At 41.0% G+C, this 288,358-nt stretch overlaps 1 protein-coding gene across 1 annotated transcript; it reads left to right on the forward strand.

Annotated features, from left to right (window-relative positions):
• The first annotated feature begins 23,235 nt into the window (after positions 1-23,235).
• negr1 (neuronal growth regulator 1) lies at positions 23,236-239,052 on the forward strand. Its single transcript, XM_061684176.1, has 8 exons — positions 23,236-23,254; positions 27,043-27,397; positions 80,609-80,847; positions 116,005-116,130; positions 142,685-142,816; positions 172,401-172,521; positions 177,157-177,305; positions 231,498-239,052. Exons 1-8 carry the CDS (start codon positions 23,236-23,238, stop codon positions 231,596-231,598), a joined length of 1,242 nt encoding a protein of 413 aa, XP_061540160.1. The 3' UTR covers positions 231,599-239,052.
• The last annotated feature ends 49,306 nt before the right edge of the window (positions 239,053-288,358 follow it).

The following is a 288,358-nucleotide window of genomic DNA, read 5'->3' on the forward strand; positions in this document are numbered from 1 at the left end:
ACGTAACTAAATGCTTCTCCCCCTGTCAATCACCCACAGCTGAGTGAAACAGTTGTGTCATCTTGTCACCTTTTCTCGCTCTTCAATATTACGACGGTGGGAGCAATGCTGTGTGTGTGTGTGAGTGTGTGTGTGTGTGTGTCTCTGTGTGTGCGTGTCTCCTACTTTCACTTTTACGTACATGCATGCACAAATGCACACACACACACACAGTTGTTGCCTTCATGGACCACAATCGGCATCTACCTACCTATCAGTTAAGAGTCTTTAGAGATGTGTACTGATAATGCTGTGCTTGTTTATGTTGAGGTACTTACTGTACTGTGTTGGCATGTCAAGTCTACACTAAATTACTCAATTAATGTGGCTTCAACTACACTAATATTGAAGTTATTGGTTCATGTTGATGAAATCATTCTGTAACCTGTGTGGAGTAAATTACCAAATAATGGGTACGATTAAGTTAAGCTTTTTTGTACTATGGATAAGTGATATTCCTGAAACTTGGCAGCTGCTGAAAGTAACTAAAACTTACTTTTTTCTAACTTAGTTACTTTTGAAATCAAGTAATCAGTAAAGTAACTAAGTTACTTTTTCAAGGTAACTGTTGTAACACTGGTGTCGACACCGGACACTTTTGCCTCCAGGGCTTGGCAGCCGGGGGGCATAAAAAAGTGTGCAACAACCAGCTGTTTAATGTGAATGCATCAGTAATGTCAGTCGCTGGATTTTTAAAAAAAAATTTCCAATAGCCGGAATAATCTGGGTTACAGCTGTAACAAGTCAACGTTCAGTGATTTCCAAAGCAAAATATGGATGTTCCAGAACATTTGACAGCTCTGTGCCATCCTTTTTTTGATCGGAGTTTAGTTTTACATTGAACTTCAACTGGATTGTCAAAAAAACGACTTTAAGCAATCAACATGCATCTCCTACTCCTTGCTACTATGTTACCACGTTAGCAACATGTAGTTGTGATCACATGAGATCTGTGTGTCGTCCGGGCGTTGCTGGATAGAGGTGCTGGAGAGTGGCATGGAATGGTTTGTATAAGAGTGGTAAAATCAGAGATTTTAGATCCAGTCTGATCCTCGTTTTTTTGCTGGCATTGGACAGATATCCAATCTCAAAGATCGGATCGGGAAACCCCTAGTCACAAATGCATTATAGTCTTTACCGTTACTGGTACTCTTCTGTGGTGATGAACGAAGAAGCAAAACACACTTGTGGCGATCCTTTAGATGCGTACTGAGCTGGAGTTTCACGAGACACTGAAATCTCACATGATGTCACACATGCTGTTTATCTTGACTCTCTACTTTTGTTGAACTTGAGAGGCATTTTTTTCGAAACTTTTTTTCAAATCAAATGGATTGCAAGTGTTTGTATTTTGTTCTTGTTTGACTATAGCAGTTCCACTATCAATGAGCATCTTCAATCTTAACTCTTAACTCAATCATACCCTCAGGTTTATTATCTGGTAACGGTTGTCATTAAATTTTCTGTGCGTCTGTTTTTGCATGATTGAATAAAAACAGGTAGAATCAGTTAAAAACTTGTCGTGATTAAATGAACACAAATCAAATTTCTGGATTCCTAACAAAAGTAGGGCTTAATTTTGGGCATCAAGGGCTGTATTTTCATAATCTGGGCAATGTGCGTCGGAGCACAAATGCGGGCGTATCATGATTTTGATGCTCACTGGCGTGTTTGCCAAGATAGACCTACCAACGCAACAAGGGTGTGTCCTTTGGCATCCGCCCGGTGCATGTGAAAATTTGGTGACTGAATGAATGAAACTTACACTTGCTTCGAGCATGTCTAACTTTTGGCACAGCTAATCAAAGGCAATTTTGGTTTATTTGATCGGGGTGCAAGCAGACAGATGTGTGAGCGCTACAGACATGTGTAGTGGATCAGATGTATTTTATTCATAAATATGTGAACAGCTGGCATCGAACAGGAGGAATGCCACAGAATGCCGCCCTGGGCGGTAGCCCATATTGCCCATGTCAGAAACCAACATTGGCTACATCGGCCAAGAGCAGTGACAATGCTCCAGTCATGCATTCTTCCGCATATAGAGACATCTCCATTCGAGGCTATTGCGCCGGTTTTAAAGAGAATGACAGACCGGTTTCGACAGGATGGAAGTCAGCTGTGATAACGACCAGACCAGCACAGACGTCCCACTTCAAAATGGTGGGACGCCGTCCACGAAATTATCAAAACTTTGTCTAGGTCGCCTCCTTGCAGAGTTACACGAAGGACAGCACTGGATTTGCGCGAGTCATAAAATAGAGCCCCAATTCTTTTCCACTTTGAATGTGAGTTTTCTTACTTCTTGGTAAGTGAATATTCTTTTCACCTTCTTCTCTGACCACCATCTTCCTCTCAGAATAAGTATTGCAATACGCCAAAGAAAAAAGCATAACCCGTACAGAGTTAATCCTTTTTATACTATCTGAAATGGAGTCTGCTGTGGTGCATTGATGGCTCTCATGATATGCTGACATTACATGTGATCATGGTTGAAGCGCCAATAGGGGATTAATTTTTCACCATTTGAGTTTCTGTATCTGTCATTTATAAAATGTTGTCAGCCTTCTCCAAAAAGGTACAGTTCTGCTTTCTACAAGATTATTAACAGATGTTAACAAGCATCAAGATGTGACCAATAATCAAACTTTTGGAGTTCGACCACATACAGAGAACAGGAGAAGAGAAATTCTCTAACGATGGACAACTAGCCTGATGTCCTTGTTGGTATGCGAACAGAAATACATTGAGAAAGGGTAGGGAGTGCTCCTGGAGTGCAGTAGGTAATCTATTTTTCGTGGCAAAAGGTCAGACAGATTAAATGATTCCACTTTTCCATGACAGCTGCAGGAGAGCCGCACAGCTCGAAATCAGAACTCTCAATGAGATGTAAAATTAACTTCCTGCATTTGGTGTGAAGGTCATACTTTGTTAACCGAGGAACACTTTCTCATTCTCATGAATGCATTTGTTAAGGTCAGCATTCAGCATTGTGCAAGTGATGGCGAAAGGAAGACCAGTGATATATTTACATAGTCATAGTGTTAATCCTGCACACAATGAATTGTCTTTTTAAATATGCATATGCATAAATATCATTCAAGTTTGTTACCTAAGACGACTTCCAAAGAGCAACACATGCTGCATGATTTTATTTTTTATTTTTCATTTAAATCACTGCACTCCAATGGCTCCCATTTGTCACTGTAATAATCACATCAATTGTATTTACACCCTAGGGGTTTAATATATTGTCTTTTTTTATGTAAAAATAGTCTATTATTGTTGAGGTGTCGCTTTATTTGCCTCAATTTTCCGTTGCTCTTGTTTGGAATCCCTTCAAAGGTCAAACCAATCTGTTTTACTCGCTTAATTAGAGAAATTATATTTACATCTGACATTTTAAGGCGTTTTATTGTGCGATATGATATTTCCAACAAACAATGTTTTTGGAATGGTAACTCAGGATTAAGCATTGTTTTAGGGTGAGACTACAGTCTATATATAATAAAAAATGAATTACCCTAGCCACTGGGGGGAGTAAGAATATTGCAGAATAAAAAAAGATGCATTGTCACCATTCATCACACAGGATCAAAAAAGTAAAAAAGTCATAAGTAAAGCTTCCCAGGTGCAATTTAAACAAGATGACTGTTTTTTTTCTCCTTAAAAGGTGTCAAATGCTGCAAGGTTTTGCAATCTTAATCCTTCCTCAAGGATCAACATGAAAGATTCTCATACAAAGAAAGCCAGCGTACAAAAGAAGGGAGAATATTTTGTTAGTGTTCCACCACCCCATGTCATCGCTATTATTAAATATAACAGTTGGTGAATTTTTGTATTGAAGGAGCACTCCAGAGTTTATTGATATCAATTCAGAGCTACTTCAGAGCAGAAATCAATAAAGCATGGGAATTCTTTCTTTGGGGTGTCCTATGTTTGCCAACCACGCTTTTCTGCTCAAGAAAGCTTCATTGATGAAGTACTTTTTTTTTCGAAGAAATAAATCAAAAGTGCCAAGTGAAATGTTTTCTTTCATCATTGTGTCGACTTTTTACGGGTCACTTATTAATTTGGAGCAATCTTGCATGTTTGTGCGAAAACACAGACGTGGCAGAGAATGTAATGGAGAACTTGCATTTTCATGGTTGACTGCTAAGTGTCAGTGTCAGTTGGTGTGTGTCATTTCTGGTTTGATTGTTGCTCTGTTTGGGAAGTTAGTAGGATATTTCCTGGTTCATAGAGGATGGCAGATATATATATATTTATATACATATATATGTGTATATATATATATATATATATATATATATATATATATATATATATGTATATGTATATGTATATGTATATATATATATATGTATATGTGTGTATATATATATATATATATATATGTGCCCTGCGATTGGCTGGCAACCAGTTCAGTGTGTACCCCGCCTTTCATCCGATGATAGCTGGTTTAGGCTCCAGCACGCCCGCAACCCTAGTGAGGATAAGCGGAACGGAAGATGAATGAATGAATATATATATATTTAACACTTACATTTATATTTGGATATATATTTAACAGTTAAATAAATATTTAACATTTAGATTTGATATTTAGGTGTAACATTTAATTTTTGAATTTAACTATAGTGTTGACAAATATTGTCCTAAATGTGAAGAAAAGTGACTCTCAAAAATTCACACTAGTTTTTTAAATACGTTTTGAAGCTAAATGTGACACAATGTTGCTGTTATTTTTGGCTCGAGTAGCTTTACAAACCCATACAACATAATGACAGTGCAGAATAAGTCGCAAGATTATTAAATGCCCAATGGCAAAAAATTAATTCATTAATTAAAATCAGTAAAACATCAGTCTTGCCTGGAAGCTTCTTGCACACAAAACGGAAAGGAAGTGCAAAGGTTTCGAAATACTTTTAAATGTAATTTTAAAAAGTTATAATTCTCTAATTTTCAGTCAAATCTAAATACTTTCGGGTTTACTCAGTCCTCCATAAAAGCAAACAAATTATCTTTGTGATTTAAACAAAACAAGACAGTAATGGAGAGCAGCTAAATTGGGAATTCTAATCAACATTTTAGCCCATTTTCTGATATGTTTCGATCAAACACTAAGCATGCAGTCATTCCCAGACTTAAGAGTGCTTGGGCCCAATTTGAAATCCTCTGAGGCCCACCAAAGCCTTAAATCACAACATTGATCAGGACATGAGATAAGCAATTCCCAAATACTGTACAGTTTTCTCAACCATCTTCCACAAATACAGTCAGTGAAAAACAATATTAGACCACCCTTGTGTCTTGAATTTCTTGTTCATTCTAATACCTGGTACCACTAAAACTATATTACCTGAAGAATACAATGAACATGACAAAATATAGCTGATTCCATAATCCTTTGTCCAATTTGACATGCTTAAGCTTGATTGTATTCAGAGTGATTTTTACTTATTATTTGGAAAAACATGGAAAACGCTGAGATATCAGCTCTTAAATTAAACTAATATGAGCTATTTTTATAGCCATCATTTTATTTGTCCAAACAAATGCATCTTTAGTTGTAGCAGTCATTAAAAATGAACAAGAAGCTTAAAAAACAAGTGTGGTCTAATCAGTTTTTTTCCCATGACTGGACGTTCAAAGCAGTGAGCACAAATTGTGAGCGGAAAATAAGGGAAGCTTTTTTGTTTCTTCTTCTACAATAAAATACAGTGGCTACCAAGTCAGGTATGTAGGTTGCAGACTGAGCTTAAGGCTTTAATTTCACTTTATGACACACAGCGTATCAAAATGTTCTAAACTTGTAATCTGAAAGGGCTGTACCAGTACACCACGGAGTCAGACGCCTCCCAGTTGGTGGACTTTTTACACTCCTAACCGACTACCTTATCAACATGTGACATTTTGACTCAACTTACATGACTTGTTTTTTGAAGATTAGATCTGCTCTGCGGCTCTGCCACCACGACCGGCGTCATGGTGTACATCGATGTACCTGCTTGTATGTGCGCCATTGGTCATGCCTTAAACACAAGCTCCGAAATGTGTATCACAAAATTTTAAATAGGGAAATTTATTTGATTTGATGACTGCATCAAGGGGAAAGGGAGCAGGTGCCAGAGCACTCATAGCCACTGTCACCGCCGCCCCACCGCCCACAACCAGTCCAAAGATATGCGTGTGAATATTGATATTATGTTGAACACAAGCCACAATTCAATTCATTTTATTGATTTCATTGTGAGTTGTACAGATAACAGTTGTTTTTTTTTTGTTTTTTTGCAAAAACATCAGTTGAATGTTTAAAATTCTGGCAAAGCGAAGAAACATTTACGAGATGCAACAAAAACTGTCTGGTAGGCGTGGGGTTGCAATGTCAGCTTGCGCAATCAAAAAAAATCAAACTGGCACTATTGCTTTGCCTGTGGTTGGGTTATTGTGAGAAAAACAAGTGCACAAAGGAGCACTATACACTTTACATACAAGAGACATTCAGACAATTTATGCAAAAAAATATATATATTATGCTCATTACAATAAACAGCAGGGAACAATGCCTCAACAGGAACTATGGGAGTCAAAGTATACAGATAAAGTCGGCAGGAATGTAACAGAACACCTGCATAAATAAGCTCTCAGAGCCCAGACTTCTGTGTGTCAAGATCTGTGTGTTTGTTGAATTGGTTTTGATTACATTCAGTTTGTCATGTTTTTTCAAGTTTTCCCGTGTCACATGTTCACATCTTGTCTGCTCGTTTGGATTTCATTTCCATCTGTTCTCATGAGCCTTGTTCCTTGTGTCTACCAATCAGCTCCCTTCAGCCACTTGTGTCTTGTCCAGGGGGGTATTCCAGCAAGCAGGTTCAAAATGCTCTGAATCTAATCAGGAGTTCTGACTTGACTTTCCCTGAACTCAAAAACTGGGATCATTCAGATCCAGAACAGCTGATCTGAATTTGTACGCTCACCTTGAGCTAAGCTCGTTCACGACCATAACCAAAAGACATCAATGGAGCCCTGATGTGTCGATTCACCATGGAAACTGATTGGATGTCAAATTACGTACTTCCCCACTTGGAATTTGAGGTGCTAAAGTGGCATTTAGTGATATGAAAATACAGTATATTCTGTAAAAAAATAAAATAAATAAACAAGTAACACTTCTGTGGCAGTGAAGGAAAGAGAAGCAATTGAGGGGCGAGTGAATGTGGAGTTTCAGTGCATTCATTTTCCATCCATCCATTTTCTGAGCCGCTTCTCCTCACTAGGGTCGCGGGCGTGCTGGAGCCTATCCCAGCTGTCATCATGTAGGAGGCGGGGTACACCCGGAACTGGTTGCCAGCCAATCGCAGGGCACATAGAAACAAACAACCATTCGCACTCACAGTCATGCCTACAGGCAATTTAGAGTCTCCAATTAATTTTTGGAATGTGGGAGGAAACCGCAGTGCCCGGAGAAAACCCACGCAGGCACGGGGAGAACATGCAAACTCCACACAGGCGGGGCCGGGGATTGAACCCGGGTCCTCAGAACAGTGAGGCTGACGCTCTAACCAGTTGTCAACCATGCCGCGGTTAATTTTACAATAAATAATATTCTCCGGCAACTGAACTGGTTGCCAACCAATCGCAGGGTACATAGAAACAAACAACAACCATTCACACTCACACCTACAGGCAATTTAGAGTCTTCAATCAACCTACCATGCATGTTTTTGGGATGTGGGAGGAAACCGGAGTGCTCGGAGAAAACCCACGCAGGCACGGGAAGAATATGCAAACTCCATACAGGCGGTGGCGAGGATTGAACCCCGGTCCTCAGAACTGTGAGGCAGGCGCTCTAACCAGTCGTCCACCGTGCTGCCATTATAATATAAATGATTACAAAATAGATAACATGAAAACAAAATACATTTCATCCCATTTTTAGGAAAATCGACTGAATTAATGCAAAAGAAAATTGTGAATCTTAGTAAATGCTTGTTGGGTCTGATTAAACAATGGAAGGGCCCCCTGCACTTTGGCCACCCCTGAATTAGACTGGTCCCATAAAATGTTTAGATAAATGATTTCTACATCAGTCACTTCCAATACGGTGGAACTATTTTTCTTACACCGCAATGCTCGTTTCACTGTGACGGTGACTTTTCTCACGAGCGGACACGTGTGCACTAAATTTGCAGCAACATCAGCACAAATCGTGTTGGCCCACTGTTTAATCAAGTCCAAAAACAAAGCGGATGTGTACCAAGAGATTTTATTGCATGTCATGCTTTTGTCTCTGCACAACCTTGAAAAAGATCATGATTACTTTTTCATACAGGATCAGGCACATCCTCAATGCAAATACTATTTGACTCCTGATTGAGCATGATACTAATGTACTTGGCTGGCCAGATAATCTATAGCAACTACTAATGAATGCTTTTTTGTTGCATACACCTTTCTGGAAAAACTGTCGAAAGTTGCCTACAAGCTGACAGAATAAGAACACTCTGAGGGTGACGACCACAGGGAAGTTCAAAAATGGTTTCATTCAGTTCGGGATTGCCAAGAAACTTGACAGCTAACAGGAGAAACTTTTCATCCTCAAAGTTCTTCTGGATCTAAAGGAACAAAATGAAAACGGTAGTATCCTTCGCACATGTACTTTCCAAGTATACAAACAAATCTACTTCTGCATTAACATTGGAATAAATTTCTAGAATGAAGACTTACCATCCAAACTTATCACACAAGTTTACAGTCACTATTTGCTCATTAGTCATTTTTATTTTGGATTTTTTTTTTCTTCTTCTGAGTCTTACTTTCATCCATGTGGTTTTCTGACAGAACAGACAGCACTGAAACAGTGCTCAAACCTGTTAGGACCAAAAGGAAGACAGACCATTATTGTGTAAAATATCAGCATTTAAACCGCCAGATGTTACTCTCGAGGGGCAGTGGAGACCAAAATAGAAATTTTAAATGAAACCGAACTGTATATCTGCCAGATGCTTATACATGAGGATTAATTTGTGAGCACATATGGCCCTCCATAACGTTGAACCCATGATTGTGTATTTTCAGGTTGATCTACTGTCTCCAAATGGCAAAAAAATTACTATAATAACAGCTTCAAAATGATTTACGACTTTGGATAAACAGAGAAAAGGCAAACCGACTTTGGGCATAAATGCTGCAAATAAATCAAGTTAAAGATCATCTTATTAGCAAACACGACACCTGAATATATACTGTTTAAAACCCCATGTAACTGTTAAGGTTAGCGAGACCCTAAAATGATTGTCTTAGATTTAAAAATTCTACATTTATAAACATGTATCTCATTATTGTATTTAAACACGCTGATTTGAATACTGTTCTAGCCTTTTGTAACAATTGTAACAAAAGTTCTAATAAGTTTTAATATTTGTTGTTATGAAGGTTTCATCGACAATTTCATCTAGTGTCGTCTCCCAGAGCCTCATTATCATAGAGCCTGAAGCGAACTCGCAACACGGCAGAACACTCAGCCTTCTGCCAACTGGCCACTCAACTGTTCGAGACAGCTGCTCCACATTTAAGCAATTAGAATGAACAAGAAACTCAACAATAATCTATACACGTCAGTCATATCTCAGCACTTTCTATTATTACCATGATTTGTGATAACCTGAACCTTTGACTCCCCTCGATTTGCTTTTTAATTTCACTTGCCCGGCAGTGCAGAAGGTTCATGCTCATGGCCCCTTTTGGGACACAAAGATTTTGCTTGATGTAATTAATGACTCGTGAGAACTCTCTTTCTCCTGTGGCTAAAATGTGGTAGGTGCTCTCTGGAAGCACAAATCCGTGATGACTCATGAATGCTGTAGGTTTTGTGGGCCATGCAGTTGAGACAAAGAAAGGAAAATGATTCAAATCACTGCTGCAGGGCTACATATTATATGAAGTTTATTCAATCTGTGTTTTGTTCACTGCATCTATGATATAAATGTGCATCTAGACCTCAACAGCGAGTAAAGGTTGAGAAATGTAATACGTTAGTCTAACTCGGACAAGCGGGGATTGTTGAACTGGAACATGATGGAATTGTTTATGTAAGGCATTATGTTTTCTTGCTTTGTATTTCCTAGAAAGTCAGGTCAACCTCCTTTCAAAGCTAAATTAATACGGAAATTGTGACATTTCTGACGAGGAAATGGAGACCTTTGGTGTGGTTTATTTACTTGTGATGTTCTTTGACCGTTTCAGTCTAATTAAGTCCCCAGAATGCAAAGGAAAAAAGACCAAAAAAAACCTGAAATGCACACTATGTACAATATTGATATGATCATTGGCCTAAAGCAATCGGCCAGTTTTTTGTGACGATTCTGCCCCTTCCCGACCATGCACCTCAAACGCCAGCCAATCTTATATCTTATAGGATTATCTATAAGATTGTCCTTAGGTTTAATGTGTGTTAAGATTGAATTCCTCCTGATTTTAGGGTCTGAAACAGGTCAGGGCTGACAATCTTAAATAATGAATGTGTTCAATATTTACGACCAAAACTCTTCATATGTGTGGAGAACACCGACTTCTCCTGAGTCATGACTCAGAGAATGGTGATGTAACACAAGACTGACCAACACGGAAATGAACGTAAATGAAAACAAACATATTTCACCCGATGTCATTTTTTTTTTGTAGAAAAGTGGGTTCCCCAGACGGCAAGAAGTATTTTCCAAAGCAAGTTGTTTTTTGAGGACATTGCCATTTTACAAGGCTCTCAGCTCCAGCAACCTTCAGGAACGCTTGGGAAACATCAGCGCATGTATGGAAATGTTTCTTCTTAATTTTTCTTAGATCACATGTGATCACGTGAGATTTCCAGATCGACTGTGAAACAGAATCTTTATGTGTGTGGTGTGTTGTGTTGACTGTGTTGTGTTGATGGAGCACACCACACACATGATGACCAAAACTGTTAAATAGCCGATTTTTTAACTGTGTGTGCAGTCTGTAGGAGATGAAAAATATTTTAAGAGTGGAAAGATCTGTGTACCAGGCCAAAGCGGCCTTCTTCAGATGTTATTTAAAATCAATTATTGCTGTGAATATGGAACAATTATCTCATCTATCAATCCATGAATTTATACACCTCTAATAGTGTCCAAGTTTACAGCAGAAGCTGGCAACTATCCCAGCAGACTGGTTGCCTGTCAAAGTCAATCACAGGGAGGCTGTGAATGGGACACAGAGTTTGGATTGAATTAAGGATTTCTTGAAAAATGTGACGAGAAGAGCTCAGAAAATAAACATGGGCTGATTTAACCCAGATCCTTGGCTATGTAGGCAGATTTGACGAAGACTGATTTGAAGACTGACAACGTACTTAAATTTGCAATATAGAGTTTGAGGCTAATTCCCATGTGGTTCTGTTCAGCTACAATTATTGCCTGTCCATTATTACATTTTATAAGCATATCCGGTCCAGGGTATAAATTATACCCTATAAATTGGTCAAAAATCTGATCTGATCTTCTTACAAGTCACACCAATTGAAGGAAAATATTACAAGAGGTGTTTCATCCACAATTAGCAAAACGTACTGAAACAGTGAACAGTTGGACATGTGCATTTAAAAGTTCAAACAAGGTTTCATTAAGTTAACCCGTAAAAGTTATAGTAATGCATTTTAGGTTAATCCTGAAATTTAACATGAATATTGCTAACTGCCGCAACCCGAACCAGGCTAAGCGGTGTTGACAATGGATGGATATTCCTAACTGATGAGGAGTTTATTTCCCACTTTCATTTTGTCCATGACGCCCTGCACCTTCACTGAAACCTATTGTGTCAGTTCTGTGAAGTTTTTCAGTTATGTGGCAGCTATGAGGTTAGCACAATATAACAAACCCTTCCTCTGCTCCAAATCAATTGACGGGTCTGTAAACAGATTGGCTGGCAACCAGTTCAGGGTGTACCCCGCCTCCTGCCCGATGATAGCTGGGATAGGCTCCAACACACCCGCGACCCTTGTGAGGAGAAGCGGCTCAGAAAATGGAAGGACGGATGGATGGATGGGTCTGTAAACAATGTCGATGTACCCATTGTATTAATTTTTTTTCCACACGTTAAAAATGAAAGTACCAAAATGCGTCACAACAAACCATGCTCATGTCTCTTATTTGCCACAAGAATGTACACACTGGAGCCTATCCCAGCTGTAATCGGGCAGGCACGGGGAGAACATGCAAACTCCACACAGGCGGGGCCGGGGATCGAACCCCGGTCCTCAGAACTGTGAGGCTGACGCTTTAACCAGTCATCCACTGTGCCGCCTTGAAACTGTACTAATAATCAAAATGCAAGTGTCCTTAACTTGAATAATTATCTGGACAATCAAGCAGGCTACAACACCACCAAATATCGAGTGCAAGACTTGAGCACATCCTCGTTTATCCTCGTTTGTGTGTGGGAAAGGATATTTCCATCACACATCCGCACAAAAAAAGCAGCAAATGTTGAGTTTATGGAGGTGACAAATGCAAACATGCTCAACCTGTGCCTGTTATAGCAACAGTCTAATCAGTTTACATTTGATGATGATTTTAGAGTGTGATCGTATCTGTGTATCCTGTTATCTGTTGATGCGATCGCTAATATTAAGGGGAAAATTGATGTGTAGGTTGTAGTAGACCAAGCTTGGATGGCTTTAACATCACATACGAACAGTGTGTACAGTGTGTTTAGAACAGTAACGAGACCAGCTCTTGCAGGAGGTCTCGGACCCTTAAGGTGATTTGTGTTTACAGTTGTACAAATGAACCACACCAAGGGAGAAAAACTAGAGTTCAATTAAAACTGATTAAAGGGTGTTCGTGTGTAAGCTCTCTAAAGCCCAGGTGACAGGCTTCAGTTAAATGCAGTGACGAGGATTGTGCGTATTCTGTGACCAGCCTTGCTTCCTCCAAGACCCAATGAAGAAACAATATGCTTTTCCATTGTCATTCCTTCTCATATTTCTGTGCAATGAATGTGCCCCCTCTGGAGTGTTTCAGTACCAATTTACAAAGGCATCTCCACTGGAACACGCTCAGTGGCGTGCAATAGCTTGACCAGTAGTTGTTGATAAAAAGCTGTGAAAAGGCTCTCAAAACTGTAAACTTAGGTGGAAATCATGGTACGTTACAATGGTTTGCTTTGGTTGCATTATTAATAATTCACAGTCCATCCAGATGCATTTGTTGATCACTGGTTTACAACAAAGATTAGGTTAAGCCTTTGTAGCATATTAAAAAAAGAGGGAAACAATAGTATCGTTGTCTGTCCATGTTAGCAGGCTACATCCTGGTTCCCAGTGAAAGACGCAAGACAACAGGAACTTGCCAATTTTTATTCTGGGGTAAGGAGAACATTCATCATCATTTCAACCAGGGTCCACCATCATCATGAGTGCAGACAGAATCCTAGTTAGATTTCTAGGCTCTGTGATTATTCATTAGAGATGCCATTTTCTGTGGGATTTTTAAGACCTGATGATCCATGCTTTGTTGGCCAGAGTAGAACTCAGTTTGCTGCTTCCTCTTGGTACCGATGAAGGTAGCCAGCAGGACTCAACCTGCAGTCTCTCAGTTTTGAGGTGACTTTGGGAAAAGCTTAGTGCAATTTATTTTTTGGTACCTTGTCTTTCCAGCTAATATTCAGGGCAGCTCTCAGTAATCAGGTGTAACACCAATCCAGACCGCTTTCAAATTTTGTCAAGCTCCGTGTTTCTGAATCATACAGAAGTACTGGCTCAACTAAGGTTTGAATGTTTGTTAAAATACTCGGGGAACATTGTGAGGAATGGCCTTAGGCCGCCATGCAGAAGTCATAGTTTGAAACAGTCATAGTTTTATTCAACACCACACATTTAACAGACAAAAAAAAAAAAAAAACACACTGTCGTCACGGAAATGGAAGAGTGCAGAATCAAAGAATAACAAAAATCCTAACAAAAAAAAAAAAATGGTGGACAGAGCCACCGCTGGAGAAAGTTACTAAAAACTATCAATACAAAAAGGCCAAACTCAAAATCACAGAAGTACTTAAAACACAAAAACAACTTTAGTACTTCTCACACACCAAAACTACTTTACATAACAGAAACACAAAATCACAGTCGTATTTACTCAAACCTTAAGTACCTACTGGAAACAGTGAGAAAGGACGTGACAGGAACAAAGCCACGAAACTCGAGTATGGCAGTAAAGCAAAACGACAGAAAATGGCACCATACCCCTGTATGAGCCACCCTTAAATACACCTAAGATCTAATTACCAGCAGGTGTGACTTAGTGGCTCCGTTACGTTATGTTGCCCAAGTGTTGCTGAGTGGACAAGAAGGGCCATTGTTGCCTTGCTTCATTAATAGAAATTTGCATTGTAAAAGACACCTTGCCGTCTGTTGAGCCCATTGTACATAATACAGCAGATCCGAGTAGAACCACAGCATTGGTTCTACCTTTTGTGTCGGCACCATCACAATTTTTATGATAAATAGTACAGTATAATCTTAGTTTGGAGGGGGCTGGGGGAGGGGGGAGGTCCAGACTCAGTGTTACAGGGGCACTGGCCCTGGTAAACAACTCACCCCCCCTCCTTTTTTTTTTTTTAGTTAGCATCCTACTTTCTAAAGAATAACAATAAGAAGCAAGTAGTTAATGGAGTATTATCTTGAATTGATTTTTGTGCTTGTAGTGTTATATTAATCCACATGTAAAAATTTAGCATTTGAAATTGAGATCAATGGTCCTTACATATACTCCACCACAGATGGGGCTGCAGGGATCCATTTAACCAAGCTGTTGTGTTTGCTGTGATCAACTGGCACATTTCTCTGCTGGATGTCATCCATTATCATAATAGCAGGCTCAATCACTATTATGAAGAAATGCTCATTCATTAAGGTACTTCAGAATACAATAGCTTTCACTGTGCAATGTTAAATTGGTCATATTAACCACACAGTGAAGTCACTGATGCCGGTGTCGTTGTACATTGGCTTCACTTCGGTGCAGGTCGCGTTGAGTTCAGTCCAGTCCAGGGTGTAGTCTACCTTTCGCCCAAAGTCAGATGTGATAGGCTCCAGCTCCCCATGACCCTGAACACGATAATCGCTATAGAAAATGAATGGATGGATGGATGGTTGGTAAATGGATGGAGATATGACATTGTTTTAAAATTAAAAATACTTTAACAAAACACAGTGAAATAAAGTATTTTTGTTTGGGCATTGTGTTCATAGCTCATCAGGCAGAATAATGCAGCATGTGCTTCCTTATTTGCTACATTATTAGCATGCAATTATGCCAACAGTTACTCTTCAATCTGCAGCCATGAAAAAAATGGTAAAATGGTTTATATGGTAAAAAAAAAAAAATAATGGTTTAAATGGTAAAATGGTTTACATGACAACAACCTTGTAAAAATACAGTTTTCACATACAGACAGCATTGACAAAATTATCCTGTTCACACAGCCCTGAAACATTGCAATATGCATGCCGGGGAAATATTTGGTGATGGCACTACTCCACGCATGCACACATGCAACTACTTTCCTTCACACACACAAACACACACACACACACTCGCACGCACGCACGCACACACACACTCACACTCACACACACACACACATCTGTTGACCGTTGGTCTATATGTGACTGGTCCATAAAATGTAATAATTATTTCACTCAGTACAGTAGCTTCAGCGCTGTAAAGTTACACTTTGCTGGAGAAGCATTGTAAACACAAATGATGCAAGACTGCTGCGTTCCTCCATTATTGTTTGGATTTTTGCTTAATGCAGGCCCAGACTGAACACTTAATATGCCCTCCATTTGAATTAAGTGTTGGTTGAAGAATTTAGACAGAAATGATAATGCAACTGTTTTAAAAACTCTCATCCTGAGGCTCGTTTATAAATGTTTGCGTTTTGAGATTCCAGAAACTGTTATCGCGTAAATAGATGGCCTGTATGACAGTTTCTAACCATTTTTAGATGTAAACAGTCTTTCCCAAATAGTCTTTAAAAAGAAAAACACTGTCTTCTGCTTTCAATATGTTCTTGACTGTTACAGATTTAACATTGTGAGGTCATTTCAGCTTAGCATTGACCTGAGAGAAAATTACAGGTATTGATTTCACTCTGCCTCTGAATAGAGGATTGTTTTTCGAAGTGTCAAAAGTATATACACGTATCCGTTACTGTGAGCACCGAAGGTGTTTATATCATCTGATTTCCTTTTTCTTACTCAGAGTTGAATATTAAAGGCTGACTCTTTCCCCATAGTCTCAATAGAGCACATAACAATACAGAGTCATTTTAATTATTCTGTAGCTTTCATGCATGGCGAGGTGCGTTTAGCTGATTTGAAAAGATAAAAGGAAAGCAGAACAAATAAAGAAAAATTGACATTTCTACCAACAACCAACCGATGACAAATACCACTGCCTCAAAACACTCATCCCACAAACCCCGAATACACTGTTAAGTCTCTTATTTGTGTTGATGCCACTGTCACTTATGCAAATTTGAATCGTGTTTTTGTAAGTCTGAACTTTTCACTCCTCGTCTTCAGTGCTGTTTGCTTGACACTATTTGTTGATTCAATTCCAACATGGTGAATGTCCTTTTTAACCTCTGGGAAACAGTTTCCAGTGTATGCCTCTGTCTAACCATAGGCCCCCAAATAGAAACAAATATGACCAATGGATGTCCTCAGATAAATAATTACCAAAAATAGAGAAAGAATGCTTCGCAGCCAGATATTTACAGGATGAAACCCCTTCCCTGATTGAAAGCCAAATGTAATGCAATACTATGAAAACTAAAGCAAAATATCCCCCTCTAATTTCACCAGAGCTGCTCCCAAAAGTGCAGTTTGATACCTGCAATCTTGTCTCTGTGGTCTGAGACATGTGACTCTAAGATACCATGTGACTACATCGATCCCCTTGGGAAAATAAAACGACTGTGGCTGTGTGAAAGTAGAAAACGGTTTATTCAAGCATGAACTAACGAGGAAATTACATTTGAAGAATATGAAGGTACATCATTACATCTTTAGAAAATCCCTACAATTTCTTGATTTTGACTTGATTGATTGTTCAGCCTTTCTCCACTTGGCATTTTGGTTTTGGCAGATCTTGTTCCTCACGAAATAATGTGTCATCTGTGATAATTCATAGGCCTGACGCCAACATGTCACATCTGAGAAATGTATGTCATTTCCATGGTTACGCTTGTTCAGCCTGTAAGGAATTATGTTGACTAAGTCGAAAGGCTTACAGCAGCATAGTGCAGGGGGCTACTGCTGTAAAACAAACTTTGCTAAGTCCCTAGTGTGTGAGAGTGTGTGTGTCTGTGTGCATAAATGTGTAAAGGGGAGCTTTCACTTAAGCAAACTTAAATACCTTTATGAATCACTTCAAACCCCATTGGGATGTATTTTTTTTTTTATATGGGGTGTATTTATTATCTTGTAGAGTGTTTACATTTAGATTTTTTTTAGATTATTTTTTTTTTTATATATATATATACACACACACATATATATATATATATATATATATATATATATAGCCAGATTACATTAACACAATGGAACTTATAAATAGGAATAAATGAATACAAAATTGGATAAAGGTTTTGGCATATATATATCGACTGCATCTCTGGAGCTCAGCCACGTGTGTGTGTGTGTGTGTGAACAATATTTGAGGGAAATGCCCTTTTGTGCATGTCGGAAAAGTTATAGATCTTTGAGTCCGGTTAAAAAAAAAATGGGCGCAAATACAAAAGTGTTGCGTTTATATTTTTGTTCAGTATATATATGTATGCCTCTTAAATTCTGCGATTGGCTGGCGACCAGTTCAGGGTGTACCCCGCCACCTGCCCAAAGATAGCTGGGATAGGCTCCAGCACGCCCGCGACCCGAGTGAGGATAAGCGGTACAGAAAATGGATGGATTGATGCCTCTTAAATTGTACTGCACTTTGAAGACCGCTGTTAAACGATAGCCAATCTTGGGAGACCACAGTTCAGGGAGTATTGGATAAATAACTTAGCATGTGCGTTGATTTTTCTTTGTCTTTTTGGCCACTCTTATACCAGACAAAGCACCAGGCTAAAAAAAGTGGTATTAAAATAATAATTCAAAAAAAAGAACAATAATAGACATACAATGCAAGTTATAGTACCGTGAAAAAGTACGCATTTGCCACCCTTTCTGAATTCAGATTTAAATGTTTGCATATTATCAAACCTCAGATCACCAAACACATTTCATTATCTCACAATGACAACCCAAGTACAGTGGGTATGGAAAGTATTCAGACCCCCTTACATTTTTCACTCTTTTTTATATTGCAGCCATTTGCTAAAATCATTGAAGTAAATCTTTTTCCACATTAATGTACACACAGCACCCCATATTGACAGAAACGGAATTGTTGAAATTTTTGCAGATTTATGAAAGAAGAACAACCGAAATATCACACAGCCATAAGTGTTCAGACCCTTTGCTCAGTATTTAGTAGTAGCACCCTTTTAAGATAATACAGACATGAGTCTCTTTGGTAATGATGCAACAAGTTTTTCACACCTAGATTTGGGGATCATCTGGCATTCCTCCCTGCACCTCTCCAGTCAGGTTGGATGGTGAATGTTGGTGGACAGCCCTTTTCAGGTCTTTCCAGAGATGCTCAATTGGGTTTAAGTCAGGGCTCTGACTGGGCCATTCAAAAACAGTCAAGGAGTTGTTCTGAAGCCACTCCTTCGGTATTTTAGCTGTGTGCATAAGGTCATTGTCTTTTTTGAAGGTGAACCTTCGGCCCAGTCTGAGGTTCTGAGCACTCTGAACAAGGTTTTCGTCCAGGATATCCCTGTACTTGGCTGCATTCATCTTTTCTTCGATTGCAACCAGTCTCGCTGTCCCTGCAGCTGGAAAACACCCCCACAGCATGATGCTGCCACCGCCATGCTTCACTGTTGGGACTGTATTGGACAGGTGATGAGCAGTGCCTGGTTTTCGCCACACATGCCACTTAGACTTGAGGCCAACAATTTCTATCTTGGTCTCATCAGACCAGAGAATCTTATTTCTCACCATCTTGGAGTCCTTCAGGTGTTTGTTAGCAAACTCCATGCGGGCTTTCATGTGTCTTGCACTGAGGAGCGGCTTCCGTCAAGCTTCTCTGCCATAAAGCCCCGACTGGTGGAGGGTGCAGTGATGGTTGACTTTCTAGAACTTTCTCCCATCTCCCGACTGCATCTCTGGAGCTCAGCCACAGTGATCTTTGGGTTCTTCTTTACCTCTCTCACCAAGGCTCTTCTCCCCCAATTGCTTGGCCGGACGGCCAGCTCTAGGAAGGGTTCTGGTCGTCCCAAATGTCTTCCATTTCAGGATTATGGATATTTTGTAACCTTGGCCAGATTTGTGCCTTGCCACAATTCTGTCTCTGAGCTCTTTAGGCAGTTCCATTGACCTCATGATTCTCATTTTGCTCTGACATGCACTGTGAGCTGTAAGATCTTATGTAGACAGGGGTGTGGCTTTCCTAATCAAGTCCAATCCGTATAATCAAACACAGCTGGACTCCAATGAAGGTGTATAACCATCTTAAGGATGATCCGAAGAAATAGAAAGCACCCGAGTTAAATATATGAGTGTCACAGCAAAGGGTCTGAATACTTATGTCTGTGTGAAATTTAATTTCAATGATTTTATCAAATGGCTGCAATATAACATAGAGTGAAAAATTTAAGGGGTCTGAAAACTTTCCGTACCCACTGTATATATGAAATGCAGTTTGTAAATGATGATTTTATTTATTGTTGTTAAAAAATCCCAACATATCTAGATCTATGTGAAATGGTAACCTAACCATTCTGGGATCTTTCATGACCGTCTGGATGAGTTGTTGTCACAGTCTTGGGAGTAGTTGGTTGGCTGACCACACCTGGGAAGGTTTATCACTGTTCCCATTTTTTCTATTTGTGGATCACGGCTCTGACTGTGGTTCCCTGGTTCCACAGAGGGGATGACTGACAGATGTCAATCACTTTGCTTCTCATTTGTTCTTGAACTTCTTTGGATGATACATTTATTTTTTTTTTAAGCTCTTGACTTTGTCTGACAAGTACCATTTAAGTAGGGCTGCACGATATGTTGTTTGAGCACCGTCATCGCGATGTACGTGTGCGCAATAGTCACATAGTGATGAGTCGGTCGCGAACGAAACGGCTCGAAGATCCGGATCTTTGAAGTGAACGAGGACAGGCGGCTCGTGATTGGGAGCCACTTTCGTCGTTCACGTAAGAGAGCCCGCACGTGATTGGTCAGTATGTGTGGCGCCGTCTCTCTCTTTCTGACTGAGCGGAGCGGAGCGGAGCAGAGGAGGGGAGGGGCGGGAGCACACACAGCAGCACACAGACCGGGGAAGGAAGACACCAACGTGCTGGTAAGGAATAGTTACGAAAATGAGTGATAGCAGGAAAATGAGCCAAATCTGGACGCATTTCAACTTTATTGACAATACACAGCCAGTGTACAGTCTGCAGGGGAAAAAAATTCTTCTGGTGCTGGCTGCACAACGTACTTGGGGACCCATCCATGCAATGAGAAGAATAAAAGACAAGCATTTGAACCTGGTATTAATGAAGGTTCCAGTGTGTCTAATGCAACTGCTGCACATTGTAGCAATGTCAGTCCCTTCTGAGAGAACCTTCTCCAAAACAGGGGACAAAAAAATAATGTACAACAGAAGAAACCGGATCAGCTCCTCTTAGTTGAGCAACTTGTTTTCTCAATGCCAATCTTAACTAGAGAGGTTATCTGAATGCGCTATTACTCGTTATTACTCGTGCACTCACTGTAGTAGTCCCGCCACGCTGCACTATTTGCATATCTGTTGTTAACCAATACTGGCCACTCATGCCAGAGTAGCATCTGCTCCATTTGCACACTGATTGAGGAGTATCTGCATTTGCACAATCAACATTGTCCCAGATTATCGCACTACTCGTCACTTTAAACTGCATACAGTCCTTGAAGTCTCGGCGCCCTTTGCACAATGGTCATTGCACCGGACTATTGCTATATTAGTCATTCGAACAGCTCTAAGTGCTAGAGGACTCTGCATCTTTTGCACAATTGTAAAAAAAAATAAATACAAATGTACTGGCATTACCAGACAACAAGCAACCCTTTATTGCTCAGTGACTGTTTTTCCCAATGTCTTTATGTCTCAAAAGGGTTCTCTGTCAATTGACTGTCTGTTGTCGTACTAGAGCGGCTCCAACTACCGGAGACAAATTCCTTGTGTGTTTTTTGGACATACTTGGCAAATAAAGATGATTCTGATGTTCTGTTCTGATGCAGATTTTTTTAAATTTTTGCTTTACATATTTTTAATTTATATTTTGTTGTGTTGTGTGTTTTGCAGTGATTCTGTGATGTTTCACTTTAAAATTGTTTAATAGAACACAATTAAAAGCTTAAAATACTCATTAGTTCAACTCTACATAGTTATGTTTGTTTTTGTATTTTGTTTTATTGTAGCACCAAGTAGCGGCACGGTGGACGACTGGTTACAGCGTCAGCCTCACAGTTCTGAGGACCCGGGTTCAATCCCCGGCGCTGCCTGTGTGGAGTTTGCATGTTCTCCCCGTGCCTGCGTGGGTTTTCTCCGGGCACTCCGGTTTCCTCCCACGTCCCAAAAACATGCATTAATTGGAGACTCTAAATTGCCCGTAGGCATGTCTGTGAGTGCGAATGGTTGTTTGTTTCTATGTGCCCTGCGTTTGGCTGGCAACCAGTTCAGGGTGTGAGTGAATATATGGCTACAAAGTCATCCCAAAAATGTATACACACATCAGGAAAAGGAAAACGTGCATCAATATTTTATTATCAAATTTATTCAGACATCACGAGATTAATGCAAGTTACCTTTGGCCTCTACAATTACAAGAGGTGCTCAAAGCGGTGGCCATTAGCTTCCAGACACTTATGTGTACGCCAAACTACTGCTTGGGTAACGTTGCCCAAAGTGCCCAATGGGAATGCTGCACATGTATATTCGATTTCTTGTCTCAGGTGTTAGATCAGCAGAACGTGCAGGGTACTTGACTCCACCTCTTCATCCTAGCCAGTATAGATCAGGAGAACGTGCGGGGTACTTGACTCCACCTCTTTGTCCTAGCCAGTATCAAGCGTCAACGTCACCCAAGCAGTACATTGTAAAAAAAGAAATGGTGAGTGATGTTAAATATTCAAGGCAACAAACTTTGATAACATTTTAAACTGGTAAATTAAACGAAAGATTGTATATTTTGCTTTTGTTTGCAAAACTCTGAATTTGGATTTTTCCCAACTCAACAATTAGTTATCCTAATTTATCATTTTAAATTGTGATAACATTTAATCCTTACTTTTACTAATGCTCCTGTAAATTGGGCTAATTTATAATTATACATTGTAATCACTTTTAATAAATACTACCAATAACGCTCCTGTAAATTGTGCTAATTTATAATTTTACACTGCAATAACTTCTAATCCATACTTCTACAATCTCTCCTGTAAATTGTGCTAACCTATAATTTTATACTCCAACTGCCTCTTTTCTTATATGTATAATTATGTATTGTAATAGCTGAAATCTTACAGAATCCACTTTCATTTGGTTAAGTGAGTATAACAGAATAATTTTAGAGCAATTTAAATTACACACTGCAATAGGTAATGCAACTCAACTTTTATCATGTAGAAACAAGAACTTGAAATTAAATTATAATTAATTACACCTGCAACATACACATTCAAAACCGTTTTATTTAAAATTTACCAGCATCAAATCCCCTCCAACAGGGAAGTAAATTAAGAAACGAATGAGACCCAACTGTCCCAGTCCGAGCAGTTAACTTGTGCTAAATTGTACTGTATACTGCAAGTTCCATGAAAACTTTCTCAACAGTTTCAAATGTGTACCTGAGATCTTTAGGGTACTGAAGCATTAAAGCATAGATTAGCCTAAAGAACAAAAGCAGTTGACAGGTCAGAGAGCTCTTGAAGGGCAATCTCTTCTTCCACAACAGCAACAATCAGAACACTTTTCGGAGCTGCACGGTCATCCTCCTCCAACACAGGATACCCGCAATTATGCCCCTATGTCTGCTCCCCTCATGGGTCAGTGTCCTTGTGTTGACAGATAGGAAAATAACAAACACACAAATGGCAGGTCAACCTGCAAGACATGGTTATAAAAAGAATACGGGTAAACAGAATGAGCTATTATTCTAAAACAGTGATTCTTAACCTGGGTTCGATCAAACCCCAGGGGTTCGGTGAGGCAATCGCTGGGGTTCAACGCAGGACTCGACACACACTGTATGCGCATGCGTGCATGTACCCGTAAAATCCTTTTTAGACTACATTTTGAATGCCGTGTTCATGCGGTTCAAAACGAAATGCTGCATCAAGGTGGGTGGCGCATTGTGGCGCTGCGCCTCGAGTTGAAATGTTTTGGTTTTTTGAAACTCTTTTACATTTCAACAATCCACTTGAGTTGAGTAGCATTGCTGTGGCGTCAGACACTGCACCCAATAATAAAAAAAAGAGCCCAAATAATATATTCTTACCTATGAATCCTTTTCGAGAATTGTAGAAATAACATAAAAGGAACAGATTTTGTTGTGAATTTTCACAAAAACGTCCGTTCCTCTGACATGAGAGTGGCACTTACCAAGGAGAATGGCAACAGCAAAATTCACATTCACTTCCAGTAAATTATTTATTTTTTTGTTCTTTTAACACAATGATTTTGTGTGCAACTGATGTTTGGTTGATTTTGTGCATGACCTGGATGACTGAGAATGTACGCAGACAATAAAATATATACCTGTTTTGAATTTGAAACATAAAATACCACAATAACGTCCTGTTTGAATGGTGTGGCGGCACGGTGGACGACTGGTTAGAGCGTCTGCCTCACAGTTCTGAGGACCGGGGTTCAATTCCCGGGCCTCCCTGTGTGGAGTTTGCATGTTCTCCCTGTGCCTGCGTGGGTTTTCTCCGGGCACTGCGGCTTCCTCCCACATCCCAAAAACATGCATGCTAGGTTAATTGACAACTCTAAATTGCCCGTAGGTGTGAATGTGAGTACGAATGGTTGTTTGTTTGTATGTGCTCTGCGATTGGCTGGCAACCAGTTCAGGGTGTACCCCGCCTCCTGCCTGACGATAGCTGGGATAGGCTCCGGCACGCCCGCGACCCTTGTGAGGAGAAGCGGCTCAGAAAATGGATGGATGTTTGAATGGTACTGTAACTTGCCCTAAGCTTGCGTCTAACTGAGCATCAGTTAGCCACTATACCAATCGCTAATGACTGAGAAGCTGTTTGTGTATAAATGTTGAAAATGTCTCGGTCGCCATTATTGTACAACGTATTATACAACACTCGAACAGCAAGAATACAATTCACATATTATTCTATCTGAATGAAAGCTTGGTGAAAACGTACTTGCGTGGACTCCAGCTCAAGGCAGCAGCACATCCAAAATGAGACTTGAAGTGCCAAGGGCCAACTCGTAAAGTTGTCTTTCCCGCATTTCACAACAAGGAATAAGAGTTTATAGAAACGTTGTCCATTGTATTGAACCCCAATCTACAGATATAAGTAAAAACAAGTCAGCCAGTTGTTTTACAGCAAACAACTTGCTTGTTTTGTTGTGCTAACTAAAATTGTTCACTTAAGTGTCAATAACTTATATTTTTAAGTTTTTTCCAATTTAAATGACTGTTTTGGGATTTTTTTGCCATAAAATAAAAAGTTGTGTTGTCTTTTACAGTGTAATTTGACATACACGTAAATGTTTGGGAGCTAATGGCCACCGCTTTGAGCACCTTTTGTAATTGTAGAAACCAAAGATAACTTGTATTAATCGCGTGATGTCGTGATCCATCCATCCATTTTCTGAGCTGCTTCTCCTCACTAGGGTCCCAGGCGTGCTGGAGCCTATCCCAGCTATCATTGGGCAGGAGGCGGGGTACACCCTGAACTGGTTGCCAGCCAATCGCAGGGCACATACAAACAAACAACCAGTCGCACTCGCAGTCACACCTATGGGCAATGTAGAGTCTCCAATTAATGCATGTTTTTGGGATGTGGGAGGAAAACGGAGTGCCCAGAGAAAACCCACACAGGCACGGGGAGAACATGCAAACTCCACAAAGGCGGGACCGGGGATTGAACCCGGGTCCTCAGAACTGTGAGGCTGACGCCCTAACCAGTCGCCCACCATGCCGCCTGATGTCATAATACATTTGTAATACATTTTTATTTGATGTACATTTTACATCAAATAAAAACTAACAAATATTTGTTTGTTAGTTTTCCTTATGCGTGTATCAGAAGCATGCAGTGGGTGCCCTATCAAAAGCACTGACCTGCATTTACAACTAATGCCTGGATCAGACTACAGGATTTTAGCCCCAATATTGGCTCAATTAGCTTTCACGGGTGATTTTCCAGATGGGGCCCGACATATTTTGTTGGGAACAACAAAACTTCCTGTAGTGTGACGTAATCCACGAACCAACGATTTGACCCTACGATAGCCATACGACACCAAAATGAAAAGCTTGTTTGATTTTTTTGGATATCTTCCGTGTGACATATTAACGAAAACTCTCCGACAGCGCACCTTGACGTCGACCAATAGGATTGCGTATTGTGACTGGCGCTTCGCCTCCTGTGCTTGCCGTTGCCAACATATTTGGTCGCTGTTGTCAACATTTATTCAAGCGCTCCAATGTTTACCTTTAGAGCATGATTCGACAGAACGCCGGCTTGTTTACATACAAACATTAGTGCTAGCACTAGCTTGCTAGGCTACGTAACATTTTGTTGCCTGCTTGCGAGCCGTATTGTATTAAAAGTATGTGAACATACCTCAAGCTCTTCTTGACTGGACAGCTTACTCCCGAGCACCGGTGACGACACCACGCTTTTCCTCTTTTTGTTCTTCCCCCCCAACACAATACATTGGGGTGAGCCAATGTTGTTATCGTCACCATGGTAATCGGTGTATCCAGTCGCGTTTACTTGTGACACGTTTTCTGGTTCCGCCTCTTCGACAGTGTTTGATCTGACAAGATAATGCCCAGTGATCGTAAAAGACAGGATATCAGAATAAATGTTGTGTTGTGTTGCCACTGTCCGCCCAAGATACGGCAAGATTTTATGGCAGTAAACTGACATACTGCAATCGTGAAAGATTACATTTGTCTTGTAGTCTGATGACTCAAGAATGCTGGCCGATGCCAAGGGAGTTAAGTAAAGAAGAGGTCAAGATTTGGCTGCTGAGTGAAGGCCCATGTCCGAAATGCACCACCCGCCATTTTTTTTGGGCTGACTCTGTATATACAGTGCCGGGAATTTTTTTGCCTCCGTTCTCAAATTCTTATATTTTTGCATAGTTTTCCCACTTTTTTTTCTTTATTGGCAATTTTTGTTTTCGTCATACAAAACCACATGTGAATGAAAGAGTGCAAAAATACATTTTCAAGTAAAACCATATGTACTTAATAACGAGTCTTATACTTACACACACATATATATTTGTGTAAAAGACAAAAAGAAACAGGAGGGGAATACAAAGCCTCAACAGGAAAAAAATATTAAAAACAAGATAATGGTGATATCTGACGGTGACGTATATCACCATCAGTATCAACTCCATTTCCACCAAAGGCTCACCTCTCTTTTTCTCTGATAGCAATAAATAATAGGGGTGGTTCTCCAGTCGATATCTTTAATTGCTCCTGGGTCGTATCAATACCTGGCGGTCTCGCTGCTCCATCACCAGCCACTGGGAACGGGGTTGCCTGGGAAACGGCCGCATGGCAACAGGATCAGAGCCTGGGGGTTGTCTGCTTCTAGCTCTGCTCCCATTTTAAACCGCCTTTCCTCGCTAGATGGTGTTCAAGCCACTGGAGAGTACACTTCCTCGCGCAGTGAGCTCGCAGCATCGAACGAGCCTGGGACATCTCAACGCTCGTCCATAGCCTGCTGCGTGGAGCGTGGAAATAAAGGGTTTCTCCTCCTTTTCGCCCTACATTCAGGCAGACTTGGGAAAGAGCGGCGACCACGTCCAGTTGTGACGGACATTATGATTGCGCTGTCGGATGCTCGTGTTTCTGGTCAGTGGCTATGTGCGATCTTCCTCAGCCTGGGCTGCTTCCTACCGTCGTGCTTGCCCGCGGGACAAACTGTGGACTATTCCTCCGTGGAAAGTGTGGTCAGCAGGCAAGGCGACACGGCTTTACTCAGGTAAAAACAACAACAACAACAACAACAACAAAAACTTCACTTTTCGGTGCTCACTCCGAGTTCCGCAAAGCTTGGACACACACCTTTACGTCAAACCAGTGCTTGTAAACACCCGAAAGAGGGCTTTTGTCACCCCAAGAAATGACACAATGGGGTGCTGTTTTTTTCTTTGGGGGTGCGCCGACTGCGCTGCCCGCTAACAAGACGCTTGAGCCCGCGACAAGTGTAAGCTAGCTCGGCTCGTTAGCACCACCGAAGTTTTAACACACGTTTACTTTTCTCCGGAGGACTGAACAACATTGATCGACGCCATACTCCATGTGATTCTTTCTCACTGCATCGTTAGACGTGGTAGTTAAGACCAATGTCGAGCATCGTCTCTGCGTGTATATGTTTAAGAGACTAATAAGACTCTTCTTTGTAACGTAATAGAATGCAAGAAAATGCAACTGTGTTTTATGCCAATTTGGGGGACGGCACAGTGTGATGTCGCAGTTTTAAATACGAGGCACAAGAATGGTTGTGTGGTCTGCATGACTCGCTGTCTCCCCCCTCCCTCCTCAATCCCGAGTTCACCCCCTTCCATCACTTGGGCGACATGCCAGCTGCACAGGTAGCTTTCCTTATGGTATAATACTGTTTGCTATGGGTGTGGTTTGGTCCTAAAAACACATACTGACTATTAGAGATGTAAAGAAAAAAATCTAAACATTGCCTTGAGTTTAATCATTTTGAAGATATCATGGATGCTCCACACTCAAACATCTATCCGATAGGAGGCTGTTCAATCTATGAGTTGTTTGAATTTGAAATAATATTAACATAAATGTTTAAGTGATTTCATTATAGAGTGGCTTTCTGTGTAATTGCAAAAACAGGCGATGATTGTCCATAGGAAACCTTAAAATATGTAGTAAACCTTTGACACACCCATGACAAAAAAATCCTCCAAAATGGAAAAAAAGAAAGAAAATTGAAATGCAGACAAGGAGAAGCTAATGATTTCACCTGATTAATTTGGTTTTGAATTCTGAGATGTTCAACCACTGAAACTTGTTTTGGGAGTCCACTGTATCGAAAATACTAGATATGCAGCAGCTCTGGGGATCAATAGGGCTTATGCACAAGCAACTTTCGCATTTGGCAAAACAGGTAGAAGCACTTCCTTCTGGTTCAGGTGAATCTCTATGTCAGGAGACCGGGACAAAGCAACTGTAGAAATATTAAGCGTCTATACCACAGGTGTCAGACTGGTGGCCTGGGGGCCAGATCGGCCCGCCACATCATTTTATGTGCCCCGCGAAAGCAAATCAAAATTGCTCATTGTGTTCTGGTGTAATACCTTTGAGATATTTTCGAATTCTCTCATTCTCCAGTGATGATCCTCAATACCCTGTTAACATTTTTGCTACTTTTAAATGTGCATCATCTTTAATAATAATACAGATTAACTAATTTTGCCATTTTACAAACCACCTGGATATTGAGACAATTGATTGCTGCTTGGGTCTGGTGGGCTCACCACTAGCAGTGGCTAACTGCTAATGCTACGTGTGCTTGCAGCAGTGAGTGACAGGCTGTGCAAACTGCAGTCACATTTTTATGCTTTCCACATAATCACTTGGGTGGTACTTCTTCAGATGAATAAACACAATGTTGCCAGTTTTTGAGGGCGGCGACATACTGTACCTTGCACATGGGCTCGTTAATAGCATTGCTCCACGTCGCTTTGGACAAATCGCAGCATAAACAAAGGTTGGGAACTCGGAGTGGCTGCCCGGGGTGATGGAGGTGCCGGCGCCGGGCGTGCTTCGTGTGACAACGGATGAGTCAAACGGGGTGTTTCTATTTTGCAACGGGGTGGGTCAGTCGAGGAGGTTTCTGTTTTACTCCCTCAACTGGCAACCAGAAGTGGAGCAGGAAAACGACGACTCCGATTGGCTGTTGTTGTCACACACGTTATGTTCGATTGAGGAACTACACACGTAGCTGATCACCGAGATTGATAGGCAATTTAGCAAGATCTTCTATCTCGATCATATAATCGCCCAGCCCTTGCACATACATTACTGTGGAAAAGTATTGGCCCCCTTCTCAAGTTCTTATATTTTTGCATAGTTTCCCCACTTTAATGTTTTAGATCATCTAACTAATTATAAATATCAGACAAATGTAACCCAAGTGAGCTTCAAATGCTGTTTTTAAATAGTAATTTAATTTATTAAGGAAAAAAAACTATTCAGTTACATTTTCCTGTGTGAAAAAGTAATTACCCCCCTTGTTAAATGACAAATTTATTGTGTCTAATCGCAATTTTTGTTAAATTTTCACTGATCACACCCAAGCCTGATTACCTCCAGACCTGTTCAATCAAGAAATCACTTAAACAGAATCTGTCCCGACAAAATCAAGTCGGGCAAACGATCTAAAAAAGCTGCAACAAAATGACACGATCCAAAGAAATACCAGAACAATCGAGAAATAAAGTAATTGACATCTGTCAGTCTGGAAAAGTTTACAAAACGGATTTCTAAAGCTTTAGGATTCCAGTGAACCATAGGGGAATCCATTATCCTCATGTGGAGAAAACATGGAACAGTGGTGAACCTTTGCAGGAGTGGCCGGCCGACAAAGATTACTCCATGACTCATCCAGGAGTTCACAAAGGAACTCAGAACAACTACTAAAAAACTGCAGGCCTCGCTTGCCTCAGTTAAGGTCAGTTTTAATGACACAACAGAGTAAGAGACTGGATAAAAATGGCATCCATAGCAGAGCTCCAAAGTGAAAATCACTGCTGACTTTTTGGAGATTATATTATATGAATTGACAAGATGAAAGTTGAGCTTTTTGGAAGGTGTGTGTCTCGTTACATCTGGCGTAAATGTAGCACAGCATTTCAGAAAAAGTGTAACCCAGAGTACCAACAGTCAAACATGACGGTAGTGTGATGGTCTTGGGTTGCTTTTTCACCTTCTGGACCTGGACAACTTGCTGTGATTGACGAAATCATGAATTCTGCTCTTTAACAGAAAATCCTGAAGGAGAATGTTCAGCCATCAGTTTGTGACCTCAAGCTGAAGCGCATTTGGGTTCTGCAGCAGGATAACGATCCAAAACACACCAGCAAGTTAACTTCTGAATGGCTTAAAAAAACACAAAGTGAAGTTTTTGGAGTGGCCTAGTCAAAGTCCAGATTTAAATCAGATTGAAATGCAGTGGCATGACCTTAAAAAAGGCCTTTCATGCTCGAAAACCCTCAATTTTTGCTGAATTCAAACAATTCTGCAAGGAAGAGTGGGCCCAAATATCTCCACAGAGATGTGAAAGACTCATTGCTAGTAACAGAAAACGCTTGATTTCAGTTGTTGTTGCTGAGGATGGCCCAACCAGTTATTAAGTTTAGGGTCCATTACTTTTTCACAAAGGGCCAGGTAACTGAATAGTTTTTGTCCTTCATGAATGAAATCACCATTTTAAAATAAAACAGCATTTTAAGTTCACTAGGGTTATATTTGTCTCATATTTACAATTGTTTGATGATCTTACATTAAAGTGGGGAAACTATGCAAAAATATAAATGGGCCAATACTTTTTCAAGGCACTGTAGTAGAGGCTGACATTTTTTGGGATTCCTACTGGGTCTTGTGGGTCCCGCGGGATGGGAGTGGATGTCACCATCAATCATGGGATTGGGCACGGGCGGGGAGCAGGAACTATGAAAACAAAGGCACCGGGAATGAAAACCATGAATTGATGGGAGTGGAAACAATGATGTAGTTACAGTTTATTTTTTATTTTTAATCAAATCGATATTTGAACATGGTGCCATGGTGGTCGACAGGTTAGCACATCTGCCTCACAGTTCTGAGGACCCGGTTTCAAATCAGGCCTCGCCTGTGCAGAGTTTCTCCATGTGCCCGCGTGGGTTTTCTCCAGGTAATCCGGTTTCCTCCCACATTCCACAAACGTGCATGGTAGATTAATTGAAGACTCTAAATTGCCTGTAGGTGTGAATGTGAGTGCAAATGGTTGTTTGTATACATGTGTCCTACGATTGGCTGGCTACCAGTTCAGGGTGTACCCCGCCTCTCGCCAAAAGGTAACCGGGATAGGCTCCAGTACGCCCGCGACCCTAGTGAGGATAAACGGTTCGGAAAATGGATGGATGGATATTTGAACATTTCCCCTCAGCATCAAGCTATACATTGCTAAACTAAGGGAAGAATAGGGCTTTTGTTAATAAACTTTTTTTTTTCTGGCCTACCTCAATGTATGTATTATGATGACAAGGCTGGTACTGCATATTTTATACCAAGGAAGAAAAATGGAGTAGGATTGATTGGTAGTAAAAAAAAAAACAGGGGGCTGGGGCTAGGGTGGCTGTGGGACTACTGTTTAAAATTCTGGTTCGGGACTGGGATCACGCAGGATTTGGTGGGATTTTTTGTTCTCACACTTGGGATTGAGAGGGTGTGGAAGCGAGCTCTGTGGGAGTGGGAGGGAGCGGGAGTCAACATCTATTCCAATGTCAGTACATAGCGGATGGTTTGCACTGTCACCTCACAGCAAAAAGGTTATGGGGTCCAATCTGTATCTGCTTGGGCCTTTCTGTCTTTTGTATCTTCTCCCTGTGCTTACCTGGGCTTTGTTTGGGTACTCAGACATCGTCCCGCAGTCCAAAAATATGCTAAATGAAGACTCTAGATTCTCTGTCAATGACTGTGAATTGTCTGATCTCTCTGTGTCTTTCTGCCCTGGTATTGATAGGTGATCAGTCAAGGGTGTACCCCACCCTGTCAGCTGGGTAGACTCCAATCACCCTGTGACCCTGAACATAATAAGTGGTACGGAAAATGGATGTATGGAAATAATAGACACTTGCTGTAGTAGGTTATGAAACAGTGTATGCTTGACATTTCATAGCACCGCCATATTTTCTGATTTACACTCTATGCACAAAATACTTTGTACAATTTAAGGAAAGCCTCGATGATATCTTGTTGTGCCAGTATCAAATATCCGCTGTGATGGCTCAGAGGATGTGAAGGATGTGGAGGGCAAGACTGCCCCATTTCAATGAATTCTCTAGATGTTGACACGATGAGATGCTGGGTGTGGACCTGAATACAGAGCAGTTGAACTGTCGAAAGTTCCACTCAGGTTTGCTTGTAGTCATTGACGTCTCACACTAGCCTGCTGAATAGAGGAATTGTTTGTGTTGTAAGGTTATCATCAGTTTGATGCAATGCATGCAATGCCATTAATAGTCGATGGTTTCTCATTGCATGATTTGCTTGGTTCCTCTTCTTAGTTTTTGCTGTCTTCTAAAGTCAAACATCCCCTCAAAGAGATCTCCCCTGCATGTATTGGGAGAAGCCTTGAAACTCCCTGGTGTCAATCTGGGGAGGCAAAAGCTTTGCCTGAATCCTGATGATGTTTTGCACCAGAGAAACAGTAACCTCAGTGCTGTGAATCATCTTGGTTTCCTCCTACCTTCAGAGTAAGTCTCAGCATGTAAATCCCTCCAACAAAGACCACCTAAAACTGTAGGAAATGGGGAAACCATCTTAAATTAGTTATTATTTATTAGCTAATTAGCTGTTATTTCTGAAGTTATCCAGAGGAGGCTTCAAACTTATTCGTGTGAGTACATGCTTTTCTTGCACCTACTCCAGTAATACAATACACCTTTGAAATTGCTCCTCTTTATTCCCAGGTCTGCTTCTTATTCTTTTTTTCAGTAGCAATAAAAGTTGTTTTCTTTAACCACATGGGCTCTTAGCGTTTTATCTTTCACATCTTTTGATTGATAATAAAGCATCCACTTCAAAAATGTTGATTTAGATTTTTATTCTTATTCTTTTACTTACGGTGTTCAAGGTACTTGTACTGGCCATTATTGCCAAGAAAACTCCTTGCCCATTAAGAAGGTGCCTGGAAGCTGATTGCTGGCTGAAGAAAATGTGAGATCTCTCACAAACTGACAAAGCCTGGAGCATGTAATTAGTCACTGCCACTGGATTATGGAGTCGATCCCGTGAGGTGCAAGTTCTGTCATATATTCACCCCCCCAACCCCCCTTATTCAAATCTGAGCACCACATTACTGTTGCCCTGATTAATGTTGGACCACACCCAACTAAATTGTTTTGGGGTTCTTGAAGATGAGGAAAGGTCCACACCTGTACCATCACTCTTTTAATCATGTTTGATTACCCAAAAGCTCAGCCTTCAACAAAAGCCCTTGTTGTTTATAATGGCTTGTGCTGATACCACAGCATTTCACCATGCATGAGTGGATCCAACCTATACCCATATGCTGAAAAGTTTAACACACTCCCTTAGGAGGTTCATTGATTTCTAGTGCTTTCGTCACAACATCCTCTCCCTTACCCTCCATGGAATCATGTAATTTTGAATTCAGTTGAGTAACCTTGACTACTTCTTTTCTTTTCCTTTCGCCTTGTCCATTTAGGGATCACCACAGCGCGTCATTCCATGTTAGCCTATCTCCTGCATCCTCCTCTCGAACACAAACTGCCCTCATGTCTTCCCTCACGCCATCCATCAACCTTCTCTTTGGTCTTCCTCTACCTCTCTTGCCTGGCAGCTCCATCCTCATCATCCTTCTACCAATATACTTAATATTTCTCCTCTGGACGTGTCCAAACCATTGAAGTATGCTCTCTCTAACTTTGTCTCCAAAACATCGAACCTTGGCTTCCATTTTTCATCCTCTTTAATGCCTTTCTAACTTCCCCCTTACTAATCATTCCCACTTCCTGGTCCACCACACTTGCCTCTTCTACTCTCCCTTCTCTCTCATTTTCCTCATTCATCAACTCCTTGAAGTATTCTTTCCATCTATCTAGCACACTACTGCACCAGTCAACATATTCCCATCTCTATCCTTAATCACCCTAACCTGCTGCACATTCTTCCCATCTCTAACGCTGTCTGGCCAACCTGTACAGACCCTTTTCTCCTTCTTTAGTGTTCAACCTGGCATACATGTCATCATATGCCTCTTGTTTGGCCTTTGCTATCTCTACCTTTGCCCTATGTCGCATCTCAATGTATTCCTTTCGCCTCTCCTCGGTCCTCTCAGTGTCCCACTTCTTCTTAGCTAACCTTTTTCCTTGTATGATTTCCTGTACTGTGAGGTTCCACCACCAAGTATCCTTCTCTCCTTTCCTGCCAGAAGATACATCAAGTACTCTCCTGCCTGCCTCTCTGATCACCTTGGCTGCAGTGGTCCAGTCTTCTGGAAGCTCCTCCTGTCCACCGAGAGCCTGTCTCACCTCTTCCCGAAAGGCTGCACACCACATGGTTCTCTGCTCTGCCTTTGTCTTCCTAATCTTCCTCCCCACCACCAGTCATTTTACACACCACCATCCTATGCTGTCTAGCCACACTCTCCACTACCACTACCTTACAGTCTGTAACCTCCGTTCAGATTACATCACCCTATGTTCCTGCCTCTTCTGGAAAAAAGTGTTCACTACAGCCATTTGCATCCTTTTTGCAAAGTCTACCACCATCTGTGCCTCAAGTTCCTTTCCTGGATGCTGTACTTATCCATCACTTCTTCATCACCACTATTTCCTTCACCAACATGTCCATTATAATCTGCACAAATCATGACTCTCTCTCTGTCTGAGATGCTCAAAACTACTTCGTCTAGCTCCTTCCAGAATTTCTCTTTCACCTCTAGGTCTCATCCTACCTGTGGGGCATAGCCACTAATCACATTATACATAACACCCTCAATTTCAAGTTTCAGCCTCATCACATGATCTGATACTCTTTTCACCTCCAAGACATTCTTAGCCAACTCTTCTTTTAAAATAACCCCGACTCCATTTCTCTTCCCATCTACACCTTGGTAAAATAATTTAAACCCTGCCCCTATACTTCTAGCCTTACTGCCTTTCCACCTGGGGCCTCATGTACAAAGACGTGGATTTCCTCCTAAAACATGACGTATGCTCATATCCAGAAAACGTCGTAGGCACAAAAATATTCAGATGTATGAAACTCTGCGTACTCATGAAACCAAGCACATTTCCTTCGTACATTCCAATCAACGTGGAAATGAGCGCACATGCTGGAGTAGCCGACTCCTCCCTGTCCACGCCCACATTTGAATATGCAAATCATATTTAAATGAACGCTGCACCTGAGATGCCGATCACCGCATGATCAGAAAAAAATGAAAATGAGCAAGGTAATGAAGAAAAATTATTTTTCTGAATGTGAAGTTGCTCAATGAAGTGGAGGCACGCAAGAAAATCCTATTTGGCACGCTGTCCTACGGCGTTAACAACACACGAAAGAGGAGTGACTGGGACAACGCGTGTGCGGCTGTCAATGCTGTGGAGTCAGAACAGCGCGCACATGCTGAACTAAAAAATAAGTGTTCAGACATTAAGGTGGATGTGAAGCAGAGGACAGCTGCCCACCGCCAAAGTGTAGCCAAAAAGGCGGAAGAACCGGCGTGGAGGGCCCCAACGCGTTCGAGGAGAGAATCGCTGCGATCATGGGTGACGCTGCTCTCTCAGGGGTGAAGGGAGGACATGTGACTGACTATGATCACCCCACAAGGTTAATACCATGTATTTTTATACCTCATAACAAATGCGTTCATACAGTAACCTATACTCAGCCCTGTGAGATAAAAGTTCATGCGTAAATGTTGTATGTGTGGTATTTGTAGTAAATCTTTTTGAATTCAAATAGAAGCACATCAGCATATCAAAGAGGATATCAAAAACTTTTACTCCTTTTTGATGACTCAATTTATTATTTTAATACACAGGAGAGGACATGCACACTGACAAAAAAAAATCATGTTTTTTTTTGGAGAAGAGGGGTAAATTATGTCAATATAAATACATTTTAATCATGTGCAACCGATGTACATGTTCAAATAAAGTAAATTCAAAGGACTCTTATTTTCAGTGCATGTGGTGGAGTCATGAAGCGATTGTTAGGGCAATAGGCGGCATAAATGATCACCTCGATCAATGAATAGGTGTCCTCACAAATATCAGTGGTTCATTAAATACACTGGTCAACCAATGAATTCTCAGGCCTAGCCTCAATTGCATTGTTGAAATCAAATGTTGCCAGGCATGAATTGTTCATCAGTGCTAATTATTCATGTGTCTCTGGTGTGCAGATTTATGAGAACAGTTTCCCAGCATTACCTCTAAGTGTCGCCAAAGCACCAAAAGCTGCAGAGACGTGCGTACGCCAGCCATGAAGTTGGCGTGAGGCACCGCACATTTCCACGGTCATGTCACTCTTGATACATCTGAACTTTGCCATAAAAAAGAACGGATGCCAAATTTTTGTGCGTACGCACCTTTTGTACATGAGGCCCCTGGTCTCCTGGACACACAATATATCAACCTTTCTCCTCATCATCATGTCAACCAACTCTCAAGATTTTCCTGTTATAGTCCCAACATTCGAAGTCCCCACATTCAGTTCTAGGCTCTGTACTTTCCTCTTCTTTTTCTGCCAAATAACCCGCTTTACACCTCTTCTTCGACTTCGACCCAGAGTAGCTGTATTTCCACCGTCACCCTACAGATTGATGGTGCCGGTGGCGGACGTTGTTAACCCGGGCCATGACCAAACCAGTATGGAATTCTTTGGATGAACGCTCATTTTTGTTTGGCAAAGTTTTAAGCCGGATGCCCTTCCTGACGCAACCCTCTGCATTTATCCGGGCTTGGGACCCGCCTACAGTTTGCACTGGCTTGTGCCCCCCATAGGGTTGCATTAGTTGACTAACCTTGACTCTTACTAGTAAATGACTCAGCTGCCTATAAATATGAGGTATACTACCAGATTAAGAGTGCCCACCATCCTCTGCTGTCAGCAAACACTCAGTATCAGTGGCACTCTCTTCCACATGGATAAGCAGATGTAATTGCAAGTGTCTATTAATTTAGTCCAACTGCACTAAAATGTGAATTATGCGGTGCGTAGTTAAAAAACAATGACAACACAGATAGATTTTCTCATCATCATACACAATCATACACCATGTTAACTAGCCATGTGGATTTATCTTTATTTCCAAACCTTGTGTAGAGATGCAAAGTGCTGTTTACATGACAAAGGCTTTTATTTGCAACAAATAGTGTCTACTCAAAGCCAAACTATTGTACAAAAGTAAGTGACTGCAATAACAATAATGCTGGAACATAGTTGAAAGTTCCACACACAATTCATCACATTTAACACAAAAATCACATATCTTGCCAATAGATAGTTGATTAAAAATAATTTTTTTGCATGACTGGGTAGTATTGATTGACAACTAAGGGTCTTATGTTTTTATCCCTTCCCAGGAAAAACTGCCATGTACCATTTTCTCGAGCAATGCATATTGTTGGCTTATACCGTAATGGCGTTTGTGCAAGTAACATCTGTTTTAAGTATGTTGTGTCCTCTGCCCATCACAAATTATGTGAAAACAGAAATAGGAACTATTGAAGGGATGTTTACTCTCAATACGGTCCAGTTTCGAGACTGAGCTCCTTAACACATACAGTAACTATGGTTAAAACATACAGTAACTATGGTTAAAACAAAACAACAAACAAACCAATTTCCACTTTCTGCACTTCAGCACTTTTCATAATAAGACCGCAGTTAACTAAGGCCACCTCATCCTGGTGCGACATCCGGTACATTTCAGAAGTCTGAAACATGTCCGTTACCAGTCAATTATGTCATATCAGGCACTCATCGAAGCAACCGTTTACCTCATGAGACACATCTTCGAATGTGACTGTTATTGAAATACCAAAACCTGTTGTCCGTCTTTTTGCAGAGTATTTATTAATGTGACCAGTGTTGCTGCCTGAACAATGTCACTGTTTTTCGCAGTCCATATGCTAGCTTTCTTGACAACTTGCATTTATTGTGTGAATAGCCGTTTGACTTCCATTTTTAACGTGGTGTGTGAAAAAGCTTTTTTAAACAGGCTAGCGAGCTGTTTTGTTAGCCTCATGGTCACTCTGTTTGTATCCTTGTGACACTGCTTACTGAAGTATTCATCACATTGATTACTCCAGTACCCATTTGTATTTGATGGGCCTTTTCCAGATCAGTTTATATACTAAAGCAATAACCACATGTGTTTACTTAAGACTAGTTTTAAGACTTGTTTGAAATTATCCTTCAGATTATTATTGCTGGAATTCAATTTGCATTGTCATGCTTTCAGAAGATTGTCATCATCATGAGAATGCATGTAAATGTGTAGGGCATCTCTTAATTTCAACCCACAAATTGTCTCTGCTGTTTGGATTACTGGTATTTAAAGAGTAGTCATCCATCTACCTCTTCCATCTAATGTTGTCACTAACTGTAGAACTTAATTTTTCAAGCGATTGGAGCTCCTTCATCAAGAATAAATAACTTGTTTTAGCATTGGCATTAATTACAAGAAGGTATTAACAGTGGGCACATAACAGTCGTGAAACAGAATCAGGATCAACTGGGTGCTCAGTATCTTCCTGATGTATACTTTTCAAAGTCTGCAGGGGATATGCGACTGGAATAAGCAACCTCTAAATTCCCTTGCAACTATGTTGCTCCATGTCTGTGACCTTATGCAGGACTCGCAAGCTTCACGTCTGTTTATGGTTGTTTCAAATGCTCGACTGTATGTGGCAAGCTTTTATGGTATGTGGCAAGGTTCTATGGACCAGTAGATGAACATGCCCCTTAGGGCTGGACAATTTAAAATATAAAAAATAAAATAAAAAATTTTCCCTAGAAAAATCTTATTCATATTTCGATTTCGAGCCCCTCACGGATGACCGATTTTCCCCACACTATCTCAAAGGGAGAGCCTGGATATCCTGTGGAGGAAACTCATTTCGGCCACTTGTATCCGAGATCTTGTTTTTTCGTTCATAACCCACACCTCGTCACCATAGGTGAGGGTAGGAATGTAGCTCGACCGGTAAAATTGAGAACTTTGGCTTTTGGCTCAGCTCCTTCTTCACCACGACAGACCGATACAGAGTCCGCATCACTGCAGACGCCGCACCAATCTGCCTGTCGATCTCCTGCTCCATTCTTCTCTCACTTGTGAACAAGACCCCGAGATACTTAAACTCCTCCACTTGGGGCAGGATCTCTTCCCCTGACCCAGAGAGGGCACTCCACCCTTTTCGGACTGAGGACCATGGTTTCAGATTTGGAGGTTCTAATTTACATTCCAGCCACTTCACACTCTGCTGCGAACTGCTCCAGTGGGAGCTGAAGATAGTGGCTTGATGCTGCCATCTTCTGCAGTTTATTTATTTATTTTCCTGTTTGGTCAAGCAGAAAGGAAGATCTGTTTCCCTTTTATGTCGGAACAGTTTTACTGTGTCACAGTGGACTTTTTAAGATGCCACTGCGGTTTCTTTGTATTCTGATGGGTATTTAAGAATTACAGTCATTCAGTCTAACAGAACAAAGTTTTTAAATGCGAGTGACAGAAAACATAACTAATATAGGAAAAGAAGATAACAAAAGACAAAGCACTAGTTGTAAACAAGATGAGGAAAGTAAAGCATTATATAACTAGTACAATAACACATTGGATTTGGGTGTTGTATGGGCGAGTTATGCTACACCCTGTGAGGGAAGGACAGGAAAATATAAGAGAAAACCCATGCAGGCATGTGGAGAACATGCAAACTCCACACAGGCAGGCCCGGGATTTGAACCCCGGTCCTAAGAACTGTGAGGCAGATGTGCTAGGCAGATGTGCTAACCAGTTGTCGACTGTGCCGCCTTTTTGGAATCCATCCATCCATCCATTTTCTGAGCCACTTCTCCTCACTAGGGTCGCGGGCGTGCTGGAGCCTATCCCAGCTATCATCAGGCAGGAGGCGGGGTACACCCTGAACTGGTTGCCAGCCAATCGCAGGGCACATACAAACAAACAACCATTCGCACTCACATTCACACCTATGGGCATTTTAGAGTCTCCAATTAATGCATGTTTTTGGGATGTGGGAGGAGAAAACCCACACAGGCACGGGGAGCACATGCAAACTCCACACAGGCGGGACCGGGGATTGAACCCTGGTCCTCAGAACTGTGAGGCTGACGCTCTAACCAGTCGGTCACCGTGCCGCTTCTTTTTGGAATCCTTATATGAAAAATCGGGTATTGAAAGCTTTATCCTAATTGTAAGCCATACACTGTATAGGAACTATACATCACACTTTTGATAATATGCTAAATGTAGCGACTTGTCTGTTATGCTAAAATATTCTTGCATATACAGTACTGTAAGTGGCTTTAACATCCACACACATGCACACACAAACACACGCGCACACAAACACAGACGCACACATGCACACACGCACGGACACACACCACATGCACACACACGAACACTGTCTCTGTTTCATCTATCTGCATTGTGTGTGACACAGTCAGGTGCCACAATTGAAATTCCCTGAGGCATGCAATCGCTTTCCAGCTTGCACAGAATTTCTTCCGTCTTCTCTAAAACAGCTACTTGTCTTTGGTGGAACTGTGTGGGCCAAGTCTCTGCTACAAACCTAAATCCAGGCATTGCCTTTGATTTGAACACAATGCCCCCACAGGCTTCTTCTCTACACCATGTGAGGGAAACTTTGATTTTTCAAACATTCACCTGTGTTCTTGCCAGTGTACTTGGTAGTGTAGTAGTCCTCACAATATGAAGTGGGTGAGCCTGTCATCTCTTTTTCATGGCCAGCATTAGACCAATCCAAATTGTTAAAAAAACAGCCCCCCCCCCAATCAATCAATAAATCAATAAATAAAACAAAACAAAACAAAACAAACAAAACTGCAATATAGTGTTCATAAGGTTTCCATGCTGTTGTATTGTGTGGCTTCAATTATTGGCAGAGCTTCTTGTACAACCAGGTGCTGTGTTGAAATGACTGAAGTGGTAGTTCACACAAACAATAAGAACTAGACTCTTTCCTTTTGTTTTGTGCTTATGCTGAAACTATAATGCCAAAATACAGGGACGGTAGAAGGCTCCTCATTTGGCAAAGAAAATACTTTTATGATAACTTTTCTACTTTTTTTCTGTTACACATTTGGCTTTAAATTTTTGACAAAAAAGTTTTTTTCCCTTACGGGCTCATGTGGTGATACGAGACTGTCTCTCTGTCTTGCACACATTTTTATTGGGCTGGAACAATCTCTCTGAATGTTCTGGACTCCTGCTTTACTGCCAGTTTGGTATTGAGCTGGGTAAAGGGTAAACCCTGAACTGGTTGCCAGCCAATCTCAAGGCACATATAAACAAACAACCATTCACATTAACACCTACGGGCAATTTAGAATCTTCAATCAACCTACCTACCACACATCTTTTTTGGATGTGGGCGGAAACTAGACTTTACACCGATCTGACCGGCTTGATCGGTATAGGCCGATAATTACCATTTTATGCTGATGGGATGATCGGCTTTAATGTCATAATTCGCCGATCCGATCAATGACGTCATTGATCGGCTCCGCAAAAGACATTTACTCTGCGTCGCCATCATGTACAGTATATTTGAATCCAAAATCTAGTGTATTTTTAGCGTTGTCGCATGTCTTTTGACTTAGTACTCTAAATATATGACAGCCAATAAATTAATTTTACAAAAAAAAAAACATGTCTGCGATGTGGGACAGACAACACGTAATACCTGGATCAGACTACAAGACACATTTCACCATTGCACTATGTCAGTCAATAAAACTGTCAATAAAATCTTGTAGTCCGATACCACCGCATCCCATCTTTTACGATCACTGGGCTTTTTCTTGCCAACTCAAAGGCGACTGGATACACTCCCTACCATGGCGACGACAACAACAATGGATCGTGTCGTGTGTTTTATAAGAACAAAATGGGGGGAAACGTGCGCTGGTGGTCACCGGTGCTCTGGAGAGGACTTTAATTCAAGGATTGCTTGAGGTATGTTCACATACTTTCAATACGATACTCGCAAGCAGGCAACAAAACGTTATGTAGCCTAGCAAACTAGTGCTAGCACTAACAGTTGTATGTAAACATGCCGGCATGTCGAATCATTCTGCCATGTGTGTTCAAGGTTCAAGGTTTAGTTCCCCCCCCCCGCGTCATAATACTTCAGTCCGCCGTCCAGCCGCGGCTGGCTAAGTAGTCAGGCTCATAGGCTTTCCCAGCTGAGCGACGCATCGGGGAAGACAAGACCCAATGCTGCTTGGCGCCAAATTAAAGCATGCATATTTATTACCGCGAGGTAGGTTTGAAGTGTCGATGGTCCATGTGTCCTGCAATTCACATTAGTTCTCGCAGCTAGCTGTGCTGCCTTCTTTATCAATGCATGAGCCGTTAATCCCACTTTGGTTGTCATGCCGAGCGCCAGTGACGCTGGCTCGAACCAGGGCGTGGCTAGCTAGTGTTTAGGGGTTCCAAGGCAAACAAGTTCGAAATTGAGAAAATTCTAGATAAAGTCCTTAAGATCCTTCTTGAGGATTATCAAATAACAAGTGAATAAGATCAACACTTTTAATTTAATTTATAAGAACATTAATTAACATTTAATATAGTTTACTATTTGAACTGCTTTTCTACGCACACCTTAGTGATGTAAAGCGTGACTCGTGCCAATCTCCACTTTATCACTATATTCTGCTGACACTGACAGCAGCACTAATGAGAAGAGCATCATTACACACTATTACATTTTTAGAAGATATGAAGTTCAATCTATAAGTCACTATTCTACTGTGATTGAAGGTTTTTCTTTTTACAATTCAATAGTAAAATAAAGATTTGTTCTTCATATCAATTCATCATAACATTTAGGCCTGGCCTACAGGAAAGGGTTATTTTTTGTTAGCTGTATCCACCGTTGTTTTGGTCATACTATAGAATTATTTGATTCTTTTGCTTAGTGAATAATGCTGAAGATAACAAACTTCCGAAAAATCACAATCTTTGTTTAAAAGAAACAGAAAAAAGCCTTGCTATATTTTCACAAATAGTTCAGCCCTACTCCTGATTGATGACTAGGTAGTTTTAATTGGGCCCACATCATTAAAGTTTATTGGCTGAGGTCCCTGTGACTAGGTCTGACTAAGTGTGGCTAAAGGTTTAGCCATACTTATTGAGGTTCCACTACCCACCTCTGGAGCGAACATCCTCTATTGCTACACTTACATTTAAGCAACATTTTTGCTCATCAGATCAGCCAGTGTTGTATTTGTTGCACTGGTCTTTTGTATTTTCGCATTGAGGTGCTGCGGGTGGTGGCCCTGGTTGTGGTCCCAGCGGAACCACGGAGCACATGTAACATCGGTGACAAGAGTTGATCTGCTAGAACATCTTGTATTAATTAGGAAACGCCGCTACAGTTATCTAATTAGTTTACGGATGTTAATGTTAAATGTAATTAAGCGACGGAGCGATGTTAGGGATTATGTCACAACACAGAATGAACTAACTTCAAATTCAGAAATGGCCAATAAAAACAGAAAAATATTGTACATATTATTTACCTGCAGGATGCATTTGGGATTAACCTTTGAAATTGGTAATAGTGAAAAATGAAGTGAAACAGACAATGATTTTAGTCAATTCTTTTCCAGAATGAGAGTGCTTAAAGAGGAGGATGCTATTCATGTGGCAAAGCTTGAAGCAGGCATCAGGTGCAGGTGGAGATGGGCCTTGTTCAAGTTGGAGGCCAACAAAAAAAGCAAAGAAATTAGGCAAATTTAATTTTCATCTTAAATTTGTCCATCAACATGTAATTGAGCAGTGTAAATAAGCTTTTCTGCGTAAAGAAAATGTGTTTTGTTTTTTTTGCCTTATTGTACTCTTCAGAGTCTTCCAGATTGCCTAATTTATGTTAAAATCGATGCCTAATTTATGTTAAAACAAAACATTCTCTGCAGGCGCAGGCGGATCCCCCCAGACAATGTTTTTCTTTTTTTTTTTCTATTGGGTCATCTTTTTCATACCTTGTGTGTTTGCATGTCTGTAAATAATAATACATCAAACTTATATAGCACTTTTCAAGATACTCAAAGACGCTTTACACAAATTAGATGACAATAACAGTAAGAAATGGGTGAGCACAAAGTGCGAGTGCTGGTGTCAGCGAAGTTGTCCACCACGGTTTAATGCAGGCGCACCTCCGGCAGGAGCATGGATGGATGTAGCGGGTCATAGAGAATATGTGCAGAAGCTGAGCTCGAGGCGTTGCATTGATGTTCAGATGTCACGACCGAAGCCGGTGTTCGGGTGCTTGCTGAGAGAGCGAGGTGATAACTGAGCCCACTTTTCCTAGTTTACTGTACGTGACAACAACAACACATCGTCGTTTAGTGAATGTGTTGAGTTACGTGAACCTCAGGGCTGAATCATGAACTGAATGAGACAGCACTTGAATGTTTCGGTGGACAAGTCTTTAGAAAAAATAGTTTTAATTAACTGATTCTAGTGATTCAGAGAAAACATGTTCAGAAAATGCCTCTTCCAAAAATTTGTTAAGCAGCTGAATGTATAGGCTCACTTAACTTACTGCATTTTAATAAAAAATGATACGCAGAAAATCTGTTGTTCATGCTACGAATATTGTTGTGATGTACATTTATCAGAATCAGAATCCTCTTCATTTGCCAAGTATGTCAAAAACACACAAGGAATTTGTCTCTATTAGTTGGAGCCGCTCTAGTACGACAATTGATAGCCATTTTGACAATAAATACTTTTGAGACATAAAAACATAAAAACACTACGGAGAGTCACTTATCCTCTAGCAATTTAATGGCAAGAGGGAAGAAGCCGTTGTAATGTCTCCTGGTTTTAGTTTGCATTGATCGATAGCACCTACCTGAGGGAAGGAGCTGGAAGATGTGGTGACCAGGACTTGGAGGGTCCAAAAGAATTGTGCATGCTCTTGTCTTAGTTCTGGCAGCGTGCAAGTCCTCAAGGGTGGGTAGGGCAGTACCGATTAACGAACAGTAAAGATTTTTTTTCCGGCAAACCTGATTGTCCGTTGCAGTTGGAATTTGTCCTTTTTTGTGGCAGCAACAAACCAGTCTGGGATGGATCAACACAGAACTGATTCAATGACTGCTGTGTAGAACTGTTCAACAGCTCCTGTGGCAGGCTGTTCTGCCACAGAAGCTGCAGGAAGTACATCCTCTGCTGGACCTTTTTGAGGATGGAGGTCTTGAGAGACTGTAATTCCTAGGAGCTTGACGGTTTCGACAGTTGACACAGGGCAGTTGGACAACGATCATCTCCACAGTCTTCAGCGTGTTCAGTTCCAGGTTGTGTTGGTCGCACCAAAGCTCCAGCTGCTTCACTTGATGTCGATACGCAGACTCGTCACCGTCTTTAATTAGGCCGATGACTGTGGTGTCGTTTGCAAACTTCAGGAGTTTGACAGCCGGGTGCATTGAGTTGCAGTCATTCATGTAGAGAGAGAAGAGCAGCGGAGAGAGGACACATCCTGGTGTCCCCCAGCCTCACCTGCTGTGTCCTGCCCGTCAGGAAGCTGTAAATCCATTGTCAGATTGCAGGTGAGAAGCTTGGAGGAGAGGAATTTGTGGATGATGGTGTTGAACGCAGAGCTGAAGTCCACGAACAGGATCCTCGCGTAGGTCCCTGTGCCATCGAGGTGTTCTAGGATGAAGTGCAGTCCCATGTTGACTGCATAATCCACAGACCTGTTTGCTCGGTAGGCAAACTGAAGGGGATCCAGCAGGAGTCCCATGAGGTCTTGAGGTGGTCCAGCACGATGCGTTCTACACATTTAATACAGACTGCATATATTTAGATTTTATTTTAAAGTGTTTTTTTTCCAGAACTAATTCGCATATTTGTTATTATTGTTTAGCAGGAGGTTTTTGATCAATTAGGGTATTAAATTTACAGTGGTGCCTTGAAATAACCGAGTTGCAAGTTTTTCGAGATACGAGCCATCATCCGGCCGATTTGCTTTGTGTTGCAAGTGCAAACTTGAGCTATGAGCGCTGTATGGTGGCAGTGAACTCACTTAACAATAAGTAGCACTTTGGTAAATAGTGAGCAATTCTTAAACAAAGAGGCTTCAAACCATTTCATTCCACTCCCAGTCGAAGTCAAATAACTGAGAATTATGCATTGTATATGTAAAAAAAAAAATATAGCTTAGCCTTTGGTCCGCTAGCTTAATGCTAATGCTAACGCATGAACACATTTAGACATTCAATATAAAAGTACTCACGGTCATATTCTTTATCCTCTGCGAAGAGCTGAGACGAGCTCAGAGGACCTGAGGTGTCTACACTGTACAGATGTCTAGGTATACTATGTTCATCTGTCTGTCTCCTGAAGAAAAAGAGGACTGCTGTTTTTTAATGACTGATGCTCTCTTCTTACCATTGATAAAAACTGACAATGTAATGAACACCTTTTGTGGACTTCAGCAAGTGAGATACAGGAGACAGCTGAAATAAAAGAACAGAGATTGTGTCCAAACATTGCAAACAAAGTGTTTTGTAACATCCATTTGTAGTTGAGTCAAATAGCTAATACTGTATGAGAGCTCTTCAGCAGTGAATAGCTGTCTGTGAGTAGCCAGTGTTCAAATGCAGACAAACTAATACCTTTCACAAGAGTTGTTTAACAGCCAACATGTGGGCACAAAGTCAAGGCAGAATTGCACATTGACTATTGCTGCATAAATGTAGGTGCACAGAACAGGTAAGTCATTCCTTTATCTGCTCCATGACTAATTATATGAGTCAGAGTTGGCAGTTCTTTACAGCAGTAGCCTGGTTAAAAATTCCCTAATCGTCACCTGCGCCCATGACAAAAATATATTTTTCTGGCAAACAGGTGTCAGGTCAAATCTTCAATTAGGGCTGTGCAATATTAAATATTATACCACCCCCTTAATTCCAGGGGTCAATACAGTAAGTGACTCACCCCACTCATACAAACAAAAGAAACCAAACAAAATATGGAAAGATCTCCTTAATAGTCCACTGCATACGATAAATTCACCCCGGCCCAACAACTGAATCAACCGAACAGGCTTATCGGTATTATTTTTAGAGATGCTACAGGTTGAAAACCTCTAATATGTAGCGCACAGTATGTCGCGCTTATACTAGTTCTCTGCTCATTTCAATCTATACAAGGTTCTTTTTTTTTTTACATGATACAATAATGTAATATTATAATACTGACTATATTGTGAGTGCCTACGTACGTTTATGCATTCTTGTACGTGTGGAGAACAGTCGAGCCACAACATGTCTGGGAGCAGACCGGCAGCATGTTGGGCTCTGCTGACATTTGTAATTAGTATTAAAAAGGGGAGCAACTAAATAGCCACTGTTTGGACTCTGAACTCTCGGGAGTCAGCAAAATAATGTATTACATTAATAACAGGGAGTATCATTTCAGAATAGTGCATGCTGTTACTATGTATGAGAATTACTGTATAACAAGCTATCTGAGAGACTTATTCTAATTTATGCTAACTTTGGAAGAATAAAAAAGTATTGTTATGATTTAGGCATGTCATGTGAACCACTCTCTCGTGTCTTGGTGTGCAGCCAGAGGGGTGCCCAGCTCCTCCTCTTAGTTCATCTGGTTTATACAATGAATGCATGTTTTAGTCCACCAACAAGTGATGCAAAACCAGAAAAAATAAAAACAAATGTGACATTTGGTCTTTCTGTGACTATGAGCAAGGCAACTACCTCACGTCAAGCGTGAACTATACACAGACTAAAGATGCATACCTCTGGTAGCTCTTCATAACATGTCAGCTGGTAAAAATGTTACTATAAGTGAATATAATCTAGCCAAAAGCAATATTGTTTTTAAAATTTGATCATCATATAATACATGACAAACACAGTTCAATCAAGGTGTGACCATTTGGTCCAATGATAGAAATAATGGCGTACACGGAAAGAAAACCAGGGCCAAATGAATAATTTGAAGCAATCTGAACACAGCCTAAATTCTAAAGTCATGAACAGTAAATGGTTCCATATTTAGTTTACTCAGACCACACAAGTTGATCTTATCTTTAATGCCTCAAACTTGACACCTCAGTTTATTTCTTGACTTTAGATGCTATTTCTTCTTTGTCACAATGATTTTTTTCCTAGAAAACTGAGTAAGATGTTTTACAAAAATGACAAATGCATTGGAAAACAGTGTGAAACCTGATTCTAGTCTGGTGTTGCCTTGTTTTGCCTGCTCTTCTTTGCCGCTATGGGCATACATCATAATGCATTAACATTGAAGAGGTGTCTGACAACATGTTATGTTTTCTTTGAGTTTTTTTCTTGGCCCGACAACAGGTAACATGGTTCTGTCACCACAATGCTTCCCTTAAAGGTCAGATAACAAAGATGTTATAGGGTCAATTAAAATTCATATTTGCATTGTTTATATGTTATGTAATGCATGCATGTAACTTCCAGCAAGTTCTCAACCATAGTTTAGCTATAAAAAAAAAAAAAAGAGGTTTTTATGACGCATATTGAGTCCTACCTGAACATACCTGAAGCTCAAGACACCGGGGTGTGGTTACGCTATACACTGCAAGGGCTACCAGAAGTGATGTTGCAATTGACAAACACAGCGCGCTACACACTATACGCAATGGCGAGCAATGTGTTTGAATATGTGGAGGAGGAGGATTTCGACGTACAGGAGCACCCAACTGAACTTGGCATCGTCAAAGCGTACATGTTTGAGCCGATCAGACAGTGACGACGACGAGCAGCCAAGAAGCAACTGTACAAATGAAAAAGAGAGTGGCCACTGGCTCGATGTGACGATATGTCAAAAGCATGTCTTTTTATACACTCATGGCTTGAAATAATGCCCCCCCCCCAAGGGTGCCAATATTTTTTAGCTGACTATACGCATTATATATTCATATATGTTTCAGTGACACGGCACAAGCTTTTACATGGTATGCAGTGTTCCTAAATATTGTGTGCCCCTCGCTCGAATAGCGTTACAACACGGCGCACAGAAAGTCTTTGCCGTGTGTCTGTTGGCTTGTCATATAGGCAAAAGTACAGACAACAGTACTGAAAAGTACTGTGTGGGTCTTTTTTTCCTACTCCCAAGTGCATAGTAACCATAATAGAGTCGTAGGTCTATACAAGGAAATGCTCACCCCTTGTTTGCGCCATGGCGGCTATGAGATTTAGCTCTCTTGCTGGTGTTTGAGGTCCCGATGGCCGTAGGAAAAATAGTTGCCACCGCAGCTGGTTTCAGCCTCTGCTTCTGTATCCAATGCTTTCTGCTAAGTCTTTCTCCAAACACGCTGCCGTCTGCGCCGCTTTGCGGCTGCATCCTGGCAGCTATTTCTTTATTATTCATGTGATATGTTATAGCCTATGTCAATAATGTAGTTAAAGGAGTGATGATAACCTTCATGACAGAGACATTTGATGGCTTGTATGTAAGATACCCTGATTTCTGTTTTATTTCTATCTCTATACTGTACTCGTGTGTTTGATTTCATGGTGAGTAAATAGTGAGTAATGGTGGTATTGTGACATGCTGGAAGCATAGCTTAAGGGTCCCATATTTTGGCTGTTTAGATCTCCATAGACTGACTCTCTGACATGGACTCAGTATAAAAGTGTCAATTTCATTTTTAAAAAAAACTCGTTTTGTCATATGATTGTCCAGAAAAGGCCCCTCTGACGGCTACTTCTATTTAGCCCAGTTTTGTATCCGCTTTGTCCATATTTAGCTAAGACCTCCCCTTTTCCTCTGATTGGTTACCTCTGTGTAGAAGAGCCACTTGTGAGAGCACACGTGTTATGTTGACAGCGCTGTCTTGGGAGCAGAGAGGTAGGTGGAGATCTTTGCTAGTGACGTAGATAAGCTTGAGAAATTCAAATGACCTGATTTCAGGTCTCTTGGCAGAAAAACCTCTGTAACTCAGGTATGTGTAGACGATTTTAAGTCATACTTCACATGTTTACTGAGGTACTATAGAGCCAATATTACATCCCAAATACTAAAAAAAGTTGATTGAGTAAAATATGGCACCTTTTAAGTAAATTTGTTATTATTATAGCTCACATTTAAGACACCTTTGTGGAAGTGACTCTCCAGGGCACTTTAAATGGATGCTTTTATTTTTATTTTTCCGTCAATTCAAATGCACACGTCAATGTCTGCGATTGGCTGGCATCCAGTTCAGGTGTAAAATAGCTGGGATAGGCTCCAGCATGCCCGCGACCCTAGTGTGGATAAGCGGAACGGAAGATGAATGAATGAATGAAAGTCGTCAATGTGCATTTATCGGCTAGTTTGCTGGCAAATATTTTTCACATGTAGATACTTTGATCATCTTACTGTTAATATGGGATTATGTACAGCTGCATGAATTTTTCATGGATGCATTGCTTTGTAGAGATTAAGGACGGAATAAGAATATTTCCATTAAAAGCAGAGTAAAATCCATTGAGCAGCTAATGAACAGGCAAGCATGTCAAAGGAAGGACAGGTATGTTCTGAGATTGTCTTCAAGAGAACCTGTGTAAACCCAGATGACAGCCAAAATTCAAAGGCTTCTGTACATACCATCGCCACCTGCTCCTCGATGGAAATTCTTAAGACTTTCCTTGGGATGTCACAAGCGGAAGCCTCTCCTAGTTTGCTTTCCTTCTGGTGAAGTGACAGGTCTTAATGATGCAGCCTGGAGACCCTGAGCTGCTTTTAAAATAGCGATAACAGCAATAAAAAAGGTAAAGAGAGAATAAAACGAGAACCAAACGTGAGAAGGGAACCCATTTTGCCAGATTATCTGCTTGTACATTGAAACTGTGACTAGTCAAATGGTACTAAGGGTCATTCATCTTATTTCAATACCATGATAAGATTTAGGAATGGAGTAATCATTATGTAAGGCTATGCAGAGTTGTTGGGCTTTACTCACAAATTGTGCTAATCAGTTGTGCATCAGCGTACACCAAAGATTACTGAACCTTTGCCCTTCAGTTGAAACCAGAGAATGTAAACCACAGTTAATGGAATCCTTTCCAACCATATGCTTTGCAACTGTAGTAGGTTCCTACATTTCCAGTAAATAAATGTGTGGATAAATGCATATGTGAACATGGTGTGTTGTTCATCAAACCGTTTGAAAGCATGCAGGCCTTCTGTTTGCTCTGCAGGAACCCTCCAAGCCCTAAAGCGATTAAAAGATCCCGGGGTTCTCAGTTCAACTGCAGGAACAGTGACGACTGCTGATGTGTCCTTGAACGAGACATTAAATCAAAATTGTGTCTGTTACTATCTGTCGTCATTAGTCGTACACACATATCACAGGTTATGTAAGTCACCTTCAATGAAAACTGGAGAAACAAACAAAGTAATCCACAGATAGCATTATGAACCAGAGCACAGTTCTATCGCATATCACAAGGCTTTTGTCTGGACTGTGTTGTAGTGTTAGAAAGATATATGTAGCCGGTGGGGCCCGCCTTATTTCTCACCTAATGTGTGCTACATGGTGAACGGAACCCCCCATCGTGTGGATGACATGTTAGCAGGCTTGTGAGTAGTGCTTAATCAGAAGAGCAGCTCACACACGTCTGCGTGGGTGGTTTGCTTGGAGCTGGAACTCACATATGCAGGGAAGGGAATTTGTGGGGTTGCCCAATTAGTGATGAAAAGTGAAGTGGTACGAGAGTGCATCAGCAGTGACGAGTGCACCAGAGGAAGTTTGTCATCAATCAGAATGCCACCTTCTGGCTAGCACCAACCATATTCTTTCACACGGAGGGAATAGAGGAAGCCAAACGTTTGAACTGACCTAGATTGGGACAATGACCGCTTATAAATGCTCCTATTTAATCTTTCGGATGGATCAATGCTGCAGCATTATCACAAGATAATCATTTGTTGATTAGTTATCAAGATAAAGCTAAAACTACTTACCATTTTATCATGAAACTCGGGATGGAATCCAGGCCCAGGAATATCCTATAAAATTCAGGTGTAGATTAGGGCATTTATTTTCACTAGTGGTTCACCAAAATAAAAATTCTTGGTAGGACCCGAAAATGAGGAAACCAAAGCTGAAAACCGAAACCCCGAAATCAAGCATTATGCCGCTTATTAGTCAAACTGCATTTGTCAAGTCAAGTCTATTTTTATACAGTGGAATCTTGATGTAACGGACTAATCGTCATTTTCTGAAATTGGCCACTTTGCCTGTATGAGTAAGTAGTTCATCTACATACAGTACCAAAACCAGAATGTTCTTTTGAATTTTTTTTTTTTTTATGTATAAAAGATCTGAATATTATGATTTGATCTCTTAGTATGAGTTCTTTGGTTCATTTTTGGCCATATGTTCTCCAGCTTGATATGTCCACGTGTAACATACTTGAAGGTAATTTCTCCCTCAGGAGTCATACATTAGTATAATAAGGAGCGGTCACAGAAGCTGCCCTCACAATGGGATATAACCTCTGACTGTGAGAATTTAGTGTGATGATTATGCTTTTGTTCTGCAATTATTCGTTGATACGACCTTAGCACACATGCATGGGCAGTAATGTCAGGACCAGGTATGCAAACACTATGACTCTTGATTTACTATCCCACTGCCTGACATCCACCAATCATAAAACAGTCATCTACATTAGCTGAAAAGTGTCATTAGGTTTTTGTCCCTCCATTAGAGCTATACTGCATTTGTCACAAATCATCCTCAACAACATTATCTTGATCTTAATGTCCCTATGGCATTTGTGGCTGCATTGGTTACCAGTGGAGTTAAGTGTTATTGCTTCAGTGGAGATGTTTCTAAAGAGGGAAGAGCACGTTGCATTAACTGCCATTATTTTCCAAAGCTGCCCAGGTTTCTGTCTTTCAGGTGAGTTTAGCTGTTAACTATGTTCAAAATTCATTTGCTTCGTGTATACATTCAAGATCTATCTGCAGAATGGTAGATCTCAGATTTACCATAAACCGAGTTTGAGGTTTGTTTCCCGTACACATCCAAACCAACAAAATGGAACTACAGGAAACCTCCTCTTATAAGGTTAAATAGGAAGGTAGTAATTGGTGTCAATGAAGTACTGGGTCTCCCAAAATTGACTGTACACTTCCTTTTTTCTCACATTATTTCAGGTTTTATTCAGATAGATGTGAGGCCATCAGCATTTGTCAGATTAGGTTTTGCATTTTCTGTAAGCTTACCATTCAGATTGATGCCGCGTTGCAAGTTTTTTGGTCCCTGACTGCAGTTCAGCACCAGCTGGTGAAGCTTTATCGCCGTCACAGTGTTCCAACACATAATACAGTTCATGCTTTCCATGGGAAGTTTTACAGGACGAGAGGTTTCTCGAAACAGGACCTGTTCTAGAAAAACCATACAGCTAAAGGCCTGCTACTGCCACCACTGGTGAAAACACCAAACCTCTAGAGCAGACGCAAAGCCAGGAAAAAGCCATCTGGACAGCTGCAATTGAAATCACAAAAGGTCGGTTCAGCGGAGGCATCAGAGTAGGGCTTCACAATTAATACAATTTTAATCGTGATCACGATTTTGGTTGACACGATTAAAGAGCATGATCTTCTGCGATTTTTTTATGTTTAAAATCCGGGCACTTCTGCCTATGACAAGTATTTCATTTGCAGCAGTGCCCGCAACCTAGCCTGCCAGCCACCAGGGGGTGAACACATGGTTAAGGCTTCATTAAGGGCTGGCACTGCGCACGTGGCCAACTTCAAAATAAAAGCTTAAAATAGCATTGATTTCCAATGTAGTAATATAAGAAGCTTTTATTTTGAAGTTGGCCCTCTCAACATGTTAACAGAGAGGTGGCACGTCACGGTAAGACACTATTAACAATTGTTGTAGCGACTGCCTTCAGTTAAAATTTTTGGCTGGCCTGACCACAGTCAAAAAAAAATGCCGGAAGTAAGAACCATTGATACGATGTTGCAGGAAGAGCGTTTGCTCATTGGCAATACTTTATGTCGTCGAGATGTCAGCATTTAAACAAAAATGATCACCACACAACATCTGAACGGTTGAAGCTGGAGCGCCACCCAAGGACGGTAGCCTCTTCATTTGGCTTTAATTATGTGACCTTTATTCATTCATGTCAGACCTTTATGATTGTACTTTGTCTGCTTTTTGACTCTCTCACCGTGCCATTTAGCTTCTTATAGTTGGCACTTCTCTCCACCTCTCGTTGTGCTCCATTCATTCAGTGCTGCATTTACTTGCGCCTAATTTTGTGTCTGTTTGAGATGAAAACCCAGAATTCTGGTTAAGAAACTTTATTTACGGCTCTCCAACAAAAATGAGAAAAATACAATCAATAACAATTAATGAACGTCAATAAACAACACCAAATTCAGCACCCGATTCCTCCTCTGACAGCCTGCAGAAGGGGGAAAAAATAATAGTGAGCACATGTACACTTCGATATCTCATGCAAGACTGGTATGTTACCGCCCACACAACAGCAGGGCAGTATTGGCCAGCCGAGTCGACAAACAAAACGGCCTAGCTGAGACGTTGCATTAAGCTGGGAAATACACGCTTTTTAGGTGTATGTTAGCAACTGCCGGCCGACGTGCCTTTCTAAGGGCGACGTTGGTGTGATGTCCTGTATGTTTGATGTGTGGGAAGTGTATTGTGACTTTTGGGACGCCATGTATGTTGATTCATTCATTCATGGCAGTCTTATTTTTCCATACTGTCAGCCCACGAGGTGGACCTCCCAGCAGGAACCAAGGTTCTCAAGACCCATCTTCCGCTCTTCTCAAATAAATCAATAAATGAATAAAATAATAATAATAATAATGTATCTGTGCAGCCCAGTATCATTCTGTGGCTTGGTGGTTTGGGACCCCTGCTGTACATTACTGCATTTCTCAATATCCAACTGTTTATGTATTGTTAATCTACTGCTGCATAAGTAAATAGACTACATATGTATTTTTTTTATTTATTTTATTTAATTGTACATGTTTTAAAATCTATAATCCAAAAGCTGGGCTGCGACAAAGGAAATTTGATCTGTATACACTTTTGCATACCAGAGTGACAAACAGCTGAATTTTCATGAAACATGTCAATCCGGCACGGGGGGGCGGAGCAACTGTGCAGCAGAGGGGGGTTAGACCGGTGTTAGTAATTTTGTAGAAGTGCCCAGATCAGAGAGTGGGCGGGCTGCGTCACTGTGGGAGTGTTTACAGCCGACTTCAGTCGCTGCTAATCAAAGGGGCTCCACTCATTTTCTGTGTTTACGGGGCTGACATGTAATCGCAGTGATCTGTGCATGAGTGGAGCATTGTCACTGCTCTGGCCATGCTGTGCCAACAGACAATGTGAGCGGGTACTTGTAACTGAACAATATTGACATTTTTCAGAAAAATAGATTTTTCTGAATTTTCTTTTTCAGAAAAATACATCATAATACGAAAGGATATGGCAAGTGCTTTTTTTTTATTGATTATAACTGTCAGTCATCAACATTAACATAAAATTACCAATAAATGAAGTAGAAATTTAAAAAAAATACTGCAGCTCTGCTTTATCAATAACTAAGGTATATGATGCTGCAAGGTGAAACAACAATGCAATTCCTTACAGTCTTCAAAAGACAAGATACTGTAACTGTATGTAGGAAATGTATTACTTATAGAACCGAGGTAGGTGTGTGTGTGTTTTGTACTGTATCAATGTGCATGCATGCATGTGTGCAACTTTATAGATTATTTGCCAGGAACACTAGCTTGTTAACTGAGTCTGGCTTCAGACAGGACCTCTCACAATTTACGATGTTGCCCGATGCAGTTAGTTTTCTCAGTGGGAGGGCTTGTGGCCTGCACGCACAAGTATTGTCTTTCCATGTTGCTGAGTCGGAGAAAGTTAGGTTTGTCACAATTTTTACCACCTGCACAGCACCTTGCTGTGGTTTGGCGTCTCTTTTTTTGAATACAAAATACCTCCAACTAATGGAGGATGACTTATTTTTTGCCACTAAATCTCTACTAAATCTTACACACACATTTTTCTTTTTAAACTATGTATGTTGCGTGTGCCTCCCTCGAAGGAGTGATCGCTCCCTCTCAAATGTTTGTCATTGGCTGGCTTTAGCTGTCAATCCATAGCAAGCATGAAGTGAGGTTTGTGACTGGCGAGGTCTCCCCTGAAGGAGGCTTGCATTAAGCCTTTCTTGCCAATGAGCTGCATGGATAACATGGAAGCGCCACAACAGAAGCCAAAAAGGAGCCATCGCTGGAGAGGGACCACAGCAGATTGAATGCGAGGAAGTTTATCCAGCACAGAGTGGCAAATGACTAGGGTGACTAAGTAGCCACCAAGCAAATTGTAGCAGGTTAGCTGCAAAGGCAGGAGCTTGGTTCGGTCCATGAGAATTGATGGCACCGACAAACCCAAAGCATACCCAGGAATCTATCTGTGGCCATGGTATGGCGAGGGATCCTGGTTAAAGTAAGCAATTTTAAACTAAAAAGAAAAAACACTTTGTAAGGAGACGCGGCAGCTAAAAAGTGTGAGTCAAAACGTGCCAGTGTACTCAACAGTTCAATAAATAATCAAATTGTATTTGCATTTGTTGGGCTATTATTTCTGAATAGTACAAGGAGTAACGATTCAATTGTAATTCGCTCGTCATTCGTTAGGTGGCACGGTGTCCGACTGGTTAGAGCGTCTGCCTCAAAGTTCTGAGGTCTGGGGTTCAATCCCCGGCCCCGCCTGTGTGCAGTTTGCATGTTCTCCCCGTGCCTGTGTGGGGTTTCTCCAGGCACTCCGGTTTCCTCCCACATCCCAAAAACATGCATGGTAGGTTAATTGAAAACTCTAAATTGCCCTTAGGTGTGAATGTGAGTGGGAATGGTTGTTTGTTTGTATGTGCCCTGCGATTGGCTGGCAACCAGTTCAGGGTGTACCCCGCCACCTGCCCGATGATAGCTGGGATAACCCGCGACCCTAGTGAGGAGAAGCGGCTCAGAAAATGGATGGATGGATGGATAGTCATTCGTTACTGTCAATATGAATAACGAATGGAACTTTAGGGTGCCAGCCCCACCACTAATACATATGTATGTGTATGCTGTGTATGTGTATGCTGTGTATGTATATGCGTGTATGTATATATTGTACTGTATATGCATACAGTATATATTGTTTTTCGGGATTTAATTTTATTTCAAATTTCATTTCTACTCTCTGACATCAAAATACACAAGGGCAGTCAACAATTGGGGCGATCATTAACAATAGCCTCTCAAATAATATAATAACAAGTTTAAATTAAGAATTTTGCATATCAAATATCATAGCAAGTATAAGTGTGTATTCCTACATTTTTAATTTCGGCCACACATGACTCACCCTTGTCCTGACCTATTTGAACAAGCTGTTGGGAGGACAGTCTTGTCGTCACTCTTGCGCTCAGTCTCATGTAAAGATCCACTCTAAGGCACTGAAATCAGATTTGACATGAGCTAGTATTTGTCAAGGCCAACTAAATGTCGGTCAATGCCCTTAAAGGCAACCGAGTTTGAAACTGTTCCCTTGTAACCTCTTCTTGTAACCAGTAGACATGGAAAGCACGGCTGACCTACATGCTGTAAGGAGGAATCTTGCTCTATTGTTAGTGTGTACTGGTGGGGAATTGAGGTCTTTTCTGTTAGGAGGTGATCTGTTGAAGCTGCAGACTATTTCAGCTAAGCCTACAAAAAAAGAACACGAGAAAGCTACAGAAAGAGCAAGCTCTTGAGATTGTGAGGCAAGCACTATTTGGCTCATATCTATCGAGCCACACTGCTTGTGTAATGTGCTTGTTGGTTGGTGTGTCTATGTCCATGCGGGAGGGAGGTGCTTGACTGTTGACTTGACAGCCCCAATTCCCCGCAACTCCATACATCGTTAATCATTGGCAAAAATGCACATTCCACTGTATCCTTTTCAAGGCTAAAAGATCCAGGTGCTAGCTGGTATGTGTGTGTCCACTATACACCATGCTGGTAAAACTTCCCTTGCAGCTTGAGGTCTTAGCTGGGGCTTTGCTTCAGTGCTGCTATGATGGATGATATGAGCTCACCTTCTTGGATAGGGGCTGTTCTATCATCCTGTCAAGGTCAGTGGTTATGAGGCTTATAAAAAAGTGGCAACCTTTTGAATTTACTAAAAGATATCTTATGGTACATTTCATCTAATACCCTTAATATTAAATGTCACAGTAAGTGTTCTCTTTGAGAACATTAATAGGCCACCAGGTCTTGGCCATAGGAGAAAAACATAATTCCCTTTTACACCCGCACAATAGCCTTTTCAGAACAGCAACATTAGCAACTGCATTAAGCTCCCGCTTTACACAACATGCAATCAGATAATAAGATGGATAACAGCATCAGTGGCAGTGTCTGGTGTGACATATAAAATACTTGCAAATACCAAAATTCTTTGTAATCTTTTATGTGAAATACATTTTTATTACAGTAAATCATTGATTTTTTTTTTCTCCATTTTTAAGTGACATGTCAATGTTGAAACTGTGCATAATGTAACAGTGGCTTACATTAATATTGAATATACTTTATAGGAATAAAACTCCGGCCTCGTATTTCATGAACACTTGCTTACTACGCTACTGTATTTTAATATTGGTCATAGTGCTGGTAATTGGAGTGTTTAATGAGGTGGTATATTGTGTAAAAAGTTTGAGAACAGCTGTTTTTGTCTTTTTCACTCCACCAACTTAAAAACTCGAACTGTTACATTGTGTTATGTAAAACTAAGTACTAAACTCAACAAAACTAAGTATTACTGTTCCATTTGGCGATATTTGTGTCCCTCCATATTATTTTGTCAGTTTGTGACCTATAAAAAATTTGAAAAAAAAAATCTGATCTTTTATCACATGATACGGTCATTTGAAAATTATTTGATCAGCCCTGATTTCTGATCATGTGATTGGATTCGGACTACTCAAAAGACCTACGCATGTCTCATGAGACCCTTTGAGCTGTAGGAGATATGTACAGTATTTTGAGACTGTTGTTCAGTGAGCATGTGGATACAATCCTCATAAGAATGGTACTGGGCATAGCATCCATCCATACCACTTGTCCTCATTTGGGTTGCAGTTGAACTGGAGTCTATCCAAGCCTCAGGGCGATATGTGAGCGACACTCTGGGCCTGTGGTCAACTAATTACAGACTGAGGATAGCATAGAGCAAAAATGTTTTGGGGACTATAGAAACAGCAGTATAATGTTAATGTTCTTAGTCTGAACAGCATACCAGAATGGATATTGTTCAACCTATAAGGCTGTACTTTACGTGATCCAGGCATATAGTAGTTTGCTTTTGGATTAATTGTTGAGGCCTAGGAATTATCCTCCTCCACTTTTCCATGGGCAGTTGATAAGAGATTGCAGGGCTTTAATACTAAAATAGCTTTATCATGACCCCAGCAGAAATGAGCATATATTGTAACTTGGCCAGCTTTATCCACTTATTTCCCTGGCATATTCTGGATTTGGAAAAAAAAAAAGAGCCTGTTTTGAGATCAAAGCAGTTTCAAAATTCTACCAGTGATCCAGTAACGCCGTAGAAGTCAGCATTTTTCCTGAGGATATGCTGATATCATCTCTCTGCGATACATTTATTCTCATACATACACAAAGACATAAACTGTATGCAGCCGGGTCTGCGCTTGGATTATACATCATACAGAAATAAAATGCAACATATCTTTGCTTTTTAGTACTACCTCAACTCCTCTGTGTGAATTGGATTTAAAAAATGCCATTCAACAGCTTCCATTGTCTCCATTATCTGGCTGTCTTGCAAGCTATTTGTCTGGCATATTCCACTGGCATACATGTATTGTTTTATGCCCATCATTGTGGCGCAAACAGAAGGCGTTTGGTCGTTTGTATCCTATGTTACCTACCTTACATAGCGAGAGGGCACATTGGGACAAGAGCCACCTGATGACATTAGTATAAATGTCTAATTTCCTACTTGGCTCTGTAACCGAACTCCCAGATGATGGACACAAAAAGCATCAGATTTCTACATTAGACACAATCCTAAATGGTGCGTTTAAAAATAGATTTCATAAAGCTCAAATTTTCTCAGAGTGGATATAAGTTGACACTTATCTACTAAGCTGTTAAAACTTACTCTGCTCCATATTTCCTCCAACTAAAAATGAGGCTAGCATGCCTGCAGCCTCTAGCCATAGTTGAATGTATGATGTATGGAATTAGATTTTTTTTCCCAGACATTGTGATTGTATTTGTCCAGTGTGGAGAAAATGCATTCTATCCATCACAAAGAGTTGAAGGTCTGAAATAGGAGCAAGAAACCCATTCTCTCACATCACATAGGGAGCATGTCAATAGAGAAACCCATTATGTTTGCCTTCAGGCACATTCCAATTTAACACTGTTCTCTTTTAATGGGGTTATTCTGAAAACCTTCCAGCCATCTTCATTTAATTGCATTTTTTTTAATAAATTGTTAATGAAAAATTAGTACATGCTGCAGCCTAAACCCCCTATGTATGTTCTTGCAATACAGTAGGTATCCAGTTTAGAAGCTGAGATGACTTTACTTATCAGCCATTTTAGCCTCAGTTGGAATGACAAAACAAAACTGTGTTTATTCTCTTGAATGCCTTAAAGCTTGAAAAATGTTGGAGTCTGCACACTTTGGGGAAAAACATGGCTTGAATTTTGCAGAAAGTTTCCATGACTCCAGCATACTATAGCTATCATGATTTCTCACTAGACCACATTTCAGACAGCATTAAGTGATTAACTCTGCATGTGCTATGTGTTTTTGTTTGACCTATTGAGGTATCACTGTACTGTGTAATGGTAAAGCTGCAGAGAATAGATGTGCACTGTATGTCTTTGAGCATGGCCACGTTTGTTAGGCCCATTTAGAAGTGTGGTATGTCAGTATTGAGCATGGCAAGCCGGTGATAATGCCCAGGAAGGGTTTGAGAAGGACTCTTCTCGGTTGGGTGTAGCGCTGCAGAATATCATTTGAGCATCATTATCGCAATGAACTTGTGTGCAAAAGTCACATCACAGATTCTGCAAGGTGTCTTTTTAGTAACATTTATTTCAGCATTGCTGTCTGCAGCTTACAAGATAGTGAGCAATTCTCCAAATGAGAGGCAAAACATACTTGCTTCAAGTTTTTTGTCACTCCCATTTGTAGTTTACTGTAAATAATACAAGGAATTAAACAACAAACATCAGCTACCTTAATGCTAATATAGAGTAATGTGAAAAAGCCATATACGTTCGAGAAAAATCTGGGCCCAATCCATCATGTAATAAACTTTTTTCGTCTTTTTAGAAAGTGTGATTGGTTGGATGAGTTGTAAGAGTTTTCTGCAAATATTGTTATTTCCATAAAATAGTGATCAAGTCAATGCCTGTTTATGAAATTATTGGAAAATTGTGCTTGCCGGCTTTCTTATGATGATTTTGGGATTAGTAATGCCATATTCCGCAATTTTGCTCGTCTTTCACTGCAAGTTTGACTTTCGCCTTCAATCTTAATTAACAGCATTGCTGCTGAACATTTCTTGACAAAAATGACATTTCACACACAAGTTCCTTTATTTAGCTCTAGCTATATATGTTTATTACGATGCTTAATAACAGGCAATGTCATAGTAACAGCCAACTGCCAATTCGGAACTAAAGACAATGGAAAAAGCTCAGACATTCTGCATATCTTGCTTGCACTGATGGCTTTACACCAAAATTTAAACCATGCCAAATTTCCTACATAAATGCTGACATCAAATCCATTCAGTTAACATTTCTAGGCAGCATATACCATGTTTGTGGGACAGAATACAATATAGAGCCTTGAGTTGGGATGCGTGCTACGAGGAAATTTAACTGAAGATTTTCTACATCATGTAATACACTGCTATAGTTCAGCAAAAACATACAGAATGTCATGGGCCCACTAAATTATGAAGTCTTTGCCATTTTCTATTTATATATTTCATTTAATATTTCTATCATCATGTTCTACTGTATCCTAGAATTGTCTTGTGTAGCTTTTATTCTGGAAGGATCACAGTACTGACTGGCCTACATAAGAAAGGACTCACTTGTGAATAACATTTAAAACTACTACTACTACCTTGAAATACAAATGTCAGGTTCCTCTATTACATGTTTATACACTCAGTTGACAAAGGTTCTCTGACATTTGGGGTGGAATGGTTCACAAAATCCACGGTTCTCCGTGTATCTCCGTTTTGTGGTCACGGTTTCCAGTTCGGTTCATTACACGTTGATTCTTCGGAAAATCTATTATTCCTGTATAGTTAGGTTGAAACTGAAGATATAGCTTTACAACTTTATTATTATTTCTATTATTGTATTATTATTTATTTTTTTAATAATCAGAAATATATATTTGCGATTCTATCTATGCCAGCGGCATAAACAGACAGAACAATTAAAGGTCAGAGGACAAAGATGTTAAAAATGTTCTTGATAACTCCAGAATCCCTTTCCAAACAAAATCTGCCATTTTGAAGTGATTATATAGCACATATACAACAATGAAATCGATAAATATGATTCAAAATGAAGCCTTCTGCTGTGATGTAACACTAGCTAAACAGCCTGTTTATTCGCTGTTGTGTGCTATTGTTCAATGCTGTTGTTCCAATCCTCTTATATTTTTTGTCGTATGATGTTTTATTGTGTGGCATTTGGTTGTACAAATGGTTCAGGCAGTGGCAAGAGTTTCTTTGGCTTTCCAAGTGAAAAAGGAATACGTGACCAATGGATAGGCAAAGTCAATCGACAGGGGAAGAAACGTGGTCAGCTATGGGTGCCTAGAAAGCATTCCAAACTCTGTGCTGATCACTTCGAACCAGCGTGTTTGGAGAAAGACTTAGCAGAAAGCATTGGATACAGAGGCAGAGGCTGAAACCAGCTGCGGTGCCAACTATTTTTCCTACGGCCATCGGGACCTCAAACACCAGCAAGAGAGCTAAATCTCGTAGCCGCCATGGTGCAAACAAGGGGTGAGGATTTCCTTGTATATACCTGCGACTCTCATATGGTTATTATGCACTGGGCAGTAAGAAAAAAAGACCCACGCAGTACTTTTCAATATTGTTGACTGTACTTTTGCCGATATGACAAGCCAACAGACACGGCAAAGACTCTCTGTGCAGCGTGTTATAAAGCTACTCGAGCGAGGGGTACACAATATATAGGAATACGTCATACTATGTAAAAGCTTGTGCCGTGTCACTGAAACATTTATGAATATATATGTTTAGTCATGCTCAAAATATCGGCACCGCTGGGGTGCCATTAATTCTAGCCATGACTGTATAAAAAGACATGCTTTTGACATACTGTCACATTGACCCAGTGGCCACTCTTTTTGGCTTCTTGGCTGCTCATCGTCATCACTGTCAAGTTCCAACCTCCTGATCAGCTCAAACGTACGGTTTGACGATGCCAAGTTCAGTTGGGTGCTCCTGTACGTTGAAATCTTCCTCCTCATATTCCAACATGTTGCTCGCGATTGCGTATAGAGTGTAGCGTGCTGTGTTTGGCAATTGCAATGTCACTTCCGGCAGCACTTGCAGTGGATGGAGTAACCACACCCCGGTGTCTTGAGCTTCGGGTATGTTCGTGGTAATAAAAACTGGAAGTGACGTGCATATATTACATAACATATAAACAATGCAAATATGAATTTTAACTGACCTCTTTGTCCTCTGACCTTGAAGTGCTCTTCCATTGGCTGGCAAAAGGTACAATAAAGCTTGTATCCACCCATGACAATTTACAGAATAACAGAATAAACCATGGCTTCCTGCAAATACTGTATATCAGCTTTGTGTTCAATAAACAACTTTATGACACAGGGTTATTCAAAAAGAATGGACCGATTTCATGACACATTGCTTCAGCTCTCAAGCAACATCATTCAATAAGACTTGAATTAAGCGGTCTCACATCACAATTTCCAAGTCAAAATTAGCATTTTGCTCGTCAGAAATTGCATTTTGCGCCTCATAAAACACATTGAAAAGCAATATTGCGAATCACCTAGTTTTACCGCATTGGTCACGTGACGTTCCGCATATAGCGGATTGAACCCCAAAACCGCAAAGTTTGCCCAAAAAAGCTTCGCATCACCCAATCATAGTGCGGTGGCGCATGTCCTGGAGCCATAATATTGGAGCAGGACATGTCCTGCCAGGCAAGCGCATGGGAATCCTAACAATAATGCAATTACGTCGTCACTGAAAAGGCGGAAGTGAAGCGAAGCTCTGTTGCTGTGGCGTGGGAAGAGTAAGAGAAAGTTTGCCGAATGTTTGATATCCGCCTGACATTAAGTTCTCACACGCTTGTACGCGGACTCATAACTACATTTTCCACTCTATCGCGTGAAGTATGTTTCAGAAACTGTCTGTTAAAAAAAATCGCAGCTGGATTTGTTGTCACTACAAATCCATATGGAATAACAGCAATAACGGCGCTTGAGTCTACATGTCGCTAAACCCCAACGTCTGTGTTAGGGACTGTCTGTAACAAATCACCATATATCAAATAAAATATATATTTTTTTCATTGTGTTTGCTGTCTTAATTGGCAATGGGAGTAGACTACCAGTACTTACTACAGGTAAAACTTTGCGGATATCTTGCATTTTGTTTAAACTGTGTGCAATTATATATTTACTAAAAATCAGCAAAAATATATATTCTTATTCTGAATGCTGTCATAGTTGGCAATGGGAGTCCACTACTTGCAACAGGTCAAACTTTGCTGATATCTTGTATTTTGGATAAATTGAATGCAATTACTTGGCAAAGAATATTCACCAGAAATCAATAAAAACACTTGTTTTACTTATTCTGATTGCTGTAGTAGTGCGCAATGAGAATCCACTACTAACTACAGGTCAAACTTTCCGGATGTGTTGCATTTTGGTTAAACTGTGTGCAATTAATTTTAAAAAAATATTCACCAGAAATCAATACAAACACTTGTTTTTCTCATTCTGATTGTTGTAGTAGTTGGCAAGTGGAGGCCAACACTTACTACAGGTCAAACTTTGCTGATGTCTTCCATTTTGGTAAAACTGTATCCAATTAACTAAAAATATTCACCAAAAATCAATAATAAATTTTTTTTTCTCATTCTGATTGCTGTAGTAGCTGGCAAGCGGAGTCCTTTACTTACTACAGGTCAAATTTTGTGAATGTCTTGCATTTTGGAGAAACTGGATAAAATTAATTGTCAAAATGTAATAATCGTTACAAATATTCACCAAACATCAATAAAAACAGTTTTTATCATTCTGATTGTTGTAATAGTTGGCAAGGGGAGGCCAATACTTACTACAGGTCAAACTTTGCTGTTATCTCATATTTTGGAGAAACTGGATGCAATTAATTGTCAGAAATATTCACCAAAAATCAATTAAAAACACTTTTTCTTATTCTGATTGTTGTCAACTCCCTCCTCAAAAAGGTCCTCTAGGAAGTTGTTTGTCTCCCACTTCAGGTCCTGAGAAACTGTAATTCCCAGGAATTTGAAGGTCTCAACAGTTGATACAGGGCAGTTGGAAAGAGTGAGGAGCAGCTGTGGCGAAAGCTGCTTCCTAAAGTCTACGATCATTTCCACAATCTTGAGCGTGTGCAGCTCCAGGTTGTGTTGGCCGCACCAAAGCTCCAGCCACTCTACTTCCTGTCGGTACACAGGCTCATCGCCGTCTTTGATGAGGCCGATGACTGTGGTGTCATCTGCAAACTTCAGGAGTTTAACAGTCGGGTGTGTTGAGGTGCAGTCGTTAGTATAGAGGGAGAAGAGCAGCGGGGAGAGGCCCCTGGTGGGGCCCCGGTGCTGATGGTGTGGTTGGATGAGGTGGAGTCCCCAGCCTCACTTGCTAAAAAGAAATGTCTTTGGTACGAACTTCAAAGTGTTGGGAAATGTAGTTTACATTATCACACCATATTGACAGCAACATTCACCATATTCACAAATTCTGCCCGGGAATGTCAATTTATGAGCACAATTGTACATTTATGCAGTCATACGTACCCCCTGTCATATTGGAATGAAAGTGTAGGCTACACCTTTTTTATATCCACTCGGTGGCAGTGGCATATTGTAATGAACGTGTACAGCTTTTTCATAACCTCTGGATGGCGGCATACATTTATAGAATGTGAATTTCTTTTCCATATCCCCCTATACCTATGTATAATGTGCACTATTGACTTTTGACAATTGTTTGTGGAAAAATAATGCACATTATACATGAGAAATTACGGTACTTTCTCAAGTCACTGTTATGAATCAGAGACCCTGTCCATTGGACCAACTCTAAACTGAACATAATCCCTGCCAAATGGACTGGCAATTAGCGCAACTCGAGAGTTTTTCCTGCCAGTGCATTTTAGGCAGAGAAGCATAAACTGAATGTCTGTGTTCATCCAACCTTCTATCACTTCCTGTCATAAAAGCATGCGCACATCATCACACCAAGAATATTGCAAACGCATCCAAATACTGATAGCACCCAGCAAGAGTAGCATATAAAACAGCTTTTATAAATTTTTGGGATGCGGCCTAAACTCCCTCATCATAATTGTTTTGCGGAGTCAGGGTCTCAAACATCTGCATTAATTTCTGTTACACTGGTCAACAATATATTTTTTTTGTTGAGGATTTTTAAAAAAATCTTATTTAGGACTATGCCTGTCATGATAATTACTATGTTGACTTATCGTTCGATAAAAAAAATGTACACGATAGTTTTCACAGACTTGATAAACTCATTGTTGTGGTGAGCCAGCGCGCGGATCACACAGTGATCCGACAGAGTTTGACAAGCCATTAGCCGCTCATGGAACACTCTTGCTGGTGTTGGCTCCGTACAATACTCCACAGCCTTGCTCCATGTGCAGCGCATACATGTAAAGGTATTTTTGCTTTAGAGGTTCAAATAAATGGAGGTTCATGCCCTGAATTCTGAACAATGATGTAACATTCAGTTTACCGGTACTTACTTTTAAAAATGTCTCCTGTTCAATTTACAGGAACAAAAGGTTGTAAAATTTGATTAATAAATTGTTAAAAATGTGGCTTAATAACCTTACCTGAACAAGAGAAACAGATGTAATTTTTTGGATTCCGTGATGCAAAATTGTCCTAAGTCAGTTGAAAAAACAGTGGTGTTTTTTCAACTGATTACAAAACAAAATTTCTAATCAGATTTTTTTTTCCATTTAATCCAGACTCAAACTGTCCTCACTGGGTTGAGATGAGTTGATGTCTGCCCTTATTTTGTGTCATAACTAAAACACACAAAGAATAAAACACACTTATGGGTTTATTGATTTAGATGCTTAAGTTAAGTTATTTTGATTTCACTCCACTTTGGGGCACTCGACTTTGGAGGTTTCGTGGTGGTTTTGTAATGGCTTGTTGTCTGTAAACTCTATTTTTTTCACTCACTCTTCATAGTGATAGAGGGAACTGCACTGAGAGAATGAGAAAACAGGAGCGTCCCTCAAGGAAACACATTAGCACAAAGAGGCCATGTAAAATGCTCCTTTGGGTGGCGTCACCCACCCAAAGGAGCATCTTGGGTCTCTGCGCAAAGGATTTATTCCAATATTTGTAGATGAGCAAAGGTAGTTAACTTCTGTGGCAATTGTTTATTTCCTTGGTCAGGATGATGAATGTGGCCATACCTATCGGACTGTGCTGGGGTTACAATGTTCTTTGACAATGAAGGATTGTCCATTTGTGCCATAAAGAGAGCACATCAACTGGGTGGATAAGCTCCACAGGAAAGCAATAACAAACACCCTCTTTGTTAATGGCACTTTTTAAAAATCATTGCATGAAGACCAGTGGCACACAACCTTTCATTTCACCAGATAGCAGTACACAAACAGTATATCGCAATAGGTTATGTATTACAATAGGTGCTCTTTTTTAAGCTTTAAACTACTGTCATGGCCTCAAAGCCTAACGACTCTGACACAGTTTTGTATAATCTTAATAGTCCTGTGTTAGCATTATACAAATATGTTTTCCCCTTCAGACTGAAACTCTTATGAAGCAGAACAAACTAATCTGTAAGTGCTTAGCGCTCTTGGCAAGCAGGCAGTGAGTGTCCCTACCCACCACCCAGCCTTGACCCTCACTTCAGTTCCCTCGCACCCCTTGGTCCACTGCCAAGGCTGACCTGTCATTTGGCTGCTGGATGGCAGGGCTAAACTCTGCTGCAGCAGAATATCCAACAAGGCTCTTATAAAACTGTCATCCTTCAACCAATGACAACCATGTACACATTCTGTATTCTTTTTTTAAATCACAGTGGAACCTCAAAGATCCACTTTTTTGCCTTTTAAACAGAACCAGCAAATGTGGGATATTGTCCAGGTTGTACACTTTTACACAGCAACACTGCATCCCACAATCATTATTAAATGCAAGGCAATGTTAGTACCAGTGTCTGGTGTGGTGTATAAAATAATTTCCAGACAGCGACATTGTTTTCCATCAAACAGGGCTGGAGAAGTGACTGTCCAGGCATTCATTTTAACAAAGGGGTTAACCTGTCTCAGTTACAGCTTTGATACTACCTCAGAAGGCGGATTATTGGTTTCCATCTATAAATGAAGTCATCATGAAGTTTAGGTTAATGTTATCTCACACTCAGTGTATCAGGTGTGCACTTTGTGATAATACCTTCACCTGATTGAACTACTGAATGTGCAAACACACGCATCAGAAAGGAAAGACTGAGAAAGAAAAGTGAGAACCTGTGCACAGATGGCGGCGGGAAGCATATGTACCAGTTAAGCTGTTCATAGTGGTTTCTGCCAGATCTGAAAGTGACAGAAGTATGCAGAGCAAAAAGGCTACCCCAGAATGGGTGGCAAGATTTGGGCAAGCAGATGCTAAAACACATGTTCAGAAATGTCACTGGGAATATTGCAAAAGATGAAAACCACACCTCCCCTTCACGTGCATTTGGAATACCACCAAAATGTGAAAATGGCTTGCTCACTTTGACAATGCAATGTTATTGGTTCAACAAAAGTGGCTTTTTTTTTTTTTGGTCTCCTGAAAAGTGATGGTTTTGAAGATGCAAGGATACTATCCGACGCCAGCGATTTGTCCATCCATCCATTTTCAGTACCGCTTATCCTCACAAGGGTCATGGGCGTGCTGGAGCCTATCCCAGCTATTTTTGGGCGAGACACGGGGTACACCCTGAACTGGTTGGCAGCCAATCGCAGGGCACATATAAACCAGCAACCATGCGCACTCACATTCACAACTACGGGCAATTTGGAGTCTTTAATCAACCTGCCATGCATGTTTTTGGGGTGCGGGAGCAACCCGGAGTACCCGGAGAAAACCCACACAGGCAAGGCTGGGATTTGAACCCCGGTCCTCAGAACTGTGAGGCAGATGTGCTAACCATTCGTTCACCGTGCCGCCCCAGTAATTTGTTTAAAAAAAATAAATACAAAAAAAAAAAAAAAAAATATGTATGTAATGCAATTGCATTGAGTTGCCTAAAATGTTTTATTTTTTAAAAAATGTTTTCCCTTTTTTTTAAAAAAAAAATAAAAATAAATAAATAAATAAAAATATGTATGTAATGCAATTGCATTGAGTTGCCTAAAATGTTTTATTTTTTAAAAAATGTTTTCCCTTTTTTTTTTTTTTTTTACCACTAGAGTAGTAATAGAGGTGGGGTGGGGCTAATGGGTAAGGGAATGCCATGAAGGATGGGCAGTGAGAAGTGTTGACACTCACTTCTCCTGCCCTGTTGCATTGAAAACAATTTCACTGTCCAATAAGTATTTAATACTGGACATCAAACCAATCCTCGGCCTTATTCAGTAAATACTATCTGCCGAAGTTAGTCATTTTTTCCAACTTACTTCATTCGGTCCCACACTTCCTTTTCCATACACTGCAGGGGTGGATTTGCACAGACATGTATTCATGGTAAATGTCAAAAAGCCACTCAGTCATTACGAACTCACAATTGCTCCATTGACAAAACAATTTAAGCCCTGGCAACTCTGAAAACCTCTTTGTTTGGAGTTTTTAGGATAAGTCAAATTTTCCTCAGTCAGAGAGTCAACAATTGTCAGGGTCATACACAGATATGGTGTCATCAGTTTGCAAAAACACAATAATTATAATTTGGAGCTGTATTGTTGGTGGCAACTAAAGAGACAAAACTGCATACTGTTGGGGTTGTAGCTGCCACCTGTTGATTTGGCATGCACTTAAGAATCTACAGATGTGCTTTGGGTGGATAGATCTATTTTTTGGGTGGATAGATCTATTTTTAAAAAAACACTTGAGATTTGGACAAAAGAGAACTTGGGCTATATTTTATTTTAATAAATGATTAATTGGTCAAGTATTTTTTTCGATGAATCAGATAAAAAGTTGCTGTACACACACAATACACTACAAAGACAAGATATTTAATGTTCAAACTGATGAACTTTATTGTTTGTAGCAAATAATCATTAACTTCGAATTTTATGGCAGCAACATGTTCCAAAAAAGAACGACACACACAAACACACACACACACACACACACACACACGCTATCTTGCCAAAAGTCCAAAATTTGTTGGTATGCTGAAGCTTTCAGAGAGTTCACTGTGCTAGAGTTCAGGTGCTAGAATTTTGGACATTGCCAACTTTGTGGGAACAATTTGGAGATGGCCCATTTCTGTTCCAACATGACTGTATCAATGCACAAGTCAAGGTTCATAAATACATGGATGTGAGAGAGTTTGATGTAGATGAACTTGACTGGCCTGGCCTGCACAATCCTGACCTCAACCCTATCGAACATTTTTGGTTAAATTAGAGCGGAGACTGAGAGCCAAGCCTTCTCATTCAACATCAGTATGTAACCACACAAATGCGCTTCTGGGAAAATGGTCATAAATCCCCATAAACACACTGCTCAACTTTGTGGAAAACCTTCTCAGAAGAATTTAAACTGTTGTAATTGGAGAGGGTAGACCAATGTCATATTAAACCCTATGGATTAAGAATGGGATGTCACTTACATTAATATCTGTGTCAAGGGTAAAATAGGGTAAATGCAATAAAATATGACAGTACATAATTGGCCATAACAAAACATGGGGGCGGTCCATAGTGGGATGCGGAATGTATGTTACCGGCATATCACGGTCCTGTCAAGTTTTGTCACATTCTGCTGCGTTTGGTGAGAGTTTTTTCCCATTTCTCCATGTTTTGTTACAGTTCTCATGGCAAGCTAAAGTGTGTAATAGCCATTTTGTCGCGCTTAATCAACGCAATCTCTCGCATTGTTACAGCAGGCTCTCCTCACTCTTGTTTATTTTTTAGATGAGCAAAAACAACAGCTTTCATATATTGCAGTATTTGTCTGGCACTGTCTGCCCAAACGTGGATATAACTTTAGAAAACACTGTGTACATTGCAGATGTGTTGTTGAGGTTTTGACTGTGCATACACACACACACGCGCACGCCTACAATTATTTAATTAGTTTACGGATGTTAATGTTAAATGTATTAAGCGACGGAGCGATGTTGGAGATTATGTCAACACAGAATGAACTAACTTCAAATTATGAAATTGCCAATAAAAACAGAAAAATACTGTACTTAATATTTTCCTGGTGGATGTATTTGGGAATAGTGTTTGAAGTTGGTAATAGTGAAAAATGAAGTGAAACAGACAATGATTTTAGTCAATTCTTTTCAAGAATGAGAGTGCTTAAAGAAGAGGATGCTATTCATGTGGCACAGCTTGAAGCAGGCATCAGGTCCAGGTGGAGATGGGCCTGGCTCAAATTGGAGGCCAGAACAAAAAAAGCAAAGAAATAGGCAAATTTAATTTTAATCTTAAATTTGTACATCGACATGTACTTGAGCGGTGTAAATAAGTTTTTCTGCTTGAAGAATTTTTCTTTTGCCTTATTGTACTCTTCAGACTCCCCCCCCCCCCCCTAAATGCTTTTTTTTTTTTTTTGGTCACCTTTTTCATGCCTTTGGTGTTTGCATGTCTGCATTAATCTGTACCCAAGAAGTAGCTCTCAGTTTGAAAATGGTGGAATCACTTCTCTTGTGATTCATCTTAATTGTTGTTTATTTAGTTTGTTTCATCATTAAAAAGTACCAAATAAACAAAAATAATCTTTTAATGAACAGTCATAAAAAATAATTTACAATAAACTTTAATGCATAATAATTTGTTTTCAGATTATTTGATTAATCAATGGAATAATTGATAGAATAATCTATTCCAAAGAAATTTGATAGTGGCAGGCTGACAGCATTTATGTAAAGTTTCATGTTTGTGTGGTGTGTAAAAAAGGTGACGGGCAGAAAACCAAGTGCTCATGAGTGTTGGGATTCCACGAAAATGCTTGTCGTTTATTCAAGCTGCAATTTACTAAGACTGGTTGTACACCACCTATTTGTTTTTATACAAACCCACCAAAAAATTAGACCACATGTTACCTAGCATTACAGGGTGATTTGACTGACAAAGGAAAACGGAGCTATAGCAAATGTGTCTATCTATTAGCAGGCATGCTCATCATGTCCCACATGTCCCGCTTCCCGATTGCTTCTCGGCGACACACAGTAAGACACACTACATTACCCAAATGACTTACAACGTGTGTCTTCATTGTTTGAAGCAGTCGAGTTTTATTTTGACAATGTTACGCTGTGTGAAGTTGATTTATTGACCATTTAAGAAATAAATATTTTTTATTTTTTTTACTGCACTAAGAATTACTGATATTTTGTTTCCTAAATTAGTTTAAGATGGGATATTTAATTGTAATTTGTTCTTTTATATGCAACAACAATATTTAATTTGTTTAATGTACCTGGTTTGTACCAAAGCTTTTTCAGATTCCATAGCCATGTACAAAGGTATCATGTTGTGATACCTTTATTCGAATAAGAAAAATTAAGACAGTTGAGACAATTTGGATGCACTCCTTTTTTCTTCTAAATGCATTGGGGTATCTGATTGGGATTTCGTATTGGCAGATATTCAAAATCAAGTGACTCAGACTCGGGTGCAAAAAAATGTAAATCGGGATAGCCCTGGTTTAAACAGTTTGGTACAGCTGGTTGTAATAAACTGCCAGTGTCCTCATATGCCGGACTGTCTCGACTGGGTTCATACTGATACTGTATGTTCAGATTTCTTAACAAAATACAGAAAGGCATAACTACTTTATTTTGTTGTTTGGGGCGTAAGTGTTTAATGGGAAGAGGTAATGTGTCTCTATCTGCAGTCTGTTGTTTTCTCCCCTTTTGTCACACAGTATATAATTTGTCAAAACTAGGGATGATCATACTATTTCATTAATTGATGATGAAGAATTATGTATATTGCGTGGAACTGATTAGTGATCGTGTCTTGAAGCACAAAATGGTGTGTTTTCCTTAGCTTCTGCTACTTGGCTGCAATCAATATATATGCTGTTGATTTATGAAACAATGTCACAACAAATTTGTGACAAAAACAGCATTGAATCAGCTATTGTCTTGCAGACTTCTGCAGATGTTTCTTGAAGTGAATAGATGTTCGTTAGTCCCTCATCTAAAATTAATATAGAAATCATATTTTACGACAAAAACTGTTGCTAGTTCATTTTGCCCTTAATCCATCAAAGAAATTGACTCAAATGGCCACACCGAGTAAAAATATTTCTTGTAACAAATACTATCCTTGTATTAAGTTGTATTTTCTGCCATCTGAAAATGTTATCAAAAATAATATTAAGCACGTCTGGTGTGCCGAAAGAACTAAATACCAATAATTTGTCATAAATTCTCAAGTCAAGTCAGTATAGTAAAATACCCATCTTATCTCCTATTTCTATGACACTGCACTTTAGAGGCGGGTTTCCATTGATTTGGAGATCATCCCGTTGTGCCCTCTATCTGTAACACAACGTTGGTTTCAACTTTGGCTGTGTATAATCATTATATGATCCAAAATGACTAATTATATCCTACTATGATAAATAAAGGTCTCATCACTTTGTGTTTACAGCAAAATAAGGTCAAATACCTGACAGACACATCATGGAGAGGGATCAGAGCTACAGTATATCACCTGGTGGTATTTTATAGGTATAGATGGAATTAATTTGTACAGCGTGTGTTTGTTGGAAGACAGCAGAAGGACATATCTTGAGCTTTGTGTTGTTTTTTGTTGGTATGTACTGTTTACGTAATTATATGCTCAACATGGCTTCAGCTGTTCTAAAATAAAATTTTGCATGTGATTTATATTCAACTAATTGTATTGATATTATACAGAGTAGCCAGTTTCCTATGCAGCAATTTGTTACATTTGTGGTCCTGTGGATATAATTAAACTTTTCTTCTTTGACATTATTCCAGTTTTGTGGTTTCACAAAAAACAAGAAAAAAACAAAAACAAAAAAACACCACAAAAACATAAAGCCACTATTAAAAACGTTTAAGACAGTAACCCTTTTGAAGTTCACTGAGGTTACGTCTCATGAGTACTGCTGACTTTACACAGGACTTTTTGAGGTATATTTTTCCAGAAAATGTAGGTTAAACTCCAAATTGTACCACTTTTTGAGTGTTCAGTTTGGGAGGTTTCGTTGAATTCATACTAATTTTAGGTTAACAAGTTTGCAAAAAGCTTGGTGGCAGCTTCATTAATTACAAACAGGCAACTGGCTCAATTACAACCACTAATCTGAAAAATTGACAAGGTTCAAGCGTACATTAAAGATCGAAATTGCAGTGGTTACAGTAAACTATACCTGGAACATGGGTTTCAGTCCTTGCCTTTTTTGACATGCATTTGTCAGGAGGTATATAAATACAAGCATCAGTATGACACTTTGGTAAGGGATTACAAAGGCGGAGATAACAGTAATCATTTTTTGAGGGATAGTGCAAAGACGCTTAATACTGATAAGCAGACGGTGAATGAACATCAAGGACAAGTCAATCAAGATGCAGAAAAATGTGAAGTAGAGATTCTGTTTGGGTGAAATGTGCTCCAGCCATACTTGTAAATCCATGCTTTTGTCATGATAATTTATGTAAAATATATACTTGAAAGATGGTTTGCATCACAATTGTCTTTAACTAACCTGGAAGGAATAAAGATTCAGATTTCACATGGGAATCAGAAGTGGCACTTGCACCTGGTGTCTTTACTTACAGTGTGTTCATATAAAGACTAGCAAACACTGTTAAAATTGTTACATTCTCTGTGATTCCTAGTTTATTTCTACTGGATGATTTTTAAGTAAAGCTGAGTTTACTCTTCTGTATTTTGCCACGGCAGACCTGTTTCAGCACACCATGGACAAAACAAAATGGTAGTGACACAATGCAAGGGGACAGGATGGGCAAATCGGACAGACCGTGCCTGGTGAGATCTTTGAATTGCCAAAACATCTGCCGCGGCAGTTATGGTGCTGATGAGAAACCCAGTTGGCCCTAATAAAATGGGGTGAATGCAACAATACCTGACAGTATGTAATGGGGCGTAACACAACTTGGAGAAGGACCGTAGTGGGATAAGAAGCATATTTATTCCTGGCATCTTACACTCACACTACACTACAACTATTCTATGTCATTCTTGTGTGTAATTTGCCTGCAATGGCCACCTTGGCATACTTGTTTTATGAAGCTTAATGTTGAATGTGAGAGAGAGGGAGAGAGAAAAGGACGCTGTCCCCGGTAGTGTAGTGCGAGCGCACTGTGCAGTGTGAATGTGAATAATAGTCTTTTTGCATGTTTTGGTACAAGAGAGGGATTAGTGAATTAGTTGTTGGCAGGAAACTAATAATATTATGTAGCCTAGGAAACTAATATTATAGACTTTACACTAATATTTATAGACTTTACACCGATTTTATCGACCTGATCGGTATCGGCTGGTAATTAGCATTTTATCCTGATCGGCTTTAATGTTATAATTCGCCGATTCGATCAATGACGTCATTGATCGGCTCCGCAAAAGACATTGGCTCCGCGTCGCCATTGTGCACAGTATATTTGAATCCAAAAGCTAGTCTATTTTTAGCCTTGTCTTTTGACATAGTACTGTCAATATCTGATGGCCAATAAAGTTATTAAAAAAAACAAAAACACGTTGGCAGTGTAGGACAGACAACACGTCTGAGACAGACAACACGTAATGCCCGGATCAGACTACAAAACAAATTTGCTCTTTCACGATTGCACTATGTCAGACAACTGCAAGAAAATCTTGTATACCACCACATCCCATTTTTTACGATCATTGGGGTTAATTTAACTAACTAAAATGCGACCAGATACACTCGTTACCGTGGCGACGACAACAAGAGTGGATCGTGCCGACTGTATTATAAGGACAAAATGGGGGAAAATGCGTGTTGGTAGTCACCGGTACTCAGGACAGGAGAGGACGTTTGTTTAAGGCTTGCTTGAGGTATGTTCATGTACTCTTAATACGATATGGCTTGCAAGCAGGCAACAAATCGTTATGTAGCCTAGCAAGCTGCTGGTAGCACTAACTGTTGTACGTAAACATGCCGCCGTTCTTGCGAATCATGCTCCAAGGTTTTGGTGTGGGTGAAATAATTTAATTGTAATAAAGTAATTTAATTACAGTAAGTTAGCACCCTTTATTTCTGTCATGCTTTAATGTTGGTTTGACCTGAATGATTAGTATACACGATCTGACTAGAGCAGTGATTTCCAACCTTTATGGAGCCAAGGAACATATTTTACAATTGAAAAGTCTCACTGCACACCAACAAACAAAAAGTGGATACATTAATTACCCTATGTACTTCCTGCCATCTAATAGAAGACCATTCATTTGTTCTGTCTGTCACTATGCCTCACTGGCATAAATAGATGAACAAAGATACATTATTTATTGTAAATATAATTTTTTTGAGCAATTAAGTACACAAGTATATACAGTACATGAACAGGTCATTGCTCCATCTTGTGATCGGATCGGTGATCGGCGACAAAAATCCTGATCGTGTAAAGCCTATTTATTTATATAGTGCATTTCATACACAAGGTAACTCAATGTGCTTTGCATGATCAAAAGCATTTAAAAACAAAGAAAAAACAGCTTATAAACATTTGAAACAAATAAAATACAATTAAAACAGCGTATAGTGCAAGACATATCATTTAAAAGTGGAAATGCTCTAAAAAGCATCGTAAAAAAGAAGAGCTTTTAACCTCGACTTAAAAACATGCACACTTGGGGCTGACGTCACTTCTGTTGGCAACTTATTCCATTTGTGTCCAGCATAATAGCGAAATGGTGCTTCTCCATGTTTGCTATGGACTCTGTGCTCCACTATTTGACCTGAGTCTGTCGATCACAGAGCCCTACTGGGTTTATATACCATTAGCATTTCATTCATGTATTCAGGACCTAAACTGTTTAGTGATTTATAGAACAATAGCAGAACTTTAAAATCTATTCTAAAGCTGACTGGAAGCCAATGTAAAGACTTTAGAATTGGAGTAATATGCTCTGACTTCTTTGTTCTGGTCAGAACCCGAGCTGCAGCATTCTGAATGACCTGCAGCTGTTTAATGCTCTTTTTAGGGAGTCCAGTCAGAAGACCATTACAATAGTCTACTTGAGATAAAAGCATGGATGAGCTTCTCCTGGTCTGCTTGACACATGCAAGCCTTCACTCTGGATATGTTTTTCAGATGGTAAAAGGCAGTTTTAGTAATTGATTTGATATGACTGTTGAAAGTCTATCAGAACACCAAGGTTTCGGACTTGCTCTTTGGTTTTTAAAGAGAGTGACTCCAGGTATTTACTAACAGCAATTCTCTTTTCTTTATTGCCAAAAACAATTATCTCAGTTTTGTTGTGGTATAATTGAAGAAATGTTTGTCTCATCCAGATATTTATGTTTTAGACAGTGACACAACACCTCAATTGAACTGTAGTCATCTGGAGACACTGCTAGATATAACTGTGTCATCTGTATAGCTATGATAGTCAAAATTAAAGTTCTGAAGAATTTGACCCAAGGGTAGCATATACAGGCTGAACAGGAGGGGTCCGAGAACTGACCCTTGAGGGACCCCATAGGCCATTGCCATTCGATGAGATTGAACACTTCCAATGGTTACAAAATAACTAATTTCCTCCAGGTATGACCTGAACCATTAAGGACTGTTCCATTTAGTACTTCCCACATTTCCAACCTGTTCAGCAGTATATTATGATCTACTGTGTCAAAAGCCGCACTGAGGTCCAACAAGACCAGAATTGACACCTTTCCTGAGTCAGTATTCAATCTTATAGCATTTAGCACTTTGATAAGAGCAGATTCTGTACTGTGATGAGTTCGGAACCCTGATTGAAATTTGTCAAAATGTCCATTTAAGTTCAAGAAATTGCTGAGTTGATAAAAAATAACTTTTTCAACAATCTTGGCTATGAAAGGGAGACTTGAGATGGGTCTATTGCTTGCTAACATGGAAGCGTCCAGCGTTCTGGACGCTTCCACGACAAAGAGCACTGTACGTACTATAAAGCATGGAGGAGGATGCTATGTTGCATCTAGTATCCAGGGCAGTGTGTTTTGAATCTGTTGTGAGTACAGTACAAGGAAATCTCAAGACTATGGAGGAATTCTGGTGAGAAATGTGCTGCACAGTGTCAGAATGCTTGGGCCCATTCACAGGTCATGGGTCTTCCAACAGAACAATGACCCAAAACACACAGCTCTCCAAATGACACTGAAGTGGCCTTCTATGGGCCCTGATTTAAATCATGTTGAACATCTATGGAAGGAACTGAAACATACAGTCTAGGGAAGGCACACTTCAAACATTAGACATTTGTAGCGGTTTGCTCAATAGGAGTAAGCCAAAACAATTGTTGAGAGCTACAGAAATTGTTTGATTGTGTCCAAAGATTGTGCAACAGAATATTAAGTGAGGGGTACGATCATTTAGTATTACGTTTATGATTATCAACACACTTCATCACTTTGCCATCAATAGTATCCTTCTGTGATGGCAACACAATTAAAGCCTTTGAAAAATGGAAAACATACCTGTGGAGTTAAACCTTTAGATCAGTGGTTCTCAAACGTTTAACTCCAAGTACCAAAATGAATGGTTTAATTTTTCGCTGTTACGTATTTGTTTTTATGAATTGCCGAATTATTTAAGCATATTGTAACATCATTCTTTAGTGGTGCACTAGTGTTGATCTCAAATCGAAAGTCGTGGGTGAAAGAAAATCACACGGAGAGAGAATAACGATTCTGACTCCACGTTAAAACATATCCCTCCCCCAATCCATGCCATGAGTCCCAAAAATTAAATAATAAAATAGGTCCACTACTTACAAATACAGATATCAATGCAAAAATAAACCATATGACATACATAAGTTTATTCAAATGAAATGTCCTGTAGCCTATATTGGTTTGGATAAAAACGTAATTAATTTAGGAGAAAAGAATAAGTCGGAAGCAACGCAGGTTTAGCGTGATTTTAAGTTTAAACGTTAAAATAAAATTATTGTATCTCGTAAAGGGGCACCACATCGCTTCTTAGATGTGTAGAGGTTTTCTCACAGAGGAATATATTTTTTTCTTTTTAAATCTTATATGAAAGAAAAAAAAATGAGCACAAAAAAATGGAAAAAAGTCAGAAAATAGATTAATTCGTGGGTGCTGGACTGCGAGTATGCGGGCCTCCACTGTACCACACTTTGAGAATCACTGTTTTTGATGGTCGTTGAGTCTAATGAGATTTGCTGATGTCTCATGTTGTGCAAAGCGTAATGGCTATTAAACCATTCAACTTTTCATTTGACTTTTGTTGGATGTTTTCTGAAAAATATTGGTTGCCTCAACGTGATTTCCCACCCTTTTCTTATATGATAAAAATCTACATTTCTCAGACATGGGCTAAACATACATACATACATGACATGGGTTTATATTTTTAAACTCTTGTATGCAGCATGTCCACCAATCTTACCAAACTGTCCTTTGTTCCTCCAGGTGCTACCTGTTAGATGGAATCTCAAAAGGAGCCTGGCTGAACCGCTCAAGCATAATTTTTGCAGGGAATGACCAGTGGTCTGCCGACCCACGCGTATCCATTGTGTCCAGCGTTGGAGACAAGCATGAGTACAGCCTTCAGATACAGAAGGTGGATGTAACGGACGATGGTCAGTACACATGTTCAATTCAAAGTGAGCGCAACCCACGGCCTAAACTGCTCAACCTCATTGTAAAAGGTATGTAGACATTATCTTTACTGTTTGTCAGTTTTTTCCTGTGAAGGTAATTTTCTTTGAGCATAGCTCTCTAAATTGCATGGTTTAAAACATATAAGCCAGTAGCCATACATCATAAAAAAACAGTATGTATACAGTATTCACATTTTCAACCCCTGCTCATCTGAACCAGTGGCAAAGACCACAAGTAATGTCAATCATGCTTAAACAGCATTAAATGACATATATACTGTATGTTTGCAGTGCTTGTTGTATAAAACAACTGTTTTATACAACAGCTTTCAGTCATTTTTAAGACTGGGTAATTTATCTCCATTGGGATATCAGACAGATATACAGACTTTTGAAGTGTTCAAATTGAGGTCACTCATAGTTAACATACTCACAATGTCTGTGTATCTGCCACCATATGTGTTGCTTTCTTCCCATTTATTCTTAGTTGAAGAACAAGTGCTTTGAGTTTGATCATTTATACTACATAATGAGAGAAAATCTTCCACAGACTTTCATTTGGAGGGTGTGAACCAACACTGTGTGGTATATTTTTTTCTGCTGAAGCCTGTGCAGAAAAAAATAAAGGCTTGGAAGTTTTAATTTAGTCTCCTTGGTTTAGTCATAGCAGGCATACAATATGTGATTCTTTTGAGACTGTGATGAATAGCGTAGTAGGATTCTGTATGTGATATTGAGTTGAAGAGCAGCAGGTCTTCAAATATATAGCCATAGCTATTAACATCATAAACATGCAGCACAGATCCTTTGAGGGCAAAATTGAATCTTATCTTGTGCATCTCTCTGTAACATTGGCAACAATTGTATTGAAAGATTAGATTATTCATTGCAGTCTTGGCTGAGTTTGTATGTTGTATCATCAAACTGTTGCTTGTCAGCTTTCTCTGAAATCTATATTCCCAATGCCACCCGTTTGTTGTAACTGGACCTGTCTTTCCGCCGAGTATGGCGTCACGTTGCGGGACCCAAGAGACAGAGGTGATGTTAACTTGGCGCAAATCAATGAGCTTAACGTTAATCTACTTTACTAACATAACTTTAGCGTTGCGGCGTGTCTCTTTTAATTGAATACAGTCGAATGTGTGGCTTTTTTCCGTTAGCTGCAGCTCAATGTTCAACTCCCCTATTATATTTATTTATATATTTATTGTTTCATAAAAGCCTTGCTTTGGGTCCCTGTGCAATTAAGCAGCTCAATTTCAAAGTTGCTCCTCAAAAAGAAATTATTAGAAAAATGCTCCTCAAAGAAGAAAAACATTTTGAGCCTTGTGTGCGTGTGTGTGTATGTGTGTGTTGCTGAAGTGCTTCAGCGAATCATTATCCACTAAAAGTACAGTCCTGTCTTGGTGCTAGCCAATCAGAAGAAGAGTAGAGCGGATTATCGTTTCAGAAATACAATGGACATGAGACTTTTTCCGGACTTGATAAATTTTCATTGTTGTGGTAACATCCGACGCACCACTCCATAGATGCAAACAACTGGAATATTTTAGGGAAAGTTAACTATTTATTATGTTGGCTAGCCCGCGAGGTAGCTCGCTAGTGTGGTACGGCGCTGCACAGCTCACTCTGGCTCGCTTGATTGTTGCAACATCGTTTAAAACAGAGGTCACTAACTCGTGGTCCGCATCCGGACCCAGAAGCAGTCTCAAAGGGACCCACACCATAGCTAAAAAAGAAAGCTTATTATTCAAGACAGATAGGGAGGGTGCTTCTATTTTAAGCGGCACAACATATTCCAGGCTTTACGGTAGTGATGAATTGTACCGACCAATCACATGCGAGTTCTGGCACCCTTTCAGCCAATCAAATCTGCATCACAGGCGGTAATTACTGAAATCACTGACTATGCACAGACCAGACAAAGACGAGGAGGGAGAGGGAGAGAGCGTGTAAGTTGAGTTAAAGATGAAGAAAATGACCGACAAAGGAAGAGAACATTTTGAACAAATGGTGCTTAAAATGAAACAGGCAGAGTCATTTTGTTTGTACTTCTCAGTGGGAAGTTCCCACTGGGAGCTCCTATTCAAAGTGTGAATAATAGGTGAAACGGTATTATGAACCAAAGCAAAGGTTCACAATAAACTTAACCTCTTATATGATTCAGTTAAAATTTGTTAAATTAAAAGATGTAAAATTGTTTGAGACTTCATTGTTGTCTCAAGAATCCAAACAGAAAAGAGGAAACTCAAACTTTATTTTTCTTAAGTTCAGCACTTTATTTGAACACTTATATCATTTTATGTACTTGCTCTTACTGTGAAATGCGGCCCTACTTTTATTTAGTAAATGAGAGAACATTACCCATTTGTGCTCATATGTCTGTATACCAGGGCAGAATTTTTAAGATGTGTAAAATTCTTCTATTTTGCTTTATCAATGACAAAAAAACATGGATACTATCGTTTATTTTGAAAGTTTTGGGGGAAATACAGCAACTGAAATAAGTGTTTAACATGTCACCTTTTTTCTCATTCAGTATATTTCCAAGGTGCTATTGAAATGAAAATTTCACCAGATGTTGGGAACAACCCAAATAATCCATACATACAAACAAAGTAGAACAAATAAGATCAGATATTAAGTTGTGTGTAATAATGTGAAATGACACAGGGAAAAAGTATTTAACACGCCAACTGGTATTTATTTAATATTTGTTGGCAATGACAGCTTCAAGACGTCTCCTGCATGGAGAAACTAGTCGGATGCATTGCTCTGGTGTGATTTTGGCCCTTTCCTCCACACAAGCAGTCTTTAAATTGTTCCATGGGGTTCTTTCATGGACATTGAGTTTCACTTCTTTCCATAGATTTTTGATTGGATTCAAGTCAGGTGATTGGCTGGGCCATTCTAGCAGCTTTATTTTTTTTTCTTTTAAACCAAATGAGATTTTCCTTGGAAGTATGTTTTGGATCATTATCCTGCTGAAATGGCCACCCTTGTTTCATTTTCATCATCCTCGTAGATGGAAACAGATTTTGTCAAGAAAGCCTTGGTACATTTGCCCATTCATCCTTCCTTCAATCATGCGAAGTTTACCAGTACCATTTGCTGAAAAGCAGCCCCACACCATCATTTTCCCACCTCCGAACCTGACTGTCGGTATGGTGTTTTGAGGGTGATGTGCAGTGCCATTTCTCCTCCAAACGTGGTGTGCATTATAGCATCCTAACAGTTCAATTTTGCTCTCATCCGACCAGACTATATTCTCCCAGTATTTAACTGGCTTGTCCAAATGTTGTTCAGCAAACTTTAAACAAGCTTTGACATGCTTTTTTTTTTTTGCATGGTGAGTGTGCATACAGGCCATGGCGACGTACATTACTCACTGTTTTCCTTGTCACAACGGTACCTGCTAATTCCAGGTCTTTTGGAAGCGCTCCACAGGTGGTCCTTGGCTCTTGGACAACTCTTCTGATTATTCTTTGCACTCCTCTGTCAGAAATATTGCGAGTAGCACCTGATCGAAGCAAATTTATGGTGGTATGATTGGCTTTCCACTTAAGTATTATGGCCCCAACTGTGCTCACTGGAACGTTCAGAAGCTTAGATATGCGTCGGTAAGCAATACCATCGTTATTTTTGCAACAATTAGTTTGCGATGGTCTTGAGACAGCTATCTGCTCTTACCCATAATGAGATGTATTTTAACTCACATCTTGGCAATGAGACGTTTTTCTAGGCTATCAATTAGGACTGAATCAGCTAATATTCATTTGCACTGAAAAGGAGCTGGATTGCTGTTTGATTATTGATAGAGTTTAGGTGTTGCCTGGCCTTTTTGCACCTCCCTTTCTTATACTTTTTATCTGTGTCATTTCACATTTTTACACACAACTTAATTTGTGAGCTTATTTGTTCTACTTTCTTTGAATGTATGGATTACTTGGGTTGTTCCCAACATCCTGTGAAATTTTCAGCTCAATAGTACCTTTGGAAGTATATTTAGCGAGAAACATTTTTACGTGTTAAATACTTATTCCAGCCGTTTTGGAATAATAAAAATTGCTATTGTGGCAAGCCTAAACACATAATATACTGAGAGAGAGCAAGAGCAATGGATAACAAAAATATTGTACAAACATAATAAAAGATTAAAGAGTAACAACTGTAATAAAAATCTCCAATATAGCGGGACCGTGAAGCAAGAACCACGATGTAGCGGAGGATTACTATATGTCTATTCTGTGATGATAAATTGCAGGTACACATTGTTCCACGGCTGGGACTCATTGTTTCCATGACATGTGCATCCCGGGACTCACATAGTCTTAAGTGTAAAATGATCTATGTACTCACAGTAATGCCAAATGCATTATTACATGACACAACTACATTGCACACTCATGCATGCTTTTTGTATCTGCTGCATAAAGACGGGCGCACCAATGCCTGTTAATGCCATATGTGAATGTGTACATTAATTCACAATTTATAGAAGCCTATACGCTAGATCATGTCATGGAGAACAAGCAGGGGATAGTCGTATATGAGGACCACATACAGGTGTAACGTATATGGGTTACTGTATTTTCACGACCATAAGGCGCACTTAAAAATCTTAAATTTTCTCCAAAATGGACGGGGCGCCTTATAATGCGGCGCGCCTTGTGTGTGTACCAAGTTCCAACATCTATAAATGTTGTTGTGTGATGAGCGCTCCGCTTGAATTTAAAAAAAAAAAAAAAAATTTAAATTAAAAAAATGTTTTTTTTGCATTTCCTGCTGACACGCTGCTTACACAGAGGAAAAGCGGACGTGGCTGAGGACAGGGGAAGGGTGCATGAAGTTGGATGCTAAAGCCACGCCCCCAGTAGGTATATAGCGCCGGGGTATTTTTTGTTTTAACCACTTGACTGACTGGGAGCATTTCCAGGGTATGCATTGTGCAAAACAACATTGGTTTGGCTAAGGACCCCCGAAAATGTCATCTACGAAGAAACACGCTTATGAAGCACAGTTTAAACTGCAAGCTATCAGTTATGCGGAGGAACATGGGAATCGAGCAGCCGCGAGAGAATTCAAGATCAACGAATCCATGGTTCGCAAGTGGAGGAAGCAGGAAAACGAGCTTCGCCAAGTCAAGAAGAAAAAGCTGAGTTTCCGCGGGAAGAAAAAGAAAAACAAAATGCGGAAACAAGGCGAGGTGGCCGGAGTTGGATGACCAACTCAAGCAATGGATTAATGAGCAAAGAACAGCCGGGAGAAGCGTCTCTTCAGTCACCATTCGACTTGAGTGCAATAACTCGGGGGTTGCCATCATTCCGCGAGGCTTGATGAACCGCTGGACATCGGTGTAAACAGGGCATTCAAAGGGAAGTTGCGAGCGGAGCGGGAACCATGGATGATAGATGGCGAACACAGCTTTACTAATACTAGGAGGCAGCGCCGGGCGAGTTGCGCCACTATTTGTAAATGGATTGTGGATGCTTTGGCTAACGTGTCTGCTTGCACTGTTGTTCGCGCTTTCGCACGGCAATGAGACTGACTCAAACCTGCCGTATTTGATTGAGAACTTGCCCAGCTGTTCATTTCGGATACAGAAGATGAGGACTCTGATGGATTTGTGGATGAGGATTGATAAAAAAATAACGTGAGTACATTTTTAAATACTTCAATAAAGTACAACCAAACTCAGTTTGGCCTTTTTAAAAACATTGTTTTAGCGTACATGCATGCTACTGTATGTTTTAAGCTAGCGTATGTTTTACCATTCCTGCGCCCAATAATACGGTGCGCCTTATGTATGTGTTAAATACATAAATAGACCCCGTAACTGAGACTGTACCTTTTAATACGGTGCGCCCTATGGTCGTGAAAATACGGTACATAAAAATCTAATTAATTTAGGAGAAAAGAATGGGCTGGAAGCAACGCCTGCGTTACTTCCGGTTCAGCGTAATTTTAAATTACAGCGTTATAAATCAAGCTATTGTATCTATTAAGAGGGGCACTACGTCACTTTTTATGTGGATAAAATTTAGGAAAAGCGATGAAAAACCTTTTTATCAGTCTCGTAATCTGAAGGTTGCTACACTTTATGAAATTTTGATAAGAGTTCTAGACGGCCAGAGGTTTCTGTCCTCGAAACCAAACACACACAACAATGCAGGTAGTGAATTTTATGGAAAATTTAATGATCTAACATGGGGAATCTACAGGGAAACAAAACAGAAAAACACAAAACAAACAAAGTACAGACGAACATTGGCAAAGGAAACGGACTTGTGATGTGAGATTGGTAAAATGAGCGTGTAGTGAATGCATCTAGCTGGGGATTCCTGTTCTCATTAATTTAAACCCAAATCTGTACTTTTAGTAGACCGCGATGTTGGACTGACGTGTCTTGAACACGTTTAAGGCAGGCAGGTCAAGCTTCCGAGTGTTCGGCCAGCCCGGTCCGCACTGGGAACAGGTGGATTTGGTGGAAAAGAAGAAGAAAAAGGAAAAAAGGAGCTCAAAAATTGCCCAGGCAGGACGGCCGGAGCCCGGGTGTCTTGGCTTGCAAGACGTTTGGAACGGGCGCATTGTGCATTGGGCGCTTGCAGGATGCTCTGCAGTCAGGGATGGTCCGATGTGTCCTCGTCACCTCGTGGTGAGGTGGGCGTCCTGGCTGGGTCAGTCTTCGGCAAGTTGGTTGGGTGAGACAAGAGCTGACTCAGAGAGCATAGCTCTGGCCTTTTTATGGCCGAAGCGAGCTGAAAGGGGGTGATTTACCCCCCCCCCCCGCCCCCTTCCTTTCCCACCACCTTCAGGACCAAAAGAGGAGCTGGACTGCTTCTGAGTGTGAATTTTCCATTTTGGGATTATTTTGTGGTTTAAAACTAGTGGAGTAAAATATTATTTATTGGATTTAAGATAACGAGACCATTTTCCCGCTTCTCAATGTCCCACGCCCATCCTCTTTAATACCTGTAACGAATGTTTCAAATGTTATGTGATTGTTGAGAACACTACTATTTTCAATGTGGCATTTGTGTGGCGTCGAATGAAACATTTCATCTGGTTCAGTTGACAACAGATTCGACATCAGACATTCAAGTTTGCAGAAATACAGTCACTAGTGGCGTTCATGTAAAGTTCTAAACATATTAACTCCCAAGCCAAGTCCGGTACAGACTGTGTTTCATGAACCTGTGTCTGTAGTGGTGTTCTTTCGCCTGTGGGTGTCGCTGTTGCTCTGTCCAAACTCCTAGCTTGACTGGCCAAGTGATGCGGTACCCAGCAGGGTGGTAGTTAATTAATTTTGCGTTCTTGTGCGACCTGGATATTTTTGGTCTCCGCTTTGATGCTCCGAGTGCTGGTAATTCACTTAGTGTTGGCATGCCAAAGTCAAATGTCTGTGTCTTGCTTCTGATGATCCTGGGCGGTGATTCACTTAGCCTCTGTATGTGAAGTTGAGTCTCGCCACCCCGGTAGTCTATCTTGGCGGGAAGAGCCAGTCTCGCCGGAGACAGGTTTGCTGGGTGTCATCTTTCCATGGCGTGTCCGCTACACAGGTATCAGGTACTGGTGACAAGAGCATTGTTGTTTGCACTAATCTGGCAGTCTGTAAAACTGCAATTACTGTTGAATGTCATTTTATATCCTCAGAAATGCAATAGATCCTAAAAACATTGTTATCATTTTGAGGCCATATTGACCATCCTTAGTTTATACCAGTTTAAAACTCATTGCCTACCATGAACATGAGCTCAGAATTTGCAGTCCTCTCATGCCATGTTTTTTCATCTTTTCTAAGCCATTATTTGCCAACATCCATCTGCTTGCTCTGCACTTTAAAAGTGAGTGGGTATGAAGTGGAGGTGTGGTTGGTATGAATAAGCCATAAGTGTCTTTTGAACAATTGTGCTTGGTTGTGGGGCTGTCCATTACACTGGGAGGCAAGAGGCTTTAGAGGAGAAGCTCACTTTTACCTCCCTTAGTTCAGTCTGACTCGCAGAAGGGCAATGAATTTAAATCAGTTCTAATTTGAAAGTGTTTAGGATTATGTCATTGGTACCATTTTAAATGTACCTTTTCCCATATACTCCTTTTAATAGTTTTTGTTGGGAGATTTCGTGACTATGGTGGTACCTTGACTAAAGAGTGCCCCAACTTACTATTTTTTTCTAGGTACAAGCTGAATGAGAATGATGTGAGCCAAATTTTGATTTATGTCCCTGCTTAAGTGACGTGAAAAAGGAGACTGACTGTTGCCAGTGCACTTTCAGCTGTTTATTGAACCATCAAACACACAAATGCAAAATTAACTTAGGCCCGCTGCACACCTCACTGACAATTGGACTGGACCATTGTGAAAAAATTACAGTGGCGACTCACACTCGTACATTGAGCAATTTGATATACTGAATGGTGAGCCTGTATAGGCATTTCAGGCTACACAAACAGTATATTGTACTGATTGTTAAGGAAGAAGCGGGTTTGTACAGAAAGAGATGAACAAGAATAAAGAGAAGAGTAGCGATAAAATACAAGGCTCAGCTTGCTCCCATTCACTTTAATATATCCTGCGCGGTACGTACCGCTCGCATATATTTTGGCAACAAAGACTGCAAGCTTTGTTATTTTGTTGTGTTTGCGGGCTTTCGGCAGCAGGCTTGCAGCATCACCGTTTCTGAGGCGGGGAATGTCGGTGCTGGTCAACTGTCACCGCTTACTGCTTTTGCGTCTTGATCGGCAACACTCTTGCAACAGCCGCGGAAATGTTGGATTTGGTGGAGTCGAGGTCTTCAGTGCCCCATCCCCACTAGACACAGTGTTGATGGTGCACTGCTTCCCCCTCCTGAGACGCCGGATGGTGGACCAGAATTTCCTCGAAGCCGTTCGGAAATCGTTCTCCATGCCCTCACTTATTGCCCTCAGACTGGGGGGCAATAAGTATACCCACACCTGGTCGGCGCCTCTCACGGTGCGCAACTCCAGAGTGGATGAGAGTCCAACCCCTCTCGAGAGGACTGGTACCAGAGCCCAAGCTGTGTGTGGAGGTGAGCCCGGCTATATCTAGTCGGAACTTCTCGACCTCGCACACCAGCTCGGGCTCCTTCCCTCCCAGAGAGGGAGGTTCCAAAAAGACAGTAGCGTATGAGGCAAACGTGTTCATCAAAAATGAGAGAGGCTTTATTGCTAAAAGGTATTTAATATCTACAGTGCATCATTTATTATTGTAAGCTACTGTAAAATTATGCACAGTTTCAACATTAACACTGGACTTAAATATAGGGGTGGAAAAAATTTAAATAATGATTCAATTAAAATGTATTGCACATAAATGTTAAAAAAAAACATTGTACCTCAAGAAATGTCTCTAAAACAGTTTAAAATGGAAGTGTATTGTGCTTGAAAGTTAAATAAACTGTACTTTAAAAAAAATTATGAAAAAGTTCAAGACACTAACATGATGCACAGTTTGAACTTTTAATACAGTGATTCTTACATGCCACGAGAGTGAGCCCACGTACCACACTTTGAGAACCACTGTTGTAGGGTGTTTCACTCATGACAGATGGTAACTTCATCACAAGCTTCTCAGAGCTACTTAACCACTACGTCACACATCCTGACAAGTGAGTGGGTAGTAAGAAGAAAAAGGAAAAAAGGAGCTCAAAAATTGCCCAGGCAGGACGGCCGGAGCCCGGGTGTCTTGGCTTACAAGACGTTTGGAACGGGCGCATTGTGCATTGGGCGCTTGCAGGATGCTCTGCAGTCAGGGATGGTCCGATGTGTCCTCGTCACCTCGTGGTGAGGTGGGCGTCCTGGCTGGGTCAGTCTTCGGCAAGTTGGTTGGGTGAGACAAGAGCTGACTCAGAGAGCAAGTGAGTGGGTAGTAAGAAATAAAATTAGAACATTTGAGCATTCCATGTTATGTGTTCAATTACAGTAAGATTTTTATGATTACTATGTTGAAAAACAACATCAAAAGTAGCAGCTAAACCTACTGTTAATCCAACCACAAGAGATGTAAATTCCACTTTACTCAAATAAAGTGTGATAATTTGCCATTATTATTATTTGTCTTAATGGTTGGTTATAGCTTGTTTGCTTTTTCCATAATTAATTTTACCTGATATCTTTACAAGAAACAATAGGAATTTTGGAAATTTCATCTGCAGTGGCCAGTATCTAGGTATTTATTTCATTGTAATTTTTGGCTAAAACGTTACTGAATCGATTTCCAAACACTGAGTCGGATCGTATCATTCTAGATGAACCAATATCGTCCTTGAATCGAATCTCCAACCACGTATCATGGTACGAATAAAATCATTACACCCCTACTTGCTTGACTTTACAAACACATCTTTGTTCAAGTTGGTATTAGACCTTATATTGCTGTCATATACATCGTTGTTCTTCTTTTCCTTTCGGCTTGTCCCGTTAGGGGTCGCCACAGCGCGTCATCCTTTTCCATGTAAGCCTATCTCATGCATCCTCCTCTCGAACACCAACTGCGATCATGTCTTCTCTCATGACATACATCAACCTTCTCTTTGGTCTTCCTCTAGCTCTCTTGCCTGGCAGCTCCATCCTCATCATCTTTCTACCAATAATACTCACAATTTCTCCTCTGGACGTGTCCAAACCATCGAAGTCTGCTCTCTCTAACTTTGTCTCCAAAACATCGAACCTTGGCTGTCCCTCTGATGACCTTCTCTGTACTTTTCCATCAACATTCTCAATTCAAATAATGCATCTGTGGTACTCTTTCTAGGCATGAAACCATACTGTTGCTCGGAAATACTCACTTCTGTCCTGAGTCTAGCCTCCACTACTCTTTCCCATAACTTCATTGTGTGGCTCATCAACTTTATTCCTCTGTAGATCCCACAGCTCTGCACATCACCTTTGTTCTTAAAAATGGGCACCTGTACACTTTTCCTCCATTCCTCAGGCATCTTCTCGCGCACTAGAATTCTATTGAACAAGCTGGTCAAAAACTCCACAGCCACCTCTCCTAGATGCTTCCATACCTCCACAGGAATGTCATCAGGACCAACTGCCTTTCCATTTTTCATCCTCTTTAATGTCTTTCTAACTTCCCCCTTACTAATCATTGCCACTTCCTGGTCCACCACACTTGCCCCTTCTACTCTCCCTTCTCTCTCATTTTCCTCATTCATCAACTCCTCGAAGTATTCTTTCCATCTAGCTAGCACACTGCTGGCACCAGTCAACATATTTCCATCTCTATCCTTAATCACCCTAACCTGCTGCACATCTCTATCCCTCTGTCTGGCCAGCCTGTATAGATCCTTATCTCCTTCTTTAGTGTCCAACCTGCCATACATGTCATCATATGCCTCTTGTTTGGCCTTTGCCACCTCTACCTTTGCCCTGTGTCGCTACTCAATGTATTCCTTTCGCCTCTCCTCGGTCCTTTCAGTGTCCCACTTCTTCTTAGCTAACCTTTTTCCTTGTATGATTTCCTGTACTGTGAGGTTCCACCACCAAGTCTCCTTCTCTCCTTTCCTGCCAGAAGATACACAAAGTACTCTCCTGCCTGCCTCTCTGATCACCTTGGCTGCCGTGGTCCAGCCTTCTGGAAGCTCCTCCCGTCCACCGAGAGCCTGTCTCACCTCTTCCCGAAAAGCTGCACAACACTCGTCCTGTCTCAGCTTCCACCACATGGTTCTCTTCTCTGCCTTTGTCTTCCTAATCTTCCTCCCTACCACCAGAGTCATCTTACACACCACCATCCTATGCTGTCTAGCCACACTCTCCCCTACCTCTACCTTACAGTTGGTAACCTCCTTCAGATTACATGGTCTGCACAAGATGTAATCCACCTGCGTGCTTCTACCTCCGCTCTTGTAGGTCACGCTATGTTCGTGCCTCTTCTGGAAAAAAGTGTTCACTGCAGCCATTTGCATCCTTGTTGCAAAGTCTACCACCATCTGTCCCTCCAAGTTCCTTTCCTGGATGCCGTACTTACCCATCACTTCTTCATCACCCCTATTACCTTCACCACCATGTCCATTACAACCTGCACCAATTACGACTCTCTCTCTGTCTGGGATGCTCAGAACTACTTCGTCTAGCTCCTTCCAGAATTTCTCTTTCACCTATAGGTCACATCCTACCTGTGGGGCATAGCTGCTAATCACATTACACATAACACCCTCAATTTCAAGTTTCAGCCTCATCACTCGATCTGATACTCTTTTCACCTCCAAGACATTCTTAGCCAACTCTTCTTTTAAAATAACCCTGACTCCTTTTCTCTTCCCATCTACACCATGGTAAAATAATTTAAATCCCGCCCCTAAACTTCTAGCCTTACTGCCGTTCCACCTGGTCTCATGGACACACAATATATCAACCTTTCTCCTAATCATTATGTCAACCAACTCCCGAGATTTTCCTGTCATAGTCCCAACATTCAAAGTCCCCACATTCAGTTCTTGGCTCTGTGCTTTCCTCTTCTCTTTCTGCCGAAGAACCCGCTTTCCACCTCTTCTTCTTCTTTGACTTCGACCCACAGTAGCTGAATTTCCAACGGCACCCTGCAGGTTGACTGCGCCGGTGGTGGACGTTGTTAACCCGGGCCACGACCGATCCGGTATGTAATTCTTTGGCTGAACGCTCATATTTGTTTGGCAAAGTTTTAAGCTGGATGCCCTTCCTGACGCAACCCTCTGCATTTATCCGGGCTTGGGACCGACCTACAGTTTGCACTGGCTTGTGCCCCCATAGTGCTGCATTCATATACATCGTTGTTGCACTCTTTATATGAACAACAGCTATTTCACATGAACAACAGCTACTACGGCAAAATTATGTCCATTGGCTAATTTAATGTCCTGAAAAATTACCAATTGGGTGTCATCAATTAAAATGATACAAACTAGGGGTGGAACGGTTCACAAAATCCACAGTTCAGTTCGTATCTCGGTTTTGTGGTCATGGTTTTTGGTTCAGTACACGTTGACTCTTAGGAAAAGCAATTATTATTATAATTTGTTTTTTCAATTTACTTTTTAAAAAATATATTGAAAATATATATTCACAGGGTGCACGTTAGACGAATGGTTAGCACGGCTGCCTCACAGTTCCTCGCCTGTGTTGAGTTTGTTCTCCCCCCGTGCCTGCGTGGGTGTTCTCCGGGTACTCCGGTTTCCTCCCACATCCCCGAAAAAATGCATAGTTGATTGATTGAAGACTCAAAATTGCCGTTATGTGTGAATGTGAGTGTGAATGGTTGTTTGTTTATCAGTGCCCTGTGATTGGCTGGCGACCAGTTCAGGGTGTACCCTGCCTCTCGCCTGCAGTTAGCTGGGATAGGCTCCAACATGAGGATGACCCTAGTGAGGATAAGTGATACGGAAGATGAATGAATGAATAAATGAATATATTCACAGCATTGTTATTATTTTTGTATTATTATTTCAATTACGGCGGCACGGTGGACGACTGGTTAGAGCGTCAGCCTCACAGTTCTGAGGACCCGGGTTCAATCCCCGGCCCTGACTGTGTGGCGTTTGCATGTTCTCCCCGTGCCTGCGTGGGTTTTCTCCGGGCACTCCGGTTTCCTCCCACATCCCAAAAACATGCATAAATTGGAGACTCTAAATTGCCCATAGGTGTGACTGTGAGTGCGAATGGTTGTCTGTTTGTATGTGCCCTGCGATTGGCTGGCAACCAGTTCAGGGTGTACCCCGCCTCCTGCCCGATGACAGCTGGGATAGGCTCCAGCATGCCCGCGACCCTAGTGAGGAGAAGCGGCTCAGAAAATGGATGGATGGATGGATTATTTCAATTACTTTTTTATTAATCAGAAATACATATATATTGCTGTTCTATCTATGTCAGCGGCATGTAATGACAAGCAAAACAATGCAATGCTCTTCCATTATATAGTAAAAGGCACAATCAAGCTGTGTATCCACCTCTCGCCATTCATGCAACAGAATAAGGTGCCTTCCTGCAAATATATCAGCTTTGTTTTCAATTAAACAACTTCAATACTTTTTGTGAAAACACTGGTCTAAATCTCTTAATAAATCTCATAATAAAACTCAAGTTATTAAATACAGTAAGTCTTATATGACATAGCCGGCCGGACGTGTCATAATTCTTGTGATACGATTATATTATCTAGCTGGTGAAAATTATACGTTAAAGAACTCAGCTCATGCATAAAGTTTACTGTTTAATTTTGTCTCTTTATTCATGGGACATGGACACTATTCTCATCGTTTTGGCTTTGTGAACACTACCACAACTGATTTGAAATGTAACGAACAAGCTTTAATGGCAGACTTTCATCTTTAATTTGAAGGTATCTAGATCCACATTGGGTAAAAGGTGTAGGAATTACCGGTACTTGTGTCTTTATTTGAGCTGATAGTTCCCATTCGCACCAAGCCTCCAAGTATCATGTGATCAACTGGAGTCATCTGTTTGGCAGGCAGTAATGATCACTACAGGACCATCATGTTATTGTAGTTGGGGTAGTTGTAATGGGAATCTTACCGGGGGTGTTCTGGGTCAGAGCAGCTCTTCACAACTGGCCATATGGCGCAAGCCAGCTGACGCTACTGTGCCAGTTTTCAGTATGGTAATATGTTTCATAATGGCTTGAGTTTCTGATGGATGAAACCATGTGTGTATGGCCCGCCGCATACCAAGCGATGTGGCCAAATGTGACTGAAGTGTCGCACAGTGTACGGGGTTCTGCATCTAGTTTTAATGAGCGGCCGACCGACCGTCAGCAACTAGTTTTGCTGAAATTTGAATCGCAGATAAACGACATTGTGATGTCCCAGATGTAACGGCCAAACAAAACTGCCATTTCATATTGGGCTATATTGATACGGTATCAAAGCTAAAAATTGCTATACTCTATGACACAAATCTGTCTTGTCATTGAAATTGTAGATGTGTGCCACGTCCCTTCCCAGACTGTACCTCCATTGCAGATTCAGCCATATGAGCTCAGTGATACCAAAATGTATTCTATTTAATATTATCATTGTTATTACTATTATCTATCCATCCACCCATTTTCTGAGCCGATTATCCTCACAAGGGTCGCGGGAGTGCTGGAGCCTATCCCAGCTATCATCGGACAGGAGGCAGGGTACACCCTGAACTGGTTGCCAGCCAATCGCAGGGCACACATATACAAACAACCATTCACACTCACATTCACACCTAGGGACAATTTACTTCAATTAACCTACCATGCATGTTCTTGGGATGTGGGAGGAGACCGGAGTGCCCAGAGAAAACCCACGCAGGCACGGGGAGAACATGCAAACTCCACACAGGGGGGGCCGGGAATGGAACCCTGGTCCTCAGAACTGTAAGGCAGACGCTCTAACCAGTCGTCCACCGTGCCGCCTATTTCTATTATTTTAATTTAATTTAAAAAAAAAAAACTAAGCCTCGATGGACGATAAATTTCTACAGCAAGTCTCCTCCAACTGTGTGTTATGTGACTACTTTTTCCAGTGATGCCCATCTGAGCCAAACTGTAGCTACCCCTAATGATAGCTCTATTCAAGTATGCGATAGCATGTCAAAGGAGAGGAAGAAAAATGCCTGACTAATAACCCTGACATTTTGCACCCTCAAACTCATTTAGGTCATCAGTGTGGGAATATTTCAGCTACTCAATGAAGAACACCGAAGGAAATCGCCTTGTCAACAATAATAACAATATTCACGACCATAAGGCGCACCATATTAAAAGGCGCAGTCTCAGTTACGGGGTCTATTTCTGTATTTAATAATCCTTAGCCAAACCGACAATGCACACCCCGGCGCTATATACCTACTGGGGGTGTGGGCCTTCCCCCTTTACGTCTGCATGCTGTCCTCAGCCACGTCTGCTTTCCCTTTGTATAAGCAGCGTGTCAGCAGGAAATGCTCCCAGTCATTCAAGCGGTCAAAAAAAAGTTAAAAAAAAAATTTTTTTTTAAAGTCAAGCGGAACATTTGTAAATCTTGGAACTCGGTGCACACATAAGGCACGCCCCATTATAAGGCGCCCCATCCATTTTGGAGGAAATTTAAGACTTTTAAGTGCGCCTTATGGTTGTGAAAATACGTTATTTGCCATAAATGCCTCACAAAACTTTACCAATTCAAGTTCATCCATTCATCCATTTTCTTTACCGCTTATCCTCACTAGGGTCACAGGCGTGCTGGACCCTATCCCAACTATCTTCGGGCGAGAGGTGGGTTACACCATGAACTGGTCGCCAGCCAATCGCAGGGGCACATATAAACAAACAACCATTCGCACTCACATTCACACCTACGGGCAATTTAAAGTCTTCAATCAACCTACCATGCATGTTTTTGGGATTAGGGTTGGGCATGGAGAATCGAGAACCGATTGGAACCGGGAGTAATGATCCGGTTGTCCCGGAACCGTTCAAATTAAAACATTTGGTTCCCATTGTCGATACCTAGTCCTCAAGCCGAGAAAAGAAGTGGCGAAAAACAACAAAGAAGCGGCGTAAACCAACGAAGAAGAGCACGCACCATGACGTGCCCAACGGTGGTTACGATGGACAAAAATGTGTCTTAACTTTGTTAAAATTAATGACAAGTCACCTCAGTGCAGCACTTCGAATAAAATTACATTGTGCAAAGGAGGCTTTCACGATGTGTAGTGTCTGACGCGCTCCGAGCCTCAGCCTACATCGTGCGGAGCTTCAGTGAAGTCAACTCTCAGTTAACTGGGTGAGTGAAACAATAAAATACATCTATGCCAACATTGAGACCGCTAACAAGGTAAACGGTTGCTTGTACTTTTGCACTGATGGTTTTTGCATTTATTTTGGTCTTCAAACCAACGTAAGAGCTGATGACAGAAAAAAAAGCTTAACATTGAGCTAAAACTTCACTGTAGCAACTTTACATCACAAAGAATTGGGACAATGAAGAAGCGGCGAAAACCAACAAAGAAGAACGCGCACGAAATATGCTTGTGCCCAACGGCGGCGGCGTCTTACCTTTTTTTTTTGTCTTACCTTTGTTAAAATTAAATGACAAGTCGCCTCAGTGCAACACTTTAAATAAGATTATATTGTGCAAAGGAGGCTTTCACGATGTGTAGATGTCTGAAAGCCTCCTTTGCACAATATAATTTTATTCCAAGTGTTGCACTGAGTCGACTTGTCATTTAATTTTAACAAAGGTAAGACACACGTTTGTTTGCCTCGTTGGACACAAACATATCTCCGTGTGCGTTCTTCTTTGTTGGTTCTCGCCACTTCTTCGTTGGTTTTCGACACTTCTTCGGGGCCGGCGTACTGTAGGCATTGAAACTGGGAACCGAAATGTTTTAATTTGAACGATTCCGGGAGACCTGGAACGTTAGTCCCGGTTCCAATCGGTTCTCGATTCTCAATGGCCAACCCTATTAGGAACCTGTCTTGGACTAAACCATCACAAAAAAAATGGCAGGTGGCGACTCACACCCACACATACAACGATTTGATCTATGGACGACCTGCGACGTTAAACTGCCAGCCTGTATAGGCTTTTGAGGCTCCTCATAGCAGAGTATATTTTATGGTATCACTTCTATGAAACCAAAAAAAGACAGCGTGACAATCAAGGGAAAAGTGCGTTGCTACAAGGAGAAGACGTGGGACAAAATAAAAGCAATCGAGCAGATGTTGTGAGAGGCTCAGCTCGCCCCTATTCGCTCATGTCCATTTTGGTGACAATGACTACAAACTTCGCTTTTTCATCCATAGGTACATATTAAATTATAAATATAGTTAAGTATTGTTGTTGAACACAATTTATGTATACTGTATATACTGTATTTGAATGGCTTGCCGGTGGCTGGCTGGGTCTTGCTGGTTTAAAAAAAAAATTCGGGGCGTTTGTTAACGCTTATACGCATTTTGATTGGCTGTAATCTGCGACGTTGCTACATCGTGCAACCAGTGGCCAAGTGATTGCCACTCATGAAAACTAGTTGCCGAACCCCGCACACTGCGCAAGAGCTCAGTCGGGTTTGGGTGCATCGTTTGGTATGCGGCAGGCATAAGATGAAAACTGTTTTGAGCCGGAGTACACATTTTTGTTCTGTGGTGAATAGTCTGAGAAACGTTTCATGTTTCTGTGGTAAAAAAGCAAATATTTTCTATGTCTGTAAATAATTTTTCTTTTTAGTTAGCGCACTGAGGAACCCCTCCAGGTTTGCCAAGTTCCTCTTTTTTAAATGAATGAGTCACAGGAAATTATGAGTTTGTCTGTGAGCAGAGCCAAGTCCACTGCTGTTCATCAAAAAGGCAGCTCCAAAAGGAAACTATTTCCATTGTAGGCATCAGTTGGAAATGGTTTCAGGAATAGTGAAAACAGTGGCAGCAGGCACAGTTGGCAGACAGATAAGGCGGTGCAGGCAGAGGCAAGGTAATGTTAACAAACACCTCGTGGTGTGTGATGGTGGCTCACAGAGTCGCTCCTTGTACAGCATGAAATGAAATAAAATCTATAATGCACATGGTAGCAAATTAACGGGATGAAATGTTAAGATTGGTAATTCAAAATATACTCTCTGTAACACATAGCCAAAGATTAATTGACTGCCTGCAAAACAGTTGTAAGTGCAGAAATAATGGTTTTCTTACCTCCCACAATAGATCGCAATATTAGGTACATGTACACAAGTGATCTAAAACATGACACAATACACAAAATATTGCCAATTTCACATAAAACATTAGTATTTTTACCACTATTATGGTTATTATTAGATATTGAGTAGAAAAATAAAATTAATTCAATGAATGTTAATATAGACGCCGCTGTTGACGACTGGTTAGCACATCTGCCTCACAGTTCTGAGGACCGGGATTCAAATCACCAGTTCATTAAAAACTCTAAATTGCCCGTAGGTGTGAATGTGAGTGCGAATGCTTGTTTGTTTAAATGTGCCCTGCGATTGGCCAGCGACCAGTTCAGGGTGTAACCCGCCTCTCGCCCGAAGATAGCTGGGATAGGGTCCAGTATGCCCGTGACCCTATTGAGGATAAGCGGAACGGAAGACGAATGAATAAATGTTAATATGATCCATGAACAATAATTTTTATTGTTGAGGGTCAGTCAATTTGTTAAGAAAATTAAGATTATTATTATTTCAGTATTTTTGTTTCTTGGTGTGCTGTGAAAAAATGTAAAATGGGTGCCTGGGCTCAATAAAGGTTTGGAAACACTGCATTAAGGAGTATTTAAAAAGTGTCATATTGTTTCCATCCATCCATTTTCTGAGCCGCTTCTCCTCACTAGGGTCGCGGGCGTGCTGGAGCCTATCCCAGCTATCATCGGGCAGGAGGCTCAGGTACACCCTGAGCTGGTTGCCAGCCAATTGCAGGGCACGTACAAACAAACAACCATTCGCACTCACATGCACATTCTCGACTGAATTTACCAAACCATTATCATAAAAGGAAAATGCATTGATGACAATTGCTTTGCCTAACTTCGATTAAGTAAAAAGACACAGAAGTTACACAGACATCTCCTTGTCCGTTGACGTTTCACAATCACCGACTCACTCTACATTATCCCTCCTAACGTTAACATGACCTATTACTTTGTCATACAATGTCTACATTTACATGTAAAAGAGTTACTCAATTTACATGGCTTATAAGGTGAATCTCACTCATGGATGAGCAGCTTCACGCGGAGAGACTCGACACAGCCCCTCCCCGCTCAAATGCACCCTCTCTCTATTCAAACACATCGTCGTCGACGACACGTCAGGGATAACCTAACCTAACCCTTACCCTAGTTTTCTGGGAAAAAGATCAAAAGCACTTATTCACAGGACATTTTCTGACCCTTTCATGGTCAAAATAAGCAAAAAAACTCCAGGCAGACATTTTGAGGCTTATGTGTTAAAGGTTAATAAATTATAACTGAATATGTTTTTTGTTTTTTTTCTAACACAGTTACATTAGATTTTATTAATGAAAGGCCCGAGACAGGCTTACACACACTCACGCAAATGTAAAAAAAATAAATAAAATAATAATAATAATAATTGACAATGGGGAAACTTTGGCATCAAGGGCAAAAGCCCCCCCCCCCACACACACACGCAACCCTGACAGGGACACATGGATTTCTTGACAGATGAGGGAGTGTAGGCGAGCATCTGGGTCGAACGCAGCATTTAACAGGCTGGGAAATAGATTCTGTGGGGGGCGGGAGTCATTGTAATCTGGATTTTAGTCCAAACACACAACATTTATTAATGTCTCAACATGGATGGTACAGTTCAAGTCAAAAGGATTTTATGGAACTTGATTCTTTTTTTGGGGGGGCATTTTTGCTTAGGCTGACCAAGTTGGATATAAAATGGAGCAAGAGGGGATTACAATATAAAAAAATATGCACAAGTCTCCACTCACTTTTGGGTGCACGGTAGGGTTATTGAGCAACCCACCCACCAAGTGATGTTCATCTCAACTTCCATTGGAGGGATAGTATTGTGTCATAATAATAATAACACTAATAATACTAACAACAACAATAATCTGCGATTTGCTGGTGACCAGTTCAGGGTGTACCCCGCCTCTCGCCCGAAGATAGCTGGTATAAGGAATTATGACATTAAAGCCGATCAGCCAATCAGCATAAAATGCTAATTATCGGCCGATACCGATCAGGCCGATAAAATTGGTATAAAGTCTAATACTTATGCCTATTCCACCCATAGTTACGACTACATCAATCTTGAGTTGTTGTTACAATTCCCAAAACCAAATTAAATGGATTGCATGAAACAAAATAGTAGGGTTCAATATGGGTGCTGCTTCTGCTTCTTCAAATCTTTTAATCTCTGTGTGACATTTATCCTTCTCACAGATCTTGTGTCACCTCACTACATCAGATGCCGCATTTTCTTCTCAATGCTCTATTCTTATTAAATAGCACCCACGAGAATGTTGTAGGAATTCAAGAAATAGGATTTCTCTGGTATGACAGCTCTGAGTTGCCCCGTTGGACCGCTTTATTTTTGCCCTGTGTTGCACTTGAAGGTGCCTTTTGCTGATGTCTTAAAATGCAGATTATGTTAACAAGTACTGTAGCTCTCCAACTTCAGTTAAAACATAAAAAAATGTCAAGGTATTTGAGATATGCTGAATTAGTGAAATGTAATATTTTTTTGCAAGATTTTACACATGCTAACCTACTGTAATTATAGAGCACTTCTGACCATTTTCTCATCTTCTACTGAAGAATGAGAGACTGTTATCATTCACAACCACGCCACATGGCCACCATCCCTCTCTATTAATTAAGGTTGTGGATGTGTTAATGCATTAAATATGTGCCCTGTCTAAGAATATCTTGTCACAGTGAAGGGGCGTTTGAGGCGTTTCGCTCTCATGGCCCATGGTAGTCTGTTTAATCACAACACATGCTTTTGGGCTCAGCTGTTGAAATGTATTCACACATTTCACCAACACAATCTATGCTTTTTATTATTATTTTTTTTAAAGCCTCATTGAAAAAATACAATTAATGCAATGTATTTGGACATATATATTTTATTTTTTATTTTTTTTTATTTTGGTGAAACAAGATGATCCCACATTATGTAGTGCTGTCTGTATAGGGTTAACCATTCTACAAATGTCAAGACATAATCCAGCATGTGATGAAAAGGCTCTGGACATTAATATGGATCAGAGCAGATCCGCAAAGAGAACTCACTGCACGCCCCCGTAGGATGACTCAGTCTGGAAAGAGTCTTTCAAAGAAACGTGGAGAGTTGAAGCTCCAGGTTGTCGATCCATTCTCTATGTCAGAAAAGACAAAGGGCATAATCAAATAATGTGGCGTGAAGAAGCCTTGCTAATCACAGCTGATTCATAATATTTAATAATTCTATCACTCCTATCAATAATTAGCACGTGTACTTAAAATAGATTTTCGCATGACCTAGTCCAAATACAGTCATGTGTACATCACGGATATAATGTGAGATAAATGCTCTGTGTTTCAACACAACCTCACCTCTTGGTCTTTAACTTTTCCAATGGGGATGGCTGCCTTGTAAGCGTTTCAGCAGGGTAGTGAGGCATTCAAACAGCATGGCGCTAATGTTGCAGTGAAACTTGTGAGAGTGTGAATGCATAGAAAGCAACATATTTTCCATTATGAGATCTGACATTTTGTTAGTCACTAATCATTGTCATTATGTCCCTCACATGTCATTCAAATCTCAAAATCGTCCCGCCCCGCCTTATCTCGCTGAGCTGCTCCATTCCTACACTTCTGCCTGATGCCGCAGGTCAGCTTAGCAGCTGCTCCCGGAGGTATTAAAGTTGAAGCTCAAAGGGGATAGGATTCTTTCTGTCACTTGTCCAAAACAAGCTGATCATTTTTAGACCCGTTTTTATTCCTTGGCTTTTAACACAACATAAGTCCTGAGGCCTTATTTTAGTGTCATTTTTGTTTTTAACTTAGTTTTTTTTCTTAACTTAGTTTTTTTTCCCCATTTTTTTTTAATTGTGAACTTCAGTTGTCTTATGTTTTATGTTTGATTTGTATTTATGTACAGCACTTTGTTTCAGCTGCAGTTCTATAAATACAATTGAATAGAGTTAAGTTGTGAATTAGTCCGTGAGGAAGGACAACTATTCAGTTCCCACATCTCTTTTCCCAAAAATGGCACAACAGACAATGTATCTTTTAAGAATACACAATATTGCCCAAATACTTCGCACACCTGCCTTGACTCTAATATGGATTTACAATTTATAAGTGACATCCCATTCTTAATCCATTGTGTTTAAAATGACATCGGTCACACCTCTGCAATTATAACAGCTTAAACTCTTCTGGGAAGGTTTTCCACAATGTTTAGGAGTGTGTTTATGGGACTTTATGACCATTTTTCCAGAAGCGTATTTGTGAGGTCACACACTGATAAAGTCGTCCTGCGTCTCAGTCTCCACTCTAATTCATTCAATTTGACTGTGAGAGCCAGCCACCATTGGAAACTTGTAGAAACAAGGCCAAGCCTTGTATTTCAGATGAACAATTTTTCTTTATTCTTCTATTCTGTGCCAGTAACACTTTTCAAAAGTTGTCTCCATCAAACACGGACCAAGACAAGTATCCCACTGCGACTGACTGCAGCACATTCAATACTGTGGCTTGAATTTTTCCTCGAGTGGCTTCATAACATACCAATAAGCATTCGGAAGAACATCCATCCATCCATCCATTTTCTGAGCCACTTCTCCTCACTAGGGTCGCGGGCGCGCTGGAGGGTCCTCGAGTGGCTTCATAACATACCTATCCCAGCTATCATCGGGCAGGAGGCGGGTTACACCCTGAACTGGTTGCCAGCCTATCGCAGGGCACATACAAACAAACAACCATCCGCGCTCACATTCACACATACGGGCAATTTAGAGTCCTCAATTAACCTACCATGCATGGTTTCGGGATGTGGGAAGAAACAGGAGTAATCGGAGAAAACCCATGCAGGCACGTAGAGAACATGCAAACTCCACAGAGGCGGGGCCGGGGATTGTCCTCAGAACTGTGAGGCAGACGCCCTAACCAGTCATCCACCGTGGCGCCCTAGGAAGAACATATTCTGCCTTAATTTATTGATTTGAGAATCTTCTTTCATTGTACTTTGTTTGTATGTAGCTACAGAAAGGTTTTAACATTCACCTCCTAATAAATGAATAAATCAGTTTTATTGAGAGTTTGGGCTTGACTCCTTAAACATTTTTTAGGGCACAGTTCAGTTCAGCCTGTTAAGGGTCCCAAATTATCCAAACAGTGGCCCTTTGTTGGGGTGTCATTATAGGAAGTATACTTTGGACAGTTGTGGAGCATTAATAGCTCAACAGAGAATTTGTAAATCCGTCTTTGGTGTTACAATGGAATTGAATGGAAAGGAAAGTGAGAGTTAACCAATATATCATACCTACACCAAGATTTACAGTATAGTGTTGCCTTGACATATGAGTTCAATTCGTTCTTTGACCACTCTCATACTACCCCAATTCCAATGAAGTTGGGACGTTCTGTTAAACATAAATAAAAACAGTATACAATGATTTGAAAATCATCCATCCATCATCCATTTTCTGAGCCGCTTCTCCTCACTAGGGTTGCGGGCGTGCTGGAGCCTATCCCAGCTATCATCGGGCAGGAGGCGGGGTACACCCTGAACTGGTTGGATTTGAAAATCATGTTCAACCTATATTTAATTGAACACACTACAAAGACAAGATATTTAATGTTCAAACTGATAAATGTTATTGTTTTAAGCAAATAATCATTAACTTAGAATTTTATGGCTGTAACTCAAAACATATTTCCCCATTGAAATGAATGGAATTGTCATTCATTCGTTCCAGCTTTGTAATGTTTTTTTTGGTTATAAAAATAACTGTTATTATACTTTGTAGAAAAAACACAATAATGACATAATTAAATGTAATTAAAAACAGTTTTCTCCTTCTCCTTCAATTTAGTGCACATTGTGCTGCTCATTCTGTTGTGCGCGCACCTGCCTTGGCTACCGGTGCCAATATAATGCAGATATTCAGATATGCTGTACATGGAGACAGTCTCAGATTCTGTGTACGGCAGTAATATTAATCCTTCTTCCCAGAGGATAAACAATATATGCCTGTGAGTATTGTTATATTGTCTGTCTACATGTGTTGCTAAAGCTTTTGTGGTAAAATATCCGTAGCTTAAAGGGTTATAACAACACCACATAAATGCTTATCATTAGCCTGTGCCTACATCGTTTCCCATTATGTGAAAGCAATATTCTAGCTGCCTATAAGGAAAATATACTGTATGTGGTTGTTTTAAACACACAACATCCATTCGTTCTCTGAACCGCTTATCCTCACTAGGGTCACGGGCATTCTGGAGCCTATCCCAGCTGACTCTGAGCGAGAGGCAGGGTACACCCTGAACTGGTCACCAGCCAATCGCAGGGCACATATAAGCAAACAAACATTCTCACTCACATTCACACCTAGCGGCAATTAAGAGTTTTCAAGTAACCTACCATGCATGTTTTTGGTAACCGGAGTGTCCGGAGAAAACCCACACAGCCACGGGGAGAACATGCAAACTTCACACAGGCGAGGCCGGGTTGGAATCTGAGTCCCCAGAACTGTGAGGGGGATGTGCTAACCAGTCATCCATTCTCTTACTGTGATGTAGTTTGACTGCAAACTTCAGAGTGGCAATAAGCAGCTTACAGCCTCTTTTTGAAGAATATTTACTGCCAAAGTGCTGCTTGTTGTAGTTTTGTCAGTACCACCATACAGCACTCATAACTCAAGTTTGCGCACGTCAATCCAAAAAAATCGTACGAATGATGGGTCATACTTTGAAAAACTCCTAAGTCAGGTCACTAATATCTCAAGTCACCACTGTACTGTATATAGCACCTTTCAAGTGACCCAAGAAGACTTTTGCATTGTAACCAGCAGGGACACATTTCTACCGTAAATTTCCAAGATGAATATACTGTATGTCGTGTAAATCATAAAAACACACTTTTGGATGAGGCAAAAGCCTAAGCAGTTGGTGCATGAACAGGTACAGGTACGGTATGCAAATTACAGTGTCATCAGGTGGGTGGTTTCAAAAGGATTGTCATCATGGAACCATTCAAAAAAGCCAAGATACAGAAACTACTGCCTTTACTGGATTGGATTTGTGTAAATGCATCTTCAGACAATCCTATGCTTCCTACTTTGCGGGGACCATTTTGGGAAGGCCATTTTCTTTTGTTGCATGACTGTGCTTCAGTGAACCCAGTTGCATTAGTTTGGTGTCTACTGTGTGGATTAAAAAACAGTCCACAGTCCTCAGGCTTTGTTTATCATACACTTTATCACAATTACAATTGCGGTGAAACGGATTTTCAGTGGATGAAGCACTGGCCGACATCTATGACAAACACTGGCCTTAATTGGGCAGATGAATATCACAGCCTGTGCACCCCGTCCCTAGGGCACTCCTGCATGCATCACGCTAAATACAGACTGACCACCAGCAGTGGAGGACATCTCATCCCTCTAATTCATCTGGTGGCCAGCGTACAAATGAAGAGCATGTCTTGTCAAGTATTCTGCTACTGGACATCATTGCTGGGGGATGGCAAACAACTTGAATCTAAAGACATAAAATAGACAATCATTAAAATTACATATTTAATAAGATTAGATTTGCTTATGTTCTGTATGAATGCCTTCATTGTAATAATCGGTGAACAAGCCATCTAAAGAAACACAGTAAACAAACGGGACAGGCTGACATCTGTATTCTGCAAAGCACAAGCTCAGGGTTTTTTATAATGAGCAATTTATTGAATATTCATGACTTTGGCCTTTTCAAACACCTCAGTGGGACCAGCTTGCTCTTTGGTACACACTTGTTGTTCAGACACTATTCCACCACCCTGCGATCGATGTTGGGCGCCATCAGAGAATGAATGTGGCAGCTGACACGTAGCTAAAAGTATCCGTGGGTACACGTGAAGTCCTTGTACGTATACAGTGTACAGCCATAGCCCCAGTATTTCTTATGCCGTTATTTTTTACTCATCTCTGTCCAACATGAATTAGGACAGAGAGAGGGTAGTCACAGCAAAGAAGTTTTTAAACTATGGAAATGAACACTTGACCCTTACACAAGCATCCAATTACAGATTTGTATGAATAGTTTAAGGAAATGGCTTACTGTCATTACCAGTGCACGAACAAGGACAATTTCGCACATGACCCTGATGGTGACGGCTATCCCAGAAGCCCAAGTGACATTGTTTTTTTTCCATGACACGTTTGATAGCTGCCAAAAGCTTTTTGAGCAATGAGAGTTGAAAGTTTGTATTCCTAAGTCTTTGAAAAATTAACATCACTCAGCAAAAAGCGATTTTTGATAAAACAATAGGGAATATACACATATACATATACATGAATACATGCTTTTGCAAGAATGGGAGAAAAAAAGATATAGACTAAAGTTGTTGTTTTTAATCATAATTGATTTCACTGTCCACAAATCAGACCAAACAGTACAATGTTGCGCAAAAACAGACATTTTCATTTGTTTAATAAGCAGTTCAGGTTTACAAAGTGTATTTTCAAGGTTAAGCTTGGAAATAATTATTTTTTTGCGTCAATTCAGGACATGTCTACATGCATATAGACAGATATTTTTCCCCCAAAAAATGTTCCTTGTGTGTTGGCCTTTTGCCCAGACACAGAGGTTGTTGTTGTGCTTAACAAATGTGGGTTTTGGAAAGGTAGTAGGGTGGACTTTGTAAATCAAACGCTGTTATTGCCTAACGTGCCTTGAATTCATTATGTGCAATGACAGGCGTGAGCAAGACTTATACCATGCAAGACCAATAAAAAAAATTACAATCATTCATGTTGTTTTCTTGACTTCATATAGACAAACGCTAATTTGAAACATAACATGCCTCAATGAATAAGTCAGAATGCACGACCAATCGTAACCCTGAAAATGAGCTTTTTCAGGAATCCGATTGGTCAAAAATCTTGAGATCTCACAAATATGTTTTCATTTGTACATAGAGTTTTGTGGGCATGGATCTATAAATTTTCACCTGAGCAAAATATACATTTTTAAAAGTATCTCTCTACTTCTAACCCTAGCCCATGGCCTCAGGCAGAAACATTTTCCTTCGTAACCTTGTTATTCTAACCCCAAAATGTAGCAGCATGCTAAATCTTGGTGGCTACTTGATGGGTGAGTTGTCAGGTTACCCCATCATAAACCCTGAATTTAGAAAAGATATTGACTAGGGATTTAACAATATTCACAATACCGCACTATTGCAAAATTAGTAGTGCCTTGATATCGTCGTGGTCTTCTCTCGGTATAAAATAATGAGCCGTTGTGTTCAAAATGTAGTTTTGGGCCAGCTATATGTAGCCACATCGCTTAGCCAAGCTGCTTCAGCCAGCCTACAGCGCTCCACTTCCTCATTAAGAGTATAAACGCAGCCGATTGGACGCATAACCCATTTGACTATGCGGGTACGTCACAAAAAATACACTGATTGGCTGACTTGCCCACTTGACCAAAAACAACTCGGTCCTGCGAGTCCCCTCCCAATCGTCGCAATCGATTGGGCTAGAGGCGCCTTGTTGTTCGCGACGGCCTTCGTCCCAGCAAACGCTGAACCATAGGCCGGCATCGGCTGCTCGTGGACCTCCACTTGGTGAAGCCGCATCCCGGCCGATGGCAGCCGCCACCGGAAAACCCCGCTGGCCGGCCCTCTGCGAGCCGCCACCACCGTTACCCCTCGAAGAGATGAGCCGCCAAATTATTTTAGCATATTGTAACAGCAGCACTCTTTAGTGGTACACGAGTGAGTGTTTCTCTCAAGTCGAGAGTCATGGGTGAAAGAAATAATGATTCCATCTCCCAATTACAACATACTGTCGCCGTCCGCCAATATATTGCATTATTCCCAAAAATGAAATGATGAAATAGGTCCACGCCATACAAATACAGATATCAAGGCAAAAATAAATCTGACATACTTCCCTCTCTTCAAATGAAATGTCTAGATTTCATTAGAGGCTGCTCAGAAAAATAAATCATCCTACAATATCACTTAACGGAGGAAAAGAAGAAAAGAAACTAAGGATTAAGAGAGCTCCTCTGTTTATGACTTCATTTGAATTTTTGGACTCAAGCAAATAAATCACTGTTAGTAGGCAGTATCCAATTTCTAATGTTATAAATTTTAAAAAATGGCAATATAGTAAATGCTATTAAATTATTGAACAGACAATTTCTCAATGGACATTTTTGTGATTGTGACCATATATTATTCTTGCAGCAATAATACTGTTATGGAGGTAGAGCATATGAATGTAAACATTGGATGGACGAGGATAGAAGTGTACGATAATATATGATTTGAAGCTGTCTTTTTCACAAAAACCTGTGGGAAAATGGACAAACTACTACAACCTATCGAGAAGGACTCAGCAAGAGTCAAGTAGAAGAGGAGCAAGAAAAGGAGAGGTTTTTCGGTTCTCCTGCTTTTGCCTCTTTGCCTCACCTGTACCGTGAACCTACCGTGATTCTTCTTGCAATACCCTGAGCTTTCCCACAATATTGCAATAATTATCATACTCTGAAATTAATACCGTGATAAAACCGAACCGTGAGATATAGATATCGTTACATCCCTAATATTGACTGTGAATGATGAATATAAAATGGTTGAGTAAAAAGGTTAAAAAAAATAATAATAATCTGGGCTAATGAATATTTCCTTTAGTAATTTTTACAAATGCAGCAGCTCTTTGGGATTTTAATTTTAGGCATAAATGTACAACTAATATTAACTACAGCAGCAACCGTCTTAACACGCTCCATAGTCTGAATAGAAGAGACCTTGTTAAAGAGCAGAATTCAACACAGACTGTGAAGTTTCTTCTTATGACTGCCTGTAGCAAGCTGGCAAAAGCTCCCTCCATATTAATCATGACCTGCACGTTAAGATGTTGAACTCTGACCTTTCACGCTGCATTCCAGTCTGTGACAGATGGAGATGAAGCTTTTGCCCTCCCATCAGATCATTGATTTTACACGCAGACACACACACACACGCAGGCACACAGACACACACACACACACACCTACTTACACACATGCGCATACACACGCACACACACACACACACACACACACACGATGTAAAACTTGAAGAGAGGATCACTCCCAGTCATTGCTGTTTGGATGCTGAAATTTTGTTGTAAATGGAAAGAAGCATGCTAAAGCTAATCTAATGCTTATCTCTAAAAATAATTTCAAACAAGCCTTATCACAGATTCATGTTGACAGCCTCCTAATTGAAAATAACCAGTGATCTTGAGAATGCAAAGTGTTGCCCATGCAGAGGCCTTTAGTTTATCACCAGCATGACGCGGAGGCAAAAAAAAAAAAAAGAAAAAAATTAGCATGCAGACTCTGGCAGTTGCTGCTGAGGGAGGTCCAACCAGTTATTAGGTTTAGGGGCAATTACTTATTAACATAGGGCTGGGTAGTTTCGTGTTGTTGTCCCCCCCACCTCCACCCCTTAATAAATAAAATCACCATGTTTACTTGATTTATCTTTGTCTCATATTTGTTTGACGATCTTAAACAAAGTGGGGAAACTATCCCCCCCCCCCCCCCAAAAAAAAATAACTTGAGAAGGAGGCAGATATTTTTCCATAGCACTGTATATCCTTTCTCCATGAAGTGACTGTTTTGAATGGCCATATATTTTTTTTTTTTGTTCATTTTTTTAATGCTTGTGTTCTCCCATAGCAAATGCACTTCTACTGTTAATACTGTAAATATGGGAAATACAGCAAGTGTGAACTCCAACATTCAAAGACTATATATATATGTATGTGTAACTCTGTGGGACTTTAAATAATTAACTTATTCTGTTAGGCATCTATTTGGACACCTCATACCTAGCCGTTGTGAATTTCTACAGAGAAAAACAACCATTTGCATGCACATTAAATGATGCATTAGAACAGAAGCTCGCATACTTGATGTCACACTGAACCACACCATCACACGCAGTCATCACTCCCTCAGGCTAATTCATGTGTAACATTAGGAGGGTGAATCGCTGAATTCATCTTTGATAATGATTCCATTATGGAATAATGCTCATAAGCTAATGTGCACTTGCTTGGAATGTATTCGTCTTAAAGTGGCCCTAAGCAGGCCCAAAAAATGGCATGTAAATTCGACACACCACCGAAAAGAGTAATGTTAACAAGCCTGCCAAATTTGAATGAATAAAACAAATTGCTAAGTATACAGTATAAAATCAGGTTTCAAAACTTGAATAATAAGGGCCACCTCTCAGCTTTCAAGGGCCACCTCTTAGCTCTCAGATTCTGTGGGGATGTTAAATGGATGCGCCAAAAGGAATCAAACATCCTGAGGGGGTGATAGCTTATATGTTGTAAAATCAGGAGACTTAACTTCAAAATTAAATGGTTATTGTGGACTATAATTGTAAAAATAAGCATGCAAGTCAACTTTCCATCGTTGTTGGTGACATAATGTCACAGCTGAACACGGCACCTGACGACAGCGAGACGGTAGGAGGAAGCCCAGGTAGTTAGACAGTCGGCGCTGCCCCATTTACTCGTATCAAGTTACCCACGAAACCATGTTACCTCTGGTGAAAGTTTACAAAACTATCCGTAGTAAAATGCACACTGCACAGTCGGGTGGTGGTGTTGATTTTCAGGTCGCCAGAAAAAAAAAAAGTAAATCAATCCATCCATCAATTTTCTGTACCGCTTATCCTCACTAGGGTCGAGGGCGTGCTGGAGCCTATCCCAGCTATCTTCGGACGAGAGGCCAGCCAATCGCAGGGCACATAGAAACAAGCAACCATTCACACTCACATTCACACCTACGGGCAATTTAGAGTCTTCAATCAATCTACCACACGTGTTTTTGGGATGTGGGAGGAAACCGGAGTACCCGGAGAAAACCCAGGCAGGCACGGGGAGAACATGCAAACTCCACACAGGTGGGGCTGGAATTTGAACCCTGGTCCTCAGAACTGTGAGGCAGATGTGCTAAGCAGTCGTTCGCCGTGCTGCCAAGTCAATCCATTGATTTTATATTTCCCTATTTTTGGAAGCTTAAAAATTGTCACCGAGCTGTTCTGTAAATTGAGGCATCCAGCGAAGATGGATTTTTGGGGTGTAGCCATCTTTAGTTTGCGAACTACAAGCTGGAGTGGTAAATGGGGCTTGTTATGGAAGCTAAACACAGGTAACTCACAACTGAGCAGCCAAACAAAATGACGCCACTTTGTACTTATATAGTGGGGAAGGGAACTTGCAGTAGAAAGTAGACAACACGGGGCTGTGTCTTAGCCCTGCCCACAAAATCAGGAAAATTCAAATGTGAAAAAGATGCTTCAGCTATAGCTCAACAAATCAGTTCTATATTGTTATAAGTCTATGCATATGTTTTCAGGACTTCAAACATATTCAATGCATTTAGAAACAAAACACTGATATCTTTTTAGAGCCTCTTTAAGTCATTTGCTCTCTGTCACCATCCTTCACATCTCCAGTCTTTATTCATCTAGCCAACGTCTTAGCCACAAGCAGGAAGAATATGAGGAGATGCTATGCAGACAAGCAATAAAGGCTGATAAGGTTTATGTCTTGGCTTCTTCCACTACAGCATCTATCCACCAATATTGCTACCAGGCCCACTTCGATGAATGGAAAGAAAACTCACTACATGTATTTAGTTTTACCCAGGATGCCTTTGTTCCCTTTTATTGTTTCGTTATAGTTTGGTGTGTTTTGCTGTAAGAATTATCAAGACTGATCATCAGTTTATGACAAAAATGAGCTTTAAGTACCCATTGCATTCATTTGAATGAACAGACAGATGGACAGACAGTATATTGGTATATTGTGAGGTTTTTCCGTGTCCATCTTTAAACACTAAGGTTGAGACAAGCCTCATCTGACTTTCTAACTGTGCGCTACTTCCTCTAAATAACATTACCATTCCACTTATATTGCCATGCTAATAATTGTAAATTGCACCTGTATGTCAATTATCTGAAATCAAAGGGCTGGGCATTTGACACTATTTCCTTGGAAAATGGAAAATTATGTTTTTTTTTTGTATCAATCCAGGTGTAACCCAACCCTTGCCCAAAGTCAGCTCACATAAGCTCCAGCTTCCTTAATAAAGATAATCGGTATAGGGAATGGTAACATCCCAAAAACAGGCACAATAATTGAAAACTCTAAATTGCCCGTAGGTGTGAATGTGAGTGCGAATGGTTATTTGTTTGTATGTGCCCTGCGATTGGGGGATTGATACCCGGCTCCCTAGCCTCCGTGGAGCCCCGCTGCTCAGCCTCCCGAACAGTTGCTGTTCGGCTGCCAGCCAAGCGTGAGTTCTCTGAACTTGCGAGCGGATCCCGGAAGTCAGGTGGGGTGAGAGACGGTCCTATTCTCCCAAGAAGGCGTGACGAACAACCATTTTTCGTCTTCCGCCTCCTTTGTTTTGCATTATTTTTCTACCTTTTTTCCTTCTTCAACCAAACCTGCCTCCGTGCTTCTGAGACGCGCCCAGAGAGACCACTCCCAGAGACCAGCTGAGTACGGTCGTGAGTAGACAAGGCAAACTTTTGCCAGACGTTACAATATTAGTGCCTAATAATTTTGGCGAAATTACTAGCTTCAGACAAAATCTCAATTTTGTCCTCTCTCTCTCTCTCTCTCTTGTCCGGATTGGACGCGCTAAACGATCGCGTTTCTCACTTTAGTCCAACACACGATGTTCTATTTCCCTTTTCATACGCCTATTTTCCTTTTTACCATTATTGGTGTTATTTTCTTTCTTTAGTTAGACCACTTTGTGTGTTTCCCTCTCGATCTCTCGTGTAGGTCATTAAATATACTATAAAATTCCACTCGGTTGTATTTTTTGTGTGTTCTGAGTTTAAGTAAGCCTCTGTCATCTAGAACTCAAAATTTCATAAAGTGTAGCAACCTTCAGATTACGAGACTGATAAAAAGGTTTCTTGTCACTTTCCCTAAATTTTATCCACATAAAAAGTAATCTGGTGCCCCTTTAATAGGTAAAATTTGTTTGATTTTAACGATTAAACTTAAATTACGCTAAACCGGAAGTAATGCAGGCGTCAATGACATCATTGATCGGATTGGCGAATTATGACATTAAAGCCGATCAGCATAAAATGCTAAATATCGGCCAATACCGATAAGGCCGATCCGATCGGTATCTACTAACCGCCCTTTGCATTAATGAGTACCCAATAAGTAGCTCTCAGTTACGAAAAGGTTTGTGACTACAACTGTTGTTTATTTGGTTTTATTTAATCATTACACAATACAATACAATAGTCAGTTCATAAAAAGCAATTGGACAAAAAACATATTTTTCCAATTAATTGTATTGCAAAATATATTTTGATCTGATATTTCGATTTATCAATAGAATCATAGATAAAATAGAATAATCTGTTCTAAAAAAAAATATTTGATAGTTACAGCCCTAGTACTGTATCATATCCATGAGCACAAACCTTAATTGGAACACCTCTAGTACTAGATGAAAGTTATTACATTCAGAAATTACTTGTGCCTACAGGAATTAAGCTTCGGACTGTAAACATTTGACTATTATTGTATACAGTTCTGAAACCAAAGTAAATGTTGTGGGCTGGGAACATGGTAACAGAACTTCGAATTAGATCAAAAGTTGGTGTTGCAGGTTATGACTGGAATTTTTTTATTTCTACCTCATCAACATTTTTGGCAGGGGAATATATATATATATATATATATATATATATATATATATATATATATATATTTTTTTTTATTTAATTTTTTTTAATTTTTTATTTATTTATTTTTTGTCCCACAGACATCTACAATGCAGGTAGATCTGACAACTCTGTAGTTGTATGCAAATGAAATTATGGAAACTGTTTAGCACACCAAATATTTATTTATTGGACATGTTTTACTATATACCATTTAGAGGAATAGATCCTCTTTTATGTACCGTATACTCTTTCTCCATGCAGGCGTATTTGGTGAAACTGTCGCTTTGCTGTAGGTGATTAGAATGTTGTAGATTATTATGCATGTTTTATCAGTATTGGTTTTTACCAGTCTTGGCATAAACCACATGAAAACATGCAGACGTGAAAGAACAAAAAAAAGAAGAATGTTGTTGATTATGTAGCTATACCATGTACTGTGAATATGAATGCATCCATCCATTTGTTTGGTATAAGTAGTACAATCAATGCAAATGCAATACAATACAAAATTCATGGATTGATTCCTATTCAGTGCGAAGGACTCAATCACTGTGCTGTCCATCATGATAACCAGTTTTATTTATTAGATCTCTTATTATACATAGCCATGTCAATTAACGAAATAACATCATTCTTTTAAGTGGGGGGTTGAGTGTTTTCTGACAGTAAACGCTTCGACTATTCCTTCCTCTCAAATGTCTTGATTACATATTATGTTTCTTACATTGTATGTTTAAAATCTTTTACCTATATTTTGGTTCCTTCTTTCAGTTCCTCCCAAGATATATGACATTTCCTCTGACATCACGGTAAACGAGGGCAGCAATGTGTCGCTCATCTGTACAGCCAGCGGGAAACCTGAGCCAGCCATTTCCTGGAGACACATAACCCCATTAGGTGAGTTCACGTCACCTCACACATACTCATGCTAATGAATGGGTGGATGTACGGCTGTTTGGATGGATGCTCCTACAGAGGAAATGAGGAAGCATGGTGGGATCAATAGGTGAAAGACTGAGGAAAGATGGCTGGTAGTTGTGTTGTGCATTGAGACATAGAAGGGTGAGGGTGGGCTGAGTTGAATAATGTGGTTGGCTGGATCCATGAGTGAAGATGGCAGTAGATGTCAAAGTAATTGAGCACAATGCATCATGCAGAAAGGGAAGTTCTGCAATGACATTGCTGTCCATACTGTGTAAGGCAGATACAATACACGATAAAAATGTAAGTCATTTATTATTAAATATAATGATGTAATTATCCTCATAATGGGTTATTACATTTGGCCTGTTTCCACTCATTTCTAACAAGTGTCAAATAGAGAGATTCATTGAGCGTATGTTATATGACAGCAATACTTTTCCCCTCACCCTCATTTTATTAAGAGCTGAATTCACTGTCGGTGTAGATTCTCAGTCATCCAGGTCATGGTAATCCGCAATGGTTGAATTAAGGCAACTGGACTGTTCTCGTTGAAGACGTTTCACCTTTAATCCAAAAGGCTTCTTCAGTTCAAAATGTTAGGTGTGGAGCCTCCATATTTATGCCTTGGTAGGGATTTCTACTTGGGGTGATCAACAATAGGGTGTTGTTGTTGTTGCCCAGTGTAGTTAGTGAAAATGACCGTCCTGCATGCCACTCAGTCGTTCACTCGTCTTGTGGCAAAACAGCTCATTGGGGCCGTTCTTCCCGTTGAATGAGGTGATCTTTGGGGGGAGAGATGTCAGGACATTGTTATAGGCAGATGATAGGTGATGCCCCAAACCTCCTCCTCTGTTTAGAGACAGCTTTTGTAATTTGCCATAGATGCCTTCTTAAATTGAAAATCCTTTTGGATTGAAAGTGAAACATCTTCAATAAACAAGAAAAGTCCAGTTGCCTGTATTCAACCTTTGCGGAGCTTAATTAAGTGTTCAGATAAAATCATAAAACTAAACAACCAATATACCAAGACATTATGGCCTATAATGACATCCAATCCAAGAGTTGTATCAAATATTGTACTTTACAAAAGTTTTGATTGACACTGTTGGAGAAATGGTATTAATTTAACAATATGTGGTTGTAGTTTGCAATGGTGTTGAACTGTACTACAAACATAAGGTGGGGAAATCAACTCACACTACAATATTATCTCGATATTTTGCTAACAAAAACAATGATAACGAAACAGAGAATATGATTACTGTATTTTCATTAGGCTTTACACGATCAGGATTTTTGGGCCAGCGAGTTTAAAAAAATGATAACCGATCAATCCGATTATAAGATGGAGGAATGTGTCTATTTAAATGAGCTGTTCATTTACTGTATATACTTGTGCACTTAATTTCTCAAAATTATATTTACAATAAATAATGTATCTTTGTTCCTCTATTTATGCCAGTGAGGCATAGTGACATACAGAACTAATGAATGGTCTTCTATTAGATGGCAGGAGGTAAATACAGTAAATTAATGTATCCACTTTTTGTGAAATTTTTGTTTGTTGGTGTACCGTGATATTTTTCAATTGTAAAATATGTTCCTTGCCTCCATAAAGGTTGGAAATCACTGCTCTAGTCAGATCGTGCATTCTAATCAATCAGGTCAAACCAACATTACATGACAGAAATAATGGGTGCTAACTTACTGTAATTAAATTACCTTATTTTTAATTAAATCACTTCACCCACACCGAAACTTTAGAGCATGATTTGACAGAACGGCGGCATGTTTACGTACAACCGTTAGCGCTAGCACTAGCTTGCTAGGCTACACAATGTTTTTGTTGCCTGCTTCCAAGCCGTATCGTATTAAAAGTATGTGAACATACCTCAAGCAAGCCTGAAACAAACGTCCTCTCCTGTCCTGAGCACCGGTGACCTCCAACACATGTTTTTCCCCGTTTTGTCCTTCTAATAAAGTGGGCACGATCTACTCTTGTTGTCATCGCCACGGTAACGAGTGTATTCGGTCGCATTTGAGTTGACAAGATAAAGCCCAATGATCGTAAAAATCGGGATGCGGTGGTATCGGAATACAAGATTTTATTGCAGTAGTCTGACAGTGCAATCGTGAAAGAGCAGATTTGTCTTGTAGTCTGATCCAGGCATTACGTGTTGTCTGTCTCAGATGTGTTGTCTGTCCCACACCGCCGACATGTTTTATTTTTTATTTTATTTGTTTTAGTAACTTTATGGGCCGTCAGATATTTCCAATACTATGTCAAAATACGAGCATCAAGGCCAAAAATAAACTAGCTTTTGGATTCAAATATACTGTGCACGATGGCGACGCCGAGTAAATGTCTTTTGCGGAGCCGATCACTGACGTCTTTAACCGGATCGGCGAATTATGACATTAAAACCGATCAGCCGATCAGCATAAAATGCTAATTATCGGCCGATACCGATCAGCCTGATAAAATCGGTGTAAAGTCTAATTTTCATATATTGTGAAAAATCAACAACGATACACTTGGATATCTGGCTAACTGAAGAAGGGAACACGTGGAGAAACAGTCTTCTTACACATAAAGCATACAATGAAGGAAGATTTGCAGAGAGCACTAACAATTTATTGTGATGCAATATATGGCAATATCAGTATTTCCTAACCACCATAGTGATGATGACATTGCCATTACATTTTCCCATCACTGTGCATGAGAAAATTATCTGCCCAAAGATTTAAAAAAAATGAAACATTATTTCTATAAACAGCAACAGAGTTGTCATGATAGAATCATTTTTGAAAGTTTCAGCCTCCAAAAACAATTGAGAGCTGCCTGTAGTCCCTGCAAAGTGACCATCAATGATGAGTGAGGATAACCCATGAAAAGTTGCAATGCCTCTCTTCCTCTGAAAACAGAAAAAAATCCCTAAGGAAATTGGTTGAAATTGTGACATGGGGAAGGCATGTTGGAATTGGAATTGACCTTCAAACTCAGTTTGTATCAAATATGGACAACATCTTCTTTTATAAAGAGAAAGGCCAAGAGGAAAGGCAAATACCATTGTTCAAAAGATGTGGGGTTTACTTTTTAGAAGTACAAGTTAAGTTGGAGCATATGGGAATAGTGTTCCGTAACTTTGCCATTGGGTATTTACAACCCCAATTCTAATGAAGTGGGGACGTTGAGTTAAACATAAATAAAAACAAAATACAATGATTTGCAAATCATGTTCCACCTATATTTAATTGAATACACTACAAAGACAAGATATTTAATGTCCAAACTGATAAACATTATTGTTTTTAGCAAATAATCATTAACTTAGAATTTTATGGCTGCAACACGTTCCAAAAAAGCTGGGACAGGTGGCAAAAAAAAGACGGAGAAAGTTGAGGAATGCTCCTCAAACACCTGTTTGAAACATCCCACAGGTGAACAGGCTAATTGGGAACAGGTGGGTGCTATGATTGGGTATAAAAGGAGCTTCCCTGAATTGCTCAGTCATTCACAAGCAAAGATGGGGCGAGGTTCACCTCTTTGTGAACAAGTGCGTGAGAAAATAGTCCAACAGTTTAAGGACAATGTTCCTCAACGTACAATTGCAAGGAATTTAGGGATTTCATCATCTATGGTCCATAATATCATCAAAAGGTTCAGAGAATCTAGAGAAATCACTGCATGTAAGCGGCAAGGCCAAAAACCAACATTGAATGCCCGTGACCTTCGATCCCTCAGGCGGCACTGCATCAAAAACCGACATCAATGTGTAAAGGATATCACCACATGGGCTCAGGAACACTTCAGAAAAGCAATGTCAGTAAATACATTTCAGCGGTACATGCGTAAGTAGAACTTGAAACTCTTCTATGCTTAGCAAAAGCCATTTATCAACAACACCCAGAAACGCCGCCGGCTTCTCTGGGCCCGAGCTCATCTAAGATGGACTGATGAAAAGTGGAAAAGTGTTCTGTGGTCCGACGAGTCCACATTTCAAATTGTTTTTGGAAATTGTGGACGTCGTGTCCTCTGGGCCAATCAAGAAAAGAACCATCCGGACTGTTATGGACGCAAAGTTCAAAAGCCAGCATCTGTGATGGTATGGGGCTGTGTTAGTGCCAATGGCATGGGTAAGTTACATATCTGTGAAGGCACCATTAATGCTGAAATGTACATACAGCTTTTGGAGAAACATATGCTGCCATCCAAGCAACGTCTTTTTCATGTACGCCCCTGCTTATTTCAGCAAGACAATGCCAAACCACATTCTGCACATGTTACAACAGGGTGGCTTCGTAGTAAAAGAGTACGGGTACTAGACTGGCCTGCCTGCAGTCCAGACCTGTCTCCCATTGAAAATGTATGGCCCATTATGAAGCGTAAAATACGACAACGGAGACTCCGGATGGTTGAACAGCTGAAGCTGTACATCAAGCAAGAATGGGAAAGAATTCCACCTACAAAGCGTCAACAATTAGTGTCCTCACTTCCCAAACGTTTATTGAATGTTATAAGAAAAGGTGATGTAACACAGTGGTAAACATGACCCTGTCCCAGCTTTTTTGGAACGTGTTGCAGCCATAAAATTCTAAGTTAATGATGATTTGCTAATCAGTTTGAACATTAAATATCTTGTCTTTATAGTGTATTCAATTAAATATAGGTTGAACATGATTTGCAAATCATTGTGTTCTGTTTTTATTTATGTTTAACACAATGTCCCAACTTCTTTGGAATTGGGGTTGTAGATGATTAAGATATTATTTGTGTTTTTATATTTTTTAAATCACATCCTTTCCTTTAATTTGAAAATAACATTTAAAATTGAAACTAAAAGACCCTCAATAGACCTCCAACTCACCTACACTTCTCCTCTCTAATTTTCATATTAATGGATTACAGCTGGCCGTGCCTATCTGATAGCTGTGAGGATGACTACATTTATCTTTTGTCTGTCAAATCTTCCTCCGTGGTGCGCCTCGCTGATTGTGTTAGCAGAGTTTTCGGAAGATGATCAAAAGAGCCATCCTCAGAGTCCGTGTGGCAGACACTCACCCTGCTTTGAAGTGTCCACACTTTGAAGCCTGCCGGGGAAGAAAATTATATGCTGGTTGAATGCAAGTGTGCAGGCCTGAATGTAATCACAGGCTGTCTCCCAGCACATCAGAAACGAAGCCATTAGCCACTGGATCTTTGAGTTGACTATTGTAGCTGGGTCGATTTGTCCAAAGGATATGGGACCACCGAAAGGTTGTAATAGGCTAATGTCCTTTTTACTGGAATGGCATAAAATCCTTTGGTTGTGCAGAGCAGTTTTCTTTGGCCAGTTCATATCAGTGACTTGAATGTGCAACCAGCGTGGAAGGACATATTCGTCTCAAATTTGAGCGCCCGTTGGAAAAAGTGTCAGATGTGTAACATAAGTTAGGCAACTTGTCATTGTCTGCAAGTGTCAATTTGAAGGATCGTATTGATTGTTGTATTGATTGTCACGTTATAATAGTGAAGATCTTTGTCCTCAACACAGAAGTGAAGGCGCTCTGGCCGTTTGTATCACTTTTACAAGTGAAAGCTGGTGAAAGGCATTTATAAAGTCACAAATATGTCGACATATGGCTGGCCTTATTTTCTGGCTTCAGCACTGAACCATTACCGGTGAAAGCGCGTTTGTTTCACACTTTAGTTCTGCTGCACCATTCAGTGAAGTTTGACAGAATGATAAATTGCCCTGACTGACTGTCAAATTCGTACTCCCTCTGAGATTATTTTGAGTTTGCATTTTTCTGCTCCTCTACATGACTGCCAAGCTGACATGTTGAGCGTTCACTGAATTTTGAAAATAAACTACTGAAAGATTAATATTATTATAAAATGAATGCATTTTTTTCTGTCACCGTGATGCACATTGCAATGCAAAATGGTAGAGAAGCAATCTTTTTTTTTTTTCCCCCAAAAATGCAAAGCCTGGTTGTTAAATGCTGAATAGAATAAAACTGTGCCAGAATATGTCTGGAAGAATCACAGCCTTTTGTGTAACAGCTTAATTAACCATTCTGGACAATCTAATTGTCAAGCATTTGAGGGGATTCGAATCTCGGCTTATGCCTACGTGGGTCATCAAAGAGTTCTCTAGCTTGCTCCCACGTTCCAAAACCATGCAGTCTAGGTCAACTAGAAACTATCACTTACACTTAGGTGTCAGTGTGAGTCTGAATGTTTGTCTATACGTTCCCGGCAATTGACTAGTGACCAGACAAAAGTGTACCCCACCTCTTGCCCAATGTCAGCTGGGATACGGTCCAACTCACCTGGCAGGATAAGCAGTAAATCATGAAAATGAAATTAATATTTCTGAGCTTCATGTATTTTGTTGTTTTGCCCAGCTGGGAGTTGAAAACAACTTCATAGCTAATGATGTCTTTTCCAAACATGTAGTTCACCTTTTTGGTTTTTGAGTTTAAAATGTGTTCCGTATCAACTTGTAGGGTTAAATTAAAGCTGAATATCAATGATAAACACCATTAGCAGAAGTACATTGGTAAGATTCCCAGAAGCCACTCTCACACGATAGATAAATCATACCTACTTACAATATGCTGAAAGCCTTAAAGACCTGGAAGGACTTGATGGTATTTTTTTTCTGGCTGGATTGCTGATCAAAATTGCTTTGAGATTTAAAATTCAAAAGTTTTCTACTCCGAGTCCTGAATGTAGCATCAATGGACAGTACGAACAGAACGCCAAATGCTAAACAAGTGAAGGAGAATAATACAGTATGTCACAGAAGTGGGGTTTCAAAAACCTTAAAATAGATACAGTATAACCAAACAGAGTTGGTTATTCCTTGGTCCATTCCACACCCCCTCACGCATACAACCCAAAACCTTACCTCCTGGTTCCTCTGAAGAGGAAGCATGACTTCCACAAAACATGCCACAGGGTGATAGCATTAGGCTACAGATTGTTTGATGGGACACATGTATTGACAGTCAGCAAAGGGGTCAATCTTGACATAGCCAGAGTTCAGTGACTGATGCCATTGCCTGTGTTGGCATACTGTATATTGCTTGGTGCCATATGGGCTGACAGGAGCTGATGGGGAAACCCTGACATAACTCTGACATTACTTGGGAGATTATTTTACACATCACCCTGCAACAGATGCTGTCAGCACAAAATTGTTTGATACTTGAATCCTCATTCTAAACAAATAAGCAACGCCAAAGTAGAGCAAATTTAGGATTGTGTGTTCAAACCACTGATTCTAGTTCTTTTCATGAAGCAGTGTCAAAAAAAATAAATAATAAATTGCTCTGACAGATTTCACTAAATCTGTTTTACTTTATTCTACAGTACATTGTTCTTTGATATTTAGAAACATTCAATTATTCAAAGAAAACAAAAGCATGGTGAATGCACAGAGTATTTTTTAGCACTTCAGCTAAATGGAAACTAATACAAAATTTTGGGAAAACCTGAGGAAATGCTGTACTACCTTATCTTCTTTTTTTGTGAAACAAACTGTGTCATGTTCCTTTTTTGCATGGGTTTTCTTTTCGTACTCCAGCTTCCTCCCACACTTGAAAAACATGCATCATAGATGTCTAAATTATTCGTGGGTCCACACCCATCTGGGTGGGAAATATTTGTCTATAAGTGTCCTGTGACTGACTGGCAACCAGTCTTTTTTTTTTTTTTTTTTCCTCTTTTCTTAATAACCTGTCCTGTTCAGCTGCATGACCTTGCAGAATGGTTGATCTGTATGCCTTTCTGCTGGAACAGTTTTGTTGTGCAACAGGGGAGTTTGAAATGGTTTTACGGGGGGACAGACAGAGGGACAGAGTAGACAGGGGGACTAGGGGTGAAAACCACAGCAGAGCAATAGTGAGACAGTCTTGATATTTGAACATAAGTAACATTACAACAGTTATTTGTAGATTGGGGGAGGGACACCCGGTGAAGACATGCAATAACTAACCAAGAGAACCAGATAAGAGCGGACAGAGAAGGACAGGATGTGGGAAAATGAGCAAGGCAGTGTTACTGGCGAGTGGCGCGGTAGGATTCTTTTTTAGTGTCCAAACACCTGTAAGAACATATGAGTTGATATGTTAATATAACCTGTGTTGTTATTAGTGACCCTAGCACAGAGTCTATAGTTTCTGTCGAACCTTTTAGTGAATGAACACCATTTCACATGCATCAATTGGTGTACGGAGTTGCTGTGCCGGCGCATCGAGGGAGGGTGAGCCTGTTCCCCCCCACCCACAAAGGGGGGAGCCGAGTCAGCGAGCTCGCCCACCAGGGGACCCAACCGAGGGGACGCCACCGCCCGCCCAAGATCCAGGCAGCTCCCAAGCTCGACCGAAGCGCCCCGACCAGTCCCAAGGAGGAGTGGCAAGGCCACCGCTATATATATATATAACTTTAGAGCCTGATTCGACAGAACCGCAACATGAAAAGTCTAACTAAAAAAAAGTCTAGCTAAGCAGAAACACTATGGTGCTGGGGACAAAATGGCGGACGAGGCATGGGCATCGTAAAGTCGAAACGTCGTAGGTCGAGTACGTCGTAACTCGAGGACTTCCTGTAGTTGACTCTGGGGAAGAGGCGGGGTACACCCTGAACTGGTCACTAGCCAATCGCAAGGCACATACAGTATAAACAACCATTCACACTCACATCCACACCTACGGACAATTTAGAGTCTTCAATTAACCTATCATGCATGTTTTTGGGATGTGGGAGGAAACCGGAGTACCTGGAGAACACCCACGCAGGCCCGGAGAGAACATGCAAACGCCACACAGGCGAGGCCGGAATTTAACCCGGGTCCTCACAACTGTGAGGCAGATGTGCTAACCATTCGTACACCGTGCCGCCCCCAGGCAGAGTAATGGAATTCAATTCCACATACAATAATTAATCAAGGTGGACAATAATGTTATTAGAGTACTTAGAAATGAAAAAAATAAAATAAAATCAGTGTCCAGATGTAAGAGGGAGAAAAAAAAATATGATTTGTGACAGTTACGCCACATGGTAGTGTCGATAATATGAATAACCTAATTACATTTTCCGTTTTATTTTGCTTGTAGGTTTTGCATGACATTCCACATTATTTCTTCAATCATAACTCTGTCCAATTGGGACTGCAGATGTCTTTATTACAGATTAGCGGAATAAGTTTGGCTGGGAAAATTAAGGGTGAAACAGTGGCCGACATCTGCCTCACACTTTGTTTATATGTGCCCTGCAATTAGCTGGCAACTCTCGCCCAGAGTCAGCTGGGATAGGTGTCAGCACGCCTGCGAACCTTGTGACGATAAGCGGTATGGAAATTGAATGAATGAAAGGGAAAATTAATTTGGCAGCCAAGACATAGAAATGGGGATTAAGACATATCTCTATCGCCCTCGCATCATAATTTTCAATCAAAATTCCTTAGTGGGCAGACGCCTCCACCGTACCTACCTGCAATGTACTGAGCTTGATTGACTTGTGCTTGGTAGTGGTGCTCTATATAGTTTAGCGTATTTACAGTATATTATTGTCTTACTCAGTCGTGGCTCATCAAGGCCAGCAAGGACATCTCTGATGGCCTAAACACTATCAGATGATCATTTACAATCTAAGTTCTATTTGTTCCATGAAAGTGAATTAATTTATTCCCAACTGTCTATTCTCTTCATTTTTTTAGCATTTTTATGGCTGCACTATTTCAGTACATGTATAGGGATGTGAGGTCTTTTGTCCAATCAGCTATCAGCCACTATGTGCTGCCATTAATGATGCACCGAAATGAAAATTGTTTACAGAAACCGAAAACCAAAATTGAGGAAACCAAGGCCAAAAACCAAAAGCCGAAACACTGGGAGAAATGATCAATCAGTGAATATTTATTAGTAAGTGCTTTTCATTTAAAAAATGCAACACAATGCGCTTTAAATTAATTAAAATGTAAAAATAAATCACACCCGCCAACTATTTATGCTAAAACTGTGCCAATTATTAGTAAAATTGAATATCATTGCTATGACTGCAGAGTTGCTAATCTATAGAAATTCATTTCCAGAACATCCATCCATCCATTGTCTGTACTGCTTTATCCTCACAAGGGTCTGCTTGTGCAGGAGCCTATCCCAGCTATCTTCGGGCGAGAGGCGGGGACACTCCGAACTGGTCGCCAGCCAATCACAGGGCACACATAAACAAACAACCATTCGCACACACATTCACACCTACGGGCAATTTAGAGTCGTCAACCAACCTACCACGCATGTTTTTGGGATGTTGGAGGAAACGGGAGTGCCCGGAGAAGACCCACGCAGGCACGGGGAGAACATTCAAACTGGATTTGAACCCCTGTCCTCAGAACTGTGAGGCAGATGTGCTAACCAGGCGTCCACCATGCCGCCACTTCCAGAACAATTTGTCTAAATTTCCATAATTTTTATAATTATGTTAAGAACATTACCGGAGGACAGTTATTGCAGTATATGTAATAGGATAAAAAAAAGAAAATTGTAAAAGCTACGTTGTTCCCATAATTCATTACGACATGCAAATTTGAAATATTACAGCAAAAAATACATTTACATTTGTTATTAATGTGTTTATGTTACAAGTCGTTTACTGAATATACAGTATGTGTAATTTAACAATAATGTTTATTTTACATTTATGGTTGATTTCTGGCCCGATGGCACTATGTCATTCTCAAAACGTGAGTGTAGAGTGTGTGTAAAAAAGTGACCTCCCAGTCAATTCAACTGGACATTCAGCAATGCGCTATAGGGCATTCCTTGTTAATAGTAAATGCTTGCTCACCCTGAGATGTACACACTCACGTGTGCCAGCTATCAGTGTTCAAAATGTAACTTGTTATCCATGTGACATGGTCTTTCAGTAATTTTATTTCGGTGAAAAAATCTTTTGGTCTGAAACCAAAAATGCACTTTTGAGCTATTTTTTTTAGCTACAATCACAGAATATTTCCGTCCTCTGACTGGTTGGTCAGAGCAAGCCAAGTTCAACTAGCAAAACACATCTGTATCAACCTGCATATAGTACTACATTGAATGAGCAGCATCTCCGGTGAGTACGATGTATTTTATTAGATTATTTATTATAGACATTTCAGTTTTTGTCATGTTATTAGATATAGATTCTGAACTGTTTCAGATGATGGATGTGGCACAGCTGTGTGCTTTTATTTTGCATTTTTACATAGTATTGATGGTTTCTATAATTTCTCCATGATGGTGGCTGTATTAAGTCGCATATGTCCCCACTGAAGACCCAGGTACTAAATGCACGGCCTTCCACCGGGCTTCCTGCCACAGAAAAAAAAAGACTGTGTGTAGTATTGCATATATGTACTTCACTAAAACCTTCATTGAAAAGTTGTACAATTTGTACTCTTCGTTTACAAATATGTTGGGATGGAAAAATAATACACGTACACGCACAGTCACACATACACAGAAACCGAAGGGGCTGTCTGCACCCTTGGGTGGAAACACTGTCTACTTTATTAGCCGCCAATCAAAACGCTTAATTCTTTCATTCCCTTTAAGTGAGATACAATAACGGTCTCGCATGCATGAAGAGAGTCATCCGTGCGTGACGTAAAATTGTCACTTGGCCAGTGTGGCAAAAGACAACATCATGAATAACAGAATGAGCTGGTAGTAACCGCGGGGGACTTAAATATGTCTGTGGACCTCATCATGGTAGTTATAGCAAAAGTACACATGAGGCATTTTAGATGGTTATATAACAAATAAATAATAAATCAAGGCATTCAAGTGCTATGTTAAGCTCAGTTTAAACAGTTATATTTACTGCTTATTTGTTCTTACACGAACGGACCTATTTAAAGGTGCCATATTTTACCAAACCAACTTTTTCAAGTATGTGGGATGTAATATTGGTTCTATGGTGCCTTGGTAAACGTGAAATAATTAAAATCATCCATACATTCCTGAGTTCCAGAGTCCTGAAATCAGGTCATTTGAATTTCTCGAGCTTATCTACAGTGGGTACGGAAAGTATTCTGACCCCTTAAAACTTGCAATCATTTGCTAAAATCATTTAAATTCATTTTTTCCACATTAATGTACACATATCACCCCATATTGACAGAAAAAAAAAATGAATTGTTAACATTTTTGCAGATTAATTAAAAAATAAAAACTGAAATATCACACAGCCATAAGTATTCAGACCCTTTGCTCAGTATTTAGTAGGCTTTACACGATCATGATTTTTAGGGCCGATCAGCGAGTTTAAAAAAACGATAACCGATCAGCGATCCGATCACATGATGGAGGAATGTGTCTATTTAAATGTTGCGTTCATTTACTGTATATACTTGTGTACTTAATTGCTCAAAAAATTATATTTAGAATAAATAATGTATCTTTGTTCCTCTATTTATGCCATTGAGGCATAGTAACAGACAGAACAAATGAATGGTCTTCTATTTGATGGCAGGAAGTAAATACAGTAAATAATATATCCACTTTTTGTGACATTTTTGTTTGTTGGTGTGCCGTGAGATTTTTCAATTGTAACATATGTTCCTTGGCTCCATAAAGGTTGGAAATCACTGCTCTAGTCAGTCAGATCAAACCCACATTACAACATGATAGAAATAATGGGTGCTAACTTACTGTAATTAAATTCATCCATCCATCCATTTTATGACCCGCTTATCCTCACAAGGGTCGCGGGAGTGCTGGAGCCTATCCCAGCTATCTTCGGGCAGTAGGCGGGGTACAGCCTGAACTGGTTGCCAGCCAATCGCAGGGCACACATAAACGAACAACCATCCGTACTCACATTCACACCTACGTGCAATTTAAAGTCTTCAATTAACCTACCATGCATGTTTTTGGGATGTGGGAGGAAACCGAAGTGCCCGAAAAAAAACCCACGCAGGCACGGGGACAACATTCAAACACCACACGGGTAAGGCTGGGGATTGAACTCAGGTCCTCAGAACTGTGACGCTCTAACCAGTCGTCCACTGTGGCGCCGTAATTAAATTACTTTATTTTTTAATTAAATTAATTCACCCACTCCAAAACTAGAGCATGATTCGACAGAACGGTGGCATGTTTACGTACAACCGTTCGTGCTAGCAGTGGCTTGCTAGGCTACATAAAGTTTTTGTTGCCTGCTTGCGAGCCGTATTATATTAAAAGTATGTGAACATACCTCAAGCAAGCCTTAAACGAACGTCCTCTCCTGAGCCCTGCCGAGGGTGTAGAGCTGGTCCACTGTTCCACGGCCCGGACGAAAATCACACTGCTTCTCCTGCATCTGAGATTCTACTTCCCGACGGAACCTCCTCTCCAGCACCCCTGAATAGACCTTACCAGGGAGGCTGAGGAGTGTGATCCCCCTGTAGCTGGAACACACCCTCCGATCCCCCTTCTTAAAAAGGGGGACCACCACCCCAGTCTGGCAATCCAGAAATACTGTCCCTGATGTCCACGCGATGTTGCAGAGGCGTGTCAACCAGGACAGCCCCACAACATCCAGAGCCTTTAGGAACTCCGGGCGAATCCCATCCACCCACCAAGGAGCTTTTTAACCACCTCGGTGACCGCAACGCCAGAGCTAGGAGAGCCCGCCTCAGAGAACCCAGACTCTGCTTCCTCATGGGAAGGCGCGTCGGTGGAGTTGAGGAGGTCTTCGAAGGAGTATTCTGCCCACCGACTCACAACGTCCCAAGTCGAGGTCAGCAGCACCCCGTCCCCACTATACAGTGTTGGTGGTGCACTGCTTTCCCCTCCTGAGACGCCGGATGGTGGACCAGAATTTCCTCGAAGCTTCAGCAATGGAGGCGCGGAACATGGTCAACTCGGACTCGATGTCCCCCGCCTTCCCCGGAACGTGAGCAAAGTTCTGTCGGAGGTGTGAGTTGAAACTCCTTCTGACAGGGGATTCTGGAAGACGTTCCCAGCAGACCCTCACAATACGTTTTGGGCCTGCCAAACGTATCGGAGCCAACTCACCACCAGGTGGTGATCAGTTGACAGCTACGCCCCTCTCTTCCAAGACATGTGGCCGCAAGTTCGATGACACGACCACAAAGTCGATCATCGAATCTTCCTGTCAACATGGGGTGCTGTGTGTACATTGAGGAAAAAACATGAACTTAAATGATTTTAACAAATGGCTGCAATGTAACAAAGAGTGAAATATTTAAGGGGCTCTGAAAACTTTCCGTACCCACTGTATACTGTATACAAACAAGAACACACACCAAAAACCCTAAACAAAATAGCAAAAGGCTAAACCTACCAAAAAGTGGCATTAACTATGAATACTGGTCAAAAGCCAATGGTGCAGTATTTTCCTGTTATTTAAAAGGCACATTATTTTAACCATAAGGTGCACAACGGGTGGGACACTGCACTTGTTCCACACACACACGGATTCACAGCAGCACACAGATTACCAGTAAAACATTCTCATGTGTACACAACTGTGTTCAAGATTGTTTGGTAACAGAATAAAACAATTGTACAATGAACACTTAAAACACATGCAGCTATCCCTGCTTTTATAGGGATAAGTGCAGGTCTTATTTATGCACGAGGGGCCACAGCAACATTTAGTTGATTTGCAAATTTGCTGACACAACAATTGGACAGGGTACTTATTTATATGTATTTTCATAAACACAGTATCACACAAGCACGCAGGGAAGTTGTTTAGAATAATAAATCCTCTGCTCCGTGATGCATTCCACGTAAAATAGAAGTAAGGTGTTGAAAGAGAATAAGATAGGTACCAAAGCCTAATTTGGATATCTTAGTGTCATTCCCCTCTTATAGTGTTCAACTAATGAATCTTTGAGGCTAATTAGTATAGGCACTGCATATTTATTTGTGCCTGCATGTCAGGTCATTAAAATTAATGATGTGATCTAAAATAATTTAGACATTTTCATGCTAATTTATAACTTTCACACTACCTGTGGGTATCACTGATCGGTTCAGATATGACTCTTTTAGAGATTATGCATAATAGTATAATTATATAAGCTAGGAATACAGAAAAATGGATGATTCGGGTTTGAAATTAAGGGAAACAGAAAAGGGAAGAGAACATGGTCATTTTTAGAAAACACTGTCACATTGCGTTTCACACTTCATTCAAATTGGAATCTTTCACTGAAACATTCCAGGAAGACTAAGGGAACGTTGCTTGTTATTTTACGATAAATATAAGGAAAGAAATTCTCATGGCGCACAGCCTGCAACCCTCAGCTGCCAGAAATAATGTTGCAAAACAGTGAAGAAAAACAACTGCTGTTTAAATGAGAGCCTAGCTGGGTTTTACAATGAAAAAACAGTACTTTATTTTATTTCATTTTGTGGCTGTTTTCAAGTCAACTCTCCGAATTGTGTGTAATTATTATTTATTGCATGGTAGTTCAGTATAACTATGCAGCTCCTGTGGCAAATAAAGAGTGATGGCTTATGCTTCAAAGCCTGTCAAAAAGTCCCAATGTGAAGTCGCCTGCATTTGATTGAGTTGCTTGGTAAATGTTATTGGACGCATGGAGCGTACTCAGCATCATGGGTCAGTTCCTTTAATTTTATTGCCCTGGTAAAAAGACACAAGTTTACCCTACAAATGTCGGCACACTCATAGTTCCTCATTACAGTAACACACAATAGAGTTATCCATTCTAGCCAGAGTACAGGTAACCTGTGTTGTTTACTGACTGAGCGTGAGGTGCATGGGATCTGCATAGAAAGACACTGTTTTGCAAATGTGTATTTTAGTTTATTGAATTTATTAATGCACACAATGGACAATGAATCAAAGTAAAATACACAGAACAGTTATGACCTATTTGAATTTGTTTTTATTGTAGAATACATGGACACGTGCTGAAATTGGATTGTAGGCAACAAAACTGAAGCTGCATTTCCTGTTCTACTATATACAGTAAAGGAAGCACCCTTTTGTCTTGAACGTCTTCTTTTTTTAAGTATCAGTGTGGATGCCCTCAGCATTTAAGACCGGTTTTAGTCTTAATCAGTGACCTATTTGATCCCTCTGCATGTGTCATATCTTAAATTCTAGAAATACAAGCTGTAGTTCACAATTAGACCAATGGTTAGGCAATCCTGTGCAAAGTAGATGATTACCCAGTTTTCTTTGTAAAGAAGAGCTTCCCTGTCATGTGCGTAGAGCCCCATAGTGACATACAAACATGCACGCTTCCTCTGCTCTAGTAGAGAGCTCATCCACTTGCCCTGCTTTGTTATAAAGAACCAAACCATTGTTCTTTTATAATCTCCCTTGTGCCCTCTTTTATATTAGGAGGGCAATTTATTTAGCCTCATCCAGCACTGATTTATGAATGAGCCATTTAAACATTTTATTTCTTTTGCTTTTATTGTGTCGCCACTCGTGTCTTTGCTGAGACTTTGAACGCCCATGTTGCCATGCCAACCGTGCGAGAAAATGGAAAGCTAATTATTGATAGTGCCCCCAGTTTCAAGTTGCACGACACGTATTTAGCAGATAAAAATTCACCAGAGCTCAATGAAAAAGTAGCTCGTTACATGAATTCAGATATTTTAAGAAAAGATGCATCGCACAGCAATATTTATTCCGCTATAAAATGTTTTTTTTTTTTAAGTCAGATTTTAATGGCTATATGGGGTTTGAGCAGGTGAATATCAACGAAGATTTGAACCTGCATCTGTTTTACAGTACACAGAACACTGCACAAAAGAGCCCAGTTATTTGGCATGATTGCAAGGTCACCCGAGAGCAGAAAAGAGCAATTAAACCGAATTCATTAAACCAAGAGGATGATAAAAGTGACCACAGTGACAAAAGTTTGACAATGACAGCGGGAGAAATAACAGATAAGAAACATTTATCCATGGAATCTAAACTGCACAAGAATAGAAATGCTATAAAATGTAAACCAAAGTAGTACTTACATTCATCAGGAGATGAACAAACACTAATACAACCAGCCAGATTGAAGACACACAACATAGGAGTAACAAGCAACAATACTGAACTACGTGATAGATGATGGTGGACAGCAATGCAATAATCCAGCATCGTCTTTTTGCTTCTGCTGCACCTTTAAACCCAGCTGATCGTCATTGTCAGCAGGTTGGGCACAGGAGGCTTCGCTCATCAAGGAGACTGAGGAAGCAGAAACAAAACGGCATGCAGAGGAACAAGAACATGACACCAACCTGTCTAGGGGCAGTCCCACACAGGTTTCCCCAGCTCTTCTTTTTAATGCACATCACTCTCCTAGTTCTATCACGGAATGTTCCTGAGCAAGGTTATTATAGTTAACAGAAAACAAGAAAGTAAGGAAAACAACATTTGAAAGAAATAATTTCTCTGAACAAATTAATAATATAATAATCATGAAAATAAATTAAAACAATTTAAAAATTAGTTTAAAAAAATACACAATGATAAATAATTGAAATGGCATTTTCTGTTTGTAAAATGTATTCAAATGAGCTGTAATTATAGCCAAAGTGTTGTTTGATTTTGTCAATTAATTTTATACATAAGCTTTTGGGGTTGATAAGCAACGGCACATTGATATTGTTACAGTCGTTTGGGTAGTGTAGTTCACTTAGGGCCACATTCTCTCATTCGTGCATAAGTAATTTTGAGTATAATTGTTGTAATTAGTGAGTGCCTGCACTTGTTCTCTTCAAAAAGCCGGTCAAAGGCCTGTCTTTTAAAGCCGGCCAGAAACTTGTAGGGGAATCACTCCTCGCAGTTGGAGATGATCATTGCAAACAAAGTGTGAAAAAAAGTCTGCTTGCTGCAATACTGTATAATCTACCAATAAACATCACAACTAAAACACTGTAATCGCGACTCACAGCACTTATTTGACAAACACAAAATATGTTTTTGTTCAGTCTTTCTGTGAGGCCTCATAAGGAGGGTGATTGGTGTGGCGAGAGCGCTGAGCTTTCATTTCATCATAGATGTTTCATTTCATCATAAATGTATGCCAACGTTAGCATACAGCATAAGACCATGCTAAAAAAAAGAGAGAAAATAATAAAAAAAACTTTGTGACAATGACAGTTGAAATAGATTTTATAGCTTTCTCTTTTACGTATAAATAGGCGTTTATTGAAATATGGCGTTTATTGAAAATGAATCTGAACTTGAAGTGTGATGTTTCACCTTCTCGGGGCGCTTGACTTACTACAGCCTCTGAATTGCAATAGAGGAAAAGTCCTTAACCCTCTGGAGTCAATCACATAACTGGTTTCTATGATGTCGCTGGAAGATGCAACCTCGCTGAGTCTCCATTTCAAATTGTTTCGAAAGTGCGAACGATATACCAGTTTTTAAATTTGTCTTAATAGGCCAAGTAAAGCCAGAACTATGATCAATCAATTACACCATATTTTCCCCCGATTATTGTCACCTTAGGTGGGCGATTGACGGGACATCCCCCTGGCTGCCGTGGCCGCTCAAAGCCTTCATCTGTCGAGGCTGAGAAGAGGAGTAAAACTAGGAAGAAAAAAAGAAATCAAAAGAACCAGCCGGGGTCGCTTGGTGTGCTGGCCGTGCGCGCGCATAGTGCACCGTCGCCAGCCTGCGACTCTAGGAAGAAAAAAAAAAAAAGGAACTTTGGCACAAATAATTTTTGTGTAAAATCGCCGGAGGAATTTTACTGTAAATAATTGTATATAAATGTGTTGTTTACATTATCATTTTGAAATTTACTAATTATATTTGAATTATATGCTATAAAGTGGCGGCATGGTGGGCGACTGGTTAGCACATCTGCCTCACAGTTCTGAGGAGTGGGGTTCAAATCCCGGACCCGCCTGTGTGGAGTTTGCATGTTCTCTCCGTGCCTTCATGGGTTTTCTCCGGGTACTCTGTGCAAAAACATGCACAGTAGGTTGATTGACGACTCTAAATTGCCCGTAGGTGTGAATGTGAATGGTTGTTTGTTTATTTGTGCCCTGTGATTGGCTGGCAACCAGTTCAGGGTGTACCACTCCTGTCGCCCAAAGATAGCTGGGATAGGCTCCAGCACGCCTGTGACCCTAGTGAGAATAAGCGGTATAGAAAATAGATGGATGGATATATGCTATAAATATGGTTCGTGTAACGTGTGTGGTTTTCACAATTAAAAATTGACTTGGGGTTTTATGTTTTCTGTGTCATTAGGGGTCCAAAGTGTTAATATAGTATGTCATCTGGCAGAACCTTTGTATTACTTCTGAAACGATTACTTGTAATTGCGGACGCACAGCGCGCTCCCGTCAGATATAAGTTGGCGTAATGGCAGAGAGTCAAGAAATCTTCAGTAAATGACAGGAAAGAAAAACTCTTGAGTAGTAGTACCATCAGTTTTACTTTAAACCCAGGTTTTGGTGTGAAAACAAAACTGTACACTGACCATGACACAAATGAGCCGGATTCTTTGGCATGGAGCCAGGTCACATACACAACCATGGTGATGTTACGCACATTCACATTACATTCCCGTTCTGTTGATGGGTCCATGTCCCACACAGCTGCTCGACTCCAATCATCGTAGAAATCACCCATCACCAAGGTCTACTGCATAGAGATCACCTGTCCTCGGGGTCCTTTGAACTAAGCACATTATAGATGGCTTCTTATCTAACCATCCCACTTCTGACACCATTTGTAACAAAAGTCTGATGAGCATCCCTGTACACAATACCCTCATCCTTGAACTTGGTCTTTTAGGTTGAAAGAATGGCACGTGCACCACAACAACAAAGTATTAAGTTTAACTTTAAGTTTAACTTTACACGATCAGGGTTTTTGGCGCAGATGACTGATCAGCGAGTTTTAAAAAAACAATATCCGATCACCGATCCAATCACAAGATGGAGCAATGTGTCTATTTAAATGACTGCTTCATTTACTGTATACTGTACTGTATACCGATTCTCTAGTCCAGTGATTCCCAACCAGTGTGCCGTGGCACATTAGTCTGCCATGAGAAATCTTCAGGTGTGCCGTCGGAAATTATCAAATTATACTTAACTGCTCAAAAAATCATTCATTTACAAGAAATAATGTATCTTTGTTCCTCTATTTATGCCAGCGAGGCATAGTGACAGACAATACAAATAAATGCTCTTCTACTCGATGGGAGGAAGTATATACAGTAATTACTGTGTATCTACTTTTTGTGACATTTTTGTTTGTTGGTGTGCCGTGAGATTTTCCTATTGTAAAATATCTGCCTTCGCTCCATGAAGTTTGGAAATCACTGCTCGAGTCAGGTCATGTATTCTAATTAGTCAGGTCAAACCAACATTACAACATGGCAGAATTAATGGGTGCTAACTTACTGTAATAAAATTACTTTATTGTAATTAAATGACTTCACCCACACCGAAACTTTAGAGCATGATTCGACAGAACAGCGGCATGTTTACGCACAACCGTTAGTGCTAGCACTAGCTTGCTAGGCTACATAACGTTTTGTTGCCTGCTTACAAGCGGTATCGTATTAAAAGTACGTGAACATACCTCAAGCAAGCCTTAAATGAACGTAATCTCCCGAGCACCGCTGACCAACAGCACACGTTTTTCCCGATTTTGTTTTTATAATCTCCGCGTCCCAATGCCGTCACCATGGTAACGAGTGTATCCGGTCGCATTTGAATTGACAAGATAAAGCCCAGTGATCGTAAAAGACGGGATGCGGTGGTATCGGAATACAATATTTTATTGCAGTAGTCGCGACATAGTACAATAGTGAAAGACCAAATGTGTCTTGTAGTCTGATCCACGACGTTTTTTTTTTTTAAATAACTATTGGTTGTCAAATATTTACAGTACTACGTCAAAAGACACGCAACAAGGCTAAAAATAAACTAGCTTTTAAATTCAAATATACTGTACATGATGGCGACGCGGAGTAAATGTCTTTTGCGGATCAATGACGTCATTGATCGTATCGGCGAATTTTGTCATTGAAGCCGATCACCATAAAATGCGAATTATCAGCCGCTACCGATCAGATCTGTGTAAAGTCTCGTAAGTCCTATACTAGCCACAGTCCAATCCGAGTGTAGTGCTTACCCATCTCCGGCTCCTATCACACAGGGGTCACCTGTCCCAAAGGTCTTTCCAGCTCTTCACACCAAGAATGGCTTCACTTACCTGAATTCAACTTTATTTATAGAGCACTTAAAAAAATAAGAACCGCAGCTGAAACAAAGTGCTGTCCATAAATAAAATTGAATGGAAAACAAAACACATAATAATAAACATTTTAGAGGGGTGGAAGGCAGCAGCTCCTTGCAGTTGTAGGTGAAGCATCGTAAACAAGAGGGAAGATGAGTTGCAGCTGCTATAACAGGCTGCCGACTCTTAGCGCCCAAAAGTGACCCCCTTCACAGATAACCATCCCACTTCTGACAACATTTGTAAGTGAACTCTGAGGAGTAGTAACTAGTAGTAACCAGCATTAGAGCCCACGGTTTCTGTCATAGCAATATTGCACAACCACTGTCTCCAGCACGTATGCATTCTTGCCTGCTAGAAACAATGATGACAGAATGTAAAATATGGCAGAAATATCCTAAACAATAATAATAATTCAACATGGTTTATGATTTTTACCAAATAAATGATATGCAAATATTAGTGAGACTAGACTTTTAGCTCTTTTGCACTGTCTGAGAAAATTGATTGAGATTGTTTCATCTTTTGCTTATTTCAGTTATTTCAGTAATTGTTATTGTCAACTGTGCTGGTAATATTTATTGAACTGATGATTGATGATGTTTTGTTGTTGGAAACATTAAATTTTTTTGCCTAACGTTTTTTATGGTTTATTGTCTTTTTGTTTTGTTCTTTAGACCCAAAGAAATTTGGTTATCGCAACCCAACTCTCCTCTCAACTTTATTTATTGAGCACTTTAACAACAACTGCAGCTGTAATAAAGTGCTGTACATGAGATCGAACATAAAACATAAACTACAAGAAATAAAATAACTGTCTTGTGGGGGCCTAGTGTCATAGTGATGCTGCTTTTTGATCCTTTGATGTCGGCTCTTATCGTTGTGAAGCAAACGTTCGGATTATTCATCCACTAATAGGGAAATTGAGCGTGTTCTTTTCCCACAGCTCGTGACCATAGGTGAGGGTAGGAACGTAGATTGACCGCTAAATTGAGAGCTTTACCTTTCGGCTTAGCTGCGTCTTTACCACGACAGACTGATACAGAGTCCGCATCACTACAGATGCTGCACCGATCCGCCTGTCGATCTCCCGCTTCATTCTTCCCTCACTCGTGAACAAGACCGCAAGATACTTGAACTCCACCACTTCGGGCAGATCTCTTCTTCGACCCGTAAAGGGCACTCCACCCTTTTCCAACTGAGGACCGTGGTCTCAGATTTGGAGGTGGTGATTTTCATCCCAGCCGTTTCACACTCCAGTGAGAGCTAAAGATCTCGGCTTGATGCAGCCATCAGAACCATATCATCTGCAAAAAGCAGAGACGCAATACTGATGTCGCTAAAGCGGACCCCCTCAACGCCTCGGCTGCGCCTAGAAATTCTGTCTGTGAAGTTAATGAACAGAATCGGTGACAAAGGCCAGCCTTGGCGGAGTCCAACCCTCACTGGAAACGTATTTTACTTACTGCCGGCATTGTGGACCAAACTCTTACACTGGTCGCACAGGGACAGAACAGCCAGTATCAGGGGGTCCGGTACCACATACTCCCGGAGCACCCTCCACAGACTCCCCAAGGGACACGGTCGAATGACTTCTCCAAGTCCACAAAACACATGTAGACTGGTTGAGCGCACTCCCATGCACCCTCAAGTACCCTGCCGAGGGTGTAGAGCTGGTCCGCTCTTCCACGGTCAGGACGAAAACCACGCTGCTCCTCCTGAATCTGAGATACAACTTCCTGATGAACCCTCCTCTCCAGAACTGCTGAATAGACCTTACCACGGAGGCTGAGGAGTCCCCAGACTCTGCCTCCTCCTGGGAACGCGTGTCGGTACAATTGAGGAAGTCTTCGAAGTATTTGGCCCACCGACTCAAAACGTCCCGAGCAGCGGTCAGCAGCGCCCCATCCCCACTATACACAGTGTTGATGGTGCACTGCTTCCCCATCCTGAGACGTCAGATGGTGGACCAGAATTTCCTCAAAGCCATGCGGAAGTCGTTTTCTATGATCTCGCCGAACTCTTCTCACGCCCGAGTTTTTGCCTCAGCAACCACCAAAGCTGTGTTCCGCTTGGCCAGTGGGTACCCATCAGCTGATTCCGGAGTCCCAGTTCATTAACGCTGGTGTCCACCAACGGGTTCGGGGATTGCCTCCACGACAGGCACCAATCACCTTACGGCCACAGCTGCGGTCAGCCGCCTCAACAATGGAGGGGTGCACTCAGATTCAATGTCCCCCGCCTCCCCTGAGTTGTGGGCGAAGTTCTGCCAGAGGTGGAGGCTGAATCTCCTTCTGACAGGGAACTCTGCCAGACGTTCCCAGCATACCCTCACCATACGCTTGGGTCTGCCAGGTGGGACCGGCATCTTCCCCCACCATCGGAGCCAACTCACATCTAGGTGGTGATCGGTTGAGAGCTCCGCCGCTCTCTTCACGCGAGTGTCCAACACATGCGGCTGCAAGTCTGATGAGACGACCACAAAGTCGATCATCGAACTGCGGCCTAGGGTGTCCTGGTGCCAAGTGCACATAGGGACACCCTTATGTCTGAACATGGTGTCCGTTATGGACAATCCGTGACGAGCACAGACGTTCAATAACAGAACACCGCTCGGGGTCAGTGTGGGGAGAGGCCGTTCTTCCCAATCAGACCCTTCCAGGTCTCACTGTCATTGCTTATGTGAGCGTTGAAGTCCCCCACAAGAACGAGCGAGTCCCCAGTCCTAGCGTTCTTCAGCACCCCCTCCAAGAACTCCAAAAAGGGTGCTTACTCTGAGATGCTATTTGGTGCATAGACACAAACAACATTCGGGACCCATCCCCCCACCCGAAGGCGGAGGGAGGCTACCCTCAATGTACCTCAACATACAGGCACTGAGCCGAGGGTCAATCAGGATGCCCACACCTGTTCGGACCCTCTCACCATGGGCAACTCCAGAGTGGAAGAGAGTCCAACCCCTCTCAAGAAGACTGGTACCGGAGCCCAAGCTGTCTGTTGAGGTAGCCCGACCATGGTCAGTCTGAATTTCTTGACCTCGCACACCAGCTCAGGCTCTTTCCCTGCCAGAGAGGTGACATTCTAGATCCCTAAAGCCAGCTTCTGCAGCCTTTGGTTGCCACCCAGCTCACACAGCACCCAACCCCTTTGGTCCCTCCCACAGGTGGTGAGCCCATGGGAAGGGGAACCCACATTGCCCATGGGTGCAGGTCCGGCCACCAGGTTGCTCGCCATCGAGCCCCACCTCCAGGCCTGGCCCCAGTAGGGGTCCCCGGTGACCTGCGTCCAGTCAAGGGGTAATGTGGTTCAACATTTTTTATTGTCATAGGGGGTCTTTGAGCCATACTTTGTCTGGACCCTCACCTAGGACCCGTTTTCCATGGGTGACCATGCCAGCAGCATAAAGCCCCAGACAACTTAAGGATCATTGGGACACACAAACCCCTCCACCACCTCTCCAGGAGGGGATAATAATAATAATAATTAGTATAATAAATAATAAAATATTATTCTTTCCTTAAAATGTACAAGAGCTGCACATCAGAATCAGGTTTATTGTCCAGGTATGTTCCAAGTATGTTCACAAAACACAGTTGGAGCCACTCTAGTACGACAACAAACAGTCACTATGATCAAATATATATTTGGGACATAAAAAAACATGCCCGTGGAGAGTCATTGAACAATGAAGTTGTACCACTGGGGTGGTGATACTGATATAATAGCAATTGTGCAAATGATGCAGTGTCCTCAAGCAAATTGCAGTGACTAATAGTGCAATGATCTGGTACAGTGACGATTGTGCAAATGGTGCAGCGAGTTCTCAAATACGCATGGCCAGTAGTAGTCAACAGCAGTATGCAAATAGTGAAGCGGGATAAAACGGTGAGTGTACGAATAATGTAGAAGTGTCCCAACAGAGATGTGCAAAATTGGCAGCATGTTGCAATGAAATTGAAAGTTAACTATTTGAGAAGTTACTGGCAAGACATACAGGAGGTTCAGAGTTGTTTTCCCCTATTTTTGCACTGTCTACATTTGTGTGAAGCTGTTAGTAGATGCGAGAGAAGAACATGATTGAAGTCTTCAACGACCAGCATGAGGGCAACAGTAATCTGAAATTGTAATCGCAAACTCACTGCATGTATGACGTCACTCACATTGGCTACCGGAGCGCAAGTAACATATATACAGAAGGAACGGTTCCAATCTGTCCCATTTTGTCCTCTCTCTCGGTTCACTTTACTTAACTTTCACGCTGGCTCTCGTCCCTCTTCATATTTCTTCCAGGGTATATTCCTCGCCAAGTGGTAGCCTGCTCCATGTTGGGGCAAAGCTTCTAGCGGTTATTGTGGGTTAAAAAGATAAATAAATCACAGCTAAAATGCTGTAGTAGTGCAAACGGTTTAGCACAACGCAAAATGAATAAAGGGTGGAAACTGTAAATAAAGGAGAAAACTAACTAAGCTCTTGTAAACAAGCTACCGATTCACATGTGCACACAACAACCGCTGATATTTTCCACTAAAGTATGTCATGGCTAAAAGGCTGTAAGTAGTTCAAAATGGGTTAGCACGATGCAAAACTAACACTAAATGAAAAACATAGAATGGAAAAATCAAAATGAAGGAGAATTTTAGCGGAGCTGTTGTTTCAGGCTGCTGACTCACAGGCACCTCTTTTCTTATACACTGACTCAGAATTGGCTGCATCAGTGAAAGCTAATGATGTTAATGAGCTCATAACGATTTGACTGGTGACTTGTCAAGGATGTAGCCTCCCTTACCTTCAGTCTCCATCCAGCCTCTGGAGGATCAGGGATTAGAAGAGGGACCATGCTTTTTCTACATGCAATGTATCAGCACAAAGTTACCTTCTTTTTTCCATTTTTGATGAGAGTGGACACCTTTTGTACACCCGCAACACTGCTAACATGAATGTTGCCATGTGCCTACTCTTTGTCCTTGGTGCAGGAGGAAGCTCGAAATGCATTTACTGGCATTGAGTTAATCATGAGCAAATTAGAGGAGGAGATGTCAACATTTAATTTCCAACCACAACATCTATGAGAGTGTATGAGTGCACTGCTCATCTGCTGCTATTTTATGATGAAAGGAAGGTCATCAAGAGTTTATTACAACACTTTATTGAATTGCTTCCCAAGACTTCCTCGCATAAACCACGGGTAATTGTAAGATGATAGCTATACTATATTGAGTTTATAGAGTGTGTGCATGTTTGTATGTTGTCTTTGTAGACATGCAGTAATCGCCTTCACTTCTCTCTTTACAGCCAGGAAGTATAACAGCGGTGAATATCTTAACATCAGTGGAATCACAAGGGACCAAGCTGGAGATTATGAATGCAGCGCTTTAAATGACATCGCCTCTCCTGACACCAAAACAGTAAAAGTCACAGTCAACTGTAAGTATTCCTCTTCACTCTCTGCATGCTTCCTTACTCTTTTTTTTCACTACGCACTGGCCTTCCAGCCTTAGACTGTAAAAGTCACAGGTGCAGCCTTCAATGAAAGCAGTGCAATGTCTCTGATGATGCACCTCCAGAAACTGCACCTTACAAAAGTTGCAGAAGAAGTGAAATGCTTAACATTTCTTAATATTTAATGTGAGAAGTCCCTTTTTGTCTGTGCAATGGGTGATTAATTCACGCTAAGGGAAGGTCTGACTGTTCCAAGCGCTATTCCATTATGCAGTTAATGAGTCTTCGAAAAGTGTGAGGAGACAGTAATGAGGAGCCTTGACATTAATGAATGATACTGGGCTTTAGCTGCTGTGGTCACAGAAAAGCACAACTGAGAGGCGTGAGAGGGAATGCTACCATTGAAATTATTTTTAAAAGTGCTCCTACTTTTTGGCAATTCTGCATACATAGCCTGTGCACAATCGCACTTTTAGCAAACCTAAAGGAGAGTTTGCAGTTTTAAAATGCTAACAAGATTCACATGCAGCCTCACTTGACTAATCCCCCCTCCCCTCGGGTGGCTGACCAAAGCCGCGCCCCTCACAAGCATGAAACATCCATGAGACATCCAATGTATGCAATGTGTGTGCATTAGCCACGCCATTGCTCCGTTGGTAGCATATTTAGCTTATTCGAAATGGAATGTTACTATAACACTAAATGTTAATGGTTTTGTTTTTGTTTTTTTGGGGGGAATATACAATTGATTAAAAATCAAAAATAGGTGCTAACCTTACAATTATGGCTTCAACGAATACTCCAATGTTCGAATTTTCTCTGCCTTGGCGATCCGCTTATTTTACTTATTCACTGCCAGCCCTCCTAGTTTGATTGAGTTTTATACTGTATCTGTAATTATGTGTGTGCGCCAGGGGTGCTCAATGCCTCGATCGCGATCGATAGATCGCATGACATTAAAAAAAAGACATCAGCCTATCATCCATCCATTGATATACATATGTAATCGATGATATCAGAATTTTTTTGACACTTTGTTGAATTTTTTTCACGCACATGCACAAACAACGCTGCTAAAAGGTAACTCCAGATGCGCAAACAACGGCGCCCAGTGTGTCAAAACTAACAAGCCAGTCAGTGAGTTACCGACAATTTTTATCTCTCGGTGTTTTCTCTTAAACTTAAGAAAGGGTATAAAAATGAGTGGGGGAGCTGGACCAAGTAAGAAGACAAAAACTTACCACTTTCATACGGAATGGGACGAGGAGTATTTTTTTTATGATGACATTTTCGAAATGCGTACGCCTCATCTGCCAGTCTGCCATCGCATTACCAAAGAACGGAAATGTGGAGCGGCATTTTAGGACTGTGCATGGAAAATACGACAGTGACTACGCATCGCTGGCTGATTCACTTCAGTGCAAGTCATCGGAGTAAACTCAGGTAATGACAAAACAATTTACATTGTTAATTATGTTGTGTTGTGCAAGATTGGCTCATGCGGTGATGCAAGGTACATCCACATACATTGGTGCTGAGCTGTGTCGGCGGCCCAGAATTTTAGCTCACTAGTAGCTCTCAAACCGGCGACATGGTCGCGGCCCCCACCCCCCCAAAAAAAGGTAGATCACAGGAGGTTGGCTGCTTGAAAAGTAGCTCTTGGGGCAAAAAAGTTTGGGCACCCCTGGTGTACGCCTTTCAGAGGGTGAGCAGGGATAAGTAGTGTGACATAAGTGTAAGGAAAAGTCAGTCTGGGAAGACGCTGTTGGTATGCATTGTGACCGACAGCAGCTCATACGTTTGTGATGTTCTTGTGTAGCCGAGAGTTCAGTAGAGTGACTGAAAGTGCCCTTCCTCCTTGACCTCTTCTAGGGACATTACAATACTATTGGCTTATACAGTAGCTGCCTGTTAATGCCAGGAAAGAGTTAATTGTGAAGCTGAGACACATCTCGCAGCGCTTAACAAGCACCCTGAATATGTTATGTCACGTTTTAGACTCGCACATTGTAGTTGTATATTATGGTTCGCACTGCACCCGACCCCTATGGCCCCTCCCACAGGTGGGGAGCCCATGGGGAGGGGGACCCAAGTTAACCCTTTCGGGCTGTGCCCGGCCGGCCCCCATGGGTGCAGGCCAGGCGCTCGCCTTCAAGCCCCACCTCCAGGCCTGGCTCCAGAGGGTGACCCGCGTCCGGGCGAGGGAAAACCGAGTCCATTGTTTGTCGTCATCATAAGGGGTCTTTGAGCCGTGCTTTGTCTGGTCCCTCACCTAGGACCTGTTTGTTATGGGTGACCCTGCCAGGGCATAAAGCCCCAGACAACTTAGCTCCTAGGATCATTGGGACACACTGAACAACAACCATCATGAATTTCTTTATAGTTATGTTTTGTTTAATGATAATGCCTTTCTGAAATGCTTGACCGTTTAATTTGAATCCTATTAAAATAAAATTAAATGTGTTTCACCTGATCCTTCATGTTTTCTAATTTACAAAATAAAAGTAGGGCTGTTAATTTCAAAATAAGAGCAAGTAAATTAAAAAAAGGATTACGTGTTCAAATAAACTTCAGAATAATTATTTGAAAAAAACTAACAAAATACAGATAACACTTAATGTTTTGATCATATGTGTAGAAGCAAAATCATGCATTCTAAAAATGCATTATACATAGGTAGAAGGGTTTTCCAGAATTTCTAGGTCAACTTTGGGGGTGCGTATTATACATGGGTGCGCATTATACACGAGAAATTATGGTAATGCTTTGTGGGTTTTTTTAATACTTACAAGAAATGCTAAGAAGAAAAAATTCTAAGTTTAAGCTGAAATGTATTTGTATTTTCTTGCCTCACTGAAAATATTTCGAGACAAGAAAATTGCTGCTCAATGTCAATTTACAAAATAAAACAGTTGATGATTTAAAAAGAAAAACAATTAGTCATTAATGTTTAACTGAAATTGTTTATTTTTTTTCTTGTGTATTCATAACTGCTCTTTAACCAAGCAAAAATATAATTTATCTGAATAGTTGATTATTCGCTAAAATCTTTAGTATGATACTCCAATACTAAAATTTTTGATAGTTGCAGCCCTACTTACAATATATGTTGAGCACCGATGTTGCTAATTCTGCATCGCTTTTGAATCCACAGCTGCCGGCGGTCCCTTCCCTCTATTTGTGTTTGCTATTCTTATGCCCAGTTGTTGGCTTTTTTTTTTTTTTTTTTTTTTTTCCCGGCGGTGGATTTTCTCCCATAGCTTCAACAAAGCTCATGAAGCCCAAGTTAACAGGTCAGTGCGAGGCTACGTGGTTGTGGCCACCATGAGTTTGCCCGTGGGTTCATGGCAAATGATTGACAACTCGTCACCTCCTGTCTCTGATTGGTTGTGTTTCCGTGGGTGCAGTGATTTCTTATAAATCAAAGAGGGCTGATTTTTTTTCTACAGATAATTTTACTGTTGTTTACAGTTTTAACAAATATGACAAAACATAATTTTGAGGGAAATGGCAAACATCCCCTTTAAAGCCAGAGGCATGGCACAGTTGAAAATAAACTAAATGCAATAAAAATAAAAGATTTTTGAGAAATAATTCACTCACACAGTTTTCATTCTTATCACAATGTTGAGCCCTGCAATGAATGTGTTGTACGGTTTCCAGCTCATTGTTACGGATGCTTTGACTCTGGCTTCATTATGAAATTAAGTATTGTGGCCATTATTTCTGTGCAATTCCTGGCACTAATGAGCTGGGTCTGAGTGGGATTTTATATGACAGTTTTTTATACCTCTGCTGAGACACAGGTTCAAGGATGAAAATTATTATAGTACCGTTCTGCTATGCTACAAAAAGAGATTTGGAAAGGAGCCCATGGAGAATGATGCTGCGGGCACTACATTTTCACCTCTCACTCACACATTGTTTACAGATTGAAGAAAAAGTAATGCATTGTAATGAATTTTAAAACATGCACATATTTTGTGAGGTTACTTGAGAAACTCACCCAATTGTTTTTTGGCAAAATATAAGGTTTTCTGCCTAAAGTGTCTGTGTTATTTTTTATTATTATTTTGTTTTTTAACAGCAATGTAACCTTAATTAAGGTACTCATTTTATGTTGAAGAATCTCACAAACCCAAACATGTCACAAAAAGTAGAGAAAGGCCGATGTTTTTTTAGGGCCGATACCATTTATTAGTACAGGAAGTCCTCGATTTACGAACGAGTTCTGTTCCTACGCTGGCGACGTAACACGAATTTCCACGTAAATCGGATTTCACGGTTAAAGTCGAAATTTACGTCGAAATACTTCTGTTACGGGTATTGTCCCACGTGATTGTGATCGTGTGTGTGGGCGTGTGCGTCAATGTGTGAGTGAGAAGGGAGTTATCCCTTGCGTCTCCCGATCACGGTCAGGTGACCGTAGCAGGAAAGGTTAACACTTCGTATAAAGAAACTAAAATACATTAAAATAAAAAAATCTGATGTTGTACTGTACTGCTGAGAGTGTTAAAAAAGGAGGGGGAAAAAGGCAAAGATACTCCCGTCGCACAAACACAGACAAGCACTATGCACAAGCTAAGCAGAAACACTATGGTGCTGGGACAAAATGGCGGCCGAGGCACGGGCGTCGTAAAGTCGAAACGTCGTAGGTCGAGTGCGTCGTAACTCGAGGACTTCCTGTAATCATAGAGGCCGATAACCAATATGTGGAGCAGCTATTACTTTACAGTACATGGGAAAATATTGGCGTCAAAATTTTCAATAATACAAACTCGAACACTGCATTTAAATCAGAATCAGAATCATCTTTAATTTGCCAAGTATGTCCAAAAAACACACAAGGAATTTGTCTCCGGTAGTTAGAGCCACTCTACTACAACAACAGACAGTCAATTGACAGAGAATATAGACATAGAAACATTGAGAAAAACACAGAGCAATAAAAGGTTGCTAGTAATCTGGTAATGCCGGTTCGTTATTTTATTTTATTTTTGATTTTTTTTTTTACAATTGTGCAAAAAGATGCATAGTCCTCTAGCAATTAGAGCGGTTTGAATGACTAATATAGCAATAGTCCGGTACAATGACCATTGTGCAAAGGGCACAAGGAATGTATGCAGTTTAAAGTGACTTGTAGTACAATAATCTGGGACAATGTCGATTGTGTAAATGTTGCAGATACTCCTCAGTCAGTGTGCAAGTGGTGCAGATGCTACTCTGGCATGAGTGGCCAGTATTGGTCAACAACAACAGATATGCAAATGGTGCAGCGTGGCGAGACTACCACAGTGAGTGCACGAGTAATGTATAATTGGCCCAACAGAAATCTGACAGCAAACTCAAGACAAAAAATTTGCGGCATGTTACAATGGAATTGTAAGTTAGCTGTTTATGAAGTTGATGGCAACAGGGAAGAAGCTGTTGGAATGTCTGCTAGTTTTAGTTTGCATTGATCGGTAGCGCCTACCTGAGGGAAGGAGCTGGAAGAGCTGGTGACCAGAATGTGGAGGTTCCAAGAAGATTTTGCACGCTCTTGTCTTAGTTCTGGCAGCGTGCAAGTCCTCAAGAGTGGGTACGGGGGTACCGACAATCTTTTCAGCAGTTTTGATTGTCTGTTGCAGTCGGAGTTGGTCCTTTTTTTTAGCAGCACCAAACCAGACTGTGATGGAAGAGCACAGGACTGATTCAATGACCGCTGTGTAGATCTGCCTCAACAGCTCCTGTGGCAGGCCGTGCTTTTTCAGAAGCCGCAGGAAATACATCCTCTGCTGGGCCTTTTTGAGGACGGAGTTGATGTTGATCGCTCACTTCAGGTCCTGAGAGACTGTAATTCCCAGGAACTTGAAGGTCTCGACAGTTGACATAAGGCAGCTGGACAGCGTGAGGGGTAGCCGTGGTGAAGGATGCCTCCTGAAGTCCACAATCATCTCTACAGTCTTGAGCGTGTTCAGCTCCAGGTTGTGTCGGCTGCATCACAGCTCCAGCCGCTCCACTTCCTGTCGATACACAGACTCGTCACTGTCTTTGATGAGGCCGATGACCGTGGTGTCATCTGCAAACTTCAGGAGTTTGACAGCCGGATGTGTTGAGGTGCAGTCGTTCGTGTAGTGAGCCGTTAAGCAAATGTTTAATAAACAGCTTTTCAGATTTGTAACACAACTTTTTTTAATTTTATTTTGTATTATCTTAGACAATCGACATCTTAGTTTTAAAATTCTAACAAAATGTACAGGGGGCTTTCAGGCTCAGCAGCATCTCTTAACGTTAAATAAAAACCTAAACAAATTAAGAGCTCCCTAAAGTTTTCTACAGTAAATTAAGTTTTCCGAAATTTCATCAAGCCAGCCATCCATCCATTCGTTCTCAAATGTCGCTTATCCCATTCATGGTCACGGGGCACTGGAGCCTATCCCATCTGATTTCGGGCAAAAGGCGGACTACACCCCGAACTGGTTGCCAGTCAGTCACAGGGCACATGTAGACAGCAACAACCATTCGCACTCATATTCACACCGTCACTGAGTGGGAACTGAACCCACGCTGCCTGCACCAAAGTCAGGCGAATGTACCACATTACCATCAGTGACTTCATAATTTCAATATAACTGAAATGTTAATCTTTCACTTGTCTTTGTGCAAAGAAAAAAAGTGCAGGGAGTTATGATGCTCAGCAGCATCTCTTATCAAGTTAACTGAACCATTTTAATACATAAATAGTTCCCTGAAGTATACCCGTTTTTAAATTGATCTCTTATCGTCCGTCGGATTTAAAAACAAATAAATAAATAAAAGAAAAAGACAGATGCGTCAAAATGCCGAATATCAGATTCAATATTCGGCCCGGCCGATAATTGTTCTATCCCTAACAAAAAATATGAATACTGAAATAAGGATAATCTCAAAATTGTATTTACTCTGTGTGAAATATGGGCCTGTTTAATTTATCACAAAGCTGATATATTCGCAGATATATAGTCACAATAGTTTTCTGACTAAATATTATTTCATTGATTCAAAGAAAATTATTCAACCATTGTCCGGTTTGTACAGCACATTTTTGCATGTGTTTAGAATTACTCAGACAAAACCCTTGGCGATAACATGCAAACTCCACACAGCAAGGCAATAGCTGAGATTTCAACTGCGAACCTCAGAATTGCCACCCATGTGATCAGCGGGCCGCCACCCCAAGGCATGACAAATTTACACCAGGTGTTATAGTACGGAAAGTATTCAGACCCTCTTACATTTTTCACTCTTTGTTATGTTGCAGGCGGCACGGTGGACGACTGGTTAGCACATCTGCCTCACAGTTCTGAGGACCGGGTTTCAAATCCCGGCCCCGCGCGGCTGTGTGGAGTTTGCATGTTCTCCCTGTGCCTGCGTGGGTTTTCTCCGGGCACTCTGGTTTCCTCCCACATCCCAAAAACATGCATGGTAGGTTGGCTGTAATGCGTTCCAAAAAAGCTGTGACAGGGTCATGTTTACCACTGTGTTACATCGCCTTTTCTTTGAACAACATTCAATAAACGTTTGGGAACTGAGGACACTAATTATTGAAGCTTTGTAGGTGGAATTCTTTCCCATTCTTGGTTGATGTACAGCTTCAGCTGTTCAACAGTCCGGGGTCTCTGTCTCTTCATAATGCGCCACACATTTTCAATGAGAGACAGGTCTGGACTGCAGGCAGGCCAGTCTAGTACCCGCACTCTTTTACTACGAAGCCACGCTGTTGTAATACGTGCAGAATGTAGTTTGGCATTGTCTTGCTGAAATAAGCAGGGGCGTCCATGGAAAAGACGTTGCTTGGATGGCAGCATATGTTTCTCCAAAACCTGTATGTACCTTTCAGCATTAATGGTGCCTTCACAGATGTTTAAGTTACCCATGCCATTGGCACTAACACAGCCCCATACCGTCACAGATGCTGGCTTTTGAACTTTGCGTCCATAACAGTCCGGATGGTTCTTTTCCTCTTTGGCCCGGAGGACACGACGTCCACAATTTCCAAAATCAATTTGAAATGTGGACTCGTCGGACAACATAACACTTTTCCACTTTGCATCAGTCCATCTTAGATGTGCTCGGGCCCAGAGAAGCCGGCGGCGTTTCTGGTTGTTGTTGATAAATGGCTTTTGCTTTGCATAGTAGAGTTTCAAGTTGCACTTACGGATGTAGCGCCGAACTCTATTTACTGACATTGGTTTTCTGAAGTGTTCCCGAGCTCATGTGGTGATATCCTTTAGATATTGATGTCGGTTTTTGATGCAGTGCCGCCTGAGGGATCGAAGGTCAGGGGCATTCAATGTTGGTTTTCGGCCTTGCCACTTACATACAGTGATTTCTCCAGATTCTCTGAACCTTTTGATGTTATTATGGATCGTAGATGATGAAATCCCTAAATTCCTTGCAATTGTACGTTGAGGAACATTGTCCTTAAACTGTTCGACTATTTTCTCACGCACATGTTTACAAAGAGGTGAACCTCGCCCCATCTTTGCATGTGAATGACTGAGCAATTCAGGGAAGCTCCTTTTATACCCAATCATGACACCCACCTGTTCCCAATTAGTCTGTTCACCTGTGGGATGTTCCTAACGAAAAGCTATGTTTTCAGACACACCCGTATTTGTTTTTCGCATTTGTTAAAGATATCTTTCTTTCCCATATAACTGAAAAGCATTATGGAACTACTACACCAATTCCCAATGAAGTTGGGACATTGTCTTAAACATAACATAAGCTCCTTTTATACCCAATCATGGCACCCACCTGTTCCCAATCGGCCTGTTCACCTGTGGGATGTTCCTAACAGGTGTTTGATGAGCATTCCTCAACTTTCTCAGTCTTTTTTGCCACCTGTCCCAGCTTTTTTGGAACATGTTGCAGCCATAAAATTCTAAGTTAATAATTATTTGCTAAAAACAATAAAGTTGATCAGTTTGAACATTAAATATCTTGTCTTTGTAGTGTACTCAATTAAATATAGGTTGAAAATGATTTGCAAATCATTGTGGTCTGTTTTTATTTATGTTTAACACAACGTCCCAAGGCGGCACGGTGGCCGACTGGTTAGAGCGTCAGCCTCACAGTTCTGAGGACCCCGGTTCAATCCCTGTCCCCGCCTGTGTGGAGTTTGCATGTTCTCCCCGTGCCTGCGTGGGTTTTCTCCGGGCACTCCGGTTTCCTCCCACATCCCAAAAAACATGCATAAATTGGAGACTCTAAATTGCCCGTAGGTGTGCATGTGAGTGCGAATGGTTGTTTGTTTGTATGTGCCCTGCGATTGGCTGGCAACCAGTTCAGGGTGTACCCCGCCTCCTGCCCGATGACAGCTGGGATAGGCTCCAGCATGCCCGCGACCCTAGTGAGGATAAGCGGCTCAGAAAATGGATGGACAACGTCCCAACTTCATTGGAATTGGGGTTGTATGTTATATTGCAGCCATTTGCTAAAATCATTTAATTTAATTTTTTTCCTCATTAATGTACACACAGCACCCCATATTGACAGAAAAAAAACAGAATTGCTGAATTTTTTGCAGATTTATTAAAAAAGAAAAACTGAAATGTCACACAGCCATAAGTATTCAGACCCTTTGTTCAGTATTTAGTAGAAGCACACTTGAGCTAATACAGCCATGAGTCTTTTGATGCAACAAGTTTTTCACACCTGGATTTAGGGATCCTCTGCCATTACTCCTTGCAGATACTCTCCAGTTCTGTCAGGTTTGATGGTGAATGTTGGTGGACAGCCATTTTCAGGTCTCTACAGAGATGATCAATTGGGTTTAAGTCAGGGCTCTGTCTGGGCCATTCAAGAACAGTCACGGAGTTGTTCTGAAGCCACCCCTTTGTTATTTTAGCTGTGTGCTTAAGGTCTTGTCTGGATGGAAGGTGAACCCTCGGCCTAGTCTGAAGCTCTGAGCACTCTGGAGAAGGTTTTCATCCAGGATATCCCTGTACTTGGCCGCATTCATCTTTCTTTCGATTGCAACCAGTCGTCCTGTCCCTGCAGCTGAAAAACACCCCCACAGCATGATGATGCTGCCACCACGATGCTTCACTGTTGGGACTGTATTGGACAATTGATGAGCAGTGCCTTGTTTTCTCCACACATACCACTTAGAATTAAGTCCAAAATGTTCTATTTCGGTCAAATCAGACCAGAGAATCTTATTTCTCACCATCTGGGAGTCCTTCAGGTGTTTTTCTTTTTTAGCCAACTGCATGCAGGCTTTCACGTGTCTTGCACTGAGGACAGGCTTCCGTCAGGCCACTCTGCCATAAAGCCCCGACTGGTGGAGGTTCTGCAGTGATGGTTGACTTCTAGAACTTTCTCCCATCTCCCGACTCTGGAGCTCAGCCACAGTTATCTTTGGGTTCTTCTTTACCTCCCTCACCAAGGCTCAGTTTGGCCGGATGGCCAGCTCTAGGAAGGGTTCTGGTCGTACCAAACATCTTCCATTTAAGGGTTATGGAGGCCACTGTGCTCTTACGAACCTTAAGTGCAGCAGAATTGTTTTTGTAACCTTGGCCAGATCTGTCTGAGCTCTTCAGGCAGTTCCTTTGACCTCATGATTCTCATTTGCTCTGACATGCACTGTGAGCTGTAAGGTCTTATATAGACAGGTGTGTGGTTTTCCTAATCAAAATTTCAACAATTCAATATAGCGTGCTGTGTCTACATTACTGAGGAAAAAAATTAACTTAAATGATTTTAGCAAATGGCTGCAATATAACAAAGAGTGAAACATTTAAGGGGGTCTGAATACTTCCCGTACCCACTGTATATTCTTCAAAGGGAAACTAACTGTCGCACATTGAAATTCCATGAAACTTTCTGCATGCCAAAAACCTTTTGACAATATTTTGATTAAAGCCATGAGACGAGGTTTGCCAAAATATGTAACCGAAACACAGTAACTGTTGACATTACTGAATAAAACTTTTTCCTCATGTGCTGGCGGGGGATCAGTGACACTACACAGAGGTTAAAAAGTGTTTCTGCATACATGTCGTGTAAATTTTCATGCTTGAACTCTTTTACCATTAATATTTATGATTCGTGATATCCTGTTTGAGTAATGGTTGTGCATCTCCCTCAACTTGCTTCAAAAGCACTTGAAAGGCCTGTACACACAAACTTGATTTTACGAAACACATTTTTAGTTTTCTTACTGATGGTTGCCATGATTTTTATGTTACACGGTTGCATGAAATAGTTAGCGATAAAGGTAAAGGAGTACAGCCTAGCCATGTGCACAGTTGACGTTTCAGTCCAGATGGTAAACAATCTTCGCTCCCTCCTATTCCCCACCAAGGAAGCATTTGGACCATGTCCCAATCTCTGTGACTCATCGTAGGAAAGTGCAAGTGCATGAATAGATCTGCAAGCAGCAGAGTCTGTCACTGCCTCTTCCAAAACCCGAGAAGGCAAATCACAAGCCGGTGAAACTCCAATGAATATACAAGTGAACACACTCGCACAAGGCTTAGTAGAAACGGACGGAGTGAATAATCTTATCATATATTGCTGGTTAGATAGAGATGTTAACTGAACTCATGCAATAAAAGCTCCTACGGGAGCAAGAAATTGCCTTTTTTCTTTTTATCTCTGCTGATATACAGTAATGTAGGGCGGCATGGTGCACGACTGGTGAGCATGTCTGCCTCACAGTTCTGAGGACCCGGGTTCAAATCCGGCCTCGCCTGTGTCGAGTTTGCATGTTCTCCCTGTGCCTGCGTGGGTTTTCTCAGGGTACTCCATCCCAAAAACTTGCATGGTAGGTTAATTGAAGACTCTAAATTGTCCGTAGGTGTGAATGTGAGTGTGAATGGTTGTTTGTTTCTATGTGCCCTGCGATTGGCTGGCGACCAGTTCAGGGTGTACCCCGTCTCTCGCTCTAAGATAGCTGGGATAGTCTCCAGCACACCTGCGACCCTAGTGAGGATAAGCGATTTGGAAAATCGATGGATGGATGGATATAATGTACGTTATGTAGAAATGCACTTTTACCTACAAGTAAAGATTCTGCCAATGCAAATGGTACTTCATTTTTCACAAATCTCAGATGGAACTTTTACTACAGTGGATTTGGACAAGTTTTTTTTCTCCATTGAAAATGAAATTGTAATAGTTATGGTCCGTTAACTTCAATAAAACGTTTTATTGTTTATGTATCTTTAATGGCAAATGACAACAACTCCTTTGACACGTTTGATATAGGGGGGATTCACGTCACAGCTTCTCCCCACACATCTCACATTTTAATCTTCTAGTAAGTCTAGCACTTTTAATAGCAGAATAGGAATACAATAAAATACTGAAATTACCACATTTTCCCTAACAATTAATGACTTTGGGTGGTTTTTACAGGCTGTGTTTGTACCGTCGGCATAGAGACAAGTCCCGGTACGGGCTGCCTATTGAGAGCCTTTGCTCTTAAGTGTCTAGTGAGTATAGGCGGTATACAAAATGGTTCCATGGGTGGAGGAATTATATGACCAAAGGAATTGTTGATTTAGGGCATTGCAAGATGTTAATCCCCTTGGATCAAATCATATCACACACTTATTTTATGCCATGTTTTGTCACAATGTGTGCCTAGTATTATGTATAAACAGACCACACATGGATAAATCTGTATCATGCTGACAACAGGGGGAACCGTTCTCAAAACTGTCTCATCCAAGTTAAGTAAACATCAGTCAGTCGTGACTGTATACAGTATATATATATATATATATATATATATTTATGTCATTATAATGGAATAGTAGTCACACTGTCATTTCGTGAATTAACAGTCAAATTAAATATGTGGGAAAACTGTTTCTCTCCAATTTCAAAACAATTCATTTTGGAGGGCATAACAGTGGAGTTAACCTCAGGGCTAATTACAGATTAAGGCCGCTAATTATAATAACCAAGTAATGAAAACAAACTTAAGACCCAGCACGGAGCTGTGGTAAAAGCCACTAACACTAAACCTGCCATTTGGCTTTCTATGGTATGAAGAATCAGTCATAGAGATTGAGGCATTTTCACTGAGTCCACTGTTTAACCTCTGTTTGAATTTCTTAAAGGTTCACAAGGATGTTATAATCTGGCACATTCATGAAATTATTAGCTGCCTTTGCTTCTTGTCTTTGTACAATCTGATGATGAATGAATTGGGGCTGAATTATTTCATCAGATAAACGTGAAAGGTGGCAGTCATCCAGAGGCTGACACTAATGTTCAGGTTGCTGAAACGCCTTACTTCTATTGTATTAGTTCTTTGTTTTTTTTACCTGCTAAAGTTGTGATCTCTGACCTACTTTTCAAATTCATGTATTTTATCCTCCATGCAATGTTCTGCCATTCACAGACTCAAAGGCATTTACTGTATCTAGGTGACTGAGTCTCAGGGATGGATGAGACAGGGACCACCATGAAATCTCTGTGTGAGAAAAGACACTTTAATTAATTAATAAAGCCACATCATAGAAGGCTCGTGTCCATTCCTAGATGAATTCAGATGGCGCAATCACAAAACATGGTTTCCTTTCCATGTTAAGGAATCCAAGGTGTTTCATCAGAATCATCTTTATTTTGCCAAATATTGTCCAAAAAACACACAAACACACCTAAAGGAATTGGAATTCTCCAGTTGTTAGTGCCGATCGAGTACGACAACAGACAGTCAATTGACAGAGAACACTTTTGAGACATAAAGACATTGAGAAAAACAGTCACTGAGCAATAAAGGGTTGCTAGTTATCTGGTAATGGGGGTACAATATATATATTTTTTAACAATTGTGCAAAAAGATGCAGAGTCCTCTAGCACTTAGAGCAGTTTGAATGACTTATATAGCAATAGTCCGGTGCAATGACCATCGTGCAAAGGGCGCCGAGACTTCAAGGAGTGTATGCAGTTTAAAGTGACTAGTACCGCGATAATCTGGGACAATGTTGATTGTGCAAATGTTGCAGATACTCCTCAGTCAGTGCTACTCTGGCATGAGTGGCCAATATTGGTCAACAACAGATATGCAAATAGTGCAGCATGGCGAGACTACTGCAGTGAGTGCACGAGTAATGTGTATTTGGCCCGACAGAAATGTGACAACAAACTCAAGACAAAAAAAAATTGGCAGCATGTTGCAATGGAATTTTGACCTTCCCTTTTGCTTTAGAAAGCACTCTACAGTGAGAGCGTTTTTTCCTGACTCCTTATTGAATGGCACTATGAAGTTCGAAGTGCACCATGTTGTAAGATATAATTTGACAGTTTGCACAAGATTTCACCATATCTGCACAAAAGCAGCAAACTGTCTTCTCTACTTTATTTGTTCTGCTCCCTTTTGGATGCCTTCAGATGCAGCCACTTAGGGTACTCCAGCTGTTGATGTCTCAAAGCCACACCAAACCTGTTTCCAGGAATACAACACAGACAGACATTCTTGTTGATGTCAGATGTGACGATGTTAGGACCATGTTTCAAATACAAATGAGGCTTTTGTGTGATTATTGGTAAAATAATACATGGCTCTGAAGTCATTCTTTATGCAAATGTGGGCTCTGTGTGCATCTCTCCCTCTCTATAGTATTATGGATCTTTTTCAGTCAACTACCCCAATTAGAACTGAATTCATTTCTATTTATTTCTTGTGAGGTCACCACAGGGTACCACAATGAGTGTCAGTGATGGAGAAGAGGAAAAGTGTAATGATGACCATCCATTCATTCATTTCCTATAACGATCATCTTGTGTGCCTATCCAGCTGACTGTGAACAAAAAGTGGACTTTACCCTGGACTGGTTGCCAGTCAGTCACAACTGCCACCACTGAGTGGGAACCAACCAGACCCACGTTGCCTGCCCTAAAGTCAGGCCAGTGAACTCTCAGTGGTTGATAATGACCAAAGAAAAGGAAATGGATGGTGCTATACACTTGGAATAGAACGACAGTACCGTTGGGGATGCCCTGCACGGTACAATACACCGCTGTTTTTTGGTATTGCAATGCATTTGACGCTGTGTGTGTGTGCGCGTGTGCGTCTGCATGTGTTTGTGTGTGCGTGCGTGCCTGTTGCGTTTAGACCCCACCCATAGTTGTAACTGTATACGTCTTCAAAGTGCATCTAACAGATATGGTAAAACCTTTGAATACAACAAAGAAGGAGTGGAAACTGTTGACAGACACTTTACTGTTTGCAAGCATTTCTTGAAACATGTTCCGTACTTTTGAAAGAAACACAAGCAATAGGACCAAGCTTCTCCTCTGCTCATATCTTGCTATAACACTCGCTGGACAACTCAAAAAGGTAACACCAGAGAGACAACAATTTTCTATTGAGAATGCTTTTGAACACACCTGCCGTGCCACTTAAGACACAAGACAATAACCTGTTCAGTGGGAGCATTTATTGCTAAAGATTTTCAGCCCTTCTCTGTGGTCGAATAATTAGTGTTTGGTCAGCTAATGAAATGTTTGACGCACGTACACATTTCAGGAATGTTTTCATTCCCGCGCATGTCAACATCCGGGACAGTGCCTCTGGATTGGCAGACTAGGGTGGTGGTCCCCCTTTTTAAGAAGGGGGACCTGAGGGTGTGTTCCAACTACAGGGGGATCAGGCTCCTCAGCTTCGCTGGTAAGGTCTATTCAGGGGTGCTGAGAGGAGGGTCCGTCGGGAAGTCGAATCTCAGATTTAGGAGGAGCAGTGTGGTTTTTGTCCTGGCCGTGGAACAGTGGACCAACTCTACACCCGCGGCAGGGTCCTTGAGGGTGCATGGGAGTTTGCACAACCAGTCTACATGTGTTTTGTGGACTTGGAGAAGGCGTTTGACCGTGTCCCTCGGGGGGTCCTGTGGGGGGTGCTTCGGGAGTATGGGGTACCGAACCCCCTAATACAGGCAGTTCGGTCCCTGAATGACCGGAGTCAGAGTTTGGTCCGCATATCCGGCAGTAAGTCGGACTCGTTTCCGGTGAGGGTTGGGCTCCGCCAAGGCTGCCCTTTGTCACCGATTCTGTTCATAACTTTTATGGACAGAATTTCAAGGCGCAGCCGAGGCGTAGAGGGGGTCCGGTTTGGTAGCCTCAGTATTGCATCTCTGCTTTTTGCAGATGATTTGCTTCTGTTGGCTTCATCAAGCCATGATCTCCAACTCTCACTGGAGCAGTTCACAACCATGTGTGAAGCGGCTGGGATGAGAATCAGCACCTCCAAATCTGAGACCATGGTCCTCAGTCGGAAAAGGGTGGCGTGCCCTCTCTAGGGCACGCCACCCTGAGATCCTGCCCCAAGTGGAGGATTATGGAACGGGAGATCGACAGGCGGATCGGTGTCTGCAGTGATGCGGACTTTGTATCGATCCGTTGTGGTAAAGAAGGAGCCAAGCCGAAAGGCGAAGCTCTCGATTTACCCGTCGATCTGCGTTCCTACCCTCACCTATGGTCAAGAGCTGTGGGTCGTGACCGAAAGAATAAGATCCCGAATACAAGCGGCCGAAATGAGTTTGCTCCGCAGGGTGTCCGGGGTCTCCCTTAGAGAGGGTGAGAAGCTCGATCATCCGGGAGGATCTCAGAGTAGAGCCGCTGCTCCTCCACATCGAGAAGAGGAGCCAGATGAGGTGGCTGGGGCATCTGATTCGGATGTCTCCCAGACGCCTCCCTGATGAGGTGTTCCGGGCAAATCCCACCGGGAGGAGACCCCGGGGACGACACATGAGACGCTAGAGAGACTACGTCCTTCGGTTGGCCTGGGAACGCCTCGGGATCCCCCCCAGAAGAGCTGGATGAAATGGCTGGGTGTCCCTGCTAAAGCTACTGCCCCCACGACCCGACCTCGGATAAGCGGTAGAAAATGGATGGATGGATGGATGCTTTTCATTCCCAACCTTTATAGTTTATACAAGTGTAACAGTTGGATTAAGCATGGGTCGATTGGTCACGACACACGCATAGTCCAACTGTTACACAAAGTGTTTACATTTTGTGTGTTTTATGCATATTTTTTTAAAACTGTGTTTGTCATATGTATACAATTAGTTAACGAATAAGAGGCAATTTACCATTTGAAAGAGTTGTGTTTTAATAACAGTTAACTTGTAATAAATTCAATTATTCAGTACACTAAAGATTGCAGGCTTGCTAGCAAGTAGGGTTGGGCATCGAGAATCAAGAACCGATTGGAACCTCGACTAATATCCCGATTCTCTCGGAATCGTTCAAATAAAAAAATTTCGGTTCCCAGTTTCGATGCCTACAGTTCGCCAACCCCGAAGAAGAAAGTGACGAAAAACAACGAAGAACGCGCACGAAGATGTGCGAACAGAAGTGTGTCTTAACTATGTTAAAATAAATGACCAGTCGCCTCAGTGCAACCCTTGGAATAAGATTGTGCAAAGGAGGCTTTCGCGATGGGTAGAAGTCTGATGTGCTCCCTCCCACTCTGAGCCTCAGCCTACACCGCGTGGAACTTCAGTCAAGTCAAATTGGATGAGTGAAACAATAAAATACGTCTATGACAACATTGAGGCAGTTAAACGGTGGGTGGCACTTTTCACTGATGGTTTTTAGCGCTTATTTTAGTCTTCAAACAATGAACAACACGATGAACGAAAACAATTAAAGCGTAATGTTGCGCTAAAACTTCACCAAAGATCAAATTAGACTAATTAAACTATTTCAACAATGCTATTTATAACTTTTTGCTGAAACATTAATTAATGACTATTAAGTCAATTGGGTTAGGTCCACACACATTGCCTTTTCGTTCATAGGTTTGATATTGATACTGCTGATAAAGAACCCAGAATCAAATGTTCATTTTAGTCTATGTTGCAGGCTGCTAAGAAAATGGATGTTCATAATTTGGACACCCTTTATTTAAACCATTCAATTTTTTTTTTTTTTTATCCAGCCCCCTAAAGGAATTGGAATTGAAACCGGAATCGAAATGAGGAACCGAAATCGGGACAGGAATCGCTCAAATTCAAACAATGCCCAACCCTACTAGCAAGCAACATAAAGAGACAGAAATATGTTGTTCTCTTTATGCACAAGACAAGTACCGAACCATGGTGCCAAAAATAAATAAATAAATAATAAATTAAGGGGGGGAAAAAAAGGAACGGACCATACCGTGGGTTACCTGTGCTGTCCCACCCCTAGAATACATGTAGTGTATACCTCTCTGTCCTGGCTGCTCATTACAATATGGCTAAAGTGACAGTAAATTGGTGTTAATGATGTGTTATTACGACTCCCACATACTTGTAGTTTCCAGGCAGGACACGCCCCACTGCAACATGATTGGCTCCCGTGTCGCGGGAAGGGGAGGCAACGCAGATGTAACGAGATGACCAATCCCAAACATGTATCACATTTGTACAAAATAAAAACAAATAAGTTTGATAGGTTTAGGGCTAGGGTTGGGGCTTAAGGAGGTTTAGGATGTGTTAAGGTTAAGATTAGGGTTGGTTAGGGTTAGTGGGAAACATGTTAACGTCACCCTACTTTACTCATATACTTCTTTTCCAGTCTGGAAGCAGTAGGGCGTGCTTTACCGGGATACAACAGCCAATCATAGAATAGTAGCGTGTGTCCTGTAGCCAGTAATATTGGAGCAGGGCGTGTCCTGCCTGGAGACTACAGTATTTGGGAATCCTAATAAGAGTCGATGATTGAAGAATGAAAATCACCACCAAAACGGATTTTGTTTTTCTATTCTATTGTTTTTCTAAACATGATAATCGGGAATGGCCTCTAATACATACACCTTGATATTTGTTTTGTGGTGTTGCGTTTCGGTTTGTAGATGAGAGTTGACATCTTGCCCTTGTTAGCACAGTGTTTCTTTTCATTGCAAGATGCTATGTATGCTGTTAGACTGTTCCCCGGGTTTCCAAGTTTGTCAGCTATCTATACGCCTCCTTTCAGCTGTGATTTCTGCTTATTTACACAACAGCCATTTTTATTTAAAAAAAAAAAAAGTCTTCCTACAGTCAGCAAAAAAAAAAAACACTGATTGTTTTTAATTAATCAGGACAATGCATTTTAGGCTGAGCTGAACTGCAAAGAGCTTTAGCTGCAGTGCAGATGAATTCTGATCATTATTGAAATGCAGATACCCACCTTAAATGTTTGGAATGATTAACATCACTCTGTTCACACTTTCCTCCAAGCCTGCAATTCACCTAAGAAGTCCCCATGATGTCTGGTACAATTTTAAAGTAAGGTCAAGGAGGGAGTTTCTTGGTTGAGATGTCTTGGACATATTTTCATTCATAAACATTATTTGTCTCTTAATGGCATAAAATGAAACCGTACTTAGTTGAGCCTAAGTATATTTAAACAGCACTAACGTTCTTTGCCAATCATGATGCACGGCAAATTTGCTTAACAAATTACTTTTATAGTATATTTCATTTAATGTGTGTGTGTTTGAAAAGCTCCCGCTGTGAAGTGGTGGACTCGACACATCAATCAAATTTACATTTACTGTATGTTGATTACGCTACACAAACACAGTAATAGGGTATAATTTGATATAAAGGGGAACGTTCCAGTTGGTCAGCAGTTTTCAGTATCTATTAACACTGGCTTCCAACTCATAAGAGAAGACTTCAATGAAATGGATTCTGATCCAATTCTAAGTAGAGTCACTGCCCTGGAGCTGTTGGGATGTAAATCTGTCTCTCTACATCTCTCCAGAGCTCTCATCATGATTGCTATTTGGATTTCTTGCTGCATTCAGGGCACGATTAAATGAGCGAAATCTTGATCTCTTGCAGACTAAATGGTCTTGTTAGTTCCACTTCAGAGTCGATTGACAGTCACTTTCAGCTTCATCTGCCCATTTTGTAGTCACCGATTAAAAGCAGACTCAAATACTAAGAATGTATTGACTCATTTTAAAATAATGTGCACGTTTATAGTCACTTCATCCTCACAAAGTTTATTTGGAAAAAGCTGATTGTTACTTGTCTATTTTGTCGCAACATGAGCATCATTATGCCTGTGGAAGGTCACAGCAACCACAAGCATGGCAGACATGCTGTGCTGAAAATGCTACAATATGACAAAAACACAATGTTAAAGTAATCACGGTTAAGCAGTTGTAACGATTAACGTTCTGAGAATTCATTAATAGATAACCCTTAGCCCAAATGTTTCCTACTAATTGCAGTAATTACTTTTTAAATTATTTCTCATGGCAAGAGGCTCTTGTAGCATACAGTTTTAACAATTGACAGCTTTCTTTTGTGGTCCTCATCTAATAACCCATGAATCGCATATGTGTATTAGCGTACCTTAAACTGTTTAGTGTTAAAATTACACAAAAGATTGAATGCCACGTGGGAGGCACACAATTCTGGGACTAAGCTGGTTATTTAAATGCCTTTTATTAAATAAAACAGAGGGGACACAATGTTCCTCCACTGTTCTGAATAGAAATCTTATTGAATTAATAAATCTTGGCAGCAGAACCATTCCTGACTGACAGTGGAAAAAAATAGAGGGGACAGTGAAGCCCACAGATGCCAGTTTGGAACAGTGTCTGTGTGTGTAAACTGATAAGTCATGCACTGATGAGTACATTTCTTAATTGTGGTGAAAACTCATTTTCAAATCTGACTGAAGAGATAGGGATGTTAATTGATCTTTTAATTAAAAAGCTTGTGTTATCATGTTACTTTCACAAGCTATAGTTTAAAACATGATATGAAAGGGATGGTTTTACTCACAGCTTAGCAGTTTTCTGGGCATAGCAATGGTAATATGTGCTTTAAAAGCAGGACATGTAGAACACAAAGACCACATACACCTAGAAACAGCAAGAGTTCATAATGATAATGGAAAACACTGGTTATGTGCTCTCGATCAAAACTATGGATAATCTAATTATTGAACATTGAAAGGGCATTTTTACAGCCATGCAATGTTGGGCCAGGAATGGGTAAATAGAAGGCGTGGAACAGTTAATGAAATCCATGGTTCATTCGTATCTCTTTGTGGTCACGGTTTTCAGTTCGGTATACGTTAACGGTTGTGAAAATCAATGACGTCTTGTATAATCAGGTTAAATGAGGCAGTCGGACATATTCCACATTACTGTGACAGTTTGAGGTTAAAAGTAGGTGAGATTCTAGCTGCAAGAAAGGAGACATTACTACAACCCCAATTCCAATGAAGTTGGGGCGTTGTGTTAAACATAAATAAAAACAGAATAAAACGATTTGCAAATCATATTCAACCTATATTTAATTGAATACACTGCAAAGACAAGATATTTAATGTTCACACTGCTAGACTTTATTGTTTTTACCAAATAATCATTAACTTAGAATTTTATGGCTGCAACATATTCCAAAAAAGGTGGGACAGGGTGGCAAAAAAGGCTGAGAAAGTTGAGGAATGCTCATCAAACACCTGTTTGGAACATCCCACAGGTGAACAGGCTGATTGGGAACAGGTGGGTCCCATGATTGGGTATAAAAGGAGCTTATGTTATGTTTAACACAATGTCCCAACCTCATTGGGAATTGGTGTAGTAGTTCCATAATGCTTTTCAGTTATATGGGAAAGAAAGATATCTTTAACAAATGCGAAAAACAAATACGGGTGTGTCTGTAAAACATAGCTTTTCGTCACCCATTCCGAAGTAATGTAATGGGCAGTCACCGTCAGAAAACCTTCAGTATTCCTAGAGGGTCTGTATGGAGTATGCCCTGTTTGACTCGTCACTGTAAAGCTGCAAGAAGTAAAAGTCACCGCAAATGAGCAAATGTTCCTGTTATACACAAGACGAGTTGCTTGCGCACTGTCGCACGTTCGTCAATGATTTTCCACCACTGCCATCGTAATGTAAAATGGTTCGGGCGCATCTTCTCGGGTTGACTCTTTTCCACTTTTCATGCCCACAAATGTACCCTTAAAAAGGGGAATAATAATGGCAGAAGATTGAACACACGCAGCTCTGGTCTTCTCTCGTCTGTTTTGAGTTAACGCAAGGTGCGCCCTTCCTTACGTCCTACAAAGGCATTACCAAGTGATCACAGAGAAATCAATCCACACAGAAGAGGTCTGTGCCATTTGTTCGCAGCCATTGTATTTCCATCCATATTCCTTACAGCTCATCCTCACTAGGGTCACGGGTGTGCTGGAGCCTATCCGAGCAGACTGCTTGCCAGCCAATCAAAAGGCACATAGACAAACAACCATTCAAACTCACATTTACTCTTATGGACAATTTGATCTCTTTAATGAACCCACCATGCATGTTTTTGGAATGTGGGAAGAAACCGGAATACCACGCAGGCTCCGGGAGAACATGCAAACTCCACACAGGAAGGCCGGAGCCCTAATTTGACCCCCCCGACCTCTTAACTGTGAGGCAGATGCGCTAACCAGTCGTCCACTGTGCCACTTCCTGAGTTTATTTTTCTTCTTCTCTTAACATTTTTTCAATCTTATTCTCTGAATGAGTGTTTAAAAAAATACATGTTGTAAATGCCCAAAAAAGCAAGGTACACTTGTTAATCCTTAAGGATGTTCATCACACTGAGCTCTTTGAGGGGTTGATAAGTATTGTGTGACCTTAGAAGTGTATCTTTCCGAAATGTTCGATAATATTCAGCCCAACTTCGGAGTATTGAGCATTAGCCCTTCCATGATATCAAATTCAGTGACTGGGCACTCGCTAATCATTTATTCAGTTCTGTGTGCTACAATTTTTTTTTGTCACAGGGTGGTAACTTTTAGCTTCACACATCCCTGCATATACACATCTGGCCCTCAGTCTTGAAACACACCAATTAATCATTAATAGTCTCATGAGACTTCTTAAGGTGAATGATTTTACATTAAGGTTTGATGCATTCTGAACACGACCTGGCCATGAATATTACATTGAGGGTCAAACATTTTACTAATCATTAACATGCGGGTGTTTGTTCACTTTGCAGGGATGCACAGTTGGAGACCTTGCATTTGTTTTGATGACAAAGTCAGCATAATATAGATGCAAGGGAATTTGGTTTGTGATCGACCCACAACTGGCCATTTGTCATCAGGCAGTACCACGGAGGCCGCATTTTTCTGCTGTGTGTGTGTTTGCCGTTCTTGGGCCCAACCCCTCACCCCAATCTGGTGGAGTCGCCATAAATCCAAGCATGATTTACAGCACTACCACAGCATTCTCAGGACACTAAATTACCTGGTTTATTGAACTTTCAGGAATTTTAGTGCACTACTTTGCATTTCTCCCCAAGCACTTGAAGGCATATTTTGCATCATATGATGATGTAAGACATGTCATCAAGTTGAAATTAGAATTATCAGAGAGGAGATCTTTTTATAGGTGTGATCATTCCTAACAGATCAGAGTGACAGGACCTAATTTGATAGATTTGATTGTATTGATATGCATGTACAGTCAAATCACACTGGACCACCTATATGCCTGTGGTATTGTTATTCCTTTTTCAGACAAGTCTAAAAATGGTGAGCAGAACAGTTGCTTGCCTGAACTGTTATGAATTCTTCTAATGGCTAGATTAGATGCCTTGTGTGGTAAACAGTTATGTGAGGTGCCCTTGATAAGAGAGAGGATAATAGGTAATATATATGCTCAGTCCCTCACTGGATCAGAAAAGCAAAATCTGAGTCAGAAACCCCACTGGGACATTATTTTTTAAAATCATTGATGCAGACGACGTTGAAAACTCAGACAGGTGAGACAGGAAAAGACTATAATAATTGGAAAATGGATACTAATGAAGAAAGCAAATTGTCTTGACAAACAACCACATCATCTATCTATTTTGAAGTAAATCAGCCCAAAGTCAGCTGGGATAGGTTCCAGCACACCCGTGACTCTAATGCGGCTAAGCAGTATAGAACATGGATGGATGGGGTGTTCAAACAGTTTTCCATATCAATGATGGAGAAGTTTAACATTGGTCTATGTAACATTTATTATTCTTGTTTGCAGAAAATAAAACCTCAATATCAATAATATATGCTTTTCTACCAATTCTTCTTCCAGGATATGTACTGCTTTGTTTGAAAGAAAAGAACGGTTGACTGGAAAGCACACAACACCTACACGCCAACTGTAACAAAATGTAATTCCAGCATATTGATTCCTACTGAAAAATATGAGCATGAAAACACGTGAAAGTAGTTCAGAAAGTGTCAGTCCAGCAGTTAAAAAAAAAAAAAAAATAAATCAGAAAAAAAAAATCAAAAAGGTGTCAAAGTTAAGAGGATGCAGAGGTCTTTGTTAGCCTTTAACTTCACTCCAGTTACTTTTCACTACTTAATTTTTTCATTTTAATCCAAAATATCATTTTGTTTGGACTACTTGTTTAGCCTTAATCCTCTGCTCACCATGCTGGCTGTTGCTAAGCAGCAACATCTATTGTGTCCTTGCTTAAGATGATGAGGCAACGCAAAATTAAGATCTTGGTATTCATGTCATATTGATCAAATTCCAAAAGAGCAACACAATTGTAATAAAATGATCACCAAAACTCAATATGTAGACTTTCAAGCCAATCCCAAATCACAACAACCTCTATCAAAGACAATACTATGACATGAAAGGACTATTATTAATCGTAATTATTGTGCATTTGTGCTTAGCTTTAACAAAAATATAACTTGCCTCTGTACTCTCAACCATCCCTGAAACTTCACCATCATGCTTTCAGAGGCTCGAGATAATCAATGGCGGTGCACAAAGACGCCAGTGGATGATTGAGAACCTACTAAGCCATTGATTTTGTCCTATTTGTGATGACTGTACTTAATATTTCTGTGCTGTCGATCAATACTAATTGTAGCTTTCATTTCCAACATTAATTTCACGAGCCAGTAAAAGTGGTGTAGAATGTTTACCACTCTGGATATGCTACAGTATGTTCTCTTTTATTGTCCATCATCACAGGCACATTGTAGGTGTGTTTGCGTGCGTGCGTGATTATTTTTCTCCAAGTTGACAGTGTGGTGTGATGACCACGAAGGATTCAAATTGAGTGGGGTGAGAATTTGAATCGGGTCATTAGTTTTTTAATAACGGTATGGACACTTGAAGCCTGCGCACCCATTAACACGCACAGCCACCATGGAAAGGCAGTCAAAGTCTCGCTCTACCCCACAGCATGGCATCTAATATTTCGTGCAGTGATAAATGAATAGGAAAAGCCATAGCCGAACCCATCACTTGAATGACTACCTCAGGTCTTTCAGATTAGTCAACCCAGCCTTGGAAGAGCGGAAGGAGTGGTATAATTGGCACACACATGCAAGGACAGGACATCAGCAGACTCAAGTCATATGAGTGTGTTCATTAGGCTGCAGGAAAATGTGCAAGGGAATTCATCTTCACACAGCACATTGTCACCTCCCTTGGCCTCTCCTACACGATCACAGTCCACTTTTACAAAAGCTCACATGGCTCTCTTGCATCCCACCGCATCTGTCAGCTGTCTATAGACTCGTACAGGTTAGCAGCGAGCTAACCCTATGGATACAGTCCACATTCCACTCTTCATCATGCTTAGATTTCTCTTCTCAGATATTTTCACTATTAGAAGACTGTAAGTAGAAGGCCAAGGCTGATTATAAGGAGCCATTTGAGGATTGTGACCAATGTATGTAGCTCTGATCTAATTATCTGTTTTCTTGAATTTTACATGAATACCCGCTGGTTTTCTCTTGCCCGGACGCGAGTCACCAGGGCCCCCCTCTGGAGCCAGGCCTGGAGGTGGGGCTCGACGGCGAGCGCCTGCACCCATGGAGCCTGGCCGGGCACAGCCCGAAAGGGTAACGTAGGTCCCCCGTCCCATGGGCACACCACCTGTGGGAGGGGCCATAGAGGTCGGGTGCAGTGTGAGCTGGGTGGTGGCCGAAGGCTACAGAAGCTGGCTCTAGGGACGTGGAATGTCACCTCTCTGGCAGGAAAGGAGCCCGAGCTGGTGTGTGAGGTCGAGAAGTTCCGACTAGATACACTCGGGCTCGCCTCCACACACAGCTTGGGCTTTGGTACCAGTCCTCTCGAGAGGGGTTGGACTCTCTTCCACTCTGGAGTTGCCCACGGTGAGAGGCGCCGAGCAGCTGTGGGTATACTTATTGCCCCCCGACTCGGCGCCTGTACGTTGGGGTTCACCCCGGTGGACGAGAGGGTAGCCTCCCTCCGCCTTCGGGTGGGTACGGGTCCTGACTGATGTTTGTGCCTATGCACCAAAACAGCAGTTCAGAGTACCCAGCCTTTTTGGAGTCCTTGGAAGGGGTGCTGGAGAGCGTTCCCGCTGGGGTCTCCATCGTTCTGCTGGGGGACTTCAATGCTGACGTGGGCAATGACAGTGAGACCTCAAAGGGCGTGATTGTGAGGAACGGCTCCCTCGATCAGAACCTGAGCGGTGTTCTGTTATTGGACTTCTGTGCTGATCACGGATTGTCCATAACGAACACCATGTTCAAGCATAAGGTCGTCCGCATGCGCACTTGGCACAAGGACACCCTAGGTCGCAGTTCGATGATCAATTTTGTGGTCGTGTCATCGGACTTGCGGCCGCATGTCTTGGACACTCGAGTGAAGAGAGGGTGGAGCTGTCAGCTGATTACCACCTGGTGGTGAGTTGGCTCTGATGGTAGGGGAAGATGCCGGTCCGACCTGGCAGGCCCAAACGTATTGTGAGGGTCTGCTGGGAAAGTCTGGCAGAATCACCTGTCAGAAGGAGTTTCAACCCCCACCTTCACCCACATCTCGGGGGAGATGGGGGACATTGAGTCCGAGTGGACCATGTCCCGCGCATCTATTGCCAAGGCGGCCGACCGGAGCTGTGGCCGTAAGGAGTTTCAACTCCCACCTACGGCAGAACTTCACCCACGTCCTAGGGGAGGCGGGGGACATTGAGTTCCAGTGGACCATGTTCAGTGTCTCCATTGCTGAGGCAGCCGACCGGAGCTGTGTCCATAAGGTGGTCGGTGCCTGTCGAGGCGGCAATAGCCAAACCCATGGGTGGACACCAACGGTGAGGGATCCCGTCAAGCTGAAGAAGGAGACCTATCGGGCCTTTTTGGCCTGTGGGACTCCTGAGGCAGCTGATGGGTACCGGCTGGCCAAGCGGAATGCAGCTTTGGTGGTCGCTGAAGCACAAACTCCGGCATGGAAGGTGTTCGGTGAGGCCATGGAGAAAGACTTTCGGACGACTTCGAGGAAATTCTGGTCCACCGTCTGGCGTTTTAGGAGGGGAAAGCAGTGCACCACCAACACTGTGTATAGTGGGGATGGGGCAGTGCTGACCTGGACTTGGGACGTTGTGAGTCGGTGGGGAGAATACTTCGAAGACCTCCTCAACTCCACCGACGCGCCTTCCCATGAGGAAGCAGAGTCTGGGTTCTCTGAGGCGGGCTCTCCTATCACTGGGGTTGCGGTCACCGAGGTGGTTAAAAAGCTCCTTGGTGGGTGGATGGGATTCGCCCGGAGTTCCTAAAGGCTCTGGATGTTGTGGGGCTGTCCTGGTTGACACACCTCTGCAACCATTGCGTGGACATCAGGGACAGCGCCTCTGGATTGGCAGACTGGGGTGGTGGTCCTCCTTTTTAAGAAGGGGAACCGGAGGGTGTGTTCCAACTACAGGGGGATCACACTCCTCATCCTCCCTGTTAAGGTCTATTCAGGGGTGCTGGAGAGGAGGGTCCATCGGGAAGTCAAATCTCAGATTTAGGAGGTGCAGTGGTTTTCGTCCTGGCCGTGGAACAGTGGACCAGCTCTACACCCTCAACAGGGTCCTCGAGGGTGCATGGGAGTTCGCCCAACAAGTCTACATGTGTTTTGTGGACTTGGAGAAGGCGTTCGACCGTGTCCCTCAGGGAGTCCTGTGGGGGGTGCTTCGGGAGTATGAAGTACCCAACCCCCTGATAGGGGCTGTTTGGTCCCTGTACGACCGGTGTCAGAGCGTGATCTGCATTGCCGGCAGTAAGTCGGATTCTTTGCCGGTGAGGGTTGGACTCCGCCAAGGCTGCCCTTTGTCACCGATTATGTTCATAACTTTTATGGACAGAATTGGCGCAGCCGAGGCGTAGAGGCGGTCCGGTTTGGTGGCCTCAATATTGTATCTCTGCTTTTTGCAGATGATGTGGTTCTGTTCGCTTCATTAAGCCGTAATCTCCAACTCTCACTGGAGCGGTTTGCAGCCGAGTGTGAAGCGGCTGGGATGATAATCAGCACCTCCAAATCTGAGACCATAGTACTCAGTCGGAAAAGGGTGGCGTACCCTCTCCGGGTCGGGGATGAGATCCTGCCCCAATTGGAGGAGTTCAAGTATCTTGAGGTCTTGTTCACGAGTGAGGGAAGAATGGAATGGGAGATCGACAGAAGGATTGGTGCAGCGTCTCCAGTGATGCGGACTTTGTATGGGTCCGTTGTGGTAAAGAAGGAGCTAAGCCGAAAGGCGTAGCTCTCGATTTACCGGTCGATCTACGTTCCTACCCTCACCTATTGTCACGAGCTGTGGGTCGTGACCGAAAGAACAAGATCCCGGATACAAGCGGCCGAAATGAGTTTCCTCCGCAGGGTGTCCGGGCTCTCCCTTAGAGATAGGGTGAGAAGCAAGTCTGGGCGTCCCTGCTAAAGCTACTGCCCCTGCGACCCGACCTCGAATAAGCGGTAGGAAATGGATGGATGGATGGACCCGCTGGTTTGTGAAGACCTACAGGAGGACATTGTGGATACAATTGTTGCTTAATGTAAATAAGCAGTAAACATAGGGATGAATAAAGATAAGCAGCACGCACAGCAGTGTGGGCAACAATCACACTCCCTTCACCACTAACCTCAATCTGTAGACATGTCATTGACTCAGACTCACTTTTTTGTGTGTTTGTTTTTAAACAATCTGTAACACCTGAATTTCCCCTCTGGGAAATCATTAAAGGATTATCTTCTCTTATAACAACCATCCAGTACGAGCTATTATGTGTTAAACTTTAACAAGTAATGGACTCTATGTAACGTTTTATCTTAAAAGAGGACAAACAAGAAACTGTTGTTTTATTCTACTTTACATGAGTACACAAATTATATTTATTTCAAGGCTGGCTCTACCTCGAGCAACTTAAATATTTAGAACACAAAGGCATGGTTTGCCTCAGGAATTCTCAACATGTATGGCTGCCCTCACAACAATGGAATCGAGATTTCCTTCACATTCCTTCACATAAAAGGAGCCTCATTATGCATTCACAGAACATGCTGCCGCCATTGAGTCTTTCAACTCCCATTAAGCCATTTATCACCATCCAGTACAAGTCATTTCATTTTCTGAACATTGGCGAAGGATGCCCTCTCCCTTAACCAGCTAAGCTTATTTCAGAAGTGTTGCAGAATGTGTACAGTGACTGCAATTTTGAAGACTGTAATTTTTCATCATTTTTTCAATAAAGCCACCCAGTTGAGCACTCAATGTCTCAATTGTCAGAAACATTTTATTTTCAAGAACAATAGAAATGTGCTTTTGCTGACTTGTATACCTTCTGTTTATTTATCTGTTTTCTCCAGTTGCACCATCCATCCATGAGATGAAAAGCCATGGAGTTGGTTTGGGACGAACTGCTCTGCTGAGGTGCGAGGCAGCTGCTGTGCCTTCACCCACATTTGAGTGGTACAAGGGGGAGAAAAGGTGAGAAAGAGATTGCTTTAGCATCGATGGTCACTTGAATGAGCTGTGTTCCAGTTGTTCCGCAGCAGGGTCTGTCCTCTGTCATGGCTTTAATTTACACCAGGGACAGTTCTTATGGGGTTATGGCCTCAGAAATTCAGTCACGACATGAAGCAGAGTTCAGCGAACGTTTTTAGATTGATAACCAAATCAGACACTTGGATCCTCATGGGGACACACATGAAGTAAAACACATCATATATTGCCATAGCATGAACCTAAAGAAAACATAAAGACATTGTATTAAGAACAGAACAAGATCAGTCAGTTGTGTGCTTTGTTTTGTGCAGATAATGTTTACGCTAGATTTGTTGACTACAATTTAATATTGTATACATACTGTATATTGCAATAGAGTTTCGAACGTCAGGGACAGTTTTTCTTTAAATACTACAAAGGTAACAATGTTTTGTTGTATTTTCTCAATCCATCCATCCATTTTCTTTAACGCTTATCCTCACTAGGGTTGCGGGCTGCTGGAGCCTATCCCAGCTATCTTCGGGCGAGTGGCAGGGTACACCTTTAATTGGTCGCCAGCCAATCGCAGGGCACATATAAACAAACAACCATTCGCACTCACATTCACACCTACCTCAATCAACCTACTACGCATGTTTTTGGGATGTGGGAGGAAACCGGAGTGCCTGGAGAAAACCCACTCAGGCACGGGGAGAACATGCAAACGCCACATAGGCGGGGCTGGGATTTGAACCCTGGTCCCCAGAACTGTGAGGCAGATGTGCTAACCAGTTTGCACCATGCCGGCTATTTTCTCAATCATTGATCAATAATATTCAATTTGTTTTCAGTCCTATGTAGATGTTATTTACTGTACAGTGGGTACGTAAAGTATTCAGACCCCCTTCAATTTTCACTTTGTTATATTGCAGCCAGAGTCACTGATGGTGTAGTGGTACACTCGCCTGACTTTGGTGCGGGCAGCTTGGGTTCAGTTCCCACTCAGTGACGGTTTGAGTAGCCGACTCCTCCCTGTCCACGCCCACATTTGAATATGCAAATCACATTTAAATGAACCCTGCACCTGAGATGCCGATCTCTGCATGATCAGAAAATGAGCAAGGTAATGAAGAATTTTTTTTTTTCTGAATGTGAAGTTGCTCAATGAAGTGGAGGTGCGTAAGAAAATCTCTTTGGCACGCTGTCCTCTGGCGTTAACAACACGTGAAAGAAGAGCGAATGGGACAGCTTGTGTGCGGCTGTCAATGCTGTGGAGACAGAATAGCGCACAGACGCTGAACTAAAAAAGAAGTGGTAAGACATTAAGGTGGATGTGAAGCGGAGGACAGCTGCCCACCGCCAAAGTGTGGACAAAACAGGTGGAGGAACTGGCGCAGAGGGCCTCAACACCGTTCGAGAAGAGAATCGCTGCGATCATGGGTGACATTGCTCTCACATGTGGCTGACTCTGATCACCCCACACGGTTAACACCATGTATTTTTATAGCATGAATTGTTCATCAGTGCAAATTGTTCATGTCTCTCTGATGTGCAGATTTATGATAACGGTTTCTCAGCATCACCTCTAAGTGTCGCCAAAGCACCAAAAGCTGCAGAAACGTGCGTACGCCAGCCATGCAGTTGGCGTGAGGCACCGCACATTTCCAAGGTCATGTCACTCTTGATACATCTGAACTTTGCCGTGAAAAAGAACGGACGCCACGTTTTTGTGCGTGCGCACCTTTTCTACATGAGGCCCCTGGTGAGCACAATTTCAATTATCAGCTCACGCTGTGCCAATCGTAATTATGGGCTGGATTCAATTATTTCAAATTGCTAAGGAGGAAAGTTGCCAGGATTTTACTTTTTAGTTGATTCTAAGACTTGTTTTTGATGACTTTGTACATGGTGATATCTTAATTTACACTTATATCAACTAAATGAAAGAACTATGTGGTGTTCAACACAGAAAACAATAGGTTTATCGTCTCTACAAAACCGCTAAGAAGAAGAAATTGAGGGCCACTTTTGTTTTCTCAGTGTGTTCTTTTTGTCGACTGTATGTGTTTTATAGCTTTGACATAAATTCAGTGCTGCTGCCAGTTTGCCACTGATGGAAAAGCGTAACAGTCTTTGACAAACTCCTCTTCATGATCTGTCACCGCTTTGAATGGCAGGCCAGGGAGTATTGTGTGTATATCTGGGTGGTGGTTCTTTCACTCTGAATGAGGAGAGTGTGGTCTTGTTTAATGTTGACTCAAAAAAAGAGACAAGCTCACTTGGAGACTACCATCAAGATTATTAGTGAGGATGTCACCGTGGGACATCACTTGACATAACGTCTGAAGAAGTAGTTTAAGCCAGAATTCCTCATACTGTGAGCAAAGCAAAGCTTAAGGTCGATTGGGGGTTCACAGTAAAAATACTGCATACAATACGCCTGCTCTCTGGAGTATCTGATGGCTTATGACAGGGATACCGTAATTTTTCGTGTATAATGCGCATTGTTTTCCCCCAAAAAATTGTCAAAAGTCTATAGTGTGCATTATACACAGGTAGGCTTTCATGTTTTATAAATATATGCCACCATCTAAAGGTTATGAGAAAGCTGTACACTTTCATTACAATATGCCACCGCCACCAAGAAGTTGTGAAAACGTTGTACGCTTTCATTCTAGTATGCCACTTAGAGGTTATGAAAAAGGTGAAGCCTACACTTTCATTCCAAGATGACAGGGGTACATATGACTGCATATATGTACAATTGTACTCATACGTTTACATACACAGGCAGAATTTGTGATATATATATGTATATATATATATATAAAACCCTTTTTTAAATACGACTGATGACTGAACAACAACCATCATTAATTTCTTTATGGTTATGTTTTGTTGAATGATAATGCTTTTCTGAAATGCTTGACAGTTTAATTTGAATTCAATGTGTTTCGCCGGGTCCTTCATGTTTTCTTTAAAGAATTGTACACATCTTACAAATTCTGCCTGGCTAATCAAACATATGAGCACAACTGTGTGTTTCCTCATATACTAAATAAAAGTAGGGCTGTAAATTTCAAAATAAGAGCAAGAAAATAAAACAAAAGTATTATGTGTTCAAATAGCATGCTTAACTTCAGAATAATTCTTTGAAAAACTAACAAAATACAGATAACACTTTTGATCATATGGGTAGAAGCAAAATCATGCATTGTCAAAATGCATTATACATAGGTTGAAGGGTTTTCCAGAATTTTGAGCTCAATTTTGGGGGTGCATATTATCCATGGGTGCGCATTATGCACGAGAAATTACGGTACTTCCTTAATGGTTGGAGGGGTTCATTGCAGGAAATGCGCAGGCCTGAAATTCCATAATGTATAACATGCATTTTAATGCAATTCCAAATATGATGGAATTATTGTTAAATAAAATAAAAACATAGATTACATAGATATTGTACAGGTTTTATTTTCACACTGAATTCTTTCTCTGTGTTAAATATAGACAATCTGAAATAATATTAACAACTTAACAGCTTTAACCCACTCTGCTTGCGTGCCTATCGCCCCCCCCCCCCCCCCCCACACACACACACACACACACACATGCACTCCACTTGCCAAGGTGCTCTGAATAAATTAAATAATAGTGAATAATAATTGGCTTACTCGTGGGAGGAGTTTAATTGGTCTGTGTATTTCCTGTGTTTGTATTCAATATCCATCCATCCATTTTCTGAGCCGCTTCTCCTCACTAGGGTCGCGGGCGTGCTGGAGCCTATCCCAGCTGTCATCGGGCAGGAGGCGGGGTACACCCTGAACTGGTTGCCAGCCAATTGCAGGGCACATACAAACAACCATTCGCACTCACGTTCACACCTACGGGCAATTTAGAGTCTCCAATTAATGCATGTTTTTGGGATGTGGGAGGAAACCGGAGTGCCCGGAGATAACCCACTCAGGCACGGGGTGAACATGCAAACTCCACACAGACGGGGCCGGGGATTGAACCCGGGTCCTCAGAACTGTGAGGCTGACGCTCTAACCAGTCGCCCACCGTGCCGCCTGTATTCAATAGTTATTATGATAGTGACCAGAAAAGACTGCCATAAATTCTGTAAAGTTTGCACAAGTTAAATGACGAATTTCTGCAAAATAATCCAATAACAGGTTTGCCTTTGTCCGGATCCTGAGTGGAGAATTCAGGTGCCCAACTGCCATGAACTCAGTTGTAATAATTTGTAAATCCCACAATCAACATGCGCATCATGTAAGAAAATGTTCTTGAATGATTTTGTGTGTTCTTGAAAATGATTTTAAAGGTAATTACAATCACTATTATAAGCAATAAATGTTTGTTAATTTCATAACACGGCACGACATAGAAACAATTTATTGTAAAGTAGCATCCATCTGGTTGACCTCTGACTCAGTCAACCTTCCTCTTCAAGGCTTCAGATGTGACACACCAAAGAATAACTAGATCTGCTGAAGAGGGTATTGAAGTGCTACTTAGTGACAGGATGACAAACATTTGTGCTGTCCTTGACATCTTCCTCCTCCCCCTTGACATTTTGTGTGTGTGGGGAGAGAAATAAAGGCTTAATGTGTTGGCATTGTGCTCAATTTTCAGGATTATCAAGGGCCAGGGCATCGACATCAAGAGCCTCAGTTCCAGATCAGTCCTCACGGTGACCAACATGACAGAGGATCGTTACGGGAACTACACGTGCGTCGCCACCAATAAGCTTGGGACCACTAATGCCAGTGTGCCTCTCATCCGTAAGTACCGGTACCATTATACCGGATTTTCTTTATTTCATATGCTGGAGTATTGAAGAGTCTGGTGACAGCCCAAGACGGTTCGTGACCTATGAAGAATCTAAACCGTAGCCATAGCACTTAGGGACACAGGACTAACCACTAGTTATCATATATATATATATATATATATATATATATATATATATATATATATAGAGAGAGAGAGAGAGAGAGAGAGAGAGAGAGAGAGAGAGAGAGAGAGAGAGAGAGAGAGAGAGAGAGAGAGAGAGAGAGAGAGAGAGAGAGAGAGAGAGAGAGAGAGAGAGAGAGCGAGCGAGCGAGCGAGAGAGAGAGAGATCTTGTCTGAGTGTGAGCAGACTGGGTCTGCTTTGAAATTCTGTATTTGCATGAGTATTAACATATATTTAGCTTCATCTTAACATTAGCACAATTGCTGCACACAGGTCAGTGATTTTAAGTTGAATGTTGAGAGAGTAGGCTGACCCAGACGGCAAGAGAGGACTGCATGTCAACCCTTTCATAACTTTTATACTTTTCAAAGATACCAAACTGAGTTCAAAACGTGGAGGAGGCCAAAAGCCAAACTGCTCGTGCACAAGTTGGCAGACTACATAAAAATTGTTATTACTCAAGTCAAGAGACTACCTCATACTGCAGATGACCAAATAACCAATAATGTAATTCAAAGCTGTATATTAATAACACAAAAAGTACTGAGACATCGCATCTCTTTACATTAAAGGCTTGGGGAAGATTGGGGAGGAAAGAGAGTATTTTTTATTCTTTGTGTCAAACCATCTGACAGGAAATTGGTTTAAAAAATGAAAAAAACAGGTGACCAGAATACAAAGTAGTGCTACTACCTGAAAATTTTGCATATGAGCAATTATTTATTGTTAATACTAAGCACATATTGCTATTTGATTGAAGTTGCCATTAAAATGGTCTTGAAAAACTCCTCGTCTTACTTGCAGATATCCTACATAGACACATTCCTTCGTGTAGAAAGTCCCGGAAGTGTCTCAAATGTTTCTCAAATAAGAACGCCCAATACAATAATATACACAGTAGTCAGCCTGGATGCACAGAGAGCCCAAGACATCGAAGATATTTTAACATCCTGCTGCTCGATACATGCACAGTGATTTGTCCTGACAGTCTCCATTATAGGACGCACAGCAAACGCTTTCTCCGAAGGTTGTCGGAATGTGGTTGTTACAGCGATAAGTACAAAAACATCAAAGCTATTACACAACTACTGGGAAAAACATGTTATCATTTTATCATCTCACAAAAATCTACAACAATGTATCACGGATGTGATTGACTGGCGACCAGTTCAGGGTGTACCCCGCCTCTCGCCCAGAGTCAGCTGGGAATAGGCTCCAGCTCGCCCACGACCCTAGTAAGGATAAGCAGTACGGAAAATGGATGGATGTAACATGGAGGATAGCTTTGTTAAAAAAATTAAATAAAATAAAAATACTGAAAAGCCCTAACCCTTGTTTGAGCACAAAAGTTTGAATCAGTAGCACACAAAGGGTGTGGTATGAGCCTGAAACAGACAGGTGAATTTAGCTTCCAAACAACAGTGAACTAAACTGCCACGCTTGGTTGGGAGTAATAACAGTTTCAGGTTTCCCTGATAGGCAGTGAGTTTTGCATGGGTATTTGGAATACAATAGTAAATAAATTAGCTTTACATGGTTCACAGCAACCTTGAAGTTATTCGTTGGTATTCTATTAGACGGAACTTGTATCTCCAATATACAGGATTCTCTCCAAGTACAAGAGAAAAACCTTGTCACTTTGAATGTGGTGTCACACGAGATGGCCAAGGTACTGTAACTGGGGCGTGGGGGCTGGGGTATTTCAAGGGTTATTCTCTGTGAAAGGTGCCCTTTTTAGCTTGATACAATCCAATCCAGATGTTTCATGCCACTCTTCTATCAGTCCATTTTTCACAGATTTTTAAACTTTTAGGAATTGAGTTCTCTTTCATAACAAAACTATAGTTTTCTATTGACTTATTTATATTCAAAGTCATCTGTTGCAACAGCAATTTTTTCAATGATATCTGGGAAGCAGGTTGCATTTTCACCCCTTTTGATTGTTAACTTGTAGCATTACAAAAAGAAATCCTGCACCGGAGAGGCACTGGGGGCACATTTTACCCAATGCGCCCCTATGTGTTTGATGTCCCCATTTTAAGGGATGGAAAGTTCTTGCGCGCGATGATTGGTGTCTGTTTTCTTTAGAATTGTACACAACTTACAAATTCTGCATGGGTAATCAAACATTTGACCACAACTGTGTGTTCTCTCATTTACTAAATAAAAGTAAAGCTGCAAATTTCAAAATAAGAGCAAATAAATAAAAAGAGAAATATGTGTTCAAATAAAGTGCTTAACTTTTTCTGTTTGGAATCCTAATCGACAAACAATTTTTCAAACAATTTTACATATTTTAAATTAACAAATCCGAACAACTGAGCCATTTTAGAAGTTTTGTTTGCTCAAAACCTGTGTTTTGTTTCATAATGGCATTTCTCCATCTTTAATTCAACTTCCACACACTCTCTTTCTCTCTCCCCTGCTACGTTTCTCCTCTCATCCTTGCTGGGCAGCGCACAGTCAGTGATTACTGCCTGAGATCTGATTTGATAGGCTGAAGTTGGTGACTGAACTCACCTGTGATTGTTCGATACGGTTCGTCACTACCGTAAAGCCTGTAATGCTGTGCTGCTTAAAATCGAAGCACTTTGTATGTCTTGAATCATAAGCTTTCTTCTTTTGGCTATGGTGTGGGTCCCTATCGGACTGCTTCTGGGTCCGGACCCAGACCGCAGACTCGAGTCAAGTGATTTGACTCGAGTCCCCCCATCTCTGCTATTTGGACATTTCCACTTTGGGGTGTACTCAGTTTTGTAGAAAATGATTTAGTCAAATGGCTGTGTTGAATTATTTTGAGGGGACACCAAATTTACACACTTATAGTATACAAGCTGTAAACTGACATTGTAGGAAAGCATCATTCCTGTTGTCTATATTTACAAAAATGCGAGAGGTGTAAGCATGTATTAAATACTGTGACTCTGGAAGCACCTTGAAGCAGTAATGTGCTATTGAGCCTCTGAAGTACTGTATGTTGAAGTGATACAGTACATCTCCATAGAGAGTCTATGGTCTCTTTAATGTCCATGTGTGAATACTAGCTGCTATGAATCAGGATAATTATACTTACCACCACGGCACGCTGGACGACTGGTTGGAGCGTCTGCCTCACAGTTCGGAGCCCCGGCCCCGCCTTTGTGGAGTTTGCATGTTCTCCCCGTGCCTGCGTGGGTTTTCTCCGGGCACTCCGGTTTCCTCTCACATCCCAAAAACATGCATGGTAGGTTAATTGACAACTCTAAATTGCCTGTTAGTGTGAATGTGAGTGCGAATGGTTGTTTGTTTGTATGTGCCCTGCGATTGGCTGGCAACCAGTTCAGAGTGTACCCCGCCTCCTGCCCGATGATAGCTGGGATTGGCGCCTCCTGCCCGATGATAGCTGGGATTGGTGCCAGCGCTCCCGCGACCCTTGTGAGGATAAGCGGCTCAGATAATAGATGGATGGATAGTTACCACCAAGTTGGATGTGACCTGAAAGATAGAATTCAGTTATCTTGTCCACCTAATGCAACTGCCAAGCTGCAAGAAGCAATGCCAGTTAAGGATTGAAGAATGTTATAGCGCAAAGATGAGAGGGAAAAAATCCATTTAATATATTCAGTGATGAAATATGAACAGCTGAATTTAATTATTTACCAGTTTGCACAGCACTCTTAGATGATAACGTCGTCCCTTGCAGGCCAGGGACTTGGAATACAAAAATATACTTCTGTAGCATTAAGCTGTTGTCAAAAGAGCACTCCACAGTCCAAAATTTATATACACACATAGAAAATCAAAAGCCTGCCTCAGATCTTCCAATGGATGATCTGAATGTGATGCTGGCATGGCCTGAAGGACAGAGAGAGAAACCATCAGCATAGTTAGAGGAAATGGAATCCTTTATGACCGCCCACAACTTCAATTTCCGCATTCTTTATCCCTTTGTCTGCCTTTCTGGCACACTTTTACTTTTTTTTCTGATTCTCTTATTCTTTCTTTTGTCCTCTCCCCAGTCTCCTATTCATCCTCTGTCATCGTTTGACTCGTCTATCTTCTGCTTTCACATACAGAAAAAGTGTTTCCCCATGCCTGTTTTTGCTCTGATGATCTCCACTAATGAAAGAGAGGACAACTCTGCTCTCGCCTTAATGAGGAATGTTAAGCAATCATTGTGGCACTCTCACAGGTGCACAAACGCAAATAACAAAATCCAGAGGTGAGATCACAGGTGACTTCGGATAGCTTTTTTCGAACCAGTCGATAGCCGTTGATGAGCAAGATTGGGAGGGGAACGAGGCTTGCATATTTCACCAAGCATTATATGTTGCGTTGAATTTAAAGATGAAGCGGTACATGGATGTTGTGTGGAAAAGGGTCTAAACATTCATTCATACTATGTGCAAAAGGGACAGTACATTGGCTTCCACATTACATAATTTCCCCTCCTTGAGCCGTCACCTTGTTGTGGTGCAGGGCTTTGTGTGTCCCAGTGATCCTAGGAGCTAAGTTGTCTGGGGCTTTATGCCCCTGGCAGGATCACCGATGACAAACCGACCCGGATAAGCGGTAGAAAATGGATGGATGGATTACATGATTTTTAATGTGATGTTGAAAGGTTCTTACTATTCAGTGGTGTAAATATTATTAGCCTTAACCTTTAAATCAGCCCATGAAAACGCTTCCCATTATTGCTGATAAGTGAATTTATGGCGATGGACAGTCAACACATTTGCTGGGCTCCTAAAGCAGTCGCTGCAAGAAAAATCTGGTTTCTGTCTCAAATCAACTGCAAATAAAATATGTAATGTTTGGGCTCTGTGAATATGATCCTAGCTATGTAACTTTTTATTTGGGGGGTTGAGGAAAATTTAACAACTTTAAAGCACATACCTCAGGTCAAATGTTACCAACATGTTAACAAATCACTGCTTTTGCAATGCATACTTGCCCATGTCTTTGGCAATGCTCAGCAGTGGTGGGAAGTACCAAAATACATATATTGTGTAAGTAGTAGTATGAAACAATCTAAAATACCACGGAGCTAAACTAATGAAATATAAATAATTAATTTTTGTCTGCAATGATGTGACTCTACTGTGAACGCTTGTGATATTGCAGATCCATCCATCTATCCATTTTCTGAGCCGCTTCTCTTCACTGGGGCGTGCTGGAGCCTATCCCAGCGATCATTGGGCAGGAGGCGGGGTACACCCTGAACTGGTTGCCAGCCAATCGCAGGGCACATACAAACAAACAACCATTCGCACGCACATTCACACCTATGGGCAATTTAGAGTTGTCAATTAACCTAGAATGCATGTTTTTTTGGATGTGGGAGGAAACCCACGCAGGCACGGCGAGAACATGCAAACTCCACACAGGCGGGGCCAGGCATTGAACCCCGGTCCTCAGAAATGTGAGGCAAACGCTCAAACCAGTCGTCCACCGTGCCGCTATATTGCAGATCATTTACTGAAATTTTAAAATTTTAGCATGTTTAAATGATCAACACAAACCGTTTAAACAAACTAAAGTTATTTCACTGACAAGAAACAGCAAAGATAAGCAGCCTGCTGATTTTACAGCAGGCTCTAGCTGTGTTTAAATCCTTCAGTTCCATAAACACACTGGTATAAACTTGATTATATGTGCATAAATAAATGCTAATGCATTTCAACAAAGACAAACACAGCATCACAGGCCTGACATACCACATTACACATTGCATGTCCTAAGAAAATGTTTATGAGACACAAAAAAAACAAGGATTCAAGAATGGACTCACACCAATCAACATGCTCACTATGTGTGTGTGTGTCCAGATACATTTAGGGGTAAAAGACAAAAAACAATTGTAGCCATTAATTATTCTTTGGTCTAGCTTGTGTTAGTCCTACTTTGCTTTGGGTAACTACATTTGCTGCAGTTCGAGTTCCCACTAAAATTTGGTGAAAAGAAGTGAAGCTGTTCTCTCCAATTTTCTGAGAAGTCCTCCAGCTTAATTGGTCAAGCTCTTATCCCCTCTGCCCACCTTGGCTGAGCTCCAGTGGAGATTTCGCCTCCTTCTATACCTTTGCCTTCATTTCTTCCTTCCTTTTCTCCTCCCTCCCAATCCCACATCCCCCACCCCCAAGCAGTAATCAGAAGAGACTCCATCACCATCCAGCCTCCCTTAGGCAGTAGAGACACTGCTGCCTATTTGGTTAATGAGCATTGTGTTTGTTTGTCACACCTATCAGTAAGCACATGTCGGCGTTGTTCGGACACGTCTACTCATCTGACAGGATGTTGTTTGCTCTCACCGTGTGATTGTGGCTGTGTCAAGGAGCAGGGAGATGAGAGCTAAAGGTGAGAACTGTGCCTTAATAGCAAATCATATTGAAGCCAGGTGGGAAATGAAACTTAGAGATTCTTCGTTCTCCGAGTTGCACTCATGATGGTGTGATATCACTCTCTTGTGATTGTTTTTTTCTTTTATCTGAATATGTCAATCACACAAGGTGAATCCTGACATAGTGCACATTAATTGTTTATTTTGTTTTAGTCTTGGTCACAGTGCTTTTCTGTGAAAACATTCACATATGTAGGACATGTCTTCTCCTAAAAGCAGACTAAAAATATTGCATCATTTACTTATAATTTGAATACCTAAATTTACATATTTAGGCAATCAAAAATCCATTAACATATTTTCCAGTTGCACTGTGATGAGGAAGCGTTCAGTACTGTGACAATGTGTTCATGCTGCATCCCAGCGGGCTGTACACTCAACACCCCCGGCACACCATTTCTTGAAGCTAGAAACGTTTATCCCAGGATGACTGAGCACCACGGATGCCCCGCAGGACGATACCCACTCTGGGCAGAAATAAAAATGACATAGAATGAATCATTTTCAAGCTCGCAGACAAACTAACAGACTTTACCACCAAATATATATTCAATCATCTCAGAGGAGTTGGATCATTATTATTATTATTGTTGTTAATTGATGTTAATAGATTTTTAGTATTGTCCCCTAAGCATGTGCTCACAAGCTTGAGCAATGAATTATTGTTCATATATTATTTCTAAATGGCAAAAATACAGCTGCCTGGAAGAGCGGCCATAGCAGAGGTATGCATGGATGTAGCTCATATTCAAATTATAGACGACTTCACTTTGTTCTTTGGACCACAAACGAGTTGAGGCTGACTCACCCGTGCCTGTGTTACCAACAGTGCACTCCTTTGGACCTCATTTGCTTGCTAATTAACAATCAATTGCATAAAATAGACAGAGCTTTAATTAATCAATTGTTATGGCCATCTACAGATTTACTATATTTGTCCCTGTCTTTGTTTACTTGTACAAAGAATGGCATGCAGTTGTAAATCATTTCAAGCATAAGCAGTAGTAGTTTGCAAAGAAAGGAAAGATATTGAAATCACATTTTTGACAATTGCATTTTAGCTCTCATTGTTTTTTTTATCTCCTCTTTATCTACAGTAAAATGAAAATGTATCACCGGATGTGTTTTTTCCTACGTTCCTTGTTTGTTTGTTTGTTTGTTTTAATAAAAACTCAATTGTACAAATGTGATAAGTTAAACCAAGGAAGTATAATAAAGTCTAAAGGTTTTTTAAATAAAATCCAAGGGAAACCGTACAGAAAGGTTTTCAGGGCATTGAATCGATCGCAACTGGACTGTTCTGGTTGTTTTAAGGCTGCAGCACACCGAGCGACAGGGCCAAACCCGACAGAACTGTCGCGCAGTATGCATGGTTTGGCAGCTGTTTTTATGAGTGACCGATCAGTCGGCCACTGTTTCATCGCAATGTTGCAGCTTGGAGCCAATCAAAATGCACACAAGCTTTTACTCACGCTGAAAATACATTTCCGGGTTTTTGCGCAAGCGAGAAACCAAACAGCCACTCCTCCACCCCAAGCCATATGTGGGATGTATGAAGCATCAAATATTGTGTTTTAAATCAATAATTAACCATTTTCATAACTATTCATTCATTCTTAACTGTATTCATGCCTGGCGATGACAAAGCGTACAGTATGTACGCAAACAGCACGTACCTCGCTGGGTACGTTCAAATGAATGGAGTCAGCAAGACTCCTTTAAAATATCCACACTCACGCTTGTATTCTCAGCCGCGCCCACTCTCTTTAGCAACCCGCCTCTTCCTTAACTATTAATCTAGCTATTTATGGTTTAAGAAATATGACAAAGTACCATATGCTGCCTATACGGCATCAAATGCCTCTACAGGCTCGCTGTTCTTGGGGTCCATATAGCCAATCGCTCAATGTGGGTATTTTTATGCGATGGTCCTGTCCAATCGGGTTCAACCTCAGCACACAGTGTGCGGAAGCCTTAGAAGACGTTTTGCCTCTCATCTGAGCAGACTTCATCAGTTCATGCAACAAGGCGTAGTTAGGCCTGCGTAACCGACTAGAGGCTAGTGAGTCCTAACTAACCTTGTCGCATGAACTGATGAAGCCCGCTTGATTGAGAGGCAAAACGTCTTGTAAGAGAGCCAGAATAGTCCAGTTGTGACCGATTCAATGTCCTGAGAATGAAATGACCTGGATGAATAAGAATATTCACAGGCAGTACAGAAAGATAATTCCTGAATGAAATAGCTGTTAAGACTTCACAAATCTGTTTTAACAGATTGTGCATGTGGGCAACCACATTGTACAGGATGCAAGTCCATCACTGTGTGAAAATGTAAAAAGGCAGATATTGCCTGTCAGAAGACATGTACCAAACAGTAATGGAGCGGCTGAGTGTCTGAGCGCTAGTGGTGAGTCATGCTCAAATATTAATCAGATAGCCCCCGTCTGTCTGTTTGAAGAAAGAACAAAAAAGAAATTGTCTTCACATATCTGCTCCCGGAGGACTCGTTGAAGTGGAAGCATTCATTGAAGAAAAGATGCATTCGACCTGTCCCAGCACCCATATGCATTGTTGAAGGCACATGAAGGCTGATCCCTACACATTTTCAGCTTCAAATAGGAATGATGAAATCAAACGAAAGCATGGATGGCTTAATTGTTGGTGGCTTGTTACACTATAAGACAACAAAGTCAGTACTGAAGATGGTGCGGACAAGTTGAATACTGACTTACTTTGTAACCTGATTCAAATTACAAGTTTAAATAGGCCCCTGGCTTAGATTGAGCATCCTGATACAAAATACAACAACATGGTGGTCTTTTTTTTTTTTAACCAAGGCAGTCATGGCTTCCCTTGTGACACAAAATCTCCTCCTCTGCCACCAAGCCTCCAGGAATAAAGTAGCTTACACCTTTGTGGGAAGTACAAAGAGTTTTAACAGCTGATGGTGGGCGCATGTGCCAACTGCATAGCTTAACAATCAGCTCAACCACCACATGACTTACCTTAAAGCCTGCAAATGCCTTTTAATTTTATATATATATATCTGCACTAAAGCTAGTTAACACAGCTTCTTGCAGATTATTTTCAACGAAATGCTGTTTGCCAAAAGAAAAGTAATTTCTGTTGTAGATTTATTCATTTCATACGTAACTTTTTTACACGAAATTCACGTTCTAATACATAAAAGAATTCATCCAGCACATATAGTTTACAATTTCACAAGATGTAAATGAAGATAATTGCAACTTTTCCAAGATAAGGATTGAGAGGCCACACTTTGATAATGGTTCACATATCTTATTTTTGGCCTGTAATTGAATGGTGATACAATAGAACCTTTAAGGTGAAATGTATTAGTATTTGGGATGCTAGTCGAGCTCCAATTTGTTCACATTTTTTGGAATATTTACCAAACAAAACAAATTGATGGTAACATTTGAACTTGTGTTAACTGCCATATAAGTGTTGAAATAACCACTGATGATATTAAAACATGAAAAAAACCTACAATATGAAATCTGAACTTTAATAAGAAAGGCGCATCATGCAATGATAAGTTACGTTACAATGTGATTCAAACGCACCTCCCTTTTGCACATCTACTAAACTTTCCGAGTGTAAAGATGTTTAGCACTGAAAAATCTAAAAACAATAAATCGTTCAGCAAAGTTTGATAACACGTGACAAAGCATATGGAGTTGTTGGAGTCTGCTTTGAATGTGAGCCCCTCCACTTCATGTAACTTCAAGTCTATAAATAGTTTTTCCGTGAGGAGACGGCCGCTGCCGCCATGCTGGAGCTCTGCGCTTTGTTTTGTTCTGGTGCTTTTTGAGTGTTTTGAATAGATAAATTCTCATTTCACCGTTTACTGGCACCAATTTTGAATCAGGACGAGAAGACTGACCATTTGACAGACATTGTGGTTGTCATAAATCAGGAGAGCTGATCTTACTCCAACCAGATACCCAGTCAATACAGCCATGTCTGTTCTGAACACTTCGTTGAAGGTAAGCTTTAATTCTTAGGAATTTTGGAAAATGTGTGACATACTGTACATAAATGTATATCTCTAGTTTCAATATTTACATTTTAGTTCAGAAATCTTAACTCACACATTTTTATAGCTGATGTTGGATATTGGTCAATTGTTGCTTTGTTATTACAGTATATTAGATGTACATAGGATTCTGCTGACTCCCGCTAACCGCTATCTAGCCTTGAGGCTAATGTTAGGCAAAGTCAATGCTTTTTTAGTTGAAGTAAGCCAGTATGTCAACTCTTTCGGGTCATTAAGTGAAACAGTCTCGGTTTTATTTCCGCTTGTCTTTGCACAGTTAGACAAAGTTTATCTATACTATGTGTCATTCTTAGCCCTCATCTTAGCACATCTAACAAGATTGGAAAATTGATAACATACCTGATATTAACTGATTAGGGTAATAACAGGAAAGAAAACAAGCAAACAAAAATGATCACAAGTTGGTCTACTAGTCTTTCCCTTTCAAACCCAGTTTATCCTCCCAATCTGGAGCTCCAATGTGATCACATGATCGAAAACTATACGGACTGTATCTTCTTCTCTGAACACCGTTTTTTGAAGCTAGTCCTGCTTTTGGAATAAGTGTCATAAAAACGCACAAAGTTGAGAGTTTCTCTTGTCTGGCTGCTGCATATGTCTACATGTGGCATTTAAAACCTAGACTATAAAAAAAAAGTAATTTGCCACAGTTTGGAACATTCCTGGAATTGACATTCTTTCATCTCTCAAATGTCATCAGTGGTGCAGCCTGAAATAAGTTCTTAAACTAATCAGATTGGGAGCCAGAGTTGCCTCCTCTGAACGAGTAAAGACAGACTGAATTTTAAGAATGTATTTTCTTTCCTCTGTTCTCACTGACATACCACGACTAGTGGACCAATGTGTTATAATTTATGGTATTTGTCTTTGGCAATGTGTCCACTGCATGCCCCCAAATGCACACTTGAAATTTGGCAGCTTTGTGATGAAGTGCTGCCTCCACGAGTGAAAATACAATCCATGCTTATACTGCCTTTATGGGAGCTCGCTTTTTGCTTCTGATTTGGTGTCATGCCTCGAGACAAGCAGCCACCAGGAAGCTCGTAGCAATAAGCATGGTAACGCAAAGCCACCCTACAGTAGGGGGAGGCAGGGCCAGCAATGGCTCATTTGCATGAGACAGGACCACTCCTCAAAACAGGCTGATTTGAAAAGGTCTCTAAATGAAAGTCATAAAGGGGGATCTTATGCGTGATCCTTGGAGTAGTTTGACAAAATCGTGGTAAAGGCTGTTTTAATATGTGGGGGGGAAAGTAGTAATTTGTCTCCTTTCAGAGTGCTCTAGCAGCCACGTAAAATTGTAGTCGAGAGATGGACATTTATTTAAGCACATGAGGGGTGCAAGTGTGATTGACATTTTCACTCAGTGTGGAGTTTGTAAGCTCTTTTTGTATTAACATGAGACACCTGTGGTACAGGAAGTCTTGAGCATGTGGAGGTTGGATCTTGCCACAGAGATGCCAATCCTTTTGTCCTTGCATGCTCTTCTTTTTTTTTCCTTTTTGTTTTTCGTCTCCATTCTGTTAATAATACATGAATCTCCTCTTTCCCTCCCCTTTCCCTCCCCCCTCTGCTCCCCTGTAGCAATTATTGAACCCACCACCACTAGTGCTGTCTCAAGGCCAGGTCAGTATATGTCACCGTGCTGTACACCAAACTAGCAAGGAGGTCCGTTGCCTCATCCTAACCAGAACCAAAATCGTCTCCATCTTATTTCAATTGACTCGCCGCAATGCCTGCTGGGTGTACAGCTTTTTTGTACTTCCTTATTTGATTTGATTTGCTTTTTTCCTTTTCTTTGCCTTTCAATTTTGGGTTGGCTTCGACAGCCTGGCTCCATAGCCTGGAACCATCTCCACACAGTGTCCCTTCCATCACAACGCTGCCCCCGCCTCCTCCTCACTTCCCCACGTGAAGTAAATGGCCGCATCATCAAAGTGGTTGTTGCATATGCCTCCAGGCCAGATGCTTTTCATAATGCTGATGGCTCTCTCTTCTCTCTGGCTTTCCCACGACCGGCAGCACCACTCCCCTCGCTTCTTAGCGCTAGTTCAACGTAGCACACATCAAAGGCAGGATGCTGATAGTGGCAAAGGCTCTCGGTTTGTTGTTTGGAAGATCTTCACTCTTTGTATTTCTCCTTCGTTCATCCTTCTCTCTTTCCGAGGATTAATCCTTTAACATCGCTCTCCCTTCCTTCGCTGTCTGTTCCATCTCCTTATACAACAGTCATGTGGTGTTGTGACCACCCTGATCTGCTTGTGTTGTTGTTGTTGGTGGTGGTGCACTGTCAATGCTCGTTTCTGCCTCTTTGAATAGATTTAAGGTTCCATAACTTAATATTTTTGCTGCTTGTTTTAGCTTATTACCGTCAACATGCACAACTGTTCAGAAAAGTGCGCACTTGACATTAGCAATAGATGTTATTTTTTGGGCCACTGACATGTTTGACTGCATGGCTTAGAAATTCATAACAGGCCTAAATATCATGTTAGAATCACTGTGGTGAGGAAAATTTCAACTCATGATATGTGTCTGTTCTTACAAGAATGAGTGAATTAATTCAAAGTGGCTAATGTTTATTTACAGACCACCAGAGCCTGTACCCTATGGGGGTGCTTCTCAGTGCCTCAAAGTCATGGCGCACTGCATATAAATACAAAGCACATGTGAATAACTACAGTGCAAACATTAAATGTGAACACAATCTGTTTCCATAATTTTATCAATAAGGAACTACATTAATCCGTTGCAGGGTATTTCCATCCTAAAACCTGTATTTACTGTCCAGTCATTTATTATTCCATTAAGTTACCAATATGAATAATAAAACAATGGATTGTGTACTTGCCCTTAACTTTGATGATCAGTGATGGCCGGAGTGAAAAAACTGTTATTGATTCAGAGGCGGCGGCACGGTGGCCGACTGGTTAGAGCGTCAGCCTCACAGTTCTGAGGACCCGGGTTCAATCCCCGGCCCCGCCTGTGTGGAGTTTGCATGTTCTCCCCGTGCCTGCGTGGGTCTTCTCCGGGCACTCCGGTTTCCTCCCACATCCCAAAAACATGCATTAATTGGAGACGATGACAGCTGGGATAGGCTCCAGCACGCCCGCGACCCTAGTGAGGAGAAGCGGCTCAGAAAATGGATGGATGGATGGATGATTCAGAGGCAAGTTCACATTAAGACTAAATACAGCTTACGCTGCGATACGCATTTCATTCGTCTTCTATTATTATTTTCAACCTAATGTTGGATTAGCTAAACTGTAGTGACAAGCCTGGGCGTCTGTTCACCATGTTCCTATAGGAGAATATGTTTCTCTCTCTCTCTCTATCTCTCTCTCTCTTTGCCGATGATGGTGGCATTAATATACAAAAAAAGCCAATAAAAAACAAAAACACACTTACATTATTCCTTCAGTAGCTAACTGAGATGAAATTTCACAAGATTTGATGGTATTTGGTATGACATCATGCATAGTTGTGATTCAACATAAAGATTTTGTCTGGCCTCAGAACAGGGGTGGGCAAACTATGGCCCTCATAGCATCTTCAATCCAGCCCTCTTAGCATTTTACATCGAGACCTGTAATATTTGTTGCCTTAACTTAGCCGCTTTTTTCTCAAATTGGTTTATTAAAATATTTTGTAATTCTCCATTTGTCTCATTAAATAATTGGCTTCTTTTGTATTTTTAAATACACCCTAGTGAGGATAAATGGTACGGAAAATGGATGGATGGATATTTCTAAATACTGTAATGCAATTTAAAAAATGTGTATAGTGTATATACATGTATTCAACTTTCAAAAATGTATTTAAATATTTGGTTAATTAATTATTATTACATTTATGATAAATAATGCCATCTGAAAAATATTTATTATCAGAATAAAAAATTGTTCACCCATTTGACTTTTTTCTTTACCTCAACAATGAATCATTTTATTATAAAAATAAACAATTTTGCACACATTTTACTTTTTTCTTTAGCTCATCTGCAATTGACCTGGCCTTTCTGGCCGTTTTAAAAATCTGATTTGTCCCTTGAACACAAAAGTCTGCCCATCCCTGCATATTTTTCAAAAAAAAAAATTCCACAATACTTTTGGTCAAATTCAGAGGTTAACCTCTACTTATCAAAGGCCAAAAGGAGCAGTGTCAATGTTTTGTGGCTACAAAGCATTAGGACAAAACAAACACCCGTTTTCTTATCACGTACTGTATGTCCTTGTTGTCTAAAATGGTGGCTGTCATTTTATTAAATTCCAAAGTACTTGTATACAATTCTATTTAGAATATAATCTAGCATGTATGGCATAAGTGTGAGGATAGTATTTGGTATGTTTGTTGAGTAGGAGGGGTTTATGGCACAATCCGTGAGGTTGACTGTGTGATGTGGACAAATATATGTTGTATGACATGTCATCGTCCCACTCTACCACTGATTGGCTAGCACCAAGGATTCATACTTTTGATTCGCTGTGTGTGAAAGCGATTCACCAACACATGCACGCACGCATGCACAGACACATGCACACAAACACACGCAGTCATACACACACACACACACACAAACACATGTGTGGGGCGGGTCTTAAATCATAAGTCTAGGGATGCAGAATGAATATGCTTCATGCGTCCCTGCTAATGTTTGTGCGTCACAGACGCGGGACGCACATCAAATGAGATCCCCGTAACAGTAACCCTAAGTAAAATATATATTTGTTTAAGTATACATGCATGTTAATTTTTCAATACAGAGCTGTCATCGTGGTTTAACTTTTGTACGCCATATGAACAAACAAGTTATTATTGTGCATTTTCTCTTACAATTTCTCAGAGAAAATAAACTATTTAAGTTTACATGCACTTTACCTTTTCAGTTTTTATACACAACGGCAATATTTCTTTTACTTTTATATGCCATATGTACATATAAGTTATGCCAATTTTTATTTTCATGATTTTTTATTGCTTAAAAAATGATATACAGACATTGCATGGCATCAAAAATAAATTTTTCCAAATTGTCAAAATGTACTCTTGATTTTTTGTGTATTTTTACTTCTTATTGTATCGAGATCAGAACATTTAAATCAATATCGAATTTAATTGAATTGCAACCCTAAAGAATCTGTATCGAATCTAATCGCAACCTAAAGAATACAAATCGAATCAAATCATGAGGTTCTTGACATTGCCCAGCCCTAACTAACAGGCTTTCTACTCTCAGAGTTGTGCATATTCTAGAGTATAAGCAATAACAAGACCATTAGCAGTAGCTCGACTATAATTTTCTCTAGATTTTTGATAGAATTGGAAAGTGTCACAGTGCCAGTACCATTCAAGTTTGGCCAGAAGTTGTTAAGATTGCCAGATAAATTGAGCATTATCTCTGACATACTGTAAATGAAACACAAAACATGTCATTGCATCATCAAACTGAAAAATATCTGCTGAAAATGCTCAAACATTCAAATTCACCTGCACTTCCAAACATAACCTCAGGTGAGGATTCATTTTGCATGATGGATATGCTCAGTGTTTTCACGGCTTTTTCGTCCAGCCTCATGAATGGATTCCATTGTTTCCTCTTTCACTGTGTGGAGACACTGTCTGGGATAAGCATGAACTCACTTGCCTGTGGTTCTCGAGCCAAATATGAACCCAGGGAGATTCTGTCAGCTAAAAAGTCAAAATAAATTCATGCCTCGAAGCAGACCCACATCTCTCATTTGATGTCTTGCTGGCAGAACAAATGACAATTTCATGGTCCAAAGGAACACCAGTGGAGATCAACTTGCGCAACAACTCACTGTTCTTGCTTAGTCCTGACTTTTCAAAATTGAACGTCACCATGCTTAAATAACAATGGGAATTTTGGATACCAACAAATGGTTCTCTCGCTCCATCTGTTTACTCTTTGCTCTTAATTCTCCTGTAAAAAGGTTTGAGGGATTTAAAAAAAAATTTTTTTTGGTCTGCAAGGATAACAAATTATCAGGTGAAAGCATGGTTCAATTATCCATCCATCCATTTTCTGAGCCGCTTCTCCTCACTAGGGTCGCGGGCGTGCTGGAGCCTATCCCAGCTGTCATCGGGCAGGAGGCGGGGTACACCCTGAACTGGTTGCCAGCCAATCGCAGGGCACATAAAAACAAACAACCATTCGCACTCACATTCACACCTACGGGCAATTTAGAGTCTCCAATTAATGCATGTTTTTGGGATGTGGGAGGAAACCGGAGTGCCCGGAGAAAACCCACGCAGGCACGGGGAGAACATGCAAACTCCACACAGGCGGGGCCGGGATTTGAACCCCGGTCCTCAGAACTGTGAGGCAGATGTGCTAACCAGTCTTCCACCATGCTGCCTAACAGCAATTTTTTAAAGTAAAATTTAAACATTCTTAATTGCCATAGAAATGGTAAAATGTATGAACCACTGTAAAAATATAACGGAAGTTAAGTAAAACTACTCACCACTGAAAAATGCCTGACAGCCATGCACGCACATGCCCTTTTCCCCTGGATGACAAAAGTGACCTTTTTGCTGCAGCCCTCTTTTTAAATTCATATTTTAAAAAAATAAATAAAAATTACCCTCACTGGCATCAATTCCACCCAAAATGTTATTGTGTAAGGTGTGTACTGACTCCCATTTAAAATTAATTAATTAATTAATTCGTTGTACCGTCATAGACAAACACCATAACCGTATGTATTGAGTTTTGCAGTTGTTTTGTCAGTATGTAGTTTATGCAATTGTATGCACAAATAGCATCTGCTTGGTAAAATGATTTTGTGATTGATGTGTAATTCATTTTTATTTTTCATTATATAATGAGTGCCCTGCGATTGGCTGGTAACCAGTTCTGGGTGTACCCCGCCTCTCGTCTGAAGTTAGCTGGGATAGGCTCCAGCACGCCCGCGACCCTAGTGAGGATAAGCAAAACAGAAAATGAATGAATGAATTACAGCGGGTACGGAAAGTTTTCGGATCCCCTTAAATTTTTCACTGTTGGTTATATTGCAGCCATTTGTTAAAATCCTTTAGGTTCATTTTGTTCCTCATTAATGTACACACAGCATCCCATATTGATAATTGTAATTAAACACGTAATTGATAAACGTAATTGTTTAAATTTTTGCTGATTTATTAAAAAAGAAAAACTGAAATATCACACAGCCATAAGTATTCAGACCCTTTGCTGTGACACTGATATATTGAACTCGTTTGCTCTCCATTTCTTCTGATCGTCCATAAAATGGTTCTACACCTTCATTGGAGTCCAGCTGTGTTTGATTAGACTGATTGGACTTGATTAGGAAAGCCACACACCTGTCCATATCAGACCTTACAGCTCACAGTGCATGTCAGAGCAAATGAGAATCGTGAGGTCGAAGGAACTGCCTGAAGAGCTCGGAGACAGAATTGTGGCAAGGCACAGATCTGGCCAGGGTTACAAAAAAATTGCTGCTGCACTTAAGGTGCGCAGTGGCCTCCATAACCCTTAAATGGAAGACGTTTGGGACGACCAGAACCCTTCCTAGAGCTGGCCGTCCGGCCAAACTGACCAATCGGGGGAGAAAAGCCTTGGTGAGCGAGGTAAAGAAGAACCCAAAGATCACTGTGGCTGAGATCCAGAGATGCAGTCAGATGTCAGAACATAGGAGTCAAACTCAAGGTCCGGGGGCCAGATGCGGCCCGCCACGTCATTTTATGTGGCCCACGAAAGTAAATCATGCTCGTCAACATCCGTGATTTTTGCTAAGATCTGTACCCAAATTCCAAATTGTCATAATAATAAACAATAATGTTGAGATATTGCATTTTTCTGTGACCAAACCCTTCTTCTCCAGTAATTTAAACAATACTTGAACAAACTATTATCCTTGTCTTCTGATTTCAAAACTAGTTATCCCTCAATTTGTTGTGTAATGGTAATAATATGTTTTGGTGATGATTAAACATTTATATGGTTACACTGTTCTAACGGCCCTCTGAGGGAAATCACAACTACAATGCGGCCCGAGACAAAAAAAAGAGTTTGACACCCCTATTCTAGAAAGTCAACCATCACTGCAGCACTCCACCAGTCGGGGCTTTATGGCAGAGTGGCCCGACGGAAGCCTCTTTTCAGTGTAAGACACATGAAACCCCACATGGAGTTTGATAAAAAAAAAAAACACCTGAAGGACTCCAAGATGGTGAGAAATAAGATTCTCTGGTCTGATGAGCCCACGATAGAAATTGTTGGCCTTAATTCGAAGTGGCATGTGTGGAGAAAAAACGGCGCTGCTCATCACCTGTCCAATACAGTCTCAACAGTGAAGCATGGTGGTGGCAGCATCATACTGTGGGTGTGTTTTTCAGCTGCAGGGACAGGGAGACTGGTTGCAATCGAAGACAAGAGGAATGCAGCCAAGTATAGGGATATCCTGGACGAAAACCTTCTCCAGAGTGCTCAGAACCTCAGACTGGACCGAAGGTTCACCTTCAAAAAAGACAATGACCTGAAGCACACAGCTAAAATAACAAAGAAGAGGCTTCAGAACAACTGAGTGACTGTTCTTTAATGGCCCAGCCAGAGCCCTGAATTAAATCCAATTGAGCATCTCTGGAAAGACCTGAAAATGGCTGCCCAACAACGTTCACCAGCCAACCTGACAGAACTGGAGAGGATCTGCAAGGAGTAATCGCAGATGATCCCCAAATCCAGGTGTGAAAAACTTGTTGCATCATTCCCAAAAAGACTCATGGCTGTATCTAGCTTCTACTAAATACTGAGGAAGGGGTCTGAATACTGAATATGGGGTGCTACTTGTACATTAATGTGGGAAAAAACTAGTAATGATGATGATTTTAGCAAATGGCTGCAATATAAAAAAGAGTGAAAATTTTAAGGGGAACTAATACTTTCCGCATCCACTGTATATACTGAGCAGCCAGACACATTCCTATATCACAGAAAATTTCACTTCTGGGTCTGTGGTTATTTCATTTCTGCTCTTTAGCCTCACTTTCTGTATTCACAAAAGTCACAAAAAGCCACCAAAAAAGAAAAACACGAAGTTCCTCGATAATCAGACAAATACTGAGATTGTAATTTGAAATAATTAAAATTTACAAATTTATACATCAACAAAATTAGTCTATGCATATGAAAAATGTAAAGTTTATCTAAAACTATTATCGTGAGATTGTGGCCTTGTAAAAAAAAAAAAAGCAAATACAGCTTGGAAACCCCTGATTCAGTCAACATTCAGAGCCTTATTTTGGGAGCAGCTGAAGTCCAACTTAAACTCTACTGGTCCCACAGCAACAACCAGTGCAGAAACTTTTTTTTTTTCCAGAGGAAACCGAGAGCTTCCTATGTGTGCAATGGGATTTGGAAAATCTCTTCAAACCCCCGTTGTGGGCAGAGAATTGACTTGGCATTGTTGGGGTGGAGAGGCGGCTTTTGGAACCAAATATGTCGAGTGGCAAGCTTTGCGTTTGGGCTGGAAGTGGAGAGTGTGGAGGCACTAGCGGAGAGCAGAGTGACAGATAAGATGAACACCTTCCTCAGTGACTCCCTCCCACCCACACTGACCAACTGCGGCAGATGGCGAGCGTGTTCATCCACCAGCGCATTCCACCAAAGAGCAAGCCGGGAGCGCTTCAGGCGTCCACTCGTGTCACCGGCCATCACGACTCCACCACAGCAAGCGTGACCGGAGCCTAAGCCAGCTGCGACCCAATCCACCCCGCCAAGCAGCTCTCCCTGCAATGTCAAACTAATTGCGCTCATCACTGCTACTATGACATCAAAATTCCTTGCTGACAATTACTGGATCTACGTCTGTTCAACTCCGCTCTATTTTATGGCCATAACTACTGAACCCTATATCATGGATATTCTTTAAAAAAAAATTACATTTTACTTGTATATTATGTATGTATGTTGATTAGGCTATGTTCACAACTTAGTTTGGTTTTGTACTCTTTATTCCACGATCACGTTGTGCTGTATGCAAAATGTTATCATGTTAATCGGAAGTGGACTCCCAGCCAATCTTAAAATAAAAATGATGGCAATAATACAATCTGTATTCATGTTACTCGTGATGTTATCAATGCGATTGGCTGGTATACCACAGCTCTCATCCCAAAAGTCAGCTGGGATAGGCTCCGGCTTCCCCGCAACCCTAATGAACACAAGTGGTGTGGAAGATAGCTGGATGGTAATAATGCTAACATTATTATTATTACTATTAGTTGTAGTAGTAATTTTGATAATCATGATAATAATAATAACCAACAAGCACCTTTGACTGCTACTGTATGGAATATTTACTGTGTAATAATATGCTGTATGTACAATGAAAAACAATATTATATGCAGTGCTGTATTTTGTAAGAAATCTAATAAACATGATGAAACATTTACATACACTCATGGGCCTTTGCAATGTACTTATCAATTTAGTCTAGCAGGATTTGTAATATATTATGCCCATACCCTTCATTGAACCACTTGGGAAATTGATATACTGTTGCTCCATGAAGGTTTACTCTGCTTACATTTAAAGTGGTAATACAAAGTAGAAGTTAAAAAGTCTACACACCCCTGTTCAAATGTGTGTCTTTTGTGATATAGGAAACAGACCAAGATAAAATAATTGTAAAACGTTTTCAACCGTTAGTATGACCGTATAACCTGGACAAAACAATTGGGAAAAAAAATCTTTTAGAGAGACATAATAATTGGGATATGTTATATATTATATTATTCACACCCCTCATAGTTGTGGCTGTGTTCAGAATCAATCACATTCAACTTCATGTTAGATGGTAGTCCACACACACCTACCGCCAAGTGCCACTGATTTAGCCCAAATAACTTTCAGATATTCTTATAGGAGTTTTTTTATTTTTATTTTCATTTTTTTCTAGCAGAAGCTGGAAGGTTTTGCATTGATTGATTGGTATTTAAAACGAACTGTTCAGTATTCCCTCCAACTTGACTTAGGTCCTAGTCCCAGATGAAGAAAAACAGCCCCAAAGCATCACTCTGCCACCACTATGCTTCTTCTGGGGATGAGCAGTGTTGTGTTTGCGACAAATATACCTTTTCCAATTGTAGCCAAAAATTTCAACCTTGGTTTCGTTGGACTGTGACAAATTTCCCCCATGTGTTTGGGAAACTTTAAGTATCTTTTTTGGTTTTCTATGTAAGGTAAGGCTTCCATCTTGCCACCTTACCGCATAACCCAGACATATGGAGAAGATGGGAGATCTTCATCATATGCAAACAGCCAGTACTTACCAGAAATTTCTGCAACTCTTTTAGTGTTGCAGTTGGCCTCTTGGCAGCCTCCCTGACCAGTTTTGTTCTCGTCTTTTCACCGATTTTGAAGGGATGTCTGGTTCTTGGGCACTGTTGTGTTATACTTTCTTCACTGGATAATGACTGTATTCACTTTGTTTTGGTTGTTTAATTCTAAACCTAGTCACATGTCCTTTCAGTTTATTTTCTACTTTCCCTGTCTAAAATATTTAGTTTGTTTTCAGTTGAGTTGTACAGGTTATGTCACATTAATGCTGGAAAAAGTTTATTTTTGATATGACAAAAACCTGGCATTCGAACAGGGGTGTGTATACATTTTTTTTGTGTACACTGTACCTTTGAAGGCAGTAACATCACAAGCTTGTTTTATCTTCAGCATGTGTATTTTGTCTGCATTCAGCTCAACATAATACACAGTGGCCCAAACCAGCTGGCTTGTCATCCCAATGAAATGTAGATTTGTGATAATACCATCTATTCCCAGAGGCTGTAACTTTATTTCTGTAAATCACTTGACAGCATAAAAACTATATTCTTAGCACTGTACTAAGCCATGTTTAAGTCAACTATGCTTCTGGTTCAAGAAACACTAAATGCATTATACATGATGTGCGTGACTCCAATTCCTGTTTCCTCTTCGATTAAAAAAAAAATACATGCATGCTGAATGTAGTGGAGTGATAATACTCAAACCTTTGCCCCAAGACATCGTAAATGAGGAGTTAAGGAAAGCCTCCTCTTATGAATGTTGTAACACATCAGTCATACAGGTAGCAACCCTGAAGCACCTAAACTTTGAGTGGAGAGTCCCCTCTGAACAAGCGTTGTTGGGCTATATGCGTTAGGCTTTGGTTCTTGTCCAGTGTGGAATAGTAAAATCACCAGGACATTTGACAGTAGTTCGCCGCCCAGGAGTAGTGTTCTTGTTGTTTTTTTGGTTGTTGTTGTAATAATTACAATTACTGTCGGCTTTGACATAACAAATACATTGATACCCTAAATACAAGCACTTCAAAATCAAAGCAAACTTTGCTAGAAAAAGTCACACAAAACATGGAATTAAACCACTGTTGTTCGAGGCCTAAGCATACCTCATGAGCCATTTTGTCAAGAGATAATGTGACGTAAATCACCTCTGCATTATGCCATTAACGTATTTAATGCCTGTATAGCCGGCAGTTGACAACCGTCCCAGAACAGACTGTGTTGGACTTTAGTGCAGTGGTCCCCAAGCACCGGGCTGAGGGCCATTTGGTACCGGGCTGCACAGATCGACTGGGGAGGCGGGGGGGGTATATATTTATTAATATGTACCCTCTTACAGATACAGTAATCCTCACGGTTCTTGCTTTGTGGTCCTGCAGAGTTGTATTGTAGTTGTTACTCCCTTTTATGGTGTTTGTACAATATGTTTGTTACCTATTGCTCTTGCTCTCTCTGAATACATGTGTTTAGGCCTGCCACAATAGCAAATTTTTTAGAATGATATATTTTCCCAAAATCTAAGTGGGAACTTCCTACTGAGAAGTACAAACAAAAATTACATTGATCGTTCCATTTTGAGCGCCGTTTGTTCCAAATGTTCTCTTGCTTTAACGGTCATTTTCTGATCTTTCTCCATCTTTTACTCAACTTCTTTTTGGGATATGATGTGGGTCCGTATGGGACGCGGACTGAAAGTGCCCCAGTCGTGTGTATCTATGGATCAAAAGCCGTTCCGCCAGTGGCTCGCTGCAACATGAGCGGCGCGCTGGGTGTTACCACAACAATGAAAATCAATCGAGTCTGGAAAAAAGTTTCATGTATTTTTGGAACGACAACCCGCCGTCCTCTGCCTCAGATTGGCTAGCTCCAAGACAGGACTCGTACTTTTAGTCGATAATGAATCGCTGAAGCACTTCAGCAACGCACACACACACACGTAGGTAAGCAATGCTGTGCGTCGATGGATGCAGATTGATCTTGCTTAATGCATCCCTGCTCATGTTTGTGCGTCCCAGAAACAAAATGCACATCAAACGAGATCCATGTGTGTGCGTGCGTGTTCCTGTTTATGGGATGTGGGAGGAAAACCGGAGTATCTGGAGAAAACCCACGCAGGCACGTGGAGAACATGCAAACAACACACAAGCGAGGCCGGATTTGAACCCAGGTCCTCAGAACTGTGAGGCAGATGTGCTAACCAGTCGTCCACCGTGCCAGGTGGTTACAGTTCTGTCTTAATTTAAGAACTATGGCAAGCCCTCAGTGAGAAACGAGCATTTTAAATAGTCTTTCAAAATATTGCCACATTCTCAGATCACTCACTTATTGGGCTCCCTCAGGCTTGACTGGACTAATAAGTCAAATGATCTGAGCCACTATTTAAAGAGTCTTCCATCTCAATAATATGTAAACGATGGATGGACCACAAGGTTCTGATAATTGAAGTGAATCCAAAATTGACTTTACCTGCGTTCCTTCTACTGGCTCATTATAAAAAACATTCGTAATTAAGGGTTTCTAAATACTCTGATTGCACAGTATTGGGCGGCATGGTGGGCGACTGGTTAGAGCGTCTGCCTCACAGTTCTGAGGACCGGGGTTCAAATCCCGGCACCGCCTGAGTTTGCATGTTCTCCCCGTTCCTGCGTGGGTTTTCTCCGGGTACTCCGGTTTCCTCCAACATCCCAAAAACATGCAAGGTAGGTTGATTGAAGACTCTAAATTGCCCGTAGGTGTGAATGTGAGTGCGAATGGTTGTTTGTTTGTATGTGCCCTGCGATTGGCTGGCAACCAGTTCAGGGTGTACCCCGCCTCTTGCCCGATGATAGCTGGGATAGGCTCCAGCACTCCCGTGACCCTTGTGAGGATAAGCGGCTTGGAAAATGGAAATGCACAGTATTGGTATGAATGAAAAATTACTTGTACTCATTGCTATTTTGACATGACATCGACTTCCCTTTATCCTTCACTCCTTTCTACCTTGTCACCTTAATATGGCTGCCACCTGATGATGCTAAATAAATAAATAACAACCTGCTGATGTCCAAAAAGACAAACCAGGCTTTTTAAAGATGAGCTTCTAATGAATTGCACTTTGTAAAGCAACTCAGGTATATTTGACTCGATTTCTTATAATAATACACCATTTTCCACACCCTGTTCTTAACGTCCTCAATTTTGCAGCAAAACACTAAAACATTCATCGCTAGTATTTGTCTGAATCTGTTCCACACTTTACGGCACGGTAACCGACTGGTTAGCACATCCGCCTCACAGTTCTGAGTACCCGGGTTCAAATGTGGCCTCGCCTATGTTCTCCCCGTGCATGTAGTGGTTTTCTCTGGGTAGTCCGGGTTCCTCCCACGTCCCAAAAACATACACGGTAGGTTAATTGAAGACTCTAAATTGCCCGTAGCTATGAATGTGAGTGCGAATGGTTAGTTGTTTGTATGTGCCCTGTGATTGGCTGGCAACCAGTTACCCCGCCTCCTGCCCACAGTTAGCTGGGATAGGCTCCAGCATACCCGCAACCCTAGTAAGGATAAGCGGAGTAGAAAATGGATGGATGGATGTTCCACACTTGCTTTCAAGCCTAACCTGATTTACTTTTCACATTCTGTCTTTCTGACACACACACAAATGTGCGTGCGCGCGCACACACACACACACACACACAGGTATGAATGTGAGCAGCGGGAGAATAAGTAGATTTACTTTTTTTCATTCAATTTTAACAAAAAAAACAAGGTACCTTACACTTTACAAAAAGTTAAATATTTAAAGTAAATGGTCTGAGATCAAACTGATAAATGCAAGGATCTCTGGAATCTCTAAAACTCTCACGTGATCATGTTATACTGAAGTATCGAGAAGCACAAGCTGACAGTGTGGAAGTGTGTCAAGTGGCAATTACCACATTGTCAGCTTGGACAATTGTGTCCTTGGGTTTGCGAGTCACCCCCGGCTAATGGAAGTATGAATACACTGCACTTATGAAACATTCATCAGGATGGACCCTATCCCACTGATAAGGTTCTATTTTCTGGGCAGAATTATCCTGCGAGTCCTAGCAGGCTGAAAATTCAGCGTCAAAGTGCTCGCCTGCCTCACTTAACACTATGTGCCTGCTGTCAGACCCACTGAGCTACCCACACAGATAATCCTTTTTGGAAGTGCATTTTCCAGCAGCCTTATCAGTGTATGGTAGCAAGATCCAGAGCAGTGCAAGCCTTTATGCAAGCCCCCCCCCCCCCCCCCCCCCCCACAATCTTGTGGTTTGTTTCGAGGTGATGTGCTGACCTTCATTTTTACCAAGAGTTAACACTTAGAAAAATCAAGTGCCCGATAACCAGATGTGTGCATGTCATCTAGCCTACTTGACCTCTGGTTCCATCGATGCTGTAAATACAGAGGAAACTTGTCGTTGCTAAGATGACTATATAGGCATTTCTTCTGTCCCTAAGGAATACACCCTGTACATTAAATGTATCCACTCCTTTCTAGTTATTCATAGTGCTCATGAGTGTTACATGGCGATCCTCTGAAACATCAGAGCAGGCTAGTGATTCAAGTCCACTTCATTGACTTAAGACAGCATTTTCATTAGCATACAGTAAGATCATACCAGCATGCAATGACTTTAAAGGAGAAGTATGGAATTTATTTATTTCGGCTCCTCCTCCATTTGTGAAGAGTGATCAGTGTGGAGACTTTGCAAAATGTTCTCCATTGCAAGCATATAAAAATACTTTACCTTTGGTTTACTTTGTTTGTCATGTTTGGAAATGTTATCTTCTCAGCTTTTATCTTATGCAATGACCCCATGCTGCTTTTCAAGCTATTTAACACCCAATGGAGGCGGCCTTTAGTTTTTTGTAGGCTTCTAATTGGCTACAAAATACTTAGCGTAAGTTCTCGTGTATAATGCGCATGTTTCCCCAAAAAATATACATAGGTATAGGGGAAAATGAAAAAATAAATTCACATTTTATAAATGTATGCCGCCATCTAGAGGTTATGAAAAAGCTGTACACTTTCATTCCAATGTCACCGCCACCTAGAGGTTATGACAGGTGTACACTTTCATTCTAATAGGCCGCCACCTAGAGGTTATGAAAAAGGTGTAGCCAACACTTTCATTCCAATATGTACTGTCATGCTCATAAGTTGACATACCCTGGCAGAATTTGTTAAATATTGTTTCTTGTAAATACGACTGATGACTGAACAACAACCATCATTAATTTATTTATGGTTATGTTTTGTTTAATCAGAATCAGAATCATCTTTATTTACCAAGTATGTCAGAAACACACAAGGAATTTGTCTCCGGTAGTTGGAGTCGCTATAGTACGACAACAGACAGTCAATTGAATACTTTTGAGGCATAACGAAATAAAAAACACAGTCACTGAACAATAAAAGGTTACCAGTAATGTGGTAATGCCGGTACCATTTTTTTTAATTTATTTTTTATTTTTTTGGGGGGGGACAATGTGCAAAAAGGATGCAGAGTCCTCTAGCAATTGGAGCAGTTTGAAATGACTAATAGAGCAATAGTCTGGTGTAATGACCATTGTGCAAAGGGGGCAAAGACTTCAGGAAATGTGTGCAGTTTAAAGTAACTAGTAGTGCGATAACCTGGGACAACGTCGATTGTGCAAATGTTGCAGATGCTAATGATAATGCTTTTCTGAAATGTTTTGAAACAGTTTAATTTGAATCCCACTCATCCATTCATTTTCTGTACCGCTTATCCTCCGATTAAAATCCCAAGCCCTTCATGTTTTCTTTAAAGAGTTGTACCCATCTTACAAATTCTACCTGGGTAATCAAACATATGAGCACAACCGTGTGTTTTCTAATTTACGAAATAAAAGTAGGGCTGTGAATTTCAAAATAAGAGCAAGTAAATACAATTACGTGTTCAAATAAAGTGCTTACCTTCAGAATAATAATTCGAAAAAACTAACAAAATACAGATAATACTTCATGTTTTGATCATATGGGTAGAAGACAAATCATGCATTGTAAGAATGCATTATACATAGAAGTGTTTTCCAGAATTTTTTGGTCAACTTTGGAGGTGGGTATTATACATGGGTGCACATTATACACTAGAAATTACGGTAATATCCTTCAAATGTGTTTGTGACCTGAAAATATCCTGTTTTAATAATGCATGTGTGCATGTGCATGCATCCTAACAATCTACACAAGCACAACACACGTGAATAGACTTAACACTAATATAACTTTTTTCTTTGGTTGAGCTTACAGACCGCACACATCTTCATTTCTGACTCGAGGATCAAGGCACTTTATGCAGTGTACTGAGGCTCTTTCAGTCACGACATCCTTCCCAGTTTTTGATGGTCTATTAACTTTTAAGTATTTGTTTCAAAACTTGCAGTCTTAAAGCTGAAAGTTTGCCAAATAAGCAAAGACTACTGACTCACTTGTTATAGGACAAAGAAATACATTTATTTTAAAGTCAAATATTATTTCAACTTTAATTGGCACTCTAGCCACAGCACTTGTGGTTATTAATGAAACAATTCAGTTGGAAAGAGGAATTTGATGCTCCCAACATGCAGACAGGACTCAGTTGTGCGAGAGATGAGGCAGAAAATGGATAGCCATTTCCTTTTATGGCCACAGAAGGCAGCTGTAGAGATTCAGTCTTTGTCTATAATTGAGACACCAGGGTATATTCTTTTTCTGGACAGAGTCTAATGGTTTGTGCATTAAGAAGCATGATTGAAGAAAGCCCCACACTAACAATAAGGGCTGCAGTAAATCACAAAAGATGGCTTTTTTTGTCCAATTTTGTTGATGGTAGTGGTCTCACACTGTGCAGTTTACATCACCATCGCTCCTTCTATTGTGTGTGGTTGGGAGCACTCTTCGGCAAAGTTAAATGGGAGTAATTTTGAGGTAAGAGAGAGAACTGGAAGTGGTAATGGAAGTGAAGTTTTTGTGTCCTCTTCAGCCCCTCATTCACAACAGAGGCATTGCATTTGACGTGTGAACTCTCAGAAACTGAGGTTATAAGCTCCCATTGGACTTGTTTGATGACTCAAAAAATTTTCATGAAAATATGCTCTTCACATCTAATCATTCTAAATAAAAATTGCTTTCCATCGCTCTATTCCCATGCTGACTTACACACAATTTTACCAGTCGCGGTTGTCAGTATTACATCCATCAATCAGTCCGTCATTTCAGTGAAGTGTTATGGGTTTTTCATGAGTTACAGCATTTCACGACTGAAAACATGAAAGATGGCCAATAGTGAATGTGTGTTTTGTAAAGCCGTTGCTCCTCTGAGGTAGGATGGTCGATAGTGAGGTACTACTACCACGACCTATCGAGATTGGCTTCTTCATGCAACCACCCATCTTTTAACTTGCTCTGTGCAATTTGGCAAAGGTTTCCCTAAATGTGCCTTGGCTGGCGTTGATTCAGTTTGTTTCTATTGTTAAACCCTGTAAAGCAACAAGTGATTGACCTGTACTGTACTACTTTTCAGCACCATTTTATTGCGCTGCCATTCGCACTGGGGTGTTACATTACATGCGTGGTAACATGGCTGATTGTTTATTGGTAGACAGATTGTAATTTCCATGTAGGAATAGAGACAAACATCTTCGAGGTTTGAAAGCGCTTTCTGTTTATTGGTTGACAGTATGAAACAAAAACTATACTACCACATAGTGGGGCAATAAATGTCCATTTGTTTTGCCATAACCATGGAAATAAGGTACTTGTTTCCATGTTTCCTTCTTTTGACTAAATTGAATAATATGCATTTCAAACTTCGATGTAAGTTGAATATACTGTATTCCCCTGTTATGCACCTCACATTTCCATCAATTCCAACTCCAAGTGTGAGGCCTTGGCATCTTGCTCTGGGTTTTCAAATGTATTCATATGTGACAGCTGGCTTCAAGCAGATTATTGGTGTTTTATGCAAGTGTGCCAGTGGGAGTGGAGTCTTTGTAGCCTACCAGCCTTATAATACTTAAACCTCTGGAATCCTACCCACCCATGGCATGTTGTTTCCCCATGTAGTTGAATCTTGAAGGAGCACTATCCCTATATGTCACTCCATGATAAGTGGTGAGAATTGCACTGTAATTAGCGTCTCTGTTCTAAATCAACCCTGACTGACACGGGCTGAAGAAGAAGCCTGCAATGCACTTTATTCTCATTTGTCTTCTGAAGTGAACTATTATTTACTGTTATATAACTATGATGCGTGCATTATTTCACACACAGTGGGATCTGTTAATATAATGCAGCCCTATGGGGGGCACAAGCCAGTGCAAACTGTAGGCCGGTCCCAAGCCCGGATAAATGCGGAGGGTTGCGTTAGGAAGGCCATCCGACTAAAAACTTTGCCAAACAAATATGAGCGTTCATCCAAAGAATTCCATACCATCGGTCATGGTGGCCCGGGTTAACAACGTCCGCCACCGGCGCTATCAACCTGCAGGTTTGCCATGGTGTAGATGCGAAGAGAAATGGAGTCGGGGTTATTTTAAAAGAAGAGTTGGCTAAGAATGTCTTGGAGGTGAAAAGAGTATCAGATCGAGTGATGAGGCTGAAACCTGAAATTGAGGGTGTTATGTATAATGTGATTAGTGGCTATGCCCCATAGGTAGGATTTGACCTAGAGGTGAAAGAGAAATTCTGGAAGGAGCTTGACAAAGTACTTCTGAGCATCCCAGACAGAGAAAGAGTCGTGATTGGTGCCGATTGTAATGGACATGTTGGTGAAGGAAATAGGGGTGAGGAAGTAGTGATGGGTAAGTACGGCATCCAGGAAAGGAACTTGGAGGGACATATGGTGGTAGACTTTGCAAAAAGGATGCAAATGGCTGTAGTTAACACTTTTTTCCAGAAGAGGCACGAACATAGTATGACCTACAAAAGCGGAGGTAGAAGCACGCAGGTGGATTACATCTTGTGCAGACCATGTAATCTGAAGGAGGTTACCGACTGTAAGGTAGTGGTAGGGGAGAGTGGGGCTAGACAGCATAGAATGGTGGTGTGTAAGATGACTCCGGTGGTGGGGAGGAAGATTAGGAAGACGAAGGCAGAGGAGAGAACCATGTGGTGGAAGCTGAAACAGGACAAGTGTTGTACAGCTTTTCGGGAAGAGGTGAGACAGGCTCTAGGTGGACAAGAGGAGCTTCCAGAGGACTGGACCACTGCAGCCAAGGTGATCAGAGAGCCAGGAGAGTACTTGGTGTATCTTCTGGCAAGAAACGAGAGAAGACTTGGTGGTGGAACCTCACAGTACAGGAAATCATACAAGGAAAAAGGTTAGCTAAGAAGAAGTGGGACACTGAAAGGACCGAGGAGAGGCGAAAGGAATACATTGAGATACGACACAGGGCAAAGGTAGAGGTGGCAAAGGCCAAACAAGAGGCATATGATGACATGTATGCCAGGTTGGACACTAAAGAAGGAGAAAAGGATCTATACAGGCTGGGCAGACAGAGGGATAGAGATGTGCAGCAGGTTAGGGTGATTAAGGATAGAGATGGAAATATGTTGACTGGTGCCAGCAATGTGCCAGCGAGATGGTAAAAATAGTTTGAGGAGTTAATGAATGAGGAAAATGAGAGAGAACGGAGAGTAGAAGAGGCAAGTGTGGTGGACCAGGAAGTGTCAATGACTAGTAAGGGGGAAGTTAGAAAGGCATTAAAGACGATGAAAAATGTAAAGGCAGTTGGTCCTGATGACATTCATGTGGAGGTATGGAAGCATCTAGAAGAGGTGGCTGTGGAGTTTCTAGCGCGTGAGAAGATGCCTGAGAAATGGAGGCAAAGTGTGCTGGTGCCCATTTTTAAGAACAAGGGTGATGTCCAGAGCTGTGGGAACAATAGAGGAATAAAATTGATGAGCCACACAGTGAAGTTATGGGAAAGAGTAGTGGAGGCTAGATTCAGGACAGAAGTGAGTATTTGCGAGCAACAGAAGAAGAAGAATCATCTTATATTCTCATGAACATGCATGCATGCACACGAAATTTGCTCTCTGCATTTAACCCATCACAGTCAACACATGCACATGTTAGTGAAACACACTGGAGCAGGGGGCAGCTGAAGCGCCCGGGGAGCATTTCGGGGTATCAGTGTCTTGCTCAAGGACATCACAGCCGTGAGTCCGGTGGTACTCTTTCATGCCTAGAAAGAGTACCACAGATGCATTATTTGCCTTGAAGATGTTGATGGAAAAGTAAAGAGTAGGTCAGAAGGAACTACATTGTGTCTTTGTAGATCTAGAGAAAGCCTATGACAGAGTACCCAGAGAGGAACTGTGGTACTGCATGCGGAAGTCTGGAGTGGCAGGGAAGTATGTTAGAATAATACAGCACATCTACGAGGGCAGCAGAACAGCGGTGAGGTGTGCTGTAGGTGCGACAGACGAATTTAAGGTGGATGTGGGACTGCATTAGGAATCAGCCCTGAGCCCCTTCCTGTTTGCAATGGTGATGGATAGGCTGACAGATGAGGTTAGACTGGAATCCCTGTGGACCATGATGTTTGCAGATGACATTGTGATCTGCAGTGAAAGGGAGCAGGTGGAGGAACAGTTAGAAAGATGGAGGCATGCACTGGAAAGCAGAGGAATGAAGATTAGCCAAAGTAAGACAGAATATATGTGCATGAATGAGAGGGGTGGTGGGGGAAGAGTGAGGCTACAGGGAGAAGAGATAGCAAGGGTGGAGGACTTTAAATACTTGGGGTCAACCGTCCAGAGCAATGGTGAGTGAGGTCAGGAAGTGAAGAAACGGGTCCAAGCAGGTTTGAACGGGTGGAGGAAAGTGTCAGGTGTGTTATGTGACAGAAGAGTCTCTGCTAGGATGAAGGGCAAAGTTTATAAAACAGCGGTGAGGCCAGCCATGATGTACGGTTTAGAGACAGTGGCACTGAAGAGACAACAGAAAGCAGAGCTGGAGGTGGCGGAAATGAAGATGTTGAGGTTTGCTCTCAAAGTGCCCAGGTTGGATAAAATTTTAAATGAGCTCATCAGAGGGACAGCCAAGGTTTGATGTTTTGGAGACAAAGTCAGAGAGAGCAGACTTCGATCGTTTGGACACGTCCAGAGGAGAAATAGTGAGTGTATTGGTAGAAGGATGATGAGGATGGAGCTGCCAGGCAAGAGAGCTAGAGGAAGACCAAAGAGAAGGTTGATGGATGTTGTGAGGGAAGACATGAGGGCAGTTGGTGTTCGAGAGGAGGATGCAGGAGATAGGCTTACATGGAAAAGGATGACGCGCTGTGGCGACCCCTTAAGGGAGAAGCCGAAAGGAAAAGAAGCGGGATCTGTTAATATGTAGTTTCATTTGACTTGTTCTGATAAACTGCTGAATATGTGCACTTGTTCTCTTCTTCTTTATCCTGATTAGTGTACATGATTTATTTTTACAGTAAATTAACCAAATGATATGTTTGATATATAGTTATTTTAATTTGTAATGTTGCAGCATGACATGATTGATGCATAAAGATAGTGAGAATGAATATGACGATTTGGGAGGCATGCAAGTGAAAACAGGATCTTGTCATTTACAGTAGGTCACAAGACAAGCTGCGTGACGCTAATGCATATCCTGAAAGTTGTTGTTGGTCCAGCCTACTGAGAATTATTTGATTTATTGACTTTTGTCAGCCTTTGTGTCCTTTGGTTTAAATGCAAAATGTATGTGCCGAACATAGGTCACAGTTTGCAAAATCTTCACGTTTAGTTTTTTTCACCCATCCCAAAATATGTCCTCTGCATTTAACCCATCACATTTAACACACACAGTAAGTGGGACACACTGAAGCAGGGAGCAATTTAGCGCCCAAGGAGCAGTTCAGGGAATCGGTGTCTTGCTTCTTGTCCACACTTGACAAAGCTGCAGGGGTTTTTGTTGCCCACATTTTTCTGCCGGTCGATGATTCTAACTGGGATCCCCAAGGAGTCAGGTGGTTATCTTGACCTCTTGGTCAATGCTGCCCCTTTCACTTTGGTGAAAGGATTTTAGTGAAACACTGCAGCTTTCCCACTAACCACATACATTTTTCTCATATTCACTTGTGTACTGGAATGTCTGAGAACATTTATAGGAAGATAAATTGTGATCACCTATGCCCATGCCTATGTACTTTTAAATGAAATCATCATAACTACAATAACAAATTGTTCTCATACAATAGTTGTGCAGATTTAATGTATCTCTTCAAGTCTAGCTAAGGAAATAACAAGAAGGCATTCCATTCAAAGTGAATCTGTAGTAATGGAAGTACTATCGTAGGCCTACTAAAGATCAGTCGCTATCCTTTACCCGGTGTGTCGGCCTTGTCTCTGAATCATCCATCCATCCATTTACTGAGCCGCTTCTCCTCACTAGGGTCGCGGGGGCGTGCTGGAGCCTATCCCAGCTATCATCGGGCAGGAGGCGGGGTACACCCTGAACTGGTTGCCAGCCAATCGCAGGGCACATATAAACAAACAACCATTCGCACTCACATTCACACCTACGGGCAATTTAGAGTTGTCAATCAACCTACCGTGCATGTTTTTGGGATGTGGGAGAAAACCCAAACAGGCACGGGGAGAACATGCAAACTCCACACAGGCGGGGCCAGGGATTGAACCCCGCTCCTCAGAACTGTGAGGCAGACTCTCTAATCAGTCGCCGACCATGCCGCGTCTCTGAATCAGTTATAGTTTAACTTAGTCGTATCTCTGACTCAGACATCTCAAGTCCCAAGCAAGACCAAAACTACAGTGCTTTATCTATCTTGTTACATAATATGGTTTGTTTGTGTTTGTGATTCCCGCACCGCCGCAATTTGGGACAGTAGGTGTTGTCAGTTTCTACAAACATAACCAGGTAAGCCTTTGCCTGGTCTTTGTATGGACCTGCTTTGGTCTTTTTCTTAACTCTGTCACACATTTCCACACTCTTGGTTTTGACTTAGTTTATCTGGTCTTGACAAAACAACTACTTACTGCCTTGTTCCTGGTTCACTTGGCCAATTGAACTTTAACTGCCATTTAAACATTGCCATGAAAGTGTCAGTTAGTCACCAGCACTGTGCCTCTTCTTGGCCTTTCATCGGCAGGGTTTGGCCGTTTCTGAATTGAAGCTGCTCTTCAGCACAGCACCCTGCAGACAAACAACACACCTCACATTGGCAGAAGTGTGACAGGAGGACTCACTGGTGCTCTCTCAGGCAGGGTTTCCCCGACTTTGTATTCTCCTCTCTGTCCAAAGAAGAGATTTTTAAACAAATCCTATTGACTTGCTGCACTTTTTTCACCTTCAACAATGCAGTGGTATCGATTGTGCGGATCCATATGCACTGTCCTTATAGCACAGCATCAAATGGGGTGTGCTACCCTCTCAGAGTCATACGACGTCTTTTATTTCATTCCTTATTTACTTTTTCTGTCAGACGGGATGTCTTTGGTGTTGCCTCTTTGCTCTCTTCAGCGTGAACTCTGCAATCAGAACAGCTCTGCTACTGCACAATGTTTATAATTATTTTGAGAGTGGAAGCAGAGAAGCACAGAGCTTCTCTCCACTACTTAAATGTAAACTAAAATCAACACACTCAAACACACTTCTTTCAATCACTGTCAAGCCTAAGGAAAAGGCTCTCACTCAGACCAACAACAGACGACAGTTTCACATAATAGCCCCCATTAGAAGCGGAGTATATCCACCGACTTTGGCGCTGTCTTCCAAATCTTTTTTATTGACAAACCACACCTGAAGAGCTTGAGGTTTTTTAACGTGGTTAGAAAAGGTCATGACATTAAGAAATGGCATTCTCCTTGGGGAAATCGCCTAGATGTTTTGCCGTTAAATAAGGTTAGTTCTATCAGTTCAATTTCAGTCCTCTCTGGCATAGCTAAGAGATAGTTGACCATACGCTAATACTGAACGGCGCAATCACACAATCGCTCATCAAGGGGATAGTAAATATTGTAGAACATGTCCTTAAAATAATCCATGGTACGGTTACATGACAATGAAGTACCACATCAAAAGTACTTGGCTCTACAAGTATCACCATAATGACCAAAAGTAGCGTAGTAGGCTCAATTGTTCATCAAAAACAAAGTATAATGTATATTTAGTATTATTGTAAGCCACTGCAACATTATGCACAGTTTGAACGTTAGCATTGTGCTTAAATATAGGGGGAATTTTTTTTTACTTAACTAGTGGTTCAATTTTTTTAAAAATTACTGTGTTGCACATAAGTTAAATAAAAATGGTTTCTAATTAAATGTCTGAAAATATAACATATATTATATATTATGCTTAAAAGTTAAATACATCTGAACTGTACTTTTAAAAATGTACCTTACTAGATTGAAAAAGAAAAATGTAAGCCACTGTAACATTGTGCACAGTTTGAACGTCAACATTGCACTTAAATATAGGAAAATAAAAAGCTTTACTTAAATAATGATTACATTGAAATGTATTCTACATAAAAAGCAATACAAATTTTACCTAAATGTTGGAAAACAAACAGTTGTACAAGATTAAATTCAAAAGCGTTGTACTGACAAGTGAAATACAACTGAATTGTACTTGAACTAATTCACTGTATTGGATTTAAAAAAAAAGTTCAAGCCATTCTAACATTATGCACAGCTTTGTACATTTAATTCAGTGATTCTTTCATGTACAACAAAGCTGCATACCACTAGTGGTACTCGTACCACATTTTGAGAACCACTGACCTAGTGGAAACGTAAAAGCATATGTGAAATGTTTAGCACATGAAACCTGCACAAATGACTAAAATGCAGTAATATTCATAGCAAAAACACTGCATGGATGCTGTCTATGTGACCAAATACAACAAAATACAACTAGTGTTCCTGTGACTTACTCATGCGTGTCCGTGATAAACACTTAATCCGCATGGATACGTTCTCTTTTTTGAATGTGATCATTTTCAAAAACCTCAAATTTGACCCTAGTTTTTAAAACGTTGCACTTTCAGTCCCTTGTCGCATAAATAAGCAGCCAAAACAGTACATTTTTAGTAACAAATAAAATAAAATAATAAAATAATGGCGGCACAGTTCTGGGTTCAAATCCCGGCCCCGCCTGTGTGGAGTTTGCATGTTCGCCCCGTGCCTGCGTGGGTTTTCTCCGGTTTCCTCCCACATCCCAAAAACATGCATTAATTGAATTAATGAAAACTAAATTTCCCATAGGTTTGAATGTGAGTGCGAATGGTTGTTTGTTTCTATGTGCCCTGCGATTGGCTGGCGACAAAGATAGTTGGGAAAGGCTCCAGCACGCCTGCGACCTTAGTGAGGATAAGCATAACGGAAGCTGAATGAATGAATGAATAAAATAATGTGCCAGCATCATTGGTCCCTGAAATCTGTCTGCCTGTACCTGTAGTGGGTACATTTCTGTTGAAAGTTGGTCACTCAACCACACAAATATGCATGTGAGGGCTGTCATTTTAAGTGGACAAGTGTAGTACTCATGTATAACAGCGGAGGTGGCAGTAAGTTGCCTGCAAAAGAAAAAAGAAGAAACAAAAGAAGAAAAATGTGGACTTCAATCATGGTGCCACATGGTTCTCGTCAACAATCACCAATGATTATCCCGTTCTTTTCCATTCCCTGTAATCACTCCATCAGGCTCGTCCTGATCATCTTTCAACTTCAAGACTGGGTGCATGTCAAATGTTGAAATTGTGAATTGGGTGAAATTAAGCACTCTTAAGAAATGTTATGTATACAGTCCAGCTCACCATTATTGGCACGCCTTCATTTTTTGCATAACCTGTATAATATCTTTGAAAATAATTGGAAATGTACCAAACGTATATCATCAGGACCTTTTAATTGGAGGTCCAAAGTAATTTAACAAAGATTTTTTTTTTTTAATTAGATATTTTAACTTCAAAGAGGGGAAAAAAATGAAAACAGCATGTGCAGCAATCTTGGCACCCCCTCCTTAATATTTGGTTGCAAAACCTTTGACAATGATGACAGCCTTCAAACGTTTCTTGTGTCCATCAATAAGCTTTTTGCACTCCCCAGGTGGTATTTTCTCCTACTCTTCCTTTCCAATTTGTTCAAGCTCGAACATTTTCAGGCTTCTTTTCCCCAGTGGCAGATTTCACCTCCCCCCAAAGATTTTCAATTGATGGCCATTTTAAAACAGTCCATATTTTCCTTTTCAACCATTCCTGTGTGCTTTGGATGTGTGCTTTGGGTCTTTGTATTGCTTCACCTCAAACCAAGTTTTCTTACACTGAGTAAACCATTTCACTCTAAAATCTCTTGATAATTTTCTGATTTCATGATATATGTGATACAGTCAAAGCCTCCAGTACCAGATTTAACGAAGCAGCCCCACAGCATTATGGATCCTCCAATGCGCTTGACTGTTGGCGGGGTGTTCTTTTCCTAAAAGGCTTCATTGCACCGTCTGTAAACATACTGTTTGCATTGCTAAAAAGCTCTGTTTTTGTTTCATCCCTCCATAAAATGTTGTTTACCATTTGCCCTTTTGTATCAAATGCAAGTTCTGTATAGAAACATGTTGTTTCCCTTGATTCATTTTCTTTAGGAGATTTTCCCTATTTAGTACTTAAACTTCATGGGTGCCAATAGTGGTGGGCAGGACTGTACAGTAATTTTACATTGTTAGCTAGATGACTTTTATTTACCTGACAATTACATTGGACAAGTGATTGGTTAATTGGCTCCGATTGGTAAAAATAATATGATGAAATCAAGTTGCATTTTAGTCCATTTACATTTTGTATATATTGTTAAAAGAGGAGCAATTGTATGACAATGATGTTGTGGTAGGAGACGCTGGAAGTTCTAGGAGAATTTTTTGTGTGAGCATGTGTGTGTGCGCATGTGTGCGTGTGTGTGTGTGTGTGTGTGTGTGTGTGCGTGTGCATGTGGCTTTGGTATTGTGGTACTCGAAACATTTTCCCAAGGTTGGCAGGTCTTTAAACTTTACAAGTCCTTGCAAGCCAAGTGTGTCCCATTTGATGGTGGGATTTGCGTATGGATGTGCACATTAGTTGTGGATGACTGCTGCTGACTGCCAATGATACACTTCTTCTTGCCCACCCACTTTCGCAAACACTTTCCTGCATCCTGCACAGCTCAGCGCCTTCTCATTCTAACCGAGTTCTTCTCACACAACGGAGGAATTAAAATGCAAGTGTTTCAGGTCAAAGGCCCCAAATAGAAATGATTAACTCTTTACTATTCCCCTGGGTTTCCAGCTGATGAGTTATTTAGGGCTTTTGACAAGGATCCTCCCTCTTTGCACTCACTAATGATGAAGAAACGTCAATGAGCATGCTGAGAGATAGATGCCTTTAGCAAAAGGAACTGCACAGAGGATGGCCTTAGAAGTGATAAAGCCAACGCACCTTGTGTTTTTTTTGTCTTGTTGTTATTTTGCCTCATCTGCTGGAACATGTTTCAAATGAACGGGCTGAGCATCTCACAAGCCCCTTATAGGTCTGCCACCTTTGACTTTTGATTAATTGGAACTGAGGAATCCTAGAGCCTGTAACTTGAAAGCAGACTGGCAGATGAAGCCATTTTTCTTATACCTAATCCCATATAACAGTGAAATATTTTTGATGGTGGGTGGCTCCCAGTAGGCCCTCAGCCACAGATCTGCATATACAAATAAAACAGCAGAATACAAGGGAATGTGCCTTTCACCACAAGAAGACTTTTTGATATCACAGAGAAATATCAAAGACACTTTATTATTATTCACTTGCCTTTCTTTTTCAATGACATCGTGGCTGAGCTCTGATATACAACATTTAGCAGATTGATGTGGGGTGAGATGATGAGCAACCCACTTCTTTGTTTCAGATCAGACCAAGCCTTAATTTAGTCTTAATAAGAAGTACAAAGGGAATTTTTAACCCCCTCAAAAATATACAGTATATCTCTGTACTCTCACTCGCCATAAAAATTAAATCTTTGCGCTTTTCCTTGCATCGGGGTATTCTATCCCTATATGCTTCTAGCACAAAGGGCAATTGTGACTGACTTGTTCAATTTTCACAAGAAAAATGATCCAATTACTGTTTACATGTAACTAAAGCTGAAGCGAAATATAGTCGTAAATCATACAAATGGTGTCGGTAAACACAATTATCTTTGGGGTGTTTCAGGGCCCATCCAATTGTATTTATTTTCTACTGTTTAGCGTAGAAAGTAATCTGGATGGATTTTAAATATCACTAAATAGTGCTTTCGAAAGGTGCCCATTGAAATAACATTGAGTTGCTCTTCATGGAATTTGCTCTATAAATTAACATTGGTATCCAAACTCAATAATTAGATTGTGGATTATTAACTAATTCAACATCATTTGCTAAATTTTCTGTGGCGTTCTGATGATGACTTTCTCGACAGATTATACGAAACTAGCACTGTTACCCTTTACATTCTGCTATAATTATCTGTATTGGAATAAAGGCGATAAATTGAAATGACATTTCCCGAACGTGCTTTCGGTTGGAATGACTCTTCAAATAGCAGGGCATGTAAATGGGAATGTATTGGCTGTGAAGTGTGTGTGTTGCTACTAGTACCCAGCTCAAATGAACCAATGGGCCAATCGACAAGTTTGATTTCTCAGTAAACGCAGAATCCGTCCCCTCTGTGATCCGAGTCAATATTATTTTACCTGAGGTATTGGTTTAGGCTTTTTGATTACAGGTGCTCATAGCTTGCAATGGTGTAGTAAAGGTGATTAACTTACGTAGAAAATTCTGAGGCCCCTTTGAATTAAAGGATGTTTGTGCACGCGTAGAGAAGATAGTGTTTGACACATTTCGGTGTGAGATGATCATCAGCTCTTTTCTGTTGTGCTTAAATATTTATTGTCATTGCACAAAGAGCACACTGCTCAGCACTTCTGAGCCATTATACAAAATGCACTCAGAGCAGATTGAATGAGCTTTTATATCATACTTAACTTTCAAATGTACCTGCTATTTTTATTTATTTTTTTGCTTGCATTTGAGTTTAATCACCTTGAAACATGCACTTTTTGTTATTGTTTAAAACAGTGGAACCTCTAAAGCAGGATGCCCCTGAGGCCAGTAAGTAAGTAAATAAATGGATGAATGAATTAAATAATAAATAAATGTCTTTTAAGTGGCAAATTCGAACTTTTGTCATGCATGACATCGCACGAGACCTGAACATTTTGTGCTATATTTCAACTACAGCGGTTCTACTTATACTTGATGTTTGACATGCATGGCGGTTAAGAATGTTAAAATGTTACTTTTATGTTTTTGGGTTACTACAGTGAAACAAAATAATTATAATAGTGACAATTTGACATTGTGTAGAGTTGTAGTGCAAAGGGGCCATTTCCATTAGGTGCAAAAGAAGCAATGAATGAATGACCATGATGTTCTTCGGCAGATGGATGTGTATCTACCGCTACACAATGTGTTAAGAGTGCTCAACATTAAAATTCTAGACCCATAATTGACTAAACCCACAGCAGAAATGAATTACTCATTAGAAAAAAAACTATAGAATCCTGGAACCACAGGCCAACGAAATCAAAAGTCACAATCTGTGTTTTGGTCTATTTAACAGTTTTGAAATGTCCAGAGAGGACAGCCAAAAGGTTGAGTGCTAGAAATGCCAACAAAAATGGTGATTTTCTAGTGGATCTTTCACATGCAGTGCTTCATCAAAAAAGACAAAAACTTAGGAGCAAGAACCCGGCAATGGATGAAAGAGCCAAAGCAGAAAAACAACCTTGATGATAATGGACATGGACATGTTTGTTTTCCTTCCATACTTTTTGAAGTTGTGTCTGTATATATTACATAATGTTGTAGTTTTTTTTTTTTCCAAGGTCAAAAGTATTTTTTACTTTCACACCAAACGCGAAAGTTTGCTTCGCCTCGTGTCCCTCGCTTGAGTTTGATCACGGGAGTATACACATTGAATTTTCTTCATTCGGGCTGTAATCACGGAAGAGGAGGGGTTTCTCCTCCGGGAGGCGAAGATAGCATTTCCTCCTGACATACGCGAGCAGCAATAGACGACGATTTGACCTGTATTGTGGCTCTGTACTGGTTGTGCAAGTCCAAACGTCATCGGAATGCCAAACGCCGTTGTGCTTGGGTCCACAACACCATCCAGAAGTGCACGCGGCGTGGTGAATTTCACCGCCTTCTACGGGAGCTGTTTCTGGATGACTGCAGCTTCCAGTGCTACATGAGGCTAACCTGTACCCAGTTTGACGACATATTGGCTCGAATCGGTCCCAGGATGGCGTTCCATCTCAGCTGCGGAGCACCTGTTCATTTGTCTCCGGTGAGTGGCAGGTTCGTGTCGTTATCGATTTGTGTGTCACAATAAATTAATATATACACTATACCTACTGAGTTAAATTGCAAATTTACTACAGTGATAACAAATGTATCAAAAATGATGTTGAAATAATCATGCTGCCAAATTGTAAAAAGCAATGGATGGATGAAAGGAATGGCATAATGAGGTCGGATCGATCAGATTATCTGATCAACAGTCGTACACATCTATAAACTGTGTACAACTTTAACATAAGGCTACCGGAATTTATGATGTTTATTATATATATCCCCATCAATAAAATAGTACAACCACTAGCAACACGTTTTATGTATTGGATGTACTATATTCAATATATTTATGATGTACGGTCATGATTTAGTTATTTCAACATCATTTTGACTATATAACGAGACAGTACACTTTTTTCCCCCCTGAATCCTGACTGTCTGACAAGACTCACCTGTTCCTCTTTTAAGACAATTGGGATTTACAAAACTATTTCTATTTGCTAAATACTGGAATATTGTGGCTATATTCTTCGATAAATAAATATATAAAATAGACAATACAGTGCCCGTGTTTTTAGCCATGACTGTATGTGATTATCATTATTATGTTTTATGTATCTAGACAACTACAGTATCTTTACTACAACTTTTTTGTGCTGCAGATAATCATTCAGGACCAAGGCAAACATTTTCTGTGTTGCTGGCGCCACAATATTCCCCGATGTGGCAAGAGCGATTTGGGACTGTCTCGTGGATGACTTCATGGTTGTGCCCACCACAGAGGAGTGGAAGAAAATTGCTGAGAGGTTCAAGGAACGGTGGGATTTTTCTCTCTGCTGTGGAGCACTGAATGGGGCCCATGTGGTCTTCCGAGCCCGTGCCAACTCTGGATCCCAGTTGTCCAACTTAAGAGCAACCCACACATACTTCAAAATTCCTGCAATATTACTTTATCAGCACCAAAATTGCACCTGTTTGTATAAACAACATCAACAATTCATATGCATATCATAATGAACATTGTTTGCCTATATATTTTATCCATGATGTATTGTATTTAATTGATTGTATTATATTGTGAGGCAATAAAGTATCACTTTTGAAATAGCAACACTGTAAAATGTATGGACCGGATTTAGCAGGTAACCAAACGAAACTGTATACGGTAGTAAAATACTGAATTAGTATTGTCTATGTTTTTGTGTTTTTCGTTCATCTTTGGAGACATTACGCGACTCACTTACACAAGGGAAGACTTGCTAAACATTATGGAGTCTACCCCGGACTTTCCTTCACCAACTTTCGCAAATCCGCTCAGTTCTTTCTCCGAGTTACTCACCGGTGGGGCGGCTGCCGTCTATGACGCATGGAGGCGAAAGCAACGAAGGGGGAACCGTGCCGGGATCCAAGTGAAGCTTCGTGAGAGGATTTTTCGATTTTCTAATGCGCCCTTTGCACAATGGTCATTGCACCGGACTATTGTTCTATTAAAAATGTTTTAACTGAACATCCATCGAGAACGGCGGAACGGTGTACGACTGGTTAGAGCGTCTGCCTCACAGTTCTGAGGACCGGGGTTCAAATCCCGGCCCCGCCTGTGTGGAGTTTGCATGTTCTCCCCGTGCCTGCGTGGGTTTTCTCCGGGCACTTTCTTCCTACCACATCCCAAAAACATGCATGGTATGTTAATTGAAGACTCGAAATTGCCCTTGGGTGTGAATGTGAGTGTGAATGGTTGTTTGTTTATGTGTGCCCTGCGATTGATTGGCAACCACTGCAGGGTGTACCCCGCCTCTTGGCCAAAGATAGCTGGGATAGGCTCCAGCACGCCCGCGCCCCTAGGGAGGATAAGCGGCTCAGAAAATGGATGGATGGATGGATCCATCGAGAACAAAATCATTTTTTAAAAAAGTATAAAAGCCTTAATCCTTCTTGAAAAAGATTCTTGGACCAATTAGTCAAAATTTTGCGTAAATGTGCTCTGTTCATACATTAATTTATGAATTTTAAATTTTACATATTGCTTCCACTCTAGTGGCAATCTTTTTAAGGAAGGAATCATGTTTGTCATGAACAGCTTATTCTCGCGGTGAGGTCGCGGTCGAGGAAAGTTTCTACGCTCCTTCAGGAGATGGAGAAGATGCTCCTCAATCTCCTCCTCAATTCCTCAGCTCCGTTTACATTTTCTTGTATGAAATGGAAACAACATCTTGTGATATAAGGCAGTTTGTAAAGGTTATGTTTTAATTATATCAATAATGCATTTTATTTCGGGCCCCATGTCACTTAATGTCACCTACACTCGGTTAAAACAACAATATAAAATTAATACATTTACAATAACATGCAACAACAAAGTACGCAAGAATCAATAATAGATAACCAGTTAAACACAAACGAGTTATAATGATTATAACCTAAAATATTGAAATTGGAGACCAGACCAAAAAGAAAAAATAATAACCCAAAAGGAAAAGTACAGAATACAATACTGCAGTACTACTCATTGTGAGAAGCATACCATAATTGGTTATACAGGTAGTACACTTATACCCTATAAAATTCCATCCAAATGTTTTATGTGTGAATTTTAGCGTGCCCGCCCAACTCGCGCCTCGTCAAAAGCATCATACGCACCACCCGGCATGGATTCGTGTCTATTCACACGAACTGTATTGACTTTGTACGTAATCATGCTGCTTGAAACGCCCAAAACGCATCCGGCCTGAACGCAGCATGACAGTATGTGTCATTCAATGAAGAAGTTGAGCCCTTGTTACGTGCCTATAATAACTTATAGAATGAATACATTGTTGTTTTTCTTTTGAATTCATATTTAGCCAATATACTGTATTAAAAACTGCAGCCCTGCTCATGTTTCCTTCATTCAGATGAGCTCGCTTACAAATTCCCACTTTTCGAAAAATCCTCCGACAGATGGAGCGTGTAAAGAATGAATTAAAAGCACCAAAATGAGTCATCTAGTTTCAGCTCAGAAGAGCTGCACCCTTTCACCGCAAAGTAATTGTCTAAAGTGTCAAGACGTTCTTTCAAGTGGTCTTTATTTGCTCCTATATATTATTTCTTCTTAGTTCATCATACCTTTATCGACATTGCAGCAGGAGATATTGGCAGATCCGGGTGGATTTTATCCACTTGTGAAAGTTAATTTGAAAGGAAGGTATTTGTACAGGTGTCACGGTGGACGACTGCCGTCTGCCTCACAGTTCTGAGGACCGGGTTTCAATCCCCGGCACCGCCTGTGTGGAGTTTGCATGTTCTCCCCGTGCCTGCATGGGTTTTCTCCGGGCACTCCGGTTTTCTCCCACATCCCAAAAACATGCGTGGTAGGTTGATTGAATACTCTAAATTGCCCGTAGGTGTGAATGTGAGTGCGAATGGTTGTTTGTTTTTGTGTGCCCTGCGATTGGCTGGCAACCAGTGCAGGGTGTACCCCGCCTCCTGCCCAATGATAGCTGGGATAGACTCCAGCACTCCCGCGACCCTTGTGGGGATAAGCGGCTCAGATAATGGTATTTGTACACTCATACCACACATAGTAGGTATTGTATATGGCTTGAGAGGCAGGTTTTGAACCTCCTGAATCAATGTTGCTCTCTCTAGGAGACTAAAGGTATTATCTGGACCTCAGGCAGGCAGGCAGGCAAACCAAGTGAGGAGTAGTGACTGCAGTGTGTTAACTGCCTCTGGTTCAGTTTGTTTCATAAAAGAATGCTTCATGTGTGACACTGTCAAAGCCTATGGGCGTGCCCTATCCAAAGCAGAGAGTAAGAAATCATTTGCTTGAACATATTGCATGCGCCGCTATTGAGTTGTGACTCTCCTCCGTAAAGCCTCCTGTAGTGTGACTGCAAGACATAATCCACTGCTCATGATAATCACTTTGCAATTGATTTGGTCCAACAATTTCTGTAAACCACCGATGATCTGAATGAGATCAATGAATGGCTCAGAGTAGGCAAACATGAACCAAAACTATGCTTTCTTTGGCATGCAGTAGAAGCAGCTTTTTCAGTTCATACTGCAGCACAGAGTGAGGACGTGCACCCGAAGCTCGACGTGAAGCGAAATCAAGTCCTGTTCAAGTAGCCTCAGGTGAGAGAGCAATAACCAGGCAGTTGGCAGCGATAAACTTATCTTATATAAATCAGGACCAAAACACACGTAGCCCTCCAGTTCACGTGTGCCGTGTTATCAGCTCCATCATGGGAAATGATAATAGCGAGCTGTGTTATCATAATCCTACATACATTACAGCAAGAATTGTTATTTTTGGAACCTATAGACAGTAATGGATGAAACGAAGGGCAGGAAGGCAAGGTTGCTTCCTGGCAGGCGATCAGATGGTATCAGGTTGTATTGATGGAGCAACTTATGGGGATGCAACTAACATGGGTTGTTCATAAGTGGCCAGACTGTCAATGTCATTATAGTGGGGGGCACAGCAGCTGACTCAGCAAAATCCTTGTGTCTGCAGCACAGTAATAAAGCCCTGATAAGAATTAACGACGAGAGGGGTCAGGGGAATTATTGGTGAGAGTGGGCATGAGAGACCCAAATATGAGAGGGGATTATTGGAGAGAGTAGGGGGGGAGGGGGGGGAGCCTGAGGAAATTTGCTGCATGCTGACACTATTTGTTTGTCTCCCTGTGCATTTTATTAAGCCTCAAACATTAAACAGATTTAGAGGAAGCAGTCAAAGTCATTGAGTAATTATACTTTTTGAAACACTGTGATTAAAAATGCAGCTCTTACTGTTTATTCCTGAAATGTTTACCCTCTAGGTGTTAGTGGGAAAATAATAAAATATCTTTTTTTAAACCAAAGATTTACCCAGGAGATGGGCTTGTAACATGCATCATTTGCAGGCTCCCAAATACCAGACATCAAAGGTTGAACAGATGGGTGCAATAAACACGAGAACAAACCACTGGGGTATTCCAGTTCTCTCCACTGACAAGTGGGCTGTCTGTTAAAGGTAAGGTATACAAGTAGACCCTGCTTAAGACAGAAGGGTGAAGTGAGGGATCGATCAATCCTGACAAAGAGCACTATCAGTAAGGAGAACACCGGAAGTACCTTCCCTAACGAGATTACTTCCTCGGCTCAACATGTCATGTGTCCGCATACCCAGCTGAGTAGTTGATTGAGTCAAGCTGAAGGCCAAAGTCTCCCTTCAATCAGAGCCCCCCCGCTCGCTCAGCCAGCTATCAGGTGACCCCTCGCTTTCTCATTTCCTCCCTCATTCCTCGCGCCCCCCCCCCCCCCGTCCCCGCTTAGAGGGGCCATGAGCGCTTCAGACCCAAAAAGCATTCTGCTGGGTGTTCATAAATGCTCTGGGTCAGGTACCACAATGTACAGGGAGGGAGGTTGCTGCGTGGCGGTTAAATGATCTCTGAAGGCTATTTTGATAACGGAAGCTTTTCATTACTTTCTGTAATGCAAATGATTGGTGGGGCTAATGAGCTTGAAGGTGCATGTGAATGAGGGCTCTGAGGAATTGCCTTGTGTGGTGATCATCGCTGAGTAAATGAGTCGAGTCGCCTTGAAAAAGAACAGGATTAGAAATGATTACACTCATGGGTCGGTGAGTCAGTTACCATGGAGTCAGATTGAGTGACAAGGATGCAGCATGACACTCATGGTTGACAATCATCATGCTGTTTGTTGTTGGAATGATGGTTCTGAAAAAGGGCCTTAGACGGTGCTTGTACAAAGACAATGGATGGTGACGCATGCTTTGAGGGAGGATCGTACCATCACCAAATGTCATGAGTGTTTATTGAACAACAATCAAGCTGTTATCTTTTCTTGTTGTTGTTGTTTGCCACAGTGCATTTAAGATCCTCCTATTTGCTGCTGTGACACTTGCATCTGGAGAGATTTAGCTCTCTCAATAGCCAGTGGGAACAGGCCTGCTTGTGCCACATGTGGGCTCGCTCGAAGGAGCTGTGAGGATAGGGCCACAGGCCACTGACTTGATGGTCAAGGACACTGAGCGCTCCCACCCCACCTCAGGAGCAACATCCTCTGGGAGAGTGGGATGATGCCTGCCTGGCTGGCTGGCTGCCTGTCCATGCATCGCTCCTAACGACCTGCTTGGGGGATTGGACCAAGTCGAGGGGTGAATCATTACTCAACAATAAAATTGCCCTTAGGTGTGAATGTGTGTGCGAGTGCTCACATTCACACACAATCCAATACAACCACAGCAGAGAGTTGCCTTGATTCGTCTTATAATTATTGGTGTGGTACACATAAAAATGAGGATTGAGGATTCCTCTGTCAACAAACCTTAGATTTTTTTTTAAGGTTTGAAATGAGTGAAAAGAACAAAGAGACTGCTATTTGATGAACCAGAAATTGCGTGGGAATGTTGAGTGGTGCTATGACCTACAGTAGCTACAATTCATTCATCTATCCATATATTTTCTTCGATTAGCTTATTCTTTTCGGGTCACAGGATGTTAGTGCCCTTTGCTATGCCTGAAAGAATCGCCAGTCAATCTCAGAGCAATGAAAGCAATTGAGGACTATAACATCAGATTTCATGCAACTATGCACACGAGGAAAGTACCCTCTAAGAAGTACTTTGAGGCAATGTCATGAGTCCATGATATTGTTTTCTTCCTATTGTAAAGAAAAAAACACATTATTTGGGGTTTTAAAAGTATTTAGCCTGAGAAAAGTAATAACTCACCCATCCCTAATTAGCTGCGCATTTTGTTCTCGAGAGAGTTCGACTCAATTGAGAGATGGCAATGTTATTACACGGCAATAAATTGGGAGGCGAATTAACAAAAACATATTTTCTTTGGTGAATGATTCTCACACAAGGAATTATAGTACATTGCGCAATACACACACAGATGGCACTGCACAGAAACCCCAAAACAGTGTCACTGTCCCATATTTCAGTATGAATCATTGTCTGTGTCAATAGTGAGTGAGGTTCAGGGCCCTAACATTTGTTGTACATATGATATGTGGGTGACAAAACTGCTGTTGGCCGACATTTGGGAAGGATAAGGAAGGAGGGACAAGGAGAGAGATGCTTCGTATTCCCAGGAGATGATTTATAGTTGATAGCTCAGGTCCAGAATGACAAAAAGGAAGTAGGTTTTGGTATTTTCATGATTTTGTCTCATGCTTTGTGGAGGTGTTGCAAAACAGTAATTGAAGCATATCGCGTTCATCCCCGCTCCTTTTAGAGCTCTCGTCTTCCCTTGGAGCCTCGTTTGTCATCCTGCCGCTCATGCACCTTGTCGGTTTCTTTATGATATATTGTCTCAGAGTCTAAGGCTTGATTGTAGCCGGGCACTGATGTACATGGCAATTAAATTGAAGCCCCAAAGAAGCATCGCTTCAATCACTGTCTTCTTTCACCGCTCTCGTTCCTTTTGATATCCTTTTTCCCCTTTTCTTTTTTTCACCCCCCACTCACGTCGTCTCAGTGTCTTTCGCTTTCATGTTAATAAGCACAATAATGGTGTTGCAAGGCAGTTCCAGGTTTGGGAGTTAATTAGAATGGCAAGTTAAAACCCACACAGTGGAAACAATGGAGTCTTCGCTTTGTCACAGTGACACAAAAAGATAATAAGCCAAAGTCAAACACTGTGAGCAGGCAGGGACCAAGTAACTCTGACAAGCCTTCTACATGACTCTACGCTTCCTTATGCAAGTGTCCTTTATTGCTACTATGTAAATATAAGCAAAGAGCTGATAATAACTGCATAAATAAATGGAAGCGAACGAAACCAGTCCAAATGATGTCGCTGTGGTCATGGCTGGAGTACAATGCAGAGCTCTCAGACTCCGGCAAACACTGAGCAGGACAGGAGCTGTTGCCATGGCAACATTTTCTCGGCTCGCTCTCGCCGAAAACTGTGTCATTATCCTGTACCGTCAATTGGAGAAGAGAGAGTAGGAGAGCGCGCTAGAAAGAAAGAAAGATGAGACAAAGATAGAACGGGCGAGACAAAAGGAAAAACAAGAGCCAAAGAGCCACACGTAATGAAAATGTGGTCTCGTTTGGACACCTCAAACTGATGCGTTCCCCCTTCTTCTGCCTGTCAGTGGAAGTAGGGTTCGCTCTGTAACAGCTGAACAACTTCAGTAACAGCAAGTAATGTGTGAAAATATCAGGTAAAAGCAGGTCTCTCAGTTGATAATCGGACCGGTGTCACTTTGTCCCGTCCCCCCGTCCCCCGCCATTGTCAAAAACAGGCTCCGATGTTGGCTAAGAAAAAAACATTCACTGTATATTTTTGTCAATACAAAACAACAAGAGTGAAAAATGCAGTCCGGGCTTCTTGAAGTCCAATATGTAGACAAGTGTATAGGGTACTAATTGCATGTGTGTACGTTTATGCTTGTCATTTGGCTAGTGAGTGTTTGTACAGCGTGAGGTCCACATCAGAGGAGTTACACTGTGAACTAATTACATTGACGTGTAAATAGAGGCACCCTGCTGATATGGGCGTTGCACCACATGGTTTCCCCTGGTGGAACGCGACTTGTTTGCACTCTCTCTTCATGCTTAGTGTGTGCGGCTGTACACTTTATTGAGCTACAAGGTAAAAGAGTAAGTTAGAATTGCGGAGTAGCCCCTTCCAATGAAATGCTGCCCTGACTGGCACAGCTCCCGAGAGAAGTATTTCTGTGGCTTTCTCATGGTCAAACCAACAACAAAGCAAAGCCTTATCTCTTCCCACTCCTGAAGCTCTACTATTATCCAGTAGTCCACTTCTTTAATAGTTAATAAAATGTACAATAATCAATCAACATTATTAGTTACCGTACAAATACAGTATAGGCAAAATTATTATTAATGTGTTAAAAGCCCTACAATATGTTTAACACTCGGCGGCACGGTGCCCGACTGGTTAGAGCGTCGGCCTCACAGTTCTGAGGAGCGGGGTTCAATCCCCGACCCCGCCTGTGTGGAGTTTGCATGTTCTCCCCGGTTTCCTCCCACATCCCCAAAAAACATGCATTAATTGGAGACTCTAAAATTGCCCGCAGGTGTGAATGTGAGTGCGAATGGCTGTTTGTTTGTATGTGCCCTGCGATTGGCTGGCAACCAGTTCAGGGTGTACCCCGCCTCCTGCCCGATGACAGCTGGGATAGGCTCCAGCAGGCACGCGACCCTTGTGAGGATAAGCGGCTCAGTTAATGGATGGATGGATGGATGGATGTTTAACACTCTTTGACTTTGACAAATTAGGAGGGAAAAAGAAACAGCTTTGCTGATGCACCTCACATGTTTTTCCCCCCTTAAAATTACAAGTATATACAGGTATTTAGATTAGCTGCTAATGTAATGTCATAAATGTTCAACGTTAACGCCTACAGAAAACACTATCTTTTGATCCCCTGTGACATCCATATGGCAGCTACCCAGTCATCGGTTTGCTAGTAATAATAATAATAATACATTTTCTTTCAAGCGCCTTTCAAAAAACCCAAGGACACTGAACAATAAAATAATGATTAAAATCACATAGAGAAAATGAATCAAATGTAAAATTGCGTGAAGACACATACATACGTACACACACGCACACATACAACAATTAACATGCAATCTACATGGCAGTGGAACTGCAACTTTAGGAAAGGTGTCTTGACAGTTTGAGTTTTGAGTCTGAATTTGAAGAGAGGAAAAGAGTCAATGTTACGAATGGCAGATGGCAGGGAGTTCCAGAGTTGGGGAGCAGAGCGTTCAGTGGCGTCGATGCCAACAGGGGGAAGAGTAAGGTGAAGAGAGGAGGATCGGAGGGAGTGAACAGCTAGTTAGTGGCTTGTTTTAGAAACTAACGTAGCAGTCAACATCTTCACTCAAGTGCACCTTCTGCTGTTCAATACTGATCGAGGGTTCTATCAAGCTAAACGTAATTGAAGGCGAGGAGAAACTTGGCAAAGTTAAACCAGTAACAGAGCTAAACATAGAATAAACACATGCTCCGTCATCTGCATGGCAACAGGCGAATGTGTGTGACTTACTTCAGCGCGGATACTCTAGTTTACTGATCACCAATGTCCTTTCGGAAGAAAAGTGTCATAAAAAGTCCAACGAAAAGGAAAAAAACAATTAAAAAATAAATATATTTGGAGCAGGGAAGATATATTGTGTTTGCGCTCACATCAGTGGTAGCTTTAATGTTACTGTGAAGTCTTACAAAACTGGTCTCAATTGATAATGTTCAAGTCAAAACATGATGTTATAACAGATGAGATTTGTCAGGTTTTAAAATTGCTTTTTAAAATTGACAAACTGGATTTGTCATTTCCTTCCTATTAAGCATACTCAGATATTGGATGTTTAACACTTGTTCATAACAACACATTTCGATTATGATTTTACGCATGCCAGAAATAAAACATGAACCATTAGGTAGCATTCAGTGGAGCACAGACCTCTGCTAAAGTTAAACTAACCTACAGTAAATGCGTCTTCTGTGTCAGGCCATTCTTTTCCACTCCAGCCACGTAGCGGCAGTTGCGTCTGCTGGATCTCAAGACACCACTCGGACTGTAACAACAAATAGAATGAATGAATTCTTATGTCCACATTTTGTCAGTATTTTTACTGGGAATTAATAAGTGTCACTCTTCCTTGACATTTCTTAGAAATCGTGTTTGGTGGAGGTGAAAATGGTTCCTTAATAGGGCTGTCACTATCAAATCTTTTTAGAATCGACTATCCTATTAATTATAGATCGAATAATCGAATAATAATCACCCCAAAAAAATGCTAATTGACTTCTATCCTTAAAATGCATATGTTGGTACTGTGCGTATGGTATATAAATTCAGTGTACAGAATATGAAACGACAAAATGCTTAATGCTAAACAGTTAGCAATCGCCAGTAGCATGAGTGTGCTAGCGATGACCATTTTAGGTAAAAATAAATAAATAAAAACGCTAACTACCATTCAGCTCACTCATACATCATGCTATATGTACAAAACACATCTCACAGTGTGTCACGTACAGATGCTCGTCTGTCGTTTTTGGGCGAGTTTAACAGTGACCCAACACTGCACTCATTTGCAATAAATGTTCGTGTAAAACATGGGCTCTCGTGGCATAAACATTGTTCCGGGTGGAATTTTTGTTTTTTTGTTTTTTAAATCTCTCCGGAGCTTTGAGGCGGAAATTTTGCATCGACCTATATTTGATGTTAATGTTTTTTTTTAATCATATTGACCACCGAAGAAACTCATTTTATTTCAAGTGCAAGTGCATATTTCTCTGCCAAATGCCTAAGTCATATTTATCCAACATAATTTCATCCTTCGATAAAGTTTTGTGCAACTTGAGAATGTTGCTTTATTTGAGAAGAGTGATTCATATTTTAAATTTTAATTCTTGTACAACACGACTTTGAAGATAAAACAAAGTGTATGCCTCCCCCAAAAAAGGAGATAGTTTGGATCCTTGTGCACGTCTTTGTTTAATTAATCAGATACTCTGCTTTGATATGAAGAAGTGTTTAAAGTCCAAATGTGTACCGATTCGAAAATACTCCTCAAAATGGGCTTTGAATGCCACGTTTTTTTTTAAATGCATTTTCTTTGTTCTGTTGTGACTTATCTGCCGAAAGCACTTTTAGTCAACATTTGGTATTTTTCAACGGGTTCTTTCAAAGAAACTAACTGTATACATTATTTGAAAGTTTGTCAATTATTTGACTCAACCAAAAAGACTTGCATCAAACCCCAAAGTCATTCGCAAATATCTTGTTTATGTGTCAGTATTGAGTTTGTTCCCCAGTGAATGCACCACTGCAACTCATCTTTTCTTGTTTGCCGCCCACAGCACCCAACACTGCGCCCTATGGGAGCACAGGAAGCGCGCACGTCCCGCTGGCCTGCCGGTACCTGGTCCTGGCTCTGACCACCTTGATGGCCGCGTACTAGCGGCAGAGCAGCGAGCAAAGTGACTGTCGAGAGCATTTACAAGTCTTCGGTGACATCGCCCATGACTGGATTCCAAACGGGTGCAGTTTGTTGCAAGGCAAAGAGGGGAAAATAATAATTATTTTTCTTTTTTTTTTGTCATAGTGTAAATACTATTTGTTGTTTTCTTTCTTTGCATTTTCATTTTCTGATTGATGGATGAATCCGCCCCTCTCCCTCCTTGGCGTCCAATCGTATCAAACGCTCAACTTCACTCACTTGACATTTGCATCTGTTTATCTCTCTCACGACGATAAAGAAACAACTGTGCCAATTCTCTCAGTACACGTGATTACCATAACAATGATCATTTGAATGTATTGTGGGTGGCTGAATGGAAGAAAATACTCATTTTACTATAAAAAAACAACAACAACAAAAGCAGTAGTCATTTTGTTTGCTTTTAGTTAGCGTGCCTGTTTAACAGCTTGAATCAGGTAGTCAAAGTAGAAAAGTTACCTGTAACATATCTGTATCTTAACAAGTTTAGTTTTTTGTTTGTTTTTTTGGGGGGGGGGTACTTCAATCAAATGACTATGTACAGATGACGAAAGGAACAGTCGCCTTGCTTCTCCTCGCAGATTTGTCACAAACTTGTCACATTTCGTAAAGGTCTGTTTCAGTCAAGAGGAAAATACCAACCTCGCGTGCTTTGCCTGCATCTTAATGATTTCGTGATTCGTTGTTTGTATTTTGGGCAAGGTGGGAGTGCTTCATTCCCTTTTCTTGTACAAAAGAGTTCCTAAAGGAGTTCTCAAAAGATGGTTATGTTACGCTACCTGCTGCATTCAAGACTGGCAGGTCGAGAGATGCTACTTAGAATACATGAATTACGACCCCCAAACGTTTTAGCTGAATGCGAACAAAAAAAAATATATATATATATATATATATATATATATATATATATATACACACACACACACACACACACACACACACAGTTCCAGGCAACACCAGTTGTATGAAATAGCAATTTCTAGTATAGCCAATAGTTTGTGTAGCGTGTTATTGGGGACCGCCATAGTTGTGTGACATCAAGCTACTGCATCTCATGCAGTAATAAAACATAGCTTTGCCCTGACTTCCCTAGTTGGAACCAACTTTGATTACCAATTTTCGCATTTCCCTGTAATGCAGCATTTGTACCGAAACAACACTGTTATTGCCGCACATTATCCGGAAATAAACAAATTTTGCAGAAAATGGTTACACGAATTAACAAGTGATTTCTAGAAACGTATCAATAAAAACCCGCTCACATTTCAACCCAAATATGTACGATGATTACAGCTAAAAACTGCATAGCAACTCAAGCTTGACTCATCCATAGAGTAAGTGAATGTCCATGAAGTCAAACTAAATCGAGTGTTCTATTTTGTTTCATTTTGTAAACTGAACCTGGTAACTTCTGACTTTCTGTCTATGGCATAATCATCCTCCAGTATCTATCAATCTACAGTGTAAGAAGATACTGTAATGCCTTAATAGCAACATACTCACTGAAGGACATTTGGACGAGCCACTAAATGTTTGTTTAAGAGACTATATTACTGAATGTTCCATCCGAACAAATAGTCGAAATTAGACAAGCGAGGACAATTTATTGAGTTGTCGTTGTGTTAAACTCCCAGTATCCTCACATGAACTTGAAACTGCAAATCTTCTAGCGAAATAGCCATGGCAGTTAAAAGACTTTAAAGCACAAACACTGTTATTGCTTCTACGTTTGGTTCTGTGGTGATTTCTTTTTCTTGTTAGCTTGTTTAACAAATTCTAAACATTTAAAAAAAAAATGAAAAACCTGCACCATATGGTCTTGTTTAAATGTTAAGCTACAATGAACAATAAGTGAGGAACGTATTTATTCACTTCCTTTATACGTAAAAACAGTGTATAAAAGTACATTTGAAACAACCGGTTGGTTATGTGACGCTCATTTGATTTGAATGGGCACAGTGTTGCATTGATTGAGGTGTGTTTATTTGTCGGGTAAAAGAACAAATGTGTGCAATCAACTGAGCTCCTTTTTGAAGCGGGGAGAGGGCGTGCACCGATATTACAGTATTGTAGAACAGACTCAATGGGTGTGTATATGTGGAGAAAATATAGGTACATTCGTATCTTTAGAGCCTGTGCGTGTAGTCCTAGTTTTCACACACTTGACTCTTTGACGTCCAGAGTGTGCTTGTGATGCATGTTGACATGAAATATCCGCCATTTATTGTTGATTTGTTCATTTTATTTTATATCACAGTCGCCTATCGTTACCCTGCAAATTTTTGTGACGCATTTGATGAAAGCCGGAAATTTTGCTAGCAGTAATCACCTGCTAGTACAGTGGTGCCTTGATATACGAGTGATCCAACTTACAAGTTTTCCGAGCTACTCGCCGTTATTTGGCTAATTGTTTGCTTTGACTTGTGGACAGAAATTTGAAAGACGAGTGATCTCAACTCAGCTCACTTAACAACAACCAGCAGTTTAGCATAGAACAATTTGTCACAAAAAAAAAAAGAGGATTCAAGCTCTTTAATACCACTCCTAATTCAAGTAAAACAGACAATCCATGTATATTTTTAAAAAACAACATCATTTTACCTTTAAGTCCGCTAGCTTAATGCTCACACACGTGCACACATAGACCTCTCGTGGTGTTCCAGCAAAGTGCCCTTGAGACCATTTTGTTTTCTTTACTCATCAATATTAAAAAAAAAAAAACAAAACACACACACACACAAAACTCTCTGTCATCAACTCCCCCCAAAAGTGTTGATGGGTTTATATTTGAGTTCTTGTGAGAATTGCGCCTCTCGCTGAGCCCCCGTTATACGAATAGGCATGTATAGATTTTTATATTCATTGTAGCTTCCCTTCACCTCCTTTGTAAATAGGTTTATTGATATACAGACATGAATACCTAATTTAACTATATGTACTCTTCTTATTTTATTATTATTATTGTGTGTATAATTTTGGGAAAGGGTGGCCTTTGTTTGGGGGGGGGGGGCTTGATCACCTGCCTCCATAAATGTCTGTGCACATGCCTGCTATAACGCTTTAAGCAATGGATATTTGAACTCAAATGGTGCTGCAACACATGTAGACTGATAATATGCCAATACTCACAAGCATATATTTTTATATTTTTTTTATATTATATTTTAATTTTTTATCCTCTGTGAAAACTAATATTCTTGCAGATTACTGAGTCACCTACAGCAGTTGAGTGAAACTCTTCTAGATTTGTCGGCATCACTGTATTGTGTTGCCACCCAGTGGTCAAGTCATGTACACCAGGAGCCGCAGGAATTGATCATGACGTACAAACTGTTTAATTCTTTAAATTCTATTTGATTCTGTTATTACCGTTCATATAAAATACAATGTTATAGAGTGCCATTTGTGAGTGCTCATTTGTTGTTTTTTGGGGGGGGAGGCTGGAACGTATTAATGGTCTTGGCATTCATTTCAATGAGGAAAGATGAGTTGAGATACCTGCGATTGGCTGGCAACCTCCTGCCCGATGACAGCTGGGATAGGCTCCAGCACGCCCGCGACCCTAGTGAGGAGAAGCGGCTCAGTAAATGGATGGATGGATGGATGGAGTTGAGATATGATTGTTTTGTTTTACGTGTGGTCACAGACTGTATTAGTTCTCAAGGCACCACTGTATTCCACATCAAATGTACTGGATGTTGAATATTTGCGGGGAGAAATGGTATAAATGGTATTCCCTTTTATTAATTCAATCTTATTTGCAATAACAAACAAAAAAAAACGTCATGTTCCGATCCTTAAACCTATATGTGAGTTCATAAACGCTCATAGGGGTTAGTCCCAGTGTAGCTGCTGAGTCATGTTTATCGTGGCATATCATGCATATTTGTCGGCCCTCCTCTGTGCCCTCGAACACTTTGTGCAAATACTCGGCTGAGCCCAGATGGCCAGATGCCACAGTGCACACAGCATATAGGATTATCCTGCTTTTGCGCCCGCCGTCATTATTGACTGCGCTGTTAGTCGCTAAATCTTCTGGCATATTTACAAACATAAGTCACGGTTTATTTCATCCCGGAATGCATTGAGGAGGGACTCAGATTGTATTTCGTTTGCACAAACTACAATCACATGATGTTGAACTCGCGGTGTGCTCCATCGGGCTGTTTCATGATGGTCTCCAGTCCAAATTAAAATGTTGGTTTACAACCGGAAAGTGCACTGCCTCACCTCCCTGCTAACATCAGAAATCTCATTGAAATAAATTCTTGCATGTAGAGGAGGCCCACGCTTGAAGTTTGAAATGAGCCATCTCCATACACTGTATCGGGATCCAACCGATGCGTTCAAATGTATACAAACCAGAAGTACTGTACTGAATGTGCCTTCAAGTATTTTGTCAAACACCACTAGGACGGAAGTAGACCTTTCATTAATCCACATTTACACCAAGCAGTGTGTTTTAGTTTGGGAACTCTTGATCGGGCTTGTGATTCCTCTGTGACGTGTGTAAACGCTAGCGATGGGCATAATAATTCATGAATTATTCTCAAGAATTTGATCATTTGGGTGGAATCTGAGACAAAATGGAGTGCACTACTTGGATGGGATCTAAAGAAGCCCAACGTGACGTCAGCTATGGGAAGTTAAGCTACGTACAGATGATGTAGCGCTACAACCTGGGTAGCAATATTCTTAACACGGTACTAGCATTACATAAAAAAAATGTCCAAAAAAAATAGTGCTGGCATGATCCTTCAAAATTCTTAAACAAGCGCCTCAATGTCATAATAAGTTGTTTTTTTTTCAATGCAGGTTTTTATTACCTTCCTTGTAACAAGGAAGTGACACCTCTCTGTGGACCAATCATTGGACAGCAGTGTTCCTAGCTCCGCCCTCCACTACTGAACGGCGCTATGCTGTGCTTAAAAGTGGGTCGCTACAGTTCTTAATTTTTGACAACAGAAACGCCCAAAAAATAGCGGACCGAGCTGAACGGTGTGAAGAAAACGAGCTACAGTTATATTATGTGCAGTCTTGCGGTCACCGTCGTTTACTTTCACTGATAATGGATGGAATTATTTCCATAAATAATTTGACCTCTTTTCAATTTTTATCAATTTACACGTTTGTGCGATAGCATCATAATTATGTTCCCCTTTAATTAGAGCCACAAATGTGCTTCGCAGTGACCTTTGCGCACTTAAGGGAGCGCAAGAAGAAATAAAATTGCAATTTTACTAAATTGGATTGCATTTTCATCAAGCTGATATGCCTCCAAATACCAAGCACCGCATGTGTTTGCCCTCAATATTAGTTATGCAGGGTTCAACTCCTTTTTACAGTAGACTTGTACTCCACAAATGCATTTCGTTTCTTTCTGTTTAAGGTGATTGACACACCGTACCTGACAGTTCCCTTCCGTGCAGCTGCAAATAGTGTATTATAAAATAAACAATGCTTCTTGGAGACAGTAGGTTTCAACACACAGCAACAACAACTCCACCCGTCAGACTTCCTCGACAGTAGCGCGTACATTACAATGTGGGGAGGTGAGATGGCACTTGACGAACCGATCGGAGATTCCACACCAGGTGATGCGTTGCTGTTTACAAAAAGAGTATTAGGGTCACACACACACAACAAAATAATAAGAATTTTAAACCATTACTGAGAACAGCGGACGTTGAATAAAGTTATAATATTTAGAGGGGGAAAAACAAAGTTGTAGTAAGATATTCAAATCAGAGTATTAGTCAGAGGCCAGCGCTTGAAATGTTACAAGAATAAATTCTTAGAGAGAATTGATTGTGAAACATGTAACTTGACTTCATCCTAATGCAAGTAGGTGTTTATGGTCGTAATATTGTGACTGTATTATACTACCATCATGTGATAATATTTTAGGATTATGACTTCTTTCTCGGGAGAAATATTGTTCTTTTGTGGAAATATTACCACTTTTTTTTTGTCTGGTAACATCGTTCATTTTTTTCTCAGACAATTTTATTTATTTTTTTAGTGTGGCCCTAATGCTTCTTCGTAGCTTTAAAATAGCAAAGTGATTTGATGCTCCTACTGTGCACTTCAGGTGGATTTAAAATTGCGTTGTCCAGCAAGTAAATTAGGACTGCGTGGTTTTTCGTATCCATTATTTGTTATTATTGATTTGATTTGTTTTATTTTGTTATTATTGTTATTGGAGTGGGGTTGGCTGTGTTGTTAATAGACCCTCCCCCATGCCTTTAATTTGGGGAGATATTGTTGCATTCTGCCGCCTGCCTCTGCAGCAGTCACATTGCACCTCACTGAGCAGCATACTGAGTTGTGAACATCGAAAGAACAACACAAACACACTCACTTGGTGCACATGTTTGTCACGTGGCAGATTGCAATAAGTCCTTCTGTCAAACACATGGGGAAGACAAAATGTAGTTTCTCCACCTCCAAGCAAAAGAAGTGGGTGAAATATATATATCATTTTATTTATTTATTTTTAAATTGGTGTATGCTAGTGTGGCAGCTGCCATTGTTGGAGTGGACGTTTGAAAAGCATTCGTCAACTGAGACGTGAAAAATAAGTCACCGGCTGTTCATGGAACTTTAAAAGAAAATGAGGAACAGTCAATGTATTGCTGCTGTGTGCACTATTAGGTTTGTTTTCAATGCTCACAAATGCACCACACATCACTTTGCAGCAACATTTTGTTCTCGGTGGAAAGCAGGGGTGGAGGACCTTTTCATCCGGCCTGCTGTGCAATTCTGAAAACAAATAAAACGTCACAGGAACTGTTATAAAAAGCCCCCAAAAATATAACACAAAACTTTGCGTCATATTTTTTCATACATTTACGATGGCCCTCGGAAGGCCTGAAAGGAAAAAGATCCTCCACTCCTGCTCCCTCATACAAATACAACATACTGTATGTATTTCTGAGGTTTTTTTTTGTTAAACACACACACACACACACACACATACACACAAACAAGTACACATTTAATGGTGTTTGTTCAAAAAATGTGGCTGGACGTTCTTATTCCGTGGGCACCATATGATCAACTCACATTTTTATTATTTAATGTTGAAAATATGATGGTATTACTTTAGAAATGTTGTGAGGAGAATGGAAATGTTTACTCCAACGTGTTTGAAGGTCCTTTAGGTGCCGGTTGTACATTTATAGGCTCTAAATCACTGGAATGATACACATAAGTGGCATTGATATACCTATACCTATATAAATATATTTAAATATATAAATATATATTGATATTTGTCCCAATACAAGAAAATCCATGTACATTAATTGATTTAAAGCTTACATTGTGTACAGTATAGCACGTATGCAAGTCCATTTTCATCATGTTCGATGTAATTTTGTAGCAGTGGTTTGATACTAATAAATGGCAGTCGATGATGGAATTGTAAAATTTGTGAGGTTTGCTTTCTTGTGTGTTCTCGGATCTGAGTTTGAATCTCAGTTTCTGTCTCTGTGATTTTGTCAGTTTTCTCATGTCATATTCAATGAAGACTCTAAATTACTAAACATACAGTCGATATAGAAAATCTACACACCCCTGGTCAAATGCCAGGTTTTTGTGATCTACAAAATCATTTAGAAACATTTTCCACCATTAACACAACACAGTTGAATAGAAAAATGAAATATTTTCGAGATGGGAAGTAAAAATCAACAAGTGAAATAATGTGATTGCACAAATGTGCACATCCTCTTATAGGTACAGTGTGAGTACTAAAAATGTGCAGAGTGTGTGAAGTAAGAGGCTAGACTCTTGCGGGTCCGGCCACAGAGAAAAGACGCCCCCCCCCCCCCCCCCAGAAAAAAACAACAACAACCGTAGCCCAGTGACCAGAAGTGGAGTGGGGCACACCACCCCGGCACACAAGGATGGAGAGCAGCCCCGGGATCAGCATCACCCAGGAGGGCAACACGGACACAACCGTAGCCAAGAAGGGGAGGGGAAGACAGGCCCAGAATCCCCAGAGGCCGACTTCGCAAATCCAGAAGGATACGGGTTAAAATGCATGCAAATGACCCTATGACGTGCGCAGGGGTCGACAATGACAAGAGATGATTTGGTCACATTACATTGCATTTTACATTACATTTCTGTATGACATCCCTTCCCAGGCAAACAGAATTAAGCTTCAAGGTTCACCATTTTAATGAAAGGTGACACACTTTTCTTAAAGTTATCAATTTCCTTATTACGTTTGTCAGAGTTATTTTCTAGTGTTATATACTCTATGACAAGATTTTGCCATTGGTTAATATTGATAGCTTGTTAAGTCTTCCAGTTTAACAGTATTGTTTTTTTAGCGATAGCTAGAATTACAAGTATTGGTTGAGCATGTTTATTTGGAAGATGTATCCCTTTTAAATCACCCAGAAGACAAAGTTTAGGAGAAATTGGAATGCTGCAGTTCAAAACTGAGGAAAGTTTCTGTGTAACTTGTGACCAGAAGTGCCGTACGGGTGCACAATGCCAAAGAGCATGCAAATAAGTGTCTGGAGCATTTTCAGTACAATGAGTGCATATGTCTGAATTTGAATAGCGCATTTTATGCATGTTATATTGCGTAAAGCATGATCTATGGAGTACTTTGAACTGGATTAGCTGTAAATTAAAAGTATTCTGTTAATCGGGATCGTGCCAGATTAGGGAGGAATGATATGGTGCTAACTGAGATTGCGTGGTTTCTCGACTTTTCCACCAAGGTGATAAAGTGGCAGCAATAATCGGATTCTTAAAACAATTGTGGCGTTTGAGACTTGCTGATAAATAATATCAATAAATGGGTGGTAGGTATGAGGTACTGTATTTGGCTAGCTAAGTAATAGTGTTTGAAATTGGGTGCGTCAAGTCCCCCTTCTGCTTCACCTTACTGAAGGGTAGCTTGGCTGATTCTATTTTTCATATTTTTAGGTTAAAAAGATGTCTTGCATTTGGAACCATTTTAATGTGGGTTTGAATGGGATCATTGAAAATAAATCGTTCATTTGTGGTAACGTTTTCATTTTTACTGTAGCTGTACGCCCTAAAAGTCAGATAGGTAGGCTGTTCCAACGTTTTAAATCATCCCAATTTTTTTCCAGTAGAGGTACGTGATTTTAATTATTTAACTCTATATGTTTTGCTGAAATATTCATGCCTAGATATTTGATATTCCCAGTCGGAGTAAGAAAGTTTGGATTTCGGTCCGAAGGATTCCATGAGTTCGTCGTTATAGGGAGTATTATTGATTTTGACCAATCGATAGCATATTCTGATAATTGCGAAAATGTCTTAATGAGGTTAAAAACTGTTTGAAGTGATGCCTTGGGTTCTTGTAAATAAAGAAAGATGTCATCTGCGTAAAGATTGATTTTGTGATCTGACGTAGGAGTACAGAGACCTTTAATATATTGCTATTGTCAGTGGTTCGATAAATAGCGCGAACAGCAGGGACGAAAGAGAACATCCTTGTCTCGTTCCTCTTTGTGAAGTGACCCCGTTTGTGGCGACAGTTGCTTTGGGTGAGTTGTATAACGCTGCGATCCGGTGAATATATGAGTCACCAAAGACAAAGTTCTGAAGGACATCAAAAAGAAAAGACGAGTTAACTTTGTCAAAAGCTGCACCTGGTGACAAGACAGTAGTTTTTAGATTATTACGGTGAGGCATACTTATTACGTTTATAAGTCGCCTGAGATTCTTGGTGGAGCTCCGTCCTTTCATGAAACCTGTTTGGTCAGAATGTATTCACGACGGAAGAATTTTTTCCAGTCTGTCGGCTAAAGCCTTAGATATGATTTTGATGTCCGTATTAATGAGCGACAGCGGTCGGTAATTAGCTGTCTTTCCCTGGTTTCAGTAGTAGTTTTATTGCGGCTGTATTCATGTGGCTTCTGAATAATAATTCTTTTATCTCTAGCGCCATTCTGGAAAATAGTGGTACTAGTATACACCAGAAATATTTATACAACTCCGTGGAAAACCCATCATTGCCTGAAGCTCTCATGTTGGCATATCGTTTAAGGCCTTATGTAACTCTAAAAACTCTTTACTTCCTGAAGTTAATTGAGGGATGTTTAGGTTATTGAAAAACGTTTCAATGTCGTTTGTACTCGACTTATTATGGGATGAATATAAGCTACTGTAGTAGTTGTAAACTATATCATTAATATGCGGTGGTGACTGAGTAAATTTGCCATTTGAATCTTGGACAGATGTAATTCATGTTTTTTCTTTGTTACGTTGAAGTTGGTTTGTGAGAGATTTTCCTGATTTATTATTGTGCTCAAAATGATTTATGATGTGTTGCGACCAAAATACTCCAAACATCAAGATTATAGACATAATTATACAACGTATTTGTCGCAATGGTTAAAATGACATTGTTTTAGTGGCAGATCTGCTTCATGCAGAGAACCAGGCCACATGTGGAGCCAGGTGTGCACGGCTACCGGTTGCTTGCTTGTACTTGTGGAAGCAGAGCTTAAAGTGTGAGGAAAAAAAGAAGTATTTTAACTTTTGGAGGCAGCGGTTCATGTGTGTATGCAGCACACGGACACATCACCATTGGATTGGGGGTGGTTATTATGTTAAGTAGCCTTACTGTTTCGCAATAGTGGGGCATAGAGTAGAACGGCTTGCTCCTAGACATTCCATCAGAATCACATCAGAAATAGGCAGATAACAAAAGATTTATTTGCTTATTTAATTTCACACTTGATGCGTAGGCAGGCACTCCAAAGACGCAGCTATTTGCATTCAAGCATTAAAAGCCAAATGACCATTATGCGTCCCCCTCTTAAGGGGGACGCATAATATATATCAGTGTAATATATTGCGATATTGCCATGTGTTTGTGATGTGATACACATCAGATTTTTGTAGAGTGATTTTAATGGTGGTATATTAGAAGAAGACACAACCAATGCTGATATTTTGTTATGATAGTCAAGTATCACTTTGAGAACAGTGACATAGTGGAGCTCCAGAAACCAGTGTGATTGTGATGTGCTGGTAAATAGTTGAATGCGGTGATGGGAACAACATGAGGAGCTATAAGTCCACTGGAACAAGAGTTGAATGGAAGCTGCTAATTCCCCACTCACATCCGCCCGCGCCCATTGACTCTTTACTTCTTGGCAGCCGACTATTGAGTGTTACGGCATCAAGATGAACTCTGTAGCACACGTTAAGTGGTTCAATAATTAAAGCCCATGGAGATTCTCAAGATAACACAGCTGGCTGCTTCAATTGCAGTGACTTCAACAACAGGTCTCTCCACTTTGCTTAATTGAGGCAGGCCATGCAGTCCGAGAACTTGGGCTCTTTTTTTCCCCCTTTCTTTTAATGGTGAACTCACCTGCGTACACCGCAGAGGTAAGGAAAAAAATGTGGGGGCCTCGACGGGGATGCAAATGAGATGAGGTAGACTTTATAATCCTGAACGGCTGACCAAAAAGTGACAGTCGTGGAAGGCAGACAACGAGAAGTGTTTGAGACTCTCTAATGAGTGTCTGCTCTCGTACAGCAATTAAAAGCAGCCAATGCAGGACATTCATTTGGCTAACATATTGTCGCTGACCAGTGGGGGGAAAAAATGTCACATTTTGGAGATTTATTTTCAGGAGCAATAAAAACTGTTTTACAGCAACAGGTTTCATTTGTAAAAAAAAAAAAACAAACAAACAAAAAAACCACCACAGAGAAACACTATCAGACAGATTTAGCACCAGAACTCGAGAGCTGTGTTTTCACAACCATCACTGTGTGTTTGCGCGTTTTCATATTTTGAACGGACATCTGCCCATCCATCCGTTTTCTGTAGCGCTTGTCCTCATTAGGGTCGCAGGTGAGCTGGAGCCTATGCCAGCTGACTTTGGAATGGACTGGTCAGCCAATCGCAGTTCCAACGTCTGTATGTCAATGGCTGAGGTGTTAAATGAAGCTGATAATGGAAAATGGCAATGCCGTCCAGAACAGAAGTGATGCAGAAGCAAATGTATCATTGATTAATAATACATAATCACAAAGACTGAGAAAAGGGTAATGGTTTGAAAAATATTCGTGTGTATGACACTTGCAGTGGCGTGCGACGGTGGGGTGGGGGCGGTTGTGACCGTGGGCAACCACCGTGGGGGGCATCCTAACAGCTTTGGGTGGGCAAAAAAAACTCTCTCCTTGTCGACGAATGAATATCGTTTGTTAAAAAAAAAAGTAATTGGAGAACAGAAATTTGCCATTGCACCCCAATGTAAAACAGTTTTCATTCATTGGCTACAAAACGTTAACAGGACATGCAGGGGAAGACAGAGAACGTTATGATGCTATAAAGCCCAAATCATGAATGTGGAGATACTCACTTTTCCTCTTAGCAATGATGTATAAAGTATGTTATGATAGCAAGCACTAGCAGTAGTATATTATTGTCAACATGCTGTGGGAACATTAACACATGAGCATATGCTGTATGTCTTCCTACAATTGAGTTTCCCTGGCTATTTTCTCTCCTTTATAGCACTTTAAATTTTCTGCCACCGTTATTCGATTATCCTAAAAGCCAAGAACAACTTGACATTTTAAAGTTATCAACTTTTCTCATTAAAACAACCTTTTTCTGTTCACTATACTTTCAAGTCGGGTCCTTGTGAGCTTGACAATGCAGTATGTTTTACTCTCCATCCTTTTTCATTTGAGCTTCAAAGAATGTCAGTTCAGATTTTCTCGCACATATTATGAACTAGTGTGCACCATAACACTTCTGTGCTGGTCTATTGTGACTCACGACTAAGGCAGAGTCCCGCTGCAACACAATCTGCTGCTGTCGCATGAAAAAAGCACAGGTCCATTTGTTATTTTTTTTTTTTTTCAAAAAGTGACACTTTTCTTTGTGTTTAGGATAGAAAGACAAATGCTAACATTTGAAGCACAGCAATAATGAACGACTGCTGTCATTTCTAATAATTTCAGTGTATTATATTTTGTATAAATTCCAACTGGCATCTTGGGATTTCATTCATCACAAACATACAGTTAAGTGCTTTCACACTACACCTAATTTGTCCGGCGCCCACCACAGTGTAAGGTGCAGCACAGGGCAGGCAGGTCGGTAGCATGGTGCACACGTGTCCATTTTTGGCACTGGTTGCTAAGCAACCGAACAGGAACTGTTTTTCCAGTCAAGTGCCTTTTCTTGCTGGTTCGAACTTAAAATAAGCTGCAGCTCGGTAATATGTATTTGTCAATGGTTTAATGTCAAGCCCTGACTTTTCATATAATAATGAGGAGGAGGAGGAGATTAGCAGCATCTTGAAGGAGGTTATTGGTCCACCCGATCCTAATGGCATGGCAGGATCTGGAGGAGTTTTGGTTGGTCCGTGAGCTACAGCTCCATGAAGACTGCTTCGAAGCGTACTTCGCTGATAAAGGAACGTAAAGTTCAGTGAGAGAGTGCACTAAATGGAACAGGAAATTTGTATCACTCCCTCTGTATTCAATATACTCACCAATGAATGAACTAGAGGCTTTTAGAAAACTGCAGGTGTTTATATACATTCAAATGTGTGAGCTCCAGCAGCCATTGAGAGTGACATCATGCATAATACGATAGCGGCGATTTCGAAATCCTGGTGCAATCATACTGGTCAGTGGACACTTCAATCAGATCCTCTCTCTCATCACTGAGCAATTTAGAATTTTTAAAATCAAACTTTGGACATTCTGTATGCCAAATGGCAATGTGAACAGAGCATATCAATAAACATGTTATGTGTATTAAATTGTTTTTATGCCGTAAGTATGTTTATGCTTTATGTTTGAGTTGATGATTAATCCCTGTGCCTTTTTGATCACGTCACGGTACGACATCTGTCCTGTGTCTCATAGCTCGGGACAATGGGACATCACATTTAAAGTTGTGTCCTCCATTCGCTCTTCCATGCTGTTTTCACTCCATCTCCATCTCTCCTATTGGATGCACCGAGATGTTGTCACAGCAGGCTGCACCCGAATTGAAACATTTTCAGTGCGCCCACTTTACATGCTGCCGAGCTCACATACACAATGAATGTGCCGGTTGACGCTGAGCACACTTTGAAAGCACCTTTGGTGGTCTAACACTGCGATTCTCTATAGATGTACCGTGGGAAATGATCAAATGTGGCTCAATTTATCTTGAACTATCTTGAATAATTTACGATCAACTATTGATCTTTGTACCTCTATCTATGCCAACGACATGTAGTGACAGGCAGAACAATTAAATGCTCATCTACTATATGGCAAAAGGCACAATTAACCTCTTTATCACTTGTTGCCATTCATACAGCAGAATAAATCATGCCACGCTTTGAGTCAGATAGCGATGGATAAATACTTGAAATGAAGTGAAGGTTGCAGTATGAATACTCCTCAGAAGAAAGCAAAACAATGGGGTAAATACATTTGTTGTCTTTCCGTTAGATTTACTATTACCGAGCTGACTCCGTTATGCTTGGCGTGTGGGGAAGAGCTGACCAAGAGCACAATAGTTCCAAGCAAACCTAAATGCTATCTCCAAACAAAACACCTGGCACTTTAAAACAAAGACAAATAGTATTTTGTTCAACAGACTTTATGGAGGAAAACCACCAAGGAGAGCTCTCAAAGCCAGTTACTAAACTAAAACAGCCACACACAGTAGGAAAGACAATATTCCGACCCGCCTGCAAAATGATCAGAAACGATGCTCTTCCAGAAATCACCCAAACATACTTTTCAAAACCTATCTATGTGAGCTGAGCTTTTCAAGCATGACTGCCATAAAAACAAAAAAAGGAGAAAGACTCAAGAGCTGTGAAAGAAGATCTCGGTGTGTATCTTTCTTCAGTTTCTGTGAGTATATCAGCTTAGTGTTCAACTAAACTGGCCAGAACTTCACACTAAGTAAACTTGTAATTAAATTGAGATGAGGTCGTAATTATTTCAGTATCTGAGACTTTTCTCATGTGAAATATGTGCCTCGCCTCAAAGTGGTTGGGAACCACTGGTCCCAAACACAACAACAAACAATGATGATGACATCACAGTGCAGCAAAACTCCAGCGTAGATCAGGATGTCTTACATAAGAGGTAGAGCGAGGCTGGCGGACACCCTCAGTTACAAATGAGTGTGGCTTCTCCTCCCCTCTGCAGTCCCATCTGTCACTTCCTGCCGCTTTTCTCAGGAGCGAGAGCGCTTGTTGGCGTGAACTTCGCACGGCCTGAGAACAAACGAGGCGGCTTTATTCTGTGTCAAACCAGATCATCGAGAAGACCTGCAAACTGAAAGTAATGCGGCAACATGCGGCCATCTCGCACTCATCAGTACAGCTGGCCATTACGCAAAGCAAGGTGTGCAAGTTAATGCCTGCACCCCCCGTTGGTCAAGCTGATTCATCATCACTGCAATATTGTGGAGAAACACAACTAGAAATTACTGAACTAAACCCACATGCTAACTCTAGTTTACCCTGCGGCTGTACTGTTTTATACTGTCCCCACTGCAGCGCTCCATTTTTTTGATCCCCTCAATCGTGAATAAAATCCGTATTTTTAGCAGTTTTGGGAATATTACTTTGCAAATGCAGTCGGTTACAATTACAATACATAATAATACAATTACTTGTCAATATCTATTACTTTCTCAAAGTAATATAAGTAATTAAATTTGATTACATTTTGATTGCTTAATTTTGAATGAATGCTTCAACAGAACTCTTGGATATTTCCTCTAAAAAGTGGCTTAAAACTGTGTGTGTGTGTGTGTGTGAGTGTGTGTGTGTGTGTTTGTCTTTGTTACATTGTGGGTACCAACATCTGACAGCACAGTCACAGCGTGGGGACTGAAAATATTGTGGCGACCAAAAACCTGGACCCCACAAAGAAAACCATTGATTCAGTGATAAAATGACTAAAGGGATGCCCTGTCAAAATTTCAGGGGTAACTCCACAATACACGAAAACCGACGTTTTTGTGTGTAAGTGTGTGTGCTCAGTGCTGTCACCAATGGAAGTAAATGGTACTGCAGCCGCACACACTCATACACACACTCGACTCAACTATACATATGCAATAAGCCAACTCAGGTAACAGCTTTAACTTAATCAACACTTCCATTCAGTTACATGTGTATATTAAAACATATTTATACATAATTTAACTGATTAAATTAATACATTTAAAACACTATATCAATACACAATACCCCTTAGGTTTTTTGTTTTTTTTAACTTCACTAGATATTCCCACACAGATGAAAGGATAAAATTATCTGTTTTGGGAAGTCAGAGGTCAAAAGTCAGAGGTCAAAAGTCTAGCTCTTAGAGAGTCATAGTCATCATTTGCTTATGAAAACGACATCTCAAGTGTGTGTGTGCATGCGTGTGTGTGTGTGTGTGTGTGCGTGCGCATGCGTGTGTGTATGTGTGTGTGTGTATGTGTGGGAAAACATGATACTACGTTGACCTAATGACAAATGTGATCATTCGAGACAATTTCAATCATTTATTGAACAGGACAGTCAAACACCATCCATCCATCTATACTCAATACTGCTTATCCTGTTCATGGTTGCGGGGCGCTGGAGCCTATCCCAGCTGACGTCAGGCGAAAGGCGGACTACACCCTGAACTGGTCGCAAGTCAGTCGCAGGGCACACATTCAAACACACAAATACAAAATGAATACACTCACAAGACGCATGGATCAGACACACACACTGAACTCACCGTGTGGTAAACATCCAATGTGGGTATGCAAATAGTGCAGCGTGGCGAGACTTCTACAGTGAGAGCACGAGTAATGTATAATTGGCCCCACAGAAATGTGACAACGAACTCAAGTCAAAAAATTGCCACCATGTTGTAATGGAATTGTAGGCTAGCTGTTTGAATGTCTGCTAGTTCTAGTTTGCATTGATCGGTAGCACCTACCTGAGGGAAGGAGCTGGAAGAGCTGGTGACCGGGATGTGGAGAGTCCGAGAGGATTTTTCACGCTCTTGTCTTAGTCCTGGCAGTGTGCAAGTCCTCAAGGGTGGGTACGGGGGTACCGACAATGCTTTCAGCAGTTTTGATTGTCCGTTGCAGTCGGAGTTTGTCCTTTTTTGTAGCAGCACCAAACAAGACTGTGATGGAAGAACACAGGACTGATTCGATGACCGCTGTGTAGAACTGTCTCAGCAGCTCCGGTGGCAGGCCGTGCTTTCTCAGAAGCCGCAGGAAGTACATCCTCTGCTGGGCCTTTTTGAGGACGGAGTTGATGTTGGTCGCCCGTTTCAGGTCCTGAGAGACTGTAATTCCCAGGAACTTGAAGGTCTCGACGGCAGCTGGACAACGTGAGGGACAGCTGTGGCGAAGGATGCCTCCTGAAGTCCACGATCATCTCTACAGTCTTGAGCGTGTTCAGCTCCAGGTTGTGTCGGCCGCACCACAGCTCCAGCCCTCCCCTTCCTGTCGATATGAAGACTCGTCACCGTCCTTGATGAGGCCGATGACAGTGGTGCCATCTGCAAACTTCAGGAATTTGACAGTCGGGTGCGCTGAGGTGCAGTCGTTTGTGTAGAGAGAGAAGAGCAGCGGAGAGAGGACACAACCTTGGGGCGCCCCAGTGCTGATGCTGCGTGTGGATGAGGTGGCCTCCCCCAGCCTGACCTGCTGTGTCCTGCCCGTCAGAAAGCTGTAAATCCACTGGCAGATGGCAGGTGAGACGCTGAGCTGGAGAAGCTTGGTTGAAAGGAGTTCAGGGATGATGGTGTTGAACGCTGAGCTGAAGTCCACGAACAGGATCCTCGCGTAGGTCCCTGCACTGTCGAGGCGATCTAGGATGAAGCGCAGTCCCATGTTGACTACATCATGCGCAGACCTGTTCGCTATAAAATTATTTATTTCTTTTTAAATAAAAAACAGTCGCATTACAAGTTTAACATTGAGCTAAAACGTCACCAAAGGTCAAATTAGCAACTTTACGTCACAATAAATTGGGAAAAAATCCACAAAAACGTCTCACGGTATCACAAACATTAACCTTGTGTCTCGTCGGTGGGTAAGTAAAGGAATCAACGTTTTACAAAGCATTCGGTTCCATTCATTACTTTTTTGTTTTACTTTCGTTTTTACCGGTGTCGTGTGAAGTTATTTTTCTTGCCAAAATGCTGAGCTGACCAACCCTTCAACATAAAAGGCTTACAACACGAAGCCAAGTTAAAACTTGCACATTTAAACCATTTGATGTGATAAAACAGCCGCAAATATCTATTTTAACAATGCTATATTTAACTTTTAGCTGAAACCATAATGAATGAATATTAAGTCAATTGCGTTAGTTCCACACACATTGCCTTTTAGTTCATAGGTTTGATATTGATACTGGTTATGAAGAACCTGAGTCAAATGTTGATTTTAGTCTGTGCGGCAGGCTGCTAAGAAAATGGATATTCATCATTTGGACACCCTTTATTTAAACCATGCAAACTCCGGTGCCCGTGCGCCTCCTTTTGGGACTGGTCGGGGTGCTTCGGTCGGGCTTGGGAACTCCCTGGGTCCTGGAACTCCCTGGGTCCAAGTCCAAGTGTCGAACCCTAAAACTCAGAACTGTGAGGCAGACATGCCTCACAGTTACATACATCACCCCTGCCTGCTGTACTATTTTGAAATGGAAAAGTAGCATTTGTGGTTACCTCAACATAAAATGGAGGTGGTCTACTGTAGGCATTGTTGCTTTCTGATGGAGAAAATGGTGGGAAACTATACTAAGATCATTGTTGCATGTACGTTGTCCCATTATCAATGCTATAGATTAAACAGACAGCAATAATTTGTGATTCATTCTGAGATCTAGCTCTCTCGCACTAAAATCTGCAGCTGTGCTCGGCTTGCTTGCGCAACTACTTGCTGCAAGGCAGTTTATCGGGCGCAATCATTACTGTCCTCCAGGTCAATAAGAAGATTTCAGGAAAGACAAGTTTTCAGGAACAAGAAGTCAGACAGACAAGAAAGTGCTCAAAATGTTTAATCATTTTTGTAATTCATATAAAATCCATATTTAACCTCTGGTATGAAATAATCCTGTAAACCGTGTAAATTTATTATGATACTTGTGCAAGTGGAACAATTTTCTGACTATTGAATGACCATATATACAGTTTTAATTTTAAAAAAGCCAGCATTTATAGTATTGGAATATAAAATGGGATCATACAGTATCAGCACCTGCATGATGCACATGAAAGAAGGAACACTTAAGCTGAACATCACTGCTTCATTCTCTTCCTGCAAGATTATATTTTTAACAACCCCAGGCAATGTTTTCCATTTTGATTCAAACATGGTTCATTCCAAAAATGTCTTCACTGCATCTGAACCGTCCTCTTTTTTTTTTTTACATCATTTACTCAATCATATATATTTTTTGCCTTTCTCCTCCCAGACGGAAATGCACCCAAACGGAGATAGAGTCACACAAAATGTGTTTTAAAAAGGAAAAAAGCAATAAAATGGGTGGCATGCTGTTATTAGCCTCACATTTGCAGCACTCTTATGTTGAAAGTGCATTTTTCAACTGGAAAGTAGGACTAATGGAAATGCAATCAGCAGGAGAGAGGTCAGCAGGCTCATGATAAATAGACGAAAGATACAAATGGTGTTTATTCTTGACAGGCCCCGAGCCTGATAATGCCTTCTTGCGCTCTTCTCCCCGGATCGTCCTCTTGACGGGCGCCAGCTTCCATATTTCACGGCGCGTCATTAGCGTCGAGCAGTTGGATTTGGCTTAGCGGCCTGAGAGCTGTCGTCATGCGGTCGCGTGTCTTCATGGACCGGCGGCTCGCGGTGGTCTGCCGCTGTGTCATTAGATGAGTCCTGGCGCCGCATTCATCGAGAACTCATTGTTCGCAGTAGACAAAAAGGACTGTCAAATCTTCATGAAATTTCAAGTTTCATACAACGCCGAGATATGCCGATAGCGAGCTGAAATACTATTTAAATGGATTTCGAGATGACAGTGGAACTTTTGAGGTTGAACACACTGAGGTAGCTTTTATTTATTTGTTTTTAAAATTTTATTATTTTCGTTACTGTATTTTAATATTGCTTATTGTTTTACATTGTTCTGTTCAATTGTGTTTCTATATTTTTTTTGTGATACAGTGTTAGCATTATTAGCTCTATTTTCAGATACGGCGCATCCGCGGCGTAGCACAAAACCTGGCATATCCTGATTTTCGTGTAAGCATAAGGCTCGGTGCGCGTTTTGGCTAATTTGTCAGACCGGTCTGCGACAAGCTGGGCGTTTCCACAGCGAGGGCATGTCCTTGGACAATTTGCTGGGAGAAAGTCAGTCGAAACTTATGCCTGCTGAGATCACATCTACTGTAAGTCCTGGCGCACCTGGTCGATTGCGATTTTGGTGAATTAGATCAGGGCACAGACAGATATGCAAGTTCTGTGGACAGGTGGATATTAGACGTATTCCATCCATCCATCCATCCATCCATTTTCTGAGCCGCTTCTCCTCACTAGGGTCGGGGGCGTGCTGGAGCCTATCCCAGCTATCATCGGGCAGGAGGCGGGGTACACCCTGAACTGGTTGCCAGCCAATCGCAGTAGACGTATTCCATTCATAAATATATGAACGGCGGGCATCAAACCCTCTTAATCATTGTAGAAATCAATTCATTGAACACATTATATTATTATTATATTTTTGTTCAAATCATCCCACTGGCCGTTCATAGGTGTACAGCTATAGGTGGATTGGGGTGGATATATACATAAGGTCCACGGACAAATTTAAATCGCCAGTCGTTATCACCAGGGGCCAAGGTGCGTGCAAAAACGTGGCGTACGTTGTTTTTCACGGCAAAGTTCAGATGTATCAAGAGTGAAATGACAGTGGAAATGTGCGTTGCCTCACGCCAACTTCGTGGCTGGCGTACGCACGTTTCTGAAGCTGTTGGTGCTTTGGCGACACTTAGAGGTGATGCTGGTAAACTGTTATTAGCACTTAGCAACAATTAGCACTGATGAACAATTAATGCGTGACAAACATTTGATTTCAACAATGTAAAAGATGGAAGGACTCGGAATTCACTTTTTACAGTGTATTTAATGAGTCGCTGATATTTGTGAGGACACCTATTAATTGATCAAGGTGATCATTTATGCTGCCTATTGCCCTCACAATCGCTTCTGGTGACTCCAGCAGATGCACTGAAAAAAAAAGTCCTTTGAATTTACTTAATTTGAACATGTACATCGGTTCCACATGATTACAATGTGTTAAAATTACTTTTTCTGAGGAGAAGATGGGTGAATTATGTCATTTTAACACATTTTCATCACGTGCAACCGACGTACATGTTCAAATTAAGTAAATTCAAAGGACTCTTTTGATCAGTCTGGACGGGTGCAGCAGCAGCCGGTTGTTGGAGCGTAATTGCGTCGCAGACCCTGGGGATGGCGGAGGAGACGCCAGGGGCGGTGGACGAATCCCCGAACATGTAGCACGTGGCTGCGACTGCACTGAAAAAGAGTCCTTTGAATTTACTTAATTTGAACATGTACATCGGTTGCACTTGATTAAAATGACATAATTTCCCCCTCTTCTCCTAAAATAAACATGATTTTTTTTTTCAGTGTGCGTGTCCTGTCCCGTGTATTAAAATAATAAATTGAGTCATCAAAAAGGAGTCAAAGTGTTTGATATCCTGATATATGCTGTGTTTCTATTTGAATTCAAAAGATTTATTACAAATACCATACATACAACATTTACGCATGAACCTTTAGCTCATAGGGCTGAGTGTAGGTATGAACACGTTGTGAGTTAGAAAATACATGCTATTTACCTTGTGGGGTAATCAGAGTCAGCCACATGTGCTCCCACCACACCTGAGAGAGCAGCGTCACCCATGATTGCAGCGACTCGCTCCTCGAATGGGCTGAGGCCCTCTGCGCCGGTTCCTCCGCCTGTTTTGGCCACACTTTGGCAGTGGGCTGCTCCTCCTTCGCTTCACATCCACCTTAATGTTAGACCACTTATTTTTTAGTTTGGCGTGTGTGCGCTGTTCCGACCCCACAGCATTGACAGCCACGCACACGCTGTCCCATTCGCTCCTCTTTCGCGTGTTGCTAACGTCGGAGGACAGCGTGCCAAAGAGGATTTTCATGCGCACCTCCACTTCATTGAGCAACTTCACATTCAGAAAAATTCTTTTTCTTCATTACCTTGCTCATTTTCCTTTTTTTCTGATCATGCAGCGATCGGGATCTCAGGTGCAGGGTTCATTTAAATATGATTTGCATATTTAAATGTGGGCGTGGACAGGGAGGAGTCGGCTACTCCAACATGTACGCTCATTTCCACGTTGATTGGGATGTACGAAGGAAATGTGCTTGGATTCATGCGTACGCACAGATTCATACATCAGGATATTTTTGTGCGTACGCCGTTTTCTGGATTTGAGCGTACGTTATGTTTCAGTCGGAAATCCACGCAAAACTCTTGCTGGGTGCTGCTACAGATTTCTCACTTTGGACATTGATGAGTAATGTCTCATAAACACTGACAACATCTGTTTGTTTTGTTTTTTAGAAAGCTTGCACATTTCAACATGTCACAGACACGCTGAGCGCAAAGCTGATCGGCGAGTGTGCCATGTGACGCCCTGCTGAGAGAACACAAGTTGACTCCTTCGCTGTCATAACACAGCACAAACAAACAGCGCATTCATTTGCATACAATCAAATTGTGAAGGCACATATGAGAAACTGCGAACATGTCTGGAAAAGATTCACCCGCTACTTTGTATCCATAAGACGCGTGGAGAAAAGATCTCTTGAGGATTGAAAATGTCAAACGTCCTGGAAAAGGCTGAGCTCACAGGGAAACAATGGTGATCATTACAATGGTGATCATTGCGTTTGCTGCATGATTAAGAGGCTTTGAGAGAAAAGACTGGGCCTCTGTCTGAGAAGCTTCCTGTTCATTATTTAAAAAAAAATCCTTTATAACACATTCTGTCCATTTGTTAACTAAGCACTCTTTTATACATGAGAGGTGGCAGCCACGTAAATGGCACCGCATGATAAAAGCTCAAATCAATAAGTGAACAAAGCCTAATAGGTGACTGCGCTTGAAACAAAGTGATAGAAAAATTACAGTGGCAGTGGAGAGAGGGACACATTAAGTCCATGCTTTCTAATAAACATTCATCCAATCATCCATTCATTCATTCATTTCTTCCGCTTTTCCGAGGTGGGGTCGTGGGGGCAGCAGCTTAAGCAGAGAAGCCAAGACTTTCCTCTCCCCAGCCACTTCGTCCGTCTCTTCCGGGGGCGTTCCTAGGCCATCTTGAAGACAAAGTCTCTCCAGCCCGTCGTGGGTCATCCCCTGGGCCTCCTCTCGGTTGAACGTGCGCGGAACACCTCACCAGGGAGGCGTCCAGGGGGCATCGTAACCTGATGCCCGAGCCACCTCATCTGGCTCCTCTGCGGCTAAACTTTGAGCCCCTCCAGGATGATTCAGCATCTCACCCTATCTCTAAGGGAAAGTCTGGACACCCTGCGTAAGAAACTCATTTCGGCTGCTTGTATCCGCGATCTTGTTATTTTGGTCACAACCCACAGCTCGTGACCATAGGTGAGGGTAGATCAACCAGTAAATCGAAAACTTCGCCCTGTGACTCAGCTCCTTCCTTACCACCACAGGCCGATACAAAATCTGCATCACTGCAGACGCTGCACCCATCCGCCTGTCGATCTCCCACTCCCTTCTTCCCTCACTCATGAAAAAGACAGTGAGATACTTAAACTCCTCCACTTGGGGCAGGAACTCATTCCTCACCTGGAGAGAGCACTCTACCCTTTCCAGACGGAGTATCATGGTGTCAGATTTAGAGGTGGTGATTCTCATCCTAACCGCTTCACACTCAGCTGTGAATCGCTCCAGCGAGAGTTGGAGATTGCGGCTTGATGAAGCCATCAGAACCACATCATCTGCAAAAAGCAGAAATGTAATACTGAGGTCACGAAACTTGTCTCCTTTAACACCTTAGTTGCACCTCGAAATTCTGTTCATAAAAGTTATGAACAGAATCGGTGACAAAGGGCAGCCTTGGCGGAGTCCAACTCTCACTGGAAAGGAATCCAACTTATTACCGGCAAAGCCGACCAAAGTCTGACACCAGTCGTATAGGGACAAAAAAGCCTGTATTAGGGGGCCTGGTATTCCATACTCCTGGAGCACCCTCCACGGGACTCCCCGAGGGACACTGTCAAATGCCTTCTCTAAGTCCAAGAAGTACATGTAGACTGGTTTGGCAAACTCCGATGCTCCTTCAAGGACCCTGCTGAGGGTGTAGAGCTAGTCCACTGTTCGACGGCCAGGACGTAAACTACACTGTTCCTACTGAATCTGAGATTAGACTTCCAGATGGACCCTCCTCTCCAGCACCCCCGAATAGACCATACCAGGGAGGCTGAGGAGTGTGATCCCCCTATAGTTGGAACACGCCCTCTGTTTCCCTTTCTTAAAAAGGGGGACCACCAACCCGGTCTGCCAATCCAGAGGCACTGTCCTCGATGTCCATGCAATGTTGCAGAGACGTGTCAATCAAGACAGCCCGACAACATCCAGAGCCTTTGAAAATCATCCCCCCCCTGGGGCCTTTGCATCGAGCAGCTTTTTAACCACCTCGGTGACTTCTGCCCCAGAGATAGGAGACCCTGTCTCAGAGTCCCTAGACTCTGCTTCCTCGTAGGAAGGCGTCGGTGGAATTGAGAAAGTTTTCGAAGTATTCGGTCCACCAATTCACAACATCCCGAGTCGAGGTCAGCAGCGCCCCATCCCCACTATACTCAGTGTTGATGGTGCACTGCTTCCCCTTCCTGAGACGGCGAATGGTGGACCAGAATTTCCTCGAAGCCATCCGGAAGTCGTTCTTCATGGCCTCACAAAACTCCTACTGCTGTTTGGTGCATAGGCACAAACAACAGTCAGGGCCCATCCTCCGCACCTGAAGGCAGAGGGAGGCTACCCAGGGTGAACCCCAATGTACAGGAACCGAGCCGTGGAGCAATAAGTATGCCCATACCTGCTCGGCACCTCTCACTGTGGGCAACTCCAGAGTGAAATAGACTCCAACACCTCTCAAGAGGACTGGTACCAGAGCCCAAGCTGTGTGCTGAGGTAAGCCCCACTATATCTAGTCAGAATTTCTCAAACTCACACATCAGCTCAGGCTCCTTCCCAGCCAGAGAGGTGACACTCCATGTTTCAAGAGCCAGCTTCTATAAATGGTAAATGGACTGCACTTATATAGCGCTTTTATCTGCACCATCACAGTGCCCAAAGCACTTTACAAAGCCTCAAATTCACCCCCTCACACACACATTCATACACCAATGGGCGACTGCTGCCATGCAAGGCACTGCCAGGCCCACTGCGAGCAAATTTGGGTTCAGTGTCTTGCCCAAGGACACTTTGACATGCGTACAGTCGTAGCTGGGTTTCGAACCTATGACCCTTTGGTCACTGGACGACCCGCTCTACCTACTGAGCCACCGCCAAGTTCCCCGCCTTCCCCAGCTCTCTGCGCACCCGACCCCCTTGGCTCCTCCCACAGGTGGTGAGCACATAGGGAGGGTGACCCAAGTCGCCTCTTTGGGCTGTGCCGCATGGGTGTGGCCTGGCCACCAGGCGCTCGCCATAGGGCCTCACCTCTAGGTCTGGCTCCAGAGAGGGGGCCCAGTGACCCGCGTCCGGGCAAGGGAAAACGTTTTCCAAAGTCTGTGATCATAATAGGGGATCTTTTTGGTCCCTCACCGAGGATCTCTTTGCCATAGGTGACCCTGTCGGGGGCATGAAGCTTCAGCTCTACATCTTAAATACTAACACTGCCAAAATAATTGTAAAATGACTTATTTTAATTTGAAGTTATTTAAATGTATTTAGTTACAAACAGAATGCTTGTATTAATTATTTTCCCTTGCTTTCGCCATCGGGCTCCACAACCACTGGTCTGAATACCAAGCGCTCGGAGTTGTAGGACATCTGCCAGTAGAGTCGGATTTGACTGTAGTGAAACATCTGTGTGGGCCTTGTATGTTCTGCCTTTGCTTTCTCCGAGTACACCGGGTTCCCACTACATCCCAACAGAATGTTTCATAGGATAATTAAAGACTCAAATTGCCCATCGGTGTGATTGTGAGAGTCAGTGGTTGTCTCTCTATATGAGCCCTGTGATTGACTGGTGACCAGTCCATGGCGAAACCTGCCTCTCGCCCAAAGTTAGCTGGGCTAGGCTCTAGTTACCCATGACCCTAAAGAGGACTGTATACGGTTATACAGTATTTCATTTGATCATAACACATTTTCCACATCCCCAGACAAACACATTTACTCAGTTGTGTTTTTTATTTTTCTCATTACCTTCTCTTTAAGATTTTTTTTTTCAATTGAGTTGTACAGCCTATAGGTCACATTGATGGTGGAAAAAGTTTCGAAATGATTTATCATGGTCTCGTTATTGAATATTTAAAACAATCTGGCATTTTAACAGAGGTGTGTAGATTTATAATAGCCACTGTATATATGCAAAGTGTGTCAGATAAGTTCCAGGACTGGTGTCAGAAAAAGTACACTTCAAATCCAAACTGCAAACTACAGTACAAAATGTTCCCTTCGAAGTAATCGCCCTGGAGTCGAATGCAATTTCTCAGCCTTCTTTGCTATGCTTTCATATGCTTCCAGAAGGATTCTTCCGACTTCCTCCACAGCTCAAACATCATCACAGCCATCTTGATGTCGTCTGCGTCTTCAAAACTGGTCCCTTTGATGATCCCATGAGCTGGGGTGAGAAGAAGCAAGGTTGGGTGAGTAGCGAGATTGCTCCAGTGCAGCGACGTTTTTTTTTCTGGGCCAGGAACTCTCGGGTGTTCAGGGCATTTTGAACAGGCTCGTTATCCTGCCACAACTCTCGCATCTTCTCACGCACTGAACGAAGCAAACGCTGAAGGATCTCTCAGTTGATTGCTTGTGGTTGATTGTCTGGCCTACATTGAAGGCGAGAACTCATAGTTTGTAGTTCGGGATTGCGTGCATGTACACGCACACGCACACACACACATCATAAAACTATAACCTTCTTTAAGCCTTTGTGATTATTTATCATTACTTATCAGTGGTACATTTCCTCTTGCTTCACTTCTATTCTGGACAGCATAGCCACTTTTCATTATGAGCCTCATTGAACACCTCAGCCTGAATATGTTTATTATACAATTAAGTTTTATTAGTTTTCGCAGTAATAAAGTATTTTATTATAATACAGTTTAAAAATGTGGAACAATGAATTGATTTTGTCTGCTCAGCAGTGTGAGTCGAGCTGTTATTCAAAATGGGGCATATCCTCCCGTATGCTTCAGTCAGAAACGACGAACAGATCTGCACTATTCGGCCTGCCCCCATTCCATCATCCACTTAATTCTACAATTTGCTCACCCTAAGGCCATTTATTTGCACACTCTGGGTGGAGTAACCCTGGAGTTTGGGCGTTCCCTCTCATATCTGGCAGAGCGCGCATTCTCCCAAAGACTTAAGTGCGTTTGCTCATCTGCACTCCAGAGGCTGTAGTAATTCTAGCGCCCCGGGAAGGTGAAACATCATATTGTACATTTTGATTCACTCGTGCTGCGAGCCTCCAACAACTGGTGGCGGCCCGGAGGCTGACTCGGCATGCTGGCGGACAGAGGTGGGTAGTAATGCGCTACATTTATTCCATTACATTAGCTCAAGTAACATTTTGGATAAATTGTACTTGTCAGAATAGGTTGAATGCACCATACATTTTACTTTTACTTGAATATTTATGTTAAGAAGAATCAATACTTTTACTCCATTACAATGATCGACATTCCACGCACAGTATTCTGATTCAATTACATTTATTGTACAGTATTGAATGCATAGAGAATACAAAAACACATGCTACTTTAGTAGCCTGTTTGACGAGCGGTGCTCACGTCTCACTGGCAACGCCTTTCGTATCCGCTACGGGAGTTAATTTCACATTATGAGTGTCGACATAGAGTATTTTCCATATGGATCTCTATGGCAATAACATGCCTCATGGAAACTTGCCAGTTATTGAAGCCTCCCTGAGACTTTGATGAGTCATGCCTTATGGGCGGTCGAGCACATATTCGTCCGGTACGCACGGAGATGTGTCAAAAGTCACGCATACGGGAGAATCGGCGCACCTTGACAGCGCACAAGCCAAGCACATAAAAATAAAACTTACTTACCAACGGGAGAATATGTGTGCATTCATTTCGAGCCATATTCTCTCATTCATGCACAAGTCTCTTTTTTTTAGCATGCTTGGCCTTTCTCCTGAAATGAATTCTGCCGCACACCCTGTGCTTACCCAGCTTGTGTGCGCCTAACGACTTGAGAGGCATGACTCATTAAGTCCAAGGGATGATATAATTCCCGGAGTTTTCCTGAGACATGCGAATGCCATTGAAATCCACCTGGAAAACATGCCACACTCCAAATGGGAAATCAACCTCCGTAGCGCCTACGAAAGTCAATCATCTTTAAGTGAATGTTCATGGTTAAAAAAAAAAAAAAAAAAAAAAAAAAAAAAAAAAAAAGATGACGAAAACTTTGTGACAGTGGCAGTTTGAGTACATTTTATAGCTTTCCAGAAGTCTCTTACAGAAAGTATGCCATATATTGTATCTGCCTCCAAACTTCAAGTGCCATATGATGTTTCACCTTCACGGTGCGCCGTACTTAATGCAACGTCCAGAGTGCGGTGAAAGAAAGGTGCTTAAGTCGAAGGAGGAATACGCGCATGTCCAGGTTTGACAGTCAACGCCCACATTCCCGGTTTGCTCCACCCAGTGTGCGTAGCTGGCATGAGGGTGCGTACATGACATATTTAAGTGCACTAGAGAATCTGTGCAGCCAGAGAAGCGTAAAGCTGCACGCCTTCTCTGATTTAAGCATACACGAGAATATGCCTCACAGTGTCCGCTTCAGTGAGTCAGACGATTACGTGCTTCCTTCTTGCTGTTGACTCGCTTTTATGTCATTAGCATGAATGTTTATTACCATTGCCTTGTTTGCCTTCTTCCTTCTGACTCAAACGTGAGCTTGTGATGAGGCATCAATTGTTGCTTTTTTTTTTTTTTTTTATTCAAAATAAACATTATTTATGCTTGCCTCCATCTTCCACTTCAAGCACAGCATGTTGCTCAAGTCCCGACATGGCCTTCGGTGTTTTTTTAGAACATTTTAGAACAAAATGCTAAGTGGTATTTTGCAGCCACTGTTTGATTGTGTGGGATGGTAACGTGGGAATAGCGTGTTCTACCCATCTGTCATTGCTATCCACCGAACTTGGCCACTCGCCCTTGGAAGAAACTTTAAGCAAAAAAACAAGACAATTAGAGAAGATGAGTGTAATCCAAAATGTCTTTTTCTTCCAGACGTGAGCGTTTATACGAGCTTATTCTGTCCTCACACAACCAAGATGACATTTCCTGGCAACTGGAAGCAGGTGTTTCTCATTAGTGGTTGTGCAAGCAGAAGCTTTTCTCATTTGATGTTAGAAAAAATATGTACCAGTTTGTCCTTAGAAGAACAGCTTTAAAAATCATGTTGGTGGTCTATTGGGTGTTAATAAGGACAATAGTGTGTTGACATTTGCGGTGGTGGGAAGTAATGAAGTAAAAACACTTTGTTACTTCCCTTCGTCTGTGCTTAGGTAGATCTTTCAGGTACAGTATTTGTACTTGAGTGTTATTTTTCTGACGACTTATTACTCCCTGTGATTTAAAACAGATATCTGTACTTTCTAATCCGCATTTTGTCAAAATAGGCTAGTTGTTTTCAAACTCAGCCAAAGACGATACAGCGTTAAAAAGAAATACATAGAAGGGCGTTCAAGTCAACCACGGTGGATCTCTTGATTGGTTGCATGATTGAGATCTTTGGTACAAATATGGTGGAATAAAACAGGGGCAGCAGTAACATGGCGAAACGGAGACCAGAAGCATTAGCGACGAGAATGCAACAGATTCGGAGAAGAAAGAGATTGTCCTCATCCATGGCCTTAAGTAAGATAATTGTTTGCCGTTGTCAGCTCCCAAATGCTTGGTGGCAAATTTGTTGTCTTGTGCCAGCCTAAAAACCACGAGCTTCTGGTGTATTTATATACAGAGGTGTATTTTTTCAGCAAGCATTTTTTGTTTGCCAGTTCACAATGTTATCAAAGGTGTGGGAACATTGTTTTGATAGCAAAAGAGCATGAGCCAAAACTAGCTCTCTCTTGGTATACATTTTTTTTCATTGTGTCAAATAAGTTATCCAAATGAGTATTGTGCATAATTGACAGTAAATAGTTAATATTTCGTTTTACTTTTGTACACAAGTATGGACTTTTTACTTTTACCTTAGTAGAGGAATTGAATCTGTATGTCTACTTTGGCCTTGTTTTTTTTTTCTGTATTTGAACTTCGAGTGTGAGTACGTTTGCCACCTCTGGTTATTAGCATAAACATTAAGGTTGGGAATCTCTGGCACGAGGCCAATTCGATACATATCTTGATACACAGGTAGCGATTCCATTAAAAAACGATATCTTTACGGGTGGAACGATTCAATTCGGTATGAGAGCGATACGATTCTTGATTTGATTCGGTGCTGAACAAAAATGTAACATTTGCACATGTGCTAATCATAAAGTAGATTGACTTGACTTAACCCAATTCTATAAAATGACATTTGCCAAACCTTATTTTCCGCAAAAGACCACTTAACCATGAGCATTGTTGCTTTATGGCACTGTAAAAAATAAAAATGATATATTGTTTTATTTCAATATCAAATTAATTATTGAAATAGACCACAACAATACAACAATTAATTTTGAATAGTTTCTCTCCACAAACGATATTTAAAGATATAACCAAACGGAGCTTCGGGGGGGTTGCACACCGTGCCATTCGAGCTTGGACCGCCACTGCACACACGGACTGCTTTTTGTTTGTTTGTTTTTTGCTGCTTACTGACTTAGAACTTTTAAGTCGTGATGACTAGCTTAGTTCAACTGGCGATTGTTGTGTCAGCTTCGGTATATACATTCTGCGGCGCACATTTCGCCGCCGGCCCCGGTGTCGACGCCGGACTTGAGATAAGGTACGTAACGTGACGTCGCATTCAATGTTTACAACTCCTGGGGGAGCGTTACTTTGCTATTGCCGTGACCACGAAAGTAGCTTAACTACTGAAAAGCTATTTGATGTTGAAATAGTGACGCTACGGAGAAATGTAGTTAAGCTAGTAGTGTCGCTAGTATCCAGCACAGCTGCGTTTGGTTGTAAACATAACATTACCTGCGGAGCAGAGCACGAGACCTCTTGCGCTTGTTTTAAGAGATGAAAACCATAAAGCCTCAGGCAACTGATTCCTAGCGTCGTGATATCTGGTCCACAGCCCTACAACCGACGTATCTAAGGATTACTGGCGGATTTTGTATCGCTAACGGAGTCTGCTACCGATACAGTCGGATCTCTTGCCTTTACGAACGGCTGTCCGGTCGCATCGGTTGATCGTTTCCAACCCTAATAAAAATACTAGGGTTGGTGCAAAAGTAGTTGTACAGTTACAGTATAAGTGTTATAGTGAATTCTTTATTATTTACTCATTTTTGAAACAACGATTACCCCTGATCTGTATGAGGCAGATTGTTATTTCACAACTAACGGGACAAGCCGAAAGGAAAAGAAGAAGATGAATACTTCCCTTCTTGAAAGGATGAAAAAAAGAATTAATTTTGTACATGTTATAGGTTACATTAATTGTAGGAATAGGTTTGAAATTATTCAGCTTCATCTCATTTTTCAATATCACAAAAAACTGTCATGCCTTCTGTCACGTGTGTGTGTGTGTGTGTGTTAGCATCTCACATCGTTGATGTTGCAGTGTTTTGTTTTTATCGCTAACATGGGCGCTAATGCTAAGAGCAGTGTTTTTTTTTTACAAGCTAAAATGATCATATTGCATCATAACATAAGACACAAAACTAAAGTTCAGCTTTTGTCTCCTAACGTCTTCAGCATCTAACATCATTCATGCTGGAATGTTTTTTTTTTTAGTGCTAGCGTGGGCGCGAACGTTACTTTTTTTAGTTTTGTTCGGTGCTTCTACAATCCACACAGAGACTTGAAAGTCTTTTTTTTTATTTTACAATTTAACTTTTATTATTATTTATTACTATTTCGTTTTATAAACACCAATAAAATATGAATGTCTCCCAAAAAGGAATAATTATCTTATTACTTTCCATTCAAGAGTTGGCCCTAAAAACCAAATAACTACGTTTATTTGTGCTGGAAATATCTAACATAATAATCTTTTGGGGATTTCAGTCAGAAGAGCATTGCAATATTCAAGTCTACTTGAGATAAAAGCATGGCTGAGCTTCTCCTGGTCTGCTTGACACATGCAAGCCTTCACTCTGGATATGTGCTTCAGATGGTAGACGGTAATTTTCGTAATTGATTTGATGTGACTGTTCAAAGTCAGGTCAGAATCTATCAGTATACCAAGGTTTTGGACTTGGTCTTTGGTTTTTAAAGACAGTGACTCCAGGTATTTACTAACAGCAATCATCTTTTCTTTATTGCCAAAAATAATTATCTCAGTTTTGTTGTGGTTTAATTGAAGAAAGTTTTGGCTCCTCCAGTTATTTATCTGTTTTACACAGGGGCACAATACCTCAATTGAACTATTATACAAAAATATAGTGTGTGATGTTGCTCAGGAAGCTCACTCGCATGTCTTTAATAACAATGTAATTGTGATTGAGTAGACTGCTCCAGATGACGTTATAGCAGTAGCTTTCTTACCAATCTTGGGTGCCTTTATATTGATTGACATGACAGACTGTCATTTGATTGCATTAGCACGTCCTCAGATGCTGGCCAATCACACTGTGGAGGAAGGCAGAACATGCACAAATCCAGGCGCCTGGTTACCCTATATTATTATGCCACAAATCATTGGCAAAATTCCTTATTGGACTAAATATATGGTACAGTATATAATATTGGTCTGCCACACACTGGAGCTAACTGCTAAGCAAACTATACTTGCTGCGTGTGCATACCTTTTGGTGAAGTTTCTTCCTCACGAGGCGAAAAACCCATGGTGTGCCCATTACTTGTACTCCATGCTGTGAGCAGAAATTCGGGTGTAACCAATCAAAACGCATCCGCTATTCATATGATTTCAAAATGGTGGCCCCCTGCAAAGTTGTCAGCAGCTAAATTTTAGAGAATAAATTAATCGATATATGGCCACATTATATCTGGTTATATGATGTAACATCTTTCGATTTTAAAAATAGGGAAAAAGGCCAGCACGCATTCCAGGAGATGGCAGAAAGTAAGGAATAAAATGAGGAGTAACATCATTTACCCTGTTATATGTAGCTATCTGCTGAACAAATAGTGAATGAATGACTTTTTGCTCTGCAGATAGCACTAGTGTGCAGCAGGCTTAATACAATGACTAGGTTAGGATGAACTATAAGGCATCATATGGATAGCTCTGGCAAGAACCAAACGGAGCTTCGTGTCCAAAAGTTGTTTTCATCTGTCCTCTTGCCTGCTGCAAATTAGACACAGATAGTTACAGATGAGCCAATTGGAGCCTGATCTCTATTCAGGCGACACCCTGCAGCTGTTTTCATGTTGTGATCCATCGTCTTAAGATAGACAGATAATCGTACATAATGGGGAAAGGCTGCCTTGCCATTGGTGCTTTTCACTTGTAAATTCTTCCCCTCAGCTCTAAAGTTTCTATCTCCGACATCAACACATCAAGTGCCTTTGCAAAAATGCCAGCACAGATATGAAGGCTCTATCATTTAGAAGTAAAGCTGCAGGGTGAAGGACAATATCCATCTATTGCAATCGCTGCCTGCACTCCCCCATGACCAATAGGCAGAAAGATATCGTGATGAGCAAGGCGGCGGTCGATGTTGTACATGCCATCTCAACGTGACAAGCTCTTATGAGCTCTCTGCAAACACGTCACTGACGAGTGTCTTATGCCGCCGTGTCTCCTTGAACTGCAGGTGAATGACTGTCCTCTTAAAAGAGATTTATACCAGCCAAATGCCCTCTCAGGGATTCTTGCCTTGTTGAACGCAGAGTTGTGCTGGGATTAAATGGGGAAGCAGGTGATGCTCATGTGGTTGGGAGAACATCTCTCTCTGAAGTTAAAGCTTTCTGTGGCCGGTGACCAACTCTTGAGATGACTTTGCATACAATATGCAATGGAATACACACTTGGAATACATATTGTACAAATGTACAATCAATCTGCTCAGGTTGATCATTTTTTAAGTTGTGTGATTATTTATTTATTTTTTTGTAGAAAGATAAAAGTCTAGGGTCAGAAGCTCGGTCATCCGGGAGTATATCTGCGCACAGCCGCCGCTCCTCCATATCGAGAGGAGCCAGATGAGGTGGCTGGGGCATCTGATTTGGATTCGGAGACCCCAGGGACGAACCAGGACACGCTGGAGAGACTGCGTCTTTCGGCTGGCCTGGGAACGCCTCTGGATCCCCCCGGAAGAGCTGGATGAAGTGGCTGGAGAGAGGGAAGTCTGGACGTCCCTGCTAAAGCTACTGCCCCTGCGATCCGACCTCGGATAAGCGGTATAAAATGGATGGATGGATGGAAGATAAATGTCGGTAATCATGCTTGGATGGAGATGTCACTGTTAAAAGTGTTGTAGAGTAGTTAGTTGATCCGTTCTAAATTAACGTTTTTGCTGCTAATTTCGTAGCGTATAAGAATGAAGCTTAACCCAGAGTGGTGAGTGGTTAGCGTATCTGCCTCACGTTTCTGAGGTCGAGGGTTTGGATACAGGCTACCTCCTTCCTGTGTTGAGTTTGCATGTCCTGCCCGTGCTTGTGTGTTGTTGTTGTTGTTTTCTGGGTACTCCTCCCACATTAAAAAAATTATAATAATAAAATGCTTCTTATGCTAATTGAAGTCTCTAAATTGTCCATAAGCCTTGCCGAACTGAACTGTATGGCTCGGAATAAAACTGAACGTCTATGTTTTATTAACATGTCATATTATATTTCTTCGACACAAAACTAACAGAAAAACAACATGGCAGGTGCTCTGGCTTTTTTCATTATTATAAGCCAGTCTACCATTGAAACAATTTCAAAGCTATTATTTGAGGATCAAATTGCTTCATATAGTTTCATCCTATCGACAGTATCTATCAATTTCCTACGGCTTATCCAGTTCAAGGTTAGTTGGGAGCTGTAGCCTGTCCTAGCTGACTTTGGGGAAGAGGCGGGGTGCACACCTGACTTGTCTCCAGTCAGCCACAGGCCACGTATAGACCAACAGTCTTCAACTGACCCAACATGAAAACTCCAGACTGAAAGGTAGGAAATATTCTAACCTAGAATTTATGACTGTGAGGGAGACATGCTGACCAAATGCCCCACCATGGTTAAATTATTCTCATAAGCTTTTCAGTAATCTATCAGTTGTAGAGCTTCTATCATGTGATTGTATCCAAGCAAAGCTTAGATATACTATATCTCAATTACACAATAATTGATGGCTAATGTGTGATGACAGGCATGAAACTGGTTGTTAGGAGTGCAGTAGAATGAGCTGAATTAAAACTTGACTATGCTTGTACAGCTGGGGTTTTTTTTTTTAATAGACCTCAGGACGCACGTACTGCGTACAGTACGTGCGTCCTGAGGTACGTACTGCGGTGCGTACTTTAATAGACCTCAGGACGCACGTACCCTGATTTAGGTACCCCCCCCCCCCCCCCCCCATCAGTCTGACAAATCACACAGAGATTGTGTTTACATGGTAATCGGCATTGAAAGTGCACGGGTCATGATCAGGAGAATTAATCTAATTACGAAGATCATTATTTTATCATCGGATAAATTGACTGTCGTTCCAAATGCTCCCCAAGGATGTTCATGTTGGAAATATCAAAGTACAAAATAACAAAATCTGAGTCAAAGTGTTCTGCTGCTGTGATCAAATTAAAATTACGTTGTCAGTCATGCTAATACACAAGGGGTAATGATGGTTAAAAAACTAAGTAGTTATGCATCATAAATGCAGTGGCCCATAGTAATACATTCTCAGATGAATGATAAAAGTGTGTGTGTGTGTGTGTGTGTGTGTGTGTGCCTTCAAGATTGCTGCAATGGTATGTCTACATTAATCTGACAATGTATAAAAGAAAGAAAATAAAGCCTGATGTGGTTAAGGTTGTTGTCTACTGCTGTTGAATTGCAACCATTTTTAAGGATACGAATCAAAAAACATTTTTAAATTTGTAATTTTTAAACATTTGTAGTAAGTAAAATTTTCTGCCATCAAAAGATAATATGGTACATCATTTGACTTGTGAAGCTACTTCTCTGTGTATCATTTGCATTGAAATATGATAACTTAACTCCACTATAACTCCAATATAAAATTAAGGGGTTTTGAAGAGGGCGGCACGGTGGCCTCCCGTACCTGCGTGGGTTTTTTCTCCGGGCACTCCGGTTTCCTCCCACATCCCAAAAACATGCATGGTAGGTTAATCGACAACTCAAAATTGCCCGCAGGTGTGAATCTGAGTGCGAAGGGTTGTTTGTTTGTATGTGCCCTGCGATTGGCTGGCAACCAGTTCAGGGTGTACCCCGCTTTCTGCCCGATGATAGGTGGGATAGGCTCCAGCATGCCCGCGACCCTAGTGAGGATGAGCGGTATGGAAGATGAATGAGTAACTGAATGAATGAATGACCATTACTTTAGGTCGTGTGTGAAAGAATGACCTCTTGGTCAATTCCTCTACCAGAGCGTGCCCAACACGGCGTTAACTCTTAAGAGATAATAAGAACTAACTACACATTAGCAATAATGGCGTGAGACACTTCAACCTAATAAACAATCATTAAGACCTTCAGTATTATGTTATCACATCATATTTTCCTGTAGTAAAACAGTAAGTTGCACGTATAGCTAAAGAAAGAGAAAGCTTCAAAGTGTCGGTTTGCCAGTGCTTTGGCTAAAGTAGCAATTCTTTTCAAGTCACTGGGTTCAAGTCCCAGTGAAGTCACAAGTCATTGCTGTTAAAGTCCAAGTCGAGTTGCAAGTCTTTTAACATATTGTCGAGTCGAAAGTCATCAAATTCATCGCTTTTTTTTTTTTAATGCAATCATTGACTATAACCTCCACCTACAACCTTTGACTTTGTAAAAACAAAAAAAGAAAGTAAGTCTATAAAATGTGTTTTGATTTGGTAATTTGTTGTTTTGTCATTGCCATCTTTTTCAAGGTGAGCCATGTCATCTGAGGCGTACCTCTTCAAAACCCATCCATCCATCCATCCATTTTCTGAGCCGCTTTTCCTCACTAGGGTCGCGGGCGTGCTGGAGCCAATCCCAGCTATCATCGGGCAGGAGGCGGGGTACACCCTGAACTGGTTGCCAGCCAATCGCAGGGCACATACAAACAAACAAACAAACAAACAAACAACCATTCGCACTCACAGTCACACCTTACGGGCAATTTAGAGTCTCCAATTAATGCATGTTTTTGGGATGTGGGAGGAAACCGGAGTGCCCGGAGAAAACCCACGCAGACACGGGGAGAAAATGCAAACTTCCACACAGGCGGGGCCTGGGATTGAACCCGGGTCCTCAGAACTGTGAGGCTGACGCTCTAACCAGTCGCCCACCGTGCCGCCCCGCCGAATATAAATATGATATATCTAAAAATATATTTTTATTTTGTTGGTAAAATGACTCGAAAGGACTCTGGACTTGGCTGTCTTGACTTGGCACTTGACTCGGGACATGAGGGAGACTGAGTTTTGACTTGCAAAGCAATGACTTGGTCCCACCTCTGGAATGGAGTCACAGACTATTTTCTTCTTCCATGTCCCATAAGTAGATACGTCTGGAGGAAAGGCATTTTCTGGTCACCACAAGGCTGAGATTGAACAAGTAGTAATAAGAGTATTACCACAATGCCTTGAATTACAAGAAAGAGCTATAATATATGGTATTTGGCCTCTAAGTAGATGTCAGAAGACTTCCAGAAGCTAAAACTTACTCACAAGGAATAATAGGATACGTATTTATCGACTATACACTTCACCTTGTCACAATACAACCATGCTCAAGAATCTTCTGAGGCTGGTTTGACCATGACGAAGACAAGTAATGCATAATGTTCATCTCTAACCTCTGACTTACACGTTATCTTATACTGCTGCATTCTACCAGTAAGTAGAAAATGTTATTTTATCCATTATGGGGAAGAAAATATCATATCACCTATTTTCTGATGTAAAAGATGTGGAAATGAAAAGGGTGGAACATTATCAGGTCCATTGAAGTTGAAGCATGGGCCTTTGAAGCACAGCTCGGAAATAAGGTATTCTCTTGAATGGTGACCAGGATCTATTTTTGTATTCTTTTTATCGTGTAACTGAAGCGGTACAAGTTAGAAATCACTGGAGGCGGGTCTTTAGACTGAGAGAAGTCTATACAGATGATGGTGCTCCTTTGGTACCCGTTTGGTCCTTCACGGTCTTGGATGAATGGAAATATTTCATATTTAGAAACAAGAGCACGTACATCAAATATGGTTTAAAAAAAGAAACATTGAAATATGTATGTGAAATATGTAATACAATAATACAAAATACATTTTGTGTTGATATATTTTTTTTAATGGTCGCCTCGGGATCCCGCCGGAAGAGCTGGATGAAGTGGCTGGGGAGAGGGAAGTTTGGGAGTCCCTGCTAAAGCTACTGCCCCCGTGACCCGACCTCAGATAAGCGGTAGAAAATGGATGGATGGGTTTAACATATTATGAATGATTTAAACATAAACTAGATAGCAAAACAACTGTTTATAGTCTTGCAATTGGCTTTGCCCAAAGTCTGCTGGGATTGACTCCAGCTCACCTGCGGCCCTAATGAGGACAAGCGCTATAGAAAATGGATTGATGGACAGATTATGGGAACACGATCTAAAATGATATACCATTTTCAGATCGAGGAAGTATTCACTGTAATTTCTTTCATGTTTATTGGTCAGAGCGACTTGTTAACATCTAATTCCAAAGAAACATCTGATGAGTTTGTTACAAGTGGAAAATGAACGCGTAACCACAACAACTGAATAAAATGCTTTAATTGAGTCATAACTAAGGCAATTTAATTTTAACATTTAAACATTCATGGTTTGTTGTTGCTTCATTGCTTTTGTTTGAGTTGTTTTTGTGGCCTGTGTAGTACATAATAATTTATGAGCTGATGTGTAAACGAAATGAACCCTCTGGTCTCACCTTTGCCGCCCCAGAGTGCTTGAACATAATTAGCACACCTCAGCACTCCCATTTGCTTTCCTTTGACTGTATTTTAACCCTGCCACTTGACCTGCAGATGTGCTGCAAAGCTGCTGACCGGCACAATAATTCACAGTTGTCCTTTATGATTGATTGTAGCTGTGGTAAACACAAAGGGCAATCAGAAATGTTTTCAGGGCTCATTGAAAACACAAACCACTATGTCACTATGACCTGTTGTTATGCAAACGGTGTAAAATAGCTTTGGAATGACGGCTACAGTTAATTTGTCCTGCTGAGGGCAAATTACGTTTTCCTAGTTTGGTAAATGAAACATGCTCATGCCATTTTCATATTGGAAACTATGGACATGTATGCACACTAGGAGGGTGTTCGCATATGTTCTTCTCTGGTCTGGATCAGTGCAAACACCGGCACATGGTACATTTGAACCGGTTTTAAATATCAAGAATTGCATCTTCAACCAAAAGACAGGACAAAAATCCAAACGGCCAAAACTAAAACTCTTGCATGGAGGCTTACTGTATGTAAAATGGCATTGAAAAAGTTACCAGGAGTGCCATGATTGTGGACACACTCTGTTTGTTCGTGTCTTGACCTCCACCGAACCCCTGAGACTCGGCTTATCCAACCCTTGGGGTTCGAACCAAAGTACCGGACCAATTGTGAGCCTGGCTTACGTTACAATGTAGACCAGTGGGCTGGATTTCGCCAGGACAGTGTGTGTGTTCCAGCTGGCTACTTGCTTCTACTTGGGAAAGCAGAGCCCAAGACCCCAGAGTGTGGAAAAAAAGCGAGGGCCCCTAAAGACAAAGCAAACATTTTAACTCATGGAGGCAGCAGTTCATGCACTTCACTGTGTGTATGTGATAAATGGACACATCACCAAATACAAATAGCCCCCATCACACCCCCACCCCCGCACCCCCACACCTCCTCCTTCAACGAGCAATCAAGTACCACTTAACAGAACCTGGTGCTTTTAGCCAACACTGCTTCCATTAAAAGGCAATGTAACTCTGTTTACCTTGCATGCTTATTACAGACTAATTTGACTTAAATATTCTCTTGAAATCCTCCTGGGAAATGAAGTGGGACCTTTACAGCACATTGGCTGCATCTTACCATGATGCATGAGGACCTAGACATAATCATGAGCATTCATTGGCTTACAGTATATCAGATCAGTCTCACCCAACTATGTGGGATGTAATTGAGTTTATCTATCTATCTATCTATCTATCTATCTATCTATCTATCTATCTATCTATCTATCTATAGATCTATACTTTGACTCAATAGCAACTCCTCCACGGAGCAATTATTCTACTCAATAAATAATCAATAGGCATTGAAGATTTGAGAAAAATAAACATTATTGATTGAGCGATAATTTGCCCCTTAATCGATCCAAGGAATATCGTCAAATATTTTCTGCTAGCTACAGTGACTTGCCAGTGTTATTGACACCACTGGAAGTCCTATTACAAAGCAGAAGTTGTGTGTGTGTTGAGTTAAAAAAGAAAGAAACATACCTTGTGACACAGCAATGCATCACTATTGGATGCGTTGATGGATAGCGTTGTTCGGCCTAGCTGACAACCTGGGATGAGAGAGTGTCGGTTTGGCAAGTCATTGAATCAGACCTCCCAAATTAATTCACCTTGGTCACAATGCAGACCAAGACGCTTCTCCTTTTGAATTGAGTCACTTATGTTTATCAGTGCGGTTATAAATTTGTCATGCATCCATTCACGTATTCACGTCACATTTCTTACATAGGATGCAAACAATAAACATGAATACAAATTATGAAGAGAGATGCTTACTCTGAAACCTGACCTGAGATGCACATGGTATATACAGTAACTCATGCTGCTCATTGCTTTTTAATTACAAAGGAAGACTGCATTGCACACCATCTGATTGCCAGTGATCCTTTTTAAGCCTTCACATCTCCTTCTATTGTGAAGTCTCAGACGGTGAATAATCAGGTTTGGCTTTGTGGACGGCCAAAAGAATGCAATCCAATGAAGCAGGCAGTACAAAACATTTGACAGAAATGGAAATGAAACAATGCAAAAGATGCTGTACATCTATCATTCCTCTCGGACAGAATCTGGTAATGTCTTAAAGTGACATACTGTGTACGCAACACACGCACAGTGGACCGGTGTTGATAACTACCAATGCTGTATCCATGGAAGCCAGTCTAAAGGCAATTCCCAACCTGATTATATTGTTAAAGTCATGTTTCAAACACTGGTGTGCTGTTGCAGTCAGGAAAAAAAAATGGACATTATAAACACAATGAGGTTAGGTCAGTTCTGAAATGGGCATAATGATCATGTTTTATACTTGCATACCTTAAATGGAAAACCATAAAATCTATCTATCTATCTATCTATCGCTCCTTTTTGCCATTTTTATTGTATGTCCCCTCAAGTACCGTTATCTTTCTAGCTACATACAAGTTTGCAACAAGTGTCGACTATAATAATTCATTTAGTTTAACATAGCAATGAATATCTGTAAAAATCTTAAAACTAGTAAGTCACAGGAATAATGAATATAAAAACCAAGTGAGAAAAAAAAAACACCTCCACAAATGACACCATAACATGACAGAGACAGCAAACCGTTTGTCTGGTCAGTTAATTGCACACCCGCCACCAAGAAATCACAGAAAGAAAAAGTGCTTATTGTGTGACCAGACCATCACAAAGGATTTTTGTGAATCTGACTGCCCTATTCTGGAGACTGTGCTATCTCCAACCACACAAGGGGCAATGACAGGGTGATGGCGGTGGCTGTTGAAAGATATCGTTTTTGGGCTAGGTCTTCCCAAGTCCCAATAATTCCATTTCCACTCACCTTCTGTTTTTGTTTTGTTTTTCTTTGCAGAGAGGGGTACGTTAACAGGACCCAGACCAAGTAAAATTGGTGCAGACGGCTATGTTGAAATGTGCGTGCCAGGCCTGTAGTTGGCAATGTCCATTTGTAAAAAATTATAATAATAATAATAATAAAATAAAATAACAATTAAACACTAAACACTCCTGAGATGCTCAGTTACCCTACAGTGTTTGATACGAAAGCATACTTGGGTTTAAAAAGAGGTTGACAATGTGGTAAATGTTCACGTTGTTGGATAAGTGTTGTCAAACTGATTCAAACTGACTCTGCGATCCACCAGTGTTTTTTATTTGTTTCCTGTGGAAATGTTCTCCGTTTTCACAGGCTACCATTTGCACCATTAACACTATCAATACAAAATACAACTTTTATAAATGTTTTTTGTTTTCAAATGAATGAAAAATGTATTTCTCTTATACATTTATAATTCAAAACTGTTGTGTATATGCAATTAGTGTGGATGCTTTTATTTTAGAGAAACTGCAGATGACATTGTTATGTAAAATGCAAGAGGTAAAATTAAGGACTGTAGATCCAATTAGCTTTGCTACATCTTTGCAAGACACTAAATAATGAACATACTTACCTAGATTTCTGGTTGTTATTTTTAGCACTGTTGTAATGTTCAATAACAATCTTAGAAAATAGAATATAATATATATATAATATATATATTACAGTATTTTGTTGTAGCTTCAGATGCTGCACTATAGTTCATTATCTGAGTTGCACATTTAAGTGGGGGCAGAGGTACAATTGAAGAGTTCAAACACAAAAGCAGCGGTCTCCAACGTTTTTGACTGTAGTAAACTTCGTTTTTTGGGTTTTTTTTCGGATTCCCAGGTTAAAGCTAATCATTTGTATTTAGGGTATTCCAAGTTAATACATATTAAGAAATTAAGGAGCTAATTTGGCAAATAATAAAAGGGTGTTTATTTGATTGCGGGCCTTTTTGTGTCCTTGATGTAAAATTTAAATAAAAAATATATTTAAATAGATTTTTTTCAATAGCCAGCAGTGGGCATGCCTAATTATAAGTGTTGTCTAAAATTTCATGTTAATATTAGTATATTTTGGTTTTATGGTGGTATTTTACAGTTTTCACCCTGTCCCTGGCACAGGGTTTGGATTTATGAAGCTCTTTCTACTAACAAAATGCTAAAACGGTGTAACTTTTACCATCAATTTCTTAAAATGTAATAGAATTATTAGCTAGCTAAAAGAAACATTTCAGCTAACTCTACCAACATAGCACAGTTAGCTAAAAACTTTGAAATGTCATGACCATCGCAAGATTAGTACATTTTTAATCAATAGGCCATTGTGGTGCTAATGACATTTCTCTAGGGTATCTGATAAAAAGACCAAATAAAAAAAAAAAATCTTAAATCAATATATATGGACATGAAGAGTTTCTGACTCACAGAAAGATGACAATTAAGGTAAGGTAGGTATATATAGTTTTTGTGACATTTTAAATTTTGAGAAAAACGAAAATCATAAGTGCCCGAAATGAAATAAACACCCCTAACTTTCATGGAAAACCTTTCAAAGGCATCTTCTATTTCATTTCATCGTAAAACCAGTCAACTCCAACCAAATAATTTTCTTCACCAACAGATAAGTCCAAAATATTCACATACCTATAAAATTTCATTAAAATGGTACCGCAAGTCATATGCTTGGTGAATACAAATGAGGTGAATGTACTCCCACTACATTAAAACTAACCCTTAACCTTGACTTCAATTAAACCTAAACTTTCGAAGGAAGAGGAAACTTGTCACATTGAGTGCACAGTTATCTGTCTGGGTGTCTCAATCTTATTTTTTTGGGTGTTATACAATCAGCATGAGAATTGGTATCTTATTGTGTTTTATGTACACTATGTCTGTCAAAGCACAATACAAAAAAAACCCAAAAAAAAACATGATTTTCAAGGTGGGATATAAAATTCGATACGGTATGGTTGGGTAGCATTTATTGTCAGTCCCCAATATACTGTATGTGAAGCACAAAGAGGGACGAAATTACTTTTCCAAGAAGTCACTATCACACAAAAAAACTATACGAAAAAAAACCCCATAAAACGTAAAGACATAGAACATCCATGCTCTTTGTTGTATGAAGCGGATGATGAAAGAGGAGGTCTGGAGTCCCCCTTCACCAGCTGATCATAGATGTTGCAATCACAGCATGCATGATTTCACTCCCATTCGCCACAAGCAAAGGTCAAAGTAACCAAGCGACTGTAGCGTCCGTTTTTAAATAATATGCCAACAGAAAGAATGTCTCCGTTGTTTAAATGACACTTGTTGGCTTTTGCCCTTGAACTCGTCATTTCTATTGATGTTAAACTAAGACTAAGCTGTCTAGATGCAAATGCAAAGTAGTGAGATTGTCCACCTTTTGTCCACAGTGTTTACTTCTCGTCCCCTCCGACCCGATTGTCCGATATATCCATCCTGTATGATAAGTTTGAGGGGTTGCGCTGTAGAGGCAGTTATGCTTTGACAAAAGGCGCCACACCGGCACGTACTTTTACTGCCAAGATGGCTGTCATCAAGGTATTCATGGAATCATAATGGGGCCACAGTAGAACCAGCCATTTGCAGCAGGAGCTTTGATAGAGGTTCAGCTCCTCAATTATGTCCAACAAAGCTTTCATTTCTTATTTTTTTCACAAGGATGAGCACTCAAGGTACTGTAGTCCTGCAGTGCCTTTATCTGGCCTCAGGCACAATGGGGAGATGTCTCATTCAGAGGGTTAAAATTTGAGCAAATCTGGCAGAAAGAGGGACAAAAAAGGATACACTCAAAGTTTTAAACCATTTGAAAAGCAGAAACAATTTGAGGTTTAGAGTGTGGATGAGGTCAGGGTACTTTTTAGTCTCAAAGAGTTAAGTGATTTAAACAGAAAACAAGCGAGTAAACTTTGGGTGAATTATACTGTATGGTTTCGTTTGGTAAAGGTTTAGACCAGGGGATGTCGTTGAGCTTCGTGAACTCTGGGATTCCGAAGCCCTTTGAGAGTCTTTTGGGATTGAGGGCTATTAAGCATGGACTGGCCTGTCTTCAGATTTGAATCAGGCTTCTTTCAATTGTGGACACAAATTGGATGTACCGTCAGTCCGGATATGTCATATTAAATGTACATGTAAATAGTCAAAAAATAGGATATAAGCATGAAATCAGAATTGGATACTTGTACCTGAAATGTAAATTCAGCCTTTGTTTTTAGCTAACTTCAGACGACACTGTATTTGTTATATCACTACACACACATTCCTTATTATGCTCTGCCACGAATGACTCCACAGACAGTCCTCACCTTCTTTAACCATAGTTTTAAATCTCAGACCCCTGCGTCATTTTGATGACAAGACCATAAAGTTCTGCAAAGTTTGAAAATCCAATAGTACACAAAGCACAACAATAGAAGACATTAACCATTTTGTCCTCTTTCTTGGCATGTGGCCTTTGTTTGAGAAAATGCGCCCTTTGTGTTTGTCCCCATTCCATTATCGGTACCGTTGTCCTGTATCATGAAGTGATGAATCTCTGTCAACCAATCAACAGACAGCAATGTGTCGAGCTCCCATTTTGGAGACCATTCTGGAGTGATTGATACTCCAACTTCTTTGGCCTTCACAACTTTTGACAATGGAGTTATATAAACATGCGTACCAATAATGAAACTTAAGTGCTTGGTGCAAACGGAGCCCAAATGACAAAACAAGGTCCTTCTTTTTGATCTGACAGCAAAACATGATGACTGACCATAGAGAGACTGAAATAGGAATGTCATGCTTTGCTGCCCAACTTTAATGTTCTTACCATAGAAATGACTGAAAGTGGCCAGACAAGCATTCAAATGCACATGTTGCACATATTCACATTGCTTGCTACGTGTCAACATGATGGGTTACGGAACATGAAATCTGTGTCATTGATTGTGTAGCGCAAGGCGACTTTAATTGTGAGCAGGTTTTGTGAACAAATAATCTCAATAAAAAGCAAGAAGCAGAAGTTTTTTTTCATCTCTTAAAAAGTCATCTTAGGAAAAGTCAGTAGAAAGTTTGGTAAAGGACCAGCACTATTTAAACTAAATAGTGCACATAATGTCTCCATGAAACAATTCTCAAGTTCTCATAGAACTGAATAAATGGATTCACTGTCATATAGAAATAAATCGTTCACAACAGGGTTTTCATGGATATAATGTAGGTGTATAAATGGTTCCATTTCTAATCAGGTTCTTGATATAATACGCTGTTGAATTAAAATAATTAAATGTCTGCAAATACTCATCCTACACAAGTAATTTAGACTGTGGCTCGAGGCAACATCTTTTAAATAACCATGGTAAAACAAAACAAAACATAGCGAGATAATGTCAAATATAAGCACCGTTGAGAGCCTTTTTCCAACTGTGATGTCATTCGCTCATATAAATAATGAATTGTCTCAAAGGAATAAAATGTAGGAAGTGTCAACTACAGTTCAAATGTTATATTTGTTTCTCTGAGAAAATGAAACATTGTATCGAATATTACTAGTTTAGCGTGATAGAGCATTTGTGTCATTCTTGAATTCTCAAACAAACTATGACAATGGCAACCTAGAAACAGCTTTTTACGAAGGAACAAGGAATGTGGATTTCTGTCTATTCCTTTGTGTGCATCAGTGTGAATATTGGTGAAGAAAATGGACATTCAAGCAACAAGTGATGAAGGTTAAAGGGCAAACACAGCAGGGATTGAAAATGTAACCTTCTATGCTGGCAGGTGAGAGACATGAGTTTACATCCCTTGCAGAAGCGAAGGGGACGGACAGAGAGTGAAAGGAACACGGCGAAACGGTATTGTTTGGTGTGACAGGATGAAAAAAATCATCCTCTCCCACTGGCCCGGTAATCCTCCGGCGGGTAATTAAAAAATATGTGCCGCAGTCAAAATGAAAAAGGATGGAAATAAATAAATAAATAAGAGGAAGGAAGAGACTGTGTGCCGGTCCCGTGGGGATCCATTAAAGAATGTTTTCTTGAATTGAGGTTAGGTGCATCGATCTCTGTCGAAGCTGGCACAGCTGAGAGTTAACGCTCCCTGCCTGCGTCTCTGACTCATTTCATACATTATTCCAATTAAATCACCATAGCCCGCCTGTGCGATGCTCTGTTTCTCGAGGAAAAGAGGGATTGGCAGCTGCCACATTGGCTCCGCCATCAAATCTGACATTAAAAGTGAATCAGGAGAAAGCAAAAGGGAAAGATGAAGATTGTGTCTTTAGCAACGGAGAAAGCAGCCAAAACAACATCTGTGACAGATTACACATAGACATACAGTACAACAGACTCTTGGAACTCAAACAATATGTTCCAGGACGATAAATTCAATAAATTCCTTGCAATCGCACATTTTCAATAACCTGTTCAGCCGTGGAATGTTTGCAGAAAAACAGAAACATGCAGCAGTTTGAACATTTAATATCTTGTCTTTGTAGTATTCAATTGAATATTGGTTAAAAAGTACTTTCAAATCATTGTATTCTGTTTTTATGTACATTTTACACACCGTCCCAACTTCATTGGAACTGGGATTCGTATTACTGACTGGCATTGAGAGAGAGAGAGAGAGAGAGAGAGATCAACAAATGGTTAGCCAGCTTCTATCATCTTTTCTTGTTTGGCTTCTTGATTTTTGTTTTGGACTACATTATCCTATGCATTTTTGCTTCAACTGCCAGTTGTTCAACCATCAAAGCGTTGTTTTCCCAGGGTCCACCTGAATCAGGCATACACGTTTCATTGTACGTACACTGACAGATGAACGTGTAGCCGCAGCTATTGATGTACAGAATGGGAAAGGAAAGCCTGTTACTATAGCTTCCTCCAGGGAAATTCTTTTGATATTCTATCCAAATGAGTCACTGTCTCTACTTACCATAAACAGCTAAGACCATGCTTGTGCACTATACTGTAGTGATCCCATCTGATGTCCCACTTTTCTTTGTCAGAAATACATCTTACCCCAGATGGCGTCTGTAACACACACATCAATATAACCCATTCTGCAGAAAGACAAACAAACCTGTGTCCCACTTTTTCATACATTCTGTTTTAAGGTATTTTTTTAAACATAATGTCCTGTAACAATAAATGTAAGTGCTCTATTTACCTGACATACATCCAATATTGGTGAATATTTCAAACCCACCAATTGATGATATTGGCTCGAGAAATGGCTCGAGAAATATTGACAATATTGACAAATGATATTGTCATTTTATCATTTTCTAGAGCTGAAGATATATACAGTGGAACCTCGATAGAACGGAATAATAGGGGCGTGGGGTCATCCGTAGCCGAACGTCAGTTACATTCAAGCACTTTTTTTTTTTTTTTAGGCCAAATACACCCATATTACTGTATAGTACAAAAATTATTGTTTTGTAGGTTTTTTTCGTGGGCTAAAACTGCCAGTACAGTACAAAATGATCGGAAATCAATGTAAAATGTTTGAAAGTTTCACATTTTATCCAAATTTACCACGCCGATGTGCTTGGTCATGGTGACATTGTTGACGTACTGTACTCATCATAGGTGAGTCACTTTCGTGAACCATGGGGAGTTAGGGTGCTTCCTAGTTGCAAATCCGTTGCCAAAGGCAAACGGCTTGACAAAAAAAGAATTTAAAAAATAGCATGTTCCAGACTACAGTGACTTGTATTTTGTATTCCTCAGAGTTAACGCTGCAGCAATGCCGCTCTCTCCCTGCAGAGCGCTCTATGTACAATAGACAATAGATTGAAGCATCATTACATGCCTGCCACATCAATGCCTGACGGCCACGGGAAGCACATCTTTTTGGAATTGCATCTAATCATATTGTGTGTCAGTGGCATTCTCTGCCTGCATTCTGCCACAGTGCCAGTAAACAACAGCGGTCAGTTCTGGAACTAGCAGACTTTGTCAACGGCATTTTAAGTGAAAAATTGAAACTATTGGACACATTTTTCATTGTTTATCCAATATCCGTTATATCGGGCTCTGTTTTATCGAGGTTCCAATCTCTCTCTCTCTCTCTCTGTGTGTGTGTGTGTGTGTATATATATATATATATATATACATACATATGGAATTTAGTGCACGACAGAATAAAAAAATAGACATATGAATACTGTTCACTCTTGTAATTGTATTTCAATGCAAAACAGTACAAAAACAGTACAAAAATAAATAAAACAAAAACATTCCCTGGTGAAAATTCGTGAACCTAAACTTAAAATTCCATTTCTGGATTTCTTTCGCGATACTGTATTGCCTTTAAATGGTTAAAAAATAATAATAATAATACATTTAACAGAAGTGCACATCTTTCTTTTTTCTGGAAAAACAGCAAGAAATTTAAATGGTCATTCAAAAGGCGTAAAACTCCAAGTACCCTGAGCAAAGATGGTTTTGTACGTAAGGCCATAACATTTTGAACATTTTAGTGCAAGAAATAGCACACCCATTGGGCTCACAATACCGTCATGACTACTTCCTCTCCCTCTCTTTCAGCCTGTTGCTCAGACAAACTAGCCAGCACACATTACCAGAGCTCAAGGCAGCTCTCTTTTTTTGTAACTATGTGACCTGCAAGTGAGAACAGCCTCTCACATGGAACAGAAGTGGCAGGGCTAATCGGATACTCACGGGCCAAGACGGACAGATGTGGATGAGTCCCTTGCTCGACTGGACCACCACTGGAGTGAGGCTGTTTGGCTGATGGTGGATTCTGCTCTGTACAAATTGTGAGCCCTGCTCAACAGTGATTCTTCAAACCAACAAATAACAATTATATATTACAGTCGTCAAAGGTCAGATGACAAAGATGTTTTTATTTTTCTTGATAACTCTAGAACCCCTTTACAAACCACAGCTGCCATTTCAAAGTGATTATACAGCAGATAAACAGCAGTGAAATCGATAAATATGATTCAGAATGCGCCTTTTGCTTTTTTGCATCTAGCGCCGTCCAGTCTTCGGCTTTATCCGGCGCTGTGACGTAACACTAGCCAAACAGCTTTATTGTTTATTCGCCGTTGTGTGCTATTGTTCCATGCTGTTGTTCCCATCGTTGTATATTTGTTGTCGTATGATTTAGCAATGTCACAATGGTTTATTGTGTGGCATTTGGGTGTACAAATGGTTCAGGGAGCGGCAAGAGTTTTTTTTGGCTTTCCAAGTGAAAAAGGAATACGTGGCCAGTGGTTAGGGAAAGTCAATCGACAGGGGAAGAAACGTGGTCAGCTATGAGTGCCGATCAAGCATTCCAAACTCTGTGCTGATCACTTTGAACCGGCGTGTTTTGAGAAAGACTGAAATCAGAGGTAGAGGCTGAAACCAGCTGCGGTGCCAACTATTTTTCCTACAGCCATCGGGACCTCAACCGCCAGCCAGAGAACTAAATCTCGCAGCCGCCAAGTCTGTACTTTTGCCATATGACAAGACAACAGACACGGCAAAGACTTTCTGTGCGGCGTGTTATAAAGCAACTTTAGCGAGTGGCATGCAATATATAGGGATAGTGCATACTATGTAGAAGCTTGTGCCGTGTCACTGAAAAATATATGAACACATAATACGTATAGGCGTGCTAAAAAATATTGGAGTTTGTCCTTTTTTGTAGCAGCACCAAACAAGACTGTGATGGAAGAACACAGGACCGATTCGATGACCGCTGTGTACAACTGTCTCAGCAGCTCCGGTGGCAGGCCGTGCTTTCTCAGAAGCCGCAGGAAGTACATCCTCTGCTGGGCCTTTTTGAGGACGGAGTTGATGTTGATCGCCCACTTCAGGTCCTAAGAGACGGTAATTCCCAGGAACTTGAAGGTCTCGACGGTTGACACAAGGCAGCTGGACAACGTGAGGGGCAGCTGTGGCGAAGGATGCCTCCTGAAGTCCACGATCATCTCTACAGTCTTGAGCGTGTTCAGCTCCAGGTTGTGTCGGCCGCACCACAGCTCCAGCCCTCCCCTTCCTGTCGATATGAAGACTCGTCACCGTCCTTGATGAGGCCGATGACAGTGGTGCCATCTGCAAACTTCAGGAGTTTGACAGCCGGGTGCGCTGAGGTGCAGTTGTTCGTGTAGAGAGAGAAGAGCAGCGGAGAGAGGACACAACCTTGGGGCGGCCCAGTGCTGATGCTGCGTGTGGATGAGGTGGTCTCTCCTAGCCTCACCTGCTGTGTACTTCCCATCAGGAAGGTGTAAATCCACTGGCAGATTCAGGTGAGATGCTGAGCTGGAGAAGCACGGAGGAAAGGAGTTCAGGTATGTTGGTGTTGAACGCTGAGCTGAAGTCCACGAACAGGATCCTCGCGTGGGTCCCTGCACTGTCGAGGCGATCTAGGATGAAGCGCAGTCCCATGTTGACTACATCATCCGCAGACCTGTTTGCTCGGTAGGCAAACTGCAGGGGGTCCAGCAGGGGACCAGTGACGCTCTTGAGGTAGTCCAGCACAATGGAAGAATACGTCACGACAAAGGTAAAGGTTACCCTGCGTGATTTTTAAAATCCTGACAGCAGACCTTTTAGGTATCAAATAGAAACAAATATTAACCGACTAAACTTGTTGTAGCAAGTACCAGCCCAGTATACGGTATAACTAATTGTCCATTGTTTTACCTTAGTACTGTATACTGTATATAGTCAAAACGTTGACAAAGATTTGAATGGAAATATAGCATCAAATATCACACAAAACTTTGGTGCTTAATCCGCCAGCATGCATGATGTAAATACTGTACCTCAGGAGACCTCAGTACGTCAATGGAATAACCTTTCTTTGGGTTTTTGCAACACTTATTCAAAAGAAGGGTTAACATTCAACAAGGCTTACTAAGAGAAGATTGTGGGTGGAGAAGAAGACACCGGGTTATGAGAAGTGACTGTCAATCTTTTGGAATTGTTTTTGTTTCACTATTGACAGTGGTTAACAGATTTTTACTCTTCTATGAGCAAGGAAAATCTAAGAGAAATGTTTTGAGACGTAAATTATTTAGCGGCCAGTATCCAAAGCTTGGTAAAACACGACATCAAAGCCAAAAGGTCAAATGAGCTGCACGAAGTTCCGGTGGATACACAAATTCGCATTAGCTAACATAATTAGCTTCTGGTGAGCGGCACTTACTTGATTGGTCAGTGAAGTTGTCCTCGTAGTGGGGTGTGGTCTGTTGCCAAAGTGTAATTCGGCGGGTTGGTGCTGCCTCCACGAAGGAAAACAGATTCTATGCCGTCATTGTAGTTGCTTGCATTTGCTTCTCAGTTCATGGTTGCTTATTAAGATTCGGGGGACTAAGTGCAGCCACCCCTATCGCCACCGCTAGTCGTACTCGCCATTGGCTGAGCAGTAATAGGGATGGAATGAAGGCTGGCTCACTTGCATGAGGTTGTGAGCCCTTTCAAAAAGTCTGATAGGGTGTGTCAAGGGTGCTATGACATTTTATGCTTGGAGTGTTTTGACAAAATATCGCTGATGTTAAGACACCTGTGAACTGTTTTTGAATGTAGAAGAAAAATCTTTTAGAATGTCACTACACACCTATAGAGGGAAGCTTGAGCACAAGAAATGTTTCCTGTTGCTTTAAAAGGCAGAGCAGCCACAGACAGGCACACATATTTTTTTTATATATTTGCAGAGCACAGTAGAATGAAACAATGACCAATGTGTATGCTGTCTAATCCATAGACAGGTCAGAAAAGCGCGGCCGGTTATGGCTGCCAGACAGCCTTGATGCAAATGTATTCATCGTACTGCGTTCACAGACGTCTTGGCCTGAAGACAACTGGCTGGACGCAACACCCACATCGCACATCGTCCATTCTCTGTAAACGACGTTGAACATGAGAGCACCTGACGAGGGCCAGTGTGCTTGAAACCCAGCTGCCGTAGTACAATAGTACTTTTGGATTTAAACACTCCACTAAGGGCACTGAAATCAAAATACATGTGTATCCATTATCTTCTGATAGTGCTTGCTGACATTTACAGGAAGGTCTGAAGCACCAGCCAGTGTGGAACATTTTGACAAACAAGCAGTTTTTTTTGTTTGTTTTTTTTGGGTTTTTTTTTTGTCCCAGTAGAAGCATCTATTGATCCTCCCGGCTGATGGAAATGTCAATAAAAGAGGCAGTCCAAAAGACGGTAATTGTCTGAGTTAAGGGGTGGAGATGGCTCTGCTGTTTCTTTTTCCTCACTGCAGGGGCATGCACAGAAAAGTATAAATTGAGGGCAAGGGTTAAAAGCCTATCTGTAATAAGTGCACACAATGGAGGTTAACTGCACCACAAGGACTCACAGCGCATGACTCCAAGTGAGAGCAGGTTGAACGGCCTCGACAGCAAGTCGCACTCTTGAGCAGTTCTGCAAGAGAGATGAAATAAATAAACAATACATTTGAGCGTGGGACGAGAGTAAACAATAGCTAATGACTGGGTGGAACATGCTGCATGTAATCTGTGTCTTCTATTTATGGCCGGCAAGGCTCGGGCCCAATTAATGTGTGAGGAATATCTGAATGGCTCTTTGTGTCATAAATATGCAAATGGGCGTGCCTTGTGATGCAGCTTGTTTTCACAGTGCATCTTTTAAATTGGCTTTCAGTGCAACAACTCGCTGCTTCTATGACACGCTGTTGATAAAATCATTTTGCTTGCATGGATGCTTATCCTCCATTGACTCAACTGTAATCATATTACAGGCAATATAGTGAGTCATTTGACCTTCTCTGTATTCATAATAGGGACCAACTGTAATCTAATGTTATGCAATCTAATGTCTGATGTAATCACATCCATTGCTCGCTTGAGACAATACAGGATCGTAAATGATCCCATCTCTCAGTAGAGGCTCGATTCATTATTGAATGCACGTGGAAAAGAACGTCACCATTATGTTGACTGCAGTGGAAAATGACAGCCACATCCTCAATTGTATACAAGAAAGATGCTTTCTTCATTAGATGAGGCAGCGGAAATTAGCATATATTAACATTTGTGCCTCGCGTCCCTAATTGCAGTCTGCATTTTTGAAACTTTCAGGTGGTATAAAGTAAATTGGGAATGCATGCGGGATTTCAGTGGAAGATCCAATCCATTTTAATCCTGAAGGCGATTACGGTGTTGGGTTTTGGGGGTCACCGGTGCTTTTGATTGATGGGAAGAAAAAGTCAGTTTAACAAAGTGCTGTGAACTTCAAGCACCTGGCTGCAGCACATGGCATGTTGTTTGAGAGAATGAATGCTTTTCGAATGCATTTATTGAACAAATACAACACGCAGACTTCTTGACCTTGCCGATCAGTCCTCTATGTCAATATTTCTCGAGCCATTTAAAATATAAATGATGAATAAAATATAGACTTTGCATAGCTCATCTGTAAAGAGCAGTCATGGTTCAAACAGTGGTTCATGGTTGTTGTGGCCGGTGTTGGCCGGGAGCGTACCGTATTTTACCCCTCTGTCCCGCCAGCCTCCCGGATTAGTATTGTCCCGTAAATCTCCCCTATAATGATAATAATAATTAAAAAAACGTTCCTCTGCCTCGCCAAACTGAACTCTGTCACTAGCATCGCGAGAGCTGCCACCTGCAGTAGCCTGTTGGCAGTTCCCAAGAGGTTATTGCCGGCAGAATATCAGAATTTGATCACCTAACTGTATTTAGCAAGTGGTTGTTAAGTTGTTTTTAGATATTTTTTTACATCTGTCTTTAAAATGTAAAGGTGTAGCATATATCGGTTGAAATAAAAATGTAATTAATTTGGAAAAGGATACAAAGGAAGGTAAACGCCTGCGTTCACTTCCGGGTTAGTCCGATTGACCCTTTTAACGTTAAAATCAAACTAATTTGTCTCGTAAAGGGGAACCACGTCACATTTTATATGTATAAAATTCAGGAGAAAACGACAACAAACGCAAGTCTCATCTAAAGGTTGATACATTTTATGAAATACGAGTTCTAGATGACAGAGGCTTACTTAAACTCAAAACACACACACAAAACACAACCACGAGTGGAATTTTATAGAGTATTTAATGAAATCTATGAGGGATCTATAGGGAAACACAAAGAGGGTCTGACTACAACAAGGAAACACGAATAATGGTGAAAGAAAGAAAATATGCGGACGAAAAGGGAAATAGAACATCGTGTGTTGGACTAAAGTTGAAAATGTGAGCGTTTAATGCGTCCAGTCCGGACGAGAGAGAGAGGACAAAGTTGGAATTTTGTGTGAAGCTAGTAATTTCCCCGTAATTATTAGGCACTAATATTGTAAAGTCTGGCAAAGACTGTTGTGTTACTCACAAACGTAGATCAGCTGGTCTTTGGGAGTAGGCTTTCTGCGCACGTCTCAGGAGGCGAGGAGGTAGGTTTGGTGGTGGACAAATACAGTGGAATCTTGACATGCAAAGGTCCCTTTACATTTCAAAATATGAGCAACATTTTTGAAAAAAAATAATAAATCAATACAAATTCCAGTCAAAGGTACACTAAAAGGCTTCAGCAACTGAAGGATTAAGTCCGCAATTGTGTTTTCCCTTTTCTTTGACTTTATTGATTGTGTGTGTGTGTGTGTGTGTGTGTTTAATGCCACAACAGCAGGTCAACAGTGATGGCAAAGAAGAAAAATGTGATAACCATAGAACCAGAAATTAAACTTACTGGTGCATAGTAAGGCAGTACATGTGTTGGACAATTGGTCCTTAATGTTTTGTATGATATCCTAATAAATTATTGTCATGTCGATCTATAATACTTCTTGGGTTTGGTTGTGAGATTGTTTTTACAGAAATTTTGAAGACCTATATTCTGTATCCTAGCAACAGGACTCATTTACGCCTTGCATCCACTAAGGATGTGAGGGCAAGGAGTATAGTAGGGATTACTTTCCCCCCGTCATTGTCAATTAACAGGAGTTATATTCGAGGGGAGTACAGAACCTTAAATGTACTTTAAAGTGCGTCAACACAAGATATTTTACAGCTAAAACTTCCAATTTTTAGCCCAACGTACACTGTGTGTTTAACTGCAAAAAGAAGTAATAAGTGGGTAGTGTTCTTCCCCTATTAGAAATGCCAAATCCCCCTCCCCCCCAAAAAAGGAAGGAGGAAGGAATAATAGGCTGTAGAAGAAGGAAAAGTTAGAACTGGCAAAGTAGGAAAATAAATGAATTGCCATTAAGTTCTTTAAATCCTTCCTGTTTTGTTGTGGATCATTTAAAAAGCTACATTTTTTAAATGTACAGATGGGTTTAGCTGGGGCCTTGTTCTTTTCTATTTATTTTACAGT

Source organism: Phycodurus eques, chromosome 8, assembly GCF_024500275.1.
Source record: "Phycodurus eques isolate BA_2022a chromosome 8, UOR_Pequ_1.1, whole genome shotgun sequence".
NCBI lineage: Eukaryota > Metazoa > Chordata > Actinopteri > Syngnathiformes > Syngnathidae > Phycodurus > Phycodurus eques.

Excerpts from the sequence above, each read along its gene's own strand:
- negr1 (XM_061684176.1), top strand. Across the intron at positions 142,817-172,400 it reads AGTAAAAGTCACAGTCAACT|TTGCACCATCCATCCATGAG; the intron begins GTAAGTATTCCT and ends TGTTTTCTCCAG. Across the intron at positions 177,306-231,497 it reads TGCCAGTGTGCCTCTCATCC|CACCCAACACTGCGCCCTAT; the intron begins GTAAGTACCGGT and ends TGCCGCCCACAG.